Source organism: Dromaius novaehollandiae, chromosome 6, assembly GCF_036370855.1.
Source record: "Dromaius novaehollandiae isolate bDroNov1 chromosome 6, bDroNov1.hap1, whole genome shotgun sequence".
NCBI lineage: Eukaryota > Metazoa > Chordata > Aves > Casuariiformes > Dromaiidae > Dromaius > Dromaius novaehollandiae.
In genome coordinates, this window is record NC_088103.1 from 30065641 (window position 1) to 30336237 (window position 270597).

The 270597-nt window shown below is 42.0% G+C and overlaps 4 protein-coding genes across 14 annotated transcripts; all 4 read right to left on the reverse strand.

Moving 5' to 3' along the window:
* Positions 1–81974: 81974 nt before the first annotated feature.
* Positions 81975–84923, reverse strand: LOC112979768 (cytochrome P450 26A1). 3 transcript variants are annotated; one of them, XM_026094192.2, is made up of 7 exons: positions 84569–84923; positions 84253–84477; positions 83852–84103; positions 83616–83765; positions 83306–83440; positions 82948–83100; positions 81975–82754 (listed from the first exon to the last, which is right to left on the reverse strand). In XM_026094192.2, the coding sequence occupies exons 1-7, from the start codon at positions 84755–84757 to the stop codon at positions 82413–82415; spliced, it is 1446 nt and encodes a 481-aa protein (XP_025949977.1). In that variant the 5' UTR covers positions 84758–84923; the 3' UTR covers positions 81975–82412. The 3 variants fall into 3 exon arrangements, with proteins under 3 accessions (XP_025949977.1, XP_025949976.1, XP_025949978.1); XM_026094191.2 differs by having other exon boundaries at positions 83852–84139; XM_026094193.2 differs by having other exon boundaries at positions 82528–82716; positions 83852–84139.
* Positions 84924–87047: 2124 nt separating this feature from the next.
* On the reverse strand, positions 87048–95176 carry LOC112979767 (cytochrome P450 26C1). Its single transcript, XM_026094190.2, has 6 exons — positions 94934–95176; positions 94631–94855; positions 94233–94508; positions 92335–92490; positions 87805–88197; positions 87048–87728 (listed from the first exon to the last, which is right to left on the reverse strand). Exons 1-6 carry the CDS (start codon positions 95114–95116, stop codon positions 87381–87383), a joined length of 1581 nt encoding a protein of 526 aa, XP_025949975.2. The 5' UTR covers positions 95117–95176; the 3' UTR covers positions 87048–87380.
* Positions 95177–95534: 358 nt separating this feature from the next.
* EXOC6 (exocyst complex component 6) lies at positions 95535–206125 on the reverse strand. Of its 9 annotated transcripts, none has more exons than XM_026094099.2 (24): positions 205989–206125; positions 184447–184618; positions 183046–183093; positions 182851–182941; positions 181901–181946; positions 171408–171612; positions 169734–169889; positions 168666–168734; positions 164916–164999; positions 164776–164822; positions 164314–164434; positions 162295–162366; positions 161538–161635; positions 160261–160366; positions 156451–156560; positions 155295–155406; positions 154394–154528; positions 145032–145211; positions 142130–142159; positions 132880–133021; positions 121767–121840; positions 97508–97620; positions 97152–97163; positions 95535–96671 (listed from the first exon to the last, which is right to left on the reverse strand). In XM_026094099.2, the coding sequence occupies exons 1-24, from the start codon at positions 206108–206110 to the stop codon at positions 96539–96541; spliced, it is 2478 nt and encodes an 825-aa protein (XP_025949884.1). In that variant the 5' UTR covers positions 206111–206125; the 3' UTR covers positions 95535–96538. The 9 variants fall into 9 exon arrangements, with proteins under 9 accessions (XP_025949884.1, XP_064370117.1, XP_064370120.1 ...); XM_064514047.1 differs by lacking the exon at positions 205989–206125 and adding an exon at positions 203902–204038; XM_064514050.1 differs by lacking the exon at positions 205989–206125 and adding an exon at positions 203633–203652.
* Positions 206126–256287: 50162 nt separating this feature from the next.
* Positions 256288–260414, reverse strand: HHEX (hematopoietically expressed homeobox). The gene is made up of 4 exons (XM_026094146.2): positions 259906–260414; positions 258399–258577; positions 258200–258250; positions 256288–256946 (listed from the first exon to the last, which is right to left on the reverse strand). The coding sequence occupies exons 1-4, from the start codon at positions 260285–260287 to the stop codon at positions 256713–256715; spliced, it is 846 nt and encodes a 281-aa protein (XP_025949931.2). The 5' UTR covers positions 260288–260414; the 3' UTR covers positions 256288–256712.
* Positions 260415–270597: the final 10183 nt, after the last annotated feature.

Sequence of the window (270597 nt, forward strand, 5' to 3'; positions counted from 1 at the left end):
ACACAACATTGTAAAATAAGCATGTGTTTGTCAGGCAGAAGTGGTAAGTGATACTGATTCTACTCTGTTGAACAGGCTGGAGTAAGGAAGGTATTACCGGAAATAATTTCCAGGATGTGTGAAGTCCTGTTGGCTACACTGGAGCAAATGGCAGTCATCCTGTCAAAAAGATAATCATAGCTTCCTTATTTTTTGGTTGTTAAGAAACTCTGAAGCATCTCGACCTATAAATGAGAACTCAGAGCTGGAACTAATCACCATCCACATGGTGATTAGTTCACTATTGACAAAATCACTTTACTGTTGATAAAATAGCACTCCAGAAATAACCAGCAATTGCATCAGCTGATCATCCACTATTAAATTCTGTCTCAATCAATGCCATAAATCTGACAGATGGTAAAAATCACAGCAGGCTTATTTTCATTTTAGGGCTAAATAAAGCGTGTCATATGAAAGTGTTGTAATTAGATGAGCATTTAAAGGGTTATTTAAGAACAGCATTCCTCCGAAACAATTATGAATTGGAGTAAGGGATCTGAGCAAGCCTGTTCACCTGGCATTTGAAGAGTGGCAGCTATTGCCCTTCTGAGTTGGGTTCACCATGCTCCAGCTGCCTCTTTGTCCAAGCATGCACAGCCTTGACAGTTTCACTACAATTAGGCAAATGTTATTAAAAACATAACTGAAAAGTCTGAGAAGCCATCCTATCTCCCAACCTGTCCCATTAAGAAAAAATGAAATGTACATACACAAGAAAGGAAATGTGATCATTATATTTACATGCAGTGCTAGTCAAATCTGTAAACCCTCCTGTAGCTGCTGTGCATCACTCCAGCATGCAGTAAGCTTAACGCCCGCTTCAAACAGATGGCAAAGATTTACCCCTATGCAGGGACCAATTTTATGCCACTGTTGTTCTGCCCTGGGTACTGGGAGGTTCACTTTGGCCAGGACAGCTCTGCACTGCTCCAGTTGCCAGCAACTGAAGCAAACATCCTTTGAGGCAACAGAGAAAAGAAAAGAAAAAAAAAAAGTAGATGTACCTGCCATCACTCTCTCTTGTCTGGGAAGAGAAGAACATTAGTTCTCTACAAATGCACAATGCCACGTTCCTTAAGTAGTAAAGAGAACAAGAAGAACTAAACTTTCTCTCTCTCTAGCAGTTACACAGGCACTGTCATCCAAAATATTCTGAACTGTAAGGTAATGTGTTTAGTTCAACTGCACAGCTGTCATTGAGTCTCTAGTACACAACCTCTGTGTTTCACAGAGAAGATTATCTGGGTCCAAAATGACTTTGCTGTGCTTGGGGGGGGGGGGGGGGAAACCCACACACAACAAACAACAAACAACAAACAACAAACAACAAACAACAAACAACAAACAACCACCACCCTGTGTGATGACTCTACCTTTCCTGCACCGGAGCGTCAGTCACAGATGAAATGCGAGCTAGCAGAAACTGCCAGGGAAAGGCTACAGCTAGACCGAAAGCCCTTTTAACCAAAAAAAAAAAGAAAAAAAAAAAAAAGGCTAAATAAAAGCAGAATGTCACTTGCCAGCACTATGTCAGTCTTATGACTCTCACATTGTGCTGGTTCAAACAACAGCAGCTACACTCTTTGATGCTTTCAGCTACCCAAAAACTGTATGATTGCCTAGTAGATGCTTACCAGGGTCATGGTAATGCCTGCTATAACCACGCCAAATCCAAATCCTGACTGCTGGCATGGGCTGTAAGAAGGTTAAAAGCTATCATCAGATACTTTGCAGCTAGATAGATTATGCAAGAAAGGATCGTAATGCAGCTGAAGAAGTAAAAAAAAAAAAAAAAAAAAAAAAAAAAAAAAAAAAAAAAAGAAGAAATTGCACCTGAATCAGCTCAGGCTAAAATAAAGAGGAAGGAAACTCACCAACACCTACAGCTCTTCTTGCACTTCTTTGAACAACCACAAGATGACATCCTAAGTCTCATGTGTTCACAAAGTCCATCCAGTATTTTTATTCCAACCCTAAATACATCTCACATCTGGAGAGGTACAATAATGTGTATTTAATATTTCAGAAAAAACATAGGCCAGTCATAAAGTTTGCTGTTGCTGTGGGTATTTGGAAATCACAGTCGTGAGCACCTTAGGGACTTGCCTGTTAAACAGAGACACCAGAAAGTGACTCTCAGTGAAAGCAAGTGTACTTCTGAATGGAGTGCTGTTGTGTACGTAGGATTTCCACTCTGCCATTAGATACCCTAAGTAGCCGTTACTGACTTGAAAGCAGAACCCAATAGTGAGATGGCAGCGTTCAGTGCTGACAGACTCTTACATACATGCTACCTCAGCTAGCTACTAGCACTCAGCTCTTACCCAGGGCTTTCCATTGCTCAGTGTTCTCTGCAAAGGAGGTTCTCGGGTACACAGACAGGGAATTGAATTAGAAAAATCTCAAAATATTCATACCAATAAAAAAAAAATGTGGATAGAAGCTCTGTCTTTTGAGTCCTAGTCCAGTGCTGTGACCACAAAGCCACCCTTTGAAAAAGTCTGTCTCCCAGATATAGCTTTGCTGCGGCCAACAGATTAAATCCATTGGCAAGTGCAAGATGAAGAACACAGTAGGGTTAAACAAACAAACAAAAAAAATCCTGGAAGCCACTGAAAAAAAAGAAAAAGTCTGAATGAATTATAATTGCTTATGAAAGACTCCAAGGTAGTGTTATTTCTTTCCCAGCCCCAAAAGATATAAGGACTAGTAGCAAAAAGCACAGGGCATTCAGAACACTGCAGGAGGTATGCAGAGTCCTGACACAGAGCAGTGGGGCAGCCAGCCACCCCAAAGGCATCCACAGGCGTCAGCACAGAGTGGAGCGCCCACTGAATACAGTATGTTCCTTCCAGGGAGCTACCTAGAGTTTGGCAGTGAGGGCCAATGCACCCTGAGTGTGTCTTACACCTTGCCCTTAACTCAGGGCAGCAGGCTGAGCAGGGCCTCTCTCATTGCTTTCCCCAACAGTGCTGCTGCTGCTATCTCCTATGCTAGGAGTGGTGGACAGTGTTCCCACCAACACCGCAATAGTAAGGGCATGCTCAGCCAGGTGGCAGATTTGGGTTTAAACCCTTCAGGCACAGAAGTGAACTGAACCTGCACTTCCAGCTTTCTGGGTAAGCGCTGTAGCTGTTAAGCTATTGGGTTCAAACAGAACAGAAGACAATCCCCATCTTTTAAAAGAAAGCTCCTGCGTTCAGTACTGCACCTGGTTAAGGAGTATGGGCAGGCATGCTCACACTGCCTGCTGCATCCAGCCCAGGCCTTCAGAGAGACTCAATCTTTCAGCCACAATGAAGCTTAGGTGCCAAGCTGCTCAGCCCTGAGATGACACAGGTACTTCCAGAAAGGAAGGGACGCAGAACTATCAGTGGCTAAGAAGCTAATATAAAGCTTAAGTGCACCTGCTGTTAGGCAGTAAGGGAACAGTTATCAGTCTGCACTTAAGCATCTGAACTCCCCTCACTTCCTTTTTTCAATAGGAGACAGCCACGTCCTCTATTGGGTCTGATCCTTAATGCCATGAAAGCAGCTCAGCATGGAACAGGGACTGGGAAAATTAATAAAGTTATAGATGCCATCCAAGAGGGAACAATGAATAAACCAGAACACGTTAGATTGTTTTTGTATCAATAACAACTTATGTTCAAACTTCATCTTTGATTTTGTCACAGCTCTCAAAAAGGGCACATTACAAAGGAATAAAGATTCAAAGATGGACAATGAAAGTAATCAGGAGCAAGCAAGTAGGATAAGGCCTCCTGTACGAGAAAAGATTTAGAGGTCAGCACCAGCCTGCAAAGGGACAGAGTAATAGGAGAATAACAGAGTAAGCTAAGGAGATGTAGAGAACATATAAAGCAGATGCCTTTCTTCAGAATGTATTAAAAACATGCATGTGTACACTTGAAGACTCCTCCTTCCCCCTCAAAACATTCCAACTAGAAGACAAAAGAAAATTTACAAAAGCCTAGAGGAGACATTTTTAGTGCAGATTTTAGCTAACCGTTGGAACTCACGGTCACAGCAAATTACCTGGTTTAGTAAGGTTAAAGAAAAGCTGTAATAGCTCCCTGCATTTACATATTAGGACAACATTACAAAATACACTAGTTCTTACACTTCACTGAATTGGATGATTACTGGCAGGAGTTCCCAAGAAGGTATTCCACATCATGCATAGCACTGTATGACTGGGAGCAGGATTATACATTCACAGCTGTGAGACACCCTTCTCTGCAGAATCCCCTAGTTTCCTTGCCTTGAAGGCATACTCCTCCCTATTGCTCATATTATCAGATAAAATACCATGAAGAAGTGATTAAAAACACTCTTTAGAAGATCATGGATGAACTTCAGAGTCACCATTCCAATGGGGCCATGACTTGACAATACACTGGCTTTGGTGGCATTACTAAGTTCAGGTATTCATTCCTACTCACTATATCAGGGCTAGAGCAAAAGAAAACAACACCAGCTTCATCCTACACCCTCTCTGCAATTTTATTGTGGGACTATTCTCCTACTTGCTTCAGTCCTTAGCACCACAGTGTGTTGACACAACTCATGGGGGTATAGCCCGGAGACAGAATATCTTAAGCTGCTGTCGTGACCAAAGAAAATATTCTCGACTGAGTCCCAAGTTAGCAACTTCCTTTGCCCAAGACTGTTTCAGACTGCAGGCAGATGCAGGGAGACAAGAATATATCAACTTTGCAGGAGTGACCTTCAAAAGAATTTCTTTGCACATAGGAGAACAAATATCATGGGAAAAAAAATAAAATAAAAAAGAGCAAGTACTTAGCCACCTGTTCACATAGGTACCAGAAATATGGAAGGACAGTGCAAGCATGACAGCTAAGCAATCAAGATAAAGAATACTTTAAGAAGCCCAACATTCATTCTAAATGTAAAAGACAGATATTAGTGCATGCCAAAACAATGAAAGCTACAGTTTTTAGCAAAATCTTAGACATCATGTTATGCTTGGAGAAAAGCATTAGGCTCCTGCAGCACAATTCCCGATTTCCTAGCCCTCTTTCCCAGATTCCAAGGGAGAAGCTTTGCAGAAGTATTTTGCATATGAATCTGCTTTGCTTTTACTCCAGGATACATGAAGCCTTTGTTTCAATTAAGGTAGTTAACAAATGCTTTGTTCAGATAGCTATCTGGCTGAGAACTGATAGCACAGTTAATTAGCGCCTTCACTTCAGCCTTATGCCCTTGCTTCTAGAGTTCAAGAAACACACACTAGACTCCAAAGGCTACTTACGGACTTAGCACCTCTGTGAACTCTAGCTATTAGCTCCTGCTCTGAATCTCTGACACTCCTTGGCCTGGCAGAGGAGATCAATTTCACTGTTTTCTTTTTCAGAGCTAAGAGTTCCTGTTTGGGAGTAAGGGGAAGCTGATTAAACTTTTAAAACTAATCCTGCCCACATCAGGTCCATCTAGCCAGAAATACATACATTTACCACATAATCCAGCTGCCCTCATGCAAAGGCCTGCACAGTGTAACTGCTGCTGTTAGAATATTACGAAAGAAACAGACTGAATCTATGCAATTAACAGAGGACCTGAACACCTAGTCAGCTCTTTATCTGGTGTTGCCCTACAGGGGCTCTGCTATCAGAGACCTATTCCAGTTTTTGGTTCTGTTTCTTGTCTTAAAAATTCCTGAAACAAAACTATGATGGTCACAAAGTGCTGTGAGTTTAAACACAAAAAGTAGAAAAGTAGAAGCAATCAGCTTTGGGAATAGCTTCTGCTTTTACTTCAATTGCGTGTAAGTGTATGTGCGTGTGTTTTTAATTAGAAATAAGACCTCTCCACTCAGCTTGCTCTGATCCATGCTGTGCCTGCTTAAATCCTGCCAATGAATTTGAATAGTCAAACAAACCTCTGTCCCTCCCCAAACATCCACTATTCACATTAAATAAAGTACATAACAATAGAGGGAAAATAGACCTGAAAAGAGCTTATTTCCAAATGTAAAGGTCTAACCTGAGGACAACTATTTTCATGCAAATCTGAATTCTTCTTGCCCATATACACAGACCAAGAATTATCTGTTCACTTAACACTCCAAGCTTCTCTTATGGATGAACAGGGAAGAGCAAATTAAAGGAAAATGGAATGGAAATCTCCAAAGCAATAGAAGAGAAATGTACCTCCCTCCCCTGCTCCCAGACTGGCAGGAGACACTGCGAGTAACCTTGTGCACTCCAGACAGGCAATAACGAGGGAAGAAAACTGGGTGAAACCCCAAATTCATCTTACACAGCGAAAGCCAGGCCAGCCTGCCACATCATGGGGGAGCGCTGCTGCTAGCGTCAGTTCTAACTACTGACCTGCTCTTTGTCTCTTCTTGAGCACACAGAAGCACGTCTTCACTTCGGTCAGCCTCCACATCAGTCTTACCTGTCCAAAGCTCACATGGCAAGGATGCTGATGCGGGGTTACCTCTGAGAGACAGTTACCTTTGCAACACCTTCCCACAGCAGCTGCTTAGCCTGCAGCCACCTGCTCCACAACATCTCAGCTACTTTACACATATCCGCTGCTGCCTGTCACAATTGGCTCAACAGCAGAGTTTCTGGTTTGGAAGCTGGCAACCCCAAATTTCATCCCTGCCCCCCCTTTTTTTTAATCTGACTTGGTCTGAAAGCAATTAAAATGGGGGAAAGAAAACAATACACTGCCAAACTGTGAAAATAATGTCGTTGTCAGTTTTACTAATAACCATGAAGACCAATTTCACAGAAATGCTGCAGAGAGCTACCAGAGATACCTGCAGCAGTAGTAGCTACATCTTAACTGAGCAGAGAAACATACTGCCTGATGCAGTGCTGGAGCTGGTACAAGCTCTCAGGAATACAGGCAGGCTCTACGAGGAACCCTGCCCTTGCTTCTGCAAAAGATGAATGAACCCGCAACATTTCAACTGAAAGTACAAGCTCCATAAACTTACATTTTCTAATTCTGCATAATCCTTCCAATATGAACAAATCACAGCAACCCCGCTGAACTGAACCAGAAACAGTCTCCCTTCTTCTGACAACCAAATAAGCTACTCCAAGCTGTGTACAAGGTACAAATTGCCTCTGTTAACTCACATAAGCAAGGCCAGTTTATGACAAGCTATGAATTCAGGTCCTGGCCCTATTTTTTCAATTGTTCAGGAGCGTGTCTAGGATTAAAGTGGGACTACAAACTTTCAATTGTCTGTACAGAAAACATCTGACCCATACTATCTGTCACCCTATAAAATCAACAAGCATTAGACAAGTTACTGTCATTTTCACCAAAAAACCAGCTGGACCTGAAGAGAATGAGATGAAATGCTAGTCAACACATCTACTCTACTCTAACGCTGAGCAGTCTGCACTGCTCCAGCGTCAAGAAAATAGTGAAAAAAACATATGGAAATAGCTGGCAGACACAACACCATAAAATGAACTCTGATGTGAAAGTCAAGCACTAACATGAAGATACTGACTACAGAAGATCTTGGCGAACCTTAGTTTTATTGGGTCGGCATTTTTCATATGAGCTATTTGTATAGTTCTTTTATCTTTGTCTGAATTAAATGAGCAAGAGACTGAGTAACAGGGAAGGAAACAAAAGCAGAGAAGACACAAATTAACACTGTATTGAATTATGCCATATGAGCCATTGCCTTACAGTAATGTGGATGGACACTTAGCGGAATTTTCATACTTTCTGATGCCGGTAAGAAGATATATTCGGAACAAGCCCAATGATTTATGTTCCTCTGGGGAAAAAAAACCACCAGAAAGCAGTGATCTGGTGAGAATAACATTATTCAGTGAACATGACTGCTTCTGTGAATTGCTATCAAAGGATTCTTCTTCAAAAATCTGCTTTTCCAAAAATTGACATTACTCATCCATGACTGTAGAACATGAAAGATCAGAGCACACCAAGTTTCTCACAAATAAAATACCACTTACTTTGACAGAGTTACGCCAAGAGGAACCTGTCTCCTCTTTACATGCAGTGCATTTCTCATTACATATCAGATCTGCCCGTATAGATGTCAGTGCATCTTCTCATCTACCACTTCTATTGTAGATAATCTGGTATTAACAATACCTGAAAATCAAAGATAACCCCTATAACTCCAAACTTGTAGTTTCACTTACGTTGTTTGGTTCCTTCAGCGAGTACATCTCTCTGGAAGATTTACGTCTGACTTAAAGATCAGTATTTTTAACCCATTTTTGAGCAAAATGGTATCTATCACAGAGAACTGGATTCTAACCTCAGCTTACGCTAGCTCTGAATTCAGAATGACTCAACTTAAATCGACTACTGGGCATAGGCCACAGGGCCACTGACCAACTCACTAATGAAGGAAATGGGATTTGGGGAGGATTTGAGAGGGAGGAAGAGCTGGCGTAACAACCAGCATCAGCCTGTGACCTGGCAGACAAATGTGTGATGACGAATGTAAGTGATTGTGCCCTTATGAAATCTCACGAAGGTAAAGTGAAGTTAACACTCATATTCTTCTCTGAGTATTCTTCTATTCATTGCACAAAACAAAAAGAAAGAGGGAAGAAAAGGCAAAGCGAGAGGGGGGAGGAAAGGAGGAAAAAAGTCTAGGGAAGGCATCATTATTCCCAATATTATGTTAGGAGAGTGCACAGTCCGAGTTTGCAAATGCGGGATCCCACATCCCAGTGTTAAAAAACATACAGGGGGAGAACAGTTCCTGAGCAGGTTCTTTTGTGAATGTGCTCAACCTCAGCAGCCTCAGCTCCCATGCAACTCTTCAGCCACACACCGCTCTGAAAGTCTGTCTCCACTTCTCACCACAGCCCTTGAACAGCTGGTGCAAAACATCCAATCTAATTATAGAGATGCAAAGAAAATAATGGTGATATTATGGTGAGAACAGAGTACCACGTGGCTACACTAACATTAAAAAAAACCACAGAAGCATTTTCTTAAATATGCTTCAAAGTTCTTCTTAGTAGACATTATCTTTACTACATTGTCTCCTTTTTTCCATGATGTAACAAGCAAGGTTACTTCAAATTGTAGCTTTTTTAGTTCATTTCCCTCCAGAAATTCTTCCTTTACTTTCTTGCACTCTGACATGGTGACTGGAAAGTTCCCCTTCATAACACAGATGGCATATTCTAAGTCAACATGTTTGTGTAGTATCTCTCAAAATTATTTATAATTGAGGACTCACCTCAAATTATTCATAAAATATTTTACTCTAAAATAAAAAAAGCCAGTGAAAGTTTAGAAGACCTAGTTTTACTATGGATTTTTCTACTTCTCAAGCCGTTTGCAAGTGAAGAGCTAAAAGGGGTATACTAGGTCTCCTCGGTGGAGATCCGTAGAGTCTGGAGACATGGATCTGAAAAGGCCAGAAGGGACTCTTGGCGGTCCTCTGCTTTTTGCTCTGCACTCAAACCCACAAGGTAACTGTCCAAATATCAGACTGGTATCTGAACATTTTAGCCTTTCCTTCCCAGGGTTCCACAAAAAAAATCAGTTCCTTTGGTCTGGAAGGCTGGGTTACTTGACTCATTTTTATTTTAATCAGCCAGGTCTTCTCTTGTGCTTGAGATACCTTAGAATAAAAGCCTTCATCAACCCCTTACTGTTCAAGGTCAAATCACTATCCCCTTCGTCCTACACAGGCTAAATCTCCACTGAGCTCAGCCTGCAAATGCTGAAGAGGATCCAAACTCTAACTAGCACAGAAAGCAGTGTGATCCTCACTAGTACTTATTATAACACACACAAAAGCATTCATTCTCAGAAGATAGCTCATTCGGGCTCTGGGTTAATCAGCTCCCCTCAGTAAGACTTGGCTACAGCCCAGCCCTTTGAATATGTGATACAGAGCACACGATACTTCACAAAACCTGGAGGAACCTGTGAAAACCTTATGAACAGTTATCCATGGCAAGCAAAGGTGCACTGGCTATTTTTTTTTCTTTCAGCACAAAAAATTATCTCTGATTTTTGTTACACACATAGTATCTTCCCTGCACTAGTCTGGATTGAAGAGGATTAACAGTATTCCCATTTTGCAGTGAGCGGAAGGAAAGAGATGCATCATTATTAGACTGTGCTAAGTGGTATGCTAGAAGGCAAATGTAGGCCTGATCTAGCTGTCGGTGGAAATGGATAAACCCTCCTAGACAGGGTTGATGAATGCTTTGATAGATGCATTTTAAAACAATGTCTCCAGACTATAAAAGCACTGTTTATCAAAGGAAATGTACTCTGCTTTAAAAATCCATTATATGCAATTCAAAGGAAAGAAACTTCATTGCAGCAAATATACTACCAAAAACGTTTCCGAACTACAAATATCTCATCCCCAATTCTTTCTTTCAGAAACTGCAAACAAATAATTAGCCCTTCTGAACTCAGAGTCTATAGCCTGTAGTTAACGTGATGTTACTAATGCATTTATAAACACCAGGCTCCAAACCCAACACTGAGATATTCCATCATAATTTAGATCTCATTATTTTCACCACTCTGACGAACATGCTGTCACTGGCAGAGTGTTTGACAGTTTACATTACCTGCAGACATGAGTTCATGTCAATTCAATTAAGAAAGATTAATTCCAGAACTGACAATGCATAAATATTTTTAAATTACACCTGGCCTTGTTGGCAGTGCTTGCTCCAAGACTGTCTTTAGAAGAGAGAACATGTCTTTAGCCTCCTGGGCAGAAAGGGAAACTAGGAGGAAGGTGAAAGAAAGAATGTTTTATAAACTCGGTATTCCATTATACTGCCCAAGTCTATCCTTTTTTTTAAATCCCCACCCCACCCCCCAACAAATTTCTCTCATTTGGCTGTTACTGAATGAAAGGAAACAGGAAAGATTCGATCCAAACACCATCACCAGAAAATTGTCAGAGACATCTTTAGGGTAATTGTTTTGCTGACTGGTTTAAGTCTGATTTGTGTACATTATTGCTTTGGAAGGCATTCAGATACCATGGCGATAGATATCATGGTATGAGAACCATATGAGGAGAACGAAGATAGATAACATTTGACATTTATCTTCATGAACAAAGATCTGGGTAACACCCCACTGACTGCACTTCTGATAAGTTAAGATAAATGTCACATCAGACTAAGCCATCTTGTATTCTAGTGAAACACTCTTACTTTTGGCTCTGGTGTATAATAATAATGTCTAGCTTCAGTGCATATGAGCACGCTTTATTAGGTAAGTATTGAGCATGGGATTAAAAAAATGACTCGCTCACTATCATCAAACAGGTCAAGAGCAAGATGAGAATGAAGATTTCTTATATTCTGGTCCAGGGTCTCATCTAATAGGACAAACTTTCTCTGAGATGTCAGTGTAACAATTATTGTCTGAAAACACCAACCGAAAAAGCAAAAATTCTCTGCTGCTGAGGCCAAATCAGAGTCACACCTGAACCAATAACTCTGCTGAGAAAGAGTGCAGCCCCACATCAGTATCACTATCCTGCTTTAGGGACTTAAGCGGTATCTCTGTGCTGAATTATGCTGAACTATGCAGATGCACCAAATTCAGTGATACTAACCTTGGCTTAGGTACAGGTTCATGCAGAAATTTTCAAACACTGGCCCAATTCAGAGTTTTAGCCTTGTTTCCTAAGAAAAGAAGGCTTATGCTATCATACTCTTTGTCTATCTATCCCTGTTCTCAGTCCTTTCCTAGTAAGGCCTGAAGCTGCTAGCCAGAGTCCATGTCACACACATCAGGCTTCTAGATGACCAACAGCATATAATACAATACAGGATGGATCCAATAAAACATCTAAGCACTTTCATGTTGGGCACTGCAGCAGCTAACCTTTACATACCTGGATCTAGTGTACCTCTCCTCCCAAAGAGGCGGCAGAGCTTATTATTAGGTGCCTTTCTCAATGAAATATGCAGAGTGAATTACACAATGCAAAATGAAAGCCAAAGTAGCCATCCTGCAGAGCAGCCTACTCCTGACCAACAAAGAAGCTCGCAAGCCAGCTGCATGTCTGAAATTCACCCTCAGAAGGACTTAGCTTCCTTCACAGCCCTGAGCTCCCCTGCAAAGTAGAGAAAGGCACCCAGGTTGATACTTAGCCCACTCAACAAGAAATTTAGCTCCAAGAACTGCTCTTCATTTTATCCAATGATTACCTTGTGTAAAGTGCTCATGCTGCTCTCTTTCAATCTTTTTTTTTTTTTTTAATAATCCTGGATTGTATTTGCAAGAATCTAATTGTTCACCACTACTGCTATCGTAAGCTAGCTGAACACCACCTTTCCAGATTCTATCCTCAGCTTAGGGACAAGCTTTCAGTTCTACCCAGGATTTTTTTCAAAGGCTGATGTTTTATCTGGTTCATTTTAAAAACCAAAATGTTATGAAGGCTAAACTTTTTTTAAGTCACTTAGGGAAACGCCAAAGTCGCTAAGAGAAATGCCAAAAACAGACACCCAAAGAAAATAAAGAAATTGGTCTCAAATGCCACTGAAGCAGCATTTTAGTCTTTTCACACACTCAACTCCCTCCCCTTCCCATGGAAAAAAAAAGAAAAAGTGTCCATGTTGACAGCAAAAGAAAAACTCAGTCTCTATATAAATACAAGATGTTCAGCGTGTCTGCAAAACAAACTCTATACGCATGCATATTACTGTTCTCACTTAACTGATCAAGCTTTACTAGAACATATTACATACTAGAACATAGTACATTGGCTTTGTGAGACTGAACTCCATCAATACGAATTCAGCAAAGTGGAGAGAACTACAGCCGAATACAACTTCTTTGGTGGTCCTTCATTAGACCAACATTTAATGCATTTAGATTCTTAAGTCTGGAAGTGCGCTGAAGAAATCTGTACTTACTGACATTTTATGAAAAGAAATTTGAAAAAAAAAAAAGAAAAAACGAACGCCTACACCAATAAATAATGCCAAGTCATTAGAAATATACAGCTATACTAGAGAAGAAATACAAAATTAAAAATATCATTGTGTTCCTAGGAATCACTGTCATTCTGTGGAGATGATGTTTAAGTGTGCAATGAGAAAAGACAGTCATAAACAGTAGTAAAGTCATGCAAGATAATGCTACAACTGCATAAAGCTATTAGTCCAGAAAGGTAAACTACAGGAAAACAGGTGACATTTCCCTGTGAGAGTTTTCGGTTCAGTCATCTAATAAATAATTTCATGTTCTTTCATCTAATCTCCTAGTTTAACAGAACAGTTACTCCACAATCAATGCTAAATGATGCTCAATCTCAAATGCCTCTAAATAGCTAATCATAAACTAACTCTTCCTATCTTCTCCCATCTCAGTTTTGGGAGAGCTACGCTTTAGACTGAAATTCTGAGGATTCTCAAGGAAACATTATGCTAGATTTTACTACTTCCCTTTCTTAAGTTTTTTCTGGTACATCTGAAATACTGTTTGATTCTAAACTAAATCCTTTCTTCATGCTATTCAGTTATTCCTTTTATTTTTGATCATTTTAATCAAAACCTTCTTTCATGAAATAACATGTGAAAAGTTTCATCTTCCAAATGTTTAAACATGTCATTCAGAAAAAAAAAATCTAGTAACCCAAAGTTTCTAGGAATTAACTATTTGTTGCCCATATTCCAGTCAGACCAATGGGGTCTCTGCCTTTAACAAGTGCCCACTTGAAGCATTTGGGGTTAGCTGTCGCGAAGAGGCTCTCTTTACACTGTATCAGTAAGTCAAAATTCAGACACTAATGAAGCAAACCTCGGGCAGACTCTGCAGCTCTCAGTTGGCTCTGAGTGAGTGCTGAAGTACTCAAGAGTCCCTGAAAATGCTCGGTGAGCCAAACAACTAAAAGGGAATTCATAGAAACCAGAATATTGAATGGAAGGTCACCTAAATTAGCTATTAGGAGAAAGGAAATGGGCAGAAACCTTAATAAAAATGAAGTAGTTAATGCAGACCTCAAGGAAAATAACCTACCTCTGCTCAACACACCAGTCATGTCCCTTCCCAGAGATAAACGCCTAAGTCAGATCAGCTGTTTCTTATGAAGAATAATGGAATAAAAGACAAAGAGGACATGTTGATTTTGCAGGGGAATACCTATTTTCAAGTCCCTATCTCTAAGGGCTGACTGATGATCTAAAGCAGATGTTACAGCTGCCCACAGCTTTCTAAGTGCAACAGGACAGAATCACAGTACATGTAGAAAACTTACCGCTCAAAACACCTTGTTTCCACCTGTTTATTTTTGCACACAGCTATGTATGACACGCAGTCACTAAGAATGACTGTTAGACTGGGCCACAAAAATGGGCAGGAAAACCCAGCAATGAGGACAGGTAAAGTTAAGTTACAAATATCCTCGTCCTCAGGAATGTAGGATGAGCTCCAGTCAGGCAGTCTGCTTTACTTTGCGTTTGTCTTGGATAGTTACCACTCTGCGGGTGAGGAAGAGAGAGAGAGAGAGGTGGTAACTACCAGCTCAAAGCCAGTAAATGGAAACGTGAAATGCAGCAATTTCTTATATCTGTTAAAAACAGCTGCAACAGCAGACCTGAAAATGCCCTTGGTAACTAAGGGCATCAGTCGGTCAGTTCAGAAACAGAGCCCTAAGTTTCTTCCTGAAACCTGACCCTATTTATCCTCTATCATTCCTGATACCATTCAAAAGGGGAATGAGGAAATCCTCTCTTTTGTGAGATTAACACAATTAGGGATTCCCAGCTCTCTGAGAGAATCCGAGTCTATGGTATTTCATCAAAAAATACTCACCAGTAAAGGAGAAATGCTAAACCACAGAGGAGATCAGGTATATTTCCTGCTTTCTAATCCCCCTCTCTAGCAACTCAGACTTTTCACAATCATGTCTGAGAGTGTGATGTCTGAAGAGCCACAAGGGGAGTGGATCTTCCACAGAGCACTCACCACTCCCGTACTTCCCTACCCTATTTCTTAGCTGAAATATTTGACAAACTCATGCTACCACAAGAGTAAAGCCTTGATACTTGGAAAACTTAACCAGACACAAGAGAACTGCCCAAAGACAGTAAGAGGTACCACATGATGGTTTACTGTTTCTGCCTGTAGTGCATCAGGCAAATAACTGCTCCTAGTAAAGCCCGGCAGCAGCTTGCTGGGAATATCATTCTTTACTGTTCACAGAAAAACTTTTGATAGGACCGAAACAGAACATAGTCGCTTCTCCAGCCTCCCTCACAAGAGCTCAAGGAGTATGATCTAACCCAACACTGGCAGGACGCAATTTTGCAATCTGTAGGTGAGATTTAAAGGTGTGCTTTTCAACTCTTTTGGGAAGGGAAGAGAAGGAAGCCCTACAGGTTTTCCAGTGGCTCTCCAGACTCATTAGAAACTTTTTGTAGAAAGACTGTATGCAGAATAATGCATGTGCATTCTATTGTTTTTAAAGTCACCTTTTTCCAGACTCCCAGTCACCTGCAGAACACAGGTTGAAAATTGCTGATCCAGAGAACATTCTGTTAAGGACTGTTTACTTATTTTTCTCCCTTTACTTATTTTTCTCCCTTCCAAAACTATTCATCACAAACCCACTACTTTGCCAGGCAGTGGATCACAGAATGGAAAGCTTTATCATTTGGCCTGTCTGCAAAGAGATTAGAATCAACCTGTGCTCATCCAGAGTAATGGAGAGCCTAGATACAGCAAAACACAGATAAAGCGAGATGTGCCACTCAGACTGCCTGACATAGAGTGGGAGCATAGAGGAGAAAGCAAGCTCAGCGACCCAACTGACCCCTGAGGACAGATACACCACCATGCCCACCAGACTGGCAAGTAAGCCAGAGTTATGCTAAGTAGGACGTAGTTCCTGCAGAGAGAGCAGGTTTCCCTGTAACCTGAGCATGGTTCACCAGACACCTGGTTAACTGAAAAGTGGCTATTATCTTGGTAAGCTACACAGCAAATGCAGGGACACTGCCTTTTATATACTACCTAATCAAAGGTTTAGGTAACATCATGAACATTTTAAGGAAGCAGCAGAAATGTCACTGCTTTCTTGGACACCGCCATTAGTCAACCTAAAGGAATTCAAATTTTGGTTTCTCAGATGTGTCAATTTCTTAAGGGATGTTTGTGGGTTTGAATTCCTTTTTTTTTTTTTTTTTTTTTTTTGAACAGAATACTTTTTTTTTTTCTTTTAGGACAGGTTTTCTTGAAACAAACCTCCTCCAACAAATGCAGACAATAAGCTTGGGACCAGATGAGAAATCTGTTGATGCAAATTCTGGAGGGAAGTCAAAACAAATCTATTAAAAAATATGTATTAAAATAAACTTTGTTTGGATGTGTGAAGACAGTCTCTCTGCTCTTGCTTCCTTACTTGGCCAGTTTTAGACAGCTGACTAGCTTAGCTGTGCTGCCTTTCAGTGTAATCTGTACCTGCCTTAGCTGGAGGAGAGCCAGCATCATCACTTGATACATCAGGAAAGCGTGGGGGCTTGGACTATGATTTCTGTCAGAGAACAACAACACGACCAATACATCCAGCTTCAGGTATTTGAAAATCTACTGTTCTGAGTTTTTAGCCAAAAGTCCTGACTCTTACTAAAGCCATTCTACTACTGTAAAGTACAATAGCTGATAAATCTCTTCTTCGATTTAAAGCTTTCTAAGAAAGTCCTTCTTAAAGACTTCTGAGAGCCAAACCCCATTTGTTGCAGTTCCCACTCATGCTCCACTGCATAATCCATTTTCTCATACAGAAAGTAAAAGATTAAAAAAAAAAAAAAAAAGTTTTTTGCTGTTGCACTCATGCTGCTATGTTGCCAGCTTAGCTCTTTCATTCACTTAGTAATTGTTCTGGGCATATCAATGCGCACTTTACTAACAATTTTGCAATCTGCAGAATAATGTGATTTTTATGAAGTGGGGATATAGAAACAAATGGCAGCTAAGATAACAAGAACATAATGATTCATTTTATGTCATCCTCCTCCACAAAGAATTTGCCTCATACAGTATTCGAATTGCAAAAGAAATAGCATTTGTATTTTTCTATAGCTTCTCCATAATACGCAGGAGATAAAAGCCCACTGCATTGTCCTTCTTAGGCACAACAGCATCCTGAAAATGAGAGCAACTGTCTGTCACACTGCAGGTCACACTGCTGTTGTTCTTGTGAGCAGATAAAAGATATTCCAGACTGCAACATCCTAAGGCTAAAAAGCGCAAAGTGAGCAAGAAGGTGTAACAGACAGTACAGCTTTCATTCTTGCTTTAGACTTACCATTCATGACCACAATGGAGATACCCAGAGGCTCTGGTACAGCAAGATTATTGGCAGACTAATCAGCATTTTTATCAGAAGCCTAGGCAAATTCCCAAAAAGGCCTAGGACAACAAAATAGTTTGCAACAGAAGAGAAAGTAACTACTTTTTTTTTTTTTTTTAAACAACTGAAGTATTTGTATACAAGTCTAAAAAGAGAAGAAAGCTAAAAGAAAACAGAATATAGGAGTTATAAAAGTTATATGAAAGATTAAGAAAGGGTTACACAACAAAGCACACGTGGGCAGTTAAAGAAAATATCCAAGAGAAGAGAGTAGCTACAGAAAGCAGCAGAATGGACAAAACAAAATAATAAAAAAGGGCAAGCAGAAATAAATAAAAATATCCCTCCTCCCTTTGTATTCCATCTGCTTAGCTTGTCAAGTTTTTAGGCACAGTGCTACCTTCTTCTGTGTTTCTAACACACATAGCACTAAAACTTTCAGACACTACAGAAATAAATAAATACTTCAAGAGAATCGCAGTGCAGCCTGTGGCAGATGGTGCAGTACCAGAACAAAGAAAGTACTGAAAGGCTAATATATTTAAGGTACCTTATATATTGGTTTTGGTCATGGAGAGGTGGTTTTGTTCTGACTCTCTTTGAAAAAAAATATAATCTACATCCACGAGCAGTCTCTGCATCAGGCAACAGAAGACCTCCCTCTTAGATGTTTAGACCCCTGTATGTTTTCCTGAGTCAATCCAATATGACCATAGGGAAATCTATGATCCTTAAAAGAGGGGCCATGAATGACATTAAAGGGCATACTTTACTGCTAAGTTTGAAAGCAGCTATTTAAATTCTGTATAGGCTTTATCCTAAGATTAGGTTTTGGTACAAGTGTTCTAGTGAGTATTAGTCAATGGGAGTGGATAACTTTAACATTCATGTGCTTTTAAAGCCTCAAAATATTAACAAGTCCCTTAAATTAATAACGTCCCCCCATTTTAAACCAGTTTCTCATCTCTACGAGCTAAATCTAAATAACATCTTCTAAGCAGAGAATATCTTTGTCATTTAAAAAAGTCTACTCTAGGCTACGTTAAAATAAATGGGTGGGGGTGTTTTTAAAAATTAAGGAGGAAAATAAATCTACTTTGCTCCTTTATACTTCTCAATTTTGCATCATTTACATTCTAAATTACAGACATTTTGTGCATTTCTTGCCTGAGCAAGAGCCACTCACCAGCAGGTGTATTAAAATATCCTACTGTGATCAAATAATGTGAAAGACTTGGCTTAAAAAGAAATAGGCAGAAAATTCAAGGTTACACCTGACACTTCATCTTTAAGTCAAATGACTTAAAAAGGGGGGGGGGGGAGTTAAAGCTACAAAACCTCTCTTTTCTATGAAATTAATTTGAGAGGGAAGGCAGTAGACTGTCTGCAAGCTGTGCCACCACACTGTGACTCAAACAACTCACCGTCAGCCTGGACGGACAAAAGCACACAGAGGATAACCCTGTAAGCAATGGTAACGGCGGTTCAGCAGGCGGCACTGCTCCCAGCGAGCCACCCCCGAATCCACACCACGCTAGGGGAACGCGCTGCGCTCCCTTTGGCTTTGGTGCACTCTGAACCAGACACTTTGAGGGGTAAGTGAAAACAGGCCCAACAATATTCCTGATCACTTGGATTGTTAAGACGTCAGCACGTTTGTAGATGTGCACATACCAATTCCACTGGACTGTTCTGTTCATCCTTCTACTCTCCCTATAGCTTCAGAGTACACATTCCCCATTCCCTTCCTCGGACAAGGCAAAGCAGCATTCAGTGATCATGTCACATCTCGGCCTCAGCATAGCTTCATTTTTGCAGCTGATGAAGTCATTTCAGATAACTTATAAATCTCCCTCAGCTGAAAGACATTGTCATAATCTGTCCCTTCAATAATCTCTAATGTATTTTAATGCTGCTGAAATTCTGAAGACTGCTAAGTTTCACCTGTTCTCAGAGAAGCAAAAAACAATAAATAAAAAATACAAGGAGATAGGCTGACCTAAGACCTGCTCCCTAGAACAATCCAAGAGAGATTCTGAAAATTAGCTGGAGCTCTCAAACACCACCAAATCATCCCCAGACTGAGTGAACTATGGGTTTGGAAAGGAGTGATGACCAATGAGCTTGTGCTCAATGAATATCAAAACGGTCTACTAATTTGCTGATTACACCAGTGCCACGGCAGAAAAAGATGCTCACTTATCAAAAGCATTTAAGCAATTGGGGTCCCTATCTTCACAGCAAGATTGCTTAGACACTTCTACCAGAGCTGATATTTAACAAAGAAACTATTCCCCCCAGTGGAAAGCTGATATGTTTTGCTGACTCCCCTCACAGCCAGAGGACACAAGGACTGAGTAAACAAGATATTGCCTTGATCTCTAATAGCTTCATTAAGTGAAAGTGCTGCCCTAACAGTCAGTGGACCATGAAGAAATGCCCAAAAGTGTGCTCAGCTTCCTCCTTAAGCAGAAGCCAGAGGTATCTGCTAGTCTTCACGTGCCTCTGCTCTTTTTCTTCTGTAGGAGTTCCTCACTCAGAAAGCAAGAAGAATTGAATACATGTGAACCCTTCACATAAAGGTTCTTTGTAAAGCTCTTCTGAAGATCTCAGAAAGGCCCGACTGCACATAAAGAGAGAACAGATATATTTTATTATCTCAGGCTTTTCTGATGATCTCACTTCAGACTCAGATGTTGTTTGAAACTTGGTGCATTGGCTGTGCTGAAGCTGGGTTCTTCGTGTCTTAAGTCCATTGACCATTTCAGCAAAAATCTGTCACTTCGATATCCCATCCCAACAATTATGGGATAAAAAGGAGTATCGAGCTGAGAAATGATTTGGTATATGACACTTCCCAGTATCAGGCATGAGAATCAGTCAAACAATTCGGCTACCATAGGTGACACAGCATTATCTTCAGGAAGGCCATTTTTTGCAATGAGAAATATTTTTTTTAACTGAGGAATATCTCAACAAGAGACAGAGACATGGTAAAGGCTATCTGAAGACTGATGATAAAACAGCAGCAGACAATATAGTATGATCAAAACCTGTATTATTTCTCTACATGAGGGAGAATTTATTTTAGCAAGGTGTCTCATCTCCCACATAGTTGATGGGAAGTGAAATTGTGCCAGACATACTCCACCTAAGCTGAACATGAGGGATGGCAGATTATAAATACACCTTCCATATGAAGGCCAAAAAAATGGCATGTCTCAGGAGCTACAGCACATCTGCAATGTAAATGTACTTTCACTTCGAGAAGAACATGGCTGGATCCAAATATCAGACATGATATACAGAATCCTGTATTACACTCAAGGTAGACATACTTAACTAATGACCATAAAACCACTCACTTATAGTTGAAGAGATTAAATCTAAAAAACTATCACTCTTACTTGAAAATATGCATTGAGTAACCAGCAGGACTATGACCAAAAAGACTAGAAACAAAAAACAGTCCATCTGGAAAGGAAGGAAGGCAAAAGTTCAAAAGTAGAAAGGAAGAAAGGCCTCAGAGTAGAGACCTATAACACAAGAAAGACATAGAGAAGCAGGCACAACTACAAGGAATGAGAGTCCAGCAGCTAAAGCAGGACAGGCCAAGTAGAGACAAACTGTAGGACACTGAAAGCAGGAAATACCTAATCCTTGAAACAAATTTGCCCCTGGAGATGGTACAGAGAGATGGGCAGTCATATTTTGCAAGGCAGCTATGTCCAGTGTTAAGCATGACCCCATGCCACATGATCTAGTTACAGCAAAGCAGCTGTTCAGTCTCTCTCCCTCTCTCCTTGCATCCATCTTCCCCACTTAGATTAAGGCTCCATTTGCACCAGTAGGGATATAGCTTAAGTAGTTTAAAAAAAAAAAAAAAAAAAAATCTAATTTAGTAGGATTCTGACCTCTTCCATGTGTGACTCCAAGTGAGATTCCTTGATGCTGTGGCAAGCAGGCATGAGTAATCTAATGGAGTTTGAGGGTGATGGGACCAAACCCAACAGCAGAATAAGTGACAAAGTGATGTGAAAGTCAGCTTGTTCCTCCTGGGCCTATTTATACAAAAAGCAGGAGAGAGACCTGGACAAAGATGACATGCGATTCTACTGGGTAGGGAAAAAGAGAGAGCATGAAGTACACACATTATATGCAAAGAAAATCCAATGAGCTTAAGAAAATATTTCAGAGAAATCTAAAATTTTAACTTTTCAATGATTCCCCTCCCCCAAAATGGCACTGCTACAGAAGTAATTTTTGTTTTCCTAATATTTAAAGATGGTATTTAAATTTAAGTATGGTACTTAAAGATGGCATAATATTTAAAGATGACATACTTTAAATTAAACCTCATCTTTGCAAAAAAACACCTCTCAATCTGCAGATAAAGAAAAATCAACAGTTCTATGCCTTACTAATAATGAGAATCAAATAATACAAGCTTTTCAATGGGTGAATAAGGCATTAGGAAAACTACCTATCAACAGAAGACAGTATCAACTTTTGTGTACGGGTATCTCAGAACAACACTAACCATCCCAGACGACAAATTTCTAAACACAGGAGAACAGCTATTTTTGTGATTTCTTAAGACATTTGCATAACATATGTAAAAAGCCTAGAGATTTTGCATAACATATGTAAAAAGCCTAGAGATATATTCCCTTCACCCGGTTTTTAACATCCCCACTTTTGTTAGAACCCAAAAGAATTGTCTGAACACAGCTATAACATGAGGAAGAATTCTGCATTAGTCTCATTAACATTGCTATTACTTGATGCATACTGTGTTTTACTCTGACTCAAATTTTGTATGTAGTTAAAAGTATCATGGCAAACACACGCATGCACACACATATACAGACACACAATCTCCTGTTTGTACATCTTAGTCACTCTACAGAACTCCAGTAAATAGGAAAAGATCTTATCTCTAAGATAAGTCTCATTATATGGGTCATGAACAACATTAGAAAGGATTGCTGTGTCTCAAAATTGGACACCGACAAACAAGGGAGCTACAGAAGAGGGATAACAAACACAATAGACCAAAAGAGAAAAACATACATCCAAAGCACTACGTAACTGCCCTACTTCATTTATAAAAGAGAGTGGGCTAGTAATGAGCATTAATTTAGATTACTTTTTTAATGGTGTGGCATTATTCTAGACATACATCTTCAGTCAAAACAGAACAGTGGCACACTAGTTTATTTTTGTTAGTTTTACATCCAATATAATTATGGAATTAGCTAATAAGCAAAACCATTTAGGAAAGATATGAAACTCAAATGGGACACACAGGGGAAAACTGTTTTAATCACATGATTTACCCAAAAGGAAGTGTAAAATGAATATAAACAGGCCCATTTTCATCTTGACTCTCTGTAAATGTTTAATGTGGAAAAAAATGTGATAATTAACGTTTCTATACTCATATGCTTAAGGAGTCATTACAATCAGCCTTTGTTTGCTACAGAGTTGGCAGCATGGACCTACTGCATTTGAGAAGGGAATGTTTTAGGGTCATTTAACATTATATCACTCTTGGTGATCCAAGAGCTGCTATAATTCTGCCAAAGAGTATAGAGGGTTTCCCAGTCAAGTTTCATCCTGATTTTGATTATTGTTTATCTCTAGTCCACGTCTGAATAGTTGTAGTAAAATAGAGGAAGTTTTACTCCTGAATTTGAGGTCAGCTTGTAATGAACCATGGTTTCAATCGCATGAACAGCTGCTTCTTTTATAAGCAAAAAGGGTTCACTTACAGTTCAGGGTAACACAGTAATAATTTAAGGAACAAGGAAGCTTCTATTCATTTCTTTATTTTTTATATGTTTTTGAAACATTTTGACATTTGAGTGCCTATAGTGGACTTGTCTGAGTAGAAAGTAGTATTAACCCTATTCTGCTTTACCAAAAAAGAAATGAACAAAGTGAATTTTAAAAACAGAAATACAGTAGACCTATCAATCATCATATAAAAGCCTTTTTCATTGAGAACTTCATTTTTTATAGCAAGAAAAACTATTATTGAACTTCTGAAACTTTGCAGCTCCAGTTAAAAGGGACACAATAAGTCAGGTATACTCTCTGAAAACAGGACCAAAAATATCTGGAAATGACAACAAACTAAAGGGGGAAAAAAAAATCCAAGAAACCAAGCCACTACTAAAATCAGTGGGACATAAAATTTCTCACCATTAACCACCCAGACCTTGACAGAAAGAAAAGGGTTTTTTGTTTGTTTTCCATTTAGATTGCAAATGCTTTCTTGGATGAGTAGGAGTCATTTCTATGAACTGCAGAATTAAATAAAAGATTACTAGGAATTTTTACATTTGTTCTCTTATGCTCATTTGTCCAACTTGGATTTGCTAACGTACTTGTAAGTCAAATGGGCTTGAAAGGTGAATTTAACAACCTTCTGGCATTCATCATCTCAAACATATTATGGCTTCCCATTTTTGACAAAATCCATGTTGATGCTTTTTTGTTAATCACTCTGTTTACTTTCAGCAGTGGATAAGTCAGTGGACCAGAAGCCAAGAGACCCAGGCTGTATTCCTGGCACAGCCATTAACTTGTCATATGATCCTAGGTAAATCTTTGTGGGCCAGATTTACTCCTAGTGATCCTTAATCATCCAAGCAATCCCCATGGCAGCTGACTGAAGCTCACTCTCAAATAATCTCACGTTTTAGCATTTGCTGTCCTGTATTAAAGGCTCTGCAGTCAGTCCCAGAACTTCTGTAAGCCTCAGTTTCACTATCTGTAAATGGAGAGAATGTCCATCTTAGGAAATCCTTTAAGATAAAACTGCCATCTCTTCCACATTATTTATGTTCTAATGCAGGGCTTATACGCTTTGGTGGATATATTAGGGTTCCTCCCTTGAGCAGGAGACACACTGATTTGTTGCTCTTGATGATAGGCCAAGGGTGAAGCTGGAGGTTTTTGCTTTTTTTCCCCATGAATACATGTATATCCTCATTTCTCATATCACATCCTTCCTTGCAACCAGCAAGATGATATTCCAGATACAGATAACTCAGATCTTATGCTTAAGATTTAAACAGGTTTCTGGCTCCTTTGTCTTCTCCTTCTTTGATCCCTTCAAACATCCAGCTGCCCCCAGAAGAAAGGGCACCTTTGGTCATGCACATAATGTAGTTCAGGAGCAAACATGAATCCAGAAGTATCATGACAGCAGACAGAATTTTGTAAGAAGATTTCCCGACCAACTTAGAGCAACCTTATCTCAGATCAGTGCCACTCATTATTGGATCAAAGCAATCTGAAATACTCTGGGTGCTTGAAGCTGCTCTAAAACTGCCCTTGGGTCAGCACAGGCTGGGCACAGAGACACATCCACTGACACTGCTGTGAGATTCTCGACATCAGCCCATCTACTTTCTTCTTCTCATTTCATGGCAGAGTTTTGCTGCTCCCAGTGGGCTGCCTACTCTGCCACTGCCAAAGTCACCCCCTCTACGTTCAATGACCTACTGTCATCACTGCCTTCTTACCTCATATACACTGCAGTGAGTCTTGCCTTCAGTCTCTTCACTCCAAAGTATGAACAGGAATTCTCTGCTTCCTAAGGTTTGTGCACATATGATACAGCCCCAGTGCAAAGTGCAGCACAGGTCTCTGATTATAGGAATGCAATTAACTAGTGACAAGGAGTAAATAAGAGCGTAACTGACAGCAGAAGTATATCCAGCCTTCAGAGCCACTTCAGAGGTCACTGATGACAAGCATGAGGCTGCTGGCCTCAGTATCTGCTGCCAGTATCAATGGATGCCTCAGAAGGACAAAACCAGGCATGCATTTGATATATTTAAGTAAGAATTAATCTGTAACATTTAATATCATTCAGAGCACACCAGGCATCCCCAAAGCAATGCACAAACACAGAAAACACCCAAGCCAGACAGACTCAAGATTAAGCCATTCTCTCAGGTTACACTTGTTCTGAAGAGAACTTTACTAGTTCTCCTTCCTAATCTTTACAGAATATTCTCTCTGCTCCTGTCACTGTTACTTCAATTCAATTTGGGCTATCCAAGCTATTCCATACTAGTGTAACTCTACTGCGACTGGTGGACCTGCTCCGTATTTACAACTAGAAAGGTGAGGAGAACCTTGTGCTTTTACTTTACCTGACTTGTTTCATTACTCAGCTATAGGCACACATTTTTCCAGTGTTGTATTACTGATACAGCAAGTGTCTGGATTCCACCAACCATTATAAATGAGACTTTACTTGCTAATGCTAGCACACCAACTCACACCAGGCTCTCACACTTAAGAGCCATTCATTTAAAAGTATCCAACTGCTTTGCAATTCACTTTAATCTCTATGTATTCTTTCTTTAGTAAGTAATCATCATCAGGTACTAATATTGTTAGCAGCAGTTTCACAGATTACTCAAGATTCACTAAACTTCAGCGGTATTGGGTTTGGTTTCTCTGCAGTGTATTTTAGTGTGGTGATATCAAGGCAAAACCAAATTCAAATGCCTGAGAGTTTTATTTTACCTAGTAGACAAAGCTATGGCAACTGGTACCTCACTTTAAAGGAAGACTGTCATGATGAATTCTGAAACTTGAATCCTAAATGGACCAATGTCCTGAATTTAAAAGTAGATGGCTGCTTCTTTATTTCCCAGGAAATACTCAGGTGTTCACAGGAGGACTAGCTGATGGAGAGAGACTCCCAGAAGGAAAGGAATGAGAACATTAAACAGAAGAAAGGATACATGACTATCAGGTTGTGCCTTTATTCCTCTCCCATGCTTGAGTTGTTAGTTGTCTGATGACTCAAACAGGCTCTTGGCTCCTTTCTGAAGTGGCTGAGGTAGGGATGAGCTAATTCAGCATTTTATGTGACCTAATTCAGAAAATATGCAGCTATCCCACTACAGCATACACTGTTCTGCAAAGTTATTTTGTTCATGCCTATGTACCTCTAAGACTTTGGAACACTTGGCAACTTTTATTTCTCTGACCTGCTGCTTTCTGCATGTCCTCCTTCCTCCCTAGCACTTGCTGTAATTCACCTTTTTACACCTCTTTACCAGATGAAAAATTAACTCATCAGTCAGGGTACACTCACTTCCAGGGAATAGCCTACCAAGAACAATAGGAAGAGTGGAATAGATTCAGTCCTGGACTGGCCATTTTTTAAATGTCACAGGAAGACTGACAGGACACCTTCTGCCATACTTTCAATTGTACAATACACTACAAAGAATAAATAACAACATGATGGATGCAGTCTCTCCAGGTCTCCTCTCTCCTACCCTAATAACAATTCTTGCCAATTCTTGGAACATACCCTTGTGGCCACTGGATTACTGCCAGTTCTGTATTAGAAACCCTTTTCTTGTTCCACTTTCAAAGGAGAAAAAGCCTGATAGACTCTTAATGCTTCTACCTCACATTGTTGCTTCTTCTCACGCCCAGTTCGATTCATTCCTGTTCTTCTCGCCAGCCTCTCATTTTTTCATCTTTGATGTTTCCTAAAACAAGGATGACTTTCTGAAGCAGAAGCATGACCAGCCCAGCTCTACTGCTCACAAAGTCCCTTAATTTTTATACCACGCATTAAAAGCTATCCTTCTTTTCTACCTGTATCAAGCTAATGTATCTTGGGAAGACAGACTCTCCCTCCTACAGGTCTGTATGTGTTTTTTAAATAAAATTTAGCTTTGGGATTTTTAATTTGAACTTAAGCAGCAGTGATCACATCTGTGTTGATGTACTCTGTGTGTCAATCCAGGGCATGGCACTTCTGCTGTAAGCTGCAGACATGTAAAAACACTCCAAACTAATGCACTTCTCACTCCCAGAGCTGTAAGATTTCCAGCAAGGAAGTTGCTCAAGCTGTCTCCAAACAACAAGCTATACTTTCATTTTTTAAAAACATGGTTATCCTAGGTTTTGGACAAGCAGCACCTGTTTGTCAATGGATCAACTCCTGGAACATAACTCCAATTTTCGCCATTTTCTGAAGGGACTATGAAGCCAGTGGTTAACAGGTCTGTATGACGAGCACCATGTTTCTGCAAAGGACAGGCTTTTGGAAGCACCATTAAAGAGTTCCTAATAGAACTGTGACAAGAACACAGACATTTGAATGGAAGATGGGCTAACCTTTCCCAGTGCTTGTGTGGCTTTAAAGGCAATCCCCCTTTGACTGTTTTAACATCTCTTTGTGCTTCTGTAATATCTGTCATTAAAGAATCCTTTCATCTCCCCTCACTGCATCTCAGCACTGTTTGAACCTCGGTTTTCTTGTATCTTCTGGATTCATAAAGTAGAAGCCAAAAACTAAAGTTTAACAATACCAATTCAGTATCATGTCAAAAAAAGGGAGAGCAGCTAATCCATCACCAGGCGGCTTTGCAGGGTAAATCAGAGTAGCCTATGGATCTGTGAAAGACTAACTGTACACTTTATCCCCAGAGACTCCCAGATTAACAAAACTTTTTCTCTTCCCCTTAGTTCAATCACTTGTTGCCTGAGCAAAAAGCTGGTGAATAAGTCAATCACGCCTTTGCAGAATAACATTATGGAAAATTAGTCATTTAAATCACATTTTCAGGGTAGAACTCAGCCTGAAGAAAGCTAGTTTTGTGTTATTCTAGAATGGCACAACTAAAATAAGTACAACAGAGATGGCTTCATATTTGAGATTCTGCGTATTAAAATGTTCCCAGACACTGGTTATGTACTTGTAATGCAGGTAAGGAAATGGCATGCAAGTACAAAAACTTCATGAGAAGTTCACTAATGGCTATATAAATGGTAACTGCCTGTGCACACAAGTAGTGTTTTGTTTTATTGCTAAGGTTTAGTGATTACTGTATGCAGAGTAGGCTTTCAAAGATGGTAGCAGTCCAGCTTTTTCTGACAGGGCCTAGAAATTTCCACACAAATGCCTTCAGAAATTTCCATGCAGACTCAGCAGCCTATAAATAGATAGTAATGGATGTGCTGCTCATGCGCTATGGACAGTCCTACTGTTATGGGCTACTACAAAGCTTGTAGGATAAGCACTGTTGAACTATGCAGCTAAAATGGAAAAAAGGAAATTGGTTCTCTTCGAACTCTGGCCTACGACTGAATAAGAACAGGAGAAAATTGAAATAAAAATTCCCTCAAAAACCAAGGGTGAATATTTCCCCAGATTTCACAGGAAGATCATTGCTTAAAGACCAAAGAACATGAAAAAACAAATTATAAATTTCCATCCCTGCCAAGGGAACTTCTAACAGACTGAAATGGGAATAAATCTATATAAGGTTCTTTCTCTCTCTCTCTCTAAATCATCTTCCCGTTCAAAAATCGATCCAACATACTTCATATCAAAGAGCATTTGTGTGTATTTATGAACCACGCATACACCCAAAATTTAGTTAAGTCTATGAAACGTTTTACTTTAATTAATTTGCCTTCAAAATGCATAGAACTAAGTTTCAGATGTATTTCCAGAATAGCTAAAGTACCTTGAAGTACTGCAGATAAGATTATCCTTTCAATTCAAACTTTTGATATTTACATTTTATCGCTCAACATACCTATCAAGATCTAAAAACTGACTAAATGGGACTACTTGATGTCCATATGGCAAAGGGACAGAGTGGTAATTCTCTAAGGCTCTCTCAGTACTACTTACATGTGATCAAGTTACACCTCTACATAGGCTCAAACTGCAAGAGCAACTACAATGCTATTTCACCAACAGTTACACACTCTAGAAAGAAGAGACTTTGGCAGTTTCTCAAATCAGTGGAGATCCAGCATGCATGCATTGGTTAAAACAGAAATAACTGCTCAAAAACTTACTGTAGTTCATTTAGAAGATGACTTTCAGTTGCTCATGGTGGACTACTGCATGTTAAAGAGCACGTAAACAAAATGGATCATAAAAAAAAAATCAAGCATAGCTTACAAGAATAAAATTCTTGAAACTCTTTGTTGTTAGGAAACATGAAAACAGAGAAGATGACAAAGCAGCTGCTGAAACAGCAGCAGAGGTATATTACCTAATAAAAGTTGGTCATTCAACTGCAATAGCTGTTTCATTTCATTTGTTTTACTACACTCACCCATAGCTGAAGTGATAGATCACGGTAGGACAAGCTCTCCATGTGATGCTAAAAATGTTAGCTCTTCTTGAAACTGAAAGAAGAATTTTTGGCTGAAAAAGAGTTTCTTTTCCGATTTGTTCATAAAATGAAGCTCATGCAGTTGTATTATCTGTGCATCTCTCATTCCTCCTTGTAATTTTGGGGCCCACTAACTGAATTCAGCCAACTCTGAAAGCTACATAGTTGTCTCGAGATCTCAATTTCACACATCCTTCATGAAATCAGAAGATGAGTAAGGAAGCATAAACCAGCAACATCACTGAAGGAGACACTGTGGCCTGTGTTTACAAGTCATCTATTCTCTGTGGTCTGCTGGCTGGCTAATATGAACACAGGAAATGACCAGCAAATCAGCACACACTTGCATCTAAACCAACAAAGGACATGCTGCTACTTGTCCTGCTAGCAGACAAAGGGTATGAGAGACACACACAGGTGTTTTTCAGTGGAGGAAGTACGTGTATGTAGCAAGGAAACAATGTACTGCAAAGGTAACCCATACAGCCTCACAGGGAGCTAGTCTGGCTGGGAATTTGGGACACAGGAGGCAAATCTGTAGGGAAAACAAATTTCATTAGTTCCACCGCTTACACAACCATTTGTCCACTGTGGTCAAGGATGTCTCAAACCATGAAAATACCAATGTGTTTCCAGTTGTTCATCATTAATGCCTAGTTAGAAAGGAGAACAATACATTATCTTATTTATCCCCAAAACAGCAATGAAGCTCCATCTGTAAAACTTAGTATTATGAAAGCTGTGCTACAAACAAGTGTCTGAACTTGAACAATGTAGCAGCACTTACAGACGCGAGATTATGGTGATCCCCCTCTTACTAAAGAATAATGGGTAGCAGTATTCGCTTGCATGTAAATGCCCTGCTCAACCACAAGGCATACAAATAATCCTTAAGTGCAAGCAATGTTTTACGCAATGGAAGCTTTCAATCTATTGCTTTGCCTGCCAAGAGAGATTAAGGATTAGAGATATTGTCAGCCTCAAACACACAAAAGCATTGGATGTTGTCTCCATAAGGCACAACCATCCTTTCTCTGAAGCTGAAAGGATGTTAAAGTTATTTCCAGCTAATAGAAGTTACTAATGTGCATGAGGAAAGGACTGCTGGAGTGTGTGTGGGGGGGCACCCTTAGGCCCAAATTCTCTCTTCTTAGAGCTTGTGGAATTTGTAATTTCCAGTCACCTCACACACAGCAATGAAAAGAACATGTATATAAAAACTGATACTTACAGATTATAGAAATGTGTTAAATGTTAATTTTAAGGTTATACATAATATCAGCTGTATACAAAGAATCTTCCAAATGTATTTTAATGTATTAAAAATGATAATAAATATGATTTTAAACAAAACTTTAAGGTTTATATCAGAATTGTGTGAAGGCAGTATAAAAATACACTTAAGATCAAAATACAGGCTATGCTACAGGAGATGGTGTTTTTCTGGAATATCCCCCATAAACTTACATCCCATATTATCTGGAGCTCCTCAGGGTGGCCCAGAAGAGCTCAGAATGTATGCAACGTATTCACAGAAACTTTTTATTATTATTATTATTTTTTAAACTAGAGGATCTCTGGCCACCTACTCTATCAGCACAACATGGATATGAACTAAAGGCCAACTTTTGGATAAACATATACACAGGATGAGTCTGCTTTTCCATAAAGAGAAATGGGTCTGTAACTTGGCCCCCAACTCCAGACTAGAACCTTGTGAGGGAGGCAGAGGAGGAGGTGAAAGACAGGACTTCTCTGTGAGACCATTAGTCTTTTCTGATTCCGGCCAAGTGGAATTCCTTGAGCATAACTATGGTTTCACACTTTTCCTTTTAGTTTCAAAGGCAAACAGAGAGGAGGAAAACCAAAACCAACAGTAAAAAGCTAACAGGACATTATCAATCTCAAAATGGTTTTGTGATGTAAGTTTTGGGAGCATGTCTAAGTGCATTCATCTACTGCTAGATTTACATTAACTCTTAGGATTTTGATGAAAATGGCCATTGGTTTGGAATGCAGCCTTTAAAAGGTTACAGCCAAATATAAGCAAGTTCCGAAGTGTAAGAGTAAGCTTTTCTCTGTTTGATTATACAGCAAACTACACAAACATATGAATGCCATGTTTTTCAACTTGTGTTAGTCAAAGAAGATTATGCACAAATTATCAGATCAGCAGAACTACAGCAATCATTCCTGATTACACATCTATTTAGGAAATTAGATTTAGAATCAAAAAAACCAGAAAACAAGCAGTCCACCAAAAAGCTGGGAGTTAATCTTTCAAAGCAAGAATAGAGCATGAATGGCACATAAAACGTGAAGGGAAAAAAAACACGGTAGTGATAATGAAGGCCCTTATAATATCAGTCAAGGTATGGACCCCCGCCCTAAAAAGCTTACAGCCAAAACAGACTGCAGATGAGAAGAGAAACGGAGACCAGAGAGAAGTTGAGCTGTCAACTGCCAACAAACATGTATTTATTTAATAGATATTATTAGCCACTCTACATTAGCCAGCTCTGCAAAACTGGCTGACCCTGAAGAAATCATTATACACAATTATAATCCAAGCAAGGGGGAAGTAAACACTAACTAAAGCACCCTCATGCTACTTTGTAGTATGAAAAAAATCAGACCCAGTTTTTAAAGTTCCTAAATTAAAAAAACAGGAGAAAATTACACCTCTGGCAAAGGCACACTAGGTACCTAAATCCTCAGGAGTTCATGAGTTTGGCACTTGTATTTAAGAGCCTTTGAAAGCCTCCCCCTCAACAGGGTTGACAAACTGCTTAGTCACACCACCAGCAATAACATAAACCCTTTTACCTCAATGTTCCTATCAAGAAATAAATTCAGAATAAAAGGTGGAGATAATGGGTGGCGCAGGCCCTGACCCTCCAGGAATTCTGAAAAGAAATGAATCACATTTTATGTTTTGCTGTTTCCTTGTAAGAATGCTACCTGTACTTCAGGAGACCATTCCTTTTATGCCCTATAAAATGTTCAGCGTACATAAAGCTGTCAATTCCTACTAATATTCTGAAAAGAAACAATATAGAAAACACAAATGAGAACGATGTATTAAGTACATGTAACATTTTCATTAATAAATGTCACGTTTATTTCTCAAAGTCAGTTAGAAATAGCATATTAGAGTGGGCAAAAATCTTCTCATGATCCAAGGCACGGTCTTGTGCCTTGTTTTTATTCTCACCTTGAATCAGTCTGCATTTTTGAGTTAGGTTAAATCTTCGTATGTTTGCAATGATTCCTGCTAGTACAGCTCTTCTGACAAACATTTCTGCAAGCATTTACTAATCACACTGTTTGCTATTTAACAGAACTAATTTTAGAGTTACAAAATCAGTGCATCTACTACTTGACCACATTTGTTACTGCAAACATCTCAATGACAAAGAAATAGTTATTAGCTAAAACCATATCCATCACAGTAACCCAAAATAGTGTACTCATCCATTCATTTCTTCTCTCTATCAGCTACTAGGTTTTCGACTTTACCAGGTACTCTTTAATCCTTCTACTTTGTTACCATTTGCTTTTCACATTAATAGTACATTGTTTTGGCATCCCTCTAAAAGTTTGCTTTTCATAAGATAGCCCTGAAGTACACACTTATTTGAGCATGCAACTTACAAGCAGGGTAAAGAATTAAGACAGAGGACAAAGCAAGTGAACCTGAAACATTAAACTAAGAGAACAGCAGGTACCAAATGCAACCTTACCAAAAAAAGGACACACTGTTGGTGGGTTGGTAATATGAAGCAAAGTGATGGAAAGCTAATACAATCAACTGGAATAAGACACATGAGAAATCAAAGCAGTGTGAGAGGTATGTTTGATAAAAGAGTGATGATAAAGGTTAGCTGCTTGGTCTGATAGACTAAAAAGGTGAAAGGTGAAAAGAATAATTCTGTCCATATATGATAAGGACTAACCTGGAAGACATACACCCAAAAAAAGAATACTTGCAAAAGACTTAAAAACAAGAGAGATATGCCTCATGACCAAAAAAAAAAAAAAAAAAAAAAAAAAAATCAAAGGGGAAAAGAATTGCTCCTGTTACAGCTCTGGAACATTGGAATTCCACCTGTTCTGTGGCAAGTGATGGTTTTTACAAGTCAAACACAAATACACATACACATACACATACACACACACACACACACACACACACACAGAATTTACCCAGCTTGGAAGGAGGAGATTTCAGGTTCCAAAACTGTACAGAAGGAGTCTTTGAACTCTAATGTTGGAACCGAGACTGCGTCACTCTGTATTCTGCTCCCACAGCACAAAGCTTGCAGTGTACAGTACCAAGCAGGAAATGTACGCATCTGACAGGGAAGGAACAGTTTTCTAAACCTAAACTAACTCTAGCATATAAAATAATATTCAGACACAAAATACAATCAGAATGGAAAAACAGCAATGCTGAAATGTAAAGACAAAGAGAAAACTTTAAAATATTGTACATGTATAGTAAGAAAGTGTAAAGCACACTTCCGTATCATGCCAAATACTGACATATTCCCCCCACTTTTTTTTGAGAAATGAACAGAAAATATACGCCCACTTGCAAACATGAGAAATGTTTTCATTGTGTAGGAAGCAGCAGAAAAAGACAGGAAAAAATAGTCTCAAACCTAACAGAGGGGATAGAAAAGTAACTATTGTGCAGAGGGCTTACTTCCTTTTCTCAAAGCAAAACAAATCTCCTTTGCATTGTAATGCTGTATGTTTGCATCCTGATGGGTTACAACAAGCAAATCCAACTACCATCTGTGTTAAACCAAGAGCAGCTCACTGAATTTCCAAGTTGAAATCCACATGAGCGTTAACAGCAGTCACAATGGTCTAAGTTCCAGCACCTTTACTCATGCTGACTAGTACCACTAAAAACAAATTTTAAAATATCATAAAACAGAGACAACAAAACTGGTAACTATTATAGCAGTTCGCTTTCTTAATGGACATACAAACCCACTCTTGGACCAGTATAAATATTTAGTCAGCTGATGCCTCATTTATGTGCCTCCGCTAAAGAGGAGTTTCCTTTACAAAGGTTAAGATTGCAGCATGCATATGTATGTGTGCATATGCACAATTTAATGTGTCTCAAGACCATGGAATTCCCAGCAGACTGTAAGGGTTTATGAATGAATCCAAGAGGCCCCACAGGACGCCATCAGTGATGAGCCATTTTATAGAGTGGGAAGTAACAATAAGACTTAAAAAGAAAAAGGAATCTGTAGCCAGAGATCCAGAAACACACTAATGGAAAACAGACCACATTTTGAATTGCGTGCTTGATGGAACCATTTTGAAACCACAGTGGCAAAACTGAAGCTTGGGCCTACACAAACTGTACACAGGAATTGTGCTGCTCTTCAGAAAATCAAATTGAGTCTTCAGATAGAGCAGCAATTGCCAGTATTCCACTACGTACCTATTGGGGGGGGGGGGGGGGGCAGGGGGAAGAGCATACCAAAAGTACTGGTATTGCTATACTCTGCCCTCCCATTCTGCCTAGTCTCATAAAACTGAACTGTGAGCAAAGGCAGACGTTTTTACTTCTGTGGGCGCACTCAGGTTATCCAGACCCAGGTTTCTGCCAACATATTTCAGTAACTATTGTGTAAATTCAAGCACTGTCCCATCACTCTGATCTGTTTTAGAAATACAAAATTACTAAAGCAGGACTCAGCTATGACTTTCTTTAGGGTAGTCAAGTTACATAAGGAAGAATAGAAACACTTGATGTAATCAAATACTAGCTGGAATAAATTGCAAGCTTTTTTGTTTAAACAGGTCAAACCCTGTGGTCAGCATTCAGGAAAATTGAAAGTGAAGTTAATGGGATTCCTCCCTGAACAATTATAGCAAGTTTACCCAGTATGATAATGAAAGTAAACTAATTCTGTAATTTAAAAGATTTGAAGCAGTTTAAAAATAACCAGGATATGTTTTTAATCTTCCCATCTTAATATACTGCAGATTGCATTGTGCTTAGAAGATAAGTGTTTCTTTGAGGCATTTTCTCTCCAAGTTACAGCAAAACATGACAACATTCACCACTGCACTTCAGTCACTAGTCACGCTACTTTATTCTACATTATTTACTGGACCACAACGATCATATCCTTCTTTTGACCCCAAACCTTGAAAAATTCCACAGACTGTTAAAATACTTACAGTAAAAGCATCCATCTAACCTTTCTACTCGAGCAAAACAGTATGCTCTATCAGGAATGAAAAACTGGTTTCACTGAGGCTCGCTTGACATAGGAATGAACCCACTGAGTATGGAAGGTAAAGACAAAGGGTGTTAAAATAGGAGTGAAATGTTGCAAGGAGCGTTTCCCCTTAATGAATTACCGGGAGATTTGTAGCAGGCCAGCCAGGGTAAGTCTTTCAGCATGTGTATCCAGAAGTGTCATGGACTTGCTGCACTATATCGTTGCTGCCCTTTCCATGAACTGGGCAGTTTCCTTTCACCAGTTTATTTTCACTTCTTTTCTGGCAGCTGTCTACAGCAGTAGCCATTTATCTTAAATAATTTGCTACTTGTTGGAGAATTCATGCGGGGGGGGGGGGGGGGGAGAAATAGCCATTCTTGCTGCACCATGTCATAACTTATTAAAAAGAAAATTCAATAAAGATAGAACAGATTTTCCACAGATTTTTTCCCCATTTCAGAGAGGATCTAATACATACAGGTACCTTCCCCTCTTCCCTCAAGCAAAATAACACCAGAACTTGCTGGATTTAAATCTCCAATTATTTTAAGTAATGAAATTTGTGGAAGTTGCTTGCTTTCATTTAAATCCTTCAAAGGCTGTGTGCTTCTTTGCAGAAGGAAGCTCAGTGATGAGCACAGTAAAAATATACATATATATATAGTAATAATACTAATAATAGAAAGTATAATAAGCTTAAAGTTTTTCCGTCTTACACAACTAACTTCTTGCAATAATAAGGCAGTCACTGATGCAAACTACCTGTTCTTACATTCAGCAACTAACATCAAGAGCACAGTTTCTGGAATAAGCACATAGGACAGCAGAAACTCAGAGGCAAGAGCAGCATTTAATAGTGATTTTTGCTGAAACACACCATACAATGCTGTAACTTCTGTGTCATGAACAAAGTGATCATTTGTACAGTTTGTACAGTGCTCTGGAGTAAAGAAGGAATGTCAATGTCAAGTGTTACCAGCAATCCAAAGGGCTGTTCCAAGCAGGAAAAAAAATAAACAAACATTTCTATTCTCCTTACTAGCTACAGTTATGGGAGGCTGACAAAGTACATTATAAGGTCTGCCACCAAAGTATTTGGTAAATTTTATTAAATAGGAGCAAAGGCAAAACGGGGAAGAGTGAAAGTAAAATTGCATTATGTTGCACATATGAAAGCCAAGGGAGCACCTGGTATTACAAGCACTGGTTATTATGAATGATTTGATGAATGACAGGTAGCTGCTAAACTTAAATGCTTTTCTACCTTCATACAAATTCTGTGAAGTCAGAAGTTCACTGCAGCAGGTGAAAAGTCATGCAAGCTTCCCTAACACTCATTTTCTCTCATTTGAATGCAACAGTTTACACTGAAAGTTTGCACACTATAGTCCCATAATAAAATAAGTAGAACCACAATTCACTATTTAGAGTAGCTCATCTTTCCAGACCGAGCTAGCACTAAAACTAACCATTCTACAACTGCAGAACTAAAAATCCATTGCTTCACATAACACATTCATTATATTTACAAGATGTGTACTGTCTCTATTCCACTACCTCAGAAATGTTTCAAATGAGAGGGAAAAAAAAAAAAAGCAATTTTGGAAAAGAAAATATTTTTTTTTTTACCATAAAGTTTGAGCCACAACTAACCAGCATTCTCCAAAAGGAGATTAACAGTTTCGAACCAGATGTTCTCCATTTCACAAGTGTCTGTGTCTTAAAAATACCCAAGATAAATATCCTTTGGAAAATGTCTCCCAAGTTCAAACTTAAGCCTGAACAAAAAAAAAAAAAAAAGACACCTTCCCACTCCCCTGAAAAAAAACAACACAACTCCTCACTCTATGTTCCACAGCAGGTACAAAACAGGTAAACAAAACAGGTAAAAAGTTGTATGTGCACATAATTATGATGAGTATGTATGTTGGAATGGAGTTATAATCAGAACCTCAATTGCAATGTCCTGATTCAGCCTAACATTTAAGCATAAAATGAACTTCAGATATGTGAGTCAGTCTCCTCAAAATTGTCCAATATTGAACCAACAGGTTTGACTTCAGTTAAAATCAAAACCAGACAGATTTGCTCCAGCTCTAGTCTCAGTTAGGAGTTGGTTGAAAATTTCATGAGAATAAGAATTTCCATGAGGATTGAGTTTCAAAGAGCAGACATCTTACAAGAACTGCTAACCCTGAAATACTTTCCTTGGAAACTTATGACATATGGATGCCATTTCATCTGCACCCATTTTTCAATCCAACCTTAAATTACACTGGATCTAAAACCGCCTCTTTATCCAATCTCTCTCTCAGCAAAGTCCTGGTGAGAGTTCCATCTCTTTTTCCCCCTATCTAGAGGCTTACAAAACTATTCAAAATTTAAATTAAAACCTAGCAAACTGGTCAATTTGTGTATGTGGTGGAAGGGTCTCAAATCTGCTACAGCTATATATACCTAGGAGAGAGAATCTAAACAGAAGACACCAGTGCTGTGTTATAAATTCTGAAGATCATCAACGTTTGACACAGGAACCAGTCATCTTGGGTACTCTCTTTAACTAGACCAAAAGCAGTGTGACATGATCACGCTTACATTGCTTTCAAAAGTAGATAAGCTTCTCTGTTTTAAATATCCTGCAATGGATCAGATAATGTATCATCAGGAAGTGCTGTTATCATTCATTTATAGTAATCTAAATATGCAAGCCAAAGCTGATGAGAGACTAAAGGTTTAGGACTAAAACTGAATTAGCCCTCATCACGTGGGGTGGACTTGAAAAATTCACTGGTGAGACCATCATTTCATAGTTGTACAAGCTCAGCATGGAGACTGGGACAAGAAAGTGAGTGGAGAGAAAAAAAAAAAAAACAGAAGAAGGCTTGGTAAGACAGCAGCAAAAGGGTTCACATCTGCAGACTAATCCCTTCTTCTCTCAGTGGCTGAGGACAAAAAGCTAGAGGTTCTGTCAGCCCAGACCCTGTGATAGAAGTCTCTGTGGGATTAAGTCACTGTAATTCTATCTTGCAGAATTACGCTGATGTTGTTTCTGAAAGTTAATTTTTGTTTTTAGTTCCCTTTAAAAAGCAACCAAGAAATTATATCCAAAGTCCTGTACAGTACTAAACAACAGTATTTCTTTTCCCTCATAAAACAGGTCTAAATACCTCACACTGAAGACCCAAAGTAGTAACTTTGGGCACATTTTAGACCCTCAACTTCCCTGCACCTTTATCACACTTTATAAAATGGGGACCTTGTGGAGCTGCTCTGGAAACAAGATGTCTTAACTAAGATCTCTGAAGCCTAAACATTACAGAAGGGTCCCTAGAGAAAACACTGTATAAATCAAAGATAGAGAAGATTGTTTGACCTTCAAATTCTAAAAAGCAGTATTTTCCAATTAAGCAGAAGAGTCACCCAACTGCAACTTCATGCAACTACAAAATGAGTTAGTCTGTCCAAAATATCTATTAAAAATCATAGCCACAGGCCAAACATTTCTAGATCTCTCCCCCTTCATGTTTTCCCTGCAGTACCAGTCCCTGACCAAAAACATTCTGCCAGTGGCAGGGACTTAGCAAGGCAGAGAAAGCGAGTGAGAGAGCGAGAAAGCGAGGGAAAGAACACGTGCGTGCGAGAGAGAGAGAGAGAGAACGCATGAATCCAAGAGAGCCAAACCCCCAAAAGCTATTACATGGTTTATTTACTTAGAAAAACATGTTTTCACTGTAATCTGAACAAGGCTCCATAACTACATTCTGGGAATTAAAGATTCAAACTCTGTGGTTTTAATTTCTTTTTTTAATTGAGCCAAACCTTTCAGAGATGCTGTATGGTCTAGTGATGGTCAGAGAGAAGACTGAGACCCATTAGGATCCTGGGTCCTAGTCCAAATTCACAGCACTGACTCATAGTCTGGGACAAGTCACTTGACCTCCTATGCCTCAAACAGTCCAGCTGGAAAATACAGAAAGAAAAGCAGGAACTCTGAATGAAAAACAGTTATTATGACTAAGATGAGCTCTTAGGTAAGTCAAACATCAAATAAAATATGTTTTCCATATGGAAGCTGCTTTCCTAAAGTGGAATAAAATGTAAATGCTTGTCAATTATAACGATCTGAGGCAAGTGGTGAGAAAAGAGGCTCTGACAGACCAACAGGAAAGACTCAGCTAGGAACGAAGGACAGTCTGAGGTGCAAAGAAATGGGAAATAGAAGGCAGTCAGGCATCTGGCAGTAACAAAGGTGAAACCATGATTTGAGGAGGTCAGAAACAACAATGTGTCTGAGTCAGAAAAGGTCATTTATTCAATATTCCAGCTGTAAGACAAAAGAATGCAAGATTCTTTTCAGAGCAAAGATTGCAGATGAATGAATATCCAAAAGGTGGACTGTTATTTGAAAGTGACACTGGCAGATATGATGAATCCATCCTCTTAGGCCAGATAACTTCTCACCAACTCTTGATTTTATCTTTTTCATTCACCCCTTCTTGCACTCCTCCAAGTAGAGTCATCCTCACTTTCCCCAGGTTTCTCTCTTGTCCAGAAATGCAGTCTTTTCACTAAACTTCAACAGGCCTATCCTAAGTTTAGTACTACTGCACTGCTCTAGATATTGGACCTTCTGAAAGATCCCTGTCTTTGATGATTCTACCAAAACCTCCAAATCACAGTAGTGGCAGTACAAGGAGATAAAATCTTCCCTAGTAGACAGTGGATACCTTTTCCAACATATCGAAGTACCATTCATCCAAAACCAGTAATAGATCTCTTTCCGCTACTCTGCTGACATAAGGACATTTTTATGGGAACCTGAGAGAAAATTCTATGCTATCTTTCTGTATACAAGAAGAGTCTCAAGGCTATCACATACTTCAGCTATCCTGGATCACACAATAGCCCACCACTTTTCATGGAAGACTGCTCCAGGCACCCCAGGCTCCAGGCATTTGTGTCAGAAGCCAGCCAGCTCCCAAACTAAGGTAGCATAAAGATGACATTTCCTTTTTTCTGTCTTTCCTGAGCTGTGCTTTCTGCATGTTTTCGGGCCAAAAATGTAGAATAAGCCATTCCATTAAAATGCAGTGTTTTTGAAAGAAGCATGTGTCCTATATTAACAGAACAGCAGAAGCAGCAGTATCATTTTTATTGATATTTATATGAGGCTAATATGAAAGTGACTAGATGAGACCCCTAGTAAAAAAGATAAATTTTAAAGAAACACCAGTACCTTCTACAAGCACATGGCATGTAGACATTAAAAGCAAAACAAACTAGTGCAGCATCACTTGACCTTAAAATAGATACTGATTCTCCAGTACAACTACAAACACTCATATTCATCAGCCATGACCTCATGATTTTAGAGAAAACAAAAACCACAGAAAAGTCAGATGTCTTTGAAGTGAAATGCAGGCTGGAGAAAAAGTCAGTGACAGCAGGGAATTCTGAACTAACAGAAAAAGCTAGAGTATGAAGGGCAATCATACACAGGTTGCACAGGGAATCATTAAAAAAAAATTTCTTGGGCAGACTTTACAGATGGAAATGATGGAAGTGCTACATGAACAGCACTACCCAGTTTAAGATTAAACTAGCATCAGGAAATCTGCTAATATAACTGACCAAAGAAGCAGTTTGTAGAGACTGACAAAGCTTATTCAAAACATTACAAAGCAAACACATGCAGAAGTTGAGTTTAAAGAATTTATAGGGAGGGGATTTTGGTAAAATTGATACACAGCTGCTCCTTTGTTTCTGAAAAGAATACTATCCTTTACAATACATTTTACCTCAATAGTAAAAGGTATTTAAAGTCAGAGGATACATAGTGAGACCCTGTTAATCTATGTGGAGTAAGTAATTCCCTTCTCAGTAGTCAGAGGAAGGTGGCCACTTCAATATTGCTTCAAATAAACCAATTCTCACATGAATTTAAGAAAAAGCTTCAAAAGAAAAAGCAAGCATAACGTCAGGTAAGGCCAGGATCTGTACATGAAAGTTGACAATGGAAGAAGAGTTGACTGTTCAAACATGTGACCTCAGTAAAATGTATGAAGCTATTTCAAAAATATTCATATATGAATAATATGGAAAAACAGAGTAGGCTAACAGAATCAAAGTTCCTTCCTGTATACATGGATTTATTTGAAGGGAGGTAGTTGCTTTTTTTTTTTTTTTTTTTTTTAATCTTCCACTCTCACTGGCCTTTTCTGAGAGAAGTTGCTAGTAACATCATATCATATCACTGACTGCATTGGAGAAATGCAACTATTCAGAAGCCTCTCTCTTGATATTTGTCTCTCCTTATGAAATACCAGGGTCCATGCCACTAAAAAGAATGCTCAGTTCTGAAAGAGCATCTCACACAGCAGGAACGGTTCCAGCCACTTCCTAGCTTACTGTGAACACATCAGTAAATGAGCACACGGAGACAGCTTCGTACACAGAGACAGCTTCACACACTTCCAGGACGTCACTGCAAACAGGAACAATTCTCGTTAGAAAATTCTGAGAACTGCAAGGTTCTGGCTTGGGAAAGGACTCCAGAGTTCCTGCCAGCACTGCTGATTTCTGAACAGGCCCACTGCCGAAAACAAAGGTCTACACAATTAACCACTGGTTTTTGAGCATCTCAGCAGTTGGTGGAATTAAGATGTCCAAAGACAAAATGGGCAGCTAGATACCTTTGAGGCAGTGGATTTACATCAAGACTTTTTGCAGCTGCAAGAAAACACTAAAAGATGGGGGGAGATACTTTTTTTCTTTTCTTTTTTGTTTTTTGTTTTTTTTTTTTTTTAGGCATATCAGTCTGCATTCATAGGATCTGTTAGCTGTGCAGACTACAGACTTGGTGAAATAAAAAAAATGCAGACAAGCTCCATTTGACATTCAACTTCTATTCTAAAATAATTAACTAAAGAAAATCAGCTATAGCAGAAGCCTGCAGTAGTGGATGCCATGAAAATGCACTGATGTCATTACACTGTATGAGCTAATACTCTGGAGTTTTTATGGAGACGGGATAACCTCCCAGGGCTCAGGTGAAGCCAGCAGCACTTAGGAAATGCCAAGACAGAGCCATACAAACAAGGGAGGAGTGCCACTTACTGTGTGGCCTCAGGCAGCTCCACAGGGGACAGAAATGCAGCCTGGCAGCTTCCTACAAGAGTACAACTTCCAAATACTGTAGGGAAAACTTTCAACAGCACAGAACTTTTTATGTGCTGTGAAGCCGGCACTGACAGTTCCTCACTTTCAGCTATTCAGGGAAAAATTGGGGGGGTGGGGGGGGTGAAGCTTTAGCACTTAAAAGTAAAAGCATATTTAAAGAATAAGGACAGAGAGGGTAGCAGCTGAATAGCTGGCTGAAAGAAAACAAAGGCAGAGCTGATGGCCTAGGCAACAAACAGTCTTGCAGCCAGCAAACAATCCAAACTCTTAGACCTGCTAACCAAAAGTTGGTCGGCTATCCAATCTAATCTGAAGATGATGAGGATATGAAACATGAAACAATGTTAATTTGCAGTCATCCTGCTGTCAGTGACTCTGCTTTAACAGGAAATGGGAATTGTTCTGTAAGGTCAAAGCAAAAATCTCTATTGACAGTCTATATGACAGAACAGAATGTCAAGGAAAAAAAATGGAGAATCCCAAAGCAGAAAAAACACACAAAACTTCTCGTTTGAATTATTATAACTTAATATTTTCATAGTTCCCTTTTCATTGTTTTCATCATCTTCATTTCTACTCACAAGTAAGCTTCTACATACGTAACAACTCCTGTTTGACCGTAACACAGTTAAAGACAAACATTTAGAGTCAGTAGAAGAAACATCTTGTCACTCCTATGGACCTATGAGGAAATTACTCATTTTTTGCCCAAACTGGTATAGGCTTGCCAGTGCTTTACCACATTAACTTTGGATTGGGACTGCAATTTACTCTTTTCCTTTTCCCTTTTGGGAGCATGGTGTGTTCCCTGCATTATTTTCAAAATTCTGAGCATTCAGAGGATCAGGTTCTTGTATCTTTCAGTGTGTTTTCTATTTATGCCAGAAATTAGTGCACAAGCTCTTTTGCTGATAGGCACCTATTGTGGTCTCAGCCCTTATTTTAAGTGACCTAGGTTTAAATTCCATGTCAGCCCCCAGAGGACTGGTTAAACTATTCATTAACCAAATTAATGCAACATTCATAAAGGAAAAAGTAACATTTTAATATTTACCCTTAAAGGATACTATTTAGGGGGAAAAAAAGAGTTTAAAAGCCTCTACTGCACTGTAGAATTAGAAAACACTCAATCAGTGATAGTTCAACCACTTTGGGAAGAAAACATACAAATTTTCCACCACTGTCATCCAAAACTATCATTTTAAATGTTTTTATGTCACATCTAAACAGAACTTTTCTGAAATAATTTTAATGATTTTTCAATCTTTCTTACTTTGCAAGCTGAGCCAAAAGGCCAAAATATCACTGAATATGCTGTTCACCAAGTATGTTGGAATGGACCAGTAAAAGGTAATACCAGAAATGAACTTTTGTTGCAGGTTTTCCAGCCAATGTTTAAAGTCTGAAGAAGCTTGGGAAGAACTGACAGTATTTTAGGTGCTTAAATCAACAAAATCAGAACTTTGAATCAGAACTTGAGGCAGGCAATGTGCTTTCGGTGCTTGGTACACTGTCACTACTTCAGTGTAAATGGAACGTAAATATACTTATACAATTATATACTTTGCTACATTTGTTATGCAATTTGTTATAACAAGCAACAAATTATAATAATTTGAAAAGCCTTCTAGTTCATGCTTTCAACAAGGAATGTAACACCTATGCCAGTCTCATTCTCCCACCCTAGTCACTTCCATTCTCTGAAGAATCTGATCATTCCTATTAAACAGCAGCCTGACTGGAAGAATGGACTGTATTTATCCCCAGTAGCAAAGAAGTGAAAAGGATAGGAGAGATGCATATAGTCCAGTTTGTGAACAGGTACTAGATGAGTTTGACCCTTTTTACATTGCCTCAGTAACAAACCTGAGTGCCTATAATTTTTTGCTATTTGCACCTAGAAAGGACTGGGATAAGCTGTAGGAAGAGACTATAAACAAAAAAGTAAAGGCCTCGGGTTAAAGAGGAAATCAAGGAGTCACAATCGTTTTCTATTAACATTTCAATTTTCTTACTATAACTCTAAAATACATCATGTACTGCATAGCAATTACTCTCTGTTTAGGAGAGCTGATGACAAAAATGGGAAAGCTGTATAGAAGTTTTCACCTGTCATGACCTACCACAATAAATTAGGACCTGAAAACCTATTCACGCAAGAGAAATCTAAAAGAAGCTATCTACTGCTCTTCTACTGTCTTACTAAATTTGATTAAAAGAGCCAATAAAATCAGAAGTACCATATTATGTGAGTATTGTTAGTGCTGCCACTTGATTGCAGTAGAATGATCTTCAGCTAACACACATTCTCAAATAGAAGAAGAAAATCACGTTAAAAAGCATTGGCCCTGTTTAGAAAAAAATTATTAATAACAACAATAAATAAAAACTATCCTTCCTAGCTCTTTCTTCCTCTGCTATACCAGCCTCAACAACGGGGAACAATCAACAGCCGCCTCAGCATTAGCTAACTCTATCCTCAGATCTAAATTTACAAAAACCCTGAAATTATTTTCAGCTCACAAGTTACACGTTCAGTCTTCCTGAAGTGCTGTATGCCATACAATGCTCTACATGCATTCACACAGAACTCTCAGAGAAGGGACAGAAGGCTCAAATGGCTTAAAGCTGCCTCTGTCTTCCCTGACCCTAGGCTGCTTCACAGTTTCTGCTGTAACTCGCTGACAACATTAGGCAAGGCTGCCCAGAATCTCCACAATGATGCAGCCTATGGCCTTCATCTCCAACAACTCTCCTACCACAAACCCATCTCCAGAAGTGCTGGAAGAGATGGCAGCAGAGGTGTTGGAAGACAGCCTTCCTCACCTAGATCTAGAACTCTTAGTGCTTTTTGTACTGCTCTGTATTTTTTTCCCCAGCATAAAGGACCGAGGAAAGGCTTACATGCATATGCTTAAATTAGGTTACAACTAAACCTTTAGAGCAAGGCTGTACCTCCTCCTGCAGATCTCTAGTTTGGTATACAGCACTCCCTGCCAGCACTGGTAGGAAGCTACTGTCACTGAAACGCACTGCTTGTATTCTGGAAATTGAACTTTTCCTTCCCTGGCTTCACAGCAAAAAGAAAGCTCATGCTTGCCACAGCAGATCTAGCCCTACAAGTTTAATTTCAACATGTTCTGGAACAGGTGCACTTGCTTGAGATACTGTAGCACTTCTGTCTAATGCCGCCCTATTAGCTAACAAACATTTGCAACTATCAGGCAAATCATGCTGTCCTCTCTTTCATATACTATTTTTTCCCACTTAGTGGACAGGAGCCTTCAAAAAGAGGGAGGAGGTAGTGTAAATGGTGATTCTAATAAAAGCACAACTTGCACCACAAGCTCAATCACAACTGTAAGCTCAGCACCGCAGATTTTGAACTATAGATGTCCACCTAATTTGATGTTCCCTCATCCTCTGCTCTCAGTTGTTCACAAAGGACATGACTGCTAATATCTTGCCTATGTTTTTACCTTTTCTTTGCTGAGTAATGCATTGCTGAATTAAACAGTAAAATGACTCCTTATGCAAAGAGCACGTGCTTCACACAGAACGAGACCAAGTCTAGCAATTTATACCCAAATCTATCATTATTTGTTTTCCTTAAATCATAAATCCCTAGAGTACTGTAATTATATGATAACCCCTTAAAACACAGTCCCAACTCTTACACAGTATGAGGTTCAAAAATTCAAACTTTTTCCAAAGCAAAAAAATCAAAAAACCCCGCACTTCAGATAATGTCATCGGTTTTGTTTTGTTTGCTTATTCAAACAGATGTAGCAATTTTGGAGAGCCCTGAATAGGGATTTTTGAACAGTCAGGGTCAACAGACCTAAAGCAGTTGTTGTTTCTGATTCCAAATTTAAGTCTGAGGAGGAAATGCTGCTTATTCCAGATAGACTAAGTCTCCAGAACTGCTAGGAGGAAGGACAGAGGAGCATAAGGAATTTTTTTTCATGGAAAAGAAGCTGAATTTATTACAGGCTCTTCAGCCTGGTAAGGTTCCACATTTAAAAGATAGTTTTGCACAAACTGTTTTTGCCCATGCATTTTTATTATCTAGTAAGTTGGTGAAAATTGCATTGATTGATTTTCATTCCTAACAGGCTTATGCTCCGCATACGCTTGTAAAACCTGCTCAAGACTGTATCACGAGAGGACATGGATTCAAACTTTAAACAAATACATAAAGCCATGACCCATTTGTTTTGATATTCTGCAATGTTCCAGACAGGGAGAAAAGCCATCACTGAAACCATGAGACATACAAGACTTCACAATTTATTAAGAAGATTAGCTGGGTTTAGTTTGTGCAGTAATGATTAGTCACTGAATACGTGTTGGTTTGAAAGCCTAAAAGGTCAGGGATCAAGGAATTATTTGGCTTAATTGTGTTTCAGGGTTTTTTTCCTCATCTTTCTATTAGCTAAAAGTTCCTTTAAATCAAGCAGATTTTTGCAAACACAGAACTCCAAGTATATTCCATAGAGAAAAAAAAGTGCACCCTAAATATTGCATTTTTTTTCACTTTTGGATTATATTTGTAGAACTGCCTGCTGTGAAATGACAAAGTTCATGGTTCATCTGAACTTTTGAACTCAAGTGAGTATTTGACACAGCAAAACAATCTAAATGAACCTAACACAAAGTTTTCATAGTTTAAACCTAGCTTTCAGGCCTTTGTCTGGGGCAATTGGGTAGGAAAGTTCTTTATTGATGTTGTAAAAACTACCAGTTTAGTAACAGGCAGAGAGAGTGGAGAGACCAGTGGAAAGAGCACCTTAGCATTTCTGAAATAGTGCTGGTTTGGTAGTTCATTGAACTTTACCTGACCCCAGTACAAAGGCTTCCCCAGGACAAGTTGTAGCTGCATTTGTGACAAGACTGAAGCTTCCTATCTTATTTCAAATAGGCTCCAGGGCTGGGAGTTCACAGATAAAGTTAGTTTAAAAAAAAAAAAAAAAAAACTGCACACATGAATTCGCTTGACTCCCTGCACTGCAATTTCATTTTTATGCTCAGGCTGGATTCTCTTTATTATGGAGAAGTTGAAATACTTTTTCCAAAAGGAAATAGTTTGTCACCTGCATTCCTGACATACACCAGAAAAAGTCCTTAAAAAAGGAAAGAAAGAAAGAAAGAACGAACGAACGAACGAACACAGTGCATTTAAGATTCTTATGCTAGCACTCCTCACCGCCCCCAAGACTTGGCCTGCTCGTACGTGACTGTTCGCACCAGCATGCTATACTAAATCTACGATTCTGTCTTATAGTTACCAAAAATTCTGCAGCCTTCTCAACTGATGCTTCTGGACCTACCAACCCACATAACTTGTGAAGTATTTCGAGGCTTTTAAAATTAAAGACCCTGCAAGATGCCTTCTACTTCAAGTTCATGATCAGTTTCCTAACTCACTAGCAGTTATGAACAACAAAGATCTGTGACCACGTTAAAAATGCTGACCACATACTATACCGGATTTAAGCGAGCCTTAAAGTATCAACAGATCAGTGATAAAGCCCTACAACTGGTCAGTCCCATGTAAGTCCCTTGTGAAAATAATCATATTGCACAAGAATCTGTATTTCACCAGCCCATAGGAACTCAGTCACTCACTACTTCCCCCCCCTTCAAATGGGTTAAAAAAGCAATCCAGTGGTTATTTACAGGGAGCAGCTGTAATAATCACTATTATATTTATTATCATGTCTCCGATACAGCAGTAACATTACTTGTGTGATTTTATGCAGGTGAAACATGTCAGAAATACACATTTCAGTACTACAAAATTCCTAAAGCAATTTAAAAACATTTGGTACTACTAATTTTTCTTTCCACCTAAACTTCCAAGTTTACCATTTAACACCAAAGCCTATTTGTATTTTTTTTTCTTTTAACTCTCCCGCTTAATTTTCAGGATGGTTGTATTTCTAAGATAGCCGTTCTCTTTTTATTCATCCAAGACATCTGCAAGAACGGAGCAAAGAAGATACCTGTCTCGTTGCTTTTTTAAAAAAAAGAGAGTAAGTAGAGCCCGTGGCTCCAAGGGGCTGGACCGCCTGGGGCCGGCTCTCCCCAGCAGGCTCCCGGCACCTGGGGCAGCCCTGGGCAGGCCGAGGCAGCGGCAGCGGGGGCGCGCACGTAACCAGGCATTCCCAGGGCGCCGGCCGAGCCACTTTGGCCATTGCTAGTTCACACTGCAGTTTCTGAAGCGCTCTTTGCCACTCCCATGTGCACAGGCAAGACATTAGCATGTGTGACCTAGGAGAGGCTTCTTCACGGTAAATTAAGCCAGCTTTACCCTCTGGGGCCGATCCCTAGGGCTTTTGCCCCATTCCTGATCATGCAATTAACAGGTTATACAGATGCAAAAAAATGATAAGCAAGGACTCAATTTGCCACCCAAAGCCGATTGCAGACTCACTTAATTTCAAATGCAAATCAAACAGCTAGACAAGTGGGTGCTTTGTACCTGCAATTAAAAGCCCTGGTATCTTCCGATATCACTTGCATGAGAAGCCGAAACCGCAAAGTTTGTGCACGGGGAAGGGCAAGGCCCACTGTTGAGTCTTGCCATGGACCGCGCCGGGAGGCAGAGCGCCCGACCCCGAGCAGGGAAAAGCCGCCTCGTGAACGTGAAGGTAGCACGGAGTCCTCGCCAAGGCCTGTCCGCGGAGAGGGACAACAACGCTGTCACGGTGTCGGCGAGAAGGGCTCCAGGGAGCTCCGCTAACGCGTCCTGCTGAGCCGCCCACGGTCTCGCAGCCACAGGCGCCGCACACACGTGCGCAGGCCTCACCCGCCACGTGCTCACAGGCCTCCTCCGCCCCTGCCTTCCCCCAACGGCCGCACGCCTAACGGCCGCACTCCCCTAGCCCGCCCCCCGCCCCGGGCCGCACCTCTAACGGCCGCACCGCTCTAGCCCCCCCGCCAACGGCCGCACCCCTAATGGCCGCACTCCCCTGGCCCGCCCCCTCCCCAACGGCCGCACCCCTAACGGCCGCACGCCCCTAACCGCCCCCCCCAACGGCCGCCGGCCACACACCCCAAGGGCAGCACTCCCCTGCGCCCTGCTTGGGCTTCTGAAAAATGTCTTTCTATAAAGCAGGTACTGAGCTGCCTTGTGGCACATGATGTGTTAGGAGCATTTTTGGAAAACATTATCGGGCCTGGAATTTGAGTCCAGCCATCTGTTGTAACCCAGGAGCCCAGCCAGTAAAGGCTGGCGCTGACCCCCCCCCCCCCCCCATTTCATACTAGATAGCATTGAACAAATTTGCAAGCAACACTTCCGCTCCAACTCTAATTGGAGAAGAAATTACGGTTTCCGTTTCGGGGACACCTGCGAAAAAGCCATCAAAATAAGACCACCAGTTCTGTTACATTTCTAGACAAAGTAACAGTTCAAATCCACTTGCGGTTTAGCTTCTCTCATACCTACCTGTGTGTGCTCTACATTGTCCTAAAATACTTGCAGAAGCTGACAATGAATGACAGTTTCATTATTTGAAGGGCAAATTTTAAGATTTTACCATAGTAAAATCCTTAGTAGATTTTACCAAATTAAGATTTTACCTTAGTAAAATCTCATATAGGGAATTGATCTAAAACAAGAACATTTCGTACGCTCCAGTATTTGTATTTTTATCAGAGATCTGAAAAAATAGTTGAATAATTTCTTGGATGGTTCTATATATCCTCTGTGGAGTGTCTAAATTCACACCCTAGATGCTGTATAAATTAACCTTCCCAACTTTTCAAGGGATAAAGTGAAATTTCTCCAGTCCCTTCACATTATTGTAGATATTTTTGAAATATCTACAATACACTGACACCAACATCTGACATCCAAACACAGCTGGATGAAATCGTCACAAACCCAACTTAGCCTGGATACAAGTTGTGCTACGGACCTTGCAACTGTACAGTGGACAACCATAAATTTAGCTTGCAGTTTCCAACTAGCCACTGGCTGCTGTGCTAAGGCTTGCAGGACAGTACCTTCAAATCCAGCCTTCTGCAGCACAGGAAGGAGAATTTTGTTTACCCCTTTCTGCATGGGAGTGATTTTGCTGCTTCCTGCTCCTCTGACAAAAGACCGTGGACTGGGATGGGGAGGATTCAGCTAAGCTGAAGATGGAGAAGGACTAACTGGCACCCATTTACTGATCCAGGGAGAAAGTTACCTCTGGCATCTGGAAAGATAATGGATAGGAAAGATTTTGTTGCCAGGCCCCCTAAGGCTGCTGTTACCTTCACAATGACAGGTGTGGATGACCAATATGTGTTTAATCCTTCAGATCCCCTTGTCTTTCTTCTGGGAAGTTTAGAGCAGTATATCAAACCCTTTCCCCAACTGAAACACTGAATCCTCTGTGAGACTTAGGAAGTTGACCCTTGCTCTGTAGACCCTGCGTGTGCCCCTGCTCTCCCATTTCTTTCTAATTTGTTGTAGGACTTGTACTGGCAACCTATTACAGATGCATCAATCAAATCAACTTCTAAAATGGCTTGTTAGACTGCTGTGTTGATGCATGCATTTTTAAGAGATTAGGAGGGAGAAAACTTAGAAGCGAGCACTGCCGCTGAAATTGGTTGGGGCCAGTTTTACTGATTCTGAAATAAATAGAGGTCAAACAGCCAACACGTGAATGGGCTATTCATGCGTGGTGTTTGGAACAATGCAAATGCAGCAAACTTTTTAAAAGTCTGTATTTTGGTATGACTTCTCTAATTATATGGAATCTCCCTGCTTGTTGCTGAAGGAAGGAAGGTCAGGTCTACACACCAATTTAGGATAGCCATTAGATCAGTTAAAAATTAACTCTTCCATTTATTGGTTATACCTCGTTGTGTGTAGCTGTTCCATAAGCTACAAGACAGTGGCAAATAACTCTAGGAGACATAAATTTGGACACTTCTGTTGGCTGCAGCTTGTTTTCTGCAGCTCCTAGCAATGTCGCATAAACACAGAGCAGGAGGAGTCCCAGTGTCCTGTGTCAAAGAGCTTACTATAAAATAAAAGAGAACAGATTACAAGGCTTTACAACAGACCACCAGAGCAATACTCATCAGCGTGAGGAGCAGGCGTCTCAGGACCCCAATTTTTTTTTGTAGGTACTGTATCAAAGGGCAATGAAGTAAAACAGATTACACCTCTTACCAAGAAGTTCATACCGGAGCTTCTGCCAAATATATAGATGAAAGCACTGTGGTGCTGGTTTGAAAATGTAGCAAGTGGGAAATAGACACTGGCATCATTAACAGGTTAGAAATTGAAGTTGACCTTCAGCTGCTGAATAAGGAGCTTAGATAAGATATGAAACTCCTGAAAAGAAAAGACAAATCACTCAGGCTGCCTTACACGATGGAGAGAAGGATTCAGAGAGAGAGATGAGTGAAATAACAGTCTAGGAAATAATTTTTGTAGCTGTCTTTCTGAACGGATATGATCAGGGAAAAACTGAATTTGTGCAGAGCAGACAGAAAGATGTGTTAGAAACTGGGATATGAGAGGGTGAGTGTTTTATAAAAGATTTTAGTTGTGTAGGTATCTGGAGAAGCTTCTATCTGGAGGTTATCGAACAGGAGGAATCCATAAGATACGAATACGGTGCCACATTCAACACTGGTATCAATTCAACTGCATGATGTCATGTAGACAGAAGGGTGAGGCTTTTCTGATATGTTATAACCTTTTTGGTTCCCTAGCTGCTATTACATGAATTTCTGCTGATCCAAATGGTTTGTGGACCAATTCTTTCAATAGTACTCCAGCTGTGCCCATCTCTTCTTCAGCAGTTAGTTGCATTTACTTGTTTTTCAGATTGTGTGTTGCCCTGTGCATTGGGTTTTTCTCTACCAGTTTTCAGCCATCTCAGGTAATACTAAAGGCTCAGCTGTTAACACAGGTAGAAATACAGACTTGGCACTCAAATACTTCTAGGATATAAACTCTAGGGCAAAGGTTATTCTGTTTCATAACTATAACTGTTTTTTATGCCTGAGATTTGACTGAATGTATGTTAGGCCTGTACTCAGATTTGTTTGAAAAACCAAACTCTGAAAAACATAGTATGGAAGCTAATTATTTGGCTCCTCCCATGGGTCTCATTGCGTTTCTCTAATCACCAATTACACCTTTTATTTTATTTAGTTAGATTTAATGTATCTGAGCCATGCTCTAAGCGCATTATTTAAAAGCACAGAATCAGTGCATTAAAAGAGCTGTAGAAACACACATTAAGACCTTCCATAGCTATCACTGTAAGTACAAAGATGTATTTTTCATACACATTAGCCAAAGGACGTTTTTTATCTTCTGTTTCTGGTATTTCCTGCACTGCTTTTATATAACCACTACCAGCTGTATTGTTAATACAGCTCCCAGCAATGTAGATTTCCAGCTCAAATAATTGACAGCTTTCTCCACTGACCTCATCCTCTATTGATGCATCATCTCCAAAACACTTTCCACACATACACACTCTTAATTTTTGCATACTCTTAACTTCTGCCCCTGGTTACTGTACTGTGAGGTTAGATTTGGACCTCTGTCCATCCACCGATGTGGAGTTGGTGGAAATTCATTTGGTGATGTTGCAAAAGTATTATGAAATGTGCATATCTTAGCCATTCTGTCATCTGCTTTAAGGTCATGATCCTGGTGATGCCTCCCTTTTATAAAGTGCTCATGCTTGCTTGCTGTGTCACCAGCTCTCCTTCCTATGTCAGTACCTAATACTGCTCTTTATTTCCTCAGCTTGATCACTCAGCAGATATTTCCCAGAAGATGATCGCATATCTTTTATGCACAATAGTGCAACTGCCTCCTCTAACTGGTTTGTGGCAGTACCTTTTTCTTTAAGGCCTTTGGCTTACACAGTTTAGCTGTTTCACATCTCCTCATCCAATCATGTTTGTTTTCAAATCTGTGTGCAGTCTTTAGAAGTACTGAGTCATTAAAAACAGCTAGTCCCAATCACTGTTAACTGCTGCCTCCTTTTGCAATGAGGCATGCTGTGCTGTCTCTGGATCTATTGCCCCAATAAACATCACATCTGTGACCTCAGCTCATTCTGTTGTATGTAGCTCTGTGTTTCTCTCCTGGGAGGCACATTTTTGCGGAGGGGCTTCCTTTACCTTTTGAACACAGTTTACCATGTGCTGGCAGTTTTGCTTTTAATGGCATGATTGGTGCTCCGTTATTTGCACTTTTTCTCTGTTCCCTTCCTTCTCAGCTCGGGGTGCAGTTTGTAGTCTACCAAATCCCTCACTTCATTCTCTTCCCCAAAGTAACATCCCCTCCGGTCAAACTCATTTAAAGGCTACTGTTTTGCATAATCATCCACTCAAGTTTTCTACCAGGTATCATCCAAAGCCCACTTAAACAGATTAAAAGACTCCTTCTGATGTAAGTGAACTCTGGATGGGACCTTTTAGTACTTAAACTGATCAAGTTAGATTGTATCTTGCAAAGTAACTGATGACCTAGAGTTTTCAACTCTTGTTCTATTTACAGCAAGAAGAAGTTCTATTTCAAAGGAGGTCTATTTCAAAAGACCTCAGATGATCTTACAATCACAAAATCAAACTTCATCCTACATTTCACAAAAAGGCAAAGGCAAAACAAAACAGAAAAGACCCCACATCCTTCTGTGAGCTGACCTATGAAAGCTGTAGCATGCATATGTATCATCCCTTTTCACATAACAGAATGCACTTTGATCCATGGGATCTAAGCTGTCTGACACAAATAAAGCAAGACTTCCTCATGAAGTAATCCCTGTAATACAGATTCCCTGTAATACAGATTACTTTACACAGAAGTATGGGCATCTGCCTTACAACCTATGCAATGCCAGTAAAGATAGCAAAAGTGCATTATGGCATTATTTAGGGCCTACTACTTTCACTCTTATGAACTTCCCGTGAAGTAAGTGGGATTACTCACTTGAGTAAAGTAAGCAGAATTCACTCTTAAATAAATGCTTTTAACTGATCTACACATAGACTTCACAACTGGCTGACTACTGTAACATTTTTTCAACAAATGTCCATCATTGCCTTTACTTATTTTGCTGATGGATTTTTGGCTTAATTTTAAATTTTTATGTTTAGTATTTTAACATTTTTAATCTACCCAAAATGTAAACAAAGGAAGAGGGTGAAGGTGTTTCACAGACACAATTGCCTCAGGCAACTGTCAAATGTAAAATTCAGTGGAAAGTTTCAGCATGTCTCTAGTTTAACTGAGTTGAGGAATGCTGCAAAAACAGGTGTTGTCTGACACAAGCAATAATTATCTTTCACCTTGATGGATGTTAGTTTAATCTGTTTTTTACATGGTAGCTAGGTCTCAGCTGGGTTAGTGCCAGAAAGCAGATGAGATGTTTTGCGTAGTTTGTATATGACAATACCCCAGACAGTTTTTACTCCCCCTTTTTATTTATTACATAGAACAGATTTAATAGTCTCTGTGGTTAATCCATTTTAACTCTAGATTAATTTTATATTACACTATCAATATATGTACACTCCCATTAATGGATTTTAAATGAGTTCACAATTAAAGTGATGGCTTTGAGGACTTTACTAGAAGAAAAGAGACACTAATTAGCAGAATATGCTTCCAAAATATGGATGGATCCCTATGCAATATTCACAAAGAAAAATGGTTAAAGTACAAGGTTATAAGAACAAAGTAAAAAAAAAATTATCATTCCATTGTATACATTTAAATGAGAAAAAAAGGGTAAATTCTATCTTTAATCCAAAATGCTTTGTTACTTTCTAGTATCCAGTATTTACATTACTTCCTTCATTATATTAAGCCATTCCAGACTAGACAACACCCTTCCTATGCCCTTGGGCAGGCTTTCTAGCCCCGTGGCCATTGGAATGGTCTATAACCCAGGTTAAAATTGACCTTGGCACAATTTCAGGGATTCTCTTTATGTAAAGATAAACGGCTCTTTAACAGTTTCTCCAAGGTGTTAGACAATAAATACAGCAAGCTCAACATAAGGCACACAGGGCATCCTGATTTGGCAATGTTTTTTATTGAGCTTAAGTTAATAGATGTGTGATACATCACTCCTGATGCAAGGTTCCTGGTGGTATTTCTCGCTTGTGCACACACATGGTATTATATCGCTTAATGATTTCATACTAGCACTCTGCTAACTGATGACTGATATCAAAATGTCTTAAAGTATGTACTAACTTCCACCAGATTATGTTGTCCCAATCAAGTGCCCTCTAATTCTTAGGAGCTCCTGATAGACAAATTTTCTGAACAACTTAGTCAACCAACCACCAGGAATGAGAAGAGGTCAATGTTCAATGGTGACGAACTGCTTCTCTAGGAAATTTCTATTTCATGTTCCATATCTTAATAGCTCTCATATGATACAGACTTTCAGCATGACAGTAACCTTATGCACTGAAAATGGTAGTTTAAAGTTAGCAGAGCTGGCTGCATCTGAACACACTTCCTACCTTCTCCCACTGTATAGAACAGCTAATGGTTTACCTAGAATTTGCTTTATTTGGCTTCCAGCTTCCTAATTCTTTTTCTTAGGGAGATTTGTGTTGAAACTGACTTTTAAAAACTTTGGCATACACACACCAAATTTAATAGTCTTTATAGTCTGGATGGCCTAAGATGCTCATTCATTTCACCTTTTGAAGACAACTAGCATTACTGTACTGGTATTACGCTATTAGGCTAAAACGATGGAAAGGCACTGTTCCAAAGGACAGCACAGGGCAGGAGCAGAAGACGTGTCTGCATGAAAACCTGTGTTGAAAGTGGACTGTGGTCTCTAGTGCTTACTGATACAGAGGGAAAGATTGTCGCAAAGTTGTATTTCTGAAATAGACTGTAAAAAGGATTGCTAAGCTGCCAAGTAAATTCCCCAGTGAAAGCAAAAAAAAAAAGAAAAAAAAAAAGAAGAACATGGAGAACTTTCTATTATACTATTATAAAGAATTACCATTGAATTTGAATGCTCTATGATGCTGGTAATTTTTGTAACTACACCATTTGCCTTAGAGAAAACAAAAGACAGGTAATATCGATGAAAGGAAACAAAGAATAACAAAACTTACAGCAAAGGTCTAACTGGTAAGGCTAAAGTCTATCCATCAGTCATAGAACAAGAAAGCAAAAACCAGGTTTCCTTCAAACTATAGGAATTCAATTTCAACTGGGTACATTTAGGCAAAAAATATGGAAGCATAGTTGAGTTATTTAAAAATCCTATCCCCACATATATCTGAGGCTTAATTTCTTTTTATGAAAACGTATGTAATACCCTTTCTCCAATGCCCTCTTTTTTCCTCCACCAGGAAATAATACCAGGACTACATTTTGGTTTTTAGAAGACAGGTTGAAAACAAAACAAAAGTACCTGCGTTTGCATGCAGTGTTGTAGGTATGGGGTATACATACGTAGTTTCAGAGTTGTGCATCCATTTTTTCATCTGTCCAATTCACCATTTCAACCTGACTCTCAAACCACAAACCTTGCACAAATTACAATGCTTGGCAGATGATTTTATGCTCTACAGAAAAAACAAAAGATAAAAAGAGATGACCTTGTGTGCTTAGCTATTTAATAAAGATACTTATGCATACCTTTTAATTAAAACTGAAGAGTAACTTTTATAACAGGTGCCCAGGAATTTCTGTGAAAGACATTCACATGAAAGGTTGGCCCGCTTTCAATATAGAATCTGGTTCTATTTTGTCAATGTTTTTAAGACGGCATTATGATTTATTCAGTGGCAGCTGGCGATATCATTACTAACATGTGTGCCCCTCCCAGGGTAAGCGTTGGAAACACTCAGCAGGCAAGATACAGTATTAATGTTTTTGATTGTTGCTTCAATAGATAAAGTCCGTAAGCATAAGGCAAGAGAAGAAATTTCACCTGTGTAGATAGAGAATAGGACAAAACAGAACGTCTCAAACTGATTCTTAAATTTGAGCAACAAAATTACAAGCATTTTACAAACTCAAGCATTTCAGACTACGTAGAACCATGTCTTTAAAGAGGTTTCTTTAAAAAAGCTGACATAGAAACCTTACACAAAGCATAGGAGCAACACTGAATGTCCAGTAGTTAGGACATGAGTTGAGCAGCTGACAACCTGTGTTGAACCGTGCGGTCCACGAAAAGACTGTGGCAGTCAGAAACTGAAGCATGGTGAACTAGCTGTGAAATGGGAATAATAATACTTCCTTTCCTCATTAATGGAAATACAAAGACAATGCATTAAGGAGACTGTAGTACTCAGATATTACATTCATAATGACCACACAAGGGACAGACCTTGTATCGTAGTTTGGGAGTGGAAACTGCAGAAGAATGGTTGAGTTCTGTGTAGTCATGGCACAGAAACAAGCCAGGCTCACTGGATTAATATGTCCTTTCCAGGTACAGATGGCAAATATGGAGGAGTTGAAAACATCTCAAGAGCCTATAAAAATATTTAACTTTAGACGGTTACCAAAAAAATCATTCAAACCCTGGAAAAATGCCATCCTTTGAGACGAGAATGAAATGAATAAAAGAGTTAACAGAATCAATGAACTTTGAGTAAAATGTGTTAAAGGATAAAGAAATAACTCAAGAGGACACATACAGGGAAACGTGGCACCAGTTCTTAAATGCTATTAATAAAAGTTAAAGACCCAAGGAAAAAAGAAAAACAAACACCACTCAGACATTTACCTTAGGCACTTCACAGAATATATGGTAGAAATAGGCCAATATTAAAGTTAATGAAGAGTAGAAGAAAAGATCATCGTGAGACAGATAATCTTTCACATATATTAAAACACAAAGCAATGCGATATATTGTCAAGACGATGTTACACTGCACACAGTTTAAAAGAAACCTCACAAAAACCTTTATTCAAAATCAGCAAAATTAGATTAGAATTGCCCCCCCCAATGCCATTTTTTCTAATATTATTCTAAACAACACAAAGACTGTTAAAAATAAAACTCAAATTTGGAAAAAAAGCCAGAAGTAGAATTGTAAAGGAGAATTTTTCTTTCCACCTTACATTTTCTCAATAAGGCCAAAATAAATTGGAGAGCTGGAGACTTTCATAAGGAAATAGGGGTAAGAAACACCTTCTCAGTGCAGGAGCAGTGCAGGAGAAGCAATGTAGCTGATTCTGATTGCTACTGCATGTTAGGATGCATGTGCCTTAGGGAAAATTGAATACTGATCCCTGTTCATATCTTGGCATAACTTGACTGTTGAAGAGCAGCTGTTGAGTGAGTAGAGTCAAAAATTTAGAGGCAAATACTATTAAACTTTGAAAAATTCCAGATACGGAGTAGCTTCCTCCTCAAACATGCCTGGATTACCATGAATGTACTGTTAAGAGTACTTTATGCTTGTGTGGGATAACAAAGCTGTAACTACATGATATTAAATTGACCAGCTGAAACTTTTTAGGGGGAGGGTTTTTTTATACATATATATATATAGCTTTATGTGATTTTGTTACAGATAGGGCCTACTGATTAGCAGGAATTTTTCTACTTTTTACTTCTGACCAAACTGTTCATTACCGGAAGTGGATGAGAAGCAGGAGATTTTTCTAGTATCTCTTATGCTGCTCAGAACAATACATTTGATACACCACTGCCTTTTTGTAGTCATTGGTAAGCATCATGTCCCTAACACGGCAAAAATGAACAGAGGAGAAGAGAACAACTAAAGCTGAACCTTGATCTGGTTAGATTTGGTAGGCTTCTAAGAATATGACATATCTTTTTTTAATTCTACCCTCTTAAACCCATATCCTAGAATATATAAAAAAAAATAATTGGAAGAAATTTTGACATCTGGCAAAAGTTATCTTCAGTTCTGCAAAATGATAGATCTATGACCTTGGAATAGTATTTATGTTTTAGGAAGACACTCTTTCCCTTCCTAGGTAATCAGTCTACAATGGAAAGAAACAAGTGTTTTAGTTAATCCAAATCAGATTTGAATTAGATTTTTATCTGATATTTTATTTGATCAGGGCTACTTCCTCCTTTGCTTTCCCACCATTTAAAGAGATGTATGGCAATGACTTTTTTTTAAACTACAGAACCTTGTCTTCTCATGGTTTCAAAGCAGCAATATAGAGCTGGATTACGATTATTTTTAGCATTTGTTCATTATTGTAAATATGATAATAGATTAGAGATCACTTTGTAAACTGAAGGCTATTTCATGTAGGTATGATATATATCTTTTGCTTTTTTGTTTGTAATAAATACATTTTAATATTTCAGATTTCTTCTGCCTAACCAGCACACTTTTACTAGAAACAAATACTTTGCCCATGTAATCACAATATTTATCTATCAGGTTAACATCACTGGCATTTTATTGCTGAATAAAGCATAAAATACAAAAGGAGAAAGATTTTTCACTTAAATCCAAAACCCCAAGTGGAAATATACTTTTCTGTCCTTTTAAAGAATGAGCTGCAGCATTACAAAAGGAACACAAACGTGTGAACTTTTTTCCCCCCCTTGTTTTGCAGCGGATCTATTTAGATGGCTCATTTTGACATCCCTATGAAAGGTATGAAACTCTCGCATCAAGGAAATTGCCTATGATTAAGGGATAATGTGAAAGGATGTTTAATCTTTTTTTTCTGGAGCACCTAACACATGTTAATGGCCATGAGGAGTTTTGACCCTTTCTTGCTAAATGAAAGACAAAACTTTATATTCTTTCAAAAAAAAAGACCTCATCCATTGTTCCTTATACACTTGACTTGAAATGCAAATACATGTACAAACACTAGAACAAAATATGTAGTCTCTCTGCTCACATTACACAAAATCACTGGCTGGTCAGAAATTATTTAGATAGTAGCAATTTAAAGTATAGTATTATTTTATTGAAAGAACTACATATGTGCCAAATCAAATTACATACCTATTAAAAATATAAAAGATATATACAATAGGGACACAACAGCTGTGTTACAGTTCTTTATCAGTTGTAAAAAATAATTTTGCCTTTTTTTAATTTCTGATTTTGACTAGAAAATACTTGCACAAAATTAAGGAAAGCTGGTGGCTTACTAGGGGGGCTTCAAAAGCAAAGCATGCTTAATTTTCTTCTTGGTTTGCAAATATCCTTACTGTTGCTGAGAGCTCCACTAAAATAGAAGATGACAACCAACAACAAGATTTTAAGAGTCATTACATTCAGACAAAGTAAGAAAATCACAGAGCTAAAATAGATATGAAAAGGGAGCATACAATTTCATGTTGAATTCACCCTGTTATGGAGCAAGTATAATATAGGCTTACTTATTGTTTGCTTGCTGCCATGGTATACATACATAAGAGTTTGTATTATCCTAAGTTTATGCTTGTGATTTTGTTTCATATACTGTTTATATTAGACATTTTTAAAATAAGAAAACATACGTTGCAAGACTTCAAGAGATAAGAGGATCGTAGCTCAGGCTGAACTTTCAGGAATCACTTTTAAACTATTTCCCTAACAAATTCCCTAATAAATTTTGAACACTTGCATTCTAAAACACTGTAATAACTGTCTTTGGAGGATGACATGTGAAGCACATTAAACAACATAAGACAGGAAAAGATCAAATTTCCATTATCAAATGCCAAAGAAGAAGGCTGAGACCCATAAGCCACTCTGGAAATGGAATAAGTATATATTTATATATATTTGCGTGTATGTGTGTATCTGTATGCATACAGGCATCACAGAGAGAAATATACCTGCACCACAGAGATACAGATATCAAAGATTAGTGATAAGCAACATTTTGTTATAGAAATACGTTATTTTCTCAAACATATGTTTAGCAGTGCTATAACAACATTAATATACCTCATGATGCCTTCTCTCTTCTTTTTAGAGAGAACATCCAAATTAAACAAAACCACCTAAAAGCATGCCCCAAAGCCCTTGGTTGCATTTTGTAATTATTTACTTCAGACTGGCTATGCTAGTAATCGTACTGCCTTCTGGAGTAAGCAAAGCTGGGTAAGGCAGGTATAAAACTTGACGATTGCTGTTTCATATCCTTGGTTTCAGATGTCTCTGAGTTTTAGAAGTAGGACATTTTAAAGAGAACCACTCATTCAACTCTGTACTGCCGGCGTAAGACTAATATTTTGAAAACCTCTAATTCAAAGACCTGTTATCTTTACTTGACCTTATTTCCTGTCATTGGCAAGAAGTGAGTTGCTTCTATTCACTCTAATAGCCATATAGTATAACCCTTGCTGTGAACAACTGCTATTTATGCATCCCTTTGTAGCACGCTCCGATCTTGGGAAGTCATATGTCTGCCTCGGAAGGGTCATTTACAAACAGCCTCTTGTTTGACCTAAGGGATACATCACGTTGCCTCGCCCTGTACTTTTTACCTTGTACACTGTACTTCCTTCCTCTCATGTTTAACACTGCACAGGTGGTTCTGTGTTTCAAAACCAGGTGTCTAAGTCTGAAGTCATCTGCAGAAATATTTACCTCCTTATTATTTTTAGCTGGATTTCAGAACTTATAAAAATACAGATATTTTTCTTTAGGGGGGAAAAACTATTTTTCATGGCTTCTTTCCATTTTGCAAATAAAAGATTTTCATGCCTTACCAGAAGTATTTGTCATCTGACCAAATATCAGTAATGTTCAAATATTTACCACCTTTTCCAGGACATTATTAATCATAAGACATTGATAATAAATGTATAGGTACAACTACCATGAGGCTGTATCTGAAGAATTAAAAGCCTTTTCCACTATTAAAGCAACCATGAGTATATGAATTACAGAAGATATTTTAGAAGAGAAGCCAAGTATGGAAACTTTTTTTTTTCAATAGTATAGAAATAGATTTGGACAGGTAATTATATCTACTTGAAGTCGTCCATAGCAGAAAAACAGAAAATTCCTCTCTTTTCCTTTCTCAATTTAATTATGTTTCACCCATATCTATATTTCAGAAGCACATAATGTCATAAAACAGTATGGAAAGGAAGGCATTATTATATACATCATTTCTATGTGACTAGTAGAATATTAATTTTTGTTGAACCGTCGGGACATATCAGCTACGCCAGGTACTTATTACAAAGATTTAAGCAGTCAATAAATAAAGATGATATTTTGCACAAACTATAGTCATGGTAATTTTTTCATCAGCTTTGAAAGGATTTCATCATTTTAATTCTGAGCGGAGAAGCCAACAAGCAAACAAGCAAGTCAGAAAAGCATTTCCAAAAAATTCTCTTGCTACTGCATTTTATCTCCTCTGTTGCAGAAGGAATTGGCTATTGAATAGTTTGCTCATGTATCACAAAGCTGCACCTGTTAACAATACCGTCATCAGTATTTGAAATGTATACATTTATTAAATAGTATTCACCAAAATAGTATTTCAGTGATGCCTTTACCCAAGCAGGAGCCCCAGGATCAGGTTCCACACTTGAAAATATTGATTAAATTGAATATACATAAATTGCTTTGATAGAGAACAATCTCTTACTACCTCACTTGTTCTGTGGTAATTTCAATTCTTGTATGATTTACTTTTCTTGTGACAAGCCAAAGATAGTTTTGTATGAGACCATATGGAATTAACATATAAAGTTCAACTCTACTAGTGAGCATTTATAGTAAATCTATCAGAGTGGGTGAGATATTTTATGAGGGTTTTCTTTGGGAAAATACTGGATTTTGGGGGCACAGGAAAGGAGCATTTCCACTGGTGCAGTGGAGCATTTGATGCTTTGCTTCACGAGTGGTTATTAGTTAAGGCAGAGAAGACAGGAATTAGGGGATTTGTAAGGTGGATGAGAACTTTGCTAGAGGGGAGGTGCTGAAAGGAGGAATATTTGGTTGAAGGTGGTTTACTACTGCAATTTTTCAAAGACCAGTTTGGGGACCAACCTTATTTTGTATGATGACAAGAAGTTGAAGGGGCATTGTCAAAAAGAGGATAATCTCAATGACATGCAAAGAAGGATATGGTCTTGAAGACTACAGTAGTAAAAGCTGGATGAAAAGTAATATATAAAGTATATATTTAGCAAATAATAATGAGAATTTAAATTAGGCTAAGGGACTCATCAGCTGGAAACAACAGAGAAAAAAAAGATCAGGAGGTGTCACCTGATCATGGAAAGACTGAATCACCAACATGATATGGCTGTGAAAAGCCAAAAGTGATCCTGGAATATATGAGGCGAGGCTTTTCCAGTGGAAATAGTCAAGTATTCATAACACTGGAGAAGGTGTTGCTCAAACCTCATCTGGAATAATGTTCACCTTAGTTCACATTTTAAATTAATTTTTGTTCAAAATTGAATGACTGAAGAGAAGGTTTGCTGCAGTGATAGGATCCTGGAGAAGAAAATGAAAAGGCTTGTGTGGTATAGCACAATGAAGACTGCTAGGATGGTTCTCTATAAATAAATGAAACAGATGATTAAGCAAAATGGAGAAAATGTATTTAATTTTAAGACCAAATTGGTACAAGAGCAATTAGATATAATCTAGCTCTGAGCAACTTTTTTCTTCTGGATTTAGAAGAAGATTTTAACCATTAGAAAAGTGACATTCTAGAATAGCTTTCCATTGGGGATAGTAGAGGCAAAAAAATTAACTGGTTTTAAGACCGAGTCTGATGTATTTGGGGAATGGGTTATATGATCAGATATTAGTTACCTGCAATAGTAACATCAAAGAAGGCTTCTTCTAGTCCAGCACTGTGATAATATATGTTGCATATGATAAAATGTATTTGCTCAGATATAAAAATTACCATATTTTGTCAAAATAGAATTATTTGTAAAATAACACTGGCGAGGTATTGACATAGTAATATTGTTTCTCTCAAAATCTAGAAACAACACTCCCTTCTCTCCCCATAGCATTTGCTTCAGCATAGTAAGCTTAGCAATAACCATTTCACAAAGCAATAGTAATGATAGGAATATATTCTGCAAAATCTTGACCCAGTTATATTGACTGTTCAGTATACCATTACTTCCAAAAGAAAACATACCTTAGGATGTGGTGAAGTGTAGAAAGATCTTTTTCCAGCAGCATGAATATTTTCGTTCTTATTTTTTGTGGCACATAACGATACTATGCCAGGAAGTTATTAGCCTTTAGTGTATCACTTATGGCCCAGTCCTGCCATTTTAACTCAGACCTGTCACAACTCCTTTTCAGACGAGGCCACTCTTTTACTTTAATTGCGTATTTGAGTAATGAATACAAAACTATATCCCCATTTACTACATTTAATAAAATGAACAAACCAAGTAGGATATGAGAGAACAAGGAATTTATATTTTGCATTGATTCAGTCTGTAATACAGCTGTTTTCCAGATTAAACTCTTATTCCAAATTTCCTACTGCTTGATCAATCACTCAGAAGTGTTCAGATCTATGAATATCTTTTACTTAATTCATCTTTCCAGATAGAGATAATGAGGTGGAGAATGTTCATATTCAGGCACAGAAATACTGATAGCCCATTAGGAAATCTGAGCACTTCTGCAGTAAGCCAATGTTCCTGCTTCTTGCCTCACTCTTTCTTGCCATAGTTTTAGCTACTACTCCCCATACTACAGTGTGAAAGTATGCTTCCTAGTGCATTGGTCTCTACCATTATCACAGGAAACAGTTGAATTAATCCCATGGAGGGTAAGACCTGAGCCTTTGGAAGCAGGGTCTCCTGGAGCCTACCTTTCATCCTTTGGAAGAGTCTGCTCTGAAAATCAAACTCACACATCACTAAAAAGCTGGGACATTTTTTTCAGATACTAAGGTGGTAGGTGAACAAACCCACTCCACACTGGTCTATCCATCTCACCACCATGGCAGCTGAAATGCCAACCTCAAACTCATCTGCAGCCTAATCAGGCATTCTTCGAAAGACATCCACCTTACAAAAGGTCTAGCCAAGCCTCTTAACCTTCAGATGGGCACTCCAACTCCCATGTTAGAATCATACTTCCTTGTCAGCCCAGTAACTCCTAATGATATTGTTCTGGCAAAATATATCTTTAATTGTGTCAGGCAAAGTCAGATATCTCCCATGGAAAAGCTGAGCACTCCCCCATTCTGCCAGAGGCACGGTGGTTAAGAATGCTATCTCAGCAAGGGGGAGAAGGGGGACTGAACTGTGTCACACAGCCAAGAAATTAATTGTTTCCTAAATCTTGGTTGATAACTTTTATCAGGAGGCGATTAGATGAAAAGGAGAGACCACTACTATCTTCGCTTTTGCAGGTGATAGTCTGGGCATGTCTTACAGAAAGAAAAAGATAGGATCCTGGGCCACCAAGACCTGTGGTCTTGATTATTACTGAGCAGGAAGAAGAGGCAGAAAATATTTTTTTAGATTCCTAGTCCATGCCTCAGACTCCTAGATCCTATGGTAAAATTAACAATGGTAACAAAATAAACAAGGATAGGCTCTTTTATAGGCGTACTGGGTATAGACTGGGTTCCTAGAGAAGTCCTGCAAGAAATTTTGGCCAGATACAGCCCGGCTTTTTTGAATTCAAGCAGAGTTCTGCTGTCAACCTAAACGAGCTTCTCTCCCATATAATACCTTGGCTTTGTACACAGCACATCACATGGTTCCTGTGTTAGACAATGCCATCTTGACATCATATATTTTTATTATCCATAAACCTGATTTGACTGTCATAGCAATCTCATATCACATCACGTATTTAGAAGAAAATACTCAACATGGATTGTTTGTTTTTGTTGTTTTGAAAGAGTTGGGTGTGATTCATTAAAAATAATGCAGCAGGCCACAAATACTGCCAAGAGCCCAGTTAGGATTCTTTTCTGAATGTCCAGCTAAAATTATACCCTGTCAGAAAGCAAAATATTCTTCCATAGCCTGCTATATACCAACATACATAATAGCTATTTATTTGTCCTTTTGGTAATACACACAGTTCTTCAGTATATGAGAATTTAGTGTCCTTCAGATTTTTGTTTTGCCAACCTTTTCATAGGAGAGTTGTGTAGGGACCTGTGACTTTAAGTTGCAGCACACTAGATGGTATGAACATAGTAGATGTTACTGCCCTCTCCTGAATGCTACCAATTCCTGAAGGGTTCAGAAATGAGCAAACTGTGTGCCAAAATTTTTCAATAGAACTAGGCAAGCTTTTGATCTCATTATGGCATCCAGAAGTTGCTCGTCTTCCTTACCTTTCTCTGTTGCCCCTGAAAGTCCACTGGATATGAAGGCCCTCCAGAGATGAATTTCATTACTTTTGAAGTAACACAGTCACCTCCTCGGTGTCAATGTGTTCTGCATAGCCCTTCTGCATGGCGGAAACACTGTTCTGAAATGGTACTGGGAGACTTCTGTGAAGAGAGACGAGAAGGCAAGGACAGGCTTAGTGCACAGAAGCTGCTCAGGAAAGAAAATGCAAACCAGACTGTGTTCCTCACCCTGCCTGGAGACTTCTGTGACTCTCACTCAGCCAATGGGTTTGGATGAATGTCTCCTGTAGGATCTGTCAGCCTTGGGAATGGAAGACATACACTTTTCCATAAGTGAGAAAATAACCACTGTCTCTATGAGATAGTATGAGTGGGAAAGGGTCCGATGACAAAAAATGCTTCCCACAAATTTAGTATTGATAAATGATGAGGATGCTGAGCAGATACCATAGTCATATAAAACCAGAGGGAGTATTTTGTACCTGATGCCCCTCTAATAGAAACCTGTCCCACATGAGAAGTGATCTTTAACCAACCTTTCACGTACCTACAGGTGCAGGTGTAGTATTCCATTTGTTTAATATAAACATACAATTCTTGTATCCAGGCCTCAGTCACCCGTAATCCTGAACACATAGCTATATTACAACTGGCAGACACCAACCAGAATGTTCATCTGGAAAAAAAATAAGCCACAAATTATCCATGACATGCTGACATTTTTTCCTTACCTTGTCTATGCCTTTAATTGAAAACAAAACAGTCAAAGCCTCATGTTGAAAGCAGCCAGTTAAACTATTGTTAATAATGTTGTCCAAGTACTGGTTGCACAGAAAATACGAGAAAACATTCAGCCTTTTCTTTAAAAAAATCTGACCCACTGGTCATCTTCTGCTATCAGAAAGTGCTTCTGTTCAGCCATTCCTGGCCAAAGTTAGATCCTGTGCCTCCGCGGTTACAAGGCAGAGCCTCCGTCTGCAGGGTAAAAGGAAGGGATATGTAATACTTCTTACACAGCTCCCCTTACCACAAGCTGGTAGTTCGTGTAAGCCTAGGCACCTTGCCTTCGATAAACCTCATCCTCATGCCTCTTCTCACAACTTAACGGACAGCTGATATTGTGACCATAATTTTATATTCAAATTTAAATAAAATATGTGTAAACACAATTTGGGGGGGGGTCTGTTTCTTTTTTTTCTGCAAAGCAAGATGTATGTCAGAAGAAAAAAAGACAAACAGAAACCAAAATGCTGCCTTCCCCAAAACAAGTCATGCTGCTGACTCCATTTCTTTGCCTGAAGAGAAGAAAAAATACCTGAACCCAAGGTGCTAGTGTTATTGCTCAATGCACTTCTGGGAAATGTCCAAAGCGAGGAGCACAGCAAGAGAACTGCATGGTACATAATGGAAGAAAATCTTGCACACACACACACACACACACACGCACGCACAAATGCACCCAAGGTGCTAAGAGCACCTGGTACAAGAGCATTTGGGGCACTGGCTTGGCCCGCATGCACCAGCACGACAGGCAATCTCTCCTTCCTACTGCCAGGACATCCTGATAGCAGCTCTGAATGGAGAAGGCTTAATGGTAGGGGAAATCTAAAAATTATGTTTAAAACGAGATTTTAGTCACATTACTGCATTGTGCACTAGTGATAACAATGCCCACCATATAGTTACATTTCTCCATAGCTCTCATGCTTCCAAAGGAGAAAAATGTTTTATAAAGGGGCAGAGAGAGGTGAAGGGATGTGCTCAAGGTGACAAGTAAGGAATCCGCAACCCCGGGAAGGGAACTCAGGCCCCAGCCGGGCAGTCTGGGACCTACTCAAAGTATGTGGAAACCTCTCTGCTCTGTGGTGAAGAACGGTGAAAAGGGCACACGTATTTGTCAGTAGGCACTGCTGCACCCCATGTCAAAGTGGTGCTATAATTGGCATCCAGCAGCCTCTGCGTAAGGCCACATGGTTAGAAGAAATTGCTAAATTATTTGACTTGTAAACCCAGTTTGAAATGCTAACTGCAGAGTATTTGTCTGAGTGATAAACTCTTTAAGGAGAAACCTTTGATCTCCAGTCGAGTAAAGACCCTTAAAAGTCCCGAAGTCTGGGGTAGTCAGCCCTAAAGACCTTTGTTTGCGGCCCTCGGTGGAAGAGGGGGAGGGAAAAAGCATTTTGCACAGTGATTGCCCAGAAGTTTGGCTTTGCTTGTAAAGCTGGAAGGTGAAAGGCTGTGCAGCTCCCTCCCCCCCAACAAAAAAGGTTGCCCGCCTTTATGGTACGAGGCAGTTCTTGACTTTAAACTAATGGCTTCAGCTTAGCAAAGACGATTGTAATCTGCAAAAAGGTTTATAGACAGAGTGAATTTTCTTGTTCATGGAAAAAAAGAATTTTAAAATCAGATTGAAAAGGGCCTGTGGTATCTCTTATGCACAGCATCTTGCAATATGCTTTGTGTTTCTAGGACCAAAATGGAAAGGAGTTCAATTCGCATCCTAGTTCTGGTAGAAACATTTTTTCACTTTGTCACTGAGATCAGATCAACAGGGCCAAAGCTTGCACGTGTGCTAACCGTCATTCTTCAGCATCACCCAGACTAAAAGCAGCAGTGTCACGCTCCCGCTATCGTCCTCTCCGCGGAGTAAGAGGACAGTTGAACCATATGTGAACTCTCTCCTGCCACTGCAGAGGCAGCCTCCAGGGCACACAGACCAGGTCAGTAACCTTTTCTGCCTCCTGAATTTATTCATTAATAATATTCTTAATTTCCAAAATATCTTGTGACAAAAGGAATTGGACCTTAAAAAAAAAAAATTATCAAAAGTGGTAAGGTGCAAATTTCACTCCTGTGTCCTTTCGCCCCCCTCCCAAAGTTCACAGCTGACTAGCAGTGTCTCTGAACGGCAGAAGATCTTTTACTGTTGGTTTTAGTCTCTGCTGAGCTCCCAAATGGGACGGTGTTGCTTGATGGGGTCATCTGTTTACTTAAAACAGGACTGGGATCAAAAGTTCATTTTCATAGGCCATTAGAAGAGAATGATATATTAACAACTTCAGCCAGTGCTGAGTTGGGCTGCATGTGACTCACAAGTGAATGACACCATGTGCCAGCCACCCTGTTTCTTACAAGACTTATTTCAAGTACCTTCCCTGTTCGTCTCAGAAAATATGGAAACAACCATTTTCCATACCAATCTAGAAGGTGTACCTGTAGGCAACCTCTGACACATTATCTTCCCCTGAGGGGCCACTAGTGATTCATTACAGCATATTTACAGACATCCCACAGCCGCTCGGATTTGTTTTAATGAATCAGTAACACTCAGTTTCTGACTAGCAAAAGCTTACCCATCTTCCACATTTTTGGTCACGAGGAAAACACTATTAGCATCTCCGAGAAGCTTACTTCTTGTGGAGCGTCAAATACAAAGGTCAGTGAGTATTTGCAATCTAGTGTATCCATACATAAAGCGAGGGAGAGAAAAAATGCAAAAGCATAAAAATTTCAGTCACTTACATATCTTCAGGCAGCAGAACTGAAAATGTGAGCAACAATTCACATTGCTTCCAATAGGCAATGATTTTAGGTGTGAAATTCTAAGTTAAGTCATTATAGGCTTTTAAATTATTTGATAGTATTTTTGCCAATTAACATAAAAGCTCCAGTTCAATCCAGACTTAAATTTATGTCAGAAATAGAGACAACACAAAGGAAGGCTTCCTTCATCAAATAATCACGCTCGGGGCACACAGCTGACAAACACATCTGCTGCAGGTCCAGCATCTGACTGTTACAACTGTGTTTCCTCTCAGAAAAATGTCCATTTTTTTCCATTGCATGTACAAAGACCTGAGAAAAAGTAGACACCCAAGTCACCACACCATGCTCCCCTCCACGTGGCCAACAAATGCACTGCTAACTCAAGGAAAACACGGAGCCCTGCCCAGAGCCGCTCTTGTCAATCCTTCCTAAGCAGGAAGGGTCCTGCTCAGCTCAGCTCCGCTCACCAAACCTCTCCCAAAAGCCAAGGTCTTGGGTCTTTGGTGATTCCTGCAAGACTTTTTCTCAGCTTGATGGTGTTTCTCTCTCTGTGTTTTGACCACCTCACCCAATCCATTAGAAAATGCCAAGCAATGGTGCAGTGCCAAACCCTTCCCCAGCTGGAGGAAAACCAGAAAACTGGGAAGGGAGAGGTGGGAAACCCTTGTGCAGTGCCAATCCAGCTTGAAGGACTTCTGCCTGTACAGACAAGGGGCTCGTGGCATCCATTAGCCACTTCCAGCACAACAATGGCCCTTTCTCATGTCTGCCCATCCTCCCTGCCCAGTTAAATGAGCTGTTTCCAGACAGATGAAGATGGGAGAGACTGGGACGGGAACTCAGACGGGAGCACATGGGAGCTTGTTGAGAGAGGTGGGACGCTGGGGAGACGCAGAGCTCTGTTACGGGATGAGATGTGAGAGTGGGGGAGCCTGTTAAAGGAAAAGGGAACATGAGGGGACGTGACACCACACGTAGCCTCCGTTCAGGGACCTGTGGGAGGGGAGGGAGCGCAGAAGAGGGGACACCTTGCAGCCCAGTGCGGGGCGGGCGTTAGGGATCTGGGATATGCAGGAAGGCAATGACGGACAGACCACAGGGCCCAGGAAGCTGCCAGCGAGGTGGGAACACAAGCATGAGACCTCCTGCACCCATGCCCAGCTCAGCCTATGGAGGCTGCCACGTGTTTGGCAAAACCCGCGGGGGAAGGGCTCGATTTCTGTGCTCCTCACTTACCCGTTGCTCAGCAAGGCTATATCCTCTCGGCCCACGCAGCTGAGCAGGCAGGCAGCCACACCGCTCTCGTCCCAAGCCAATAGCCTGGCCCAGTTCCTGCCCCTTTGGCTGGAAGGGCAGACGCGTCCCATCGCGAGGCTTCTCCTGAATCCCCTGTGCCTCCTCCAGCCTTGGTCCAGGAAAAACAGACAAACCAACCCGCCTCATGCCCTGTCCCACATAAGGAATCCCAACACTGTTACACACTCATTAGAGACCTTGGTTCCTCACACAGAACACAGATGGACTCACGTGTACCCTCCCTGCTTAGGTGCGATGCTGGTGCGGCTGCTCTTCTCCGCTGGAGCAGCCGCAGCGCGGGGGCCCGCGCACTGTGGGCAGCCAGGCTCGACCAGGAGGTGCCCCACCATCAGGGCTTTTCTGAGCCGAGGACCCTGCTGGATGGCCCAGGACCACCGTTCCCCCTGCGCTGCCCCCCCCCCCCCCCCGAGCCCGGCTGTCCCGGGAGGCTAAAGGAGCCATCGACCCCCAAGCTGACGCTCACAGAGCCTGAGAGAGGTGGCACGGAGCCGGGTGCAGCTCCAGCAGCCGGGTGGGACACACGTGCTGCTCTGGACATGACAGGTCAAACTCCACTTCCACAGTGAAACTGCGTTTCTCTGCCCAGTGTAGGTGATGTGAAGATAAATATGATTTTCTTTATCTCTACCTCACTTTACATAGCTGTATGCATGGCTGTATTCATTTGCAGAGTGTTGGTAACTATTCCTGTGTCTAATCCGATCACAGCCTTCATGCTGCCAGAAAAAGTGAGCAGTAAGTTTTAAGATATTCAGAAATAAAAGATAGGTTTGTAGCATCACTGTCGAATCTTTGTGACTTCTGCTGAAAACAACTGCATGTTGTTCTGGAACAGCAGCCAGCCACAGCGGTGTAGTGGAGCCCAGAAGCGGGACTTTGAGAGGGTGAAGTTCAGTATATGAAGAAGGAGTAGCAAGATGAAAATTCAATTTGTTAAAAGGCATTGAGCCCAATCTCTCTATATATCACTATTAAGTCTAAGAAAGCAATTGTCCAAATAATTCAAAGAAAACCATTTTGAGTCTGCATCACTAAGTCAGCTCAAGTATAGTAGGCATACAGTAAGAAGCTTTAGGACCATCTTCACTGGTGTATCTAGCAAGTGTAAATCAACAGTAGCCTGCTAAGCAGCTTTGCAAAAGCAGCGCCCTTGTGACTCTAACCTACTATTTTTCTCCTGTAAGAGTTTTGTTTACAGTCCTCCTCTCCTCTCCCTGGGGGTGAGAAACAAATCTCTACAAAGCGTGAAGCTGCACCTTCCCTGAAACAAACCTGCTGGCCCTGTGACCCTCCTAGAGACAGGACGCGGCAGAGAAGTCCCTCCGGTACTGCGCAGCCGCCTCCTCGGCTGACCGAGCTGCGCCGGGGGGAACCCTTGCAGAGGCACCTCGTCTAAAGCAGTGCTCTTAACACCAAGGGCTCACCGGGAAGCGGCTGTCAACAAGACCATGGCAGCAATGACACCACCGCCACCATCCAGAAGGGAAGGCTAGGATGCCCGGTGGCGGTCTGGCATGGTCAGAGAAGGTCTCTAGCTTAGTGAGGCCTGCTGTGATGCCTGCCCAGTTTTGTGGAAGGTGAGATGTAAGGTTATACCTTGCCCAAGCCCTTGACACAAGCCTTCCCCTCCTTGAGCCATTCCCAAAGTCACTACTGTCACCTGGTCAGAGTGAAACTACCAAGTAGGATCCTTTGGAGTGAAAGAGGGCCTGACACGAGCCGCTGCAATGAAAATTCTGTTTGGACAAAAATTTTCATTGCCCTAAATATACTGGGGCTAGAAGATTAACGAACTGCCACCTTGTCACAACCCGAAGAGTGCAGAGAGCCTTGGCAAAGACACAGCAATGGTCTGATCAGCAATTGCCGTAAACACCACTGCCTGCTGGTGGGGCGATGAGGCTGGTTACGGCGGCGCTGAGAACATCCCTGGCCGGGGCTGAATCGGCCTCTCCCCAGCATCCCCTTCCCAGTCCAGCTGCCCGTTACCCGCCTCCTGCACACATCCTGATGCTGCTGTGTGTCACACGAGGTTGCTTGCACGTGCCCCTCTGCTCGCCCTTGCAGCAGGCTGCAGCAGCAAGGCGGTTAAGCGAGGCAGAGCGTACTCGCAGGAAGACCCGTGCTGGCGGCAGCTTGCAGCACAGTTCCCCCCTCTTCTCTGCCAAGTGAGCTCTCTTCACTGTGCCCCCTCTGAACGTTGCTTTGACTCTCTCTTCCCCTCCCTGCTGTAGTGCTGGGGCTGAATTTTGATGAGAGAAAAGCAGGTGCAGCCCGTGGCGTTTATTCATTTGGAAGCAAATGCAACATTTTTGAGGGCCCAGGTAGGTGTTTGGGAATCAGCGTGAGGAACGCCAGGTCAGCTGCTTCTCTCCGTCCCCAATGAGCTCTTGTATTTTTATATGGTCAATTAAAGGAAATACTTGCCTTGAATCCACAACTGTATTTTTTCTTTTAGCTATTCCAGACACTTTTGGTCTTACGTTAAAGTTAATGTTAGCTCCTTATATAATTCATACAGTAGCCACAGGCACAAAAAAAGTTAATTTCTTAACTGTAGCTTTCCTCTTTTTATGTTTGCAATTTCAATTAACTGTTCTAAATAACTGACAACATGGAATATAAAACATTCCTGCAACAATGTAGGTCTAACAGCAATTACGTTGATTTACTCTGGACCATGTTAAGTTCAGGGAGTAGGATAAAGAGACAAGAGTTTAAAACTTCTTTCACACTGATGTAATAAATTCAGTACATTGCTTTAAAGTTAGGGCAAAATAGCTGGTAACTGAAAGTCAGAAAACCCCTTGTTTTGTTTTCCACTGTGATAGAAAACAATAGATTATGGGAAAGTTCTTCAGAAGGTGATCAGAGGAAAAGTTCACCAGCATCTATCATGGACTGTGTCTCTGTGGCCTGCTGGGATAGGAGGGAGGGACATAAAGGTGTCAGCAGTTGAACTGATACGGTAAATCACAGTCGTGCTAGTAAAGTGCAATGGCAGCCTCGTGTAACTGCCTTCAGACCTCTATTTCTTTACCGAGGTTGCGCTCAGGACACGTCCCCTCTTTGTGACCTTATCTCTGGGGCAGTGGGCTGGGCGTTGGTCTCTCCTCGTTAGTTTACGAGGACTCATCTATTTGCAGGTTAATAAAAGGTGAAAAGGACACTCACCAAGGAGCCACCAAAATAAACGAATGATACCTTTGACTGCTTAAGGATTCTCATTTTCCTTCATCAGCATGCTCTGTCCATCTTCTCTCTCTTCCTCTAAATACTTTGATAATAAGCACACATGTCAGCTTTTGATTGAAAAAGCGCTATGCAAAACAGTAGAAAAATAAAATGAGATGCTTCTATAAAATGTGAATAGTTCCACTTTGTGAGCATGTAACCAGTCTTTGTAAAATGAACTTTTCTGTGTATTTCCATGTGGCTGGAATTGGTGATCTTTGCTAGAAAAGCTGCCTGATAATTAGTTCATTTCCATGACCAGTGCTCTCTCAGTCCCAGTTACAGGAAAGGTCCCCTTAGAAATGTCACAAATCTAAGCCATTTCGTTTTATACAATGAGCAAAAAGGTCACGACATGCTGTTACTTCAAGCAATCTTTTTACTTAAGATTAATGAACTTTTCTCTTTAACTGTGAGATTTATAATACATGCACTAGCTTGCTACAGTGCTGTCGGCAGCATCGTTAACATCGGCAATGTGCATTTAAGATAATGGCACCAAAGAGTGCGAGGAGACAGGAGAAGAGGGATGACACGAGTGGAAATCACCTGTACCTTATGCAGCTGGGGCTGCGGTGCGGCGCTGGCGCGGTGGCACCGCTTGCCCCAGCATAAGGCGCCGGCACGTTCCCGTGTTCCCGTCCCATCTCCATCTGTTCTTGTGGCTGTTAAGACAATTCACAAAAGAAGAGGCTACTGCCAGGTCAGGGAGCGGTTTCTGACTGCTTTGTGGTCCCTAGGCTTTCAAGGGACGCTTTGGAGAGAATCTCTGCGTGGTGTTTTATAACTGGATGCATGATGTAGGCTGGTAAATGAGAGAAAACAAAACGACCCTATTCACACGGGCAGTCACTGCTATAGCTAGCAGTGCTCTACCGAGCCTCCTCCGTCCTTTCCCGTAGCGTACAGGCAGGCTGTTAATTCAGAGGGGCCTAAATATAAAACAAAGATGAGGCAAAGCAGACCACAAACTTCTTGCTCCTTTCAGTCCATCAAATCATCAAGTCAAGAAATCCAAGACCTGCCATCACTGCACTGAAAATTCAAACCTAATCCCGGGAAGATTTTTTTGTTCTGCTGACATTTTACACATAGCAGCAGCATATTTCTGAGATACAGGTATTAAAAAGCTTCAATATTGGCCCTGTGCCTCTACTTGAAAGGCAGAAAAAAACAAGCTGGTGCTCTCCCCTCAAAATGAGGTTTCCTGGCGAAAGTTATTTTATTTAAAGCAGCGAGAACAAAGATGGCTTGACACAGTCTGGGTACATTTGTGCATGTGCACATCTCCTCCGCAAACTGCCCCAGCTGTACCTAGACCCCAGCTCAGGACTAAGGGCTCTGCATCGCCGCTGAGCTCGTCGGCTCCCGACCACCAGGAAAAGTTACTGACCTGCCTCCTACCTTAAAGAGTGCAAATGGGATTGCCTTTTGGTTACTTTGTTTTATCTCTTGAGAGATCCTGTCAGGGGCCCTCGGCTCTGGAATTTATTCCCCCTTTTGCTCAAAAACAGCCTCCAATAATCTTTGACCTTCTGGGTAAGCTGTGAGGCCCAAATCCAAGGATTTGTGTTGGGAGAGGCATAAAAAAGGCTAGTATTTGTGGGCATGGAAGTAAAGCATAGTGTCTATAGTCAATTTAGTCCTTGGTTTGTAATTTTCTCATTTTGGGGCAGTTATCTCGTATGGCGGTGTAGACTTAACCAGTGGAGACTCAGGCTTTTTTAAATGGTCGTAAATCAGAAAAAAAAAATTGCAATTAGGCAGTGCATGAATGATTGTGGGTTTGTGAACAGAATGACCCTGCAAACAAGTACATCGTAAGTCACTTTTGCCAAAATGATCCTTCCGGCCTTGCAAATTGCACAAGTTCTGCATGTGGCTTTGGGGTACTAACAAGTGAAACACCAGTGATGATAAAGGAACAAATAACACTTTAATTAACAGAATATACTTCATATATTAGCCTGCCTCTGCTGCAACTTGAAGGCCAGCTGTAAAAACCTATTAAAACAGCCCTGCAACATCGTACTACCAAAGTTCCCTTGTCTGTCACCTTTTAAATATTTTATTCTGAGATTCATTAAAAGCTGTCTCTCCTGCTCTTACTCTTTGGATATAAACAGATTCGTTAAATATTTTATTTCTAACCCACCCACGATGTTACATTCATTTACATAACTTAATGAAGGCTGCATTATTCATTGAACTTCTCATATAACATTTTTCATAAGACATTATTAAACAAGCAGAGCAAGCCAGTTCAGTAATGAGCCTTCTCTAAACTTGCTGCCAGTTACGTTTCCTTACTCCTAATCTATCACTCTAATGGTTGCAACTAATAAACTTGTAGAATCTTTGACGCTAATCTGTATATGCTGTGCGTTGCATGCTGGATGTATAACTTGACAGAGAATTTACAATACAAACCACCTGGCAAACAAAACTCTGTGGATTAACAAATGCTATCCAAACCTACGCTCTCTTTTTTGTTATAAAGAGAGAAGACAATTAACACAGTACCTTTAACCCATAAATAAAGTAATTGATTTGGGGCTTGAACATGATCTCCTGAGCAATATGTCTCAAACACAGTATTTGTGACTGCCTTTCATTTCAGAAACGTTGCCAAAAATCAATGGATTAGAGTTTAGTTTACGTGAATAGAGAGACAGGCTGGTTATGGGACCCTGTGAGACTGCTCTGGCAAAGACGCTATACAACAAGTTTAAGATAAAAAAAAAAAATCTGAAAGGGGCTGCTAGCATTTGCGCTGCTTAATCCCTATTTTGGGACCAAGTCTAAAGTAATTGGATTTTCAGGGAGTCTGGGCGGTGGAGTTCCCTTTGAGATAGATAGCAGCTTTTGAGTATTTATCCCTCATAAAATCAACCCTAGTGTAAAAATCAAGATACAGATTTAGGGGCCTAATTTTGCGCATTAGTTTAAAACTACTGGGGCACATTCCTTTATCGGCATCCATCCTGAACACCTCTGCTGATGTGCAGAATTAACAAAAACCAACAGCACTCTCTTTTCAAAGATGACTAGAGGCAGATTTGTAAAAGCAATTTAGAAGGTTTCCTGTAGCACTTAGGAAGGCACCGCTTGAAAGTCAAGGACGGAATATTTTACATATTGTTAAGTATTTTTCTCAGCACCTCTCCAAAGGTTATTCTAAATCGTTGACCAGAATAGAATAAGAAAACATGGGAAAGACTGAAACGGGGTAGAAAGAAGGGCAACCTTTTTGTCCGCCTCTCATCTTGCAAGGTCTAGAAAAAGACTCCTGTAGAAAAGGCACAAAAGAAATCAGTCAGAAAAGTAAGTGTAATACCTTAAGTATAAAAGGCTTTAAGCAGTATTTTCTATTCAGTAGCTGTTTTTCTGAACCAAAAGAAAAAAACCCTTCTCAGCTCAGCTGCTGAAAGTAACATGACTCATTATAAAAATTTCAGTAGATGAACTGAAAGAAATTTTGATTAGATCATTTTTATCAGCAATACTCTTTTATTTCCAATGAACCTGCAGGGTTCATCTGCATATTTTTTCTTATTCATGTGACCATTTTCAAAAGTCAACATTTACCTGTTCTGTCCTTGTCTGAAAATACTATTGCCTTTCAATTGGGACTCAGTTTAGCAAGTGATGTTCCTCGATGTCAGTTCACCAGTGCACTTCTTTGATGCCATTTGTATTCAAGATGAATACAGCTGCATCTTGTTGAGCAGAAACACAACTTAAGCATCACATAGCGACTTCAGAAACTGAAGCACTGGCAATACTGCCAGCTGGCAGGAGCTGTAGGTCACGTGGGTTAGGAGAAGCTGGGCTTCCAGGAGCCCACCTTACCCTTAGGGAATAAACACAGAGCTACAAATAAAGCTTGGCTTTTCACTCCAGACTAGCACCTCCTGGGCACCCGCATCTCTAAAGATAGACCTAGTCAAAGTATTTTTTTTCCAGTGGCGGATTAAGTAAGGCAAGGAATATGAGACACCCCAGAAAGGTCTGATTATGAGAAGGGAGTGAGCACTCCCCCAAATCAGGCCTTTGAATGGCTTAGACTGGGTCTTGGACCCCCAGTCACTTCTGAAGCACATGGTGACATTCGCAAAGCGCAAGTTAGAGGGTGGCTCTGGGAACAACCTGGTAGCAGTGGAGGGGGGGTAAAGCAGTTGCATCCTCTTTTCCCCTCTGCCTGCCGCCTCTTTCTCCCCGCTGCTTCGACCCCCAACACAGACGTGACTGTTTGTGCCATGAACCGGGCTAAGGACCTGGCCTGGCTGGAAAACAGTTGTGGGTTTTCTGGTGGATAATTTTTCAGCTGGATCAGTTCCCTGCTCCACAGCGATCCCGTGCCAGGGCCGGAGGTGCTGGAGCAGGTCTGCCCCTGCACAGCAGCCAGCCCGCCCCGGCCGGGGCTCAGCAGCCAAAGGAGCTTATTCACACCAGAGCTCGTCTGAAACTGGTTCGCAGCCAGCAGCTAACCTGTCAAGATCCAGCTGCCTAGAGGAGATTAGCAGGGGTTGTAAAACCTGCTCAAGAAGTTGGGCAAATACTTCAGCAATTAACCCGCACCGAGGTCCCTATTACTGCAGCTACGCTGCTGCCGCTGCTTGGGACGGCCTGCGTAAGGCTGCCTCGGGGATGCCTGCACCACACAGCAGTGACAGACTACCAAACTACAGAGAGAAGTTATACAGGGGTAGTGCCTGACTTAGGGTCATGTTGTCATGATTTACAACAGCTGAGGATGTGCCCCCAGATGGCCAGACAAAATCAAGTCAGTGTATTATTATTTTTTTCTCCAAAGATAAAAGCATTGCAAACAACTCAAAAATAAAAAAGGAAACAGAGAAACGCATGTACAGTCTTAAACTTACACTGCTAAAGAGGCATATATTCTCCAGACATCCCTTAGATTCCCACTCTTTCTGAAAACAAAATATAAACTAAAATAATGCAAAGATCATGTAAAAAGTCCCCATGTGTAAAATTCAACTCACAGTCATCAGTTAAAAATAAGCAAAGCATTTCTAGGACATCAACAACTACTTGGATTTGCAGAATGTTGTCGTGTTAAAGAAGACCATGTGAATGAGGAATACCAAGACAAAAGCCTTACCATTACCCAGATTTCAGGATCACCTCCAAATCAGGATGAGCACTTACAATTTTCCACTAGTAGGCCGGTAATAAAGGGATCTTAAACTGAGGTTAATCATCAAATCCCTGAAAAGCATATTAGGGTAGGATATTTCAACAGTAAAACTTATTTAAGTTTTTAAACATTGCCAAGAAGACTCAGGCACAATCTAGAAAGAGTAGGTTTTGCATTCTAAGATTAAAAAGAAGTTAAGATGAAAAAACTATGATAGCTATACTCATTTTTATCATACACAGGTTTTATCTAATGTCTTACATTAGGAAGTTTATGTTTCCAGTTAGCATTTTAAATACATATCAAATGAACTAGAGAGACATTTCTTTAAAAAAAAGAAAAACCAAAAAACCCCCCAAACCTCTCACTGATGCTATTAAACACCTGCAGGGATTTAGAGCAACTTAACTTTATCCTTAATTTTGATCTTGGGAAAACTTAATGAAAAGGTGTCTGTTTTCTAGAAGCAAACAAAAAATTAAATTATTCTATATGGTTCTGTAGGTGTTTGTGACACCAGATTACATTAGTTCACTGTGTAGCTGTTTATAGAGACAGCCTATGTTGTTTGACTTTTGAGGGAAGACTAATAGGTGTAGTAATGGGGGGGAAGAGGAAAAAAAAAAAAAAGAGAGGAAAAAAAAAAGAGAGGAGAAAAAAAGCTTATGGTTAAGCCAAAAACAGAGGTCATGCCTAGGGCATTTTATCTGCCCTGCTTACACGCCCCTGGGGAATTGCATCTCAACAGTTGATTCTCTGTTAATCAATTCACATTAGTGCCTGCCTTTTAGTTTTCACTTTGCTGAATTCCAGGGAAGAAGCTCTCAAACCAGACGCACGCTCCGTCTCTGACCTGTTCACCACCGCGGCATTTCCAGACGAAATCGCAGCAGATTTTATTTGCTCCCACAGCTGATACGAGACACCTTCGAAAGTCAAGATTCATAGACGGGGGATTCAGCACCCAACAAGAGCCAGTGGCCCCTTCATACAGGTTAGGAAGAACATGGGAGGAGAAGAGCTGTAGGAAATGTTTTCTTCTCAACCCATTCTCTCTAGCTAGGGAGCAAGGCTTAAGGCTTAGTTGCATGCTACTCTTCCACTTCCCGTTAGCTTTTGTATTCACTATGTCTCAAGATCACATGCTGGAGAAAGAGCTGTACCACTTGCCACCACTTCATACTGGTTTTTGTGAGTTTATATGTTTTTGCACTGCTTTTGCCTCTTGGAGGGTAAAATGTAGAGCAATTTACCATTTACAAGTGGGAACTACACTTGGGCACGGGAGGGGGCAAGTTATGAGCATAACAGGAATAGAGAACAATTCATTCACAAAAACAGATCTGACTTCATATCCAAACTCTTTAGATCCCCTTCAACTTGTTAAGCTGCTCCCTGGCATACAGGCAGATCTTGATACAGAGAATCTTCAAAAATAAACTTTATTATCAACTTAAAATTCACACATAAGATCTAGACACAAGTAATACTGAAAACATTCCCAAACAATAACCATTCAGGTAATTTGGATGAGTAGCTAGTTACCATTTTTTCAAATGCCTTTAAGAATATTTCTTAATACATACACTGTCCTGAAATGTCTTCAAACACTTAGCTGGTCAGCTTTCAATAACATTTTTAAATAGGGGAAAACTTATTTCTATAGAAATAACATTATCTAATTATGAATCAGAGACCCATAATTGTAGTGCTTGGAAAAAAATATCATAGCCTTTTGAAATATTAAGAAGACATAAATAACTATTATACATTTACAAGTTTAAATATTTAAAGGCCTTTGTCACTATAAAAAGTTGCTTTGTACATACTAGATGAAATCCAGCCAGAGGCAAGCGCCGAACCCTCAGATTTGGCCACTGAAACCTATGAATTTGGTAGGCAGATTGTCCACAGGGTACACGATAGGGCCTGTTTTCATGGTAGGAGGTCCATTGAGCAGCTGCCAGTCACAGCTCCGCGCCAGCTCCACCGTAAATATTTTTAAAAGGACTTTGGCAAACTCTTTGCCTACGCAGCTCCGCAAGCCGCCACCGAAAGGGATGAAGCTGAACCTAGAGGAGTCCTCCGGAGACGGAGCCATGAAGCGGTCCGGGTTAAATTCATCCTTGTCGGTAAAGAGATCTGCCACATCGTGGGTGTCGCAGATGCTGTAAATAACATTCCAGCCTTTAGGGATCTGGTAACCCTGCCAAAAGGGAGAGAAGGGAGTCGCGACGCGCCCGACTGCGTTCGACGAGCCGCAGCCTCGGCGCAGGACGTGCTGTTGCACCCCACCTCCCTCCGGCTTGCTGCAGGTCACCCCAGCCGTGACGCCCCCCGAGCCCGCCAGCGCTCTGCGGCTGCCGCCAGAGCCCAGCCCCAGCCCCAGCCCCGCTTACGTTGAGCTCAAGGGTCTTGAGCGCGATCCGAAATCCTCCGGGGACGGGTGGGCTCAGCCGGAGGGTCTCTTTGATGACACAGCCCGTGTACTTGAGCTGCTCCAAGACCTCCATGTCCAGCTGCTTGTCCTGGTGGGAGCCGCACAGCAGCCCCTAGGAAGGAAGATGCTGCCGTGGCGTCTGCTGAACCGGTGGCCAGGGCCCCCCGCGCTGCAAGGCGGCCCCCGAGGAGCGGCGCTTTCCTGCCGGCCCCGAAGCGGGGCCCCACGTGGGTCGGGGGGAGCCCCCCCTGCGGCCTGGCCCCAGGGTCCCTTCACACCGCCCGCGCCTGTGACACGGCTCTGGGGGAGGCACCCACCTTCACCTGCAGCTCCTTCCTCACTTTCTGCAGGACGTCGTGGTGGAGCCCCAGGAAGGCGATCAGCGACGTGGCAGCGCTAGCGGTGGTTTCGTGGCCCCCGAACAGCAGCTCTGTGGCAGACTCCTTCAGTTCCTTACGCAGGAGGCAGAGAGGGGCTAAAACGGGCCTCAAACAACGCCTCCGCCAGGCCCAAGCCACCACCTTCCTCGAGGGGGACGGACCCGCTGCGCGGCGCTCCCAGCCCACCGGGGAGAACGGGGGGAAAGGGCCGGATCGGGCCCCGGGGACCCGAGCGCAAGCCTCTCACCTGCATGTTGAGCTGCTCCCCGTTGCCCTGCGTGTGCTCCATCAGCAGCTGCAGCGCGTCCTTGTAGCCGCCCTCGGGCTCCGTGCGGGCCATCTTGGCGCGGATGTTCTCCTCGATCTTGGCGTGGATGATGTTGCGCGCCCGCAGGCCCTGGGCGGGAGGGCACGGGCCTCAGCCGCCGGGCCGCCCGCGGGGCCGGGCCGCCCCCTCTGCTCCCGGCCGGCGGGGAGCCTTACCCGGTAGAGCCCGCTGAAGGGCACGTCGATGGGGAGCGAGAAGAGGTTGCGGATCATCTCCTCGAAGGCCTCCACCAGCTGCCGCTCGCCGTCGGGGCCGGCCTGGCGGGGCTGGAAGCCCAGCAGGATCCTCATGGCGATGCGAAACATGAGGCGCTTCACCTCGGGGTACACCAGGAGGCAGGGCCCGGCGGCGCCCAGCCAGCGCCCCAGGCAGGCGCTCACCTCCTCCTGGATGACGGGCACGTAGTGCTGCAGGGCGTCCCGGGAGAAGGCCCGCATGATCACCTGCCCGAGGGGAGGAGGAGGCGAGAGGGAGGAAGGCGAGAGGGGCTCAGCCGCGGCGCCGGGGGGCGGCGGCGCCCGCTCCGCGCCCGCCGGGGGGGCCGGGGGGGCCGTACCTTCTTGCGGTGCTTGTGCTGGCCGTCGTGCAGGTTGGAGAGGCAGCCCGAGCCCAGGATGGTGCGCACCGAGGCGGGCCAGCGCACGGCCACCAGCCGGTGCTCGCCCAGCAGGATGTGCCGCACGTTCTCGGCGCCCATCACCCGCACCGTGGGGCGGCCGAAGAGGTGAGTCTTGTAGATGAAGCCGTATTTCCTGCGCTTCATCTGCAGGAATTTCCGCCGCTGGGGAGGGGAGGGGGAAAAAAAAGAGGAGGGGAGGCAGTGACAGCAGCTCTTCCCACCTGGGCGCGGGCGCCGCGCCGCCTCGCCTTACCTGCAGCACCATCTGCAGCGTCTCCCCGAAGAAGGGCAGCCCCATGGTGCCGGGGGGCAGCGGCAGCGGGCAGCTGCGGTCGCGGCCGCTCACGCAGTAGAGGTCCCAGAGCTTGACGGCGGCCAGGAAGAGCAGCAGGGGCAGCAGGAAGGTGCACAGGGCGCTGGCGAGCAGCGCCGGGAAGCCCATGGCTGGGCAGCGCCTCGCCTCCCCTCCCCTCCCGCCCCGTCCCGTCCCGTCCGGCCCCCCGGGAGCTGCGAGTGCGCGGGCCGCGCTCGCCGCCCGCCGCCTTTTATACCCTTCCCAGGTCGCTGCCCACCCTACCTTGCCCCGATAAATTAGTTCACCCAAAGTTCATCTTTAATTGCGGATTGCGGCCTGGCTCCTCCCCCCGAAATCTTTAACTATTTGCTTTGCGCGGCGCATCCTCCCCGCCGCACACAGCGGCCGCGCTCCCTCCGCGCCGCGCCGCTACCGGGGCCGGTGCTACCGGGGCCGCCGCCTCCGCGGACCTACCGCCTCCGCGCAGCCACCGCCGACCACTCGCCGCGGAGCTGCACGTCGCGCCGGGGCGGAGCGACGCCCCGCTCCGGCACCGCGGTGCGCGGTGGCGCCTACCCGGGCTGGCGCCGCGGAGCGCCGCGCTGCACCCGAGGGGCGCGGAGCCGCCTGCGCCCGCCCGGCGCTGCCGCTGCCCGGGACCCCGGTGCCGGTGCCGGTGCCGGTGCCGGACGGGGCGGGCGGTGCGCTGCGCTGCGCCGGGCCGAGCGGCGGCCGGGCCATCGCGGCGGAGGAGGAGGCTCCGCCGCCGCGCGCAGCTTCCCCTCGGAGGCGCGGCGTGTGCTCTGCCCGTCGGCGGCGGAAGGAGCAGCGGGCTGCCGTCCGTGCCGGCCTCCCGACGCAGGTTCAGCCGCGGGTCACCGAGCGAAAAAGGGAGGTGAGCGCGGAGAGGCAGCGCCCAGCCGTGCGCCCGCTCCTCTCCCGGGGGCCGTCGGGGCTGCGGCGGCCGGAGCGCTCGCTGCGGGGCCGGGCGCTCGCTGCGGATCCCGGTTCCCGGCGGATCCCCGCTCCCGGCTCCCGCCCCGCGCTGGAGGCGCCGCCGGGGAAGGGGCGCTGGGACCCGCGGTGCCGGGGGAGGGGGCCGCTCGGTGGCTACCAATAAACTACCGTGCTCGCCTTTTTCTTGCTGTTTCTCCCCTTTCTCTGCCCGCAGGCCGCTCTGCTTCCTTGCTCTACCACGGGCTCAATAAGCGCTGGAGGTTGCGCGGTGGTGGTGTGTGGGGGGGTCATTTCTAATGACTGCTTTTAATGACAGCCCGCGCACCGGTGCCGATCCCTCCGGGCCCTGAGGGCGCCGCGGGAGCCGCCCGGTCCCGGCCGCAGCTCCGGCGCCGCGGGGCGCATCCGCGCGCATCTCCGCGCAGCCCCGCGCAGCCGCGACCCGCCGCTCCGCCTGACCCGCTCGTGACCTACAACACGGCCCGTGACATCTGCGTGAACCCGGCCGGCGACCGCGCCAAGTTCACTGTCTGTCACCGTAACGAGATGCGGTGGCCTGAGCACCGATAATTGCCGCGCGGAGGCTTTATTATCCCCCAGCTGCGGCCGCGGCGGCCACCGGCTCCCGGGGACTCCGGTGGTGAAGAGTGAAAGGGATAATTAAAAACGTCTTGGAAGGGGGTCAAGGAATTAACAGCCCAATATGGACAAACTTTGATTACGCGTAACAGTTATTACACTTCATTTGTAAATGCTCGTGTTTATTTGGAAACAAAATCGGTTTCTTTTTTTTTTTTCTCCCCCTAACCAGCTTCACGTTACAGTTGTCAGCGGGCAGCTACGGGCCTCGTTAGTCGGGCTACAGTCAGTCATTGCAGCCGCCGCCTCCTGATGTCACCTCCGAGAGCTGGGCAGACTCACCTTGGGGACCAGGCGGGAAGGGGCCGGGGCGCTGGTTCGGCGCGGGCTCGACCTGCCAACAGCGCTCGGCCTCGCCGCTCAGCCCCCTGCAGCCTCGGGGCGGGAAGCTCGGGGGGTTAGGGACGCGCTTCGGTGCACCGTGGCCCTGCAGCCGGCTCTGTTCTCGGCAGGACTCGCCTCCAAGCTCAACTTCATTTTTGGGGGGAAAAAAACAGCCAGTGCCTCGCCAAGGCAGGCAGCAGCCAGCCTCAGCCCCGGGTCGGCCGGCCTGCGGGAGGTGGGGGGCTCGGCCCCGCCAGCCCCCGGCCTCTGCCCGCTGCCCCTCCAGCGTCCCCTTTGCCATGCAAACAGCACGGGCAGGCACACGGGCTTTCCCCTCGTGAAGCAGCCCTATTCCGAAGTGTCTGTTTCCCAAATGTTCATTCCCTGCAGCTCCCCCCCGCTTCAGCCCGCTGCCTTGGTGCGGGCAGCGCCTGGGAAGGGCGTCCGGGGGGGCTGCAGAGCCGGCTCTAATGGGAAGTGGGGAACCAGATGCAGTACTTACAATAAAAACGTATTGATACCCTATTACTCTAGCTACAGCTGGTGCTGGGTTAGGCGGATTCGGTTGCGTCGTTCTGCAGAGATGCCCCCTCCCTGCGCCATTTTCCCTCTTTTTTCCTCTCTAAAAAGCCACGGCGAGGCAGGACGCTCTCCCTGCCGCTCCTGTCGTACCCCAGGAGACGACGCCGGGGCAGAGGAGCGCGGGGAGCCCTCGCTGCGGGGCTGGGAGGGCACAAGGATGGGAAAAAGAAGAAAAAAAGGGGGAAAAAAAAGACCCTTGGGGTTTTGCTCGGTGGCGACCGGGGCAGCCGCCGAGGGGCCCCGGGGCCGGGGGCAGCGCGGCGCCGGCTCAGGCCTCGCTGCGTCGGGGCCGAAAGTAGAGCTGCAGCCCGTCGACGGGGTGCACGATGGGCACGGTCCGCATGGCGGGGTAGGCGGGGGTGGCCAGCTCCCAGCGGGCCGTGCGGACCAGCTCGATGGCCAGCAGCTTGAGGATGGCCCGCGCCAGCTCCTGGCCGATGCAGCTGCGGGCGCCGCCGCCGAAGGGCACGTAGTGGAAGCGGCCCGCGGCCTCGGGCCGGGCGGCGCCGAAGCGGTCGGGGTCGAAGCCGCCGGGGGGGCTCCGGTAGACGGCGGCCGTCTCGTGCGTGTCGCGGATGCTGTACATGACGCTCCAGCCCTTGGGGATCTGGTAGCCCTGGGGGGGGAGCAGAGGAGGGGGGCGTTAGGCGCGGGGCGCGCGGAGGCAGCCCGCCGGCGCGGGGGGCACTTACGTCCAGCTCGAACGTGCGCAGCGCCGTCCTGTAGCCTCCGGACACGGGGGGCAGCAGCCGCAGCACCTCCTTGACGACGCAGTCCAGGTAGCGCAGGCGGCTCAGCCGCTCCAGGCTGACGGCCGACGGGCAGCCGCAGCCCGGCTCCTCGCGCCGGGGGCTGCTCGGGGCGGGGGGCTGCGGGACGCGGCCGCCCCCGGGCTCGCCGCCCCCCGGGGCGTCCGGGCAGGGTGCCGTGGGGCAGCACTGGCACCGCCGGTGCAGCTCGTGGGACACCAGCTCCTGCCTGATTTTTTCAATCGCCGAGGGGTGTTTGAGCAGCAGGAGGATCAGGGAGGTGCTGGCGCTCGCCGTGGTGAAGAAGGCGGCAAAGATGAGCTCGATCGCTGCCTCCTGGGAGGGGAGGGAAGGCGGCAGGTTTGAAAGACGTTTTTAACCTGGCTGTGATCGGATTTTCGGACTGTTCTCGCCTGCGCAGGTTTCGTCGCTGTGCAGGGCCCTGGGCTTCCCCGCTGCTCCCACAAACCTGCACCCCCCCGGTCAGCAGGGACCAAAACGAGACAGACTCCTACTCATCCATTTCACACAGGAGTGGATGAACTCCATGGACACCCACTTGCCAAGGGACGGATGCAGAAACACAGCTGAGATGAGCACCCCTCGCCTCCAACCCAGCCCTCTGCACAGTCCTCCCAGGATTTATAGACTTTAACATGCATTTTAACATGCATTTTAGCATACTGAGTAAAGCTCACTTTAAGCATTAAGGTTTTTTGCCTTCATCTGCCAGTTACTCTTCATGCCCAGCTTTTGCCTTTCTGGCCAGCTGGGGACTACGAGGCTGCATGTTGATGTGTATGTGCTGGGTGCCCCAGCAGCTAAGACAGGTTGCATTTGATCCATCTCCAGTTAAAATCAACCATCAGCTTGTGTGGAGGGGGCCGCAAGCCAGCAGAAAAGCCTTTGCTGTAGCAAGGCAGCCCAGGAGGTCCTGTAGCTGGCAGGGAGCTGCTCCACTGGGAGCTACAGCTCAGGCAAAGGACTCGCTTGCCTTTTTAAGTCTAACAGCTTGAAGGATGGCGGTGTTCCTGACAGCTCCATAGCAGAGGTGTCCATAAAGAGTTTGGAGGTTAACCAGCTCTCACACATCACGGCACAGCCACAGCCACAATTCGCTCAGTGCCTCGTTGCAGCTCACCCATCCCCAGCCTCCCGGCACAGACCCAGCGCGGGCGCTCCCCGGCACGGTCCTCGCCAGCCTGCTGTGGGCTGTTTGCAGGCCCCTGCGATAAACTGGAAAATAATCCTCCAAAAGTTAAAGGCCCTTGACAGCCTGATAACTTGGCTACGTTGCCTATGGCTAGAGCAGCCACAAACCAACATCTAACTCAGGCAAAGCTACAGAACGAGCATCCCATGCTTCCTGTCCTTGCACAAAGCCAGAAAGAAAATGTTTAGGTCTAAGATGTAAATTTTTGCTGTTCACAGCATGTACGAACGTGGCTAAGCATTAGGCAGTTACTGCTTGTGCCTGGCAGCATCCTTCCCTGGGGCAACCCTCATACACATCTTGTAGCCAAATCCCTCGCTGCGCGTTCGGGGCGGGGGGCAACACACAACACGCGCCCCTTGCAGCGCCGCAGCCACTCCGGCCACCGGCAACGGGAAAACGACGTGGTAGGAACTGCTCTAAGCCCCTAACTCCCTTACAACACCAGCAAACTAAAATGAGGAACTGTAAGGAAAATTGCCAGAATAATGTCAATGAACCCTGGACCCCAGCGAAATCTCAAGGAAAAAAAAAAAAAACCAAAACTCTCCTTGGCTTCAGTATAGTCAGGATTTAACTCACAGTATTATCTGAAAGTCTCCGTGGCACCATGCCACGGGGCTGGGAGTGCTGGGGCTGGAGGAGAGACGCAAAAGCGAAGGGAGAAGCGCAGGGGATGAGTGCCGCGTGCCTGGGAGGTGCTGGGACCTGGCTGGCCCCGCTGAGCACTAATCACTCAGGTCACTGGTAGAGCAGAGCCAAAACCTCTGAGGGAAACAGTAGTTTCCTTTCACACATCTACGTATCTCGATTTGAAATTGTTCTGACACTGCTTCTGGTGCAGAGAAGCCAGAAACAGAGGGAAGGACACCTGAAGCCTTAGGGCAAGTCGGGTAGGCCATGGGTGATATAACAAGGATTGTTCTTCTCTGCTGCTCCCCAGCACCATGTACTGGCTGGACGACAGGCTTTCACCAAAGTGCAGCTCTCACGGGCATCTTCAGCTGGAATAAAAGCCCTGAAATTACAGTCCTCCCCTTGCTCCCCACCACACCTCCTGCAGACACCACCGGGAATTTCTACTTTCACAGAAAGATAAGAGATGGAAATAAATCTCTTAGATCCACAACGTGCAATTAAAAAACAGGACATTTTAGTACCATGAGAGGATTTCAAGGCAGGCTCTGCATATGGAAATAACAGCCCTTACGACTCTCTGCACCAGCCTCAGACAGCGCTGCTACGTAAGGTGTGACGCAGAGCTGCTCGCTTTCTCTCTGCCTTTATAGTGCCACCGCAACTGGTGACGAGGAGGCTGCATCCTTCCACGGCTCAGTCACTGCTGCCGGTGCTAAAGCCCAGCTCCCCACCGGGGGCTCGGGCAGGTCAGCATACCTGTCCCACCAGTTCAGTCACTGACACCTGCTACTCCGCAAGCATTTCTTTTTTTTTTTTTAAACCTTCCAAGCTTTTAAACTTTTTAAGACAGTACTTTTGGCAAAGCGCTACAGCTTTTAGTGATCTTTATATTTCAAGGCTCTTGCTGAGTTCATGCCACCAGTGCAAATCACAGCCTATCTGGGAAAATGCAACATCTTCCTTCAATCTGTTTGACCAAAAAGAGACTTGGTAACTAGTGTCTGCTGGGGTGTGGAGTTTCCCTCCAAGTTACATATCCACGCTGAAGTCAGCGCTGAATTTTTGACCAAACTAGACCATTTCAGTGGATGAGAGCCCTACTCTGTTTTATTATAGTGAGTAACGTTACCATATTTAAAAGTATACACAGTGCGCTTTGCAAGTAATTTTGTTAAATCCAGACAAGGCAGAAAGTTTGTAACTGTGCAGGGTATAAGACAGCTTACGAACATACTATCACCTGAATCACCTGGCTGAGTCCTCCTAAGTCTCTGGCATTTCCCTGTGTGTTATATTTAACACCCTGCTGTTGCTGCCCATTTGTGATCAGAGCCAGAGACACGATGTGTCACGTACGTGTGCGCACTAACAGAGATCGATCAATCCTAATCAGTCAAATTTTGATTTGGCAATTATTGCCTTAGATTTTTCTGTTTAGTGTTACAATGTATGCTCATTCCAACTGTATCTAGCAGTCTCTGTAATGTCTTTCAAATACATCGGAATTATTTTCAGATTTCACTTTTACAAAATATTTGTCTTGAGACAGTTTTCCTTAAGTATCCAAAACACCCAGTAATACGATGCGTGTTCATTACTTTTAAACTACATTCAGCTATGTACCCATGCAAAATAGTTTCAAAACTTGTCATATAAATCTAGTCTCATATTTCTCACTGACAGAGAATGAGCTGGAGATATGAACGATGTGGTCCTAAGGATAATTTTTTTCCAAGTTCTTTGACAAAATGCCCTTCACTTTCTGTTGGTAGTTTTGCCTCCGTAAGGACTGCTGGAGTTCATTCTAAGTCGCGGGGATGTTGCATGTCCATAGCCTCAGCATAAAAATCCACAGGCTACATGATATAATTAATGACTAGGTGACAGGGAATGACCCGCAATCCCTCATCGCACCTCCGGACCGATTTTGGGGTATTGTCTCAGAGATTTCTGGGCTCACAGCCCTGAGGAATATGGTGACATTATCTGTAGGCCTTGCTGTGCTACATGTGCAGGGGTGTTCAAGGAGCACAAGACTAGCTCTATTTCCAAGACAATAGTATCTGAAGGTTATTGAGCACACTGTGATGTACAGAGCCTTATCACAGCTGCATAACCCTAACAGCGTCCTCTCTAAGCCAGGAGGCAATGAGGAGGAAATGTTAGAGAGTATTTATTTGCTTTTTAAATACCAATTATGTTATAATGTAAATCGATGTAATCGATTATTATATGTACAAGACCATATAAGTAGTATGCTGCCTACCACCTCGTGTGCTGACCCAAGGGCTAAGAGCAATTTAGACACCTGCCTTGCTCCAGCACCTCCTCCAGGTGAGGTCCCCATCCACTCTCAGCCCTCTTCAGCCTCTGGAGTGTTTCTTTCAACAAGGAAGATGAGCTGCTTTTCATGGGCACTGACACATAGGGGCAGGCACAGAGCAGAGCACACCGAGTCCAAGCTTTCCCGCTTGCACTGGAGATGGTGTCTTCAGAGGTGGTAAGAGGATGGCAGGAGCCAGCGGCTCAGTGTGGGACCCTGCATAACCCTCCTCCCTCTCCTCAGCCCACATCACCCGGCTGCCGGGTTGGAGGGAAACCGCGAAGGGAGGTTTCATTACCTTTAGCTCCTGCATCGTGAACTCTTTGCCGTGCTCCTTGGCACTGTTTATTATGAAATCCAGAGCATCACTGTGATCTTCCGAGTTGTTTTTCCGCAGTTTTTCCTGTATAGCCTTCTCCATGTACTCGTGTAGCATGTCCCGTGCTTTGATTCCCTGCAGAAGGCAGACACAGTTCAGGAGAGCCTTAGGAACTGCCTCGTGTCCAGAGAGACCGGGGACCCCAAACATGGTCATCTTTAATCCCAGGATCAGTAACAGCAAAAGCTGCTTGATCCATTGCCCAGCCCCGAAGCCTTGCAAGAAGTAGAGGTTTGGTGAGATGCTTCTGTCTTTGGCTGAGCTGCTGCAAATCCTTTCGGCTTTCTGTTGTGAATCAAATGCAGCAAGTCCCAAGAAACGCTTTGTGGGGAAAAGACAGCAGCAACCCCCCAGCACTGATTCCAGAGGGGCCTGCAGTGAACAAACTCGCAGTCTTGTTAGGTTCAGAAGAGGCTTGTCCAAAGGGACAAGAAGAGGTGACCGAGCCCAGGAAGCAAGGAACATCTGATGCAGCAACAAATGAGAGGCTTTTCCAGAGTAAGGAGCTAAGGACATGTTAATCACACCCAGCTAATCTCCAGTAAACTTGTCCTCCTATGCAGCAAAACATTTAAGAAGAGCTCTGTGCAAAGTGGGGATGGACTGAGTCGCAGAGCACAGCTCTGCAGCACGATGCCTCCCTCAAAAGCCAGAAGGAACAGAGGTTTGGGATGAAGAGCGGCCATGACCAGAAGCTGCTCAGAGCTGAGGTGGAAAAGACGGGCAAAGGAAATAGGATGGCGAGCAACAGGAAAGAAAAAGGGAGCTAAATGCCAGTTGAAGAGGCTGGTTTAGGGCCAGGCAGACTGTGTCTGACCTGGGAGAGGACAGGGAGGAACGGGAGGGGCTGAAAGCTCACACTGGTGGCAACCTGCAAGGGGAAACTCTGTAAGGAAACAAGAGCTGTGAACGAGTGCAGAAGAGCTGTGAGGAAGCCGGGGGAGGAGTAGGACTGGCCGAGGAAGATGATCTGGTGGGGTAGAGCTCAGAGTAGAAATCTCAGAGACTGGACAAGACCTTGCTGAAAGAGCCAGGAGACCTGGGCTGCAGCAGAAGAGGGCCTGGAGGGGTGGAGAACCGAAAGCCTGAGGAGAGAAGGGAGCTTGAAATGGGAGAGGGGTGGGACGCAGGACCGATACTAGGGATGGGAGCGTGAGGAGGCAGGTCAGAAGGGGCAATCCGGCAGGGAAAAAACGAGTTTGAAGAGGCAGAAGAAAGTCCCCCTGGTATGTTCCCCTCCAGGACTTCTCACCGTCCCTCTGCTGCACAGGGACAAGTCACCAAGGACTGTTAGTGGGTCTGGTGCCCTCAGCCTGCCCAGAGAGGTCCCTGCTGTGCCCACCTGCCATTTCCTCGTGCCCACAGACCCCTCTGCCGTGGGCTGGCAGGAGCCCAGACAGGATGAGATGGGACAGGACCGGACATGATGGATTGACCACAGCCAGCATGGGCAATGCATGGGCTGGGGGGGGAGAGCAGGCGGCGGGCACACCGATAACCTGAGCAGAAGGGGCCTGACAAGCTGCTTAGCAGAAAATAGAGCCTTGGAGGAGCTGAAACTCACCCCGGGGGAAAGAGCTGGAGCCGGCACGGGGAGGTGCTGGAAGCAAGCGGGAGCGGGCGAGAGGAGGAGGGAGGCCGGAGGGGCGGCAGCTGGGGTGGGCAGCGCTCGGGGCCCTCAGCGTGGCGCAGGGCACTGCAGAGGAGGCCGCCCCGGCCCGTCGGGGTCCGCATGACGGGCCTGGGGGTGTGGGGGTGCGTGCCGGGGGGCCCAGGCCAGCGCCCCTGCTTGGAGGGAGCGGGGCAGGCGGCAGTACCTTGCGCAGCCCGCTGAAGGGTATGTTCAGGGGCAGGGAAAAGAGGTTCTCCACCATCTGGTCAAAGGTTTTGGCCAGGTCCTTGAACTGCTTTTCCTCCAGACGGAGTCCCAGCAGAATCCGAGCTGCAATGCGGAAAGTTAAGGTTTTAGCGGAGGAATAAACTGCGATGGAGCCCGGCTCCATGCACCAGCCCCGCAGCTCCCAGCTCACAACCTTCTGGATCCGCGGGAGGTAGCTCTCCAGGGCGGCGCGGCTGAACACTCTGGCCAGGATCTAGGAGCAGAAGGGGGGACAGAGGCAGGCGGTTAAAGCGGGGGGGCCCGGGGTGCCGCCGAGGGCCGAGGCCGGGCAGGAGGTGCCGCGCAGGCCGCGAGCCCCGCCAGGGCGAAGCTCACCTTGCGGCGCTGGCGGTGCAGGTCGCCGACGGAGCCGAGCAGGGTGTGGGAGCCCAGGATGATCTGGGCGCTCTGCGGCCACTGCGCGCTGACCAGCGTGTGCTCGCCCAGCAGGATCTTGCGGATGTTCTCGGCGCCCGTCACCCGCACCACGGGGCGGCCCAGCAGGTGGGTCTTGAAGACGTTGCCGTATCGCTCCCGCCGGGAGCTGTGGAAGCGGGAGCCCTGGGGACGGGCCGCGGGTGAGCCCGGGGCTCCCGCCAGCCCCTCCGCGCCCCGGCCCGCCACCACCACGCGCCTCACCTGCAGCAGCCAGTGCAGGGTCTCCCCGAAGAAGGGCCAGCCCATGGAGCCCCTGGGCAGCGGCAGGGCGCTGGCGCGGTCCCCGCTCAGGCTCCAGCGCAGCGCCCACAGGGGCCGGCACAGGGCCACGAGCAGCGCCAGCAGCGCCAGCACCGCCGCGGGCCAGCAGAGCCCCGCCGGCATCGCCCCCGGGGGTCCGCGCCCGGCACTGCGCGGCGCTGCGCTGCGCGGAGGGTCCTGCGGCTCCGGGCCGCCCGCCCCGGCTCGCTCCTCTCCCTCTCCCCCCTCGGACACATTTATATAGATATTGGCCACTTGCTCCCGATCCACCTTCGGCGATGACGTCTCCGCTGCATATTTAAGCAGCGCGGCCAAGTGCGGTGATTGGAGCCGCGGGCAGTGATTGAAGGGGCGCGGGCACGGCGGCGAGGGGCGACCGCGGCCGCCCGGGACGGCTCCCCCCGCCCGGCGCTGGGGGCCCCGCGCCCGCCCCCCCGGGCCGCCCCCGGCCCCGCAGCCCTCCGCCGCCGCGCAGCTCCCCCCCGCCCCGGGCTCAGTCCCCAGGTGCGTTTCAGTGCGCGCAATCAGCCACACAGACGAGTCAGGTTTATATTACTGTATTTAGACCGTCAATAACTTAGAAATACGGCGAAATGTACATTATAATTATCTTTTTTTTTTTTTTTTTTTTTACACGTTGCATTTGGCTTGTACGCGTTAGACATTCGCTCCGTGTCTAAAACAGCCGGGCGGGGGGGTGCAAAGCGCGGCCGCGGGGGCGAGGCGAGGCGCCGGGGGGCTGCGGCGGGCAGCGCCGCCCGCCCGCCCCACGGATGCGGCGCGACCCCCCCAGCGGCGGGGCCGCCCCCACCGCAAGCTAGGGGAAAGAGCCGGGAGCCTTACAAAAGTACGGTTAGAAACGGTAACCCTGAGGAACAGAAACAAAAAAAAAAGTCACCTCGTAAAGAACTGAAAGGGTTATTTACATTCGCGAACTCGAGATCAAACCCTCTTGGAGAATAAAGCCTACAAGCCCTAACGCGGAACGAGTGTCAAGTCTAGTTCTCAGGTAGTTTTCAAAGGTACTAAAAATCAGAAGAATTTTTTCATACCTCCAGACTACAAAATCTGGTATACAAAATTATGTCCAATCACTTTAAGGCTAATATACATTTAATGCAGGAAAATGACAGGCAGCATCTGAAATGCAAGTATCCCAACGTTTAAAAAACATTAAACTAGGATTTATCCAGAAAACAGCAACTAAGGGATCATTTCTCAAATAATTCCTACCCGGAGCAAGATTTTGGACATCAAGTCTACCACCATTTAAATATATTTACAGTTCAGCTGTTCCATGTACAATATGATTGGTCTGTTTTTTATTGTACAGTCTCATTTTTCACCATTTGTTTACAATATATAAAATAGTATTCAATCCATTAAAAATACATACAAAGAACTGATTACCAAAGACACCGCGTACGAGCCATCTATTGCATTTTTCCTTTACTCGGCGTCCTAACCAATACCACTGTTTGCTTGGTAGAAATAGTGGCTAAGAAATACTTCTCGGCGTGATGAGATACAACTGATTTGACAGACCTATGTGTGCTGGGACATGCAATTCGCTAAACTCCTAAGTTGCTTTACTACGGCCTCTATTAGCTTCTGCTTGTCACGATCATTCTTCCTGAACTGAGCAAAAATGTTGTTCTTTTTGTTAGTGTCTTTCATTCTGGAGGAAAGAAAGAAAGAAAAAAAAGCAAATGACACAGACACATTAGAAACATAATTTGAGAAGGAAAAAATCTGTCTATTTAAATACTTTAAATACTTTGGTTCCTCTTTTGATCTCTGTGTTAATAAGAACTAAAAGATTACGAAAGCTGTTATCTGTATGTTCTTAAATTAAACTTCCGCAATACGGAACTCGTTTTAACAAATATTACTTCATAAATTGCCTGTAAGTATTAAGCAAATAGCCCTTTAGCAGGAAACTGGCCCTACCAATTGCGTGAGAAGCAAAACAGAAAATCCCTTAGTGCTCTCTACTTCCATGGTTAGTCCAGGCTCATTGAACGAGTGTTTTCTTCATCATCAAACTACCCAAAACCGTTATTGCTCATCTCAAGTACCAATGAATTTAAAAAAGGAAAATTGGGAAATAAAATAAATTGGGGGGAGGAGCATGTTTTGTTATATAGGGGATACGTACCCTCTGTGAACTCTGCAAGACGTGTATCCATCGCAGGCAAGAGGGGAAAGAAAGCACAGGTTAGAAAATTGCCTTTAAATCACAGGGCATTTTAGGTTGGTTTTATAAAGCAGGTTGATACTCGGCCAGTGGAAACACGTCTTCTTTTAACCTGCCCCCTCCAGATCTGGCCATCTGGGGCCACTTAAACACTCCCGACTTCTGACAGCAATGTCGTCCAAGCCTTTTTCCGTGCAAAGCAGCAGCTCGGTGTGGCCACGGGCCGGAGCAGGGCTCCGGTGCCGGGAAACCCACACGGCACTGCCACTGCTGCCCGGCCCCGCTCCGCTGCCCGCCTCCCCGTGCCCTGCACTTACTTCTCCAGGAGTGTGAGCGCCGTGCTGGGGTTGACCCGCAGGTACTTGGAGGTGGACTGCCCGTAATCAGCGAGGTAGGTGGACCAGTCCCACACCATGAAGAGGTCCAGGAGCTGCAGGAGAAGAGGGGGGCATCAGGGCACAGAGCAGCAGTCCAGGACCAGCTGCATAGGAAGGAAGCCCCAACCACCAAGCCCCATCTCTCACCCATTTGCTTCTCTAACGCTTTTTCACGTCACTCCGTGCAGCGGGGAGGCAGGTGTGCAGGTTTAGCCCTAACAGGAGATGCTAACTAACTTCACACTTTGGTATTCTGGGGGCTCATTTTACTGCGGGGAGGGAGATAGGGACAGTTGTTGCTGTTGTTGCTCACAGTAATTTAAACCAGCGGTTCAGGTAGTCTCAATTAAGTGAATTAAACAAGCCCTGCTGGACTCTCCACGGTGACCGATCCCCATAGCTCGGCCCAGCGCTGGGTGAGAGCGCTGGGTGCGCTTCTCCCCTGAACAAACCCAAAGCACTCAGGCAGGTGGAAAAAAGAGCCCCCAGGCACGGCCCACATCTGGCCACACATGCAAGTCGGGTCTTTGACCCTCAATTTTGAGGGTGCTGTTCAAGAAAACAGCTTGCTTTTACAAGCTGAAGCAACGCCTAACCTCTAGCAGCCAGCGCCCTCGGCAGCCCTCAAAGCCCGCTCCCTCCTGGAGAGCCAAATCTGCCACTTCCCCAGTGCCACAGTCGCGTGTGCAGCCCGGGCACTGCCGGGCTCCCTGCCTGCTCGGAGGAGCGTTTCCCACAGCTACCCGCGGGCAGGTGGGCTGGGGCCAGCGGGTCCCGCTCCCGTCGACGTCAATGCCGGGGTGCTCCCAGCCTCCCCCGCTACCCCGGCATCTGGTGTCTGGCCTCGCCCCACCGCTGAAGGCTAATGGGGGCTTGGGAGAACAAGGCTGCCCTGTGGCAGCCAAACCTGCTAAATCAAGTGAGGGGAAGCATGAGGAATCCCAAGTCCCTGGCTGGCGGTGCCCAGGGCTGCTCCGCTGAGCCGGGTCCTCAGCGTAAGCTGGAGCCCCCGCTTGCCTGGAGGCTTGGCTGCATTGGCGATGCCTGGAAAGGTGGGTGGGAAGGGATCTGCTGTAACGAAACCACTTTAAGAACTGTTATACAGCTTCGCGCAGGTTGTACTGCTTCACTACTTAAATACACAGCCCTTTCCACTTCACCCATCCGCTTCTGCTGTCTGTGAGCCGGAGCAGAGCTGTTACATCGGGGCGCCACAGCACTGACCTCCCCCCCCGCAGACGGCACCTCCGAGAGCATCGAGCGTCGCCATCGAGCAGCGCCTCGCTGAGAGCTGCTCACTGCGCCAAAACGTGACAGGCCGCCAGCAGTGCCCCTCCCCAGAGCTACAACGCTGACCTACAGTTACAAAATAAAAGCGTAAACCTGGTCTTCACAGCTTCAAATTTATTTGCTAGTCTTCTCCAAACTTCTCCACCTTCTATTCCCTTTTATATTATTTTCAAATAAAGTGTCTAATTTAAATAAAAATCAACTATTTTCTAGCTAGTTGCTCATCCCCTATTTGTAATACAGTCTTGTATGAAAACGTAGTTAATGCTCAGTTGTTCCAAAGTCCTCCAAGGACCATCAAAAACCTCAATGACATCTAGAACTAGATTTTATATTTGAATATTGCATTTGGGTGAAAGATAGATGAAAAGCAAGGAAGCTATTTCATTCTCTCCTGGCTACATATCCATACAACTTTCAAGATCAAATGCAAATAGTTCTCTCCCATGAAGTGCTTTCTGAGGATGATCACCATCCACTCTCCTGCTGACCTGGAGAGAAGGGAACACACTCGCCTTTAGTCACTGAGCAAACAGACTTGGGAAGGCTCTGATAACCCAGGAATTGGTGGCATTTGTGAAACCCACGGGCTCACTTGCTGTTGCATGTTACCTGCTGCTGATTACCCATGTTACAGTAGTCAGTAGTGCCCAGTGCTTACAGAGGCTGCACGACACACTCAAGAGCAGGCCATGGCCAGAAGACGGGAAAGAGGATGGGCAGATGCAGAACACAAGTCGTGGAGGACAAAGCTGGCAGCAACAGGAACACAGACCCGACATCATCTGGAGACTTCGTTTTCCCTCTCTCCCAGAGAAGCAAGCAGAACGTATTAATAAATGCTACTAATTACCATCCCACTTGTCATGGGCTCCACGTGGGACATAGATGGTTCATAGGAAAGGATCGTGCCAATATTCTTGCAGTGGTTGTGTTCAGCAAATCCAAGGTAAAAGATCTAATTTCTTACACCTATTATAACATCTAGATTGAAGACTCTGGATAAATCCTAAACAACACTGAAGCTTTGTATCTCCACAGTAATGTATAACCCAAAGCCATTGATCACTGATAAAATTAAGTGTTGACAAGCTCAAAGAAACTTTCCTGCTAATAACACATGAGCAATTTTCATACCATATTTCCAGTGTTTGAATTAGCCATCAGATCGTGTTGCGACTCTGGGACATCTTAGTGGTAGTGATGCTGGGGTGGCAGATTAGACCTAATTTATCATCTGATTAAACACACATAGGCATTCAGGGTCCTAAATAGACCATGTAGCCTGCTGCTTTGTAAACCACAAAGTAAAACCATGTCCCAAGAGACCATGAGGCACACTCTGCCCATTCCCAGATGGTCCTGGCTCCAGTGAGGTGAACACCGGAAACACTCCCGGCAAAGAGCCTGTGCCCAGTGCTAATACAGGTCTTTCCTTCCTCCACACTTGGTCAAAGTGCTGCACACAACCAGCCTGATGCTACTAAATCTCTTTAGTTAAAGCAGCTGTCGTGACATGTGGCAGGTCACATGAAGCACCAGGGACATGCAATCAAATGACACATGCTACCCAATCGTAACTCCCTTCCCTCCTCCTGTGCACAGGTTTGGGGGCTGCAGGGTGACCAGTGTGCACTGCTGCTGCAGCAAATGCAACAGAGGGCTGCAGACATTGCTGAGGACTGGACTGCTGCTGTGCACAATTATGTATTGAGCGTTTTGTCCCTCTCACAGCTGCAGCTCTGGACTGTGGCATATTGCTATACATAATGGGCTTTGACAGCATGTACTGTACGCTGAGGGTGGGAAAGAGCTGCCTGGTGTGCAATGCTTTGGATCCCTGTCCTGGCCACTCATATCACCTGCATCGGACTTGGCACTCGGCAGATGTATAGTGAACGCAGGCAGTTTGCTAGGGGAGCGGGCTGGCAAGCGGCCAGCAGCCTGGCAAGGACAGTCGGGCAGAAACGGGCTGCTGCCTCCATCACACGTATGGGAAATAGCTTCAACCCACCCATACAAAACTTCTCTTGAGTGCAGCCCAAAATTCTCCTTCGCTCTTGACATGATCTGGAAGATGGTCCATCCATTCAAAGACACAGAAAACTATATGGGCTACTTCACGTGATGTGAACATACTCTTGGAAATACAAAGCTAATATTGAAGCACTGGCCTACCTAATCCTTTCGTAAATGAAAATTATTTTAGTAAAGTAAATTTTTAGTAAATTCATGCACACAGCTAGCTACAATAACTTTATCTTGAAAAACTAACTTTTGCCCAACTCTTCACTAGCATAGGAAAAAGAAAAAAGGACAAGTTTTTTTCCCATATATTTTTACTGTATTTTCATTCACAATAGATGCATATTAAAATGATCTTATAATGTGAGGGGGACCAGGTGTGTGCAAAACCAGAAGGAAAGGGAACAATGTTTGGTAATGTTACACAATACGCAAGGTGAAGATATAATGGAAATACTTTGTGGATTTGGCTTGACATACTGACATGACTCATGCTACGGAGATGTAATATGTGGGATATGTTAAATTCCACTGAAATAAAAGAAGGTTATACATCTCTGAGGTTTTAAATACTGTAATTACCATTAATGCATAAAAAGAAAAATTATATCAAGGGCAAGTCTCATCACAAAAACGTTAATTTTGCCAAAAAAGAGTATTGGCTACAATTAAACAAAATATTTAGGGCGTACAAGTTCAAGTGAACTTGCCCCATGGCTTCTCAGTTGTAAAGCACAAAGCGCAGGAGAATTTGCTGGTCCTATGATACTGGTTCTTATTGCCGCAACCAGAATCGAGGTATTAAAGGCCAAATTAAATCAGCATTTCCCTACTATTATTTTATCTACTAAAACTGTTGCTAAGACTGTACCAGTAACTGAAAATGACATATATTATCTAGAAGGAAAGGTCCACAGTTAGATGTACTATAGTAAGAGAAATAAGCACACACAGCAGGTCCTAGCAATAAACATTTTCCTGTCTAAAAATCAGTCAAAATCCACACAGTGTAACACATCACATTTGCACTACTGGCTGTCCACACGCTGCTTCAAGGGGAGGACGTGCACGGTGTGCTTTGAAGTTACACTAGGAAGTGTCTGTTTCTTCCATGCACCTTTCCAGAGTTAACATGTACAGGAAATACTTCAAACTGGACAGAGAGGAAATCTTTTACTCTCGGAGTCTGGAGGCAGCGCAGACCATTAGCTGTTTGTCAGCCGCTCACACACACCTAAGGAGCCACCCGACTGCTGTAACAGGACCAGCTTATCGTGGGGCTGAAACACTGTGATGCATCCAATAAGCCAGATATACGTACTCTGCTCCGTGAGAACAACGGCACTGTTGTACTCTATGCTTTCTCTTTTGTCTATACTCTCCCATAACAACCATGGAAGATAAGAATGAGCTAAGACAAGCAAAACTATACCTGAGAAGAGAGTTTTATAAGGAAGTGGAATATGTTGCCCTATAAGCAAGAGAACAGATCTACTAGCCGCTCAGACACAGAATAACTAACGCAGAGTTTGCAGAGAAGGACGTGCATGTGCGCGCGCGGGTGTGTAAATCGTTACCAAGAAGGAAAGGAACATGGGAGAAGCTCTGCCTTCTCTAGGATACCACATGGAGCATCCAACAGATTGGCTACCAAGGCAGAGCATGTACACTTCTGCCTTATTTAGAGGATTTGCCTCTTCTAAAAGTGCGATGGAAGGGAACCTTCATCCAACATCTTAGGAACATCAGGGCTGATGACCAGAGACCATGTTCCTTTTACTGCATGTGAAACAGGGTTGCCCTCTCAAGCCACCACATTATTAATCATCTATATACGTCTAATACATATATATAATACATCTGTATTATAATACACATATATATAAAACTAAAGGTCTTTGGTTGCTGTTCTACACTTGCATCTTCTAACTTTCTGTTCCTGTCTACATATTTTCTAAATGCCTTTTATGTATCTAACCTAAGCTCTCTCTGCTTGAAATAAACTGCATTTGGAAAAAAAAAAAAGGAAGGTTATATTCATGTCATGCCACAGATAATGTTGCTATTTCTGATTAAAGACTTCTGATCTTAAACACACCAATATTACTGTAGAAGATACCAAACTATTTTTCAGTTAAAAGAGGTCCTACTTCAAGAACTTGACAGCTAACAGAGACATGGATTTGCTTAATACAAAATATTACAAGATTGATACCAAAGGGGAAAAAAGTCTTAAGATTTTACAGCTAGGATTCAGATTTCAAACGGGGCATCTGCACTTACTCTTCAAGCTCAGAATTCTTACATTTTCCTGATATCTAAGTGCTATGGCCATGTGTGGATATAAACTAATTGTAATCATTGCTCTGTAGTGCTTTGTCTTTTACTACCTATAGTCTGGAGGAGCTCAGCCTCAGCCCTCTGTCTAGGCTGTTCTGTAATTACATGAGAATTTTGTGCACAGGGAATTGCTGGAATCAAGCATGTAGCCCTTTCAAAGTTGTTTGAACCTCTGTCACGTCCTCAAATATCATATGAATGCCCTTTCCTTTTTTGCTTTTGGGTAACTGTTTGGTATCTTGGAAGAGAACGCAACTTTGGGAACTAGCTATCCCCGCTCAGCTCAGCAGCAGAGAGGTGCCACAGAAGGAATTGGGTGCTGTAGCCATTCAACAACAGCAACGGGGTTGACTATACTCAAATACTCCTAATTTTAAATTATCCTAGTAGCTTTGTACAAGTTGGAATGCTACCCTTATCTCTTCCGAAGTATCGCAAGTGTCGGCAAATTGCTTTGGTTGCACAATCAGGCACCAGTGGTCCAAGAGTTGGTGATAAAAGTTGTACACTTACTATCCTGCCCACCTTTCTGGAAATCCAAATAATCTATCAAAAGGAAAGTGATTTTTTTAACATATCACTGTTAGTTATGCCCTTCTGGCCCACTCTCCTCACTCACAAGGATGAATATTTCTCATGCTAAACAGTTTATTAACCCCTAATCACCCAGTTACTTCTGGACTTGATTGCATGTGTAATTACCTTTTGTCAGGTACAATTTGCCTGATAAACATGTCAGAACACTTGCTGCTTAGTCTGTTTCAACAGATAAATGCTGTCTTTCCACAGCCTTGGGGCATAATTAACAGGGAATAAAAAAGGCAGTTATAAAAACACACAGAAGCTGATTCACTGAGGCAGGAGTTCACAGCGCGCGGCCCGCCAAGGCCTATTTCGTGGCCGCTATGCTTGCCTGAGCGCTTATTGAGCTCCAGCCTGCTGTGACAGGGCAACAGGGGCAGCCCTGGAAAACTGCGGTTTAAAGTAGGTTTCCACATGAACTTCAGAAAAGATAGGGATGATGCCTGTTTGAAAAAAAAAAACCAAAGCGAAGCAGCAGATAATGATATTGCTAGAGCCTCTGTTGTTGTATATTCTATGTTCAACCAGACGCTCTGGGATGGTACCAGGAGGGGAAAAAATGAAAAGGAGACTGAGGAGAAACACAGGAAAAGCAAAAAGTCAAGTTTTTTTTTTAAAAAAAACAGCTTTGTGGCATTCTTGGGCTCAGTTGCTTCTGATTTCTGCCCTACAGTGTTTGCAGGTTATGTACCCAGGCACTACGGGGAGTGCAAAAAAGAAATCCTCACCTGACCTCTGGATAACCCAAACAGGAGATTAGCCCATTTCCAAGCCAAGCAGGTTGTCACACTGTTAGGCCAATTGCTTCTATTGACACTTCGCATAAACATCTTACACAGGGTGATCAGAAAGGACTGTTATGCCATTAACGCTCCTTTTTATTTTTTTATACCTAAGCCGTACAGAATAAAGGCCCTTCGGAGGAAGGGCTAACAAAAGGGTCAAAAGGTCACAAACATGCTTTTAAGTAGGTAAAAATCTGGGAAGTTTAGATTCATCGAAAAGTGCAAATGGCAACTTTTTGGCACCTTGAGACATTTCAGCACACTCGGCTTTTGCTAGTTTTACTTCTACCAAATTCTTTAATGTGCTTCACTGTGCATTTTGCTTTTAAATAAGAAAACGCTAAAATCTTCATTTTAGGAAAGAGCAAGCTGTCTAATCTTCTTAGCTAATCAGCAGTCTAAACAGATTTAGACATTACCATTAAAATCCTCATGGGGAATAGTGCTAAATATACAGGATTTTTCTTGAAGTTGTACAACTGAACAGTCTTTCACACACAGCTTTCACCTATAATTTACACAGCATGTGGTTTGCACCATGTACAGGAAAATATTCTGTATTTTCCTTTGTTTTGTTTTTGCTTTGATCAGACATGGAAACAATCTCCCTTTAATAGTATAAAAGCCACCTGCTGGGCATTGCAGACTACAGCTAATTGGTAAATTCTTTGAAATTTAGATATAATGGATTTTGACCTCTTTAATTAAAAAAACCCTAAAGCCTGGAGTACTGGTGAACTCTTCTGGTAAATGAATGGTGCCAGGCATATACAACTGCAAGCTATGCCAAATCTTTTTTAGGAGGGAATACAGAGCAATAACAGTATGAGTTTTTCCTTGAGGGTACATAGCTTCTGACCTAAGAAAAAAAAAAACCTGTGATTTTTGTTCGCTAGGTGTCATTTAAGCCATTGAGATACAAGAATAGCAAATATACCAATTTACCAATGTACCGATACAGTTATTAGTATTGTGTTGTGGTTGTGCTGAAAACGCTCCAGAAACGGAGGGAATTTTTTCATTTGAAGCGTGGTAAACGCACAGACCCGCTCCTCCAACTGCCCGGCGCCGAGGGGCTGGCGCTGTAGCTGCGCTCCCCGTCCCTCCGGAGGGACGCCCAGGTTCGCTGCCTGCCCAGGAAGCGTGTCAACCAGAATCACTGCTGTTTCATAATTTCTGACATAACCGTAACCTTTCAGTGGAACTATAATCTCATCAGTTTGTACACTCTGAGGCGACATTGTCTCCCTTTTGTTAAAACACTTATTTGACTCTGGCCAGCCTAATGGGGCCATGGCCTATGACTGGGACTCATCTGCGCCGCAGTAACACAGCCACAAAACAAAGCCGCTTTCTTCTCGGGCTCTGTTTACATTTTGTGCACAAGTACACGTGAATATACATTACATAGGTGTACGCTTATGTGCAGTGAGTTAACAAATAAGAAAAAATCATGTATGAACATTAAGATAACATCCCCGTTGGTTCACAAAATGTGTTATCTCCCTGTTTATGAAAGCCTGCGCACCATGAAAGCACTTACTAGAATTGAACTAAATGCAAAGGACCAGAAGTAGAGCTGGACAAAGACAAGTCTTGTTCACTCTAAACATTTCCTAGGCGCAAAGGGACAACAGAAGGGTTTAAAATACAGATATCTAAGTGCAACTCACAAGGAACAAAGACAAAGTTTGCTAGCTGTTGAATAGCACTGCACCAACCAAATTCAATTATCACTTAATCAGCTGGAGTTCTTCACTGCTGACAAATGTCTTGTTAGCCTGGTTAGCGAGTCTGTCTGCCACTTGCCAAAATATTTTGTTTTATTTACTCCTGGTGACTTATTTTGTGAATGTGGTGAATTTTAAAATCCCCCCCTACTGATCACATAACTGGAATAACACACATCGGTTTTGTATTTCAAAGTGTAAATTGATCTCTTGATCTGTGAATGTCTCCCTATAGTTTATGCTACCCTTTTTCTGGATTGCTATAACAAATGCATTTTCAAAGTGATGTTATGGGGACTTAGCTATGCAATTCCCATTAGTGTCAATGGGGGTCGCAGGCTAAATTCCTAGGCATTACTTTGAAAACTGAGCCCTAGATTTTCAAAGGAAGGATAGTTTGTGTTAGAAAGGCAGTATCTTTAAGTTGTTAAGCCACTGCATTAAAACGTGCTTTTTCCTTTTTTTTTTTTAGCAAAATGCATCCAGAAATTGTGCCTAAATGTGGAACACTTAAATATTCACACAAATTAAACAGTTGTTTATTTGAACGCTTGCATCTGTTTCAAATCTGTAAGCGAAAATCATATCTGTTACTATCTTGAATGTTGGGATAGAATCTTTAACACATTTGTAAGTGTATAATATATAAACTCAGAAGTTATGAAAGCTGAACCATGGGGAATTGTTGTTATGCTAAGAAAAAAAACAGAAGTTACTTGGTTCAAACTAATCCTTTATAACCTAAATTCTCCCAAAGGGCAGAATACTTCCATAAAATTGGGACCCTGAGGTACATCCTGAGAGATGCCTGGTCTTGTTACATTCAAGAGTAAACCCAAATACTCTTCAAATGCACTTAAGCCTGCCTACAAAATAAAATGCTTATTGCTGAAGTCATGCTTGTTGCTTATCATAACCAGAAAAGCACTCACATTGTACTACTTTTACAAATCTCATTAATACTTCAAGCAGCCAAGATGAAACATTTGAAGAAAGTACCTCAGACATAGTCGTCGAGGCAAATATAAGCAGCTAAGCCCTAAGCAACAAGTAATACATACTCAAAGAAGATTTGTTTAATTGCAGTGCGAATAATCCTTATTATGAAGTGTGTTCTTCCTCATCATTAAAAAATAAGCTGGACTAGTAGCAAAAGAACCGTCCTTTGAGTCTAGAAAGAGCCAAGAGTTGGAAGGGCAGACGCCTGGCAGACTGCCAGTCTCCAGAGGGCAGGGGTTGGGGCCAAATTGCTCCTGTGCAGCCCCTTAGCCTGTATGCCAAGTCCCTTTAGACAAAGCATAAAACTATATCAATGGTAACATTTGTGTGGATTAAAAATTGTGTATTATGCAATGTTCAGGCCATTCACCGATTTTTGGAGCTTCTGCTACGAAGGCGTACCCTTTCAAAGAGCACGCAGGGAGTTACGTGTACAGCCCCCAAACACAACCTCTGCCTCTGATCTGAAGACGACTTTGAAAATCTGAGTTGTTAAAATCACAGAGAAGCACTTAGAACATCCCAGCTAAATTTAAAGCTGTCATTTCCAGTTTGCTGCTTTTTTTCCTTCTTTTTTAAACACGGGTTTGCAAGTAGCACTTAAACCTTGAAATTTATCAGATACATTCCTAACTGAAGAGGGAATTTTTACAGTATAGTTTATTTAAACTTCCATTTTCTATAAGCGTTTTTTTTCAACTGCATGCAACTTATAATAAGCTTGCTTTTAAGTATGTGCTCTTCTTTGAAATAGTGCTATAAATGGCATGTGATGTGGTATAGTACCTTAAAAAACATTTTTGGGGTATTAAAACTGTATCATTTATCTCATTCCTGAGGTAAAATTCCATTTAAGGTAATTCACTAAAAAGGGATATTCACAAATGCTAAAATCAAATGGTAAAATTAACTGGTTTAGAGAAGATGGGATTAATTAAACATAGTCTAATTTGTGGTAACTGAAATAAAATTCAGATACCAAATGCATTCACTTCAACTTCCATAGAGCGTCCTGGAATTAAACACTCTTATCCCATCTGTTATAAGCAAAATTTAGCAGCATCTATGTGAGTAAGTCTAGATGTCTGTAGTCTCACCAAAGGTTAAGGTATACATACCATACCACAAAAAGCCATGATCTGAAAAGCACTGTTTCGAACTAACTGATCCAAACTGTTGTTGCACACACACACCTCCAACCTCTGAAGTCAGCGTGCTGTGCTCCGGACTAAACATCTGCAGTGGTTTGTCCAAGCAAAACTATGACTTCAAGCTTAAATTTCTGGGTTTACTCCTGGGACTGAAGCAAGGCGTTTCGGAAGCCCAGGCCAGGCCTGCGAATGGAGCCTGGTGCCTGCAGGAGGACAACCGAGCGCGGCCCAGCTCCGCGGCATGGTGCTCCCCGAGGAGGCCAAGACGAGCCGCCGCAGCTCTCTGCACGAAGACACAGCCCACAGAGCTGAGGCAGGAGCAGCCAACCTCACCACTGTGAACTGTTTATTTAGCGGCAGAACAGGATATTTCCTTTTGCTAGCTTTCCAGTTATTTTTGTCGTACTCTGACCTGGACCGAAACACCAGGTGAAACTACATCTAAGAATACTGAAATTACATTACTACAGATTGAGGATTTCAGCCTAACAGGAGGGTATTCGTGAGGTCTATATGGCTTATGAGCACCTCTTCATTCTGCAGCATTTAGTCTCCAGAGACTTCAGTTATCCCCAGCGTGTGCTGTGAAATACATAGTGTTTCCACAGAGGTAACCTGAGGTCCTACAGCAGGTCGGAGAAAATAGTTTCTTTCAGCGCAAGAGTCTATGTATTTCTGAACCAGTCAAACTGCTTGTTTTGTTTTAGTTTTAATATTTGTGCAGTTCTTGAAAAGCTGCAAATCTGAATTAAAAAACATGTAGATTCCCAGGGCTCTGGATTCCCTTCTCAGGTGGCCATCACAGCCTCCAACGTTTGACAGCAAAGGTCATGTAATATTTCACCGAGGCTGTATTTGCTCTACCCATCCTCTCTGGTTTTTCTTCGATGACTATGCCTCAGAGCTATACCATCCATGTTACATAAGATTTATGCCTCAATTTTAAAGAATATATACAGCACACTGACGTTGTAGGTGTAAAAATACAAATGTCAGCAATAGCACAAATGAGTCTCAACTACCACAACTGAAACTCCACTTTCTCAGCCTAATTATTGGATTAAGATATCTTTTTAAATAAACCCAACTGGTTAACGAAACTGAACTCTTGCAAACAAAAAGAAAAAACAGTTTTATATACAAAGTCTTTCTCTAAAAAGCCTCTGCAGGAAGCTGATATGAGTGTAGCAACTCTTTGATGAAGTATCTCGGGGATCTCAGGTGCTGAGTTAGAGTACTTGGAGAGCCACTCAAATAAAGCTAAGACATAACAGACCAGAAATCCGCATCTTCTTTGTTTGCATCTAGAAACAAAAAAAAAAGAATCTAGTGCAACCCATAAAGCACAGACACTTGTGGATGTGCTCATCATCAGTTTACCGTAAGCAGATAGTTATTTCCTCTGAAGCAGCACGAGGGTATGCTTGTACAACTACCCTCAGCAGCAGATGAAGTTACATCCCTTAGGCAAAGCTATACTAGACCTGGGAACCACTGGACAAGGAATGCCACAATCAGTAGTTCAGGAATGTAAATATAGAGAAGTTACAAGCAAAGCCAAAACCAGCAGCCAAAAGTTACGTACTCATGCCTGGACAATCTTCACTTTTTTCTTCAGCTACTGCTACGAGTTTATCTATCAAATGGCTCTAAAAACACTTTAGCAAATGCTGTGGCCCATGTAAAATCCTGCTATTTGTTTTTTGTTTTTCTTGTCTAGCTAACCTGGTATACCGAAGGCCTTTGAACCTAGAGAGTTGTAGTAATAAAAGACCTGCATAACTCAGAATCTGTTTTCATCCGCTTTTTTTCTGCAAAAGATCTTTCTTCCACTGTTGCTATGTTTACAAACATTTTAGGACTCTCTCTGCTTTGTGCCAATAGTTCAATATTACTTCTTTTCTAAGAAATGCATCTTCAAGAAATTATTTGCCTTAGAAGTTATCTTCTTCCTTAGAACATGCCTTCTCTGATCACTTCTCAGATGACAGTATTTTCTTAAAGTGTTTCCTCCGACAGATCGCACTACACATGAAACTTTTGCTGAGTAATGATGGCACAAAACAGCCTCAAATGCCTGTTGCAATCTGAAAAACGCTTCCCCCGATTTTACTTGCCACTTTGAAATGTTATCCCTTTCTGGTGAGTAATCCTGTGCTAGATTCTTTTGCTTCTTAAACGAACATTATTCTCACCCTTTATTGACTGACCACATCTATTATCACATGTAAGCAGTGTTAATCCTCTAGTAATTAACACCCTTATTAAAGTAATTTTAACCCAAAGAAGTTTAAATAGTATTATTGGTTTTGTTTAATTAAGCTATGGGGAATGTTTCACACTGTCATTTGAGTTTTCAGCTTGTGTCTTTTCAATCTATCCGCTACACCACTTCCCACCCCCTAACAAGTTACCTACGTATTTCTGTCTAGGAATTATTCAACATTAGTCTGTCTCACTGTGAACTTTTTATACTATCCTCTAGCTCAATGGGTGCAAGCTTTAGGCACCACGCTGAAGGTAATATTATTCCCAAACATATCATATGAATGTGCATTGTAATTACGATATCAAAATTAGGATCACATCTCCTATACTCCCACAAGACTCCGTATCCTGCTAGTGCTTAAAGTGAAAGAGCACTTTCGATGTCCTCCTCATATGCCCCGAGAGAAGGCAAAGATTTTGATTTGAACTCCAGACTGGCAGTGCTTGATGAGACCCCTTTTCTGGTTTTATTATGAATGTTAACTTTGGGACACTACTTGCAGTAGGGCTTAAGATCATTTTACTTAGGCATAGCTTCAATCTCCTATATGAATTAGGGAAAAAAGAAAGGAGAATCTGAATGCATTGAGTCATGCCACTGGCTCAGCATTTTCTCTGTAACTTTAAAAATAAGTCAGCTTTTAAAATTACACTTTTTCGTGTGTCTACTGCATGTTTCTTACTCTGGAGAAATATCTGATGGCCCATGTACTCTTACGGATCTCATGTAAACTACTCAACCGACAGGTTTGACACAGGGTCAAGAGATGAAAATTGTCCGCTGGTTTAACTGCATCGTGTTACACTGAGCATTTGGGAATAGCATGGGCTAGTTGTGCGCTCTCCTGGAATGATTTCCTGGAAGCATGCCATTTAAACTAGGAAAGCTTGTCTTCTCCTGGGAATAAGGTAACTTGACGGCTTCGTGGACTTTACACACCATTTTTTGCATACTGAAAGTCCTTTCCTTCCTCTGGGTAAAAACACCTCTTTAATCTTCTGCTGTTTTAAAATATAATGCTCTTCAAGGTTCTCAGCATAAACCATGAAAATGATAAACAGAGAGAGAAAAAAGGGATAAGGACAATAAAATGCATTTATGGACAGGAACTGATTTTTCACAATTTTTTTTTTGTCTTTCTATCCCATATCTTTATGTCCATTCTCTCCCATCATCTACTGTTTTCATCTACTCAAATTTTGACATTTCTTCCTTTTTTATATTTTATTATTTTTCCATTCTTATTCCTGTCTTTTTTCTCCCATTAGCACTCTTTCTGTGATTGTTGGGGTCTTTTAAGTTGTGCTTCCCTTTGCTACTAATGCTCTAAGGAAAGCCCTCTCCAAAAGTTTCTAAAACACACCTTACAGGTGAAACTTGTATGTAAACTTTATTTGTTATTTCAATATTCTCTAAAACAGTGCAAGTTGTAAGATGATAAATTGTTCCAGAACAGACAGTCTTCTCATAGACACCTATGTTAATATGGTATAAACCAGTATGATACAGATCTGTGCTTAAGAACATGCTGATTCAGTCAAATCCTTTATAGTATAATTATTTCACCTCATTTATCTAAATAACAGTAAGAAATTCACTCATTTTTTTTGCCATCCAATATATGTATCTTTGAGCTAATCAAAAGAAAATATGAGGATGGCCAGTTTTCATCTTCTGTATTTCACTGACTGACTGGAGGCAGTAAGATACTCAGAATTATTATTTTTTAATTTGTATTTCTGCAGTTCTAAAACTCCCTGCAGAAGAACAGTGTCACACTATGGTACCTGTGGAAGATAAGAGCATTTGCCCTCAGAGACTATGGCCCAAATGACTAAACACTCATTAACTACATTTCATTTACTCCAGTCCTTGCTGTACTGGGTCTCTGCAAAGCTTTGGAAGCCTTGACTTGTGAAGGCATTTTGTGCATGAAGAAAAGCTCTGCTTCCTTTCTCGTGTTATTGCTCTGAAGCAGAGAACAATCCTTGATTTTTTGTTGTAAAAGATTCTTTTGATTTAAATTAAATTTGCGCCGGCCCTATAGCGACTTTAAAAGAAGAGACAGATTAACTTTCTTTTTCACAGAAGAAACCATAGCAAAAGGGAAAAAAAGAGATATTCTGCCTACTGCCTGTGACTGACAGACAATTTACAGAAGGCATGGAATCTAAATGTGTTTGTTGACTGATACAACTGAAAAAATACTGAAGGCAAATCTGCATGGTTAATGGGTTATGGGTATTGCCCAGTATACGCTACATACCAGTGATACTACCAGCTCAACTAAGGCTGGAGGATGTAAGCAATCTTGGGGCAGAAACTACTGAACACATTAACGCAGCTCCGAGCCCCATGGCTCCCTGACGGATGACTAGGGCTCACAGATGTTACCAGAATACAAATAACAAATAACTTGAAGGAAAACAAAAATTTTCTTCTCTGGTGTTTTTCAATTAACACTGCTCATTCGTTACTCAGGAAGCACATACCACCCAGGGACGCGGAGGAAGTCCTGTGGAGCCGGGGGCTCCACCACTAGACTCCATCCATCAGCTCAGGGCTACAGAAGGTCCTGGGCACAATGGCAGCGACTCTGCAGCAATGGGCTATCAGCGGGAAGACAACAGCTTCCTATGACGTATTCACTAACTTCAGGGAAGTCATGCATCCAAAACTTCCTGCAGCCTTCAGTTTGCATTTATGTCATTTCTTAAGTGACAAAGATAAAAGCATGGGTGGGAGCGGGGAGCAAGGCTGCTAACAGGAAGAAAACTATTAGAGAAAAATGCTTCATTCCCCTGAATAACTTCTATCCTTCTTCTTCCTTAATGGGATGCAAGAGCAATGACATAGAAGGGGTAAGCTGCAGTTTATAAACATAATAGTCACAAGCATAAACTTCTTCCAATTCAAGAGATTTATTAATTGGGAAATTATTTGGAAGTGAACCTAGTGGCACCTTCCTACCAACAGCTTCTTCTGTGAAAGAATGGAAACCTTCTTCAGACAAGTGCTTTCTTCTGTTAACAGACAATGTTGCAGACAAAACGTTGACTGCTTCATAAATAGTTTCCCAGATACATCGTTCTGGCATTATGGACAGGGTGCAACTGGCACATGCACTTCCAGTACCAAAGATAACAGCCATTTAAATCATGATCTAAAAGGCAATTCCTCTCTTACTATGGGAAGAACTTTCTTTAACAGAAGGGTTTCCTGGAGATGTGAGTAAGGAGTTTTCATCATAACAACAGTTTCGTAGGTTCTGAATGGATTGATGAACTATTTCTAAACCTTGTCTTGTGAAAGTACTGATGATTAAGACGATGAGCTGAAAGCTGATTAATTGTGACATTTGGTAGTATTCAGATATTCAGATTCAGAGGACTTAGACATGTCCTCCTAAAGAATCTTGGCAGGGGCTTCTGCCTACTTTTTTTGTAATACCTGTTTTGATCAACCTCTCCAGTGAAATTTTTAGTAATTTCTATTATGGTAGCATTTAGAAGCTGGAACTCCACCGCATTGTTCTAAGAAATCGAGTGTTTCATCCGCACATGATGAATGAAATCAATAAATGAAATTTCCTGTCTCAGTTCTAAAAATTATCATTCATCTAAAAAAGAAAAACACTCCACCCTTACTCAAATAAGGCTTGCGTTGTGATTCAAAGACTGTTATCTACAGGTCTCTATGTCAGGCTGAGTCAGCACTTCATGAATTCTGCTATTTTCTAAATATGCAGTAGAGATTTCTTGACAAATCATCTAATATCTGGGTATATCTGGTTGGGAAAGTAGAGAACTAAGACAGTTGTATCCCTTAAATGCTAGCTTAAAGAAATAAAAAGAAAAAACTGAATACAGAAAAATGAGCTTGAAGAAATAACAAGTAAATTATTTTCTTGTTTTTAATAAATTCCATGGTTACAGGATTCCTATAGCACTCGTTATTGTAGATCAGGAGATGACATCCATTTGGAACATTATACCTGTCACCACATAGTCCTTATCCTTTCCTCGGAAGAAACTGGTACTGCTTTTCCCATAGATGAGGTAGTACATCTTGTAGATAAATAGCCATATGTACAGGGTTTTATTCAGGTAAGTTACTGATAGGGCTACTCAAATAAATTAACAGCATTAAATTTTTAAAATCTGTTTTTCAGGTATGCTCCCACATCATCAGGATACCATGATCCAGAGTCAAAACGTGGTGGCTATCAGCATGTTATTTGCACTTCTCTGCTGAAAAAGAGCCATTCAGATGTAGAACTGTATACGATCAGATTTGCATTGAATTTGGTGAATGATCTGATGTCCTGGAGAACACACTACATAACACATGTCACCCATGCTCTTAGTTCCTGGCAGTGACAGGGTAGGAATGCCTACTGCCAGGAAATGACTGAGATGCCATCCTGCTTTGATTCTGCAAATCCTTATCAAGACAGTGCATCTAGAGCCATGCTTGTTTTTGAACCTCCTGCTGCTGGTTTCTCTGTATTTGCTTCCAAAGCTTCCTAATTCTTACCAGCTGGCAGGTATAAATCCCATCCAAGTGATGAGCTGGTTTGTTTCTGTGTACAGAGCACTGATTGAGACCTTCCTCACAAGCGCCTGCACACACATAGCTTGTGATCGGAGCCTACTGTGATTACCTACAGGCTTTTCAGAGTCTAGATGAAGAGAAGAGATCAAAAGTAAGAGTTGCCATTGGGGAATGTAAGTTCTTATACACAAATGCTCACATTCACATGAAGAATTCCCATTTATTTGTGAGAATTCTGGATGCTGAAAAGATATTGCATGTTCCCTGCAAGCTGGCTAGCACACATTCACCATGCAGTCATACTGAAATAACTGAACCATTTTGAATGCAGATAGGGATTCCTTACATATAGGCCTGTTACTCCAGTATGATGCAAATACATGAGAAATGCAGCCTTGAATGGTCCCTGTTCTGCTAACAGCTTGCCTCAATACTCCTTCAGCTTTAGTGTGGAATCAATTTATGGAGAAGGAGAAGGTCAGCGGGAGATTTATTTCCTTCCCCAGCACAGTGAGGATCTGTGGCCTGAAATCCAGAGAAGTGCAACTCCCATTTCACTGCTGCCTGAAATCTGAGCTCCTTTCTTTAGCTGAATAAGTGGCACTGGACTGAAAACTAGAGAAGCACAAATCCCATTACATAGCACCCTGAGGCTGGGCTTCATGTTACAGATGCGACATGCTCCTCTGCTTGTTCAGAGAAGCTGGGGAGTGTATGGGGGAAAAGGGGATCAGTAAGCATTGGGAAAGAGCCTCTGTGAAGATAAAAGTCTCAGCAACCACTTCCCTCAGGAAAATATTTTATACTGCTTGCTCATTAACAATGCAAACTGTTGTCTTATGAAAGAGATCCTTACTTTTATCTTTAAACTCTGAAGTTTTTAAGACTTACTCCTAAAGATACTGTTAGGGTTTTCTCTCTCTTGGAAAATCTTGATGGTCTTTCTGGTCAAGACTCTTCTGCAGAGCAGAGACAACGGGTAGGTGTAACCTACTGATTTCAAAGCCCCGGCACTGTAAGGGCTGGCAACTTGTGAGAGAAAGGAAGCCAGAGCACAACTCTAGAGCCCTTACCCTCCAACAACGATAGTGGATGGTTTCGGCAACAGGCTGCAACTTATTCTCTGAGGTCTACAGAAGGGCTCGAGAGTGTTCTCTGCAGGGAATGTAGATGGTGAGAGGTTTAGCGTGCTGCACATTGGGGGAATCGGAAAGAAGCCAGAGCTGAAATGCAGTTACCACAGGAAATGAATTCAAATTAAACACTACAAACAAAATGGCGGGGAAAAGTGAGCTATCGGTCTGCCATTTCTGGCTTTTTGTGGCCTTTTGCCCCACTGGCTGGGATCAAAGCCTAGTGATCTGCCCCACAGTTTCTAGCTACAACAATGACTTACTTCTGAATTGATCAGATGGATGGTATCATCTCTTAATGAGAATGAGAAGCAAAGTTGTGCAGCAGAAGAAAACAGAGGACTATATTAAGACACTATTAAAAATTTTCTCCTTGAAATAAAATTACACCTGTTGCATGCAATACTACAATTAATTTGTATATTAATTGCACTGATTGCATTATGTTTTTATGTCTAATTTACGTCTAACATTAGCAAAATGCTAACAGAAACTGCTGCAAAACATTGAGAATTTCCTCCCACAGGCAGGCAGAATTTATGGACCTTGCTGCTCAAGGAATTTGGTCTCAGACTGGGACACATCCCTAGTGGACTGTAAACTCTATATGGCTGGAGATACTGCTATGATGACTGCTAAACTCTGGAGTTACCAACAACATATGATTATGCTTCACTTCAGAAAGCTGCCCTTGTTGCAGGCCGATTACTGCAAGCAATTGGAGGATATTAACATGCTTAAGTGCCAAACCCCACAGATGAGACACAGTTCTTTTCACCTCTGACAAAATAAGAAAATTCCACAATCATCAAGCCAGTTTGGTACTTGTCTGAGATGAGACAGCAGAGGAAGAACACTGTTGGAAACAGAAGTAGTGCTCATGGCAGAGGAAAACATTAGAAAAAAAGTGAAATGTCTATATTAAAATAAGTCAAATTAAATTTACATCTTATGTTTTAAGTCTTCTTTGCAGACAACGAATGGATTTCATGAACAGGCATCTGCTACCTCCTGGTTGGTTAAGAATCATGCAATTTGCCCTAGGAAAGCAATGATTAACATAAAATACAACAGGACATCTTAGGCTACCAGAAGGTTATCATGCTTGTCCACTGCTCACTACACTGGTTCTTTACTGAATATTGGACAAACTTTAAGACTCAAACCTTTTCCTCACAATGTTTAGGTGTCCAGGACACCCAAGAAATCACCTCTTATTCCAGAACTGTAACCCTAGACTTAAGCACTAAAGAATAGATCATAACCAGGACAAAACTAATTCATGTAGGAGCCTGAGCTTCCTCAGGGACTAATTCAAGTAGAAGGAACTAAAACCTGTTTACTTTTGAAGGTTAATTCCAATTGACCTAGGATCTGAATTGGTAGCAAAATCCCCAAAGTTCATTCCATCTCACTTTGGGCAACTGTGCTATTTACCCAGGTTCCCTATAGAGTCAGTAGCAAGAGATTATCTTCAGAGAGCAATGTAGGTCGCAGGTGGGCTGGGTCATCTTCAAGGGATGCCAGAGAAGATTCCCTTAAAAGCATCACATGCCACTTTGATAATCTCCTTGCCGAGCTGGCCTGCCCCTCAGTGGCTTTAAGTAATGGGGTGAAAGGGTGCATGTAGGCAGATGCACCTCAGGTCATACAGTAAGACAGGTGACAGGAGACATGACACAACTACAGCAGCTCTATAGAACCATGCATCTCTTCAGATTTTCTTAGCAGCTGCTTGTTGCTTTAGTAGCTGCTAAACTAGCTGGAATTGCAAGTTTCTAGATGATCGTGGCTATGTGCTTCTGTATTATTAACCTTATATTGATGTTGTTGTTCTTTCAGTAAACTTTCAGGTAGCTTTCTAGGAAAGCGCTCTATGTTATTCTGAGGTTGTATAGCCACTGCTCATCTTCCCAGGTCTGCAGCACAGTCCACTCTTACCAGCTCTGGGATGACCCTACATGGTTAAACGTATCCTTTGGAAAAAATTCCATTGGCCACTACAAATGCAAAGATTTACAGTGATGTAAAAGCCAAGCGTGTGTTTGACTATGCTTGTTACACACCAGTCAGCATAAAGCAACTGAAATGGACTCTTCCCTTTGCAGTCAATCACTCGCACAGAAAAGACTGTCCAAACATGAAATTATCCTGGATCATTTTTCTAGGTTACTTCATGCAATATATAAGCTTTTAAGTTCTTTAGAAATCGTGGCACTCCCCCTCTTCAAGGACAGATGTTTTCTACCTTATTTTTACCAATAAAAATATACAGCAGAGCACAGTCAAAACATAGGAATTAGAAAGAAGTCTATCCACACAAAAGTTTTCCTTCTGGCAGAAGAAAACAGATTGGAAAACAAGTGAGCCATGTGTGACTGGCCAGGCACATCAAGTAAGTCATGCCTGTAGGATGCTGAGATACCATGGCTATAGGAATAGCACAGAAATTTTTATTCACTAGGACTTTTACAGATTACTAAGCTCCCTTAAGGAGTACGTTACATATTACAAGAAGTAAATGAGGGGATAGTGTAAAGAAAAAGAGGTGGCTCATCAACAGGGACACTGGGAAGTGCCTGCCCTTTCATGATTCCTGGCCCCTTACAGCTTTCTGCTACTAAATACCATTCTCTTTCCATAAGCAACTCCTCATTATGTTCTTATTATGGTTGCTCTTCTAAGTCTGTGAAAGGAGTACCATGATCAGAAGGAAAGAACTGAGCTTGCAGGAAGACAACATGCTGTTCACACATTGCCTAGGGAAAGATGGAGGATCAGGAACTGTTACCATGAAAATATCCGTGGCAATTCTTTTCAAAGCAGCTACCTGTTCCCCCATCCCTTTTCATCAAAGTGCAGTTCTTCCCCCTCCTTCTTCCAAGCTAGTTCCTCCTAAGTCAGTTTATTTCTTTAGTAAAATGTGCTACAATATTCTACTCATTAATCTTACACATTGTCCTTGTACAACATAGAGAGAGTAAGCTGTTGTTGAGATAACTGGCTTCCATTAGCAAGTATGTGATTGGCAGGACGATAAAGTCTTTTCCCTTGCAGGTCAGCTGCTTTTTACGAAGAGGGCAATCCTGCTGATCCATCTTTTAGCTACAGTCTCTCACTGAGTCCCAAATCTCCTGCCTTTTAGCTTTGATACGGTTCAAGCTTTCCCCCTTGTATCAGCCCCTACCTGTCATCAGCTCCTCTGTACCAAACAGCCAATATCAGGAGTTTGACCTCAGGGCACAGTCCGGGTGGGCAGGTAAAACCTGACCACTGGACCTACTTCCTTATCTTTCATATCCTGCAATTCATGAAGAAGTATCAAATTCAAACTAAAAAACAGAAGCATGACCTTTCATAAGAACTTTCTGAAAAAGGCTCTGTTGCCTTGCTAAGTATTCTTGAAAAGAACTGTCATCCACCCTATTAAGATAGAAATGGATCACAAATAAGGAAGGGAGAGAAAATAGTGCAAATCCTTACTAAATGGTAAATGTTGTTTTTAATGTGTACTTGCAATACCTATATGTTTTTGGTGAGGCATGCAAAAATACAGAGCCTCTGTGCTCCAAATAAACTAGAACTGTTCTGCATCTACAAGCCCAACTCACAACCTAATAAAAATAGCTGCCCAAACTTTTGCTGTTTATAAAGTATCTGAAATCAGTTAGATTTCCATGGCAGAGAGTGAAGTGTTACTTGCACCATGACAATTCTAAATATAAGTTGCTAACATAAACTGAGCACTATCATAAGCAACATAATCCCTATTTATGTGACAAGCTCGACAGCTGGTACTTAAAACATACAAAAATATTATTTGTTTCCTGTAGCAAGTATGTACACACCCTGCCCTCCTGCATCGCTGGAAATCACGTTTTCCCTTGAAAGAAACATAGGCTCTGCAAGGATTTATACCACTTAGGAGAATGAAAGAAATGGTGCCAGAATCTCTCAACATCCTTTCCCTACAACTAAATTGGCTTAGTACAAATTGGAAGATGTTTAGTCACTTCTAACAACGATAATAAAAAGAGAATGAAAAAGAATCCAGAAGAGGAAGGCTGCTAGTCAAGGCAAGACTTCTGGTATTTTAAGTTTGGCACAGTATATTTCACACACTGGATTACCGTTTTTGAACTTCGGGAACTCCTAATATACAGGTATCATATTAACAAATCTTATGGACTTGATTCTATATCCTCTTCACTTAGTCCATACTCATCCCATTGTAGACAGTGTTTGCTATGTTATATTCCTGTGAGAATTTAACACAGAACTCTACCTTTTAGCTTTTTCATTGAAAAATACACTTTAATGAAGTCCTTTCTAATTATTAGGAGAAAATGGAACATTATCTACAAAATGCTGTTGCCACAGCTATTTTCCCTTCTGAAATGCCTTTTCATTATCTTGCTGAGAGAATATTATTAAAAGGAAAAACATTCTGACTATATTTGTAATTTGGTATGGAATTCTTTCTGCATTTCTCTTATCTTCCGATGACTCTGGTAGACTCACGATGGTGCTGAAAAATATCACCAAAGCCTGTAGAAAGTTAAAGCCTCTCCATTTGCACTTAATGATTCATTTCATTATTTGAATGACACTGGTACTTGCAATTTTGAGAATAAATAAATCCTTTCTAAAAGCTTACTTTAAGAAAGAAAAGTTTATGAAAATGAATTCTTATGGTTGGACATAATGCCAGAACTTACAAAGAACAGGGAATAGAAATAACTAGGTGAAATTAAGATAAGCTGAAGTTAGGTTGGAAAAACCTTCCTTTTGGCAAGATCTGTGGAAAAGTGCTTCCAATATGAAGGCATTTAATATTAAATTTGACATAGGATAGAGATCAGCCAGTTGGAAAAAAGCTGCTTTCTAACAGTTTAAAAGAATTTTATGTAACAAGTTAAGGAAAGGAAATGCTAAATAATACCATGCCCAATACTACTCTCCAGGGAGCAGTTTTGTAGACAGGATCAATTGCTCAAGATGGAAGCAGGCCAGCACACCAGGGTAACATGTATACTCTTGCAAAAAAGCGTCATAGGATCTTTACAAATTGTCGGGACCACAATTCAACATTATATCCAGTACCAAATCAACCTTATATACAGTACCACCAGTAGCACAGTGCCCCCTAACATCACATCGGGGAAATCGTTTTATACCAAATTACAGGGACTGGTGCCACTAGTAACACTTCAAATAACTGCTGCTTTTCAAAACTAATTACATGGGAATGCTAAAACATGAAAGCTTCTTGAATTTAATAACTTCAGCATTGGTCAAAAGGGGAAATTAGTAGGATAAAAAACAACAACTAGTGTCTTACTTGTCTGAGGTCGATGAAAGCTAACTGCAGGGTGTCTCCCTGGAATCCTGGCACAGGCTCAGAACTAGCAAACACTGCAAGGAAAGGTTAGAAATATTACGGAGGCAGATTTTTGAAAAAACCTAGCAGCAAATCAAGCTTTATGCATTATAAATGCTACCAAACATTAAAATGAAACTATTTTGACAGAAATAAAGAGATTACAGTTACTAATTCACACTGATAAAAAAGCAATAAAATTTTCCCAGCATTTCCCAACTCCATTAATTGCCAATAACAACACACTTAGGCAGGTTTCTCTGGCTTAAAATTCTGAAACAGTAATAATGCTACAACCATAGAAGTTGCCATCTTTTCGTATTTGTGCAGAGGTGAACAATTACTGAAGCATTTTGAAATGATACCAATTCCATGGCTGTCAACATCGTTTTAAACAGCTGCTTTTGTTATAGCATCTGTTCCATAAAAATCCCACCTCTAGCCAAACAGCCATAAAAGACAGACACTAAGGTGAGAGTTAGTTTAATGTGCAGGCCACAGGTGGAAAGTCCTAAGGGCCAAAGTCCGAACAAAGCTGGAATGTCTGTTCATGCCTTTTAACCAGCTTATTGATAATGGACTTCTGCTCTTTATGAACCCTGACAGAGACTGGCAAAATTGGAAAGCAAAAGCATGTTCAAAATACAAAAAATGGTAACATTTATGTCAAGGAAATAAGTCAGCTATTCATTTAAGTTAGGAAACCATCAATAATTGTTGAGCTTGAAAAAATAAGAACTTTTAAGAGCTACTTTTTTCCATAATTTTAATACAGTTTGAAGGTGGCTTAGGAAAAGAGAATCACCTATAATAGCTGAAACCTCACAGACTTCAGTTTCTGTTGTTCAGTAAAACAACAAAATTGGAAATTCATTAAAACTAAGAATCTACAACACGACACATCATAGAAGAACTAATAATCAGGAAATGTCAGAAACTGATGATACAAACAAATAAAAATTACACTCTGGAGAAGGCCAACAGCTCCAGGAAGAAGCAAACGACAGCTCTGCCCAGCAGCCCCCTCCCTCGGGCCACCTCACAGGGCGCTACTGGATCTAGGCTCAGGCAATTTCCTACTTTCTTCTCTGAAAATCACACGAGCAGGAGCTCAGCAAAATTTCCCAGAGAGCTTCAGGATGGACACAAATGCAGCATTTACTGCTGCCGGGACACAAAATGGTCCTTCCTAGCCCCTTTTATAAAGTAAAGCCTTTGGAGCACATCGCATGTCTTCAGCTGCATGGGAGAAAGGGCAGTGCAGGGGAGAAGGGGAGGGAAATGGGCTTGTCTGGTACAACCCAAGTGTTCAAGGGAGGCTATTTCCAGGCACTTTCTCTTCTTAAATGCAAATGGGGGAGCTGATTTTTGAATGTGGGAAAAGGAACCATAGACTAAAAAGCCAGAGGACGATAATGCTTTGACAGTACCTTTATAGGTGCAGATCAGAGACAACAGAGTATATACTTACTACAGAATCAACAGACTCAGATATATTATCAGTGGACACATTAATGGACCCAATCCAGCCCTCTAGACAGCAGCACTGAAGACGCATACGATCAAGGTCTAGGAAGTCATGAGTTGTGCAAAAAAGGTGAAGAGGGAGCTAGCATTCCTTCGCTGTTTCTCACAACACAAGAAGTAAGAGGCAATGAAATAACTGGGCAGGAGTTTACAAAACAAAAGACGGTATTTGTTTGTGCAATACAATACAATTGCAGGACTCATTCTCATGAGGGGTGGCGTGTAGCAAAAGTAGAAATGAAGCAAAAAATACAAACATAGAAAAATAAATGGAATACAGGCACTTTGGTAGTGATTAAACATAATGGTCTGAACGCATCTGCTCATTAAAACCCTAAGCTACAGCTTGCTGGAAGCTCAATATGCAATGGGAAGGACCACTCAATTTACAGCCCAGTGTTTTATGTTCTTCCCTAAATAGCTGCTGATCACTGCTGGAGACAGGATACTTGGCTAGAGGGATGTTTAGCCTCACTCAGTGCACTAGTTCTCAGCTTCTTATCCCAGTCACACATTTGCAACAGAGAGGCTTGCAGAAACACCCACTGCCACTCATGCCCACTTAAGATAGACATTCTACTTTAAAAGGGTTTAAGAGAAATTTCCGTATGCTTTTCTGATAGAACACTTAATAAAATAAAGTAAGTATTGCTGTAATAGTTTCAGAGAGGTATCATTTGAGGTACTGAAAGCTAATCTTTTTTCCCAAGATTGAGAAATGGGTAAGTCAATGGTAGAGCTGCAGAGGAAAAACTGAACATATGTCTCCAAAAAATTCCCACATCCAGTGTCTAACTCTGTTGTGCACAAGGACTCCTAATAGGGTTTAAAAGTAATGTGAAAAACTTATTTTTTTTTTAATAGTTAGCTAGAAAATATGGATCATCAGGTGAAAGCAATATCCAGAAATAATTTGGTGTCTGAAATAACATGATGGTAAAGTCATGTCATGGGCAGTCATTACTTCTGAATGTATGGTTTCCATTTAAAGCAGTCTATTGAATTTGCAGAGACTATTCACAGGTCTAAAAATGATTATGTGGAATGCAATCGTAAACCAAAACAGTAAAGATTCTTGCTTGACTGGGTACAAGAAGCTACTAGTATCTTAGAATATCTAAGAATATCTTCATATCTAATTACAAATGAATATAGTACTGCTGTAGCAACTTTACTGGTAGAGGCTCAGTTTATTATTTGCATTACAGTACTGCAAATATTTTTTGGACAATCACATAACCTGAGAGTGAATTAAGGTGGAATATTGCTCGATTTTCCACCACCTAAAGTAATAAGAGATAGCAATCAAATGTCTTATGGAAAACAGCATTGTGCCACAGCCAAGTATTGGTAACAGTTGGCAAATGCTCACTGGTTACTTTATTTAGGTCTGAATTATAAATTATTTGTTTTTTTTCTACATTACAAGTAACACCAACTTGCCAGGGAAGTTTTCAGAGAGTTTGGATCCACCACATGAACATTTTCTAAATGAAAAAGAAGTGAGATAAAAACCATAGAGAAAGGATATCCTAAACCCAACTGTTTAAAAACAGAGAATTTGTTTAATGATACACTTTTAAAAAGCAACAAAGAGAAAACACTGCCTGCACAACTGCCAGCCTGCAGAAGCACAGAAAATCTCCAGGCCTGTGACAGCACACTTCTTCCCAACTCCCTGGTCTAAGGACGAGACTCCCCCCCGGCTCTCTTGTGCAGGCATTTCCCGTCCACTGGGACTGCTCTTTCTTCAGAGAGAGACCTTTGATTCTGGCCTGTGTCAAACACAGTGTTTAAAATACGGGAGTGTCATCCTGTATTAGGGAATTCTCTGCAAAGCCCCATAACAAACCACTAAAAACCCATACCTGGGTTACAGCTATGGCAGCCCACTAGTAGAAATGGTTTGCGTGGTTCTACAAAGGGGCTTTTTAAATCCCCCGAACAAGGGAGGAGAGCCTGCACTATCCTTGCAAGGTAAGGCCTACCTGTACCTGATCCTGCACGACTTTCCGTTCATACACCGTACACTGAAATCAGCTTCTCCCACTTGAATTTGAGTCACTCCAGTCACTCCGTAATGGTATCACTGGGAGAAGGAAGTACGAGGGCAAATGAATGGCGAGGGGGCTGTTAAATGTGTACGGAGACTAGGAGCAAACCTTTTCAAATAGCTATTCTCACTTTACACATTGGGAGGTACTTTCCTATAGTGGGATACATTTGCTTATCACAGGGCAAATATCTGCCTCCTTTCTGCAGCTTGTCTGGCTACTCTAGCTTGGAATTCATCCTAATGTATTAGATAATATGAAATTATTTTATTCCTTTACAAAGTACCTACTACCAGGGCAGCTATAAAGCAAGAAACATTCAAGGCACCAAAATTAATTTTTATATATGCTCCATACACTTTACTCTCAATTTTATATTATAAATACATTTACAACACGGGGGGCAATCATTATAGCATAAGCATTTATTCTCACATTTGGTGTCAGTTTTGACAGGTGACTACAGTAGAATTTGTTTCATTATTTTAATTCCATGAGTTCAAAGGGCAAAAAGATAATCTACTTATGGCAAGGGTCAGACAGTTTTTTCCCCCCACTCAGGGCTTTTAAGTTGTGCTAACAATTTTACAAGGCTAATTAAATATTTTCTACAGCACAGCATTTTAGGAAGATATTATAAGAACAGGATTAGCATTCTTAATGTCTTTGTCCTAAGGGTCCTTTTCAAGATAGTAATGAAACACTGTCATACTTCTATCTTTTAAAATATCCATTCTCTACATTCATGGTAGGCTTAAAGAGGATTTGGGTGGTGGGGGAGCTGGTTGTTTGCTTGTTTTAATGTGCATAACAACATTCAGGAATTTTACAATATATGAGAGTGCAAGTTCAAAGATCATCATTAACTAGTTTTGTGCAGGGACAAACAACTAACTTGCTCCATAGTTTGTGACAGACTTCTATGTTTTCAGAAAAAATAGGCTGAAAATATGCATTACACAAATCTGACATTCACAAGGCTTTTGTTAACATGTTTTCCTGCACTCCATTGGTATAGCGTATTCCTTTTCCATGCATATAGATAGGATCTTTGACAGAATATGTGTCCACAATATGCTTGATCTCTTCATTATTCAACAGAGAAATTAGGAATTTAGGGAAAGTAGGATCCAACAATAAAAAGATGTTATAACAAAAAGAGGCTGGGAGGTAACACATACACAAGAATGGTAAATTTAATCACTGCAAGGATGACTTTAGTCCATTTTCTTTTGAATAATTCACTTTGGTCTTTTAATTACATTTTTTAGATAGGATATATGTGAACTGATGTATATATGCATTATGCATATCTTCAGAAAATGGAATGTTAAAATGGAATTTAAGACATCTGTAACTGCAGATGATACTGAATTTCTATGTACTTCTATCAAATTATTAGCAGGTCTCTTCTTCATTTTATTCTCTCAAAATGCAATCTTTTAGCAATCCCTAAAAACATGCAATTGCCCACGATTACCTCTCTGTTGGTCTGGGTTTGCTTTCTAAGAAGTACTTTGCAGCTCAGTGGAAGAGACTGAAATTAAGAGTCCAGACTTGGGATCAGAAGCTAAACTAGCAGTTTTTCTTCCCCTTCCTAACATGGATTCTTGACTCAAAGTCAGGACAGCAAAGCTGCAAATGTATTTTTCAATGAAAAGCAGAGTCAGGTGACTGCCACAGCAGCCCCTGGCCACTTTGCAGCCCGGCTGGGTGCTCCAGCTGTGCAAACACACCGGGGGAGCCTTGCTGAGGGGCTGCCAGCTGGCCCGGAGGCAGCCCTCAGCTCCGCCACGGCATCTCCCCGTCCCCTCGCTCCCGTGCGGCCATATGTGGCTGCCAGATGAAGGATGGTCCAAAGTGAGCTAAGGCAACCTGACTTTCCAGATGGGAGACGAGGCAGGTGAAGTGAGGGCCTCTGCAGAAGAAGAGTGGGCCCTTTCAAGGAAAACCAGGATTTGGGTACCTCAGCTTAAGGCATGCCCGCCCGTGTGAGATCACCTTTCTGTGTGCTCAGCAGAGAGGATCCGGGTCAAGATTACCTCTTGCTCTTGGATACAGCAACTCTCAGGGAACCCAGTGCGTCAAAACGGAGGGACTGGCAGAAGCCCTACGCTGGACTAGTCAGGAGGGCATACTGAGTCCGGCTTTGCACTAATTCGGTGCTAAGCCATGCTGTTCCAGGACTTCTCTCACCCTGCTTTATGGGCAGGGCTCAAACCTTTGCATCCTTGCACAGATCCATGTCTAGACGAGGCAGGATGCCTACTAAACCTTACCTTCTTCTGCCACTTAATCCTGTCTCACAATTCAAGTGCATTAAAATCGGACATAAATTACAAAAATTTTAGTAATTTTTTCAGCCACTAGGATTTATGAACCGGTTACTACTTAATAAGTAAAATGCTGATATAAGGCATCTAGATCTGGATGGCGTTTTAAATTAAAACTCTATGTCCCCTTAAACTTGTATTCTGAACTTTAAAGATTATAACAAACAGATGAGGAAATCTAAATTCATATTAATATGAAGAAAGGTCTTTCTGGGTACGTCACCACCACCCAAAAAAGATTATTTTCTTTTTCTGCGGAAGCAGAAAACATAAGTATCTATTATTCCTATGGAGAAGGAGCCCACATATTTTTGGATGGTCAGATCTCTTCAACAAAACAACTCAATAATAATATGGGATCTTCAAGCATATTGTCTGAGCCAGAGAAAAATATACAATTACTATTTAACACAACATTTTACTTAAAATCTTCTTGATTTAGAAGCTATATCAAGCAACATATAGCATTTTACTAGTACATTTCTGTGAAAATCAAAAAGATACCACATAAAAGAACACTTAGTTACTAAATATTGTACCAGTAGCATAATATGCTCAATATCTGGGTATTATATTATTCTATTATTCTATTTTGTTCTCTTCACAGACTCAATATAGATAAAAATATTTTCAAATTTAAAATATTTTCCAGATATTTGGAAAGTTTTAGAGTTGCACTAGCATGGAAAGCTATACTAGAATATAATACATAAAACACTATGTACATGTTATAGAGCTAAAAATAGAGATCACATGATTACTATTCTATTTTACTTCAATAAACATACAGGAAAGATTTCAAGCATTATCATGCCAGACAATTTCAAACACAGTAGCTAGTTTCATAAAGGTATGATATACATAAAATGATACATTTTATAAATAAAATTATGTATCTGCGTTTATGTTTATATAGATATATATTATTAAATACACTTAATGATGAATTAGTCTGTTAAATAAATATACACACAATACATTAAACATTATCAGTAACAGTCTACTACTACTATCAAAGTTCAGAGGCTCATTGCCAATGGATTTGGGGCTCCCTAACACAACTAGGCGGCATTCCCCAAGTGATCTCTGTCCCCGAGAAGCTCGCTTCCTCTTATTTACACCTTGCTTCTCATGAAGAGAGAAGCAACAACCCACATCGAAATTTCACCTTCAAGAAACGGCAAGTGCCTCCCTTCCCCAAACCACATCCTTCCTCAGGACGCTGAAATCCAATGTTCAAGCAACGTGCTGTTCTCTGAGTTTTGTTCAGTGAGACCTCGTAAGCTCTATTTCTCTGAGTACTCCTGTAAGAATCTCAATCATACTAGCGGGAGATCACCACTGAGAAAGAATGGTGTAAAATACAGAGGTAAAACACTGCTCTATGTTATAAAACACATTGAGAGCATAGAGAAATACTTCAATTAAAAAGGGACAACCTGGAATCAAACTTAGTTTTTGGAACGTTTGGAAGAGTCTTAGAAGCAGAGCAACTAAAACCTGCCTTCTCTAACATGGAGAAGACCATCACTATTGCTTTTTCTATCATCAGAGAAGACCTCCTGATCTTATTCTCTAGCAAAATTATCAGACAGTATCTTCCAGATTTGCTGCTCCGCCTCTTAACGTTAGGTAGTTTGTGCAGAAATGCAGTGCAGGATAAAGAAATCCCAGAGTACACCACAAGATCACCTCTTTCCCTTCTCCACCACTACTTCCATTTCATGGAAGTCCACTTAACATTCTACCTGTTTGCTATGACTCCAGGATATCAGGACTTACTGACTTAACAGTTCATTAACAGATTGTTGGGTTGTTTGTTGGATTATTGATTGGTTTTTAATGGAAAAAGATTTGACAAGTAATCACATTTTACTGCTGTTATTTGTATCTCCTCCATTTCATGCTGGGAAGAATAAAAATGCAGAATTAAAAATCAAATAAATACCTTGAATATTGCCAAGAATTTTTAAAAATATATCTTCAAATATTCATTACTTTCTGCATTTCACACAACTGCTTAGTTCAAAATGCATCTGAGTACACTCCACTCTATCAGGAAAATGTCAAATACACGTATACAATACAGTAGGAAGCTACTCAACATTTGTGAATTATTTGCACACCCTGAGCGCTAATTGAACTGTCACTGTCGTATCCATTAATCCCAAAACGTCAAAGAAGAAAGCTGGAGGAGGGTGATGAGCAAGAACATAAATCACAGGCATCACAGTGATGCCTGGAATGTGCCTGTGGTGGACCTTATGAATGAAACTGCAACAGCAAAGCAATCTCTAGGCAAAATCCTGTGCCAACCCCTTACTCCACAGATTGTAAGATGTTATTTGTTGTAACATACCATTGTGACAAGCTTCAATAATTATACTTAAACTCCTCAAAGGGCTTCTGTGCAAAACCAAAATTTTTCTAACATGCTTTAAAAGCTTTGTAGAAAGAAAAGGAGTTAGTTCGTGATACTTGCAGTTGTACAGCCCATGCTATAAGTTATGCAATGGTTGAAAGAATGCAGTTTTTCAGTCTTTACTAAGTTGCTACCTTTTCTGAAACTTCCTCATTTTGGCCCAAGGTTTCCATGCCCTGCCTGGGGCAGGCCCTGCCTTTTTGGGGGAGAGAAACTGAAATTAAAAAAAAAAATCCCTTTAACCAATTTCCAGATATGACAAAATGAAAAAAATCATACTTCCTCCCTCTATAGTTTTTATTGAGTCTTTGAAAGAACAAGCAAAAATTGGAACATTTCCCACAAGTGCAAGATAAATATCTCATAGGGGATTTTGACTGACAAATATTTGAAGGATAATGCTTAGCTAGGATTATTATGGCAAATAATGATGGGAATTAGTTTAGAGATGGAAAAAAGGAACATTTAATTATACTCCCCTCAAAAATAAAATAAAAACAAAATCTACACTGCACGAGAATGCCATGTTAGACATCCCGTGCTTGTCCTGTGCAAACTGCTACTTCTGTAGTCACAGCCCAGCATGTGTATGTGCTGCTCACACCCTGGAAACAGCATGTGGTGTTAGAGCAATGCTGATGCTGGACTAATTGGCAGTCCTGTCAGCAGTTAATAGTGTTTCTGCTTCTAGCTGTAGCTCCTCTGGCATTAGACTCAGTATCTACGCACTCCACTGCTTCGTACTGTGCTGTAGACTTCATTCAGAGAACGATTTTGGGGAACAGAAGATGACTGAGCTAAATAGAACAAAACATGTTTTCTTACACAAGGTTATTTTTTTTCCTCTCAAAATAATGAAATGTTATCATGTTACATTATACTAAACTCTACTAAGGTCCCTTCATTGGTTGACATTTCTGGTGTACAGCAACCAAGGATGGCAGAAAGACTGATAATGAAAACTACAATTGTAAGTAATAGGGCAAAGCAGGAGAAGGGAGGAGTCTGGAAACACCCCAGGGACCAGGCAAAAGCTGGACTTTTGGGGCCTTCTCATTACTTTGCTGTGAGAACAGGGTCCGTGAAAGTCACCTGCAAAGCGAGCATTCTATCCCCCCTATTGCTAGAAATCCCTGAGTGACAGTGAATTGGTTAATCTATAAAGAGTAGTGAAGTACAGTGTTGTGCAGAGATAGTATTTCAGATCTTAGAAGCAGAATACTACAGCGTGGGCAAGCTTTCTCCACTGTCTGTCATGCCCTTTGTTCAGCAGGCAGATGCCTGTGTAGTGGATGAACAGATTCAGGTTGTCTGGATGACTGATTCTGGTGTCAATATTATGAACATTACGGCATTTCTGTTTTTACAGCTGGGATCTTTTCTAAATCTGGGAAATTATACAAATTCACACGCAGACAGCGCTACCCACATACTTGAAAAGAACACTATTAAAGTGCAATATCGAGCATGCTAAACGTAAAACGTCAAAATACGGTCTGTATACCTCTATCCAGGCAGCTTTTGCAATCACACCATGAAACAAACTATAATGTCATGATCACAAACACTTCTCCAAACAGACTCTGACAATCCTGACAGTTCATTCCATGCACTGAAAGGGCTTCAGGCTTTATAACGAAGGACTATCAGAAAGACGCCTGCTTTACCTGTTACTGATTTTAGATGCAATGTAACTAATAGGGCAAAAGGAAAGACATGCCTATGGGTGAAAGAGTAAAATACACCCCTTAACTCTATCCCTGGTCTTCCACAAGGATCCTTTGTGATGCTAACCAGACTGCTTAAAACCAGGTTTCCATGCGTGGTTGCTTAATGAGTAGTCCATTTTTTCCTGTGTTCAAACGTGAAACCTTAAGATATGACTAGCAGAACTGCCATCTTTTTCAGTAATCACCAAAACCAGTGAAATCTGTGCTTCAAATACATAAAAGGAAAGATGCTTAGAAAAAAGGTATAAGAATCTAAAAATAGGCATTAAAAACCTCCAGTAAGTCTGTTCTCTGTATCTCAGTCATCAAGTACAAAAACAAGCATAAAACCTACTCATATCACAGCAATGTTATGAAAGTATCTTCTTTAATACAGATGAAGAGCTCATTCTACAGTGGTGAGTTTCATATAACACATGAGAAAATTAATTTTGCCTTCAGTGCTGGATTCAACCAGTTTTATAAAATAATTCTGAGGCCGTATTTTGAACAGCGAGACTAAAAATCAGATGATTTTAAATGGGTACTACTACTCTGCACAGTGAGCAAGGCAGTAGTTCTAGGAGGAAGGAAACCCTATGTAATGGTATAATTAAAATTTTCATCAAAATAAATAAACTCAAGAGGAAAAATTAAAATTACACAGACATTTGACCTTTTTTGTGCTCAACTATAAAACCATAGTTTTTAAGTACTGTTTGGCGGCAATTTTATACTAGACTATCGTCTTTTTACTGGACATAGTGATCATGAAGTCTTTAGCAGTAACAACAGATATACATTTCAATCAGACATATAAATTTTAAGAACAGTTTCATCAAAAACTTTCCCAGAAATGTTAATATACTTCATCATATGTACTTCTACAGTAAGTTGCAGTGTAATAAAATTATATTAAAAAGACAAATGTTAGTAGATTATGGAAAAGGATCACCATATAGCTTACATTAAAGAATTTTTTGCAACGTTAAGACAGATACAGATAGGAATACTGGAACATCTACTTACATTCACACTGTATCACATCTAAATTAAACTGCTGAATTGCTCCCATGCTTATTTGTTTTAATTCAGTGTCCAGTAGCATCTGCATTAGGGATGTTGAAAGATGCTGGCAGGCTGACATGCAAGCTGTCTGGGCCACTTTTCCCTAATAGAAAGACCAACAAATTTTAGGATAGAAGCAAATGATATGCCACTAAAGAACAGCTTATCTGATGTAATTTTATTATACACTCAAAGTTTTAATGATGCAGCACTTAGATTAGAAGAAGAATGATCAGACTTTCTGTTATTTCTTTGACGTGTTAGCTTTGACTATATTACATCAACTGGGGAGTTGAAATTAAATATATATTAAAACAATTACTGCTATTTCTTCCAGATTTACATCCAATGGTCTTCAAAAATACAAATACATTTCCCAATATGAAAGAGCATAATGACAATGTAAGTTGCTGAAGCATGTGAACAGCTTTGTGGATTTCTCCTACCTGAACAGAATGAAAGCAAGAGTGGAAATCAACATGCTGCATATGTTTAACAACAGTCAGTGTAAAAAAAAAAAAAAAACTTTATATAAAACAAAACCATTGCTTTCAGTTAAGATATTTCTTATAACAGCTTGTGCTAGTTATTGACACCTTAGTTGTTAGTATTGCACCTCAAAACTTGTTGCTAAATTATTTAAAATATTCATGCTTATCCTGTGTCTTTTCAGGTGCTTAATAAGTCAGTGCAGTCACTAATCAACTACTTACAAAATGAAATGCAGCCCTCTGCTGTACAAAATAGAAATAATTTTCTTATCGCAATCTAGTTATTAACATTCCTCTTCACAATGTATATGACTGAAACAAATACTTTTCCAAAACTGAGATCAATAAAACAAAGCATGAAATCAGATACTAATTTGCTAAATTACTAAAATTTAATACAGAAGATTAAAAAAATGGAAATACTACTATATAAGGCAAACCAATGAAGACCAGAGACCTGATTAGATGGCAACATTCGATTCATAGTGCTATAGTCTTTTAGAGCATAGAGATCTTGGCTTTTCAATGCAGTTATATGATTCTCTGTCTCTTTAGTCACCATGCTTTTCAACTGAGTTATACGTTACAATATATATTGATACACAGGTAATTATTAATATGCTTATATGAAAGAAATCATAATTATGTAATATACCTACGGGAGCGCAAACCACTATCATTGTACTTATATGCATCAGTAAAGTGATGAAGCCTGTTCTCTAAAGCAATGGTTCCCCAGCTGTTTTCTGCAAAGTCAGGATGATCAACGACTCACAGAAACACATATAAGCAATGATTTCAAATAAGAGTTTGATGACAGGGATGTGTACAGATTGGTGAAAAATGGTAAGACTGACAGTGATTCACTGTTCCAAAAAGTTTGGAAAGTTCTGGTCTAAAATCCAAAGGACCAGATCCTGCCCTTAATAAGACAACATGTTCATGTCATTGAATTTTGATGTGTACATATAGCACAAAGCAAATTCAGTCCTAAATATTTTGTACTTTTAAAATCTATTTATTGTTATAATATACACCATTAAAATATAGGCAATATAATGTAAAATGTTCATTCTCTTCACATGTCAAATTGAAACATTAAATGATCTTTGCTAATACCTCCTTAGCATTAAGACACCTTGAGCTGTAAGGAGCTTCATATCTAAAATGAGATGTCAGCTTCTTAATTGAAAATCTCACAAAAGCAAATAACATTTTTGACCAAAATAGATGAACTGACAACAAGGAATGTAAGAAACAATGCAAGAACAGCATGCTTAAAAGTCTCCCAAACCCAATGGTAATTACACTGGGAGACATGCAGCTCTATTCCCCAAGCAGAACAATATCAATATGAATGGAAAAAAAAGAACAGGGGAAAAAAAGGAAAAAAAATAGAAAAAAGGGGGTGAGGAAGGGACTCAATGGGCCATAGTTCATTTAATTACAATGTAGTAGGTTTGAAATACTTAATGGAAATGTCATTTTGATTTAATGGAACAACTAGTGCATTTCAGTTTAATGTACTGCTCCATCAAATCAGCTCCATGTCCTATTTATGGTGCCACTATAATGTAATAAAAGCTCAAGCAGATTAATAGGTTGTCAAAAAAAATTTTAATGTTCAATTTATTTTATATGCAAACAAAGTGTACTCTACTATTATTATAAATAAAAGACAATTTTATCTTTATGGCAAGCATCTGTACTTAATTGTTACAATCTGGCAAATATCAATAGTACTGGAGCACAAGATAATGGTTACAATACAGAAATGACACAGGAAATGTCACCTGGACTTTAAATAAGTATCAATATTTGTACATGTAATGCTTATTTAAAAATCTCATAAAATGGAAACATCCCAATTTTTAACTATTTCCAACTATGCAACTTGAACTACAGGCTTATTGTTCACTTGGCACATCAAGAAATAATACAAGTTTACTATACGCAGTTAATACTTACTCAGTAAGATCATTTGATTTTTGTAAAACTAGAGAAAAAAATGAAGCTTAAATCTATGAAGTGTATAGTAAAAAAAGCTGGATTTTAACTTAGAGAAATGTGAACTTTACTGTTATTCTCCTCAAAATCCAGTGCTTCCAAGTTCAAAATACGCTGGATGTACAACATTTAGAAAAGAATGAAGAAAAAGTATTTCTTTGAAATCAGAGAATGTCATTTCAAATTAATGTTTGACAAATGACTTCTGATTAAATATCTCTTAAAATTTCTATCATCTACCAACTAATCAATTATTTGCCATTTTTTCACAATGCATTTTAAAGAGGAAATGTAAAGATTTGTGAAAATAATGATAACATGATGTTTCTTTTCCAAAATGCAACAAGTCTCAGCTGGTTTTAATGCTAAAACATTCTTAATATTTAGCATTTGTCAGCTTTTTTTTAGAGGGGGTGACAGCAGTTACTCTATCTAGCAATTAAATACCGATATTCAATAGCATGCAGAGATTCATCAGTCTTCTTGCATTCATTCCAGTATTGCCTCCCATTTGGAGACACTACTATTATCTCCACTGTGCCTAAGTTAATTGCTGCTATCTACAAAACCTTTTCTTCCACTCAACCAATGTAAAGTTTAGGAAACAAGGACCCTATTCTATAAGCAAAAACACCTGCTAACAGTGTTAAAGGCAACTATTTTTTTACCCAGCCTCCACATTTTGCTGAAATACAAGTTTGTAAGAAGAGAAAACCCTTAGACAAACTTCTTATATTTCAAAGGACCTTGTAAAGAGAATCTGCTGACATATTAAATCCTTTTTTATAGGACCCAAAAGCTTTTCTCCTAAGAACAATTGCGGTAAAGAGACATTTGGCTCCTAGGAAATTCCCAAAGGGTCAGCCATATGCATCCTTCCATGGCACCTTCACGGTCCTGCTTTCTAAGACCCACACTAGCTGCCTCAAAAGCAGCTTTCATCATTCACTATGGTGTCAGTCAATATGATTTATGGACTGCATTCAACAAAGTCAAAGCATATAGAATGAGAAATATGACTACAATCTGCTAATTTGTTTTGTATTGAGCCACTTAAGAGTCAAAGACCTGATGTCAGGCTGAGACCAGCAACACAATTAACCGGCTGGTGACAGATTCATCCATCCTCCCTGCCAAGCTGTGCCAATCAAAGACAGCATGAAGCGGCATTTGCAGAAATCACTAAGAAAACCCATTCTTTAAGTAGCCTGTGGAGGCTTCTGATTGACAGTTTTTGAATATAGCTGCAGAAAACTACCACCCCTTCACCCTCACTGCAAGCTGTGAAATTAGGCTTTTACTGCCAATCACAGAAACAATAAAATAACACAAACTGCCATCCTCAGCATAAAAGGAAATAACTAAACTTGCATGTTAAATCCAAGAAGTTAAGCTTAAGAATTAATTTAACAATATGAAGTGATAGAAACAACAAAAAGCTTCCTGCAAAGAAATGAAACATATAGATTTCACCAGTCATTATAAATAAAACATGTTTTTTGCTTAGCATCACAACTAAAATCCAACTTTTGAATTGCTGATAAAAAATGGGTATACCAAAAAACACTAATGGAATTTTTAAAAGATTTAAGTTTGCTTCCAATTTTGTAATTGTACCCCAAATCCCCAAGTGGCTACTGAAAACAATCAAAAATACCTACTTGAAAGTAATTTGTAATTCTTTTTTTTAATAGTCACTCTTTTCCAAAGAGGTGCCCGATCCTAACTTTGTATTGATAAAGCACATAAGCTGCATCTAGAATAAAATTTCAGCTACTTCTAAACTTCTCTGAACATAAGGCATGATTTCTCTTTAACTGTTCCAAATAAAAACTCACGAATGCAAGTCCTTAATAACAAATTCGGTCATCCAACTGACTTCTTGAAACAAATGGCTGTAGAATGAAATTCAGGGGGTTTTTTTGGTTAGAAGTATCTAATGCCATTATAAGCTGCAACATGAAGTTAATATGAGATGCTTATGTCAAAGAACCTGAAAATAGCAATAAACTCAAAAGTTTAAATTCTAGTGATTTCACAAAATCAGCCATTAATAGCTGCATGACTCACAAACAATAATCTTTTTGAAGTGATGCATCCTCTATGCGCTGCTTCTCTGGAATTCCGGGACTGCTTGGTCATGACATAACCTGCGTACTGTCACCTACTCAACATTAACAGAAAATACTTCTACACAAAATACTCAGTATTCCTAGTGCTCATGTCACCCATTATCTCCATAGTTTAACATGAAGCTGAGTATTCAGTTCATAGAAGTCATAGAAATGTTGGCTGGTGAACCCCTAATGTCATCTACTCCAACCTCTTACTTGGAGCAGGACTATTGCCAACACTACTAGTTCAGGTCTGTTGTGCTTTTCTTTGGCTGAACCTTCAACACAACCAAGGATGGAAATTTCCCAATCTTTCACGTACCCTGTTCCAACACCACACTTCTCCCCTAGTGCAGAATTTTTTCCTAATGTCAATGTGGTACCTCCCAAGCTTCTACCTGTGACCACAGCCCCATATCAAACCATCCACCATATCAAGATGAGTCCATCATCTTTGTATCTCCCCTCCAAGAAGCTGTAGCCTGCCACTAGATCTCTCCCCAGTCTCTTCATCAGACTAAGCAAGCCACCTCCCTAAACCTCCACTTGTAAGTCATGTGCTCTAGGCTCCTAACAACCTTAGGAGCCCACTGCTGAACCCTCTGCAGTTTCTTGACCTCCTTCTTGAACTAGGGGAGCCAAAATTGGACACAATATTCTAGATGCAGCCTCATTAGTGCTGAGCAAAGGCCTAATAACTTCCTTTGATCTGCTAGTCACACACGTAATGTAGCCACCACGTATGCAGACTGCCTTACTCTTAGGAGTGCACTGCCAGCACATTCAGGTTGGTATTCACTGCATCCTCCAGACCCCCAGAGTGGCTACTTGGCCAGCTGGTTTCCAGACTGTAGCAATGCCTGGGGTTATTCCAGCGCAGGTGCAGAACATTTGCACCTCTCCTTGTTGAACCTCATGAGGTTTGTATGGGCCCAATCCTCAAAGTTTCTCAAGGCTTCTCTGGACCAAAGTCCTACTATTTGGCATGCCAGCTATCCCTCCTAAACCTTCCACAAGAAAATTCTAACCCCAAACCCTAGATGCAAAGTTTTGTCCTCTTGAGCGCACAACTCAGGAGAACTCTGTGGAAAAGCTGGAACTGTGTGTGACCTGATACTTCACTGCAGTGATGATGAGGCAGTTGGGCTTCATGGTTCTGAACATTCAAAGGATGTAATAATTCTGAATCAGCTTAAAAATTTCACAGCTTCTATGACAGATACAACCTTCTTGTCAGTTTATCCAGACAACTGAGCATACTCTGGATAGGATTTGGGCTGAGATTATATTTAGAAAGACTGCAATTGTATTTTTATCATGAACAGGCAGTTGCACTTTTCTGAAGGCAGGTGAACTTTTTTTGCATTGATTCAACACCCGCTGGTTCTGTCTTAAAGATCTACCCTCAGAAATTGATGGAATCAGTAAGTTTTCAGTAGGGCTACAAGAAAAAAAGAGTGGAGGGGGGACTGGACAGGAGGAAAAAAATTATATCTGGTGGGTTGAATATACTATCCAGGGTTTAAATAACTTTTGCCTTAGCATATACAACGACGTCTACCTGATCTCAGTAATGTTTTCAGCCTTTCAGGTTCAGGATTGCAGATAATATGATTCAAAAGAAATGACAGAGGAGATTGTTAGGGCACCAACAAAAAGTCTCCTGCTGGATGACCAATTGCCAGAAGAATGCAGTAATATAATTTCTCCTTATCCTCAGTTTGAATAACAACTATGAAAATATATCCTTCATCTACACTGGCATTTGGTAGATGGTACAGTAAGAAAAATAATCAAAGAGGTAATGAAGAAAGAGTTCTTCACTTTCAAAACTAAAAGACCTTGAGTAGGGAAACATCTAGTTGACAGTCTGTTTTAAGTGAATTGCCTCCATATAAACAACAGCAGCAGCAGCATCATACTTTTTTCCCTTCTGAAGAATTTTCGTGTTACTATGAAGTTGTTCAGAAGTGAACTGAGTTTTTTACCTCTGGATTTAGGGGAAAAAAAAGTAAGAGATTCACTGAACTGAATCTCTCTTTTGATCAGTGAAGCACAGAAGTGCTAGAACGTCTTCTTTCAATAGAGACAGTCGAGCTTTCCCTGCAAGGGAAAGTGGCAAGGGAACTAGCCTTAAAGAAGCTGTTGTGAGGAACTCGTATCATATCCATTATTTGGAGCAGATTAAATTCAATAGCAGGAGACAAGAACAATACTAGAGGCAGAGGTAGAAGGCGAGGGCACGGTGAACACAGAGCTGTAGCAGCAGTAAAGGGTTTATGGAGCAGGATACATTTGCCTTGCATGCTAAACATTATTTGCATGCCTAAATCAAATTATTAAGAATTAAGTAAGGAGACAAAAGCAGTGGTGATGCATGCTGCTCATGGTACACTTCTGTGAATGTTCAATTGATATATTTGACGAAGTAAAGCAGTGTCTGCACAAGAGACTGGGAGATAAGGGAGGACCAAACTGTTTATGAGAAAAGCTCTACAGGCTGGGAAAGGGAACAGAGGAAGACTTAATTATGTGAGCACCATTGGTTAAATGAAGATGACTGGACTCTAAAATAAAATTGCATTTTCATATTGTAGTCCGATGCTGGATAGTGAGAAAACAACTTTGTCCATAGGTGTATATTCCAGGTGTGACAGGAAGAAATGACTTTTGGAAGCATCTGCTGGGCATTTGCTAGTATTATCCATGACTTGATCACTTCCAAATTAAGTGACTGTAGTTCACACTTACTGTGCCATATACTTAGACTGTTTCAAAATGGAAAACTCTCCATGGTGGCTCCCAGCTGCAGCATATCAGCTCTGTTTTTTTCAAACCCATAACACACAGCATCCCATTTCTGACAGCAGATGCAGGTGTTGGCTTTGTACAGAGATCACCAAACTCAAGATCTTCCCAGTAGAAATAAAGGGGAACTGAGAACATTTCAGTGAGGGTTTTTAATACTGGAAATTGTTCCTTCATTTGCAACATCTTTCTTTAAAGACCACTCTTTCTCTACCACTTTAGAGGAGGTATGTTGGTCAGACATGATGGGTTCTATCTAGGATGAGTAAATTCAGGTTGCATGCTTAAAAAAAAAGCTAAGAAACTGTGAAAATAATTCCAAAATAAAATGAAACAGGAAAGTAAGAATAGTATTATTTTTTGTACATCCAATGTATTCTTTTGGCACTCAGGAAGAGAACCTACCATTTAAAGGATGATATTCAACTTTATAGATGCTCCCGATGCACTCCAACACAAGTTACTTTGGATCCACTTTCATCTTCCTCGGCAATTAAGAGACTAAGACTCTCCCTTTCTTTTTGACATCTAGTTGTAAGTGTGCTGTGCTATTAAAAAATAATCTAGGTGTCTAGCTGCCCTTGAAGTTAGGTTCTGAACTGCACTACAGACAAATACAATAGCTGAAATAGTCTATGTTACTATTGAAAATTATTGAAAAACATAGCAAGGAATCCTAGATAATAACACTGGTCTTACTATTGTCTCTTTAAATTGATATATTTAGTTTTAACTCTATATAACTATTATTACTACTATGTAACTACTAACTGCTACTGTAACTGTTGGTAGTTACGATAACTATCAACAATTGTTTCAATACAGATTGGAGTTTAACTAATAGGACAAAATGACTACTCCATATTTGTTCCCCTTTTAAGTTTACGCTTTTTTGAGTGCAAGACTATGAGAATAGATCTGTGGACCAGCTAGATGCTGAGTTTTGAAGTTTTTGCCCAAGTCAGTACCCTTAAATTAAAATTAACAATATTTCAAAATAATTTTCCCCTGAGGAAATATGATTTTAAGTATAAAAATTGCATCTTACAAAATACGAATCCCAACACTTTCTCCAGTAAGTACCCTATACATTCGTTCATTTTAAAAATGAGTGTTTGGCAATAAGACTCAACCACATACAAGTTGCTAAACCAGAACTGTACGTTCACATAAAATTAGGAAAAGTAAGTTCAGAAATTCAGTATTCAGAAGCCACTCCTAACAGAGTAGTATTAATTTCAACATTCTCATTATCATGGAAATGCTTATGCTGAATCAAAATAAACTGCTTATATAAAAATTGGTGACCTGCAAATAATCAGGGCTTGGAAGAACTCTTAAATGCAATCCGTCATCTTCTGAAAAAATACACTTCAACGCAGACATTCCCTTGACCCCAGGCAGATGCAGCAAAGGAGCAATGGAACTTTCACGGATTCTTTATCCTGTTTCACCTCTCTACCCTTATTCTGTATGCCTGTCTCATAGCTGCAGTTTGATACCTGACCTCACTTCCAAAAGGTCTCATGGTCTCCTCTAAATGCTCTCGTTTGGGATGCAATGCATGCCCTACCAAGCTTCCACACGGTTTTTAGGACTCCCACTGTCCCAGCGTACAGAAGACCAAGGTTAGTCATTAACCTGATTCCTGCATGCAACCACACAAGGTACACAAGTCACCGGCAAAACGGAAGCGTCTTTTTTATTAATTGACTAAATATCGAAGCAATAAGCCTGCAGGTTCATAGTTTTTCAGTTCACATGCTTTTTCTTCATCTTGCATCTACTTACCGACATTGCTGCATGGTCATTGTTGTTATTCTGAGAAGGAAACCAGTAAGGCAATCAAAACAAAAAATTAAGATGTACTGTCAACATCAAAAAAAAAAAGAATAAAAAATTGGTAGCAATAAAAGGTAAGGAAAATCCTCCAGAAATGACAAATGTATCTACATAATTCCTTTTAAAATACTTTTAAAGCTATAAACTTATTTAGTATTTTGCCAAAGCACACCAAAGAAATTATAATTGAAATAACACCAGTCTGTCAATAAAATGTTTTTCTGTGGTAAGGCACTGTATGCCAAAATATCAAAGTAGCAAATTCCATATGAGAAAACACATTTCAATTTGACTTTCAAGAAAGTTTTCATTATAACAAATACTATATTCTAAAATACTTCTGCTAAAAAATAAATGCCTCTTTTACTGTGTTGGCTTACAAAGGCTACATGTATGTTACTAACATTCCTCATTCAGGCAAGACTTAGCAGTGGCTTAGGACAATAAAAATCTCCATGCAGTATGAACCATTAATATCTTTTTCACATAAATCTAATGTTAATGTAACTGGAGGGTGGAATAAAACTCCTTTATCAAAACTGCTGCTGAAGTACAGCACACAAATAGCAAGGAGAGAACTAAGATGTAGGACTCAGAAGGAGAAAAAAAAGCTTTAGAGACAGCAGATGTTTCAAGCAATTCTATGGAGATATGAGAGCCCAAAGAACTTGTGCCACAAAGTAAGCAGGTTCAGAAAAATTAAGATCATAGTCTACCTGATTTAGATTTGTTATGATCCAATAAAAAAATATAAATCACATAAAACAGATATCTGGCATAAGCTATACTTTTTAAAGTTATGCCTACATTGGTACAGAACTCCTTCACAGCATAGGCCCACATGGAAGCACACATACACAAAGAGATGCATCCTTGGGTGCTTACACAGCTTACATGCGCATCTAAAATAAAACAGGATAAAAACAGGTACCCAACAATCCCAAAGAACATATTAAAGGACATACCATAGCACTTCAACAAGAAGACTAGAGTTCGAGACAATATCAAGGAGAAAGTTAATGATCCTTGCTTGAATGAGGCTACAGACAACTAGCAGGGCAAGCTGGTTGTGTTCTTCGCCCTAGAACAACACCCGCTAACACGACTGGGTATGCAGAGGTGGGAAGAGAAGACATTTCTCCACCTGTCCTACCCTCCTCCTTACTAAGACTGTGGCCAATGGCTTGGACTTTCGCTCTTTGATCTCTAATCACAGACAAGGTTCTAAGAAATGGTTTTGAATAACAGCATGTTTCTGGCAGCTACACAAAAGTTGTTACAGAATCGACATTGTGACATTCTTATTCCAGTAATGAAAATGAACAATAAAACTATTCCAATCTCAGCTATAGCATGTGATAATCTAGTTTTGCTTAGGACACCAAAAGCACTAAGTTACTGTGCTGTGGAAACTAGTTCTGGGCTTCTCTTTGAAAATGCCTTTACTATAAATAACTATGAATATAACTATTACAAGTCTAACTCAAATCACCATAATGAAACTCTAGATTCATTTTCATATAATCTCCAGAACTCATGCACAACAACATTCATAAGACTGTACATTTCTACCGTCTGCCAAGCCAGAAAAGCAATATATAGGAGAAGTGAAAAATTGCAAGAATCCTCTTGCCAGACCAACCCAGGAGTCCATGCTGTTCTATATCCTGCCTGTTAAGACTGAACGCAAGGAAAGGCAAAATCTGAAATTACAGAATAATCTCTTCACAGAGGCCATTCTTGATCAAAAATTGCTCACCTGACCTGGTATGGAAGTCCGTGCCTCACACTTTGCATTCATAGTGACATTATGTGGTATACTTTGAGTGAGCTACGTGTTTGAATCAGTAAAAAAGAAGAGAGAAAAATCACAGCCACTTGACATATGATTTAGAATACTAGACAAGCCCCCTAAGCCAGCAGATTCATTATCTTTTTCCTATATAAAGACCTTCTTCTAAAAAACATATATTTCATCAAACACTTTCTTAAACGGTATAGCTGTGCTGTAATGTAGCACATGAAAAAATTATCCTTGACTCCCAGTCTGAAGCCTCAAAACATTGTGTGTCGGGAAGTTATTCTCTAGAGGCGGTGCACATGGGTGAAGAGATCAGACACCCGTGTGACAAAAAGAACAGAGGACAAGCTAGTGAAAAGCAGATGTAGCTACAAGGACTTATTGAAGTTCCTGCAGATCTATACAGGTATAAACTATTATGATGATAACTTAAACTAGACGCTGCACTTTTTGTCTTAAAGCAGGGGGAATTAGACAACAGGATGTAACAATTACCACATAAAACAGGTTAACAACGACCTTTTGCCTGGGACAAAATAACAAAAGATATATACGGACACGAACGAGGATTCATTTCACCAAAGCTCAGTTAACTAGAATCAAATGGCTTTCTATAGTCAAAGCTATTTAACTGAAGACAACCGTGGAGAATCTGAGCCCTCCAGGATTTCATGCACGAATCGAGAGCTTGCATTAAATTCGGTATTCTTTGAATCAACGAATATGTACACAGAGGCAACATGGTTAATTAAAAAGGCCACCTGAGGACTAGCCTGCTCTAGAAAACTGTGTTCTTACTATTTGTAATTTAGCTGTCGTTAACAATATTACCGAAGTATTTGAAGATATTTTTCAAAATACTGTCATAGGTATGCACCTATGCATCAATACAATATACTGAAAGATATATCTGCCAGCACGTACACAAAATCAAACATCATACCTTTCTTCTAATGTACTAACTTTATAGCTATTTCAATTAAAAATCTTAATACTTTAAAATAATATAATGCTCCAATAGCTTGAAATTAAACAATTTTGACCACTTACGGGTAAATGAGTAAAAACTTGAAATGTGCTTCTTAAAAAGTTAATAAGGTCCATTAAGTATCCACTGGCTCTTCCATCTGATTCAGACATTGTCCAATTATAGTCAGCAATCTGAATAAATTCATCTATTTTTTGGTTAAGTTTTGTGTATATTTCTCCTTCTGCACCATGCCTTGCATCCTGAAAAAAAAAGTGCACAATTGTCACAATTTTAAAATGTTATTAGAAGACAGAATAATTATGTTTATCAAAGAAGCTGAAGTCATGTGTTTTTCTTAGAGTCAAAAAATAACTATTTAAAATTTTCTATTTTAACTTGTCTTGAAGCAATAAGTCTGAGCCTGTGGTTTTTAAAATATGCCTGTAATGCATACTATAAGAGTGTAAAAAAACATGCCTACAGAGTAATCTAAGTTCACAGAGACAAATGAAATGCGATTGAATTTGCAATCAAAGAAATTGCTTTACTCTCCTTTATAGCAATCACCTTTGATTCAGCCTTGCAAATGTATCAACCTTGAAAAAAAAGTTTATTTCCCCTCTTCTATACAGAAAATTAATAACAAAAACAACCCATAATTATTTTATCCGTTATGACTGGAGGTCCAGCAATCATAGGATTTTTGTGTAATTAATGTCTTCAAGGTGCACACCTGAAGTACACTCATGTCTCTACATCCTCCCTTAAATGTGCCGATCATGCTGCACTGCGATGCGGAGCACTCCCCTAAACCCCTCTCATCCCTCGTTTTGTTCTGCCACCACCCAGAGTCTGTTCTGCAGGAAGAGTAGACATAGAAATGACCTGATTAGAGGTAAAAGACAGCATTTACTGTGAAGTGAGTCTATTATATTATCTGCCTCATTTCTTTAGGCCAGGTCCTCCCAGATGCAGTGGGATGTACCTGGAGATGCTGGAGGAGGCATACCTTGCCGGGAAAGGCGTGCTTTTGCCAGCCCAGAATTTAATGATGTTTGACAAATTCTCTGTTCTAAGATGGTGTCAAGCTAAAACTTTCTTCACTAATCTTGCGAAAGAGTTCAAGAAAGAGGTATAATATAAAATGGGTTGCTCAGATGCTGAAGTTTTCTAGAGAGAAGGAATCAGCTGGATATTCTAGAACAACGTGAAAGTGGATGAAATTCCCATCCCTAGCTTCCTCTGGGTGAAAGCAGTCCAAAATCATGGCAGTTCAGGCAACATGGAAATACAAAAGGCAAAAGCAAAAATCAAAAGGAACTAAGCCTAAAGGTGGCATCAAATTGTGTGTCAAATTCAATTTTCAGCCAGGCCTCAGTCTGTGAGGCACCTGAGGAAGAAACGAGCAAGCATATAGACCTGCCGTGTAAGGTGCCAGAGGAGATTTCCCTAAAAATGGCATTTTTACTGCCAAGCCAACTTGCAAAAGCGTCTAATAAACAGCTCTCCTAATCTGACATGTAAGAATCTAACAACCTGTTAAAACGTCAAATAAAGAAATATGCTGACATTTAAAAATTCGTAGCTGGCTATGTCTGTAAAAGCTTCAATTAGGGATAAGTCTTTGTTTAACTTCATAATTAATGATAAGACCTAGGTTTCCACAATCTATAATGATATGACCTGTAAATACACCTGCTTAGGTGTAATGTGATTGCTTGTTAAAGGGAAAAAAAAATTACAGCATTTCTGGAGTGGCTGCACCATTTCATCAACTAATTGTTTCTTGTGAGTGGTAATGACAAGATTAGTCCCTCAGGTTTTGTTTCTAGAAGCCGGCTTTTGGCCCTCTTTTATTTTGCTTTGGTTGTTGGGTTACAATAGGAGCAGTGTGCTGCCAATACCGTAAACCAGGAGTGCTGTACTTTTCCCTGAGGAAACTGTTGAACAGACTAGAAACTGGATTTCAAACCCAAAAGTTACTTTTGAGAAGCAGCATTGTGAATCCCATGCACGAGTCCAGAAAAGGGTGAATTAGTCATTCCCATTTAGATTTGGGATGACTCCTAAAAGCAGATAAATTACTCCATCTCTTCCTTTAACTCAGTGACAGAATTGTATCAAAAAATTTTAGAAAGCTCACCAGACTTTCCTCCTGAATAGGGAAAATGAGGGTATTTTGCTAAATAGCTTCTTTCTCAGAGAAAGAGTAGGTTTGGAAACAGTTATTCTACTCCCACGGGCACCAGATCTAGCCCCACACAGCACCCCATGCTGTGTGTCCGGCCCTTCAACAGCCATTACACGGCTTAATGCTGAGACACTGATTTCAAAAACTTCCACCAGCTAGACCTGCAGACACACCTGTTTGTGCTTAGTGTGACTGCTGACTGAAAAAAACAAACGAAAAAGATGGTATCCACATCTGCAGTCATCCAAAGCCAGAAAATGTGACTATAATAGTGAAAGCTACACAATTTTATATGATGTAATTATAATACTAAGTTTTTGTTTTTGTTTTTTTTACCTTCACCCATGTGAAACAGTACTCAATATTTGAATGACATCTTAAGATGAGATCTTATGTACAATAATAAAATGGGAAAAGCAGCCCTCTAAAAAAGTAGCCATGAAATACGTCTGAAGGCTTCTATTAAAAATACAGCATAGATGTATTTATAAGATCATCTTGCGGAATGTAAAGGGGATCAGCAGTGCTAACAAAAGGAAATGTTGGACCACTCAAAAAGAATGAAGGTGACATGATTTGCCACCAGGAGATGTAATTAATAACAGGAGAACATACCAAACTCTGTGAGGGCCCTGCTGGGGAACTGCATGCAGTTTTTCATTAAAACAAAGAAAAAAAGGGGGATTAATGAGAAAAGGATTTTTACTATGAGTAGAGCGTACTGTGCTAAGATTCAGCTCTCCAGGGAAGGAGAAAGGAGGATAAGGAGAGAAACCGTAACATTCTTACGCACTTGTCACTATTCATTCTGTATTTTGCAAAGCTGCTCTATAACACAGCCTGAGCACCTAGCTAGTTGGGTAAGGTATAGCTATATGAATAAACCCTTATACATAAGAGGTCAGATTTTTACTACTTAGCCTTTGATAAAAATAATGATAACTCAAAGCAGGACACAAAGTTACTGAATACATGAAACCTCAATAACCATTTTAACTAGGATTATTAGTAAATTGGCACATAGCCTTGCACAGATTTTTTTAAAAAATATGACAAAGTGATAAGGGGTGGGTAAAGAAAAACATATTATCAAAGCCTTCTTTGTGCCATGATAGCAGACAAAAAGCCAAAACAAAATTTAAAATGAAATAAAATGACTTCATCCACAAGAAAGCTAAAACAAAACAAAACAAAACAAACTACAGCTGATGTTAATACATCTATCCTGCTTTTTAAGTTCACTCAGAAGGCTTTCAGAACAGAAGCTAGAGAAAATACTGCTGTAATATTGCAAGACAAAATTTGAAGAATTTATAGGATAGTTAAACATAATGTATAGCATGAGACATAAGCACAAAATGCAATGCAAATTTTAAACTGAGTTTATCAGATGAAACTGAAGGACAAAGACGTTCTTACCTCTTAATGAAATCAAAGAGCACGGCTGCATTCAGTGCTTTGTTTTGAATGTTAAAAAGTATGGATTGACCTTACAAGAAAATATCTACAGACATACACATTCAAACACACACATGCTCTATAGGCACACAACAAGCAAATTAGGCAGTGGAAATTTTAAGGACAAGGCATAATTTGTGAAACTACTGGCAGGGCACTGGTGGCCTAACTACAGTTCCTAGGCCAGAGCCTTTCTGTCTGGCCTTCTTCATTAAATCCTTAGCAAAACAAATGACAGTTAATGGGAAAATTGTTGGCAATCAACTGGAAAATATAAAGCGTACTGCAACAATGTCTTATTCCACCTCACCCAACTTTTAAAATCTATGCCAGAGGCGATATTATAATAGGATAGGCTACGTCTTGTATCAAGGGAAAAAAAAAGTAGTACAGAAAACAGAACTACTCTCAATAGGATTAGTCTTCCTTATCCCATAAATACAAGAAATCATCTTCCTTTGTTTCAGTGTACACTGGAAAAAAAACTTGAATACCTAAAGTTCAAGTTGCAACTGCTTTGGAATCCTACATGATTTCTTTTTCTATTTGCTTCTCTTCCAAAATGTTTTACATAGAAGCCCTAACTGAGTGAGGAGGCAAGCACTGGCTGAACTGACTGCACAAGGTGACCTACACAAGATTATTCCTCCACTGTCATTCCAGAAAATTCATTGCTAGCTTTAATTAACAAACACGCACATATACATTGATAGATTTTATTTTGTTTTATATGGCATTATAGTTCAGATGAAATATGCTCCTCTGTGTAGCACTTGTGAGACCACATCTGGAGTGCTAAATCCAGCAGGGGCTCCCCAGCACAAGGAAAGGCATTGACCAGCTGCAGTGAGTACAGGGGAGCACAGCCAAAATGGTGAGAGGGCTGGAGCACACAGAGTGGCAGCAGGAGCTGGAAGGGTTGGGACTGTTCAGCCGGAAGGAAAGAAACCAAAAGGGGTGACCTAATTGCTGCCCTCAACTTCCTAATGGGCAGGTGTAGAGAAGATGAAGTCTGGAGGTGCACAGCAAAAGGGCAGAGGCAATGGTCACAAGTTGAAGGAGGGGAGGTTCCCACCAGATACAGTCTAGGCTTTTACTTTGGACACTCTTTTGTCATGTACTTAGATTTCTCCATCTGAATGTTATTCCCATCTCACCTGGAATTCCATATGGAGCCAAAATATTGCCCATAAAAACTATTGTATAAGAAATGATATTTTAATTGACAACCAGTTTCTGGAATAGAAATGACAAATGACAAGGGCTACTCTATACACGGTTTTGAAGCTAGGCTGAAATTTCAGTTTTCTTCTTAAAATTTTATGGTGTTTTTTATAAAGTTCTAGAGAAGATCACTGCAATTTGGGGAATTCTGAATAACAGAACTCTGTACACATGATTAACTTCAAACTATTTTCATTTTGATTACTGCACAATAGTTCCTCTTACACAATAAATACATACTAATAGCAGTTAAAAAACAAATACATAGCAACAAGAAGATGGTGAAGTTACAGAAGTGGGGTAGCTTAAGATGAAATAAACCTAAACATTATGTTTGATGTAAACAGAATTCTACAAAGCGTCTCAAACTTCTCAGATATGAACCAACTGATATATAAATCACTCGGACTGTATCTGTGTATAATGGGATTATTGTTCATACATCCAAAGCATGACATTTTAATTTATATCATCAAATAATTACCAAGGAAAAAAATTACTTAAATGGTAAACATGTCAGGATATGAACGGATAAACACATTATGAATATAGGTTTCCTTAATTTCCACATGCTATACAAAAACTGTGTTCAGGACAGAAATCATGCAGGGTAATACTTAGATGAGATTTTAAAATGCATAGGACAAACTGCAAGGCAACAGGGCAGATAAAACAAAAACGTTTTGCTTAATTTTCTACACAAATTATTACTTATGACAACTTGATCTTCCAGCCCATAGCAATAGGTGTGACAAAGTTTATGGGGAGTGTAATACCTTTCATTAGATCAATAGGTAAAACTGGGGAATAGAGACGAGGTTTCAGTCCTAGAAATCCTTCTAGCTGTGCTCGATGCTTTGAAGCTGCTTCCAAAGGCTCCACAGCTTTGTGTTGTATTTCTTTTTTCCTCTCTCTGCATGGCTATGAAAAGCACTAGTATATAATCTCACCTTTATGTGAGATTTTTTTCCCAAAGAAAAAAAATCCCAAATCACACCCATTTTCTTCTAATGTAAACCAAAACCGCTAGTTGGCTGGTGAAGTAATTTCTGCCGTATTTGCTGTAGCTGTGCTTCAAGATCAGGTGCTGAGATGCAGACAGGTTGGGAACCAGTCCGTGCCCAAGCGCCGCCCCAGCACGAGGAGCCTGAAGCCTGCTCTGCACCTCGGAGGGCCCCGGCCACGGCGCAGCCCATGGCTTCTGCCTTCTGCCGCGGGGCCGTCACAACGGCCGGAGCCCGGCTGATCTTTGCATCCAGCCACCTAGGTCAGCTGTGTGGGGTTTTTAGGCTTTTTTTAAAACTTATTATGGTCACTATGACATAAAACAGCCCGAGTAAGGATGAAGATTTTGATCAGCTTCTCTTAGTGATAAATTTCAGTCACCTCGAGTTAGCCAAAATTAGGTGTACAAGCATTCCTCAGCAATTTCATTTTTACACGCAGGTTTCTCCTTGACAGCACACACCTATCTGCCTGGCGACCCAGAAGGAACTGAGGCTTGTGAGTAAGATCGTGGAGAGGGACTTCACAGACAAGGGTACAATTTCTGCTCTGCCAAAAACACCTAGTGTGACTGTGCAAGTCACTTCATATTTTTGCTTCAGTTCCCCCTTTTCGAAATCCTTCAGAAATTTTGTACAGATAAAGGCAATAACACCCAGGAGTTCACCTACTAACACGACAAGGAGCCATACATAGAAACAAACTAGAACATTTTTTATTTTGGAATTCCTTCATACTTGGCTTATAAATGTTGTCAAACTGTTCAAATTAAAATTTTCTATGATGAGTCACCTTTTTTTTGAGGTTTAAGCTTAAATACTCCTGCCATTTCTGAAGAATACATTAAGAAAAATGCAGTTTGTCTAGATAAGCAGGTGCCATACATTAGAAACAGTCCAGTTCCCAGTGATCACTGGTCAAGGTGGAGACGGAATATTATTCTACCGTCCTGGACATGTCTTTTATCCTTATAATATAAAATTGACTCTAACCTGACCATGATTCAAGCCGCTGGTGGGAGGAGGGGGGAAACGTTCATTCTCTATAGACATTTGCTACTATGAACAATTTATGGCACTTTAAAAATCATTTTACAACGGGACCATATTATATCCCCACTTACATACAAAGAAACTGAGGAACAAAGAGGTTAAGTGACTCATTCCTGAGTCATTAGCCAGTGGCAAACTTGGAAAAAGACTGCGGTTCACTGCAGTGCCAGTCCCGGGCGCTCTCACAGCTGCTTGCGAGAATAATTTGAAATGTTTGATTTGAACACAAAAAGGCGAAGAACTTTTGAGAGGCATCAATATGAACTCGGGAAAGGGGAAGAAGAAGAACTAATAAACAGGTAAAAGGGGACAGGAATTAAAAAGTGTGAGCAAAATGCTAAAGGGAACAGGGGCAGGCAGAGAAGGGGCAGGGGCAGGAAGGTTTATAACCCCAGAGCACACTCCTTTCAACAGCAAACCTAGAATTACTGATTCTCAACACCCCTTTGATGTGAGGGAACAACTTTTCAATCTGGCAATAGGTGGTTCACATGCAGGATGATAGCCTACTCCTGCCTCGAGCCCACTCACGGACAGCAGGCACAGCCCTGAGCTTCTGCCCTGCTCTCATGCCAGTGTTTATACAACTCCCCCTAATGAGAAAGCAGGTTTCTCTTCCTTTTTTTCTTGTTTAAAAAGTGTTAGGAACTGTTCATAAGAAAAATACGTACGAACAGTTGTTGCAAAGTCAAATATTAGTATGTTATAAAAACTCCAGATGGAAGGTTGCCTTAATAAATTAAGTTCCTATTTTTGATGTGAATGCATTATGATACAGTTTTTACAACATTTATTGAGACACCTTTCATATTACAACAGGAGAAAGCAATGACGATATTTTGGATGAAGTGACCCGTGTGACCGTTCTCCAAAACTCTGTTTTTCCTCATGCTTTTATGTGGATACACACTAAAAAATACATTTAAGGACAATAATGCCAGGGGAAGTATTTCCAAAGAGGCGAGGAGCAGCGCTGCAGCAGCGTGTGCTGTCACCTGAACTCCACCTACGTTCCCGGCCATGTTTTCCTCATCAGTGGCCGCAGCCACAGGCAAGATAGCTGCCTCGCCTGAACTCCGGCACTGTGTGGCATGGTGGCTCTTGTCCAACTCAACATTTTGGAGATTAAGTTATGGCACAACGTGTTTAGAGAGTATAAGTATCGCAGAATTGTGATAACTAAGAGGAAGCATACAAAATAAGCTACAAAGAGCAAGGGTCATACAGAGCAACAAGAATACGTTTTGTCATGCTCCTTAATTCTGGGGAGCAGCCGCAGAGAGCTGAAGGCTGCAAACAGGCGATGCCGAGGACACAAACGCGCTTCTTGTGCTTTTGCTTCAGTCTCAATGCAGAAGATTTAAGAAGTAAAACCTTGAGCAAGACTAGCAAAGGAACAGGCTAGACAATCAGAGAATTGTAGACTAGTGATGCTGACTTAAATTTCAAGAAAGGTATTGGTATAGCTCATGAATCCATTCATAAACTCCTAGAAGCTAATGTTATAAGTGTCATGGGACATAAATTTGTTTCACTGTAGAAATGCTGAACACCTGCTTTGCCAAACCCAGTGAAAAAACAGTGACTAAAAGCTATATTACAAGCACATAAGAAGCTATAATTGATGAACATAAAAAGAAAATACATATTGCACTCAGTTTATCATCTTCCTAGGAACTGCTCCCTTTTCGTCTTATAAGACAAATATTTGTGCTTCCGTGTGGCAATCATTTATAGGTTTACTTTCTGAATAGGCAGTTTTGAAGATTATAATCTTCTTGACCATTCAGTCATGTAAGTGCTCAACTCTATCAATTTAGGAATAAATCCTCCCCCAGGTTCTTCCCCCCATTACTCAGAATAGCTATTATTATTTAATGATAGCAAATATTAAAGCTTCTTTTTAAAATAATAATTTGTAAATAAGAATTACATACAATTATTCATATTTGGCACTGTATCTTCCATTTTAACAAGTATTAATGTATATATTTATTTATAGGACAGGTAAATAAAATATGAACACTAAAAAGACAACTGTGTAATTTACGTTTTGTTTCACTTTGTTAATACTGCTTTTACATTACTAGGTCACTGTTTGAAAACATATCAAAAATTGCTATTTTAGAATAAAAGCAAACAAAACACATTTTAGATCACACTAGCCATTTGGCTTGATTCTATTCAAAAATGGAAGATGCTACATGATTTGGATCTTAGTCTATTAAAAGCTTCTAGTGCAGTTAGGCTTAGCTTCTTGTGTAACTTAACAAAAGATTGTGACACATCTGGAAGAGGATGTTGATGCATCTGATGTACTGACATATTTCGAATCATACTGATAATATGAAAAAGTGTTTATCTGCTCAGCGTTAAAATTAATCCTCATCAGTTTGGAATTTTTTAGTGTCAAAGCGAGAAAATGTGCAGATTTCTCTTCTTTTTATTTTTCAAATACTTAATTTATGGTGATTTTAACACAGCTTTTCAGATATGATGGCATATAACATACCTTAAATGTAGAAAGTCCATAAAGTCTCGCAGTGTGAACAGTCACTTGGGAAATACTTGTAATGTTAGTTATAAAATCCTCAAGGTATTTACAGGCTTGTTCCAGGTGTGTTGTGTTTATGATGATTTGAACAAGCTATGAGAGACAAAAAAAATTCCTGTAAAATGCCTTTTTGTATAACCCACTGCCACTTGAATTTTTAAAGTGTTACTGCTTTCAGCAGCAGTGTTACTGGAAGTTAATTACAGTATTTCAGGTTACCACTTAAAAACTGCCAATTTTCAAAGTTCAATTTTCAAAGACAAGAGTCCTGACAGAGAAACAATATGCACAAACCTACCAAAATACTTTATCGTAATTAATATAGAAAAAAGAAGTTGCATGTGTTAGAGTGAACTTCAGACTTTAGATTTGTTAATCTGGCAGCTTCATGTGACATATTTTCTCTTCCCCCTCCCCCCCCTTTTTTTTAAAGGGGCAAAAATAAACTCAGTAATGTCCTATTATTTGCTAGACAGGAGCAGAACACACTGAATCATGTACCACATGCAATCTAAGAAATAGGAGACTTTGGCTAATTTCCCACAAGCACTTGTTTGCCACAGAGGAGACAGACCTCTGTCATTGTCATCTTTCCTTCTGTGTGCATCCCGACATAAATATACCTCCAACTAGACCCAGCACTGTAGCACTATCATTTATGTAATAGACTACTTCCAAATATTCATACCTTTTTCTACTTCATCTTTCATCTCTTCAAATTTTCAGTTTTGAAGCAAATGTTACTTTTTTCTTACACAAATCTTAACACTACACTATATCTACATTTACAAGAATATGTTTAGCACTAACTGTCTTTAAAAAAACACACACAGTTTTGGGTACATATTTTAAAACTTACCTCTGTTAAACCTATATGGGGTTTTTTAATTAGGTTCTGTAAACAGCTACTTAGAGTTCTGGTTAGCAGCAAATTTGTAGATTTTCTGAGCATATCATCTATTTCTGTTGAGCTGAAAAACAAATGTATATTTTTATAACTACGCTGTATATGACAGTATTTTGACATAATTTTTTTCTTTTATGCATAGCAAACTTTTCATGTTCAGAATTCCCTATGTGCATTTAATTTCTGGTAGCAGCAAGTTTTCTGTGATCTATCACACACAATACCTCTTTCACTTACCAGATTATCCACTAACTGAATTTCAACACCAAAGCAAAATCTGTTATTTTTTGATTTTGGACATGTTTGTTGACACAGCAGTTAGGAAAGACTTACTTGTGCTTTTAATGAGTTACTATGGAGGTCAACATGCACTCATTAGTACGTGTAAATTATAAACAGTATCAATTAAGAATGTGTGAAAGAGAGTCATTTACATCTTTAACAGTGTGGAAGTGGGTGACCAACAATCAATACCTCCCAGATTTCAGATCTACAAATGTTATTCTATGTAATTAAAACCAAGCCTTTGAGAGGCATGAGGGGAAAGGAATCAGGATGTATTCCATTAAAGAAAGGTGGCAGGGAAGAGGGAATTAGTATGCAGCCAGTACATTTTCCAGCAGGAGAAATTATTGCTAAGGAAATTCAAAGCACAGACAAGGAAAGCTGGGTTGAACTACTCAGGGATGCAACACAATTATTTCTGAAATAATCAGTATCAAGTTACATTTTTCAAATTTTACATGTTTTGTTAAATGAAAAGCCCTCTAGATTATTCAAATCAGTCAAGACTGTTTAAAAGTTTCACCAGTGTTTTAGAATGTTCACTATGCCAAGCTATCTTCATCCACATCCATTCATATATATATATATATATATACACACACACACACACACACACGCGCGCGCGCGAAATGTGTTACAGCACTAGAAATCATGTATTAAATATAAAGAATTATTCATGGAAATTATGAAACAAGCATATCTAGCAAGTACCCAGGAAGATATATTTTCAATTTATTGTGTATTTTTAGGGCACATGGAAGTTGTACATTACTTTATACTATATTTATACTATTATATATATTATACCATATTTAAAGCTTACCTTCGGTGAAGTGACTCTGAAAACTTAAGGCTTGCATAAATAAATTCCTTAACCTGGATATAAATCTGAGGCACTGACTGAGACATTGGAAGCTTCTTTGGAAAGCATTGCTATGAAAACAAAGGATAATACTACGTTACATTTTAAACTTTGATTCTAAGGAGAGATTTGCATTAAATACAACAATTCTAATTCTGTTTGAGCGTTTCTGTTTTTCATCAAATACAGGCAATGACATGGTGGACTGGCTTTACATCTGTTTAAATGGCTCATAAGAAAAATATAATGTTATCATTTATTTATATTAAAATAAAAATTGAAGACTCCAGATAATTTAAGATCCCCTTGTAGAAAGCAATTTACAAATACACATTAAAAAACAAGTCCCAAAACACTTTCAATCTGAATAGAAAAAATAAAAATAAGTGGGATATGAGGTTCAAAAAATGTTTGCAGTTTGCCAAAGAAAACAGCAAAGTTGAATATGGCTAAGATTTTCAAAGCATCTTGAGAATATTTAGACATGTAAATTTACTGTCATACATTTACTTCCTTTAGATGGTTCACAAAACTAAAGCATTATTTACATTCTTTTTCATCAATTTGAATGAACACGTTTTTGTAAATACTGGTAGTCTGTAAGAATGAAATCATGCTGCTTTTATTTCATTTTAAAATTTGATATTGTATTTGGGGGGGGGGGACAAAGAAGATAATGCAATTCAATTATATCTACAGACACCAGATAGACAGCTCTGCATTGAATACATCATATATGAAATCCCCCAAACAATTAATTTTCTCTTGACTCTATGACTAATGCATGAGAAAAATAATTAACAACTGGTATCATCCCAGGAGAATTTTATTTCTTCAAATAAAAGCATAATGAACAGCAGATCAACACTGCTGTATTTTAAAAAAACAGATTATCTTGACAGTCTTCTAACCCTAACTCATCATTTAAGATTTGGCAGCATGGCAGATATGTGGTCTAAGTGCCTGGCACTTGTACTCTGTTGTGCCATTCAACAATGATAGAAAATATATCTTAACAATAAGACTTATTTCAAATATGTTTTTGATTGTCAGATTTAAGCAATGAATTTTTATAGATTAAACAAGTACTGTCACATACAACTATAAGGATCCTCACAAAGTCCTGTCAGCAGGGCTCGAGTCTCAACCTTCTGACATTCAACAACTTAAGAGAAGTAATTGTTTATCCTCTATAGTGGCTGGCCAGCACAGAGGAACACTATATTCCTTCTGTCAATAGACTAACTTAGAATAGACAGCAAGAGAAAAACGGAGATAAAAGCCAATTGTTTAATTTCTGAAAGTACAGTGGAAGTGCAGAAGTTAGATGATATACTCAAACCATGATAGCTTGGCACATTCAATCTGAACAGAATGCAGAAAAAACCCATTCTGCCCAGTCAGGTTTTATGTGCTGTATTAAACATTTAGTTTAATGAGGCAGAAAGTGCCTCAAGCAGCTCCTATGAGCAACTTACCTGTAAAACTGTGAGGGGGATTCATCCTAACCTAACAACTAGATACTTACTAATATTGGGCTCTTTTTAAACTAAATGGAGAAGAACAGGCATTTTCAAAGGTACAATTCATCTTAATCTATAATAGGCATTGCAAATGCATCAAATGAATCAGCCCTCTGGGGTTTTTCTCTACTCTTTTCTATCAGCTATACAGGATCCTTCAGTGACTAGCTGGGACTTACACATCTAAATTTTTTTTTTTTTTTTTTTTTTACATCTAAATGTAGATTAAATTAACCCACCCAATAGGAGCTAATAACATTCCAGTGTCTTGTAGGCCTGAGGCAACAACAGAGAGGTGAAGTGGATGAGATTATAAACAGCAGTCAATAGAAGTGATGCTGCAGCATTTATCAAGATTTTCTTCCATGCGGATTCCCTGCTATCTAATAAAACGTCAGGTAAAACTTCAGTCTTTCGTTCAACATGGGAGCTTAAACATTCCCTCTCCTCTATCTCACTGTCTGTTTGGCAAAACTTTTAGGAACTTGATTATCTTTGCAACCTCTGCCCCTTTACTAAATTTGGTTGAAGTCAACTAAACTGGTTCAAAGATTGCTAGGTCACAAGAAAAAAGACCCCACAGTCTTGTTTCTAATGATGCCCTAATACAATACATCCTGCTTAAAACACAGGTTTCAAAGTTCTTTATAAATATATGTAAAAATCATTATCCCTGCTTTACAGATGGGTTAACGGGGCAGAGAGATGTGAAGTGACTTACCCAGTGCCACACAGCTGGTCAGTGACAGAGTTGGGAACAGAATCCAACCTGATTCCCAGCTTTAATCTCAAGCTCACTAGACCAAAAACTAAGTATCAGTCTGAGATTCTGCCCATAAAATATCTACAAATCAAGTGCTGTTCACTATGAAACAACAATCCCTTTCCGGGTCATAAAAGAAAATGAAAATTGATGGGTATACAAAATACATTCTCCTTCTAGTGAAAGACAAGCCAAATCTTTTTGTTATTCATATATGTTTATACATATATACATACACAAATAATATTCGTATATGCATGCAGATACATCAGAGAGAAAGTGAGAGAGGCTAGCACACAAAATTATTTAATACGATTTAAAAATCTCTGCAATTTATGAGCAAAATCATCATGCTGAATAGTATCAAGTGTACCGTATACTTCTGATATTGTAAGGGGATTTCTTACATTGGTATTATTTTAAAATAATAGATTACAATGGCTAAGTAAATTGATGGAGAAAGCATGATAAAATAACTTCAAGAGATAAACAAGATACGACAGAAAGTAAAGTACTACTAAAGCCATCACCATAGAAAGGTCATTTTTAAAGGATTGTTAAAGATAATCATGTATGATGATCTGTAAACCCAGCAAGTGCTTTGGAGTCCTATTCAATAATAATCATAAAACCCACCTTTAATTTTTCATCATCTTCACTGCAAAACTATTAATGATATGGAGCTGTTACAGTTGCCTGGTAAATCCCTGCTGAATTGCAGAATCAGAGTATCTTTTTACTTTTACAGGTATCTGTAATGGTGGATGTTGCAGAAACCAGTTTCCCACTAAATCAGTTATTCCCACTGTCTTGCGGTTCTTAGTTTTAGCTCCTCTCCACAGACTCCACCATGGGCCTGTTATCTCTTGACAAGTATTATCAAAGCCATATTTGAATAGCAGAACATACTAATCACCTTTCTGTGAAAGCAGCTCTTAGTGAGAGAATGGCTGAGGCCATACAAGAATATCCTACTAGAATGCTAGTACTGCAGAATTATTTACAGTCTCTTTGGGTTTATTTCGCCCCAGGTATCTAAACACAAATAATTAATTTACAAAGAAACATACAGAAGTTGTTTTCTCTGATAAATCCCTGTTTATTATTGCATAAATATATTTTAATATTGCAGTATATAATATACTTTGGGTTACTAAATCCAGCATGATGAAATAAAATTTAAGCTAACTGTAATTTTAAAAGACTGTATTGTAATTAAAGACTGTGTTAATTAATCAAAGTGCATTATTAATTTGTTTATAAAACAATGGGTCACATTATTCACTCAAACTTCAGAGCAAATGACTAGAGCTTGAATTTACATATTTATCAACGACTACAATTACCCATAAAGATGATGATTTCAGCTCTTAATCTACCTGGCTTTTCAAACCTTAATTACTTTTTAATTATAAAAATCATTACTGTCCTAAAGGTCCTTAATTGGATTTCAACAAGCTGCAATAATACAAAACTTTTTCTTACCTTATCAAGTTCTGGATCTTGAAAAGGAAATTTGCTTATAACTATTTTGTATTCCTCTTCATTTGCTACAGGAATAGGGCTGTAGTTGTCTGCTTCAAAAATATCCCTGGTCAAATAGTTAGTGAAGTGAAAAAAATTTAGGACATGTATTAACACTGAAAAATAATGTAAATAAAATATATGTAAATTAATATAAATTTTATCATCACATTTGGGTATGCAGCTTCAAAAAGTGATGAACTGTAACAAGTATAATCTCAGAAATCCAGACTAGATGAATTTGAAAGTACCTTTTATATGCTAAATTTTTATACTGAGTCTAACTCTGGAGAGAAAATAGTTCATAACTGAAAACATCTTAATGACTCAAAGCATGATACAGCAAAGGAACTTCAGATCAAGTAGTCTACTCCAGGGTTAACCATAATGAGATACTTGTAAATTATGGTAGCCTACACTGCGCCTACACTAAAGCAGATATTCAGACTGTCTAACTTATGCACCATGGCTACATATAGTGAAGATGATTCAGATACCCCAAGTAGAAGCATGTGGCCACAGCCTAGTTTAAGTACCTTCTGGATGTCTCTACTAGTCCACTGATGATATTAGGGGCCTAGAGAGCTTAAAATCCTTAGACACTAAACTTAAAATGATCAATTTATTTTATTAACATGTTCTGCAATACAACACAATTCCTTTCACAGTAAACAAAGCCTGCGCTTTTAGAGATCATACCCTATCTCCAAGGGGCTTTGGAGTACAGTCCCAGGCTGCCCTGCGCCTGGGTTTACAGTTTGCCCAGTCAAATGCTTCCAAGGCAGAGATGGAAGCCAACTTGCATTAAAAGCTCCCTCTTTCTGGCAAAAGAAGATGACTTACTGGCAATGTCAGTAGTTTGTTGGGGAGATATACATATCACCTAAATTTAAATATTTTAAGACAACCCAAATTAGGAACCTAATGCCCTATTGTGATAGCCTAGGGTGATCAGGTTCCCAGTGGAGAAAGACAGGCGCCTCTCTTCTGGGTCTTTTTCCAGCAATGCTCCTTTGCAGAACCTCCTTCTCCCTATTAACTACAGAAGCAGTCTTGGACAGCTCTTCTCCTAAATATTAGTTAGGTGTGATTAATACCTTAGTCCTACTTGACCAGGCCTTCATATACAATATTGAGTTAAACAATTCTTCCCAAATTATTACTCTATCAAAAAAATGTGAGGTAGAATAAAAACAATCGATGCAATGAAAAAGGCACAATTATTCTGAAACACTAACCTGAACAATCCAGACCACTTTTTAAGCAATGTTTCATTGTACTGGTCTCTTATCTCAAATAAAAGATCAAATAATCGATTGACAGGAAAACCATAACCCTAAGATACAAAAATGGAAAGGATGGGTAATTCAAGAACTAATATACTCATTTCTATCACATCAGTTCAAGATATTGAGAAGAGATTTCTTATCCAGTCTTGTCATTTTTATAAAACAAACTCTAGTACTTTAAACACACCACTACTTTTAAAAGATTATATATTAAATTCTTACTAAATACTTCACACTGTGTTTCCAGTTTTTGAGCAGAAATTTGTCCTATTTCTCTATAACATTTTAACTTGGTATTTATGCATAAATTAATCTGCTTTATCAGTATATCTGTTAAATACTGTAAGAATAACTTGCCAATAATGTTCACTTGATCTTCCAGCTAGAACATTAATGGCAAATGGAATATTATTCTTCCTAAAGATCAGAAGTAAAGCATTTATGAAAGAAAAAAAACCATACAAATTACAGAGCTAACATTAATTTTGCATAAATATGAATGCTAACTAGACTGCAGGGATTGGCAATACTGAAAAGCAGGAACCAGAACAAGAAATACAGATATTTTTACTATTTAAAATATTACTGTGTAATTCTATTCTTGATTCACACATGACTTCAGGGAAATTCAAAGCATTGCACATACATATCTAAATGAAAAAAATGACCTTAGGTATTTCAGTTGAGTTACTAATATAATACCAACCTGCAAAGTATCAGCAAACACTACAATGAGATTCTTCAGTTCCAAAACAAGGTCAGGATCACTGCAATATGACTGAAAGTGAGATATTTTGGTTTTGTTAAAATATTTTAAAACCTTGGACACATTTTTTCGAATAACATTGTCATAGAAGGGAAAATTCTCCAGCCTTATCCCTTTACCCGACTGCCTTTGTAAAAGCAACTTAGACTCAATTGTCTTCACTTAGTCCAGTTACATGTAAGTATTTGTTTAATTTTTATAAGAACTATCCATGCTATAAAAGGTCAGAAAAAGTAAATGAAAATATACTGTGCAATAAACAAAGATGTGTTTTACATAGATTCAAAAGCAGCAAATTGCACTTACTTTAGTGGAACATAAGCACACATAAAAAAGCTTTGCTAAATCAGTATCAGAAAGGGATTTCCACAGGACATGCTTTTGAACACTGAGGTTAGGTCTAACTAGCATTAATGCTATGCCACCTCAGTTTCCCAAATGTAAGGGAAAACCCTGTAAGAATACTTACTAAACGTGTATAACACTCAAATTACAAACTCAGTTGTGAAAAGTCACACATCTAAGTTATTTAGTCCACTAAATGACTGATCCTTAATTTTCAGAGGTGTGGAGTCGTATAGCTAGGGTTTTTACCTTTGCTTCACTATTCCGAATACTGGCTAATGCCTGTTCTGCCTTTCTTTAATTTTTGCTCTTGCTGTAATCCAATAAAGTAAGGGTTTGGTTTACAAAACCTCAGAAGACAACGTATTCCTGTTTAAAAACTACTCTGTACTAGGGTCATGTTTGGGAGAGACTGACGTGACAGAATTGGTTTTCATAACAGTCATGGATTTTGAGAAAAAATAGTGATCAATTGTATCACAAGACATCAAAGAGTTCTTTGAATTAGAGACTGTATAACTTTTACAGCTTAAACTATCATATTTTCACAAAGGTGTATAAGTCAGTGTTAATATACAGCCAACTAACCTGAAAAGCATTTGGCTTAAAAAATGCTGAATATCTCTCAACTTAGTGCAACCCTCTGAAATAAATTAAGGACTATGAGAACAAAATCTCACGTAACATTGACCAACACATTTCCTTGAGCTTAAACAATAATTGCAGTCTGATTTTCCTCTATTTTTCTCAAGTATATATGAAATGCGAAATACTCCTCAAATTAAAAATCAATTGTAATAAAAATAACATGAAGAAACTGCTATTAGCAGACATTAAAAAGAGCAAGATAAAACTCTTCCATTTTTTCCTCATACTAAAAGTTATGCCAGACCAGACCTTACTGGTAAGCTCTGAAGTAATTTACTAACAGTCAGTCTCAGTGAACAATAGTATTGATCAGTTATCATAGAAGAATCAGAAACAGCATGCAGATATTCAGCATCAGCTGAACAAAGAGTAGAAGTGCAACTTTAGGGTACACACTTTGAATATACTGGAATGCTCAGCTAATGCAGAATTACTTTCTAAAATCTGTGAAGATTTCTGTAGTACCTTTACTTCAACATCAAGATGTTACATTGAAGAGGTAGCTCCAAGGGTTTTGCTGGTGGAGTTTATTTTGGAAACAGAGCATTTGGAATGATAATTAGGAACTATTTCCTGGTGGTGCTTTCAGTGCTGAACTATTCAGTCTGATCTAATGAAGAGGTCAGTTGAGACTAATGAGGAAGGATTGCAATAATAACAGCAGATTAACTCTGCATATTCTAAACTGCTGGACTAAGAGAAGGTTTGGAAGACCCAGTGAGTTGTAAATCAGTGGAGGATTATGCAAATAGCCCATGGCTGTGGATCACAGCCTGATACTTTTGGGAAAAACAAAAGCTTGGCAGGCTCCCTCCCAAATCTGAGAAATTTTTTATCACAAGGAAAAAAAAAAAAAAAACATGAGGGAGGTGTAATTTTTCAGTTTGTTATTATTATAGTTTTAAACACCCATAGCTCTTAAGTAAATGGATTTCAATTGTATTACTGCTAAGTCTTCTCACTTACTGAATGGGTTCTAAGGACAGCAATGATCTTTGAAAGGGCCATGTTCCAGAGTTCATCGGTATATGTTCTAGTTACCAGTCCTTGGGTTACATGTAAGATGTGGTCTTCTACTACAAAGAAACTAAGACAAAAAAATGCTTAAGTTAAAAAGTTATTTTCAAACGTTAGAGCAAATTTTGCCCTTTCACACAGAAGTATAAATCAAACCCTGCCCACGTGAGAAGTGAGACTTTGGTGTTCTGATTTGCCCACGATGAAGTCATAACGTTAAAAGCTTGTTTTAAGCCAGCATGGCAACAAACTTGTAGCATATGGGATCTCTTCACTGCCCAGATCCACCACCCACATGATTTGCACAGAAACTGAATCTTGCAGAAGAAAGTTTTGGGAAGATGGGTGAACAGAGGGCGGTTAAGAATCAGTACAGTGAAACTGGAATAAATCTCCATTTAGAAAACTTACCCTACAATTTGACTGAAGTATCTTCTATAGCCTTCTACTGTTTCATGCTTTCAGTGAAAAAGAAAACAAGTTTAGGAATAAAAATAGCACTAAATATTAGGTACAACCCAAGTCAATGCAAAAACAAAAGTGGTGGTTACCATGCTTGATTGCGGCTGCAGAACCAATCTTGCTTGTTTCCTTCTTTGCTTTCTGTAGTAATTTTCAAATATTTCTCCATCACCCTAAACCAAGACAAAAATAGTTAAAACAAGAACATTCTCTCAGTATGAAAAAACACTTCTGAAATTAAGGGTAGAATTCTCTGTCTTAAACTACAGCCATAGATTTTGCATTTGTTCCACAGACAGACATCCAGCTGAGATCAACGAAATTTTGCATGCATAAAATATTCAGAGATTTTTTTTTTAAGCAGCCTACAGAATGTACTGAAAAGAAAAAATCTGGTCATATGTCTACACTTTGTCAAACAAGTTATGTGTTTTAAACACATTAAATGTAAACATGTGTAAACACATGTATGTATGTTCTAAAACTATGGTCTTCATACTGTAGTAATTTTTATAGGTAAGGCATATTAATTATTGTTCTGTAATGGAAACTCACTGTTTCTATAGGTTATTCAAGAAACTGAATGCATCATAAGTTAGCTATAATAATGTTTCTGTGATTATGTCATATATCTAAATACTGAATGCATTTGCTTTGCTTGAGGAAAATACATGAGTTATACCTAATATTTGCTTATTCCCTTCAGAACTTGTAAACATAATGACTACAGATTTGGATTTTTCTCCTATCACAGTCCTCAAAATACAGTACCCTCTGTGCATAATGATTATATTGTGAGGAATTCAAGTGACATCCTAGCCATCTCATTAAGATGACCATTCAGTGGAAACCATCTGTCCATCTGAAATCAGTACTACATTGACTCATCTACCTACTGAATGCAATGTAATTTGTATGCAAGCAGAACAAAGCAGCTTAGCATTTTTAAGGTTTGTTTTTACTTCATGAGGCCATTATTAGATGAGGGCTATTTAGAATTCCATTGCTTGGGCTTCCAAAAATCTTCAAATAAAAATATTATAGACTGCACATTCCTAAGCCAGCATTACTTATCTAGCTCCTTTATGAGATATAAGAAAGAAAGTTTAAATTTAGTATTTTAAGTTCATTCTGAATATTTTACCATACTTAAAAAAACTGTTAATCCAAAAAACCCCCTAAAAGTGCTTGAAACTCAGAGATGCACATTTACTAGAACAGCTTATTACAGCAGAACTTCACGCAATGTATTACCATTCATACTAACATATATTTATCAGACATACTAACCAGTCGCCTCCAGCCCAAATGCTCAGTGCAGTTTTCAGGCACACACAGACATTATTTATTCTGCCTCCTATACCACATCTCTAGTCTGTCCCAAAAGAAGTGTCTCAAGTGGAAAAGAACAGCTGTTCTTCTCTAAAGAACACACCAAAAACTGAGATTTAAAATACCTTGTGACTATTTATACACCATGCTATCCTATGCGATCAAAATCAGCAATTCAGGCATAACAACCTTTAAACAGAAGCTCGAAAGCCATCAGCAGAATAAAGCAACGATCCCAGTGCTTAATTCACAAAATAACCAAAGGGAAAACAAGATGAAATATATATAAGTATCTCACATAATACATGAGGCACTATATCTTGGTGTATAGGCTAGTCTATTAAAAAGATAAACAAAAAAAACAGTAATGAAGAGACTAAACTTTGCTCATACATACTAACGAGAGCGAAAGTATAAAACTGTGAAGTTACACTGGGGTCTCTCTCACATTTAAAACACGGAAACATACACTCCACCGGGCCAGACAAGCGGTCTCTCTATTATGCTGCCTCAAATATGCCACAGGAAGTTACAAGAAATTCATAAAACGAGTGAGTGCAACATGAGCTGCTCCAGAAGAAAAGCTGAATCTGAACATGCAGCAGGCATACACCACAAACTGGAAGAATTTAACAGCTGTCAAATATTTTAGACAGTCTAATATAACTACAGATGTTGTTTTCTATATGATGCACCATTTTCTTTTTCAAAAAGCTCTTCATTTCTGGTGGTCAGAAGTTTCATAGCCTAAAGAAAAGGTACTTGTCCATAACTACAGTCTGTTTGGTGTGTAGGTGCCCTGTAATCACAAGGTTGTAACCACAAACTTCCTTCACAGTGACTGCAGCAGTGGAGTGCGCTGAGGTCTGCAAAAGCCTGCTTTCTTCTGCAATACAACGAAGCAGAGTAGAAAACTTACGTTCTATGTTAGAATATTTTCTACAGCTTTGTAGGAGAGAGATAATTCACTTCTTAGGTGACATCTGCTTGTAAGATAAGGTCTTGAAACAAAAAGGTACTAAATAACCACCTTTTATAACCTCCCCACCTTTGCTGTCATCACAAAATCCCGTGAACTCCAAAACATGAAGAGACGGTTTACAAAGGGAAGTAAAGGAGAAGGACTCCAAGAAGTGGTTAACGCACAGCTCTCAATAATCCTACCATGGGTTATTAATCAGATAATGTCAACAGGAAAGACAGAAGCCCTTTTCTGAAGGCAACAACGTTTTTTCTAAGGGGCAAAGCAACTCTGATAGCACAGAGCACATTGTTATCTGTCCCCAGTAAATTTGGAAACTGGCAAACTTGCTTTCTGTGCAAACCCATACAACCCCTATACCAGCAGGATTCCTGACAAAGTGAAGGACATAATCATGCATTATTTTTAGATTTGTCATCTATCAGTTTTACTACCTGTTTCTTTATTACACAGAAGGAAGAATAAGCCGAAGTTGTCAACTGGTCTATTTTACATTACACATTCTTTCTTATATCTCTCATGTTATTTCATACTTACTTCCTCTGTTAAAAACATGGTCCACTCCTTGATAATAGTTCTGGCTCCCTGTCTTTCTGTCCCTCCTGTCTTTTCATTGAGATGAATAATTACTGATGTAATAAAACCTTACAATAGGTTCTGCCACTGAAATATTTAAGTGGACCTGCTACATTTTTAGCTGCTTTTATTTGGATTCCTTCTTTTTAAAAAAAGGCACAGGGAAATAATACTTTAAACATTATTTCAAGATACAAACCTTCATGTTACACAGCTGCAAATGTTCCACAGAAAGAAGATAACCCAGCCTGAATGCTAGAAACCAAGTCCAGCTGAGTTTGTAGGATTAGCAATACTCATCGATATTTCATCGATACACCCATACTACTTATTCTAAATGTAACCTGACTTCAGAAGTTACTGAGATATAGGAAAGGTGAGAAGATAATAAATCATTTGTTACTGAGTTACTTCTGAAAGGTTTTAGCACTTATTAGCCTGTGCGTTGTCCTTCCTCTGCGGCAACTAATATGGGCTGTTGTTTCTCTGCCATTGAATCTGGTCTAATCTGTCTGACCACAGTCTGTCACAATCTTCAGCTTTTGCTTGCTATTTTGCTCTATTTTTCTGATTTCCACAAGATTCAGACTGAACATATCTATGTTTTGTAATGTTGACCATCTTCCCCCAAACATTTGGATAACACAGAACACTTGGGAGAACTGCAAAAATGGTGTTATCATTATTGAGGCAGACATGCATTTATTATATATATTTCTAAGACCACTTATGTAATTAAGTCTTGCTGTGCGCTCCTTTATTACGCACATAAAATAAAACATGAGGTAATGCCCTGAGTATCTATGCTACATCCATTTCGGCCAGTTCACCCAGGATTACAGAAGAAGTATGCTTGCTTGCTTGTGAACTGTTAGAGCATGAAAAGTAAGAAAATGAATATTCAACTTCAAAAAATAAATGATCTTTTTAAAGTCAACTTAATACATACCAAAACTGAGTAGATGTGCAAACACCTATAGACGGGAGAAAAGTCTACAAGATCTTGAGCAGTTAAAACCTGAAGGAGGAAAGAGGGGGAAAAAAAAAAGCAGCATATAAAGCATATAATCTGCAAAATGTGATATGTTTGCAACCAAACTTGTCCATTCCATAAATACTTTGTAAGGCATCTTATTGGTAAAGAATTGTCATTTCCTTTTAAATTCAGTTTTAGTGCCCTTAATTTTAAAACTCAACTTGGCTTCTTAAAATTTGGAGATCTAGTGAGGAATTAGTAGTTTTGTAGAGTGTGATGTTAGCAGACTGGTGAATCTAAAATTCAGACAAACTTGGAAATTCTTTGGGGTTGAATATAAAAGCATGATAAAATTGAGCCAGAAACAGTCAACTCTGCTAACATACTTTATGGTCACTAAAACCACTATTTTGATAGAAAATGTTATAGAGAATATGCTTTAATGAAAGACCCTAAAAATATCTTTTTTTATCAGTAATTTCAGTCATTCTATCACAGAAGAGTAAATGAAAAGCTTGTCTCCTCCCTCTCTTTCTATTATAGTTTTAGATTTTCCTTGTGTTATAAAACAGACTGTTTTCACAGTGTTTTCAGAGCTTCAGATTTCAGGGTCTAAATACCTGATCCTTTATTCAGGAAAATTTACGAATATTGAATATTTGTTAGCTGAAACAGTTCTAACACAAGCTGAAGTCCTCAACAAAGTACTGGCTGCACCAGTAACAGATTATTCCAGTGGGCCATGTATCACCTGCAGTGGGCAGGTTCACATAATATAAGTTGCAATGGAATTCCTGAATAATTACAAGTTCTATTCAACTGAATGCCTCCAAATATGACATTGAAGCTAGCTTCAATACAATTAATATTTTGGCATGCTTTTTTCTAAAATGCTGATCGGGCATGGTACCCCCTTGAAGGTATTCTCTGGTCCCTCCTAACTGCAACTATGTCACATCTATAGACAGTACCTAGAAGTTTTATTCAATAAACCTACAAAATTCACTTGAAGTAAACTGTACTGATTTAGTATAAAGTTACCTCTTCTTCATGTTCATCTTCTTCCTCAAACGTTCTCTTCAATGTAATTTCATTCTTGGATTCCCAAATTCTACTTTTACCTAAATGCATATTCCGACCATAGTTTACATTATTCTGTTTCTGAAGAGTGGTACTAAAGGTTTTCTGCTGCTGTGCCTGTTTAAAAAGTAGCACCAATAAGGATGTAATGCAAATTTCATCACTGACGAATATATGCTATGACATGAAAAGCAGGTGGCAATACTGTACACAACCAGAACATTATTATCTGCTGAACACACATCATTATAACTGCAAAATGCACACTCGCTACAAACACTGATGGTTTTGTCCTTAATCAATTTGGGATGACAAATTGGTTCAAAACCTAACTTCTTCATAATTTTTCCCTAATTCTCAGAATGTAATTTTAAAGGCAGAAATAATTAAAAAGTAATCTCTAATTTTCCTGATCATATACTCAAATACAGAATAAATGTTTAAATGAAGTACAATTATCACAGTTTCCAGCTGTTTGTCTTCAGCGAAACCTCTGTGAGCAGTCAGCTGCAGAAGTTAAATGGGCTATATTGTTTTTATTACTGAAAGAAAAGCCAAAAAGTTGCACAGAATAATTCTGTAATCAGATTTCACTTACAATCATCACTACTTCATTTTTACAAGAATTTTGTTTTTGAAAGACGAAATAGAATTCCCAGAACCTTAGATTACAGAACAGTAAACCAACCTGAACTCTGCCCAACAAAAAGGCAAATCCATACTTCTTACTCTCCAAATAAGCTTAAGAAATGCTGGCTGTATGTTTAAAAGCTTGCCCACTACCAGTGCTTGCTGAAGTGGCAGATAATTTTGTGATGGAACAGGCGAGGACTTCACCTCTGTCCCAATCTCGTCCTGGCTCTCACTTCACTCCTCTCCCCTTGCCCTCTTCAGACCGTAATACACCAGTAATATACCCTGTACTTCCAGGATTAGGAGCACTTCAGAAAGAACTAGGCAGTTATCTCAGCACTTCTTTCAGTCGTATTCATCCTTGCAGGCTGGCCAGATGGGCATCTCTCTGTTCTGGTAAGTCCTTACTTTCCATCCTGCTGTTGAGTTACAGAGTGTCTAGGGGTTAACTATATAAAGTATTTCCTAATTTTTTTGAAACTGCAGATATACAGCACTTCTCACTCCATTCTCAGGAAGAAAACTGCTTCTGGTCTAGGACACAAATACAAATTCAGAAGGAAAGTCCGAGCGCTACCGAGGAGTCATGCTGCTGCTTTATTAGCCAGAGACTGCTAGAATTAACAACTTCATGTCAAGAAGAAACTACTCAAGATGTTAGCAAGCACTTCATAGCTCTCTAGCTCTACTCGAAGGTCTAGGTGATGACTACAACCCCTAGAAAAATCTTTTGGGCTAACCTGAGGCTATCAATGACACACTGACGACAGTGTAGCCATACAAGCATACAACCCAAAGTAAATTAACTGTCCAAATGGATTTTACAGCCCACAATGAGCTCCCTGCTACTGTAGCAACATCATTAGCAGTACTCAATCTAGTAACATAAACATATCCTAAATTACGTTAGTTAACCACATTTTAGGAAGCCTCTCTTTTTCCAGCTTTAGGTTGATTTTCATTAGACAATAGGACAGAAGTCATACTGTTAGGTAGGCTTACCTGCTTCATTGCAGTTTCACCAATTTTGTCAGAATGCTTTCGAATACTCTCTAAGAAATCCTTGAGATCTGACATGGAAATTTCTTTTATTTCTTCACGCAGTTTTGGAAGATTTTCTATCATTATCTGGCAAAAACGGTACTGGCTAACTCTAGGAAGATACAGATTTTCTAGCTGTTCCATTGTTTTTAAAGCCGAATAATATCTGCAAAGAAATTAAAATCAAATTATGTAGCTATTTTATCAAACGTTTATAAAAACATTTTATTAAATATGTCAATTTCATACCTGCAATCTATATATATGTAATTAAATCAATCCATTCTTGTAAGAGAGTCATGTGAAAAAAACGTCACCCGTACACTGTTTTAGTCTGGGAAAGTGAACTCTCAGAGTGACTCAGTCAAGTCAAAATTTTAAGTAAGCTCCTACAGTACTTGCTGTTCTATCCAATATAGCCCTAATGCCACATGTTGCAGCCTGTAGAGGGGCACTAAAGTCATAACAATTATTTTCCCTCTTAGCTTAAATTACCATACCACACTGAAAAAAATCTTGGAAAAGTGTGCTTGTACACGTATGTCCTCTTTAGGTATATGTGAGCATATGCACACACACACACCCTCTTTCTGCCATCCCTAACTGGAAGAAACATGTACAAACTTATCTCGAGCAGTATTTTTTCCAGAAGTATATCATGTTTTGCTGTAAGCCATGAATCTATTCATTGTTCTGACAAAGTACAGGACATCCAATCAAGCAAATGACTAAGAAAGCTTTAAGGTCAAAAGCTGTTTGTTTGTTTTAAAGCTGAAGATTCTGTAATTTTCACTGCTTTTCAGTGTTCTGTTAGGCCTATAGATTATTTGTAGCAGAAATAGGGAAGATACGGTCTGAAAGTGGGGGAAAAAAAACCCCCACCAAGAGATATTTCCTCTTATGTCTGTAAACTGATTTATAGACATACATTGTATAAAATACATTGTAGTGTATACACACTGTATATGTATGCTGCACAATACATTAACAGCTAAGTATGTTGCAAGATTTTACATAATGGACAATGAGTTTAAAGACATACTCATGTTAATTTTAGGTGTAAAATCTGATTTAATTCTAATTTCAGTTAAGTCCGAGTGCTTAAATAATCAGCAAGAGAAACCAGCTGCCTTTAGGGGACAGAGTGTACCAGAAGTGGTAGTCTACGCACAAAACATGACAAGTACATTTTTCGCTAATCTTTTCTTCACAATAAGGTTAAGATCTTCCTATCTTGAGACTACTTCTGAGCAAGAATTCCCCTGAATAGATGAACAGAGCTTCAAAATGACTTTAAGCATTATGGCCAGGTATGGCAAGAGAATCCACCTTTAGGCAGGGCCCATAGCCGGAGGCAAAAATTTGTTGGACGGGATTAAGAATTTGGTATTACAGGGTCGTCATGGGGAACAGTGACCCCAATAACCGCTCAGGGTCCAACACTTTAATAAGAGTTCCTACACATCTCCCTGTTCATAATAATACAATGCTGAACAATCACACCAGGTCAGATTACCTCCCTAAAAGCCATCCCTTTTTCATTCAAAGGGGAAAAAATGGCATATTTGTTCGCTGTCAACTCATGCAAATGGACTTGTGCCCTTAAAATATCACTGAGGAAAACACATTAACTCTGACTATGCTTTTAGGATATTAAACAGTGCTAACTCATTTCCACAGTCTTTCTCTTTTTTCTTTCTTTCTTTTAAAAAAATCCCGCATCTTTATTTGGTTCACTGTTTTATTTCTTTTTTTTCTAGGTTGATATTATGGAGCATTTCAGAAAAAGATGAACAAGATCTGTATCCATCTTATGGAACAGAAAAACTATGATGTTATGAAAAAAGCTGTATGGACAATGGAATCTGAACTCTCGATACGTCATGACAAAACATTCCACATGAATGCTACATAGTATTATTATTTTTTAGTTAAGGCACCGAACTTAATAAGCAATAGTAAAAAACAACAAATCCCAATAAAGAAATATTACTTCAAAGGATTTTTGGGTCTTCGGATAACTAGGGAGTCACAAGCTCAAAATAAGAGGAAGAAAAATCTAGATCAAAATCTCCTGCTCTGAATTCTAAATCTTTATTCAAATAAAAGCCTTTAAGATGTAGAGATTTCACAGAGATGGAAGATAAAAGAGTACGAAGTAATACAAAATAAATTCCCTACTAATGATAATGTTAAACTGAAGGAACAATCTAATTTGTATACATATAACATATAGTGCACTCCTCAGATGGGAAGACGACCACAGGTTTCCAATCTATGTTCCACAGCACTCTGAACATGTTAAATTCTAATTATTATAAGCTCTCAACCAAAAAATCCTTCTAAGTTAATGCTAACTTTCTGGATTGCTCCTTTGCTCTTCTGACCACAACTGTTTTGCAGTCTGTTAGCTCTGCACCTTCCCACGACAGAAGAGATTTGGCAAAACTTGAGGCATTTCCAGCCTCCCTAAAAGGCACTTGCTGCCCAAATCCACTTCCTTCCAGGAAATATAACTTAAAGAACTGAACCTGCTACACCACATGGCCATTACTTACATTTTAAACAGCCTTTTTAATAATCTGTTACTCCCCTGGCAAAAAAATTGCCAAGCCTTTGCAAACCCTGTAGGAGACTGCAAAATAATACAAAAATTAACGAAAACTCAAATTTGACGTCGGAGACCCACCAAATTCTGAGACGTCAGCTCTGTCTATTACTGCTTTTCATAGTTATTTATCCATCTCATCTCTCATTACTCTCATAGATTACAAGGGTTTCAGGGCCAAGACTCTTACTTGCTAAAATCATTCATCAATTCTAAGCCTGTACCACACAATACAATTGTGATGTTTCCAACTGATTTAGGGAAACATTTACAAAAGGAAATTTTAATAAAGAGAAGTCAGTTTTCCCAGGCTTCCTCTTATAATCAGTGGAGAGATGAGTACCAACAGGAGGTGATTCAGAGCACTGAGTTAGGCTCCTACATGCCTATTCCTGAAGTCAATTAATTTTCAAATGTCACATAGGCTCCTAAGTTCTGGATACAGCCAGATTGCTTCTGAAAATTTTTATTTTATTGAAAAAATGAAGCAAAATAAAAGTGAGGCAATTCTGCTATAGACCGTAAAACTAAGAAGGCAATAAATGGAAACATCATGATTGCTAAAACTGCAAACAACATTTTAAAGAGAAGTGCACAGAACATGTTAAACATGAAGAGGAAAGCAATTATTTGTAGATGTGACAATAATTCTCCTTTAAGCAATAGTCTTACCAGCTATTCAGCCCGGCAGAAGGCTTTGAAAAATATATTTATTTTGGCCTGTTATAATATAAGAATAAGGTGAACTGAGGCCTTCTAGGTTGGTCTTGAAACAGAAAAGGAGAAAGGCTGAGATCTGACTGAGTTAACTTGCTGTTTAATTCCAACCCTTTCTTTGCACAAATGCAGAGTAATATCCTTGGCCTATTTTTAGCTCTTTGCATTATAACTTTAGCTCCTTTTTCTTCCTGGAAGTCCTACACTATCAATAGAGTGAAATGGCTGAATCACTGTGAAAGGAGAAAGCTGAATACATGCAAAGTCCCTCCAAAATGCTAAAGAAACCTGGAAAATTGTCCTTTTCAGTTTTAGTGCTTCTGAACATTACTTTGTAGACATAGCATGTAAAACACTTCCCAACAGAAATACAGCTCAAGCTGATGGCTCTTCTTCTGTAGATAGACAAGCAACAGCAAGTTACTGAAACCTGATTTGTAACTTTTCCTTTCATTCCAAAATAAACACATTTTTTGAATTTTCTCAAGGCATTTCTAAGCTAACAATTTAGCATAGTTAGAGGATGGGAGAAATCTCTTTTCTTCCAAAACACAAAACCTTTCAGGAGACTGCAAATAAAGAGGTTTCAAGTGTAAATTAGGAGCCTGTGTTTATTATATACTTGGTTTATATAAAATATACATAAGGCAATGGGAATGTTCCAGATAAGAAGGGGTTTGGGGTTTTTATGTGTGGGGATTTTGTTTTTTTAAATAACAAATGACCAAAAGTGCCACAAGGTGAGACTTCTGGGGAATAAAACCATAATAGCATCAAAATCATAGAAAAGGTTTTTAATTTAAATTATACAGATCAGCTTATCAGAGCACTGTTAGTTCATCTGGAAGCTTTTTGACTGCTGTCTCTAAGATCTGAATTAACATAATCCATTTTAAATCCATTCTAGAGTCCCTTAATAATTATTTATATATAGATATACATAGATATATACATGGAGCTCAGGACCTTGCCCTTCTAACATCTGTTCTCATAAAGCATTGAAGTCATCTTAATTTGAAGGTCACTTGCAGGTCAGGATTACACTAAAAAGTTTTGCATATCATTTCATAGCATGATGTATTTGTATTTTTTGCTTAAAAAGCATTGCATAGATTTAATTTGATGCTTAAGATCTTACTTGACAACTATGTTATTAGTTGTCTCCATATATTATCAATCATGTAAGCCAAAAGGTTGCCCATTTAAATACAAGTGAATTAAAGAAGCATCTTCAACACTGTTTTTGTCATATAAGCATAGCAGTTCACCGTTTATTCTTCTGAGATAATTTTGTAAGAATAGGTTTACCAACACAAATTTTATCATTTATATTTTGAAACTGAAGATGCAGATTTGAAACTCTGACGCAGGTCCATAAGATAAGGCTGTACAGAACTGAATCATCTTGCCTTCAGCACCAGAAAACTATAAGCTGGACTGACCTAATCTTTACTAACTCCTCCAAACTATAAGAAAGAAAACTTCTAAAAACTGCAAAAAGCAGAATTGGTGGAAAAACAGAAGTTAATATTATTGTTCTGCATTATCTTATTTTAAAATTGTCCAAGCCCCAGGCGTTGGACAGTCAGGTCTGTATTAGAATTTAAAATTTTAGGACAGCAATCATTAGTTTGAATTTTTGCTAACGTACATAAAGCAGTAATTTATGTTTTAAATGACAGAGAGGTGTTTTAAGATTTTTATCAATGGAATGTCATTTGGAGACAAATAAGAAAAATACTGTAACTTGCTAGAAAAAAAACTCATCAAGTTAAAACAGCTAAAACAGTCAAGCAGCTACATGGGATAGGAGCAAGCGGGACTCAAAGGCTGGGGGTTTTACTGAGGTCTAAGTGCTTGCATGCAAGCCTTTTGAAGTAGATAAGTGCAGTCATGTCCCAAAATTTCCTGCTGAAAAACCAAGAGGAGAGACAACAATCTTAAAAAATCTAATTTTAATTTAATTAAGGAAACAAACGCAACAATTTACAAAGAAAAAAATAACATTCCTCTAAATTTTGTGCTTCCTTCAGAGACAAATGCAATACATTCCTGTTTATTATATTTCCTATATTTACTCAATACATTTTTGTACTCCAGCAAACCAAGAAAAATTTAAAGGAGCCCATCAGCATTTTTCAATGATACAGAGGAGGAGCGATTCTTCATCTCTTGAAAAATGACATATCGAAACTGCAATTGAAAATATGTTAGCCTTCACCACAGGAACAACTACTGTTTGTGTTTTTTTAATTTAGTTAACAATTCTATACATGATTTTTAAATTATCCCAGGATACAAATGTTACCAGTTGCCCAAAGGACCACCAAATGAGAACATCCAGGCACTAGTAACTCAATTTTCCATAGAGCAAGTATAAAGCTCAACATTTCTGAAAGTCAAATGAAAGACTCGCTGCGCTAAAAAAAAGATCAGTGGAACACCTTTTTTATGCATAGTGATGTGTTTCAAGTTTTTTTTTAAAAAGAAGCTATCAGACAAAGAGGTTTGTGAGGATGGTGAGAAAGAGAGCAGTTGACACCACAATATCAAATATATATTTTGAGTAGATTTTTTTTTTTTTTTTTAGAAAAAAAAAGAACCACGAAACCATTGAGAAGTACTTATTTGCAGTTGGTAAAATCTAGTGCTGCATTTTGACATGGTTGCTATGTGATAGTTAACACAAAGCGTTTACAATGAGGCATATCTGTTTTAAGTGAATTCCTTTGTACGAACATAGTTTCCAAGGGAAATTGCTTACCATATCTAGAAACTTGGAGAAAAAGTGATTAGCCCTTCCCCCCTCTCCGCACACAAATAAAATCATGCAGAAATCCTGTTAGGATCAGAAAAATATCAAAAGCGCCAGAGAGCACTTGCAGATAATAAGAGAACTCAGTATGCCATGGAGCAAAAATGTAAACTGAAAAATCAAATAAAGGTGGCTAAAAGAACCTTTATACAACAAGGCTACAAAACAGATAAATACTGACTTGTCTCTTGGAATAGAGCTCATATGAAAGAAACATAAAAAAAAAAAATCCGGAAGAGGTTACAATAATAGGTCCTAAATTTATTAAATCTTTTTCATTACTTCTGCACCAATCAATTCTTTCTGTGTGTGGAAATTCATTTATATAATGCTATGTAAACCCTCCAGGGTAACGCAAATCTTCTCAAGACAAGAGTGAGAAGTTTAAGTAACATTACCAGTTAGAACTACAGAAGCTATAATTAGATCAGAGGATGCAACATTTCAAGCATGGACTGAAAACACTTTAAACATCTCAATGTTACACACTAGAGGTGAAAGCAGCATGCAGTGTTATTAATTCTGGGGGATGAAAATCTCTGCCTTTCTCTCCCTTCTGCCCAGTTCTTCCCTGGTTCTTTTTCTGCATCACAGCAACCCAGCAGAGCAGTAAAGCAGAAGAAGCTGCAAACCCATTTTCTTCCTGAAACCACTACAGTGACTCAGGAAGTGACAAAATCATGAAGTTGGGGCTTTTGTCATTTGAGCACAGGACTCTGAAGTAAAGATTCAGTGAAGCACTGAGCTGGTGTAAACATCCTTCAGTTAGTCAAAAAAACACTTTTTTCCTACTAAAACCACTACATAACACACAAAACTAAACACACATCATCATTTTCATTTATCCTGATACCTTTCAACACAGACATGAGTAGGACCAAATTGTACAAAGCATAAAGTTTTCTGATCGCATGCTTCACGTCTTAAATTTTATTTGAAAGTTTGGAAGGTTTATGCAGAGAAAGGCTGATCCTCAGTGCGAGTTAGTAACCTAAACAACTAATCAACTGGGTCTTTCCCCCAGTTCTGAAGAAAGCTTATAGCAAGGTCGGGAAAAGAACCCAAGTCTTTCAGGGGCAAAATGCTCAGTCTGCAAGACCATACCCTTTCTTTAGCCCTCCTCACACTAGATTCAAGAAGATTCCGCAATAGCCTTAGTAGAATTATTTAATGGTATTTTTGCTGGAAGTTGGCGTATTTTGGTAATATGTTTTGTGGAATAAAAGTTTCAAACACGCTAGCTCTAGCAATTCCTAGTGAGACCATTCACCCACCACCTTCTGAAGCAGCCAGGAACTTTCCCTAGACACATATCAATACCCATACACACAAGCCAAGGCAATAGGTCCGTATAAAGCGTCTGATGATCTCATCTCTGACTTACAGCTAAAGATCAGAGAAGTTCAGGCTAAATTTATAACCCTCCTCTAGGCATTTTGGAAAGAAGCAGAGAAACCACACCCTCTCCCTTGTGCTTCCTCAGCTAACACTTAAAACCGTCCGTAACACTTCCAGCCAACTGTGTCTGTTTAGAGCAGATTCCTCCATTATTTCTCCTCACCACTATAGTTCTTGTCAACTTGTGTTATACATGGCTCAGAAGATAAATAGGATGCAGAGCCTTTCACCTCTAGGTCAGCAGTTCAAATATAGCCCATGTTGGTAGTGACCAAAAGTTGCTATCAACAGATGGCTTTTTGGACTCCTTGGGAAACCTTCATTCTATCCGTATAAAACAGTACGTATCCCAGACCTGAAACCTTGCATTATCTTAAAAGGTGACTGCCGTGGAGAAAAGGAAATAGAATTTCAATATATATCCTAAAACAACTGTTCCAAAAAGTGTAAAACATTCACACTTTCTTCTCCCTTTTTAGAAATTTAGAAATTCTAGTTTATTCATTCTGCAAAATTCTATGACAAATCAAGCAATAATGAAATGATATATAAAAGGCTGAAAGCAGAGACACTCAAAAGAAGAGAGTTCTCTTTCTTAAGACCAATGCAAGCTTTGCTGCATTAACAGTGCCCAGCAAAGACTTATGAGAAAAGTTATCTTGGCCAAAAATAAACACTCCTCATCATTTTGTTAATACAGGTATTGCGAATGCTCCTATCTCTGATTCTTCCGAGAAAGACTCATAGCAAAAATTGGGAAGGTCAGTTTTGAAATGTCTTATATCTGTACATATCAGCTACAAGGTCTTCTTAGCACTGATGCTCTGTAAGTCCTTGCCACTGCTGAATCACTTAGTGATAAAGGCCAGGATACAGTCACACTTTGGATTTGTTGCCTGTTAAGCCACAAGGAAATTACCATTTGAATTAATTGCAAGTTCCACCGGATATCCACCTCTAGGCTCTAATAAAGGGAATTGTAAGTCACAGGGAAAGTAGAAGAAACCATAGTATAGTTAATGAAAGATATTTGAGCTGGAGCAGTAGCCTGGAGCAGAGTCTGAACATTGTGTGCTCCACGTGCATTCAAGGTATGGTACATCAAAGCTATGGCAGCTCCCCTCTCCCTTAGATCTTCTTATGGGATGACAATGACATGTCCAAACGAATTGCCAATTCAGTATATCTCCATTTGACTTACAACATTGAACATTTCCTGTCTGGTGACTCCTTCCACAGGAAAATTATCAGATATGAAACTCTTAAATAATGGAAATGGAGTTTTAGATTTGAAGAGCACTGACGACTTCTCAGAAAGTCCAGCAGCAATCAGTGGACTTGAACTACAAAACTGTTAATGAATGTGGAGTCAAAACGCTAAAAGCTATCTGCCATTTTATCTCACTTAAGTGATCTACCCTGATGACATTCGGTGATATAACTCCCTAACAATGCTAAAACTAGGATATTACTTCTCTTGGCTGCCAGAGCAATGGAACAACAGAATGTAGTCCTAGATCTCAGTGTGTCAACTTTTTCAACGGGTAGAAGTAGCACGCTCCACAGACCACCTTGCACAAGCAAGCAGGAAGCGGTGCCAGGGCAGACAGCACATACTGCAGTATGTTCCCTGACTGCAGTAGCAAGGATATTCGACCATTTAATCCATTCTGCTGAGCTGCTCCAAGAGCACTGCAACAACATGCTGCCAACTCCTTTAAGTGGATGTCCAACCAGTGTCCAGTTCATAGGAAACAGCGTACACTAGTCAAGCTGATGAGATCTACAGCATCGGTTCCCATCTAGCAGGTTTTGCTTGTAATATGAGACAGCATGGTGCCATAGCTATCACATTTTTTCTAAAGCTCTTGTATTTCTGCAGAAGACTTCCCAGAAGGCATTATGTTCACAGGCACCAGGACAGACTTGCTAGTGTGGCTGCCAGCAGCTGTGGCAGGCGCACGGAGAGGTAATGACAATGACCCAGCAGGGGAAGAGACAGAGCAATCCACAGGACTGAGGCAGCAGTAAGAGCAGCCAGGGATGAAGGTGGCAATGATCCTGCAGAAAGCAAGAAGAAAGCAGCAGCAGCAGCAGCAGCATTCCTGGGATGGGAGTGCCTGAGGTGCAAGGCAGCAGGGTCAGCAGCAGTGGGACAGCGTGGCAGCTACGGGGGCGTTGAGGCAGCCAAGCCACTATGGAGAGAGAACTGGTGGCACTGCGGCAATGAGTGGATCTCTCAGGTGATGGAAAGCAAAAAGGCAACAGGAAGGAGCAGGTGGTCAAGTACCAGTTAGAAGCCACTGTTATGCAGGTTTATTTTTAATTATTGTTATTATTTTTTACAGCTCAATTTGTCACACAAGAGAAGAAAATATTTTTTGCATCTCATTCTCACAGTCCCATGTACATAAAAGATTAGCACAGAGATAGGTCTGAAGGATACATAGAGAAAAAGGCGCTTTTTCATTGGATTATAAATGCAGTTTAAATATATTACAATAGATTATGCAAGTATTAATGACTTCTGCAAAAATCATCATTTTCTATTTCAGTTGAACTCCCTAAAGATCTTGTTATTCTTGCTTCTTAAACTGTTTTAAGTATTAAAAATAACATATTATACTTCACACTTTATAATCATATTTTCATTGCTTATTTAAGTAAAAATTATTTTTCATGGCATTCATTAGGCTCCTAAAATTCTTTTTATTTAATATAAAATTTGTTCATTTGTAATGGTAGTCTTGAAACAAAGACAAAGCACTAATAAAAAGGCTGTAAGTACTGAACTACAGGACTCAATATTTACTTGTCTACATTAATGTTTGCTATCCTATCAGTAATTGTAAAATACAATGACTGCATTCATTTATTTACAAAAGTTCTATTTCTCATAGATATAAATTCACTCACCTTTTTACATTCATCTGTTCTTTTAGTTTGCTGTACATTTCTAGCACTGCATAAAAACAAACAGATTAACCCATGGATCTTATTGTGGCTTTAGTTAATAAAAGAGAAAAAATAAACACTGTAAAGCTCAAAATAGACCACAGAAAAAGATATGCTAAATTTACCTTATTCAAGTCATACTGTAACATAAAAACAAAAAGAGCAAAACAAAATTCCAGAATGCAGTGAAGGCAAAGAAAAAAACTGAACTCTTAACAGCATTTAAATGGAAAAAAAGATACGATTAAGCACAATAGACACAGTATAAGACACAACATATATCAAGCATATTCATTCACTTACTACATATCATAACTTCATACATACTACCTGTCTCCATTAAAAGGCAACAGTACCATCTACTGTAACCATAACAAGTCAACACAAGACTCTCACAAAGAGAAAGTTTCAAACCTGTTTTATACTAATACCACAAACAGGATAAAAGCCTTACAGAACTGTGTGCAATCCTACAATATTATCTTTCTGAAACATCATTTAGAGCTCTTTCTGTTTTACAAAAGTATTGCAATGCCACAAAGCCAAAAGACAATAGAATGTTGAAGTAGTATCATGAATATTTTCCCTAGAAAATAATACTTAAGCAATGACTTTGTGATCTATCATATTAAAAGTAAGACTGCATTTAAAGGTGTATGTAACTACATTTTTTGCATCATTTATATCCATCTCATTGTTTTCTCACAAAGCAGCATAATTATCCTATTTCGAATGCTATAAGGTCATGGAATCTACACGTGGACATCTTTTTAACACTCAGTAATTCCTTTGCTAAACTGGATGTTACAGGACCTTAACTTAAAAAATAAAATTCCTTTGCATTTTGACTATTGTATTTTTGTCTGTTTGTTTTTTAAACTTGCCATCATATTTAGTTCTACGTCACTCACCTGGAAGACACAACTGTAGTTTTTCTACAACTGTTGTAATATTCTGCTGCTGAATTCTGCATCGGATGATCTCCTCTGTTTGGGCTATCACCTTAGAGATTTTTTTTAAATAGAAAATTGCAATTAAATTATGCAAACAAATTTAATTTGCTACAAATGTTCATAATGCCCATATAGGAAGCACCATTTTCTCACCTCTTTCCCAGCATCCTGAAGCCTTCGGTTGGTATCAGTAACTTGGACCTTAAAAATAATTTCACCTTTGTTAGACAAATATGCATATATTGCCCTGATGTGACTGCTCACCCTTGTAATCAGATCATGCTTCATGAGAAACTTAGAACAAAGAAATGCAAATTCAAATTAACTCTACAGCTTGAACTTGAACTTTTGATCGCAAGGGGCTTTTGTTAACTTCAATTACTTATGACAGTTCTTTCTAACAGATTCTGTGGCAAACTTCTCAAATTTACTTGGGATTTTTGAACTTTCCTTGTTTCTGTAGGTCTGTCAAACAATTCAAATCATTGACCCAATTGACCACTGGTCCCTTTTTGATAACCTCAATGAGCTCTATGGGCCATTCATTGTCTGTAAGAAATGGTGATTGCATTTTATGGTAATTAAACATTCATACTTTGCTGAATGCAAACACTGGGTGGTTGATTAACATCAAACGTGGAAATCTCCAAACCACAGCAACATTTTAATGCTGCAGGTGCAGGCAAAGCTCGACCTCAGATTTTCCCACATAGTAAGTGACTCATTAGGTCATCATAATAAGGAAGCACATTCTAGTTTATTAAAAATCTCATTAATTTCTGAACAAAGATGCTCAATGACCTCATTGACGCTGTATTTGGTCTCTTGTTATCTGAATATCCTTTATATAATGCTCTTCTAATCATAACCTCTGATGAACTATGCTCATTCTGTCTGGTGTGCATATTTTGCTCTCAAAAGTGTAAAGAGAGCTAAAAGGGACAGATCTCATAATTCACTATTCTGCATTCTGATGTGTGGGTAAATCTTAGTTCTCGTTTCTAAAGAAAACTACTAACTCCACCTACTCTCCTACTCACTTACAGTGTAAAGAAAACTTATTTTTCATGCATAACTGCAGGTTTGGGGTTTTTTTTAATTAAGACTTGAAATTTTCTAAGGTCTGTTATATACATACATATATATATAGATAGATATAGATATATATAGATATAGATATATATGCATGGCTTAGAAAAAGACGACCAAATGTAAGAAATACTGGGTTTGCCAATACCTTTCCTTTTGTTACCCATTACCTTCTGAGAAAGACTTTTAAAAAGGCAAAATAATTTTGGTAACACTTTCTGAAAACATACATGAAAACAATCAGAATTAGACCTAATAAATATTCAGTTTTGCAAATGTACTACTGGATCAGGCAACACAGTCCTAATCATAAACCCTAAATAACCTGCTTCCAAAATTTGTTGCAAACATCACAGTGTATATGATAATCGCGATAATGTTATTTTTTTGGTAAAGAAAGAATAAGTTACTTCTTCTGAATTCAAAGACAATGATATAGGACACTCTGAAAAACTACTTCCTTACCTTTAGTTTTTCTGCATCAGCCCTAACTTTAAGCAGTTCTGTAATAGCATCCACAAAGCCCTGATGGTGAAAATTGCACATCTTTTCTATCTCCCTGTCATGGTTACGTATGCAGGCATCTAGCTTTTCCATAAACCTCTGGTGTGCATTTGGTTGGTCATCGTATACAGACCTGTTAAATACAAGTAAGAAAACCAAAGTTGACTTTTTTCCCCAGTTAAACATAGTATGCAAGAATCTTTATTGAAGTCTCCCTTAAGGAAAAAGAAAAAAGCACGCAAACTCGATGTCATAGAGGCTCATTTGCGATCCACTCCTCTAAAGTCAGCATTAAAAGGAAGAGATAGTCCCAAACTTAGGACTGAACCCAGCCCTTATGGCATTAATCCAGGTGCTTAACCAGTTACATCATGGTTGACCTGAGCCTCACTGGTCGGTTATTTCTGCCCTGATGCTCAAGTATGGGCACAAAAGAATCAGTTTCTCTGACTACCTCAAATAGCATGGATCACTTTTCCATCAAATGCCACTGCTTGTTAAATATTAAGAAGTGCAAACATACCAATATGCTTTTCTAGTACTCCTAACATCTGAGTTATTCAGCTCCACCAGGGCGGGATGCTCCCAGCCCAAGCCACCGGAGCGAGGCGCGGCGGCGGCCGGACCCCTGGCCGTGCGCATCCCGCCCTGCCGCCACGCTGCCCCGTCCCCTCCCCGCCTCCGGCGCACAACCTGCACCCAGGGCAAAACCGTAACTCGCAGATGCCCAGAGCTGCTACCTAAACGTGCTTTAACTTCCAGGAATGGCTAGAAATCTGCTGTTTTTCATTTACGTTATCTGTGGGGGAAAAAAAAAAATCAAGTCTTCTTTGAAACTTAGGAATCAAAACATAGCTCGAGGTGCTTAATTTATAAAATTGGCAAATTTTGGGTCTGCACCTTTACAGGATGAATGGGTTGTGCTGGTCTCAATCTTTGAGCAGCTTATTACACGACAGCTCTCACGCAAGTGAAGCCTGAAGAACAAAAAAAAAAAAAAAAAAAAAAAAAAGCACATTTGTTTAAAGTATTGTTAGGTCTTTTTTGTTTTACTTAGTGGGAAACGTGGAAGACTTTTTCCCAGCAGGTATAGTTTATTGGTTTATTTTACTAATGGTTTCAATACTGAATTTGTAAACGTCAAGCAGGAAACACGACTCAAGGAGAAATTAAGAGCGCAGGGTGTTGAACCGTGTCTGAAACGGAAGCTGCATGGAAAAAGGCTCAGGCGAGAGAATGAGCAGAGGAGACAACGGGCAACTTAAAGCTTTAGACCTTAGCGGAGGAAGCAAGGAAAGAGGTATTACTGAAAACTGTACTGGGAATCAAAGGTCTGAGGTGTCCCAAGAAAGGTAAGGAAAAGGCAGTCCAAAAAAGTGACTAACAACTTGACATAGCAACACAGCAGAAAAAAAAGACTGACTTGAAGCAACTTTACAGATAAAATGAAAGAGGCAATATCAGAGTGAAAGAGGTCAGAGAAAACATGTTAGTACTGCCAAATACAGATGTTCAAAAAGACCAGGAAACTGAAAGTCTTAACATTGCTTTTAAAAATCACAAATACTAAAACAAAAAAAGTATTAATCCTTTTTCTTCCAAGCCTCTAATTTCCCTTCATAATTGTAATTTTTTTTTCATAATCTGGATAAGCTTTTTTTAAAAAAGCCTCTTAAGATAAGGAAATAAAAGGCTGAATTTCCCCAATAATTGCCTTTTCTGGACTTTAAGGGAAAATAGCAAATGACTGAAAATTTAACTAAGGTTAGAACTAGGTCTCAAAGCTGGGTTTTGAAAGGGTTTATTCACAAAATCAAAAATTACTTTTAACCTTCTGATACTTCCAGGGGGAAAAATGTGGTAGAAAGGGAAACATGCTGACTCCTTCATTTTTCCTGGAATCCTCAATTTTCATTTACTCATATGAAATTACCTTTTCTCTAATGTAATTAATAAAAAATGCAAAACTGAGCTAGTAGAAAACTTCTAAAATTAGTAATGCTATAGTGCTTGATAGCATGTGAAAATAAGGATTATGTTCATTTTTCAGATTATTCTTTCTTCCGTCATTTTTTCTGTTTTATTAAGAGAATCTTCAGGACAGGCAATCCCTTAAAATAGTCTTCCTCTTGGTATCATACATTTTTGTTCTATAAGATATTTTATTTCTGGCCTTTAACAGAAAACTCTACGTGGAATGAATGTAACTTAGAATAAACACGACTGTGGATAACCAAGAGACATTAAATCTAGGCCCTGCAGTTGACAGCAGCGATGTCCGAATGCTTAGTCTCTGGAACAACGTGGACTGCAAAACACTTCCCCGTACTTACACAAATCAGAGTCCTACAGTGTTGAAGCGTATATATACACTTCAACTTGCACAGTATACAAGTGCATGCTACAGAAGTGTTACTAAAGGCACGGCAAACAAAAATTGTTATACCAGCTAAATACTTAAGGCTAGGTCTATGTAAATCTAAGCACTCTGCATGGGCTGTTCATGCTCTGAAGAATTTTGTTCATCCAAAATGACCTTTTCCTCCCCCTCACTCTTTAGCAAAGAGATTCAGCATTTCTCTTTCGTAGCTACACATGATTGCATAAAATGAAGCCCGAGAACACAGAAGATGGAGGAGAGATTTAAGTGTGAATTCATATTATTTTCTTAAAACAGTTCAATTATTTGTCTCCAAAGTGCACGAGGCAATGCATTCCCCTAACGAAATGTAAGGGGGGTGTCAGCGCTGCTTGCAGATGGCTACAGTGTTAAGCGCAAGAGCCAGGCAGCAGAGAGGCAATGCCTCTCCAAACCTTGAGTCAAGGGAAAGTACTTCCCTCTCCGTCTTCTTGGAGGAGTTTGACTTCCCATGCTCTTCTGGATCCTGTCATCAAACCAGACAGCTGGGCTCTGCTAAGATCTGGGTTCATAGTAACCTGTTCAGAAACCTCTAGCCGAGTGTCTGACAAGAACTTGTCCTTTTGAAGACGAGAAGGGTAAAGAGGAGACTGGGGACTCTCGTGTCTGGAGTTCCTTTAGACTTTGGCTGGCTTTAGGCAATATCGTGAGAGAAGCAACTGAAGTTAGAGAAATGAAAAAGGTAATAAGCCGCCCTACACAGGGAAGGAAGAAAGCCAATTCCTGATAGTTTGCCTGCTATAGATACTTTCTCAAGGAAAATCTATTCAATAAAATAAAATATTCCTGGCTGCTGATTCCTGGCCCCTAAAAGCTGAGGAACATGCCTCTTCTGATCAGGATAGGAAAAAAAGGCTAACACGCTGAAAGACAGGCTCCTTCCTCCTAAGTGCACCAGGAGACTATCCAAAGTTGCTGACCTGTGAAATGGTTCACAAAGGGAGAAACACCCCTCACCCCTTCCCCTGCTGCAGTCCCAAATGACAGCTGGAAGGAGCAGAAGTGTGACGGACAGTCTCCCTGCCCGAGGATTTTGGCAGACTGCCTGGGAGCGACACCTCCCGGCTGCCCAGGACCACTGTGGTTTAAAGGGCTCTGATGGAAGAAGGCGAGTGACCTTCCCCGGCCAGAGGGAAAAACCTGCAACCAAAACCCTGCGCTGGTCGGAGGGAGAAGCAGCAACCTGGCTTGGGAGGAAAAAGGTGCAAGATGAACAGTCGGCAGGACGAGCACTGAGTGACCTCTCATCACACACAGCCCCAGGTTGTCCTCTGTGGAAACCTTCACCGCATATACATCTTTTTCTCTCTATCACAGGGCTGGAAAGTATTCCCTTGTGTCCCTCACACCCCATCAGAAGATACGCTGTGGGGCAGAGGAGGCAGGCTAATGTGCCGCACCTGAGGAAAAGAAGGAGGCACATAGAAGTTATCAATATTACCTGTACAGAAATGGGAAAAGAATAAGAAAACAGTTTGACAACTGCTGTCGTAGTACTTCAAAAGACAAGTTGATTATATGATCGTTGCTCTGCGTCTACAGGAGAAGGCCAAGAGATGTTGAAACATATAAGGCAGACATAGAGGGACACCTGCCTGCCTCCAGAGTAACATTCCTGGAGAAGAAATAAAAAGATTAAGAGGAGCCGAGACATCACAGAGTGCCTTCACAGATATCATGCATGCATGACCTTCCCTGGAATGGGCTGGACTCACTATCTATACTGGACTGGACTCTGAAGCAAAAACCAGCAAAACAGTTTATTAGTGGTTACTTGAGCCTTGTATTTCAGAGTGCAAGAAGCCCCCAAGTTTAGGTCTTGTTCCAGTGTCCTCAAAGGAAAGTGAAAAAGGGGCATTGCTATCACAAAAACAGGAGACTTCTGTCCCTGTCACTTCACACTCTTCAACACGTTTGTAAGTGAAAACATTAGTAAGAGAACCCATGACTAAAAATACCTAAAACGAGAGTAAGACTGTAAAAAGATGATGAAAGGGGAACACCACGCTTGGGTACATACTGCCAAGCTTGCTGCTTTTGGTGGCAACAAGGCACAGTCTTTTGGGGCTTAGCTATGCCCTGCTGATTTAGGAGTATCCTGCAGTTCAGCATGGCTTGTCTGATACCTTCTTACTGTTTTCAGACTTATCAACCCTGACAGACATGCTGTTAAAATACTCAAAGAGGAAAACAATTTGTTATCAAGAGATTTCTTAGGCATTTAAAACGTTATCAAATAACTCCAGACAGCACAGTCATAAACTCTAGAAGGACATTAGCAGAGGCAATACAGCAGTCACAGTTATAAGAAACAATATTTATTAGGGTTTTTTAGTATTAAAGCAACTGATACTTCAGGGGTATTGATAGTAAGTAACAGGGTATTGACTGATAATTCCCAGGAGCACTGTGACAATATTTAATTCAAAGTCATACAAAAAGTAAGGGGCTAAAATTAGGAAGAAAATCAATACTGTGTATGTTCCAATGCACCGCCTTAACCACAGGATTACCCTACCTTATTAAAATGATAGTTACTATTTCATGTTCTACATTATACCACTTTCTGCAAGGGTACTGGCAAAATGGTGATCTATGATCCAAAACAGTATTTGACAGAGCCCCTTAAAATCCATTAGCAGTATAAATTCCGTATTACATATGTAAAGAGCTCCCTCTTGTGGGAAGAGTAACAAATCAACCCTCTTCGCCTCACTAGGTGCTGAAGAGAACTCCTGAGAGAGAACTACTTACATTTAAAGAAAAAAATCATCACAGAGAAGAAATTCACACTTTGTATTGCAACTCTCTGATACATACAAGAAGTAAGAAGATGAATTAAGCAAGTTTACTAACTTTCTTAAAACACTGTATTCTTAGGACACTATACACATTATTTCAGAGGCCTCAGACAGAAGTCTGATCTAAAATATTGGTCACTTTAAAAGCAAAGTGCACTGAGGCACCCATGGCACCTCTGGCCCTAGAAATAAATTATGCGTTTTCTCAAAACTGGAAACACATCTGAGGCAATGAATGACTGATTTACCTATTATGTACGCTTATACTGAAGCTTATTTTCTATACATACATTTCAAAAATAGTCTAGACATATCTAAGAAAAGTAATTTCTAGGGTTGAATAATTATCTGAAGTTGTGCATTTCAACAGATTATGGCTTTGGGCGTCCGCAGCACTGCAAGCAATCCTGATGGTAATTCTGTGCTTCTCGGAGCTAAACTGTGAAGGAGGTAAAGTAGTGCAATACCTTGGAGAGATGCAAGGAATCCTGAGAATCATCCTATAGTTAATTCTTTTAAATTACAAGGCAGAAAAAACAGAATTTAGGAAAGCCCCCAATTCAGCTGAGAGGAGAGCGAGGAAGCAGCAACCCGTCAAGATAAAGTTCTTCAGAATATGACTATTGCATGCAATTACCTCTAACCTAAAAATATCTCTCTCACTTTAAGTTGCTTCACATGTTTCAGTGGAAAATGTCATTAAAAGGGGCAAAGAAGCCTAGGTTAGTATGAGAAATTTTGCATGTGCAATGCACAGTTGTTTCAAATTTGTTTACATTTACACACTTGTGATCGAAGAAGCCCAAGAACTCTCTTCAGCTTTATGAGCACCCAGACCAACTGCCGCTGGTCTGAAATACAACACAAATCTGAACTGAACCATCCTATACATCTCCAGAGACCTACAGACTACTACTGACTGATTCACTCCCCACAGCTAGGAAAACCAAACTTGTCAGTAGAAGTCTGCAAAATTGGGAAAAAAAGATGCAGAAATCAGTGGTCTAGGAGGCAGAAATTTGTGTTTGATTTTGGCACAAAAAATACACAGCAGTACCCTCTCAATTTTGAATCTGCAGTGAGAGACGATTAATCTGAGTGATTTGCTAGACAGAAGTACTGAGACTCAGTAACAGAGGCAGGTACAACTGATGGAGGGAGCAGAGCACCCACAAAGAACACACGCAGAGGGTCAAGGGCTCTTTTTTCTGATAAGAAATGTAGCAGGTTATTTGTTTCCAGAACTCTGTATAGACAGAGATATTTTTCTGACTCATCCCAAAAACTGGACAATATGAGTCACATTAAGGCTGGTCTAAGGTAAATAACAGTTAGTGCAGAAAGCGTTTGAAAGAGAAAGAAGAGAATAATAAACTAGGAACAGCCATGTCTGGGAGACAGCTTAACCGTAAAAGCTTATTTACAAAAAAAAAAATACATCTAGGTACAAGTTGGCAGCAGCAGAGCTTGCTGTAGCACTGAACAGTCACAAAGCTTAAAGAAATATGCAAAAAAGGAGAAAAACACCTCAGTCGCTGTCTCAATGTTATTGCAATAGGGACACTTGGGTCTTTTCTTATCAGCTGGGCAAGAAGGGCAGCATAAACAGACCTGAATTTAGGTCTCAAACAAATGAAGAGGAATCTTCAAATATACAACTATTTACCATTAAAGAAAATTAAACAAAGTCACTTGTAGCCCTGCTGACAATGATAAAACAGAAGTTAAAAAAATGTTCATTTTCAAAGCAGAGGTATGCTGTGAAACATACACATTCACTAACAGTCTTTCATTGACAAAGATTTAGCGTTTACCAGCTAAAATTTATTGAAACACCAGAGGGCACCATTCTATACACAAACTTACCATTTGCTGAGTAACCAAAAAGGCTGATCTCCAGAGTCAAAATTCAGCCAAGACCAAACCATCCCCTGCCATAAATTCCACCTGACCCTTTATAAAATAAAAATCAAGTGCCCTCAAATCATCTGATCTGGTATATAACTACAACTTCTATGCTTAAGCATTATCACTCAAAGCCGCTATCACAGATCTCTTCACAAAAGGGTTACAGCACAGCTTCAAAAATTATATTTTTGCTATAGCACCACATAAATAATTTCTGTGGATACAACCAGGATACAAGTCTTGAAATGCTCGATTGCAAACTGGATAAAAAGAGGGAGACAAAGATCACTAATGAGAGGAAAAGGAAAAAGATAAAAGAAAAAAGAAACAGTCGCAGGCCAAAAAAATCATAAACCCAGAAATTAGTTTAGTACATTGACGGGACTAGTGGAAAGGCAGGCAAAGGAAGTACATATAGAGTGGTAAGCGTAAAAAGAGAGGAACCTAAAAATATTTGTCGAGAGCTCAGCAAATTCCCCTTCCTGCCCCCACCCCTTCATATCTAAGCCATCTTCCTGCTAGAATAGGAGAATAATCAGAAACCCAAATGTAACTACAGCTCCCACTGTAATGTGCCAGGCAGGATCTTAGCATGGAAAAGTGAATTCCCACAGTAATTATACAGAGAAATAAAGTAATTTTGTCTCTTATAGCTATGTCAAGAGACGCAACTTTTCAATGCCCAGCAGAACTGCCCAGGTATTCAGATTTCAGGCTACTTGAAAAGATAAAATTAAAAAAGAAACTCCATACTTTCATCAGAAAATATGATTCAGAAGATGAGATGATTTCCTGGTTGGTAGCAAATAATTCTGTCAGTGAAAATTAATTACTAAAGCAGTCTATTAGATAAAGACAAAGAATAATATTTAACAAAACCCTTTTGAGTTTTAAAAAAATCAGTCCATTATTTATTGGTATTTTCTGAATGGGCAATGATTTGATTTTTAATCACAACCCACATTCAAGACAAACACCTCTGAGCTTACGGAGCATTACTGGAGCCAACAGTTCTCTTCCCAGTGATTAAATCATTTATAATAATAGGTTCTAACAGCAGCAACAGAAATAAAGCAAAGACTTTAAAAACAGAAGGTTTGTTTAGAAATATAGGGAAAAACATATAAGAAATTAGAGAAAAACCCACCTGTCTTTTTACAGGATAAAGGACAGACTATGAAAAGACAAGAGAGTTCGACGAATGACACCTCTCAAAACAGAATCTTGGGAGTAAAACAGAGGTCTAAACACATCAGCATTGGTACAAAGTGCTCGAGAAATACATGAGAACCCTAAAATATTTTCAGTTCTTATCATGACCAATGATGGTCCCCCTTCACTCTATGAAAATTACCTTTTAAGCTCAAACTCCCCAATTTAATGGCCTCTTCCTCACTTCTCTATTTGACTTTGGGAGCAGATATTCTCAGAAATGTACAGCTCTATTTTTGCCAACATCGAGTTTTCTGCACCCACCTCCTGTCACACTGAGTTTTAAAGAGGTAAAGAATTCAGCTCAAAATGCTGACGAAAGAATTCAAAACTTTGGGGAAAAGAACGTGAGAAACCAGGCTCAGGCAGAGAAGGAACCGTCAACATTGAAGTTACAGTGGCAGGACAAAATTTGCAAGATAGTAACTCCTCACTAATAATGACTTGACTCTCGCAACCATTTTCACACGCGTGTGCGCGCACACACGCACACACCCCGGCCCGTCTCCTTCTCTCCAGTTCCAACGATAAATTGCCCGTTCGCCACCCTGCCTGCATTGCCACAGTCTTTCATTTCCTGATTACACAAGACGTATGAAGCAATTAAAAACCGTACGCACACATTCCTCTCACCGTGCTGATACCCATTCAGTGGGTGCCAACCGGTGTCATCTCCCAGACCGCTGTGACGAGAATGGCAATTGCACATATTTGCACAACAGTTGTGCGAGTTCGACACAACACGAGCTCAACTGTGCAGCTCCGAGAACTGCAAAGGATGCAAGAGAAAAAGATTCATCTGCAGACCTTCAGATTTGGAAGTCTGGGGAAAAAATAACTAACTGATCACTTTGATATAAAAAACACATCACAAAAAAGAAACTCAAACATATCACTTTTATTCCTTTTTTCCCCCAAAGTAATACTAAAAAAAAAAAAAAACCCTCAAATGAAGCAGCTGTACTTGTTGAAAACCGTGTTTTTAGAATTTGTAACCTGTTACCAAAGGCAATTTTGTATTAAAGCTAGAGAAGCTCTCAAGTAACTCCCATGTGCAGACTGCAAGAAATGGCCAACTAGACATTTGTTCCCCTCCTTCCATTTCTCATTTGATTAAAAAAGAGAGATTGAAAAAATTATAAAATAATATTCACAATTCAAAGTTGCATGGTGAGTTCAGTGGACTCTGCGCAAGCACAACAATCTGACCACGCAAATTAAGTTTCTGCTCTTAAGACAAGATTGTCCTTATGACTATAACCATGCCATCCCTAATCATGATACTGTATCAAACACTCAATTTAAGCTGCAAATTCACAGGAAACACTGCAGAAATTTCCTTTGTCCTACAATATACAAAGATATTTTCTGTTTACACAAACCGCAAACTTTGTAGGGAGTTTTCCATGGAATAATTTCATATAGGTTGCTGCATACACCCTTAAAAAGCTTTATAAAATAATGTCCAGGTGTTTCCTGTAATTCAACTAGAGTTATGGTAATAAGCACATTTCTTCATACCTAAGCAGACTTTCTATGCCAGACACTAGCTAGGGTCCAGTTTTGCCATCTTTATTTATAATTACATCTCACTGTTCTATTTAAAAGATCATATTACATGCCAGAATACTGCAGAACTCAAGCCATGGCCTAATCACAGAAAAGATTTTATTAATCTTAGTTTAGCTGTTATGCTTTACTTGCCTGGTTTTCCTGTATGTGCAATTTCTGTGAATTGTTCTCACTAATAGTATCCTGTTTCTATGAGCAGGAAAGGGCCGAGTACAGTTTGTTAGTTAACATTACTTCCTATAACCAGGGTCCATATTCTGTAGTAGCAACACTAGAGCAGTCATTGTTCATTCTGGATAAGCAATGTATCACGCTGATGGCTGTTAATGGACATCCTCTGCAGCGCAACATGAGCTGATAATCAGCAAACCCAGATTTGCAATAGACTTCCTCCTTCCTGTTTTTACGCTGCTGACCAAGGAGATGCCTCTTCCTGCTGAGCCTTTGTGCTACTTACTGATGTACGAAACAAGAAGCTGAAAAACAAGTGCTGCACTACGACTATTTTTTCAAATTCGTATTGTAGTAGTACATAAAAAAGACAGCAGAGAAAATGCCAGCTCCACTGACTTTGGTAGTAGCTATCCACACATAACAAACTGCCAAGTTTGGCTGTCTGTTTCATACAGGTAAATGAATCTAATGGAAGTAATTGGGACCTGTGACTTTTCAAAGACAATAAAATAAGAAACTGAAGTCCATATAGCAATAGTCTTATTATCCCTCATTATTTCCACAGGCTGTAACCTAAACTGTTCCACTTCAGGAGCAATAGATTTACCTCTGAATGAAAATGCGAGCTTCTAAGTTGTTTTTAAAGATTTGACCAGACTTTTATTACGTATGTCCCGAAAATAATTAGCAACCTACAGCACTCTATAGCTAATCCGCCTTCTTTATTTTGGGCACTTCATACATAATCTTCAAGACAAGTATTTACAATTGTTTCTGCATATGAGACATATGAAAATAAAAAAGAACACTTTAAGTAAGCTGTTCCACTAACTTTTTTCAACCGGCTTTGAATACCAACACCACACAGATATAACTAGATTATTTTAGAAATTGTGGAAACTCCAAATTAAAATATCCAATAACTTTAAAAAGTTTTAAAACAATTGGATTCTTCTGCAAACATATAATAGCCAAAAAGTATCTTTTTCAATAATTTATTTTTGTAATTTTTGTTCACTTTATGTTCACTTTACAAGCTCATATAGTATATACTTAAAAAATCATTCTGCATTTTTCCTCATATAAGGAACAGTCTGTACAAAGGATATATATATCCTTTGCTCATGCACATGCCTTCCAGGATGACTGAACAAAACAGAAAAAGATGACTTAAAAAGAAATGTCCCTATTCTAGCTCAAAAGCCCAACTAAACTAACTCTCAATGTTTCTCTCTTTTGGGAAGCAACGGACACTTTGCATTAATTGACTTCTGGTACTCTTTGTTAGCTCATTTCAGTAGTCCTACATGCTTGAGAAACGGACTCCGAGTGCAGAAAAATCTGTTCATACCTTAGGGAAAGGTGACACTCTACAGAAACTCCAGAGTTCAAGAGGAGATCGCGCACATTAGCTACCTGAATACAAGTCCTTACATTTATAAAACAAAACAAAACAAACCTACAGTATAAAACAATAAAAACTATCTTTTGTTGAAATTAACCTAGAAACAACAATAAAAAGAAAATGCTGCCTTGCTGAAATCAAGAGAGTAAAGATTCTTACCAAAGTCATTCTAAGCACAGAAAAATAGAAAGTTCTGTAACATAACGGGGCGTGGAGGGTATTAACACTGACGTATGCAATACTTGAAGGTTTAAACATTCCTTTTTAAGGTCGAAATGTTTCAGAATTGTCCCACTAGATTGGCATTGGCATACTGACATTACAGTATATGCGTTATTAATTTTAAATTACTCTGATTCACAGCAGAACTGCAAGAGTTACGCTCACTGGTGTTTTGCAAGCAAATGATTTTCTCTAAGATGTGGTGAAAATCCCACTCACAGCATTAAAAGTGAACAACTTTAAGAAAGTTGGATTCTAGCAACAGAAAAAGGCAAGCCCCAGCCCTCTCTCCAGGTTCCCAGTGCAGAACTGCTCAAAGATATTTTTAAGTCCTCCGTGTCAAAACCCAAGTCTTTCTATCAGGGCTGATGCACTGTAAAACCTGCTTCTTTCCTTCTTAATACCTCAATCAGTGATTAATTCCCCCCTGGTTTGGTATTACTGGCAAAGGCTGCGGTAGAGGAAGCGCCTCAGCCAGTCTCCAGGACGGACCATTAGCTCCTTCCTGCACAGGACCCCATTTGCCAGCCACACAAATAACCCCTCAGAAGGCAGGCAGGAGATGAGGAAAAGCAGTCCTGTTGAGCACAGTTTAAGCTGAACTTTAAATTGGATATGATATCATTGTTTTACCACGGTCTGCGGTGACAGGGACCGGTTTGGGCATTTCAACCACAGTCACAGAATAGCCAGAAAGACTAGCAAGAGCTGGAGTTTATAACTAGCCATAGCAAGCCCTGAAGTAAGATAAAATCTACTTTGATTGCCTGATGGCAATGCAAACCAGTCCGACATTTTTGAACAAGTTAGTATCTAATAGCTTACTACAGCTTATAGAAATAGTTTCCTATTTGCGAATCCATTCCTGGCATTATCTTAGAAACATTATTCAAAATACATCAGTCCTCAGACTTGTATGAACTCCTTTTAGTAGTCTGATCCATAAAATGCAACATGACAGATTCAAAACTTGCTTAATTGCAGTTGCTATAATTCATATGTAAGCGTCAAAAATAGGCTTATATTTGGTTGAATTAAACTACCACTCCTCAGGTAAACATCTGTACTGAGGAAATTGCAAAGTCTCAGAGAAATGGTTCAGAAATGCATATGCAGAGCTAGAGTACTGTGTATGCTATTGGCTTCCAAAAAAAAAAAAAACTGCAAGAAAAGGATGGAAAATTATGTATTTTCTATGCATATGACAGGTCTGGAATTGGGACAACTGACAAGAAATAAAATCAGCTTCAGTAGTAAGTCAGTGGAGTGCTACATAAGTAACCTTGGCTTTCCTGAATTTAAAAGGTGTAACGCTAAATGAGCTGCTCATAAGAGGGGAAGACTAAATTTAGATGAGATACAATGATACAAACTGCATCAACCACCTGTTAAGTACACTATTCCAGATCTCGCAGCAGATGATCCCTCTATTTTAAAAGCTTTAATGCATTTTGAAACGTTTCCTAAACATGGGAACACTTTCAAGCTCTTTGGTAATGCTTGTGAAATTACAGAGAGCTATTTCAGAAGTATCCTTCACATAGGGTGCTAGTTAGGTTAAAGCTTCATTTGGCTGCTGCCAATTTGGAAAACACTGCAAGACTGAGTCAGAAGCTGATGCATGAACACTCTTACAAAGATCTAGATAGCCTGATTTGCAAACACGTATTTCATGACAAACCTAATCAGCACTGAACCTAAAGATTTTTGTACAAGAAATACTATGCAGACATGATTATCCACAGGCAGCTTCAGGCTTTGAAAAAAGCACAGAAGTACCAGGTTGGAACTTGCAGCAATGGAAGCAAATCCTTGCTTTCTAAAATCTTTTTCGCCACCAATGCCAAATCCGAAGAATGTCTGAAATCTCAGACTAGCCTACAGAAAAATTACAACTGCAGGTTGGCGACTGAATATATACATTCTAGATTAATCTGTCCACAGCATGCACTATGCTTATGGCTATGGTGTTCTGACTCTATACAATGGGCTAGTGATAAAAAAAAAAATGCTTCATTACAATAATATAAATGCTGATAGATTTGTTCTAGCAGGTAGTTGCTTTACCTGACTGCTGCCTTTCAACTTTCAACACAGAATACCATCAAATCCTGCACCAAGCGACAAAAGCTGCAGTAAACACTCTACAGGCAAACCACCTGTTTTTCAGGATAGGCTGCTCTCAGTGAACCTGGCTATTCTCATTACACTATAGGACTTGTATTTTGTAAGTGCGGTGAACTGTTATAATAAACTGATACTTGCATATACATCAAAGTACGCTTTATAACCCCATCCAAAAAAATCCACAGCTGACACAAAAATTTTCTAGTTCCTTCAGGCTATTTTGTAACTTCAACTTGAAGGAGGAATCAGGAATGAAACACATTAACTTGAAAACTGAGCACAAGGTTAAGACAGAGCACTAATGAAGATTTAGACTATTAATTTTAAAACCATAAAAATAGCTTATAGTATTGTAAAACATTATCATTTTAAATGAAATATATTAGTAAATCATTTCAATTCTGGTTTAAAACCTCAAGTTGATGATCTCAGAGCCCTTTTAAGTTTTCCTCTGTATTTAAAACAAGACTAAACTATAGACAAAGAAAAATGTGAATCTCTGGCTCATAATCAAAAAACAAAATAACAAGAACATGGAAAAACTCCTTTAGACAATCATACCTGACAAGTAAGACCACAGGGCAAAAATGAGGGCAATTACATTTTGTCACTGGATAACCACACCAGAAATCCCAGCAGCCCATAGGCAAGCGCCCAGAAAAAATATTTCCCAGCCTGTGACTGTGTTAATACTGCACTATCTTTTTACATCTGCAGAAGTCATTCATACTGCCTATGCTACTGCTTACTAACTATTGCGTTGAAGATAAAGAATCATATAATTTACTAGTCATTCCTATTAGTAATGGTGCATACTTCCGGCAAGTCAAACTACATTGAGGCTTCAGAGCATCCTGTCATACTCCAAAGGGTATTTTAGGCACTTCATTCACTCTGCTCTGGACAGGCATCCGCAATGCATATAGGAATGTCTTTGTCTGAAATATAAATTACAGCCCCCATCCAGACAAAGCACCTACAGTTGCAACGTGTACCGTGACTCAATAAGCGGAGCAGGTTTAGACCCTCATTTTATACTTCTACCTCTGAGTTTTCTTAGAAATCTTGATATGAAAAGTATAAACACAGTCTTGCTTTTACTGCTACTGCTAATCTTGCTTCCTCAATTTACTCCTCTGATGATGCCTTACTGAAGTGTGCCTCTTCCTTCAGCTTGAGTGCAACACAAGAACGAAAGTGCAGGATGAATGGTTATTTCATCGATTGTTTCTAACACTTCACCCACCTTTATTTATGAGGCTCACAACAAATTTACATTCTCCCTCCAAACTCTGTTCAATCTAAATGAGGAAAAGAGCAGCACTGTGCAAAAGTGGTGCTGCTTTGCAGCTGGGCAGCTCTGAGCTTCCTTTGCCAGTGCAAAGCAATCCTAGGTTTGCGGAAGGTCCCACAGCACACTCCGATATCAGACAGAAAAGAATCAGTATCGTAGTCCTAATTACTATGATTCCTATACATATATATCCTACATACTCCCTATTCCAGAAAACATGTCAGTCATATGTCTGCATATGAGACTCTCTAATAACTCAGCAAAGTTTTATGGTCAGCATAATTTACAGCAACCTGGAAGATGCTCTAATATCTACAAAGGGCCCTGCTTAATGATGACTGATTTCAGGATCCAGTGAACAGAAAAGTTCCTTAAAAGCATTTTTACACTGACTTACTGACTTATGAGCAGTACTTCTGAGCTGCATTTGACAGTCAAAACCATAGAGTACACTTACAGATATATCAACAGACATAGCACCTCCTTACCAACTTTACCATACCTGCAAAATTGCCATCACCAATTCCACTTCAATTCTTAATTTTTAAATTTTATTTTACTTTTGTACTACTTAAGTTTAGTCTACTAATTGCATGTCCTTTGACATGCTGCACACGGTGATCACAGAACACAGCAAACGCAGTTATGCAATCATCCAGAGGCAAAGTGTACAGAAAAAGAAGCGTGCCACATACTTGCTTGACATCTTGGGTTTAAGAGTTCATTCACTTTTCTTCTTTTTTTGTTTTTTTGTTTTTTTTTTTAAGTCTTTCAAATATTACACTTTAAAACAAACTGGAAAAGCCTTCAGCACGGTATACCAAGACTTTGCCAGAACAGCACCTTCCACTCCGTTAAGCTCCACTTTGACATATTTTCACCAACACATATCTAATCAGCAGATAAATTATATTCAGAAGAGAACAATTATAAATTGAGATTATCTTATTAATTGCCCTGGCATGTCCAACATAGTATTAAAGAACAGTGAAAAAGTTCTTTAAAAATCGACTCTTGAGATTTTGTAAATCTATATTCATATGAAGTTCAACAAGGGCCTGAAAGTTTTTGTTATTAACTTTTTAAGTATATCTCTATTTTTGGAGGGCGGTAGGGGAATTGCCTTTTTTCTCTTTTTCCTTTTTTTTCTTTATAAAGATCAGAAATTTACTGACAACTCTTCCTGGTTTTGCAAAGCCCAAAGGTATGTGTATGACATGAATTCTAATACATTAACGCATTATATAACAAGGTGAGAGTGATGAGCCTTCAACAGGTATTGTCATTAATCACATTTAGTTAGCCATTAAGCTAGAAAGATGATGGTAAAACAATTTCACAGAGTCTGCTGAAAAAAGAAATCTGTCCTGCTGTATCCACAGTTTACCTATTTAAGGAAAGGTATGTCATACAGTTCATTTAAGCCTCATTTATAATGGCTTGGCTTGTGTTACTGAATTTACAGATGCAAATTAAATACCAGCAATTTGAAATCAATAAGTTCATCCACTTAAAATTTAAAAGGAAAATTAATTCAAACAAATACAATTGCTGCATTTTATTTAGTAAGTTGCACAACAATCTTTAGAAGCTAACTTTCCCTCCTAAATGGTAAATAACTCCAATTGTTTTGGCTGTACCTTCATTCCACCTATAAAGTACCTGCATTTCACATTCCTATATATGGGTGGATCACAGTACTATAAAATCCCCTGCACATATAAAAACACTGCACCAATCTGTGCAGTGTTTCTCATCTTCTTTATCAATTACACACAAAAACATTATTTATAAAAGTGTGTGTGTATATATATGTGTGTGTATACATATACATAGGATAGCGCACACTTCTCTGGCAATGATATACACATCAAACTAACAAACAAAACGGTGAAGAAAAGCTTGAACAGAAATGTGATTTCATGGAATCTGTGTAATGCCCACAAAAATATTACACTTTCTTTGCAAGCACTGATGCATTTAAGAAGAAACCAAGATCTCGCTAGGAACAATTAAGGATAAGTCAGCTCTTGCATATCCTATAGTCTTCAGCATTTAGTATTACCTCACGCTCCTTATCCAAACCGCTCAGCTTAAACCCTTTCTTTTCTTCTGTTATTTAAATAGGTATGTTGGTACTTTATTTCATGTCGCAATGCTACAAATATTTGCCCGGTATTACAGGCCATAGATTACAAAAATGTTTCATTAGGTGAAATGTCTGGTGCCAATGGATTCCATGACTGGAAATGAATTAATAGCTTTATATTGTAGGCTTATGCAACTGCACGTGGAATTACTAAATCCATTTATTTGATTTATATTGTTCAGCAACAAAAATCTAGATTTTCTGCAAAAAAATCATGCTGCATTGTAGGTTTGTGCTTTTGTTTATTGAAATAGATCTTGAAATTAGACGTGGAATTTTAGACTGCTTTTCAGTTTCACGCAGCAATTCACAAATTTTAAACATGCATAGCAGAACGGATAGCTGCAGTTTTGGTTTTGAACATTTCTATTTTTCTAAAGTATTACAATATTTCTGTGGTGTTGGCTGGACTGCTTTCAAAACACTAAACCAGATGTAAATGTCCTTCAGCCTGACTGTTTGGTGTGTAAACGAGTACAAGTGTAAATCAGACCGACACACACATCTCTTCTAAAAACTCTGAAAGCCACCAATGCGAAACGTCCCTTCTGAAAACTAAGACAAGACATAAATCTATATAAATATATGAGAAATAAATTTAAAAAGGCAGAAGCATGTAAAAAAAGGCAAGAATCTAAGTATTTATGTCTATATGTCTATAGACATGTTTTAAATAATATAACATGGGTAAGAGAATCATGTTGTCTCTTCTCCCTTTTACATCTCTCTCTCATGCGTACTTGTGTTTCCCAAACGTGCCTTCTTCCACTCATCAGCCTGGTTGTGCACATCTTTTATACAGGTTCCCCCAATAAAAGCTCTATACTGGAGATCATACAGGAATTGCAATTGTATTTCATGTTCTGTTGCTAAGGTTTTGTTTTGCTACGGTATTTTTTGCATATACGGGGTTTTTTGCAGGTATAGGCTTCGATCTGCCTGGGCTTGTCAGCTCAAACACGGCTGAACTGCCGCAGGGTCATCTCACTTTCTCCCAGCCTGAACTCACACGTTCTCCCGGACAAGCTGCTCCAAAGCTCAGCTCAGCCCTTCCAGGCCGTGCTCCCAGCGCCAGCCGCGCTCAGAGACAGCCAGGCACATCGGAGCAGCTCTGCGCGGCCTCCTCCAAGGTGGCCTCCAAGACGGGCCACCATCCTTGGGGCGGGCCACTCCAGGCACCTCGGAGCAGCTCTGCGCGGCCTCCTCCAAGGTGGCCTCCAAGACGGGCCACCATCCTTGGGGCGGGCCACTCCAGGCACCTCGGAGCAGCTCTGCGCGGCCTCCTCCAAGGTGGCCTCCAAGACGGGCCACCATCCTCAGGGTGGGCCACTCCAGGCTCCCGGCTGGCCGCGTCCGAAGGGAGCGATCAGCCTCGCACAGGCGTCCCGACTGCGAACCCCCACGTGCCTCCACGCGCCGCAGGACCCACCGCGGACTGTCCACTGCTCAGCTGCCCACCACAGGGTGCAAAACGCCCTGTGTCACAGGCAACGGACGGACATTTCTCTCCATCCCTGCACAGCATCCCGTCTCCGCCAGCGCCGTGTGCGCCGGCCTCCTCTCCACTTCTTCCCGAAGGCATAATGGGAATATCCATAGCTATTTTCCGCTAGCGTCCCTGCGTTTTCGCTTGCTGCCTCACCTCCGCACGTCTCCCATCGGCGACCTAGGGACGCGGCGCCCTCTCCCCCCGCGTCGCCCCTCTGCCCCCAGCACCCTTATTTTCTCCGCCGGGCCCTGCCCCGCTCTCCCCGGCAGCCACTAACATCCTTTTTTCTAACAGGAAAGATTAAGTAAAACCGTTCCGACGTGCGAGCTAAGCTCCCGGGGGGGGGGGGGGGGGGGGGGGAGGAAAAAAATTCACCGAAATCGCGGGGTTTGGAGACGCGCTGACCAGCCGTCAAACCCGCAGCAGGGGGGACGCGCCCGGGCCCGGAGGCCGCAGGCGGCCCGCACCCCCCCCTCCCCGGCGGCGTCGCGGCCCCCGCGCGGGCTGACACCGGCCTCTGCGGGCCCTCCGCGCCCGCCAGCGACGGCTCCCCGGCGGTGTCTGCGGGGAGGAGCTGTCAGCGCCGGGCCGGGCCGGGCGGGCCGGGTTGGGGGGCCGTGCGCGGCGGCGCCCCCCGCGCTCACCTCAGGGTGGGTCCCACGCAGGCCGTGTCGGTGCTCTCGATCTCCTGCAGGATCCGATCATGCTCGGGGAGACTCTCCGCCATCTTGGATGGGAGGGACCCGGCCGCCGCGCCGCGCCGGGGAGGGACCGAGGGCGGAGGGGGGCGGTGGGGATGCGGCCGGGCGGCGGCACCCGGGAGGCCGCCGCGGAGGGCAGGGCGGCGGCGGGGGCAGGCAGGGGGAAGCGGGCCGCCCCCGCGCCGTTACCGCCGGCCGAGCCCCCCCGCTTTCCTGGGCCGGCGGCTACGCGGCCCTCGCTGTGCTGCGCTTCAGGGGGGTGGAAAGGGCTTTCTTTTTTTTTCCTTTTTTTTTTTTTTTTTTTTTTTTTCTGTGGGCTCTTTCTGGGCTGCTTCTTGGCGTCCGAAGAAGCGAGGCAGGCGGCAGGTGCAGCCTCCACTCTCCTGCACCAGCAGCGCTGCAGCACTGTGCGAGCTGCCACTGGGCAGCGGCACCGGCTACCAGTGCAAAAGCTCTTTTTTTCTTTTTTTTCATTATTATTATTCAGTTTCGATCAGCTGCCTCTTCACTTTCTTCAGGAGATCGAAATTTGGGGGTTGGGGTAAAGATGACCTGTAACGCAGAAATGCACTGTTTTGTGCATCGGCTCGCGTTTTTTCGCCAGCTGCTTTGGTTCACTAGAAACTCGTGTATTATTTCCTGCATTGCTGCAGCCTGTCTTCTGCCGTCCTTGAGCGCGGGTGCAATTAGGTTCCATTTTTCAATGAAGAAGGAATAACTCATTTTCTATTTAAATTACACGCTTTGTGGTTTGTGGCCTAAGATGAGCTAGTCCTTGGGTTTTGCATGTTCAGGAGACAGGATACACCTGCTTTCAGGGCAGAGTTATCTGTGCACAAGTGGGAAGCCAGCTTAAAGAAGTAGGCCTTAAGCATGAAAGTTTGGGGTGATGTGTGGCTACTTTTCCAAAAAACTGACAAAAGTTTACAGCTATGAATGCATCTGAGTCTAGACACCACTGAGTCACAATAACACTTGGCATCTTTCCAGTTATTGTTCTCAAACTTACCACATCTCCTGCCCTGCTGCAACTACACTTGGACACTAGTTAATAAATGGCGCTTAAGACTCTCTACGTCTTGTCTGTGCTTGTAGTTTTATCATATTCAGTGTTGATTCAGCTGAATTTGTTGATGACACCTACTGAAACAACAGGGAGTATTCCAGATGTAGACAAGTGCCTGCAAAGTGTGTACTGCAGAAAGAAAACAGGAAAAATCCTACAGGCTGCCTTGGCAGTAGTATTTCCTTCAAGAAGTCGCTCAAATGCAGTAACAGTCTTCCCACGTCCTTTTTTTTCCATCACCAAATTACTTAAGTACTAGATTGACGCATACATTTTTCAGGGTAAATTAAATTTTCTTTCTTTAGCCTGGTAGTCACTGCAACCTGATGCCTACAGTCCCCTGCAGGCTATTTTTAAAACTCTTCTACAGATACTAACAATATACTTAGGAGCATAATATCATAATCTTTTGTATATTACTTTTGTAGGGATAAATATCCAAAGGATTTTTTTCACTTGCACTTCTACCATTAAACTGTTTCCGTAAGCTGTAAATTAAATAATATTAAAATCTTCAGATATTTAGGGATATCACTAAATAAAACTTTACTCCAAGTAGCTGTGCCTTTAGAATGAAAGCTGCATTCAGTAAAAATCTAAGAATTAGAAGCAATTAATTATTCTTAAAAAATGCAGCTGTCAACATCAAACTAAAAGTACTCTGCTATACAAGAACGATTTTCCCCTTTTTCATGTTGAAGTGTAATTTCTTTAATCAGACAGAACCTGCAACCAGCCTTCAGTAACAGCTGTCTTTGTCCTGATAAAAAAAAAGAGCTGAGTCGATGCCCTCGGTTTATATTTTTTGGTTTAAAGCCAGTCACATTGGAATCAAGTACAACTTTCCTGTATATTTCAGTGTCAGGATAATCAAGTTTCTAATATATTGGGCTGACTGAAAGAACAGCTACAGAGTGGAGCAAATCCATCATGAACGATATAATATGATCTAAACGATGCATACCTTAGCGTGGTTCCAAGAGGCAGCTCAAAGGACTGGATCTCAGCAAGGGCATTTTCATATATCTGATCTTTGTTTTCTTCTAAATACAACTCTGACATATCTGACTTGCTTTTCCTTGCCATAGATTAGCATATAATGGGTCTAACTTTACGAGAGGACTTTTATTCTGATTATTATCGTTGACTGAGTGACTCTGTAGTCAGCAAAACTGGGCATGAAAAAAACAGGTCCTGCACTAACCTCGTGACTCTTGAGGACTTTGTGTCCAAGAATGGTGCACAGCTGCTGTTTTCCTGTCTCTGCTAGTAACATTTGCCTTGTATGCAGTACCCAGGCCTGTGTAGTTTTTTTTTATGTGTGCCTATCCCATTTATCTTAATATGAAACTTAGTGGCAAAAATATTTCTACATCCTTGTAATAGTTCACAAGTGATAAATGTGGAGCCTGGAATTTAATCAATATGAAAACACAATTGTAAAGTAATTTCAGACACTAGACCACAATGCTCAATTTCTCTGTCCAGTTTTGTGAAGTAAAAATCACATTTTTATAGAAGATTGTATGTTTCCTTTTGCTGTGTAAAAAGCCTGTACAAACAAGTAATTAGCAGCTTTTATGAAGCAGGCTTATGAACTTTATAAAGTAAACTGAAAAAAAGCAGAGAAACTTATGTTCTCACCTTTTTCATTTTTAGCATTAGTAGATGCTATTTATAATAACAGCTTATAACTGATTTTTATATGGCTGTGTTCCCCCAGGCAATAAACAAAGCGGTTACTAATTCATTACGTGTGTTGCATTCCTGCAGGGAAAAGAATATGGATGGGCTCCTACAAATGTTCAGAGCAGTGCTGATATCAGATAATTATGATAATGGTAAAGAAAATACTTTGTACATCTGCCACTAATTATTTTAATTTCAGTTCTAGACCCTTCCATTTAAAAAAACTTATGGGAAGCCTAATATCTGCCTTCATTATCATATGGCACAGTCTTACCATATTTGTCTATTTTTGATTTTTCAAAGATTTTAATGAAAATTCAGCTCTTATCTCAGTACTGCTCCTGATGAAATTAATGGGAGTTTTGACACTCGTGGTGCAATCAATAGTTAAATGCAGGAGAACAGAAATTACTCATTTCTGGCTTGGGCAGTATATTGTTTATTCACTTCTCTGGGCTCAGCAGGAATACCGAGACGAGTACTTCAAGAGCAGTGGGAAAGTGCTCTAAAGGATACCGTATGTTACATGCATACACATTTGTAGTGTTCCCTTGAATAAGCTTCTTTAATCATCTGTTTATTTTGAAACCAAAGTTAAGCAATTGCTCTGTTAGCATGAATATTCAACGCATTTACTGCTTTTGTGCTCTAAACAGCGTTGTGAGCCATTTTTACGCCTTTAGCAAGAAAGGCATGCCTGTGATTGACCCATCCAGCCACTGGATGTCACACAAATGCAGATGAAAGGATATCTTAACTACTTGTTCTAATCTTGACAGATACCAGGTTAACTATTAATTTATCAATTATGTGGGGATCCTGTAAACTTAATAACTGCAAAAATTATGGCACTGATTGACCTTGGTTTCTAATTTATGAACTCATTTGCCCTGTCAGTCATACTACATTTCTGATTTAAAGTTAAAAAGTTCTAAAAAAATCATACCACTACGACTTCCTCTGGGTTTACTTGTCACTAGATACAGATGCAGGATGGATATTTTTTGAAGGTTCCTTGCAATCATCTTGTCTTCACAGCTTTACGGCAGCTTCACTGCAGGTTATTGCTCACCTGAGGTAAAGCTGCTAATTACTGATGAATGAATTTCCTGTATTTGATGCAGTCAACATACATTAAACACAAACAATAACAGCTTGCTGCAGTAGTGTCTTACCACAGTCTGGGCCATAGATTTCCTCTAAAGTGCTACACAAGTTGTTGGCCTCTTCTAAAAAGCACAGTGTGAGGCACTTGGCTTTTGGCACCTAATTTATTTGATCAGGCTCTCTTGATTCTGCCCATAGTCAAAGGAGAAGACAGGGTCCTCCACAGAGCAATGTAGATCACCTGCATTAATCTCTGCTCTAAATCTTGCCCCACTGGAGCCTGTTCGTCTCGGAGACATCTGTCTTCAATCCTGTTGCCTTCAGCACAAGCTGCAAGTGGCAAAGATTGGATTGTTTCCCCCAAGGGCCACTTGAATTAATCAACTGCTGTTGATACATACATCAGCATTTTGCAAAGCTTGGTTAACTAAATAGATTAATTCACTCATATCAGATGTCCTAGAATGAAGCACAATGCTTGGATGCTTAGGACATTTGGCATTTATCTGTGTATACCAAAAGTTATTTTGGGGCAAGATTTTGAATAATTGCTATTAATTTCAATAACAGACTTGTAAGCATTTTATTCCTTCCAAATAACATAGCTATCAAAAAAATGTATCTACCCACTTTTATTTGGATGAATACTATTAGTTCTCTATTACAGCAGCTCATGATAACATGGCACATAATAGAAGAAAGTGCATCTGCTGCTGCTGTGGCTGAGCACAAGCAAGCTGGATAAATCAGAGATGCCTTGGGCATCTACACCCAGCCATCACATACAGCAACTTGCAATAAAAATATGGTGCAGCAATGAGAGCATGAAGCCATATAAAGGGTGCTTTTGTGAGTGTTTTTGTAGGATTTTAAGGAAGTTTCATACTTACAGAGGCTTTGGATACAATTTCCTCTTTCTTCTTTCCCAAAATCTCACACACAGGCTTACTTCAGAAATAAATCAGCTAAAATAAACAGTGCTTTGAATCTGTTGTACAAATGTTGTTGTAGGTATCCCAGCTGCCTGTAAATAAATAAGCTTAATAACAAAGCAAAACAGTGTAAAAAGGGACAAACAAATACAAAAATGAATGACCGAGAAATATGCAAGTGTTACAGGCTAATTGGTTGTGGAGCTGGATGTCAGAGATCAGAGATACATTGCTTCCCTTTCCCTTTGGGTGTACGGGGTTAGACTGGACTGGCCGCCTGGCACTCGGGTGGTTTGCATCCACCTTGAAATTGTTTGGAGGCACCATTTGCTCTATGATCACGAGGTGGTGGATCTGTATCTGCCCAAGATGTGGGGCTAGAGTCCGTTAGGGCCAATACCATGCAAAGAGCTCCTTTTGCTGCAGGTGATCTTGCTTCTTCCTTGTGCAGCCTGTCCGGTCTGCTCTCCTTCTCCATCTCCATCTTCCGCTGCTCCCCCCCTCTTCCATAATCCAGGTGCTTATTAAACACGCCCAAAGGCTGGGTCTTTCAGTCATACATGAGCTTTTCCTTTTCCAGGTGAGTTTGGGGTCACTCTCAATGGCCTTTAGGGAACTGCCTTGTCCAAGGAAGAAAACATTTTTGAGAAATAAAAGAAGAAAAAATCTGTATTATGACATGGCACAAGCTTTTAGTAGGGTATCTGAACGTCACATCTACACATAACCTGCAGTTAACTACATTATCACAGTACAATAAGTATTTAATATTTGATTAATTTTTCTCCTTTTTTTTTTTTTTGAAAAAGATACAATATCCACTATGCTGAAAGGGAGGGTAGGAATAATCATTTCTGAGGCTTGATATTGTACTGGTTGAAATTGAATTTAATCAAGAAGCCTGAGAAGGTATTAATGTGCTACAAGTCCTTGATCAAAAAAGGGCAGAATTTTTCTAGGCTTGTTCAATTCCAGCAATTCCTGTGAAGGAGACATTTCATTGCCTACAGCCCGCACGACCTTCTGGGGGAACCCTCGGGGCCTGTGAGCTGTACAGATTGCAGCTGAAATCTCTCCAATCATCCCGAGATCTTCCTGTGCAAAAATATGCCCAAGCCAGTCAGGACCAAAGGAAAATGGAGGCAAATATGAACAAGATTGTGATGCAGGATGCAGAGGCTTATCCAGAACAAAACACTCTCTCCACATCCTTTCTTTCCTTCCCCTCCAAGTTCTGCTCTTCCCTCACCCCAAACTGTCTCGTGACTGGGGATACCAGAGGCCAAAAACTGCTGCTCCAGTATTTCCACTAACACAGCCTCTGAGGTTTAAATCTAGCCTGCCTGGGCTAATGCTGTAAAAATACAGTTTACCCATGTGACAATTACAAAAAGAGTAGTATGTACCATAATACAGAGTCATGCCTGCTGGGTCTGTAATTCCAGTGTAGATTACTTTTCTTTTTTTTAATAAGCAATACAAGCTTAGGAGCAGCAAGTCATCAGAGGCTCCTTTAATTATAGTTTCCCAGTTGGAATCCATTTAAAATCATCCATGGAAAATAGCAGAGGGTGAAAACGTCCACCCTCACATAGAGTTGCTGTATATAATTTTCACATGCGATACTCTCCATAACAAAAGACTTCACTGGTCGCTGCCTAGATATCTCCTTCCCTTTATATTTATATTCTCTTTATATTTAATGGCATCAGGCATTTCTCTGGCTGCTATTGTATCTCCTGCTCTGGGGCTACCTCCTTTCCTGGGCTTACCCCCAAACTGGACCCTGTTCAACACCTCTCTCAGCCTCTTCGCAATGTCCAGGCGGCTTCACCTGCCTGGACAGAAAAGTGATGTTCGCATCATCTGACTGCAGTCCTTCGAGAGCACCAGCTCGAGGTACCAGCAGCACGCTCAAGAGCGCAAGCTTTTCTCCATAGAAAGGGACTTCTGGTAGCTTTTTAGGCCTCTTCGTTCATTATGCACAAAAAATTGCCCTTGGAATTTTTCATTTTTTGAAATACAGAATATGAAATTGTGTATGAAAGTGGAGTTTTAAAAGAAGTTGAATAAATGGTATATGGGTTACCTGTTTCTTATGCTTTGATCTTAATAATCTAGTATTTTTTCAGATTAAACACAACTTGGACCCACTAAAAATTTAATATTAAACTTCAGGAGCTATAGGATAACCTTTCCCAGATTAGGTAGTAGGCATCTGTGTATGATTCACTACTATTTGCTGCAAATGAATATTTTTTTTTAATTGTCCCAAATGCACTTTGTTACGATAAGGGTTTGCAGGACAAACCATGCTTTAGGTTATTGTATATAAAGTTGCTATTTCTATTTCAAGAGCAACAGAACATATATCGTCAAATATTACACACATGCACACACACCGCATAAGCCAAGGAAAATATGTTAGGAAACTGTACTTGCTCCTCCAGCCCTGTGCTGGGGGCTAAGAAGGCAACCTGAAAGTCTGAGCTTTGAGCTGCTTTATTTGATGCTCAGAGCACTGCAATGACTAAAAATCTGACCCTTCTGAAACAGAATTGCTCCTGGGGCTCTCCATACATCAGTATTAAAACATTCCTTTAGCAAACATCTCACAGAAGATGTTTTTTTAGGATGCTGTTTTTTCTGATCACTTGATTCTGCCAGCATATGCTATGCTAGCAGGGAAATACTTAATTTTTGGGGGAGTGGTTAAGTGAATTATGCTTCCTGAGTTATAGTCAAAATTTTTAAATTCATGTTTTTTTAAATCACCCTAGATTTAAAAATTGGAATGGTATATAAAACTTTCCACCAAAATATTAGGGAAATAACATGCTATTGCACATTTACACCTGATTTTTTTATAGTAAATTGCTCAGACAAAATACAACTAGGATGGCAGCGCATCACGAACTACTTTTGACATTTCACTGACATCGTGCAAGTGGCTGGTGCTGATGTTATCTTTGTAAAAGTCATTAAAGCCATGGAGACTGCCGAGGCGATAGAGGCCCTTCTGACTGACATCAGTGGGAACGAGAGGAGAATCGGTTTCAGCACGTATTTATACAGCATTCGGTGTCATTGAGAAAGAAGCACTATTGAATCTTCATTGCAACACGCAGACCACGAAACAACGCTCAGCCCTAGCTCTAGGCATGCTCAAAAATAATTCAGAGTTCAGAGTAAATAAATACATCTACGTTTTAACACAGTGGTTGAATTTCAGATTGGAGGGAGACACTGCTCAAAAAGTAGCCTCTGTGTTGCTCTTGGAAACAAAACACTGATGCATAAAAAAATTTGCTCCCGCTTACTAGTGCTTTTAAGGGACAGGCCTCCGCTGTAGCCTTGAGCGACCCGGGGTGCCCGCGGGCCTTGCTGCCAGGCCCACAGCGACCGCCTGCGCTTCGCAAGTGACTTCTGTGCTTAGGACTTGGTGTAGGGCCACCCAGACGGCTGGAGACCTCGGCAGAGCAGAGCACGCTAGCTGAAAACACCGGCTACAACCCCCTCCGAAATTTCAGCATCTTTTACCATGGCCTATATTCTTTAAATGCTTTGGGGAAAAAAAGTCCCATTTCTAAACATAAGCTTGGATCAGGCTAGCTGACAATTAATTAAACTAAATGTCTCTATAGGCATTCTCAGTCTCTTGGGCTCTTATTTCAGCTTAGTTAAAATCTCCACCTAATGGATTTAAGTGAAATAACTGTCTTCAGGAAAGGAAGCCGATCGGCTCTCTTTTTGCATCGGTTCTCCGCAGTCAAGGAGGTGCTTCTGCTACATTTTCTGCTCTTGCTTCCCTGAAGTTTGCAAGAGGGGATGATTAACATTAGCATATTACTACAGAGTAGTTGGTATTTGAATTATCCTGTTATTGAGACCAAGCCAGAGGAAGTCTTCAGAACCGCTGTTTACCAAAGAGCCTATTTATACTGGCGATCATGGCTACTGGTAACGTTAGCAGCAATAAGAAATTTTAGAGAAACTTTCTTGAGGTGACAATATCTATTTAGCTAACAGCCATTTTATTCCCGTGAAAGAAAAAAAAAATGCATTACACATATAATATTATACTTCAAGAGAAAACCCTTTCCCAGTGAATGAGTGCAGGACTCATTGCTTGCTGTATCACCCAATACTAGCTGCTTTTTGGTCATGTCTGCTTGTTATATCCAACACACACGGCAGCTTAGGCCTTGCACACCGGCACTAACAGCTCTGGGAGGAACCGCTTGTTTTTTAAGAACATTCCAGCCCACAAACACGTTTTCCAGCATTTTAACTGAACAATCACAATACGACTCTGTTTGGGTAAGAAAATAGGAAATGATGCTAAACAAAGGGGAATGTTTGTTTAGAAATACCAAGGCCATTAATTTATATTAAGAAATTTTTTTGTGCTCAGAGACTGTAATCAAAAGGTGATGTCAATCATTGATCACAAAAGGACTTTAGAGATAAGGAACAAGTGCAGTGCTGGGTGGTTGTATTATATATTAACAGCTTTCGCGAGCACCTTCTGCTGATTCATGTGGCAGGAAGCGAGCTGCTAAGAGCGATTTCTAGGGGAGGAACAATCAACAATATTTTCATATAAAATAACCTTCAGTTGCTGTATTGTTCTCACAACATTTGATAATGAATGCTTTCCTGTTTAAGAAAAAAAGCATAAATCACAAAAACAAAGGCAAATCTGGTTTAGTGTTACGCAGTTATAAATACACACGTATTCTGGCAAAACGAGGGCAGGGCCTGATCGATTAAAAAATTGCAAGGCTGGTGGGCCCCCCTTGAGAAATGACTGCAGAGTTGGGAATTAATGATACGGTAACTTAGTTTTTTCGGGGAAAAAGAAGAAATCTGTGCTGTCATCTGCCTTCATGATAGGAAGACCATCTGACGCAGCACAGCGAGGATTTACTCCCGAAAGCAGGGTTCGGTTCCCAGCGCAGGAGCGCAGGACTCCCCACACGCTAAAGCTGTGCCTCGCTCGGGGCTGTTACAGAGGAGCTGGGGGAGCTGGATATTTTGAAAAACAGAGCTGAATGGTCCTGAACGGGTCCACTGCCCCGGGAAAGGGGTGTCACCGCAGGGGTGGTCCGGTGCCACGGTGGCATCTTGCGTCCCCAGAGCATCGCAGCTGTGTGCACAGGCAGCAGGTGCCCTCACCGGGGCACCACACGTGCTCATGGGGCTATACCAAAAGGACAAATGCCTAAAATTAATCTTAGTTAAAGATTTGCCAGAACTTGGTTACCTCGAGGGTTACAGCCTCGTCTCTGGTGCACCGAGGTGGCCTGAGCGCTGCAGCACGCAGCAGCGGTGGCGGAGGGAAGCGGCAGGAGGGAGCGCATCACCGCCAGGACCGGCAGAGTAAAAGATGCTGCAGGATCTAACAGGGAGATAAATAGTGCTAAACAGTGGTAAATTTAGGAAGCAATCTTTATGTAGATGACTAATAAAGCCTTCAAACAAATTCGGAAAAAACAATTGCCCTGGTAGGTTTTGCTTCAGCACAATACCTTGTAGGTTTTTGGTTCAGCATCTTTCTTTTTTTATTGTAAAACACATAGCTCTGCTATGACTCAGGAAATATTTATTAGGTAGCTACAGAAACACAGTTTTGCAAAGGAAAAGGGCCATGGAATAAAGAATCCCGCTAATTTTGCCACAAGATATTGGGCCCCAAATGACCACCAGAGAAAGTACTGGTTATCAAGATCCTGTCATTGAAACTTATATCTTTATATATATACATATATATATATATATAATGTATATATACATATATAAAAGATTAGAAGGAAAGTGTTTTGTACTTTTTTTATTAGAACACCTTGAAATGTTGTGGTAGGTCAGCAAAATTAATTAACATAACCAGGGCCTGAAATCAAGATAGAGCTCATGCAATTAAAGTAAATGTAGACTTGAGAAAATGCAGACAGTGATGCCAAACGAATACTCCTGCTCCCAGCTCTGCTGCTTGACTTCCTCACGAGAACACAGGCATCACATCTCTCAGTAACAGTACATTATCTCAATAGCAGTACATTATAAGATTTTGGCTGTCCTGATAACGTGGCTCGTCTAAATGACACCTTAACCAACATATAACTAAAGTCTTTCCAACCAGCACTGCAAGAAAGATGAGCTTAAATAAGGGCAAAATACAGGTAGCGTAAACCACAGAAAGTCCTGACTTGAGAGTTAGTTGTTAAATAAAAGAAACTACTTCAGTCCATTCACCTCATTACTATGACTTACCAAGACAGTGGTGATACCTTTAGGCAAATAAAATTTACAAAAAGGCAAAGCAACAAATTGCATTCAACAACTTAAACAAGTCTTGATAGTTGAAAAACTATGGTTTAAACTCCAAATAATGACTTGCATTGTATTTTTCCCTTAACATACAGACATAACAGCCAGCAATATACCTGAAGTATAGAGAGACATTGAAAAGATCTCAGGAAATATTATCTATTCAGTGGAATCAATTAACAACAAATGCAGTGATTTAACAACCCCTTGTCTCCAGTTACCTGGGAAAGATGCTAAAGGTATCTGAGCCCTGTTAAGAATGAAACCAAAGCATTCACCACTTCTGGAACTACTTTAGGCGGCAAGAGGAATGCACCGAGAGGGGCAGGCTGGATGAATTCCTCCGTTTGATAGCTAAAGAAAGGCACATTTATAGGACAAATCAATACAAAAAACATGCAAGATGGAAATCTTGGAAAGTAAGATAATATTGACTCTTCATCAGGATTAGAAGGATTCCGATTTTCACTGCACACAGTGCTCCTAAAGGAGTGAGAAAACAGTTGCCTGACTCAGAAGAATTGATAGTGATAAAATACAGATATTTTTGTTCTCTCTCCTCTTAATTAATTACTATTACTGCAATCCTGCAGTCAGAATGTTTTATTGCTTGTTTAAAAAATCAATTGTTAAACCGAAATAAAGGGTGGAGGCATAATTTTAGGTGGCTTTTGAAACAAAACAAAATCTGTATTCTTTTCTCTCTATTAACAGGCACTAGGGAGATGTTTAATTGTGGTGGGGATCACTTACTAAAACAAGTCTTGTCTTGCTTCATAGATTTCAAGCAAAGGAGAAATGTGTTTCTTCCATGATAAATCTTCTCGGCGACTAATTATGCTCAGAGATGCTGTCCCACAAGAAAGAAAGGATAAAGGTCACGTCTTAGCCTGCCTCCTCTTCCCCTCTCTCTCAGTCTAACATGAGCTTTCCATCTGTGGTTCCCCTTTCCTCTTAAGGCCACATGTCATTTTCAGAAGTTATGAACAAGCAGCACAAATTCAGACAGATGAAACTTAGCATGTCACAGTCCCCCTCCCTTCTTAAAAGCCTTGGGGGGAAATTGCTCAATAGAGACACAAAGTACTTAAGGCTTCAGCATGGCTTTTTTTCTTTTTTTTCCCCCAATGCTTGGACTGCAAAGCTGCTCTGAGAAAGCACACAGGTGTGTTCCCTGCCCGGGACGAGCCAAGCCGCTGGCCGCCTTGCACAGCCTGCTGCCCCCGCACAATGGGAAGCTAAAGCACCTTGAAGTTGCAGCCTTAACTCCAAATTTCCCTGGTTTTGTGTGCTTAAGTCAGACACTTAATGATTTTTTTAAATGTAGGTTTTGAGTTTGAATAGTACTTTAAGCACTAAACTGTCTCCTTAGTGTTTGGAGGGGATTAAGTTCAGAGTTCATTGTGTTGTCTGTCATTTTAAAAAGATTAGATAGTTCAGTTCGGCTCCTACTGGCAATGTAAAAGTCTCTGTATTTATTGACTGTCTGGAGTCATTATCAAAGCTCCTAAAACCAATCGACACCTTGTAAACAAAAATCCCATTATTTTAGTGATCCTGATAAGATTTACATAGTGTTCACATTTTTGTTATGATTGATTGAGTTGTTAGAGACATTCATACTGTAACGGGTACCATGACAAACGATTACAAATTCAATTAGCAAATTAAGCTTTGCATTGGTTCGGAAAGCACAGGAGAATGTGACTGATCCTTTTCTATGCCAGACACAATTCTCAGTTTTGGTTTTGGATCAGGAAAATTCTGAGAAAGGTTTCAAATTTTCTTCCAGGAAAAAGAGCCTTTCAAAGGGAGGAAATGATATTCTAAATTGGGGATTTTTCTTGTGACTGTTAGTAAACTGAGAGAGAATATCATGTGAAGGAGTTTGAAGCACTAAAACAGTAGATTATGGGCAGGTAGAAGGAAAGGTGTATACCATTTTACTGCTACTGTATCAGTTTTGAATTGTATGAACTGCTTATTTTTTATATAACCATATAAAATCAAGGTGCATTAGAAGCCCAGACTTCAAAGAGGCATTTTGAAGAAATGGTTGAAGGGGGTTAATTTGATTTTAAGAAGTACCAAAGCTAAATGACAGGGCTGCCAGCTGAACAGTCCACATCTGTAAATATTACCCACACAAACAGTCCTGCCGACAAAGCCCCAAGACCTGCCTTTATTAGTCAGATGCTATAAATAGAGCAATGAACTGCAGTGTATCCCTGAAGCAGGATGTATTTCATTGTAAGTATTTTTAAGAAATGGATTATTAAGCATAATGGACCCACTGAGCAAGTTCAAATTAACTTGAGAATTTCAGTGTAATTTTTATGTTGTCGCTGTACTGTCAGGGCAATATTCTTCTCACCTTGATCGTGAAAAGAGGCGCACTAGTTAAGGTGCTCCAGGAGAGGTGATAACTTTTGTTAGACCTGATGATATGGTTTGTTAAAAAAAAAAAAAGTTTCTGAGTACCCAGGTTATACTAAAAACACCATGTAGGGCTCTGGTTTCAGCGACAGCCTGCTCCTGTTGGATTTCAGCTCGTGTTGTGCAACAGGACATTTTCTGGGGGGATCCTTCTGCTCAACTGATGTTTACCGACATTTGATAAATACTTGCTACTGCAGATGTTAGTCAAATGGTGTTAATAAATCAAATAAGTTTGTTAAAACCTCGTCTGTTGACAGTGCCAAGGTATCCTGTAATCTATGACAAAAGAATCAATAGAAACACATGAAAACATTACCACTGTGGGACAATATTGATTTTTGTCTTAGAAATACTTACTTAGCTCCTGAACCGAATCATTAAAATCAATGGGAAGTCTCCCATTGACTTCACTGGGGTTTGCGTCAGCGTTTGGGACTGAGGATTCCCGATTCCCAGCAGTTTTGCAGGAGCGGAGCAGACGGGGGCCGAGGTCCTTGCTCCACGCACCCCTGCCACGCTGGCAGCAAGAAGCCCCACCCAGGGAGAGCCAGCACAGCCTTTCGCTTACCTGCAACTGTGTCTCGAGGATGGATTTAGTACAATGAACCTGTTACTCCCATTGCATAGTTTCTTAGGAAACACAAATCTAGACGTTCTGCATGATGGGCAAAAATTTAATTCCCTTCCGTTGTTACTTAAGTTTGTGTGGCTTGGCTCTGCAACCTTAAATCATCCCCTTTTTTGTCATATTTAAACACCATGCTTTAAGTAATGCCCTTCCCCATTAGAATAATTTCTCAAAGAATTTATAACCTTCAAGCTAAAGGTCTGTGTAATGGGATTATAGCCGTAACAACTGCACAATAGTATCATTAAGGGCACTTCAGCTACATTTACTTTCCCAGTGCTTGAATTTATTGCTACACTGTAAAGTCTCTATTCAGAAAAAGATACATTTACCTCAATTTATAGAGCAGCTTTGCCTGAGAGAGATTAGAACTAAAATGATTTGAGATAGAATCAAAGAATTCCATCTTTTTAATTAGTCTGTTAAAGGCAGGAGCACCTAATACAAATATTTAACTCTGTTGTTGAACACTACTGCCCAAGTCATCAAGAGGAAATTTATAGGGAGCTCTAAAGTCACTTGACAATGATTTTCTTGGGTTATGACTCCTCAAATTGCTGTTTATTGCCAATAGTACTGCATTTGGACATAAATAGGATTCATGGGATTAGAGTACTGTCCTGGTAAAGATGTTTAATCTTCACTTTAAATGAGATATGGTAATTGAACCCTTTTCTTTTTGTGTAAGAAGTGCCTTTAAACAAGGTTAGCTATTTTTATACACGCTAATGAATCACTAGCTAAAAAACCTTTTTGGTCAGATGCCAGACTTGTCTTGTTACCTGCTGTCCTCAGGAAATATAACGCATGATGTGGAGAGTGGGAATAGGAAGAGAAATTACTGTTTAATGTTCTAATAAGAAAGAAGCCATTAACCAATACTGCTTGAAATACTTCAGCATCAATGCGATTAAAAATGAGAAACAGAAAAATCCCCCAGCCGCTGAGTCGCTAGTTCAAATCTAGCCAGTTTAGTATTTAAAAAGCCATTTGAGCATTTTGTTTTTATGTCAATGAGTTTGTTAAACTCCCTGGTTTTGTGAATGGTCTGAGAGGCAGCAAATCTTAACCAAGAGCTGGAGACAGGATTGCCCCCTGTTTTGGGACAAGTCCTTTCAAACAGGATTAGAGAGTGCTCGTGATTCACTAGGAGGTTTTGCTTTCCCAAAGCCTGACCTATTCCTAAACCACCAAATAAAAAGGGGACCCAGGCTCCCTGCCTGTTGTTTCATCACTCCTACTTGCTGCAGGATAATAATTTTAAGACCACTTTAAATAGTCGAGTGCAACCCAGAGCAGTCCATGGTTGGAGTCGGTCGAAGTCCCGCACTGCAGGGAGTCGTCCTCTCTGGGATGGTCTCGTGAGGGCTTTCACGGAGCCGTTCCCTCTTCCCTCAGCTCCGGGGCCGTCGCAGCACTGTTTGCAACAGTGTGAACACACCATACCCCTGGCAGCCCCCGCACAGACTGTCTATCTAGGTTGTATGCATTTAGGGGGAAAAAGAAATGAAAGGAACAAATGATGCTGTTTTAACACTTGCTGGTTTCAGCTAGTGAATTATGGAGCTCCGTACTTGTGTCTTTGACTTGCCCCACTGTCAGGTGCAGTGATATCTGTTCCTATAAAGCGCTGGGGGTTACCCTTACACTGGGAAACTAATGGGGCTGGTGCCTTTTCTGCAGCCCCGTTGGCAAATGGCACAACGTCCCCGTGGGTGGGCCATGAGACCCCTGCCCCCAGAGTATAGATTTCCAAAGGGGCAGAAAGGCATAGAAAACTACTGCCAGGTGCTGTTCCCAAAGGCAGAGCCGGGAGCATTTGCCCTCCCAAGCCCTGGCCCTAAATATCCAACTGCTCAAGGACCTTCAAAGGTCCAAGGCCAAAGCAACCAGCTCCCCTCCTCCAAGAACACCTCAAAGTCGAGCTGGGGAGAAGCAGCAAAGACTTCCCCAGCGACAGCTCGAACCCCCCGCACCTGACGGCCAGAGGCGCCTCCGGGCCGTGACGCCGGGGCAGGAAAGGGAAGTAGCAGGGCTGCGGCTCGGGGGCGCAGCCCCCTCCTCGCCGCGGTGGAAGTGATACCCTGGCGGCGGCACCTGCGGCACGGCCCAGCGGCTCGGCTCGCGCGGGGCAGCCACGGGCCGGGCGACCCACGGCGGGTCCCTTCCCCAGCCCGCGGGAGCTGCGGGGCAGGACCTGAGACTTGTGTGGTTTTCCCAGGCTGAAGGATTCGGCAATGAAGCGCCCTCCCGGCTGGGTCCCTTCCTAGAAGCTCTCAGTTTGACCATGAGGATGACTTCTTGCTTCTTCATATTGAAAAAAGTGAATTTCTGGTCACTTCTGATTTCTATTATGCGGAACAGTGATGTGACATCTTCTGATTTTGTGCTACTGCCAGTAAGCTGCCGAATGACTTCTGGGTGCCTTAGAAGTGAGGGCTTCTCAACTCAGATGTTCTCAAAAGCTGACATTCAAATGCATCGACATGGCTGAGACAAGAGATGCAAAGAAAGGTATTCATCATCTGTCCCTTCTTTTGGAGAGTGATCTCATCTGCTTCTCCCTTATTTTAATTTACAAGTTTTGAGATGGTGGAATTCACGTTTGCAGGCCACTGATCTATTTTGGTCAGATCATGCTAATTTTTAAATCACTGAGGAGGACAACATGGAAGTGGTCTGTCAAACTCAGAAATGCCCTAATTAGGAAAGTGGAAGTGTCGTATTTCTGCTCTTCTCTCATTTTATGCTCCCTTGCAGCAACCCCACCTATATTAGAGTATAGTTGTAATCTTCTCTGCCAGAGCAATGTAGTGACATTTCTGAAAGCTGGTGAATAACTGTTAAAATGCATCCAACACACTTCACAAATACAAAAATAGCTTTAAGAGAAAACATTCATATGGAATATTCTATATTATGTATTCCGTCAGCAATATAATTGATATCCAATACCAACTTTTCACCCATTTTAATATTCTTTTTTACACAACAATCCTTTGAAAAAGATTAAAGTCTTTCTACCTAGTTTTGTAACACCTGAATCAGTGATGTCCTAGTTACGATTTGTGTAGCAGCACAGCCGTGTCAGCAGATCCCACATTTTTCAGGGTTCGTTAAATCTCTGTTTCTGCACATGGAGTTTACATAGTCCTTTCTCCCCAGTGCATGGAATCACAATTCATGGACTCAAAAAATAAGAGTATATACATATTTGCAAATGCATTAAAGCAACTGTCATTAAAAATGAAACTGTTCAGCTCTCTACAGGTTAGAGGGCAGTGGAGTTCAGCAAACAGGCTGGGGCACGTACACAGAGCTGACCTCTTCTAGATGAGACCAGAGCTGTTCCACTCTGCTGAAGTCCTTTACAGCTAACATTACTAAAGGGCTTACCTACACACCCATGGGCATATTCTCATTAGATAATTTTAACGTCATACTTGAGCACAGTCTTGCAATGGGACACAGCTGGTATCTCATAACATAGGGGGGAAAAGTCCTGCACTGAACATAATGAAGCATAACAAAAGAGAATGATATCATTCTGGCTGGTGCACTTATCTTCTGCTAAGTACGTGGTACGGCAGACCTGCTGAGATATTCTTCATTGCACTTGCTGGTTTTTAAGAGCGCTCATCCTCCAGTGCCAAGAGTCAGAGCTGAAGATGCTACAAAAATGTGCAGAGTATAGTCTTCCTTTGTCAGTCCTCGAAAAATACAGCTGAACAATCTAAAATCACATACTTGGTTTACGAGGCAAGGACTTAGAGACTCATATAGGGATCACTATCAAGCTCTTTAAAACCGTGTGAATATTTAAACTCTTTAAAGTTGGTCTCTAGTCAGTGTTGAATCCCATCTTAGAACCTCATCCACTACTTCATTAATTGAATGCAACTAACTATTCAGAAGATTGAGTCCAGATAACATATCCTATTCACCCTGCTACAGCTTGCATATGCTTTTGAAAGTCTTGTGTCAATTATATACCATGCCATAACAACAAAGTCACCAATAGCCATACCTGCCTTTGGCAAACATTCTTTTAATAACTATAAACTTTGCAAAACATTCTTTTAATAACTATAAACTTTGCAAGCATAGTAAGCTAGGTCTTCTCACTGCAGCTCCTTTACTTACTCAACTTCTGGGTTTCTTAGTACTTCTGAAGTAGCTAGCAACAATTCCAGTTTCCAGTTTGTACCTCTATAATAATAAACATGTAGTTTTGTATGTCCTATCACCTTCAAAGTGCTCTTTTCATAAACACCCTTTGCTCAGCCTTAGAACTTACTGCGGTGGAAATGCCTCTAAGTTCAACTTCAGTCTTTCTAGCTAAACTCATGTGCATGTACAGAAGCTCTTTCTGATTGTAGGTGGCCTTTCCGAAGACTACCTAATATAAAGGCACAGAGTGCTATGAGAAATTAAGAGTATAATTGTCAAGTACCTATATCATCCTAACATATTTACATAGGTGTATGGACAGGATTCAAATGGCCGCTTACTCTTTGTGTAACGGCTAAGACAAATGCCTGTCTTTTAATGAGTGCAAAACTACTTAAGGTTTGCTCAAGAATCATTTTTAAAGAAGACTGGGTTCCTGTCAAGCACAATGGAGAAGCCAATATGTAAACCAACTGCTATATAGTTGATACTTACTGATGTTGTCAGAGACTTTAATACTTGTCTTTTTTGAACTGGCATCCGACAACTGCCTGAGGCAGCTGTGACAAAATTTCTCTTGGGAATATAATCACTTCTAAGGTTCTCTTTTGCAATGTATTTTGCTGAATAGTATGTTCTGCAAATAGTTTAATTTTTATTAAAATTACATTTCCAATTAAAGGTAAATATACCAAACCCAGGATTAAATATTTTCTTGTTTGTGCTTACTTAGCCTCTTCAAAAATATGACTTATGTGAAATCTTGCAGCATATTCAGAGTGCTATGTCATGAAAAGTGAAAAAGTGTTATTAATTTCTTATTCATACTTACTCGTTCTAATGATCTGATAAGCAGTATCATTGCCTCCACCTAATATCTTCTGACTGGAGAAGCACCATAAGATTTAGTGGGGTCTTAATGTAACAGCTCAGGATTCTTATAGCATTGAACAATCCTCATCAACAAAGAATTTATACACCTGGCCCCGTGCTACACTTATTCTGTTCATTTTTATAAATAAAGGGTCTAGAAAGAAAAGTTCTTCATTAAAACTGGCAAGTGAATTGATTCTCTATTCCCCAGCCCAACAGGCATAGCCTACAGGTCATTAACCTGAGCCAGAGTTAGACCTGTGGCTGCCCTTCAGATAAAGTCATTTATGACCCATCTCTCAAATGTATGTCTTGTGCATCTGGCAACATAGTTCTGCACGTGGAAAAGAATCGGAGTGGGGAAAGTAGTAAAGGACTTTTCCCGTCATCAATCACACATTGCAGCGCAACCCTACTTCCATATTCCTGAGGATAAACCAAGGGAGGGATAAATGGCTTTTTTACCCCATCCCAAAATGTATCTCTACTCTTAATCAACCAGCAGTTGTTATATGTGAGTATCAGAAAGCATAAGCACTTTTCTTCTGCATCAAAGGTCACTGCCAACGCAAGACAACTCACCATAGAAACAGAAAATGACTGAGATCTCATCTACAAGTCAGTGTCACATCACTAAAGCAAATCAGCTTATTCCAGGAAAGGAACTGCCAAAAAATAAATATTTGCGGGTGGATGAATGAGAAGACATAGTGGCATTAATAGTGAAAATAAAAATGATTTTAAAACTCTCTCAGTTCCAATAAGCTAATGCAAATGTATTTCTTGTGAACCTTCTTCTAGGACATTGCAATCAGTACTGAAGCACTTGGGAAGTTATCGTGAAGTGTAAGCAAACCAAAAATGTGATGTGGTATCTGCACATTCACGCAGGTAGTGATGATGTAGTAAAATGAAATAAAGTGGTCTAGTTGGACATATGGGTCTGTCTCACTTTTCCAAATGATGGATACTCAGACACAATATACAATTAATAAGTGATCATGTTTTTGTCTTTTGTAGAGAGATTATATTGGTTTTAACACCCAACAAGATAAGGTTACTGCAGATATTTCCTAATCCCACAGTCTCTGTCTTCTTGTATATCACACAGATCTGTTCCCTGGAACAAGCCTGTGCAAACAGCAGATGCCATAGGACTGCCTGTGCAGAGGACCTTTGGGTGGAGGAGTCACCATTCGCATCCACAGCGTGCTCGCTGCTCCCCGAGCCAGCACCATGTGTGCGAGACGATGCTCGCAGCCCCCTCTGAATCCAGCTGTTGGCTAACATTTGGCTCCGCTAGCTGGGAGTTACCTCAAATAAACCAGAAACCAACAGCACGTTGCTTCACCTCTCTTCTACTTTCCCTCCAAAAACATGCAAAATTCCCACCCCTGGGGCAGAACCCCTTTCTCCCTGCCCATGACAGCTGGTCCCAAGCCTTTCCCAGCCACAACACATCCCTCACCACCGCTCACTTGGTAACATCCCCAGGCAGCATAGGCACCATGTGTCCAAGCCCACCTCTGGCCACCCCCTTCCTGACAGCCACCCCAACGAGAGGAAAAGAGGAGGAGAGCCATGGTCCTCATGGCTCCTACCTGCTGGATCCCAGCTTCCTCCGAGGTTAACATCAAGAGAGCAGGATTTACCACTCTCTGCTTCTTTAGCACAGGCAAGAACAGAGAACTAGAAGCGACTAGCTTAGTTTTCGTATTAGGCAGTTCTTCTGCCTGAAGGACATTGTGTGTGCCATCAGGTGTGTTTCAGTGGTTTGATGAACTTGGTAATTGCAGTGGCAACTGTTTGGATCGAGATGCCTGGAACTGAAGTCAGGGTCATCAGGAATTGAACATATGAGGCAGTAACTTGACCTATAGATCCAAAAATCTCTAGGCTGAGAGTGGTGACAGTCAGCCCTTCCCTGCCTGAAGCCAGACATACAATATATACTTGCACTGCCCAGTAAGTCACACCGCTAGGTAAAAATGTAACTATGCTTATTGCTCAAGATTTGCTATTCTTTAGGTCTTAAAATATACATATATATATATATGAATGTCTTATTGAAATTACTGTATCTTCAGTAACTCCCTGTAAAAGCATCGTTGAAGATACGTTGTCTACCATGTGGCACCCCAGGTTAGCTGGTTGGGAGCGACGCTGCCAAAACACACACACACACACACACACACACACACACACACACACACACGCACACACAGAGCTGCTCAGGACTGGGATAACACACATCTCCAGAAGCAAACACAACAGCTTGTTCTCCAACAGGTTAAAACAAGATAAAAATAATGATTTGGGAAGCAAAAACAAATCCCGTGTGTATTTAAACCTGACAGCATTTTGTTGTTCTAAAAGAGCCTCTCTTATGCTCGCAAACGGCTCTGATCCCCTTGGCGTCTGCGCATCGCATGTTACCACAGATGTACTTACTGCCCTCCTGATAAGCAAGGAGATATCAGCTGTTTCACAGATGGGAAACTGAAGCATAGACTTTTTTTTTTTTAATATCTTACCCAATGTTAAAAGGGAAATCAGTGGCAAAGTAGAAAATTGAGTCCACGTTTCCCCATTCCCCGCCCACTACCTTCAACACAGGAGCACCCATCCTTCGCAAAAATGGGTTGTTTCTGGCACTTCCAGGTACTGATGGGGTTGGAAGTATTACAGCAAGAGAAAGAAGTGGAGAAGAGTGTGAAAAATGAAACAAACACAAGGGTAACCAAGCTTTTTATCTTGGTTTAAGTTGAGGACAAGTCTTAGGGATCATTTTCTCAAGGCAAATCAAACTCTAAATAAAAGCCTCTGACTTGTGATGTGAATTTCCTTTTTTAAGCAGATTAACAATTGCGCCTAACATACAAAAAAGTGAAGAAAACAGTTTTGGAAGCCAAACACTTGGGGTTCAGTCTCGACTTACTGCCAAGGGTGCTCTTACGGAGAACGGCTGCCCAGAGGGTTGGTTCTGCTGCCCTCCGTCTTCCCCAGGACACAAGCTCGTCACCCTTCCCGGAGCAGGAGGGGGGACTGAGAGTGGCAGAAAATGAATCACTTCTCTCGAGTGCTCGCTTTTTTCTGCTCTGGCTCTCTGGACTGGTTGACTGCCAGGTCAGACAAGCCCCGATCCTGATGCAAGACCAGGGGCAGGAAACTATGGCAGGCAGTGCCAAGCAGCACCCTGCTTTTCAGCAACAGGTAGGTGTTACAGTGAAGCTAATCTAACACCAAACCACATAAAGTGAGGAAAAGCTGGTCACAAATTAAGGTTGCCCTTTCTTTTTGACTGTAGAGAGGAAGAAGGGCCTCCCTTCATTACTGCTTTCTCTTACTTGGCAGGAGTTTTTTTCTGAGCTGGTACCACCCTGACCGTGCAATGTTACGGTCTTCTGAGGAGCGAAGGCTTCACTGGGGTAGAGAAACCCATCTCTGAAAGAGTTGTTGGTAGCCACAAACAGGGAGGTTGTGGATCCACTTCATAAACAGCAGATCTGCTGGACTAGCTAGTTCAGACCTGATCAGGCATGAAAACACTATCACATACGTCTTGGTTAATCAGTTATAAAAATGTTTACCCTTCAAAAAAAAATCAGATTTTAACTTGCAGAATGACTGTGTGCTGTGCTTTATGTCGTGAAGCCCTGCATTTCTGACCGGGTGCAAGGTTCCCTAAAACCAGATTCACCGTCTATTGGAGCCACGGCTGCAAACTTACTTACACTCATTGTATAGCAGCTTGTCTGCTTACTGCACTGTAATTGCTTCAGCTTCCAGAAGGCAGCAAGTTGCCAAGGAAGGTGTTGTTTTCCAGTTTAGCACCAGTTTAGTTCCTGTGGCAACCCAACAAGATGGAAACAGCTTGTGGTAAATATAATAGCTGGCAGCCCGAACAATAGCAATTAGGACGACAGCCTAAATCCTGTGGTGTCTCTGGAAAATGTGTGAACAGTCTTGCTAGTCTGGTGATAAGAAGTTCAAATTAACATACATTAGCATCCATGGGAGTTGTGCAGCAGGCCCCCGGCCAAGAAATCATTAGGCCACTGCTTCAGCCCAGCTGACCTCACTCACATTTCAGCAGGACTTTAAAGCTGACACTATCTTACGGGCTTTCCTGAGCAGGGCCACAATCCCTAGACAGGGCCAAGTTGGCAAGGCGGGGGGGGCAGGGGGAAGTGGAAGGAATTCTATTTAAAAGCATCATCTTAATTGGAAAATTGAATCAACGCAGTTGATTAGACCTCCCATGCCCACTAGAGCACACAAACCACAGACTGCGAGCAGAGGTGGACTCTCCCAGACGTCTTCCACAGCAGATAAGGTACCACCACCTGGCTGAATGTCTAACACTTCACACAGGTGAAAACGTTTTATTAATCTATAAAGAGGATGGCAGTGTCTAGAATTAAAGCGTCAAGAAAAGGTCAGCCTTACCTACACAGAACCTGAAACCCCCTTCCCAAAAGGAAGGGCTTGAGGGCGGCAGTTTTAGGACGGTGTGAGGTTGGTTCCACAAAGCAGAACTACGCAAAACTCCCCGTTTTCGCTGCGCGTGTGAATGTGACATGACCAACCAGTATCTGTGAATTTAAACGCAAGCGCTGATTACCAATACTGACTAACAAGATCAGGCACTTTTCCCCACAGTGAAAATGGAAGTATTCTTCGTTAGGCAACAGCATGCATTTGCTTCCTGCGCAGGACTGTTATTTTCAAAGCAAAGCTATTTTGGAGCAGACTGACAGGTTTTGAAGTGGAATCCTGGCTTTCACTTTTGCTACATATTCAAACTGAAAGAGAAGGGGAGGAAAGTTCAGCTGCTTTGAAAAAGCAAAAGAAAAAGAAAAAAAAATCCTCAGTTTTTGTGAGATTTCTTGTTTTCCGGCCAGCAGTGAGTTTGTGCCCTACAAAACCCTGACAGAGCTCAAAAATGCAGCAGAGCCCAGGACACCCTGCACCTCTCAAGGTTTTCCTCAGCTCCACTGACCGAGGAGGACCATTGCCGGGGCCTACGCCACCCTCCCACGGAAAAAACAGCGGGAGGCAGGAAGACTCAGTAAAACTCCTCTGCGGCTTTCCTTGGCACAGCAAGGCAGAGTGGAAAACAAGATTATTTCCTAGCTCTGTCTTGCGAGCTGACAGGAACGGTTGTGCCAGCATCTGCCCCGAGCTGGAGTCGCCCCAGCAGGTCCGGCCCTGCCGTGCCCGGTCGTGTCCCTCCCTGGCTCCCCCAGCATCGCTGAGACGTGGCATTGCCTTTTGTGCTCATCAACCTGTACAGCAGCTAAAATAACAAAAAAGAGAAAAATCAAAAACAAAAAAAGAGCCAATGCGCAACCAGTTTCTGTCCACGTTGTATTAATAACACATTTTTCACAGGTAAGGCGAGACGTCAAGCAAGTCGGCTTCTTTTACTTTGCCTTTTCCTGCTGAGTAATTTCAACTGTTTTTCCTTTCGGCCGAGCTGGTGGATCTGGGTAAACACAGCGCGCGTTACATCACGGCGCCGAGGGCGGCCGGAGCCCGGGCGGCAGCTTCCCAGGCTGCGGGGCTCCGCGGCGGAGCGAAAGCCGAGCGAAAGGGCCGACGCGGTTAAGTAAGGCAGCGCGAGGGGCGTGGGAGAGGGTGGTATTAAAAACCGGAGTCGGCGTGGAGGAGCTGTTTCTCGGAGCAGAAGTATTGCGACACGGTTTGAATAGGCTTCCTGTGGCTGCCCATGAAGAGTAACATCTGGCAACGCAGCCCGCTGTGCTGCGGAGGGAACTCCTTTATCAGGGCCCCAGAAAATAGAAATGCAACCACAAAGGTGGGAGAGCAGGTTCACGAGCTGCAGGCAGCCTCTTACCGTAACTGTTTTTCTTAGTTGTTACAGTCGTGGACACCGCACGTCGAGCTTATTTGACACACGGGTATCCAGATAACCATCTCCCATTTTAGATTTGCTCAAACAACAACCAGCGTAACGCACACGAGTTCAAAATCGCAGCGCGTGTTTTCGTAGTGTAAGCAGACATCACAGCGGTTTACGCCGAGCGAATCCCAGTTGGGTTTGGTTTTTTGTTTTTTTGATTGTGCAAGCAATATTTGGTTTTTGTCTTCGTTTACATAGTAAAAACAGGCAAACCATGCCACTTTTAAAAAGACGATAAATATAAAAACAAGAAGTGAAACAGTGCAGATACCTGAAACTACAGCAATTCTGCTAGCTTTGCTACACTACCAACAGAAATAGTTCTGTCCTGTTTAGATAGACTTTGTTTTGCTACATGACTGCATATGCAGCAAAGTGATATCAAGTCCTGAGGGTCCACTCCTTTGATGAGTTAAGCACACAAAGGCCCACATTTTGATGCAATCTGATATCATATATTTAAGTCCTAGACAAACTGCAACTGTGAGGAAGTGATAAACAGAACTTCCTGCACAAAGCTGCCTGAGATAACACTTTCCATGGGCTGGAAAAAAAGAGACATGATTGCTACAGAACTAAAAGGGAACTGTTCTGCTCTTAATAAATAACCCTTTCTTTTTCACGTGGCTATTGCAAAAGCCGGAGCACAAGTGACTAAGATTCAGTCAGCGCCGGCAGCTCTACTCACACATTTCTGAAATGATTCTTTGAGGAACCGCACTTAATCCTTAGCTGCTCAGACCCGTATCGTCCCGAAGGCTCCCGTCCTGCAGCTGGACTCGACCGCTCGGAAACCTTCTGGCTGGGAATATTTTTACTTCCATTTTAAAGAAAGCTCTGTTTAGTCAAATGGAGGAATGAGGGGTAATTTCTTAAAGAATAAGACGACATTGTCTCCAATGTGGGAAAGGTCCTACAGGAAACATCACTAGTTCCTTCTCATGGAATTTCCTCTCCATTTTTCATCAACGTCAACTCAGACTCCAAGAAATTACAATTTCATGTATGTGTGTGTGTGTGTGTGTGTGTACATATATATGAAAGATTACTTAGTGTTCATTTTGTGGATATTTGAGCAGCCAAGTTTTCCTCGCACTATAACTTGTGGGGGGAAATGAGCTTCAAATGTATGCACTTCGTATACACCAAAGGGTATTTTGAATTAGAGGTTAGAAAATGTTTTAAATTTTGTGGCATTTCTTCATATGTAAACTGACTACAAGACAAAATAAAAATCCATGGAAGTTAACAGTCCAAAGCACATGCAACTTCAAATGCAAGTACCAAGATTTCATAATAAACTGTTTACCAGTTGTTAAGAGGAAGAGAGTAACATTTACAAGTAACTTCAAACAGCAAACAATCCTTAACATTTCTAAGTAGTTTATCAACGTAAAAAGAGACATAAAGTTCCATAGATATATGCATTTTGAATTCTGCTCTAAGCAAGATGAATATGTATGTTGTATTCACTTCTCCTATAGTGCAAAATAGATCTGAAAAATAGACTTGCACATTGTCAAAAAGCAAAGGCAAATCACCGAGGCCGGGGAGAGTTTCCACACGTGCTCCGACAAGGGCTCCTCTAGTGCGCAAACTTCTACTCTGACCTGATGTGGTGGCATCCTAGAGCCAGCGCTGACGTGGAGCAACATCCCCGTTCAGTCCTTGCTCAGAGAGACCAGAAGGGATCTCAGCTCATTACGTTACCATCTATTCTGACATAAAGACAGGGTCTTGCTTAATTTTTGCCTTAGAACCATTGCTCTTCCGCTCTTATTCTAGTCTGTGCATTTACCTATGATTTCCACTCGTATGTTTTTTTTAAAAAAAACCTCTGACTGCGCAAAGAGCTGGGAGAGGAGCAACCACCCTCCATTAAAATGTAATCAAATGCTACCAAACTCTGAAGAGTCATAGAACTTCTGCTTCTGTTGCAATTTTATGAAGTAACAGGGAAAACATAATGACTGTTTAAATTAATGTGACAACTCTGTGGTGACATTCCCAGAGATTTGCTCTGCACTGGGTTTCTTAACACACGAAAAGCCCTAACGTCAGCGTTTGCTCCACTCCGCTTGGCCTCTGCTTATGACCGGTCAGGGCTGAGACTGAGCACAGGCCACGCGGCAAGCTACCACCAGAGCCGTGCCCAAGACCGTGGCAGGCAAACGCCATTCAGCGTGGCTTTGCTGAGCCCCAGGGCAACCAAGCAGTGTCTGCACAGTGCTGAACCACTCTGTGAAACACCAATTGCTTTTAAAAATAGCCCAGAATCTTTTTTTTTTCTTTTTTCACTGGATCGCTCCCCAGGTCTGGGTTAGGGCACAGCCACAGCAGCGAGGGAGCAGCCGCAACAGTAATCTGTGCGGCAGGCAGGAAGGAGCAGAGGGGAACCAGATTTGTCGCTGAAGAAATTGTACATGGAAACACAGCCCAGCGATTGCTGACAGCTCTGCAGTCACAGCACCATGCTGCAGAAAACAGCGGGCGTAAAGCTGTGCTCTTTCACACGCTTACTAGATCCACTGGAACAGGACTTAGCGATGACTTTTCTCTGGATAGCCTCTTTGTCCTACCAGGAATACGCGCACGCCAAGAGCCACATGCCGCAGAAGACGAGAGGCTTCTTGTGACCCAATAGAAAAGAACTGCCATGGTGGCAGCAAAAGGTAAAATTACTTAAACAAATGAGAAAGCACAAAACCAACAAGTGTTAGTGTATTATTTCCACAGTTTCTACAGTATCTTGCACAGACGGACACCTGATCATTTATAATCTAAATCAAAATTGATTGCTTCCCCTTTAATCTTATATATTTACTAATTTTATTCCGAGCCATTGTACATTCCCTCCCTGAGTGATGCCTCTTGCAGATAAACTAATGTAATCAGTCAACTAGTGATTAGTATTTCTCAGGTGTGAGATGTTATTGAATAGCCATTAATGAGACAGCTTTCCTCGGCGAACCCGCAGGCTGCTTGTTCGCTTGGGAACTATGGCAGAAAATTATTGAACAAACATTTTTATCATCATCAAAACAAGTTTCGTTTTCATTATACTAAGTTATCTTGAAAGCGATATTTAGTATAACACTTGAGTGACTAGTTTATTGTTACTTAGATAGCCTGGTGATAGGCACCTTGGAAAAAGCTAAAATAGGTAGTATGCCAAATTATGAGTAGCAAAAGCACTCAGTCTCCTCTTCCCCCTCTTTTAGTATGCATACAATTGAAAAGTTCCACAGGGGTGGTAATCTTCTAATGGGCTTGAGCCTTTTATCTTGGCTATGAATGAAATACTGATTTTTCAATTGCAAAAACAAGCCTGCAAAGCCGACACTTGTGACTGCGGCAAGAGTACCCGGCTGATACGAATCAGTAGGTAGAAAAGTGTCTCGTGCGTCAGCAACTGAATCTCAAAACAAATAAAATGTCACTTAAATATTGTAAAAAAAAAGAGAAAAGAAAACAGTTGATTTTTAGTCTTGCAAATGGGACGCTGTGCCAACTTTGCTCTGCACAACAAGTCTCAAGAAGCTCTCCTGGGAATGTTTATATTGTGCTTCTGCCCAGGCCTCATATTTGCTTTGAATTGTGACAACAGTTTGGCCATTTTCATGTTAAAAGCTTCCTGCCTTTGTCATGAAAGGAGCCTTTCATCAATATCTACAGACAGCAGTCAAAAACAGGAATCCAGGAATATCACTGCAAGCTCTGCGAGGAGGCACCTGGACGCACCAGCACCCCGGGACCCCGCTGCAGACCCTGCCGTCGCAGCCGGCGGCGGTTCGGGGGGACCCGGAGCCCTGCGGTCACCATGGCTGGTTACCGAGGTCCTTCGTTGGACTGGGGACTGCGAAACGGACTACGAGCTCTGTCCCGCAAATCAACATCGCAAATTTCAGAGCCCCTGGGAACGCAGGAGAAACGCTGATAATATAACGCAAGCTAGGCCATCCATGACAGACGATATTTAGGCATTTAAAACTTTTTTAAAAAATACCGCTCATTTTTCCCTCTAATACAATAGGATAGGGACTTTGACCAATGCAATCAGATCCCACTGCAGTGTGAAAAGTAACCAGTACAGAGCATTTTAAAGAGATATTTATGTACGTGTGTGTGTGTGTGTATATATATATGGGAAATTTATATATGAATACATGAGTTTTTCACATCTGAAATTTGTCAGTTTTGGTTTTGACTTTTTATACTTAACTCCGCAGAAGAGCTTACTATTTTTACTACTCCTGAGTCAAATAAACTATTTGCGTCATAGTATCTTGGAATATGTTGCCTTCCACTTATGGGAAATTCTACTTGAAAAATAAAAGTACACACAAGCCTGTGAAATGATAACTAATCAGGTAGAAATCACAGTGTATTTCCCTGGAAGAGTTAGGTACCTCAAACTTTCAGTGCAATGAAGAAGAAATCGGAAAGTATGATTCGTGTTTTAGATCGTTTTAGTTGAGTAACGAATAGGCTGAACTTCCTTTTTTTCAGAACATAGTCAAATAGTGATTATGCAAAGTGTACAATTCTAAACAGCTAATTAAACAGCAACCCCAAATCTTTACAGCTGAATAAGCTGCTTAAAAAAAAAAAAAAAAAGTCCAGAAACCCTAACCGTGCCTTGTGTACAACTTTTTAAAAAAACATGATCAGCTGCTCTAGTGATTCATCCCTCCACACAGTCTACCTGTGCAAATAAGCACCATGCACAGGATTCGACGTGTTTTTCTCTCAGAGCACTTTCCGTCTGAAGCTCCCAGGAGAGATACTCTATTTCCTAATGCAAACCATCAAGAAAGTAAAAAAGCAATGCAAACAACTGCGATACAACCTGGCTCTTCACTCTCTTCATTCAGTACTAAAACCTAATTACATCATATCAACGGAGCAGGAGAATCTTACACTTTTCCAAAGGTCGTTTTAAAACAACCTCTGCGTCGAATGTGCACTCTTCCTGCCTGATATGTACAGAAAAAGGAACAAAATATTACAAAAATAGGTTTGAGCAAGATCCACATAACTTCTTAACTCCTGGGGACATGGCAGATGTCTTCATACCCACAAAGAGACAATTTTTGAGACAACTCTTTCCTTGAAGTTAACTAAACATCTGGCCTCACATAATTCCAGTAGTTTTAAAGAGCTGCTTAGTGCAGTGGAAAAGGGTACTCCAAAACCAGTGCATTTGTAGGTCTACACTTCATGAAAAGTGCCAGACTTAGGCTGGCGCTACCAAAAGCAGGGGCAGGGCTTACTTTAATGCCTGCCTGAGAGGTCCTGGGATTCCTGGACATTGATCAGTCGAGGGTCATTTCTTTAAAGCCCAGTGAAGAGCTACCAACTGTTGCTATAGGAGGCATTTTCTAGTATGTTTTACTTCTTTTTTTGAAACTGAAGAGAACCTGAAGTAAACCAACTCCTTTGGTCAAGCACCACATTAGTCCTGTCACAGAAAGTTAGGCCCTCAACAGCGTAATTGAATGCCTTTAGCTGTTCCTTATGCACACTAACAGACTCACTTAACTATGAAAAAAAGCCATTATTACCCAAGAACTGTTTTAACAGGAGCAGCAGCTACGGCGGTTCTCAACCAGCCGTGGAAGGGCTTCTCTCTGCAGCTCCCCTTACTGCAGATAATTGTGTTTGGAGTTGTAACGACACAAAAGCAACAGGCGTTATGCTTATGACTGGGGACCTGAAGAATACAAGTCATCTGACAAATTGTCTTAAGGAAACCATCTGGCTCATTTGGAATAAAAAAGCCTCGGCATGTTTTCTTACTTTATTAGGGAATGTTCATTTGGACTGGTCACTTATTAAACCCATCATATTGATTTCATTTTTGGAAACTCCTAGCATACATTTACAATTTTTGTCCATATTTGCGTATGGTTAATAGTATGTTATTTTAGGATGTAGGTTGCCCATTGCTGTTGGGATATGCAGTTTTAAATAAAAAATAAAAAATAAAAATTTGAGAGCATAAGATACTTTAGTAATAAAAAAAATGCTTTTCACATCCTTTATGACAGAAATAGTACTTTGTGTCGCGTTTCCCGTGGCAGCCAGGTATACTGGCTCAAGGGACGCAGCTGGTGGTACCCTGTTGTCTGGGAGCGGGACACTCGACAGTGGAGAGCACTGCTGCGTGAGACGTTCCTGATACTCTGTTTGACTTACTCTACTATGTCTCCAAGGTGTTAAGTGAAGTCTATCACTGTCCCTGAAAAGTTCCTTAATTCCAGGGCTTTCACAGACTTATATATCCCGTTTATCTCTCAGCTCACCTGGGGATCGCAGAGGACCTCAGCTGAGTCAGAGCGTTTAATGAGCTTAGGCAGAAGACAGGGCTGAGAGACGGCGTTTGCTCCTCCCCGGGAAGGCCGCGGCTCCGGCACGGATACAAAGACGACGGCGTCAGAGCGCAAGCTGGCAGCGGAGCGGACTTGCTTCCCCCCTGCGAGCTCAAGCCAGTTAGCCAGAAAAAGACTGAATATATGATATCATGAATCATTGCTTCCTGAGGATGGTGGATCATTGAAATACAGCTAACCCACAACATTTATCCCAGATAACCGCGCATCTTAACACCCAACTTTTAACTGACGCAGTTACGTGGCTCAAAGGACTCACTGAGGTCATGTAGCATTGCTGAAACTTGGGATTCTCAATAAACTGAAGCCAATCTAAATGCACGCTGCTGCCGAAAGGGGCAGTCCTGCTGCCGCTCCGATGCATGGGCTCGCTGCGCCTCTTCTCAGAGCGGCAGCCGTCCTGAAACTATGTGGCCAGCTAGATCAGGGAACCTCAGCTGAAAATTAACCTGAAAAAACTACAAATAGAGTGGTTAGTTTTCACTAGCATGAGTTTTCACAAGGCACTTGGGAACAATGACCGGGGAGGAAAGAGCCCGACAAACCCTTTCGGCTGCAACCCTTCTTAAACCGCCCAGGGACCCGTGAGGGGGCTACGTGCTGCTGCAGGCTGACAGGAGCGTTTGCAAGAACTTGGAACTGGGCTGGTTTGAAATAGTGTGCTGGCCGTGTGCTTCTGTGCTGCCTCCTACTGAGGATGCCAAAGAGCTCAGCAAAGCTCACGAACCGCTCCGGGGTAGGCGTTATCATTCCTATCTTACAGGTTGGAGGATGTGGATAGAGCTTGGATTGCTCACCTGAAACAAAAAAGCAAGTCAGTGGAAGACAGATGGGAGAAAAGAAAGAAAGAAAGAAAGAAAGACAGAAAGAAAGAAAGAAAGAAAGAAAGAAAGAAAGAAAGCTGAGCCTTGATTCCCACCACTGTGTTAATTAATAAATCAATTGTGACCAACACGCAGAACATGAGAGGTGGCCCCTGCGCGTTTGCTGGCGAGCTAGGCAAATGAGCAGCTGGGGAGCCGACGCAGCCTGGCACAGCTGCGCCCACGAAGACGAGTCCGGTGCTCAGCACCCAGCGCTCAGCACCCAGCGCCCAGGCCAGGGCGTTGGAGCGGGTGGCCTGCAGGTCTGGAGAGAAGGCGGCTATAACAGACCAGGGGAGGCAACTCAGGAAGGGTGACAGAGGAATTAGACAGAGATGCAAAGGCAGCTGGTTTTAGCAGCAGGTCCACGAGGGCGCAGGGTGTTTGCTGAGCCTGCCCTGCCGTGGTGCTCTGCACCCTGCGCAGGATCCTGCTGCTCGGGAGAGAGCCACTGCCTGCAGCATAGTCCCTAGCAAATCAAGAAGAGTGTATGTAGCCCTTGTGCCTGTTGTGAAGTTATCCCACTCCCTCTTGGAAAAAATGATTTACAGTATTATTGGAAGAGGGGATTTTTTATTTTACCCCATTTTAAAAACACACTATACATAAAAGTAGAAAAAGGCATCTTCAAAAGAATAAAGAAACCACATAATAAAGATGTTACAAGGGAGAAGGTCTCAAATTTGCTCTTGTGTGGTAATAAGGTATTGAGACATTGTCATGCACAGCATTTAAGAGCATCATACAGAGATATCTAAATCTGGGCACCTACAAGCAGTCTGAGTCCTCAGCCTCCTGACAGTCTTGCAGGCATTATCCTGAACGGTGGCACCGCACCTACAACCAGCTTTCATCTGCTTTTACTTTCAAGAGTAATTCTTTGCTTTGAAATTATCATGATTGACTGATGTTGTGTCATTGCTTCAGAGCTTGCGCAAAGCCATGTGAAAAATGCATTATATCTTCTGGTGTTCCTTTGAACCTTTTGGAGAAAGCAGTGCTTTATTTTGCTATATAGAGTAGAAAAAATCCAGATCAACAACTAACTTAGCATTTTTTCTTACTCTGCGCTTCTGACTTTCATTAGTTTCTTAAGCATGCTCACTTTAAGACTCAAGGTCAACATGACAAGACCAGACTAGGGTTTCAGCTATATAAACGTTCAGACCTTACATATTAAAACTATCATTGGCTTTAACAGGATTGCAAACTACCAACCACTGGCAGCATTTTACCCTCACTTTGTGTCAGCATGAACGACGGCACAAGCTGTGGGGCGATGGGTATTCAGACCTCACCTGCTTGCAAGGCACAATGCTAGTTGGCTGTAAACTGTTTTTGTCTTGTGGTTTTATAGCGTCCACTACAACAGATGGACAGTCTGTCCTTGAAAGGCTGGAAAGTTAATGTGGTCCTTTTCAGTGGCACCAGAGAGGTTGCAAGGGTTGATGAGCACAAAGTCGCCTGCTCTACCAAGTCCGATTCTGTGTGTTCTGACCGATTTTCACCTATCCTAAGAGATAACAACAGTGTTTAGTGCTCTTTTCTTTTTAGAGAGGTCACATTTAACTAGACTATCTTAAATTCCAAATTTTCCAAAATTCCCCAATTGTGATCCAGTTATTTATAACATACTTGATTTTAAACAGGTCCAAACCTTTCCTTCAGCAAGCTCCAAATAAGTCAGGGTTCATTACTCCAGACTTTGGACAACGTCTGCTGTTCATTTCAAAAAAGACCATGGAGAAGAAAGACTTGGCCAGAACTGAGGCATCTAAATCTAATATGTGTAAATCAGCTCCATCCGCTAACATGGAAATGGGTGGGGGGGAATCTCAAGCAATTTAATGTCCCTGGCTGGTGCTGGGTAGGGATGTGCAGCCCTGCCCCAGCGCGAGCAGCCTTCCTGCCAAAACTCGGGAGAAGATATCAGTAAGATCATTAGGTCTTGAGGCCTTGAAAGGAATAGAAAATACTGAAATTATTTGCTCCAAGTTTTAAGAAACAACATCAGACCGCTGTGCTAATGGTAGTGACAATTTGTTACCTTCTTATTTCAACCACGGAGGCTGCATTTTGAAGGTGAAGCTGTTAACTGTGTTTTTAAGCACCAGTTTTAGCTATCTGGTCTTGGCAATTATCTAGCTTGAGGATATGCAAATGCTGGCTTTTTCAGCAGCATTTCTAAAAACTAATCGGGGAGCTGTTTTATTGAGCCAGGAAGTTGAGAGCCTTGCGCAGAGCCTCGCATTTCTGATGGAGGCAATACAGCAGAGCAATAGCGAGGGAAGGTGGGGACGACGGTCACGCTATGCCGCCACGGAGCCGGCGGCTCTAACGAAGCCTTGTGCCGCGATCGCTCTGTGCGCCGCTCGTCCCAAGGGGCTGCGAGGTGGGCATGACCCGCCGTACGGTAGCTCTTGCTCTGCTTCGTTAGGAGCCCCGCGAGAAGAGACCGGGCAGGAGCGGCGATAAAAACGGGACAGAAGTTTACTGGAAGAGACGGGTACAACGTGGCCTGGGCAGACACGTATCTCGCCCTTCTCCACAGACTCCTGGGGAAGGTTGATTTAGAGATCCTAATCAAGGAAGCGCCTGGATGTCCGATTTTAATGCTCCACAGCCCTTCCCAGCCAGCCGCCATGCCGACTGCTTCCTCTCGGTCCCTACACCAGGACGTGGATGAGACTGACCCGTAGCAGTCAGACAAAATAGGGCCATAAAGAGGAGTTGAGGGATGTTAAAACTATTCCCCGGGCATGGATTTCCATCGGAAGTGACATATGTTAAGAGGGCTTTTCCCAGACAGGAGTAGGAGCTGGAAATGTGGGCTTCAACATCGCACCCGTGTCGCAGAGCTGAGCAGCTGCTCTCCTTCAGGCCTCTGCCTGCATATGCCCTGGCACATGTGTGACTTAACAGGCACTAGAAAACATCGTAAAAAAAGTCATAACAAAAAGTCGTAGAGCCTGATAAAATAAACACATATTGTTAGAGTAAATATTTCAAATGTGATGTCATCCTCCGAGCTTTCCCGATTTGGGCAAATTGGCATTTGTGCAGACCTTTGCTACAGACCCATTTCAGTTACCTCAGCGCAAGCTGAGCAGAAATCGCCCAGCAGAAGCAAGGAGGGGGCTTTGCGCTGCCCCCAGCCTCGCGGAGAGCAGAAGGCAGCTCGTGAAGCGCATCCGGGCGCCCGGCTCGCGGAGGGCTTGAAAGGTCCCAACCAAACCGTTTCAGGCAGGAGAGCCTCCTATGCACCACAAATAATATATTAAAGACAGCTTCCTTAAACCTTTACTGGAAAGCCATTTGTGTCGTCGTCACAGGCATTTCCCCCAACATTTTCATCTTTGTTGTTTCAATCTTTGATAGTGCGGGAAGGAAATCAGACAACTTGTGGATATTGCTGCTACCCTTCAACTCTACTGATAATAGTTGTGGAAACATACACATAAGAATAACTTCCTGAATGAAACAATATTTAGCACGTATAGAAGCTTTTGTTCTTGTTGCCCAGAGGATATATACTTTTACGCAATTATAGTGACTTTTAAATGACCGTAAAGAGCACTACTAAGATGTGTGAGTGCTCTCTTTGCAAAAAGAAAAAGCCAAATTAGTTGTTTTTTTCCCCCCCAAACAGAAAGGACAAACAGATATGTGCTAGCTCCATTTTTCTTAAGCCATTTGTATCATAACAGGAAGTGTTACTCATTCTAAATTTGATGATGAATTATTTTACTAGAACTATGATGAGCAGTGGACAGAACTTTCCCCATTTTTATTTCATAAACTTAGATGGATTTTGCAGGAGAAGAAGATGGTACGTCCGTCAGCTGCAACACAGTCAGCTGCAGGGGTGAAAACATGGGGCTTTGATGCTCCTGCCCCCAAAGTTATAGAGAATCCTGCATGGTTTTATTTGACTGGAGCGTAAAAAGAAGAGAAATTCCTGAGGACTATATCTGTCACAGCAGACTGACTGTGAGATTTACAAGCAAGATGGTAAAAAATGCAAAACAAACAGTGACGTTTTCCCAAGTGATCGGGCTTAAGACTCTTGTAAAACAGTAAAAACTTCAGAACATAAAAATAGCCACATTGGGTCAGACCAAAAGTCCATTTAACCAAGTATCCTCTAGCAGTAGTTAATGGTGGATAACTAAGTACGAGAGTAAGAATAGAGCAATAACAAAAAAACAGGGCAAGCTCAAACAGCATCTTACAGCTATATGCACTTACCTATTTCTTTAATCATAAGTGTTAAAAGGCAACAAGGACCTAATAAGTCTTCGCCTCAGCTCTCCAGAGCGAAGGCGAGTGAGTGAGCTGGGCTGGAGGAAGTAAATTAAGTCAGAACAAAAGCGAACAGGTGCTTCTTATTTTTGTTCATGGTAGGTGAGTAGGCTTGTCACTTCCTGAGGCAGAATTCAGACCATGATTTCTAAGAAATCATGGGGTTTGTACCTTTATTAAGACTAGCTTTTCCTTTCTCTGCGCTGGAAGGTGAAGAGATCTATTAGATACTGGTACTTACCTTGCACTGTGTATTTAGTGTCTTTGTTTCTAGGATACGTGGTTGCCATCTCACATACATTATTGTAAAATGCTATCACAACACGTCTCTAATTTTAGACCAATACAAAATTGGCAGTGCTGATGTTTCACAGTGGGCTAAGACACACAGCATCTTCCCCGTCCAAGCCAGCGTTCACCCTAGGTATCCAGCTCATCCGAGCAGGATTCGCTGGGTCTGACAGCACGTGGAAACAAAGTGTGCTCATTGCTCCCCCAGAGCTTTAGTAGGTGTGTTTACTGCTTCAGATGTAGCCATTAAATTCAGTTTATTTTATTTGCTTTAGCAGAACAGCTATTTTAGCTCTGGCTGGAAAAGTGAAGGGAAGTGTTTGGCATCCTACGTAAGAGAAGGCAGATTTCAAGTACAAAGATCATCTTTTCCATCGGTCTGCGCACCTTGCGCAGTTACTCGCCCTGATTCCAGGCCTAGGTAGTAGTATCTGATATTTGCAAAATGAAATTCAGCAGAAATTAGACCTGCAGATTACAATGTACAGTCCTTGAGATATTTTGTGCCATAATAAAGGACCATACTGGACCTCGTCATGCAACAAGCCCAGTGTATTTTGCTTCACGTATTTCAACCAAGGATAGGCTTATACCTGTTTCTCAGTCCCTCCTGCTGTCCACGAGGGTAAACAGTGAGCACGTACAAGATCAAGGCCCGTGGGGAGCAGTGTGTCTCAATCTTTAATTAAAAAAAGCAAAGTAAAAATACGGGGTAGAAAGTCTTAGAAATCACTCCTCAGAAAATTATTCTGCATTAAACAGACTGGCTTTAGAGTATGAACAAATCCCAGTGCTTTTTCAGTAAAAATATGTAAAATGGTCTGATGGCTGCTTATTTACGCTTTCTGAGTATGCCTGGGGCTATAAACTCAGCTGAAATCTTTAAGAGTGGCTCTCATGAGCATCTCTTCCCTTGATTTTCTGAGCGGGCCGAGCGGTGCTGCAGCAGCGAGGCCTGTCGTGACGGGCCGCGGCGGGGGGTGACGCCGGCCGAGGCGGCGGCGATGCCCTGTCGCCCACGGAGGCACGCGCGAGCTGGGCGTGCTGGTCTTTGCAGAGCCACGGCGCAACCGCTCCCCGGTAAATACAGCAGACAGCTGAATGGTGGGAGGGGAACAGAGATTTTTAAGCTAGAAGACAGTGCCGGTGCCTGAGCAAATGGTAATTAAGTGGACATAAAAACATCTAGGGTGGCACTAGGAGAAGACTCTTAACTAGCAGATGAGACCGCTTCTGGGACGGCCTCCCAGGGCTGTGTGGGGAATGGGAGGAGAAAGGGAGGGGAAAAAGAAACTGTGATTTTAACGTAGTTCCCACAGCCCTCCAACGATCCAAATATGGAGAGGCCTAGGAGAGCAGAAGACTAAATCTGATGAGTTAGGACAGTTCTTCCTGTTCTTGGAGGCTTTTTTTTCTTTTTTTGGTTGCATCCACCCACATCATTGTCCCCTTAAAGCTGTGTCCAGGCCAACCCTGAGAACTGCTCATGTGAACCAGCCAGGTTAGAGGACTACGAAGTGCAGCTTTTGCCATCTCTGCTAACAACAAGGCTAAAACTATGAGCCCCCCCCCCAGTAAAGTCAGGAAAATGGAGGAAAGCATGTTTGCCCTTCATATTACAAAGGTTTTTATTTGCATTCCAACTTTTTTAATTCTTTAGCTATCCCAATAGCACCTTTTCTAACTTTTCTTTGGCAGTTTTGTGGTTACAGGGTCTCTACTCTTGGACTTTTTTTTTTTTTTAATGAAAGCTCAGATTATCATATGGTAGCAAGAACTTGGGCTGAAAATGAAACACAAAACCTGATGCAATTACCAACACAATTGGAAGAGTTGGTGACACTTCTGTTGTGTGACCCTGGGCAAGCCTGTGCTTCTCTGGTCCCCTCTCCACAGAGTAAATAGATGTGAGAGGGGAAATACTCTGTGCCTCAACCCCACAGGTCCAAGCTACTGAGATAGGGTGATCACAAAGACCTTTGCTTTGGAATCTACCACCATCCTGGAAGGACAGCAGCACTGAATCAAAGGAGTCAGGTCCTTCAGATAAATAAAGTGCTGATCCCATGAGCTCAAGAGCTGCTTTCCCACCACATCAGCAAGTGGAAGGTGCTGTGCAAGTGGGCCCAGAGGCTGAAGCCACCCAGAAGATTCATATGAAAATGTTAATCCCCACAAAAGCATGAGTTACACCGTGCGGGTAGTTTTGCCTTGATAGCAACCGAGCAAAATAGGTGATACTAGAGATTTGGTAGGGACCTGGGGCACAAGCCCAACTCAGCGTCCTCACCACGCCAACCTCGTACCGCACAAGGCGATGCAGGTGGCTCCTTCTACAGCTCTGAGAGCGAGTCCTTCCTCCCCTGGCTAGAGGAGCAGCGTGGGACGGAGCGCCGAGCGCCGCTGCCCCCGTCCCCGAGGACGGCGCTGGGTGGCCCGGCACTGCGGCCCGTCCAGATGCAGCAGAGCGGCAGCGTCTCCGGGGACGGCGGGGGCGGAAGGGTGGGCCCCGGGCAGGAAAGGGTGGGAGGATGCAAGGAGGCACGAGTGCGTGCTGTTCTCCTCCCACCATCTAGCAGGGCTTACTTGGGAAGTGGTTTTCTTTTTCCCCCTCTCTGCTCTCGCTGAAGCACAGGGAGAATTGAAGTTTGGGGAGGAAAAAAGCATTTATACCTGTAAAACAAAAAGTGTTGTTTTCAGTCTCCTGAGCAGCTGATCTTTCACATACTTTCTCTGCCAGAAGTCGGTCAGCAAAGGCAAACGCTCTTTTCACACATGCAAATGCTGCTGCTGGCTTCAATGGGCTCAGATGAGGAAAAAGGAAGGTGAATGGGCAGGTCGAGCTGTGCGCTTTCCAAGTCGGGCGCTGACTGCCCTCGTACTCCTGGAGACGGGACCAAGCTCAGGCTTGGCTTGAAAGGTTGCAATTCCTCTCCTTCAGACAACTGTCACCATGTGCTGGACTTCCTAAATACACACACACTGGTATTTCTAGCGCAGTCACTACACCGAACGCTGTATCTGTCAGGCAATGAACTCACTGATTATCCAACACAGAGCAGATTGCCCAGCTTCAACAAGCTCTGCAGAAAATCACTCATCTGCCAGTGGAGGTTAGTGACTGAGCGAGCGTTGCAGTGGCACTGCGCGCTGGTATTGCCTTTGCCTTTTCCATGCTATTTTACCCATTTTGATAAGACCTGCAATGCTTGTATTCCGCAAGCAGAGCCTGATGCAGGGAAGAAATATCATGGCAGAAATGGCAATCCCCAGCTGTTTTTTTACCTCCTCAGGCTTCGATGGCTGTCCTGGCAGTGCTGCAGCCCCTGCAGTATGTTGGTGATACACTATCCCCTTTTAAAATGAAGAAGAAAGAAGGGGATGAATTAGAAATTAATGCTAAGCAGTTTTGCTGGATTTATAACACTTTGAAATAATTTGGACTTTGCTAGAGGAGAAAAACGGGTCGTGAAGTAGAAAAAACTGTTAAGGCCATGGGGTTTGCGTTTGGAAACCTGCTCTCAAATTTTTAAGCCTTGATAACACAAAGTCAGAAACCATTCGGTATAGCAGGGCTCAGCAATCAAAATTGCCAGAGGTGTGTGTCTGCGCACATTTTAAATGCGTTTTAACAGTACATGATACCTACTAGTCTCTATAACTGGGAACCAGGGTCAGGCTTTTTGATGAGAAAACAACCACAGTTTTTCATATTTCTCTTGCCATCATTAAGCAATAGAAATAATTTATAAAATGAGACAATTAGAATTTTACCTATATTACCAAATGTGTCTTAAGAAAATCTGTTGTGGCATGGTTTGCTTTCGTTATGAAACTTAGGGGGCTGCTACAGAAGTCTGTCTCATTAAAATGTAATGAGAGTGAAGCTGTGGTCACAACGTGATGCCGTGATCCTGCCAGCCTGCATCTGCTGCAGTGCCGTGCACACACGCGCAATAGCTTCACCGGCGTAGAGCGGATGCTCCTTTAGTTGGCTCAAACGCTTGAACGGTGGCTATTCCAAGCAGATCAGACTGGGGTCATTACGCACCTGAACTTGTACTGTCTCAAAAAATGTCGGTGGCTTTCATTGCTTCAAAGACACCCGTGGATGAGCCCGTGGGTACCCCAGCTCTGCCCAAAGGAAATGGCAAGAAATAGAACAGAAGCCAGGAAAACTACCGATATTTGCGGTGCAGACCCTTCAGATCGGGGGTAGTGAGCACCGGTACAGCCACGTCGTCCAGCGGAGCCGGGCAGTGCGGCAAGGCGTCGCTCCTTCCCGCGGCGCAGCCCGGGTGGCAGCCCAGGCACCTGCAGCGGGCCGCAGGGCGAGCGGCTCCCCGGGAATCACCTCGCCCGAGCCCCCGCACAGCACAGGCCCCAGGATTTTACCCATTTCAGCTTCGCCGTTATGTGCGGAAAGCCGATAATTTTGCTCGCTACCCGCTGACAAAAACGCCCAAAAAGAAGATCCAGCAGGAGATGGAACTGAAAATCAGGAAGGAAATGGAAGTCCAGCGTAGTTTTAGCTCCAGCTTCAGCTACTTTGACAGCAATAGCGCAGTATTTAGATAACTTTTGACCACTGGGTTGATTTAAGCTATTTTTGTACCATCGAAACCTGATTTATAGTCTGGGATTTATCTACTGTAGTAGAGCCAAATGAACTTTAAAATCAACCTGTTTTAACATGACTAAAAAACAAAGGTTTTAAGGAAATGACAACTGACCCCTCTCCATAGCAGCACAGTGCTACGAAAGGCAGCTATAATGGCATAAATGGACGGTTTATCAGCTTTCTGCCAGGGACTGACAAAATCACGTCAAATGAGGCATTAAAGATCACGGTTGTGAAAACTGTGATAAATACCGGCTAATCTACTGACACAATATATATTGAGTCAAATATTTAGTTTTGCATTAAATCTAAATCCAACATTAGAGCATTTCCTCTTGACTAAGAAGGATAAAATGTAGACGTTATTTTATGCTCCAGTTCCCACGCCTAATTAATGCTCAGCATTCGGAGCCGTTTCTGACATTACAAATGTATTAGCAAACATGCCAAGGAAAGGGGGGGAGGCACAAGGGAAACAAGTGCAAAATCTATATGCTTAATTCATATTTCTCCATTTGCAGTGGCTGCTAACATGTTATTGCAGAGACTATTTGCAGACACTTGCCCTGCCAGTGAACAGCTAACTTCCCTGATTGCTTAGATAAACAGTCTTCTAGATCTGGAGATAGATGTTGCAAGAGAGCACATAGCTAATTTAATTTTAGTATCATTAGGAATTAAAAGCAGTTAATCGATTCGTGGTAGATGTTGGCTAGGCAACATAAGCGTCATACGATATGATTATTGAAAACCTTAATATTTGTAAGTGACCATATAAAAAGGGTTGTAACAAAGTTTATTAGCTTGAGTAGAAGATGTACATAATTAGAGAAAAGATTACTGCTGAGATATAATAACACACTTTTAAAATGTATTTGTATCATATATTGCTGATTGTAATGAGCATGAAGAAATCGTGCTTTTAGATTTATGTATAATTATAGGGTAGTTAATTGCATACTCATGTGTAGCGATAGGATGAGATGATTTCTCAAGAACATCACTGAAATATTGTCTTCACTCACTATGCATTATACTCTCAGCATCGTGCATTAGCTGATTCTTGTAAAGCAGAAATCTAAGAAATGCATTTTATTTTAAAATACGATGACCGACAAACTCTTGTAGTAGTTTGAAACACACCTCCCTGTAATTACTCCTTTTCCACAGAATACATCTTAGCAAGCCTAAATGAAATCTAGTGTTGTGTAAGACAGTATAAACTCGGCTGAACTGAAAGAGGAATGAAACACACAAAATAAGCACCCACCTACCACCCTCATGTTGGGCAGAGAATTGATTTATCAGTTAGGGAGAAGGTCTCTGTAGGCTGAAACTGCTAGTTAAGTCTGCCATAAAAAATCTATATAAAGTATATCCCGAGGGTTTTAACGTACTTCATGGCACCAGAGAAATAGTTCTTCATACTATATCACCGAAAAGAAACACAGAAGAAAAAAATTAAACACAAAACCGAAGAGAGCTTAAGATGATGGACTTCTCTAAAATCAAGTACTTTTTATACTCAAGAAAACTACACACAGAGTCTACCTTTTCTCCCCACTCTGTTTCACAAAGGGCTCTTGTAAATGTGTACCCCCGTGTCAGCCTGTGTCCTTCAGGGTATTGACTGAGAGATATTTGACATTTAAGAAGTTACATGAACTTCAAGGCTGGTCAAACACCTTAAAAGTTGTTTACCAACAGCAGAGAGGAAGCGTCCCCCAGCATACCGGTCTGCAGCGGGAGGAGGTGGCACACACGAGCTGTCCTCCTACACGACTCGCCCTGTTGGTGGGTAGCTGCCTTTATTCAGCTTCCTCAGTATCTTATCTCAAAACCACAAAGACCTTAGGCAGAACCAGAGTTCAGAAAAGTTCGGCACACGCTTGGCCCTGGGCTCTTTCCCGGAGCGCCTCCTTCCCACGGGACAGCGCTCTGCCCGGAGGAGACCTCCCAGGCACCGATTCCCGCTGCGGTGGGTGTCCCGGCCCCCTCGCCAAGTGGGACGCCAAGCCGCTATCACCAAGAAATCCCTTTGAATCTGTTAAAAATGGCTTGATTGTTCCTGTAAATAAATCGCCACCAAGGTCTCTCTCATGCCAGAAATGGCAATGGAAGACCAAGTCACGCTGGCCGCACCCCTCCCAAAAATGGTTTTGTGTCATTTAAACCTGAGACTTTTCCGTGCCAGTTTGGACAGAGAGGTTGACCGCAGTAACACTGGCATAACTGCCTTGTCTGGCTTGATGTACAAACGAGTCAGGAGTCGCTCCGCATGGCTCCTGCTGCTTCTGGCCACTGCCACGGCCAAAACAGAGCCACCTAAGAGGGAGGTGTCCCCCCTGACAGACCCTGAAAAGGCAATGGCCAACACGAATGCAAAGAGCCCCAAGTAGTTTTGTAGTCTGAAAGATCTAAATCAATGTTGTCTTATCCATGAGTGAAGTGGTTTAGGTCTTTCATGCTGTGGCTCTGTGTTACAACATCAAATACTTTTTCAGGCCCTTCTGGCATCTACCGCAACACTAAGGAGGACTCGGCATGAACGCCCTAGCAATTGGTGCCGATCCCATGGTTTATATTAATGTGCGAGACAGAATCCAGTCACCAATTCACATAACCTTGAAATGCGACGCTAGTGGCTTCATTGGCCTTACATTTTGCACGTCACTTCAGGTACCTAAAAACCTAAGTGACAGGGATACAGGGAGTTTGGAACTACAAATGCACAGGAACTTAATGTTATATTAGGGAGCTATTAGAAGATAATAAATATATTCACTGAGAGGTTTGGAGGCATGTGCTACGAGGTTGGGGAATTTGTACCTTTCTCCCACCATTGCCATGTTCTTCTGTTCCTTCTTCATATGGTGACAGTCATGTTTGGCTCCAAAGAGCCTCTAAGCGGTACAGGAATAGGCACCGAACCAGAAATAGCTGTCCGTGGGGATATCTCAAAAGCCTGAGAAACCCGTGAATTACTGAACTGCTTCTAAATTACTTCTCAACTTCTAATATCCACCATTACTCCTTTGTGAAAAAAAGCATTACTTCCTACATCTCTCGTTCTGTAACCTGGTTCATAGCCTCTTGCTATGTCTTCGCACTGAGGAGAAAACATGCCTAGCTCCTTTCGAGGGTTCATGGAGTTCTTGTGGCTGAAGTTACATTTTCATTGCTTTCAAGAATGAAGAAACTCAACCCACGCTCCTCGTTCTTCAAGGAAGCCTGCTGTCTTTCTAATAACTGATTTAAAACAAAAACAAAACAAAAAATACGTAGAGAAGCAAAACTGTTGTTGAGTGGGTTTGGAAAAAGGAGCATGACCCAGGACCACCCACTTGCTCAGTCTGGAGCTGGTATTACTGTAGAGCCACTGAGTAATCGCTCACCTTCGCTGTGACTCAGTCACCCTCCAAAATGAGAACGCGTTGACTTAGAAGAACCAGCTCATGTGATGTTTGGAAATACAGAAAACGCCACACGTCACTGCTTACGTCTGAGCTGGCTCGCGCGCAGCCCTCGCGAGCGGCTCCCGACCAGGCGGCCATGCGCGCGGCTGCTCGAGGCGCAGGGCACAGCCAGCTCCTGCTGCCACGCGGTCAGCGCTCGCGTCTCGACAGCACGGGCGCAAGGACGCCAAAGGCTGTCTTCGTTCACATTTGTCCTTACACGAAGCTTGTACCTACAGCCGCAATAGCTCTAAAGTTACATGTACATTACATGGGGAAAAACGTGAAGAAATTGCGACTTCTTCTGCCAGCCTTATTAACCCCTCTATTCATTCGTTTTCAATATTTAGGTGAAATATTGAAAAACTTTAAGATCCACAGTTCATTTAAGCAGGTGTAAAAACATATTTCATATCCTGTTTCATCTTTACATACCTGGTGGATATTAGTCACTCAAGATCTCTCGCATGGAGAAAGCTAATTTGGATGCTAAAAATATCACATGTTTACACTTGTAAATCACCATTAGCAAATGATTTTCCTAATGCTTCAGACAATATGGCAGCAAAGTGCAGCTGCTTCAGCCAGAACAGTATTTTAGTGATTTTTAAGAACTTAATGAGATCAGGTAATTGACTAGTGAAGCTAAAAATTTTACCTTCAATTAAGCAATCAACAGCTCCGTACATCAACATAATCATCTTGGCCCCTCCACCTCCCCGTTATCGAATCAATATGTGGGTAGCAGTTGTCTAAGAAACCACTTCCTCTGTGCTTCTACACCAGCGTTCGGGACCCATTTTAAAGCATTTATTCAATTAGTCTGGTGTAATTTGCAAATAATGGAAAGTATGTAGTAATGCAGATTCCATGAGCAACTAAGGAAAAATAAGGCCTTAATTCATTTGTTGTTGAGCGGCTTTATTTATCCTACATTTGCTCTAGTGCAACCAAGAAGTAACTTACAATACTCTACATTGTAAAATATCATGATCGGTGCTTGAGTTGGCAGTGGCAAAAATATTGATTATACATGTAGAAAACACAGGTTTTGTTAATGAATCATGCAGTAATAGTTCAGCAGAGGGGCACGAGGCAAAAGTATTACATTAAAATAGACTGCATTAAAAAGTAATAATAATTTTGTCAAGAAACCATGTCCAAGGCACAGTAATCTCATTTTGGAGTGGTCAGTTATGAATCAATATAAACTGCCCTCCACAACCATGGCTATGGTAGCGCAGTCTTTATCTCCTGAAGCATAGAGAACTTCCGCTATTTTTCCATAAAGCCGTGAAACCCAGCGTTCTTCTCTCGCTGTGTATTGCATCCAAAGGAGTCCGAGTGCCGTGTTACCTGGAGTTATCGTAGCATAACTCTCTTCTGTATCAAAACCTTTTGTTTCCATCTGCAGGTAGCACATATTTGATTACAGCAAAAATATCAGCCAATAGCTTAAAAGGGAGAAAAATCAACTGCAGTGCAACGTGGACATCTTCAAGAGTAAATTAGCGACTTTCCAATGTATAGTTTTTAATTAAGCCATAAATATATTCCAAGGGGTAGATGCCAGCACCCGTGCTTCCTGTGACTGACCATCCCCGACACCTCTAGAGGTGCTGGGGGCAGCGGGGGGCACAAGCCGGCACTCGGCAGCAGCAATATTCCTTACGAGAGCGGCCTCAGCAGAAACGCCCTGTTTTTTCTTCAGCTATTGCAGTGCCAGCGCTGTTGTTCCTTACCATGGTACGGGAGACTGTGGACAACAAGAAGACCACTTGCATGCAGTTTTGCCCAGTATTTTCAAAAGCGACTGGTGATTTGCTTTGGTTCAACCCTCGGCTTCCCGAAAGCGTTACCGGGGAGGGGGCTGGTTGGCGGGAAGCGTGGGGTGTCTCTTGGCGGGAAGCGTGGGGTGTCTCCTGCCTCCGGCGGAGGAGCCCCGCGGCGGTGGAGCCTGCCGAGAGGCAGGTCTGGCACTGGCACCGTTGCTCCACGGAGACGTTCTAGGCCGCTCCGCTGGCGGAGGGTGCTCGCAAAGGCGGGCGGGCGGCGGGAGGGCCCCACGAGTGCCCCAAGGAGGCCTCTCCATGCGGGGTCTGTGCCCCAGCCCTCCCACCTGGGCTCATGGCAAACCCGGGAAAGGGGCTGGCTCAGCAGGGCAGACCCCATCCCTTTCCCAGGGGAGCACACTGCCCACCAGGCTCTCCCAAAATCCTACCAGGACGGAGAGCTACAGCCTGCTCCCCGCTGCCGGGGCAGTTCCTGCATGTTACACAAACCCACCAGCTGACAGATCGGGACTTGCCGTTTGACAAAATCCAGAAAAAATGGCTGGGAGAGGGCGGCGATGTCCTCGCTTCCTGCTCGAGGGCCGCGGGCTGCAGGGCGACGGTGCCGTTCACGCTCTCTTTCTGCCCCCGTGAGCCGCTGAAGCCTCTGCCGCCCGCAGCGCAGCTCCACCTCAGCTTTTCCCACGCTGAATTACAGAGCTGCTGCTCATATTCAGCCAGCGGAGCGATTCATTCACAGTTCCTCCCCACGGCTAACCAGCAGTGACATGCTTCGAGCCAAATTTAACCCAGTGCCTAACTAGCCAAAGAGCCCAGAACCAGCGCGCTGAACTCCCCGAAAGAGCGGACGTTACTCAGAGGTGCCGGCAGGGCTGTCTGGCACCGCGTTTCCTGACCCCCGCCAGCCAGCACGACCCGAGGCAGTGCAGACCTCTTCCCTGAACTGTTTATGCCAAACTGGGCCAGTTCTCATTTGGGACAGGTTAGGAAACCACTCTGCTGGCAAAACTGAAGAGGTTTGGTGACAGGACTGGAAGGGCAAGTCCCTGGAGAGGGACCTCTTCCCTAGCCCAGCCTTTTGCAGAATTGGGTCTTTCTACGCCCCACGTCTACGACAGGTCTCAGCTGCTCTCCAGTTGACTCTTTGTGCTAAATTGGGAGGTCTTGGGGCTGGGTAAGAGGGTTCCTTCTTACACAGAGAAGGAAGTGGAAGAACTGATGTGTATAAAGCAGAGTTACCTCTTCCCCTTTCAGCCTGTGATCTTTATCCTGATATCTGCAATAAATCATTGAGATACAATTACGTGGTAGTGGAAAAACCTCATTCGTTCTTAAATTGCTCTGCTCTTATGTGGGTGTGTCCCAGGACAAATACTGTCTTCGAGTGCATCCAGACTGGGATAAAAGCTGTGTTTTTAAAGATATTAGCTAATATGGCTCGACTAACGCATTTTGAAACCTTGCATAGATAGGATAAGTCAAATGCTAAAAGGTGTTAAAAAGTGTTTGCTAAGTCATTCTAAAAATACAATTCTTATACCAGTCTAGACAATGCCAGAATACTTTTAAAAATGACACACGGTGCTCATGGGAAGTCCCACTGTACCAGCCGAGGAGGATTATAACATAGGAAATGATCAATACAAGTTTCTCTACATAGGTCTTCAAAGCAATGACAAATTAACATGTGGGGAAACCCTCTAAAGCCTCGTCTAGACTACACGAGAGAAAAGTCCTTTTTCAGTAGATTCAGTTCAGTCAGGTCCTCTTTCTTAAAAAGCAAAACCTACTTAAAGTCTACTAAGGTTACCACCTTCTGCTCAGTCTTAGCAGGTCATAGTCTGGGTCCTGCCTGACTGTAACTCAACCTGCTAAAATCATGTTACAGGTATTGAAAAATCTACAAATTTGTCAGGAGTTTTCAGTCCTTAAGTAAGCCTGATTGAATTAGCTATTTTGGAAATAGCCCTTTCCCTTAGGCAGATGAGACGGTAGTTCATCTTCCATGCCCATTCAATCTTTCGCCCAGATGCATTTGCCTAAAATATGTCAATGAATGCAAAGTTCAGTGTGCCTTTACCGTCAGTATTTCTGCTTGACTGTGAGCGCCAACGCGTTTCATACAGGCCGCCAGACAGCAAACGGTTTTGCCTCTGACTGCGTTGTCACTCCAAGGCACCAAGACGAAACTCTTTGTCTAATCTGCTCTTTTAAACAGCTGCTTTAAAAAGTGTAGCCCACATACCCATTGTAGTATTTGTCTTCTACAAAGTCAGCGGATAAATTCTTAGTCATTAATATATATTAGTGAGTGAATAAATTAGGGTAAGTGCTTCCCAGAATTGTAATAGCGTCTTTGACATCTTAAACAATGCTTTCAGACAAAAAAAAAAAGAAAAAGGTCACCAGCACAATTGAAGAACAAGCATGGGCCCAGCCTCTCTGACTGTTTAATCATAGGCCTTTCTTAATACAGAAAAAGGTCCATTAGTTCTATTTATTATTATATCTTTATGACATGGGTGGGAATCTGCCTGGTAGGAAAAAAGCCTAGATTTCAATTAGTCCTATTAGAAAATGTCTTTATGATACGGGTGGGCATCTGACATTCAGGACAAAAAATGACAAGTCACCAACTCAACTGAAACGGTTCACCAAGTAGTAATTTGTTGGCAATAACCCCTGGTGACCACAGTAACATCATCCGAGCTTGACTTTCTCGAGACTCCACGGTTTGAGCAGCCATTTGTCAATAGCTCTTGAACAGAGGAGATGCAAAATGGAGCCAGGGAAGTTATCGTGATGAGTCTCTCTTGCAGATCTTACGAGTCTTGGGGGGGTTGCGTCACCTCAAATATTTTAGGAATATACACTTATTTCCTGAAGAAATGGAGTGTTTCCTACGCTTGCGAGGCCTGAAGCCAAACAGTGCGCGGTTCAGGTTCAGGCGGAGGCACCCTCCGCTGTCAGTGGCGGCTCTTCCATAAGCAGTTGCTGTCACCTACAGTCCTGGACAAAATCCTTCTGTCCTCATTAAGCCCAAACCGCCGTTAAACATTAATGGGAAGTTGATCTGAATAAGGCCAGCATGCTCTGGTCTGCTGGCGGCTCTCGAGGCAGGTTTTCAGCGCTGCCTATCCCGAAACGTGTTCGTGTGCTAGAATGACAGCCTGAAAATCTTTTTTTTTTTCTTAATCTGAAAGACAGTTATGTCCATGCCTGGATTTTTGGGTCCTCTCAGGAGAAGACATCCAACAGCAGGTTTCTTTAGGGCCTAAAATAATTTACAGCCGTCCGCTGAAGTCAGCGGTAAAGAGGCAGCTCCTCCGCGGCGAAAGCGAACAATTAAAGCAGCCGAAGTTATTATTTCCTACGATTGTGCAATGAAAGCGGCTCTGGACGGTCCCGCACGAAGGATCAAAGTGTCCAGGAGCGCAAACACCACGCGGCCGCCTTCCTCCCGCTCCCCTCCCGGGGCCCGGCCCCAGCGGCCCCAGCCCCGGCCCCCCCGGCCCCCCCGGCCCCCCCGGCCCCCCGGGGTTGGGGGCTAAGCCCGGCCCGAGCACGGCGGCCCGGGGAGCCACGCTGTTTAAGGAGTCAAAGTACATAGGCAGCCGGGTCGATACCCTATTAGGCTAGAAACAGTGCTGAATATCAAAGGCCGACGAACCTAATGACTAAAAATATAAGTACCTGACCCAGAGGATTAATCACACACTGTCAAGCTGAAATTGGTGCAATTCTTCCAATCATTAACGTTTTGCTTACAAAAATGTGCTTTTCTGTTTGTTTTCCTGCTAAATGATAACCATTTTCATGTTGAATCTCCTGATAAAAGAGTCGAAAACAAGACGGGAGTTGTGCTGTAAAGGTCATACGTGCTCGATCGGCACGAAATAGCCAACAGGCAAACAAATACGGGAGAGGCGGGCGGCACGGAAGGGGCTCGAAGCTTCGGCCGCACGGTGTAAAGTGCTTGGGCTGTTTTTCTCCGCCGGAGGAGAAGAGGCCGCTGCGAGCCGCGGCGCCCCGACGGCAGCCCCGCTGCCGCCCCGACGGGCTCCGGGAGCCGGGCGCGCAGGGAGCCCCAGCCCGGGGGCCCTGCCACGTCCGCAGCCGCTCTGCCCCACGCGGGTCGCCCGGCCCCGCGCGAAAGCGCGGCCGTGGGGCGAAGCCGCCGCACAGGGCACAGACGGGGAAAAGGGACGGGAAGGGACGGGGGAGCCGGCCCGGCCCCCGCCGCCCGGCCGCTCGGCCCGCTGACTCACCGGGGCCGTTTCCAAGCCCGACGGGGCCGCACGGCCCCGGGCTGACCCACGGGACAGAAACACTGAGCAATGCGAGGGCTGGAAACGCGTCTTCCTCCTCGGCCGGGCCCCGCCGGGCAGAGCCGTCGATTCCGCGCCCCGCGCTGCCCGGCGCTCCCGGGCTCCCGCTGCGGCTCCGGCGGCGGCTGCGGCCCGGGGATTTCGGGTCTCCTCCGCCGCCCCCGGCGTTGACCGGGGGCCGGGCGCTGGGTCCCGGTGCGCAAGGCAGGGCCCGCCGTGGGGCAGCCCCCGACCTCCCACTCCCCACCGCTGCCTTTCTGCAGCGCGCAATAACAGCGAAACCTCCTTTTTTTAAAAAAGTGTTTCAAGGTCCCGATCATGAACGCGGTTTGAAAATAAAATAAAAGAAAGCAAAGGCGGCCAGTCGTTCCGAAAACGGGGCTGCTATTTCCAGGAGCATTAACCCGCTCAGGTGCAAGGCGCGGGCTCCTCCGAGGGCAGCACCTCCCCACTCAGCCATCGCCAGTCCGAATGAGCATTTCTCCATTTTTCAATTTTCAGTTCAGTTCTCAAGCTCGGTCCCGACTCGCCCGGGGGCTACCGGGGGGCGGCCCCTCCCCCCCCCCCCCCCCCCCCCCCGCGGGCCAGCGCGGCGCGGGGACGCGCTTCGGCTTCACTTCGCGGCGAATCCATCGAAAATGAGATACTGGTTTTTGCTGCGGGGGGTTCCTAACCCTGAACGAGCAGCGCCGGCGTGAGCTACAAGACCGCGAGGCTTCCACAGCGCAGCGGTGCGCGGAGCAGCAGGCGCGCACGCAGGGGCGCTACCTGCCCGCGGCCGCTGCCCGTTCCCCTCCTGCAGCGGGGCCCTCCCGCTCCTCGCGATTTTTTCCTCAAACACGAAATCCGGCAAAACCAGCGCTAGAGATTTTCAAGGAGAAAAACAGCTCTTTTCCCCCCTGGAGAGGGAACCATTCCGACGGCGGCAGAGTCCCCGATACCCGGGGAGGGCAGCGCCAGGGCGTGCGGGCATTTCGTCCCGCGCGAGAGCGAAACCGAGTCCGTGCAAGGGCTCTGCCCGGTAAAACAGAGGGCTGTCTCCGCGGGAGGCAGAAATACACGGGCACAAGGCACTTGTCGGGACGGGGAAATCCCTCTCTGTTTCACGGAGCACATTTCTCTGCTTGGGAAGGGCGTTTAAATTAATTTATTTAAACTACATTTGTATACACATACAAAGGGCTTAGTCCTGCACTTCCCTCACTTCCCCACGAGACAGAAAGGAGTTTTGCCGGATCACCGGCAGCAGCTGATTCAGACCCCCAGCGAGTATGGGCAGGACGCAGTATTAAATTCCAGTTAGAACATTAATTAATGTACAAATATATCTTACAAATTAAATACAAACACGGATCTGCTCCTTTAACCAAACTAGAGATCTGCCAAAAAAAATGGACTGTTTGTGAAAAAGAAGTCTCTCTCTCCCTGCTTGTTATAAAACGAGTCTGTTTCGCTTTGCTTTCGGGGGATCGGTGAACGTTTTCTCCTGCAACGAAATCCTCCCCAAAGCCAGCCCCCGGTAAAGTGCAAGCCGAGCCAGGGTCCGCCATCAGTGCGCGGGGGTGTAAAAGCCTTTGTCGCCTTCGATGTCCACCTCCTGGTCGGAGTCGTCGGAGACGTCGGACTCCAGCTCCTCCGGCGAGGCGGGCGAGGGGGCGAGCGGCGCGCCGTCGAGGGAGACCTGCTGGCCCTTGCGCTCGGGGCTGCCGCAGCCCTCGGGCCGCGGCGCGCAGGGGCCGTCGGCGCCGTCGGCTTCCTCCTTTTTGGGGGCCTGGGGGTTTTCCTGCCGGCGAGAGGCACAGAGACCCGCTGGACGCCGCGGCACAGGCCTGCGGGCGCCGCCCCTCCCTCCGCCCGACGGCAGAAGGCCGAGTCCGCCGGGAGCCCCAAATAAACGGGGGAAGCTCCCCAGTCAGCCGTAAATCTAAAATCCGGCAGTAAAACGCTCACGGCTGGAAACCAAACCAAGCCACCCCCCGCTTCCCAGGGCAGGAGCGGCCCTGCGCCGGGGAGCCTCGTCCCCTGGGGGCACGAAAGGCTTTTTCTCTTCAGCAAAGCGCAAGCGGGCGGAGGCAGCAGCGGGGCCACAGCCGTGCGCGCTGGGAGGAATGGATGCGGCGGAGTGAAACGGAGGAAACGGGTGGAAACGGCCGAGAGGCCGAGCGGCTCCGCGCCGGGCCAGCGCAGCCCGCAGCGTGCGGCGCTTTCACCCCAAATAACCGACGTGAGGGCTGGGCGCGGGGAAGGGTCACAGAATAAATATAGCCAGCAAATGGCACTGCACTTCGTTTCCTTTTCTTTTTTCTTTTTAATATATATTAGAGGCTGGTTCACTAGCGAAACTCAGCAGTCCCGTGTCACGCTGACTGCGGCCGCAATCGGGGCACCAAGCGGGGATTTTTTCATCAGCCTCGGAGCCAGGGGGGCTCGATCCGGCTGCGCCGGGCAGGACCGGACCTTTTGGCCGTGAAAAGAGATTTACCCCCGCGAGCACGTTTCCTAAGGGAAGCGAGACAGACGCCCAGGCTCCAGCGCTGCGACTATTCGCAAACGAAAAGTAAAAGCGCCTTATTTCTCCGTACGGCTCCTCAAAACAAACAAGGCGTTTGTGCCTGCCTCTCCCACCGTTTGTAGAATAAATCGACTTGTGTTTATTAAGAGAAGGCGATTAAAAAGACCGGTAACTATTCTCCTCTAAAACAACTGCCTAAGTAATTTACTGACAATTACTTATCTTCCCCACGTTAATTGGATAAACAACATATGGGTTTACAAAACAATTAGCGAGGAGTTTTAATAGGCGGTGTGTGAAACCCGGGCATAATTGATAGAGGAGCTACATTAGGAGCTTTTAACATTAGTGCTGCCTGAGCGAGCCCTCACGGATTCCTGCATGACTATTTGTCTTTTTAATCAAGGTGAAGAGGTTAAACAGCCTTTCAGATGACTTCTGCACACAACCTGGAATAGGCGAGCGCCGCGCGAGATAAGACAATTAGGACACTGATTTCTATAGAAACAGAAACATCCCCGTACCTGCTTTAGACGCCTCCATTTGGCCCTGCGATTCTGAAACCACGTTTTGACCTGAGCAACGACAAGGGGGAAAAGGGAGGTCTCAGAGGCGGCGAGCGGCTCCGGCAGCCCCGACGGCGGCGGCGGGGCAGGGCCCGGCCCCGGGGAGGTCTGCGCGGAGCCGCCGCCCCCGGCCGCCGCCCGCCGTCGGGGGCCTCACCTGCCGCTCGCTGAGCTGCAGCATCTTGGCGAGGCGCTTTCTCTCGGGCGGCGAGAGGTATTTCTGCGTCTCGAACTTCTTCTCCAGCTCGATGGTCTGGTCGTTGGAGAAGCGGACCTGGCCCCCCTTCCTCTTGTGCAGCGGCCGCTGGATGAAGGGGCTCCAGAGCAGGGGCTTCCCTTCAAAGAGAGACACGGCGGGTCACCGCCGCCCGACGGCACGGGTGCAGGGCCCGCTCTTTTCCTCTGCCTGATTTTATTTCCCCCAGCTCCGAGCCTGATCTCTCGCCTCCCCTGATTTTTCGCAGAGAGACCAGCTAAAGCCGCTCTACGGGCTTTGGCAACGTTTCCGTCAATGTGTTTCCTGTTGGTCTATCTCGCCGAGAAAAGAGAGAGAGAAGGAGAAACAAAACAAAACAAAAAAAGACCTTTGTTTCCTTCTGCTCTTTCACTGCACTGCCCCAAAGAAACCGTCTCCCCCACTCTGCACCAGCGCCCCGGGCCCCGGCGGGAGCGGGGCCACTGCGGGGCTTGGGGGGGGTGGTATTTCGGGTGCACCAACACGAGGGGACTCCCCCCCCCCCGGCTTTAGGCAAGAGGCTCCCCGAGCCCCCCGACGGGCGGCCTGGCCGTCGGGGAAGCCGCCGCGCTACGCCGCGGCCGCCCCGTCGCGGGTCTCTCCTCCCCGCTGGCCAGTGCCACTGAGTCACCCTGTTTGTGTCTGTCCTGCCGCCCGCACCCTTTGAAATGCGCTGCATTGTTTTTCAAGATTTTGCTTGCGTCAGGCTTTAGTAATTCTGGTGCAAAACAGACTCAAAAAATAGGAAGCAACTGGTTATTTTAGCTGTCATAAAGTCACATCCCACACAGAGGAAATGAACAATATCAGAAAAACGGATCCTGGCTATCAGAAGTCGAGTGTTTCCTGAATTTGTCTGTATTGAGGATGTCGATAAAGTAATCAGCAATGTGCACGACTCCCGGGGAAGAGCCTGCTTCAGGCGGCCAGGAAAACACTTAACAGCTTCTGAAACCAGATTTACTCCTATCGAGAGCTCAAGGTTTCCTGTATGAACGGAAAGGGTCAGCCTCCGCGCTGCACCGCCGCGGTGAGTCACGGCCGCTTTTGCAATCACTAGGAGCAAGTGCCGGCCGCGGGGCTCGGGCCGCGCAGCGCGGCCGCGGCGGGACGCGACGGGACGCGACGGGACGGGAGGGGCCCGGCCGCCCCGTCGGGGGCAGGACGCCCGCGGCGGCAGGAGGCTGCGGTGCGCGGCGCGACCTCCCGGCCCCGGGGAACCTCCGCGCCGAAACCGCACGCGAGGGCGCCGCGGAGGCGCGCGGAGCCGCGGGGAAACAAATCTGCGTCCCCGCGGGCGCGCAGTGCGGTCGCGCTGCCGCGGCGCTGCGCCGCCCCGGCTTCCTGGAAGTCGGCGGCCGGAGAGAGGAAGGGCCGCGGGGACGGGGCGCGTTTCCAGCCGCCCCGACGGGCGGGGGGCGCGGCTTACCCAGGGGGTCCGGCCGCAGCAGGGCGTGCGCGTAGTCGCCGACGGCCCGCGGGAAGGAGTAGAGGGGCCCGGCGTAGGCGCCGGCGCCGTAGGAGGCGGCGAGGTGGTGGGAGAAGGCCGGGTGCACGGGGGTCGGCTCGTAGACGGGCGTCCGGTACGGGGCCACCAGGCTGGTGAAGGAGGAGTTGGGCGACGGCAGGGTCGGCGGCGGCGGCGGCGGCGGGGCGGGCAGGCCGTGGGGCGGCGGGGCGGCGGGGCCGCGGCCCAGGATGTCCTCGATGTAGAAGGGCGTGGGGTGCGCGGGCTGCAGCAGCGGCGTGGGCGCGTACAGCGGGACGCCCAGCGCCGCCGTCGGCGCCGCGCCGGCCGCCGGGTACTGCATGGCGCGGCCCGCCCCGCCGACGGCGGCCCCGACGCCGCCGCTGCGTGCTGGCCCCGCGGCCGCGGCTCTCTCCGCGCCGCGCTTCGCCCTGCCGCAGGTTTCTATCGGCGCGGGGCGGGGCCGCGTGGTCTCTGGCCCCTTCCTGCCGCCGCGCCGTCTAGCCAATGAGCCCGGCCAGGCGGGGGAAGCCGCCCCCGGCGGCAGCGCGCCCGCCGCCTCCCCGAGCAGCCTCCCGCGGCGCCAATCAACACGCGCCGCCGCCGCCGGCTCCCGCGGCGCGACCCGCCGCCCGCCCGGCCCCGACGGCCCCGCCGCCGCCGCCCCGCCGCTCCCGCTGCCGCCGCCGCGGCCCCGGGGACCGGCCCTCCCTCGGCCCCGGAGGCAGGCAGGGAGGCAGGGAGGCAGGGAGGGACGGAGGGAGGCGCGGCGGCGGCTCGCTCCCCCCAGCAGCGCCACCTGGGCACCGCCGATTTAATTTTTAAAAACCCGCCGCGTCCGTCCCCCAGGAGCTGCGCGCTGTCGCGGCTGTCGCGGCTGTCGCGACGGAGCCCCCGGCCCGCGGGACCCGCCGCCCCCGACTCGCCCCGACGGCAGCGGGCGGCGCCGCCCCCCGCTCCCCCGCCCGTGGGAGCGCGGAGGCCCCGCGTGTCCCGCCGTGCAGCCGCGGAGCCCGGCCCGGAAAGCTGTTAAGGAAAAGCAGGTGCTGTCTGAAAAAAGAAAGAAAAAGAAAAAAAAGAAAAAAAAGAAAAGAAAGGAGGTCTCCGGTTCAAACCCACGAAGATCTTAATAACTGAGGGGCTCAGAGCAAGACGAAAGGGTGTCGGCGAAATGGAAATATATACATTTTTAATAATACAGGGAGGCTTTTTTTCTTTTTACGTTGTTAAGAAATGCCAAAACTCACCTTTAAAGCGCGGTCTTGTGCCTCGTAAATAGCAGGTACACGTACAGCGAGCTGACAGTTTTGATTATTTTTTCTCTCCGTGCTCAGTCTCCCGGGCATTGCTCTTTCCAATGGGTTCAGCTAATGTTTTCATCTGGAAGTGTTGGATTTGCAGCTTGATTTACTTAATAAATGTACAGTAAACCGATGACCCGGTGCCCTCTGGAATAACGACGCGCATGATACGAGGCAGCAGTATGCAGGGCCCCCACCGTATTTTACAAGCTGTCGCTTCAAAATCCTGAGAACAGGTTTAAGCAAAAGGGGGAAAAAAAACATGTTTTGTTGTATTATTGGAAAACAAATAAATAGAGGAAGAGGTTATTCTTTTCTGACTTTTACACAAGCAATAGGCCTTGTTAAAAGGAAGTTTTAATGGCGCGGCTGTCGCATTCCAGCGCCGCTGCATAATCCCTGCGCGACACCCGCAGCACTTCATTTCGCGGCCCCGCAGCACCGCCCCTTCCAAACCCAGTGTCAGACCTCGGCCCTCCGCCCTCCCTGGCTGAGAGACTATTAAATCCGCATTCATGAAATGTCACATTTATTGAACTACATAATTTTTTAATATCACTAGTGCAGGTTTTATAGTTGATTTTATTGTTTTTATGGCCATTCGGGGCTCTAAAACCCGGATTTTTTCAATGTTGTCCTTATAATTTTTTTCACACAGTCAGAACTAATAAAATAGAACAGTTGTGACTTTTTAATGCAAGGGGTCTCGGAGTTTCAATATTTTCACTCTGCTGGATACTAAAACCAATAAAAATGCATGAGATTTTAATTATTTTCTGGATTAAATAAGATCTTTTTTTTCTTTTCTTTTTGGAACATGCATTTTCTTCGTAGTTTCTGTCGTGAGGGAGAAGATGCAGCTTCAGATAAAATACATTATGACCAATATTGGTGCGAGGAACACAATTTCGGCCGGTTTTTACAGCGTAACGCGCATTGAAAGCAAGGGGCTGCAGGCACCGCAAGACCAGGGCAACCGAGCCAGCGCTTTAATATTTCTGTTATTTCTCCTCCAGGTTCCCTCTGCGAATCGCTCTGTTTTACCTGAAAGAGGTCGGGGCGGGGGGAGAAAATCCGCGCCGCTGCTGATTAAAAGCCCTTTCCCACCACTTTTCCTGGCATGCGCTTGAAACGGCACCGAGCTTTCCGCCCCGTCGGGGCTCTCGGGAGGGCGGCGCGGAGGGCCCGACCGCGGGGCTCGTCATTTGCCTCGAGCCCTCGGGCCCGTCCTGCCTCCCCGTGCGCGGGGAGCCCCGGAGTTCTGCGCTGGAGGGGAAAATATACATATATGTGTATATATATATATATATATATATAGGTGTACTGAGGGACGGCGCTTGCTGCAGGCGGGACCCCGCGGGCGCTGCCCGCTCCCCGCCGCCGCCGGGCTCCGCCGCGGCCGCGCACGGCTCCGCGCAGCGCAGCGGGGGCGGGTCGAGGAGGAAGAGCCTTAAAATCAACAGCGGCAGCAACAACAGCTCGGGGAATCCGAAAACGCACGCGGTTTTTCCGGGGATACATGAAATACTTCGCAATCCGCGGCCGCAGCGGGGCCGGCGGCACCGCGCTCCTCCGTCGCCTCGCGGCTCTGCGGCCACCGCCGCAGGCGTTTTTGGCCGGGCACCTGCCTCATTTCTGCCCGCCGAAATTGGAGTTTCTGGCGCAAAGGGGTTGCCAGCCCTTGGCAGCACCCTCTGTGACACTGCTTCGGGAGAGCTGCACCAAAATGAGTCATTTCTAGCTGAACTAGCGACGTTTGGCTGCGGGGCAGGGGCGAGCGACCCAAGTCCGTCCCGTGACGGCGGGAGCGGGCGGCCAGCGAGCGTCACCCCCTGACACCGCCTGCTCTCCGAGCGGACCCGGCCCGCAGCCGTCCCGTCCCTTCCCAGCATTGAAAGTATTTCAAGCCTCTTCCAAGAGAGCTGAGGCCACAGCCTTGAACCCCTTCCAAGGAGGAAATAGGAGGGAGTTCACTGCCGCGATTTTCCTAGCGCCTCGGAGGCCAGAGCGCGCCAGGCCGAGACGCTGCGCGTCGCAGGCTGATGTCAGCCGCTGCTGCCGTCCTCCAGACAGCTCGTCTGTTAGATATTCACCTTGCACATCCTCCTCCTCCTCCCCGTAGTGACTGGATTTGCTAAATGGGTTACAAACATAAAAACCATCAAGACAGGTCCGTTTTGAAAGTATTCATTAGATGTAGCAGAACGGGACAAACCTCAATCTAGAAAGTAGTGGACAACGTATGAGCTGTTCTAGACAGCTGGCGGGGCTCACTACGGCTTAGCGTTTTCCACCCTACATCCCTGCATGCAGCTGATGGTGATTTTGCCAAATTTAAATCACTCAGGTGGAAAAAGTCTGTTCCGGGGGAGTCCGCCTCATGCTGTGCATTTTTTCAGGTGTCAGCAGAGCTGGTCCAGCTGTTTCTGCGTATTAGCTTAGGGGAAAACAGACTCTGTTGCCAACCCTTAGACATCCGTGCACCGCGTTGAAACCCTGCGGTGCCCCACGGCTAGGAGAGCTCCAGGAGGGGAGAGAGCCCAGCAGAAAGCCAGCCCGGGGCTGCCTTTGGGGCTCTGCCCTTGCTCCTCTGCCTGGGGCTGGGCTCCGCAGCCGGGCAGGAGACGCACCCCAAAGCCCTGCAGCGCCCAGGCCACCCGGGGCCTGACTTGGCTCTTGGGTGACCCGCAGAGCTCGCCTTCCTTGGCACGGCGTGTCTGGGCGTAGGAGCCTCAGCCGCCAGCGAGTGCCTCTTCCTACATGCTGTCGCCATCTCTGAGAAAACAGAAGCGAGAGAAAAAAACCATTAATGGTGTTTTTAAATCCTGTCAAAGATTTCCAAGCCAACGTACGCCAGACCCGCAGGGGAATGTGTTGGTGAGGCGCCTCCGTTTCCTCCGGCCCCCATATTCGTGATGTTAATCTCTCTTCTGGGCCGTCCTGACGCTGCGGAGAGGGACAGGCAGCGTTTAGGGCGCTGGGGTGAAAGGAAGGAACCCGTGGCCCCATGTTACAAAGGCAGCCTGATACAGCTTGCTTCTGCACTGTGACGGGGCTAAAATATCTGTGCTGTCCTGGTGATTAGCTTCTCTAAACCTATTTTTGCTGAAGAGTGACAAAATTCACCAAAGGGTTGTTGGTAGTTTTTTTCTGAATTGCAAGGGAGCGTTTTATGACACTACTGAGGTTTTAATCTTTTTTGGAACACCCTTTCCTATTCCTTCCTTGTCCTAAAGGGTTTCTTATCTGACCATTATGAGAATATGGTGAACAAGCTGTAAGAATTGCTTCTAATTTCTTAAGAAACAAAGCAATATACTGTTCCTTACAAGCTCGTATTTTCTATATATCTGCCACCACAAAACACGAGCTCTTCTGTGTCCTGCCTATATGTGTGACTGCAAGTGCTTGCTTAATTATATTTATTTGGAGCGATGGCAACTGTAACATGTTAAAACTTCTCTACGTTCTTATGTGTTGGCTACACATGCAAAGATTGCACCCAAAAATATATGTAATTCCCAGGGGCTAGATTCTCTCTCACCTCTTGCACAATCATTTACGTAAGTGCAAACTGAATGTAAAATGCTGCTAACACAGGCTGCTGGCTACTGTTCACCCACTCGCTGCTGATATAAATGACTGTAACAAGATACCAGACAATGGAGAATCTGCCTAAACTACAGTGATGACAAAACACCTCTCTCGCCGAGTAATCAGCGTATAAAATACAGTACACTTCAAACAGGACTTGTGCTGCGAGATTTTTCACTGTAACAGTTCCAACGGGTCCAAAGTGCACAGAGCTAAATTTGATGTCAATAAGAATTAGGTATGAATAGGGAGTGTTACTTAGTTATTTTTTTGTTAATGTTTTCCAGAGCTTACACATTCCCTCTACATTTTTAACAAACTTTATCATTTTGGCATCATAAAATCAATCCCTCGGTAGGTTTATTTTACCTGGAGCTGATACGCACATGCAGTCGTTGTTAATAGTCGAATACAGAAGCTTACAATAACACTCTAGCTAACTATTAATGACTGTTTAACAGTGGAGTTGGGGGGATGGATCTGAAGTGTGTCCTCATCTGAAAAATAGATTGGTGGACACAAAGGTCCAGAAGCTCTTCAAAGGATTCATTTCCATGGGTAGGAGCCAAAACGCTTGGGTAGATTTGGCGCTGGGAGACTAGGGCAGGAATTGCCTCAGAGACCAATTCAGAGCTTGCGTAATGGTCTTGGAGCCCACTGAAGCTGTTGGTTTTCATAGGCAAAACATGTATTTTTTCATCGCAGAATGACGGAGTATGCCTTGATATGGAAATATCTTGTAAAGTACAATATTAAATGGCTGCAGTAAAGGGAAGCATCACTTTTCCTTAAGGCAGATATCCCCCCGGCAGCTCCCACGCAGAGTTCCCTTCTTGTATCGCAAACTGCACAGCCCACGATGGGCTGGACGAAGCCCAGCCGCATGCGTAACAGGGGATGCCCTGCCGCAAGTCGCCTAGCCCAGAGGACCTCTTTATGCCAATAGATATCCTGTCAGTTTGTGCCACAGGTGGCATGAGAGCTGCTGCCCGGTCTGGTGACAGGACGGAGGGTCCTGATGGTGGCAAACTCTCGGTGACACTCGGTGAGTACTAGTAACGCTTCTAGCCGCGTGGAGACCCCTCCGACTAGGACTTCTGCTTTGCGATAGGATCTGAGGAGGCACCATGCCTCCTGGAGCAGCAGCAGCAGCTAACCTGGCCTTTGCTCCGCACTGGCTCCAGAATCGGGAAGCAGCAGCTTGCGACTCCCCAAGTGCTGCCGAGTGAGGAGGTGACAGGAGTAATGGACAGCCAACCTGGAGAGTTATCTCATTTCCATGCTTTGGAAAACAGACACCGTTTAATAAACAGAGCCTTGCACAAGCTCTATATTCACTGCTGGCCATCTAAAACGATATGAGCACAAGCTGGCCCAGAGGGAGGTGTAGGTGAGCGTGCTGGCCACATCTTTGCTGTGACTGGTTTCATCCAGCCTCTCCAGCAATACTCACATGTCAGGCAAGTCACTGCTCAGGTCTCGTCAGAGTTTGGAAGCAAGAGGGATGCATTTGCAAAGCTGCAGGCTTCTGCATTCACTATTAGTTTATTTGATAGCCTTTTGGGCTTTCATTATTTTTCTTCTGGAGAGACTGGCTGGGAAATTTGTCTTGGCTGAGCTGCAGTGATGCCACACTCTGCTTCTGTGCGTCGGCGGGACTGGTCACAGGCACCTCCCGCAACGCTTGTGTAACTGGAGAGTATAACTCTCCTCACAGAGATGAATCCAGGTGCTTTATACCAAATACGATTACTCCTGAATGGAAAGCAGCACCTTCATATTGGGACAACACTGTCCACACCAGAAGTTGTACTGATTGCAATTCTCTGGGTAAACACAAAACAAAAACTAAATTATACTTGGCATGAAAGTAAATACACTGATAAAAAATCTGTATGTCAGACCTTGCATATAAAAAATAACAGGTCTTTCCTAATACTTTGAGGATAGGGTTGGACAAACTTTTCAGAACAGCTGCTCTTTTTCTTTCCTTCCCTAGTCTGACTATCTCATAATCTTACCTCATCCCAGCGTTGGGGCCTGAAGTTGTAGGTGCAGTCATAGGCGTTGCGGTGTTGCAGAATCCAAACTGTAGCCCAGATGTTTCCTTGACCCCAAACCATGACCTCAGAGCCAAACCCGAGGCAGATGCTAATCCAAATCTTGATCTATAGCCACAGCATATGTTTATGGCAAAGTGTTTGCTTTAAAACATTACAGCAAAGTTACTATAAAAAGATGCAAATAGGTGGCTGAATGGTGTCCCCAGCAGTCAGCTAGGTGATACACAGCTACTGCGGAGAGGCAGCAGGACTTCCATGTAGGGGCTGAAGCCACCCCAAGCCATCTAGTATTGTTAGTGCTGCACTCCTCATAGCTGCTTGTACACTGCTCAGCTCAGCTGCTGAATTATCAGACTAATTTGGAGGCAGGTCTGAAGCCCACGCTTCTCCACCCACATCCGCTGGAGGAAACGCCTGGAGAAGGAGCACCGCGTTGGGTGCCCACACGTGGCTCCCTATCCCAGCATGTCCCACAGCCCAAACGCCTGTCCGCTGCAAGGCAGCGACGGCAGCGCCGTGTGGCGGGGTCGTTCGTACGATGAGCAAAGAGAAATCTTGCGCACACGGGTCAAATGCCAACTCATGGTTCTTCACATGTCAGGGAACAGCCTGGATCTGAACAAACATAGGATTTTTTAAATCTGTGCAGACTCGCTGGATATATAGAGCATCTGGTGAGGAGATGCAGAAGGCAGGCTGCTCACTGGGACAGAGACTTCAGAGACTTTGTAGGTTGTGGAAAAGATCTACTAAATACAGAATCATAATAGACTTAACGTAGACCAAAATGATCCCTTGTATAATATTACCAGCCTGTACTAGAAATGACCTGGACTAAATATGTCTTGCTTCTAGAAGATCACTTTCTATGCATAGTTTACCTGCCACTGCCCTCTGTAGAGCTGTGTGTTTCAAATTTGTGCAAATTGACTTTAGCAAGTTTATACAATTTCAGTAATTTTCTTTAGAATTTAATGCAAATTAAAACTTCAGGATTAATTGACAAGATCTAACCAATTTAAACTGGAGGCAGAGATAGTTTGTATTGTTCATTAGCTGGAGACCATCTGACAGCCTGGGCAGACCTGTGTGCCTAACCCAAGCCCCCACCGCATCACTTCAGTTCTGCAGCTTCCCAAGCTGCTTTTCTCTCGTTTTTTTCTCTCTCAAATTATGTCACATTTCATATCAGGACAGAAACCACGGGGAGACATGCCCTTGCTCTTTATAAGTCCTTCATAGCACCCATCTGACACCTGTAAAATATTAAACAGTAAGAATGTATGTTAAAATCAGTTAGCCAGGATAAGTGTGTGCTATAGATAAATTGCCTTGTTTGACAGAGGGCACCACAGCTTCCTAAAAGCTGTGTGTGTATCAGTGCAGAGCAAATTCCTAAAGAGCCAGGATGCTCTAGATAAACTGCAAAATCACCACAACTAGAAGGCAGCTGTGCTGGCAAGGTCTGCCACACAGCACGCGCCCTCCCGCACACTTCGAAACAGGCTGCGTTTGCAACGTTTGCCATGACACATTGCGCTCTCGTGTCCTGCATATTGCATTTTCATTCTAGGTTGCACTGACGTTTTCTACTGCTTCCTTCATGCTTAGTTTGTGTGTGAGCTTTGGACCCATCAGTGTCCCTATCCATGGGTTTTAGGACATAAAGAGCTTCTTAAGAGCACATTGAGACCTGGGGAGAAGCCTAAACAGGCTGAGATGTTCCAGATCTGCCGCAGCGTAGGCACGGGGATGTGCTGTCCCTGGAGGGTGCCCTGGGCCAAGGTGGAGGTCCTGCTGGCAGTCACGGACAGGACCACAAACAGGCCATGAACAGCACTTCTGCCCACTCCCAGCACAGCCAGAGACAACTCCTCTCTGCTGGGCCGCGAGCGCGCGGCTGGTGCTGGCCTGGGGCGAGGGGCCCCTCTCGGTGCGGGCAGCGGCACTGGTGCCTCTTCGCCCACCCCTCTCGCCGCGGGGCAGTGCTGCAGCTGGGGCTCCTGGCAAACGCGCCGAAACTTGGGATGCACGGGTCAAGCCCAGACGTTTGGCAGGTCTGTGGATGATGAAATATCGTTATTACTTTTCCTTCTGCTAAGCTCCTCATTACTTACTATACTTCCTTGCACTACATTAGCCTCGTTCCTCTCATTCCTGCAGGTTTATGCTTTAAGCATTGACAGTTGTTATGTCACCTTGCTCTGCAAGCGTTGGTTAGCAAACGACAGCGTCAGCTCGTTAGACTTTTTCTCATCAGCCGGTTCTTCCAAGCACAGAGCCGCAGTCATTCCCCGAAGCGCTGCCGCTCGCCTTCTCGGTAGCGAGGTGCCCAGAACCGCGCTCGCCCCTTCCAGGCGCCAGCACGCGCCGCTTCCCAGAACAGGCGCGCTCGCTCTTCCTCCGCCACGCGTCTCCACCGAGAGCCCCCGATCCGGCGGGTATTCTTAACCGTCGTGTCCCCTAGCAAATTCAGAGGTAAACGCAGGGCCCCTCCTGGCCTGAAGCGGCAGTCGGGGCGTCCTGCCACCCTAACGGCAGAGGGACGCCGCCGAACTCGCTTTTCTTACAAACACCAGCGTTTTTGGAGCAAGCTCAGATTGCTTTCCAACTCTTCGCACTAATCAGGTGAAATGCTTTATTTATGACAGGGAGAAGAACGATCGGAAGTACTAACTAACCCCGCACCAGTGGCCAGAGTAACACGGAAACAAAGCCCGTTTCCAGCTCTCCGCGCTGAGGCCTATTTTCCACTGTCGTTGCGCATTCTCTTCCCCTTTAAGCCTCCCCGTGCAATTCGGCTTTGCATCCTGTGATTCTGTTTTAGCAGCTTTAAAACAAACAGAAGGAAGTACTTTTTCACACAGCGCGTAATTAAATTGTGGAACTTGTTGCCATGGGAAGCTGTGGATGCCAAAAGTACAAACGGGTTCAAGAAGGGAGAAGACAAATTAATGGAGGATAGGTACATCGATGGCTATTAAACAACCCCTGGTTTACAATGTTTGGCTCAGGAAGCCCTTACACTGCTGTTTGCTGGAAGCAGGAAAGGATTTCTCTATCTGTGCCTGGTTCTCACCCGTCCACCTCAGTAGCCTCTACTGGTCGCCAGCAGGAACAAGATACAGGGCTTAATGGTCTGACTTCGTGTGGCAGCTCTAATATGCCTCTCCTAGTGCAAGACATATCAATAGATATCTGTAGGTTTAAAGAATAATTTTTCAGCCTGGACATCAGCTCTGGCTTCTCCAAATTCCTCTGTGGATGTTTTTATCAGAGCTGATCCAGCTGATGCTAATACATGAAGTTTACATCAGTGTACTATTGAAAGCAGATATTTTAAGGCTTTAGGACCGTGAGGTTTCTTGGTCCAGCCAACGGTTTGATTTTGCAGATAATGCAGGTTGGATCAACTTCATGGGAGACTGATGTCAATGGGAAAACTGTTATCTGCACTGCGAAAGTTGCATCTGCGCTTGGGGCTGCCTCCCCTCCCTGGAGCGCCGCTGAGCAAACGCTCCCGCTGGCCAGCGTGGTGCCATCTCTTCTTGTTGACTTTGCTCTGCGATTGCCAGTTTATCAGTCTCTCCTCAGACTCCTCAACATGTCTCTAGCAAAGAGCAAAGCGAGCACAGGCGTGCATGCATGCAGACCCGGGAAGAGGGGCGGCTGGGGAGGCGGGCAGCAAGCCTGGG

Bases quoted from the DNA above. Each gene is read 5' to 3' on its own strand.
- LOC112979768 (XM_026094191.2), bottom strand. From the start codon at position 84,757: ATGGGCTTCCCGGCGCTGCTCGCCAGCGCCCTGTGCACCTTCCTGCTG. The intron at 84,140-84,252 runs GTACGGCCCCCC...CCCCTCGGGCAG, and splicing joins AGCACAAGCACCGCAAGAAG to GTGATCATGCGGGCCTTCTC. The intron at 83,101-83,305 runs GTGGGTGCCTCC...CTTCCTTCCTAG, and splicing joins GGAAGGAGCTGCAGGTGAAG to GGGCTGCTGTGCGGCTCCCA.
- LOC112979767 (XM_026094190.2), bottom strand. From the start codon at position 95,116: ATGCCGGCGGGGCTCTGCTGGCCCGCGGCGGTGCTGGCGCTGCTGGCG. The intron at 94,856-94,933 runs GTGAGGCGCGTG...GCCCGTCCCCAG, and splicing joins CCCTGCACTGGCTGCTGCAG to GGCTCCCGCTTCCACAGCTC. The intron at 87,729-87,804 runs GTAAGTGCCCCC...CTCCCCCCCCAG, and splicing joins TGCGCACGTTCGAGCTGGAC to GGCTACCAGATCCCCAAGGG.
- EXOC6 (XM_026094099.2), bottom strand. From the start codon at position 206,110: ATGGCAAGGAAAAGCAAGTCAGATATGTCAGAGTTGTATTTAGAAGAA. The intron at 184,619-205,988 runs GTATGCATCGTT...TGTATTTAACAG, and splicing joins CCTCTTGGAACCACGCTAAG to GTCTGTATACGATGACCAAC. The intron at 160,367-161,537 runs GTTAGTGTTTCA...CTATTTGACCAG, and splicing joins AAGTGGTCTGGATTGTTCAG to GGATATTTTTGAAGCAGACA.
- HHEX (XM_026094146.2), bottom strand. From the start codon at position 260,287: ATGCAGTACCCGGCGGCCGGCGCGGCGCCGACGGCGGCGCTGGGCGTC. The intron at 258,578-259,905 runs GTAAGCCGCGCC...CTCTCTTTGAAG, and splicing joins GCTGCGGCCGGACCCCCTGG to GGAAGCCCCTGCTCTGGAGC. The intron at 256,947-258,199 runs GTACGGGGATGT...TCTCGCCGGCAG, and splicing joins AATGGAGGCGTCTAAAGCAG to GAAAACCCCCAGGCCCCCAA.